Source organism: Excalfactoria chinensis, chromosome 2, assembly GCF_039878825.1.
Source record: "Excalfactoria chinensis isolate bCotChi1 chromosome 2, bCotChi1.hap2, whole genome shotgun sequence".
NCBI lineage: Eukaryota > Metazoa > Chordata > Aves > Galliformes > Phasianidae > Excalfactoria > Excalfactoria chinensis.
The window spans coordinates 135,912,680-136,123,669 of NC_092826.1; the positions used below are offsets into that span (position 1 = coordinate 135,912,680).

General features: G+C 42.3%; 4 protein-coding genes across 11 annotated transcripts; 2 read left to right on the forward strand and 2 right to left on the reverse strand.

The window, feature by feature from the left end:
* Positions 1–4,996: 4,996 nt before the first annotated feature.
* On the forward strand, positions 4,997–23,136 carry WDR86 (WD repeat domain 86). 3 transcript variants are annotated; one of them, XM_072328979.1, is made up of 7 exons: positions 4,997–5,161; positions 5,870–6,145; positions 8,101–8,242; positions 9,635–10,067; positions 17,243–17,378; positions 19,921–20,024; positions 21,156–23,136. In XM_072328979.1, the coding sequence occupies exons 2-7, from the start codon at positions 5,983–5,985 to the stop codon at positions 21,372–21,374; spliced, it is 1,197 nt and encodes a 398-aa protein (XP_072185080.1). In that variant the 5' UTR covers positions 4,997–5,161; positions 5,870–5,982; the 3' UTR covers positions 21,375–23,136. The 3 variants fall into 3 exon arrangements, with proteins under 3 accessions (XP_072185080.1, XP_072185082.1, XP_072185081.1); XM_072328981.1 differs by lacking the exon at positions 4,997–5,161 and adding an exon at positions 5,316–5,445; XM_072328980.1 differs by lacking the exon at positions 4,997–5,161 and adding an exon at positions 5,477–5,550.
* Positions 23,137–23,779: 643 nt separating this feature from the next.
* On the reverse strand, positions 23,780–37,856 carry NUB1 (negative regulator of ubiquitin like proteins 1). 4 transcript variants are annotated; one of them, XM_072328976.1, is made up of 15 exons: positions 37,754–37,856; positions 35,872–35,992; positions 35,624–35,785; positions 33,651–33,709; positions 33,027–33,097; positions 31,928–32,110; positions 30,860–30,948; positions 29,377–29,483; positions 28,320–28,506; positions 27,888–27,995; positions 27,534–27,686; positions 26,679–26,825; positions 26,327–26,422; positions 25,413–25,605; positions 23,780–24,462 (listed from the first exon to the last, which is right to left on the reverse strand). In XM_072328976.1, exons 2-15 carry the CDS (start codon positions 35,986–35,988, stop codon positions 24,299–24,301), a joined length of 1,836 nt encoding a protein of 611 aa, XP_072185077.1. In that variant the 5' UTR covers positions 35,989–35,992; positions 37,754–37,856; the 3' UTR covers positions 23,780–24,298. The 4 variants fall into 4 exon arrangements, with proteins under 4 accessions (XP_072185077.1, XP_072185076.1, XP_072185078.1 ...); XM_072328975.1 differs by having other exon boundaries at positions 37,690–37,754; XM_072328977.1 differs by lacking the exon at positions 37,754–37,856 and adding an exon at positions 37,662–37,730.
* A 4,388-nt stretch (positions 37,857–42,244) lies between these two features.
* Positions 42,245–47,747, reverse strand: C2H9orf152 (chromosome 2 C9orf152 homolog). Its single transcript, XM_072330038.1, has 2 exons — positions 47,519–47,747; positions 42,245–43,143 (listed from the first exon to the last, which is right to left on the reverse strand). Exons 1-2 carry the CDS (start codon positions 47,745–47,747, stop codon positions 42,584–42,586), a joined length of 789 nt encoding a protein of 262 aa, XP_072186139.1. The 3' UTR covers positions 42,245–42,583.
* Positions 47,748–55,648: 7,901 nt separating this feature from the next.
* On the forward strand, positions 55,649–135,935 carry XYLB (xylulokinase). 3 transcript variants are annotated; one of them, XM_072328790.1, is made up of 20 exons: positions 55,750–55,945; positions 58,062–58,144; positions 58,901–58,970; positions 60,048–60,128; positions 61,441–61,527; positions 62,535–62,663; positions 63,975–64,040; positions 65,268–65,294; positions 66,310–66,382; positions 72,498–72,616; positions 74,241–74,322; positions 75,292–75,332; positions 75,760–75,875; positions 77,734–77,849; positions 79,686–79,759; positions 80,485–80,581; positions 121,043–121,101; positions 125,045–125,132; positions 127,374–127,468; positions 135,651–135,916. In XM_072328790.1, exons 1-20 carry the CDS (start codon positions 55,901–55,903, stop codon positions 135,732–135,734), a joined length of 1,632 nt encoding a protein of 543 aa, XP_072184891.1. In that variant the 5' UTR covers positions 55,750–55,900; the 3' UTR covers positions 135,735–135,916. The 3 variants fall into 3 exon arrangements, with proteins under 3 accessions (XP_072184893.1, XP_072184892.1, XP_072184891.1); XM_072328791.1 differs by lacking the exon at positions 65,268–65,294 and having other exon boundaries at positions 55,653–55,945; XM_072328792.1 differs by lacking the exons at positions 65,268–65,294; positions 127,374–127,468 and having other exon boundaries at positions 55,649–55,945; positions 135,651–135,935.
* The last annotated feature ends 75,055 nt before the right edge of the window (positions 135,936–210,990 follow it).

The following is a 210,990-nucleotide window of genomic DNA, read 5'->3' on the forward strand; positions in this document are numbered from 1 at the left end:
GCCTGTCAGAAGAGATATACGGTCTGGGCAGGAGGCCAGCTTACCGTCTGGAAGGAACAGCAGGGCTCTCATCAAAGTAGGGAACAGGGGAAAATGAGCTTTTTGCTATTATTTTGTAATTCTGTAAATATTTGTAACATTCCCGCTATACAGTGACGTGATGGAAGGTTTTTGCCTTCCATAGACTATGTGAGGGGAAGGCTGATTAGAGTAAGGCTGTTTACAATGAAGAACTTACATCCCCTGGCATGCAGCATCTTAAAAACGTCTAGGAAATGACATCTGCTTTCCTAGCCAGAGAGATAAGATTCCTTCACAGCAGCAGTTTTTAAGCTATCAGTTCATCACAGCAAAAAGTTAATTCAACCCCCTTCAGAGTTCATGGCTAACCTCCCATTGCTGACAGGGGTGAGCTACCAAGAACCCATTTGTATCAGGCAGCAATATTACCATCACCCAACAGCTCGATAGGTTACTGCGTAGCCCTTCATTCTCCAGCTCTCAGGTTTTCACGTTCCTGACACTGATAAGGTGTAATGCACCCACCTGAGTAAAGTAGCAGGGGACAGCAGAGCTGTATTGGCTTTAGCAGGCAGGCTTTTATGTGACTGCAGTAATAGAAACCCTAGAAAACCAAGCGTGTTTTGAAAGAACCATTTTGAAACCACTGCTTCAGATCTGATTAAAAAGCGAAAGAACTTTGCAGATGTTTACAGGAAATCCTGGGCTACGTGACAGTTTGAAACCATCTCTTATTCTGTAGGGAGAACTTGTGAAGTCTTTACACCCATGCTAAACTTCTGGGCACTCCGGGACATTTTTAACTGCAAAGGACCCACATTTATATGGGGGAAGGGAGAACTTTCAGTGACATGTACAGCATTGCTTGTAACAGAGGCTGATTGCAGAGGGTTCAGAAGGAAGCGAACGCTGAGTCTGGAGGGATAACTTCAGACTGTGTGCAGAACTGCACATACAAGCTCTGTGCCCAGAGCCTCCAAAGGCCTTTGGATGACCCTGGGAAAATGCAAGGAATTCCAGAGCAGTCGAATGGGGAGGGTCAGTGTACTTTCCAAAATGCTTTCTTTTTTTTGGTGTTTCTTAATACAGTTCACCAATGCTGTAGTTATCTGTGTACCTCCACATGAGTTTCTTCACTCCTGTTCCCAAACTGTACCTCACACGCCACCGGTGCTTTGCAGTGTTAAGCCTGGCTCTGCACTCCACCATTAGGCACCATGGTGAGAGGCGCAGGAGCGCAGCATCCCTCCTGTGCTGCCTGCGTGGGAAGAGAGCCCACCCCAAACAAATCTTCCAATGTGAGCAGTACGAGGAGTGCTCCAAAGTGTCCCACATGTAGACATCGCCATGGCAAGAAGACTGCAGATGATCTGGGGATCAAACCAAGCCTTGCTTTCCAACAGGCCCTGAGCAATATCACACACAGCCCAGATGTAATGCGTGGTCACAGCTTTCCCCTGTGCTATGACCCGGCCACAAGGCCTCCCATGGATCAAGAGCTACGTGGTGGTCTAGGATAAATCCTGAGGCCTGGCAGGGTCCTACTGCTATGAATTGTTTGGGAATTTCTTTGTTAAACTCTTGGCTGTAACAGCATCCTGCGGCAATGAGTTCCACAGACTGATTACATGTTGCCTAAAAGGTATTTCCTTTCACAATTGTGAACTATCCAGCTTCCATTGACTTGCCCTCATACTTGTGGCATCGGGGCTGGGAAATGAAGACATTTTATCCTACGGTGCTACGCTGCTGCATTTTAACACTGAGCCCTGTGCCCGTCTTTAAGCGCTGCCAGGAAAAGCTGAATGTTGCTGTTATTGGACCTTCTAAAGGATGAAGGGCAGAGAAGGAGAGAGTAGCTCGCCCTTCTCTTCCAACAGTAGCACTGGATGGGGCTGTGGAGCAGTATGGGGCCATGTACTAATGAAGAAGCCACACTGACCTACTCCCCCATCCTCATGTCAGAGTAAAGCTACATCTGCACAAGCTCTGATAATTAAATCCATGTAAAAATCAATCTGCCTTCACCAACACCAGCTCTTCATGCAAGAAAAGCTGTTCAGACATTGAGAACATTCTGAATTAAATCAAATCAGTAGAAGCTACATTGGAATCTACTTAAGGTTGTGTTTTATTTACACTGCGCTGGTGTAACTAGATCAATTTTAAATCAAATTGAACCCTAGTCGAGAAATATTCTTAGCACATATTAGGTTTCCTCTGTGGGGAACTGTGCTACTGGAGATACCACACAGCCCTTTGAGGTCAACAGTTCTCATTCACTGTAATGATGTGGTAGATATTAAAATGAAAAGGCAGTTCAGGATATGCCAGTATCAATTTTCTGGGACCCTAACAGTAGTTCCAGGAGAGTTAGTTGGCTTTTGTGATTTTCTGAGGTAAAGAAAGAGGAAGCAATACTTAATTATCAGCAAATCTGACAGTGATTGGGGTTGATAGGCTGAAGCGGAGCTATATAGGGTTTGGTGAAAACAGGCTGGCATCCATAGCAGTCCTTCTGTGGGAACGTGGAGGGGTTTGGATGGTGGAAGGAGTTAATTCTCTCAGGGAGATCGTTTGCATTGTTGCACACTTTATTCTTCTGCTATTGGGGTGAGTGGAGCTCTGGTGCTGACTTCTTTGGGGCATTATGGGCCCCGCTTCTTTGACAGAACAAAGTGCCTTTGTAGTCCATTGAACGCCATTGCAATTCCATCCACATCACCAAAGCCTGAGAAGGGGAAGGCTGGAAGAGCTGCTTGCTCTTCCTCCCCCCACAAATGACATCAATAACGCTTTGAAATCATTTGCATCGTTACTCAAATCTCACCAAGGGGGAGGTTCTTCAGCATTTTCCTTGTGCAACCACACATAATATGGAACATAGGCAATATGTTCAAAGGTCCGCTAAGGGGAACCCTGAACACCAATAATTTGGATGAAGTTGGTTGGTAGAGGTTTTTCCACTGGCCACGTCTTGGGGTGATTTGAGGAGTCTCCCCATACTGTCTTGTTAGTGGATCAGAGCTGTGAGAACAAGTTAAACCTACGGTGCAAGGAAAGCGAGCTTTAAAGACAAAGGTCCCAGTTCACTCACTTCAGAGCATCATAAATCACAGAATGGCTTGGGTTGGAAGGAACCTCAAGGATCATGAAGCTCCAACCCCCCTACTGCATGCAGGGCCGCCAACCTCCACATTTAATTGTAGATGAGGCTGCCCAGGGCCCCATCCAACCTGGCCTTGAACACCCGCAGGGTTGGAGCATCCACAGCCTCCCTCTCAATGGAAAAGAACCTGTAAACGTTGGACCCCTGGTGAAGGATGGAGGTAACCCTCCTAAAGTCAATACAAACTGTCTGAACTCCAAATCCTTTATCTGGGTGGCACTCAGCTCTTCATGCTGACTAGAATAAGAGATGAAATCCAAATTTCCCCCACGTTCACATCACTGCTATGATGTGAAAAATAAGGAGGAGTGCGTATCTATCCTCCAGTTTCTCAAACAGGGACTCGGTGCAGTAGTTTGTGAGTGGATCTGACAGATGTACGAGCAGATGGTGAGGGACACTCCCTGAGCACAGCCGACACATCCAAAACAATGTCTTTCCACGGATAATGGGATTTTCAGAGGGAAGAAATCCAGTACAAAGTTATGGAGCACGCAGTGTCAAGCCCAGAGATGGTGCAGAAATGCAGATATGCTGCTGTTCAGAAAAGAGCTGGCTGGAGACAAAGTGCCACGCAGGATGTGTGCTTACAGCGGGCAGCAGAGCCAGGACTGTCTCCTGGTGGTGTTGGATGGGATGTAGCAACCCTGTTCCACGTCTGCCAGAAAGCGCTGTGCAAAAATAAAGTATCCCATTAAGCATACATTTAATGGCTGCATTTCTGTGCAACCCACACACTGAAATACATCATGCAGGAATGAGCCTGCTGCCTTGTTCAGTGTCTGCTGAACCTCCGAGCTGAACATGACAGCCTGAAATGGAGCCAGCAGGCCCAAGGACTTGATGCAAAAAGGCATTAAATGGAGTGGGAACCAGGGAAAGTGGGTTTTGCTACATACCCTACTCAGCAGGTGTGTTTTTAGCAGCACAGGTGCTGCCCATTTGTTAAATGTTAACTTAGGGCAATGGGATCCGCATCAGACCCTCTTCTCTGACTGCCAGATCTATCTTCTGTATGTTGAATAACACTGTGCTGGGATAGGAGCCTTCCCACTTGTGTTTCATGCTTCTCCTGGCACAGCAGAGCCCCATTTTGGAGCAGCAGTGCGCCATCAGCCTGTAGCCCAGGGCTTGCATGACTACAACCAGACCAAGTGTGGGTTTGTGGCCAGACTAAGTGTAGTTGGCAGGAATAGGGAGGTATCATCTCTCAGTACTTGGCCCTGGTGAGGACACATCCCTCACTACAAGGAGACGTTGAGGCCCTGGAGTGTGACCAGAGAAGGGTGGCAGAGCTGTGAGGGGTCTGGAGCACAAGTGTGATGGGGAGCTGCTGAGGGAGCTGGGGTTGTTTAGTGTGGAGAAGAGGAGGCTCAGAGGAGCCCTCATTGCTCTCTACAACTGCCTGAGAGGAGGTCGTGGCGAGGTGGGGGGTCAGCATCTGCTCCCAGGTAGCAGCAATAAGAACGGCACGAAGTTGTGCCAGAGGAGCTTCAGGTTGGATTTATGGAGAAGCTTCTCAGAAGGAGCTCTGATGCAGCGGCACAAGCTGCTCACAGAGGTGCTGCAGTCACTGTCCCTGGAGCTGTTGAGACCTGCAGAGATGTGGCACACGGTCAGTGGGGACAGCGGGATGGGTTGGACCTAGTGATCATAGAGGTCTTTTCCAATATTAGTGACTGTGTGATGTTATGGAAGCAGGGGCTCTGCTGCCAGCCTGGCTTTCCCACAGGAGTGAAGAACTGCACTAATGAGCAACAGCCCTATTTGGTAGCAAGCGGAATTTCTGGTGTCCTCCTGAGGAGCAGCTCAGCCGCAGCTCACCCTCAGGGATGAGGGCGAGAGGAGGAACAAAAGGCGATGGCTTCCCTCAAAGCCAGCCCCCAGCTCGCCCCCTCCCTCCTCTCCCGGGGAGCACGGGGTTGAAACAGCCGAGGGCTGGAGGAAGGAAAGCCGGGGAACTGAAAGGCGGTAAGGGGAGGCAGGCGGGCTGGGGTGCCTCTTATCCCTGAAATAAAAGAAGGGGGAGGCGGAGGGGGCACAAAGCGAGGGAGCGGCACGGGCTGGGGAGAGGGGAGGCCGCGCCGTCCCGCTCCGGGGGAAGCGGCTGTAACATGGAGGGAGGAGAGCCGGCGTTGGGAACCCACCCCGGGGTGGCCCGAGGGGAGCGCGGCGTCCGCTTCGGCCCTCCCCGCTCAGCCCCGGCTGGGGGCGGCTCTCCCGTCCCGCCGCAGCCCGGAGCCGCGTCCGGGGCGGTGAGCGAGCGGCGAGGGCGGGGATGCCGCGGGCCGGGAGGGAGGGATGGCGGCGGGGCCGGGGGGCTGCGGGGAGCTGCGGTCAGCCCGAGGAGGACGTGAGGGGTACGGGAAGACGTGGGGGGTGCGAACGGGTGCTGGGGGTGCCTGAGCTCGTCGGCCGAAGGAGGAGAAGACTCGTGCCGCAGTGCGGGGCAGTGGGTGGCCGGGGAGGGCTCGGTGCCGTCCCGGCGGTTGGACGTGCCCCTGTGCTGGCGGAGGGATGGGAGGCCACGGGAGGCCCCGAGGTCTTCCGTCGTAGGGCTTTTATGCGGAGAAAGAGGTGCTCCGGAGCACGACCGCGTCCTGGCTGAGAAAAGCGGTGTGTCCGCGGAGGAGATGCGGTGACTCAACGCGTCCCCGTGCCCTGCTCTGTGTCCCACAGCCGCCTTTCCTGCGGTGAGGTACATGGCTGAAGGAGGTCGGTGGGAGATGAGGCCCGGAGCTCGGGGCTGCGAGGCGACCTGCTGATCCGCAGCCTTCGTGGGCAGCGCCGGCATGGGGAACAGCGGCTCGGCCGTGAAGGTGTGCGCCGATCATCAGGGAGGCATCAACTGGCTGAGCCTCAGCCCCGACGGGCAGCGACTGCTGACGGGCAGCGAGGACGGCACGGCGCGGCTCTGGAGCACAGCCGACAGCCAATGCCACGGCCACTTCCAAGGTAGGCGCTCCGATCTTCTCCTTATCACCCCCCTCACTCTCCACGTTACTTCTGTCCCTTTAATCGTCTCGTTTTCCAGGTGATCTTTGTGTAGAACCTCTTGGCCCAGAACCTTGTTGAACAGAACCTTGTCTTTCTCCGCAGAGCTTTACCTTTGGCACAAGGATGTGTCAGTCGCTGGAGTTTTGAATTCTACATTGGTTTTGCATTAGTAACAGAATCTGATGTCCTCAGGCTAACGTTAGGATAGCTAAGGGAAAAGCTGTGCAGGAGCCACACTGGGGGCCAAAGATTGACTGTGTTCTCATTCACTCCTGCTCTTATTCTCTTAACACAGCAGCAAACCAACCACCCAACTCTTACATTTGGAGTTTCTCGTCTTTTCTTCTTCCAAACATTAACATAGTTGGGATTTTTTTTGTTTATTTGTCTGCTTTATTTTTTTAACGACGGAGTGTTGTCTGTGCCCCCACATCCTGTGTCTCCTGGAAATCTCAATGGCATTTGCTTAGGGATTTAAGCTCCACTTAAAGCAACAATTAGCTTTTAACTGGGAAGATAAGTATGCTGGATGCTATTCAGCATGTGGCTTATGAGCTCCCGGTGTTTGGGGTAAGCTTTAAAGAAGGTTGGCTAGATGGTTTGTGAGCTACCAAGCACACCAGATAACTCTGTGTATATTATGTTTATGTTCTTATGCTACCCTTGTGTAAATTCGCATTGGAAAGCTGCAATTACTGGTAAAACCATACCTAGAGCAGTTCCCAGCTTGTACCACAGCATAACCAGCGGACTTGAGTGGTGGCAAACCATCACCAGACCATCAATTGGACCTTATCTGCCACAAGGGATTTGGACGAGCTCTGGTGTAACTATTTTCAATGGTTATACTCTGTCTGACAGACTGCCCTGCAGTGACCAAAGTGCTCTTTGGGGCTGCTAAGAGTGGGGTTGGATGCTGCTGCAAGAGAAATGCTGCAGGTTGAAACCCGCCCTAGATAAGCTGCTTTGCAAAACGTTGTCGCAAACATCTCTTAACATCTCTGTTGCACATCATTCTGTTTTTCTGGCACCTCCATTTCTCTCTCTTCTTAATTACATTTGTCCTTTCTATATACATGCATTTAAATCACATTAAGGCCTACTGGCTTCAGGCAGAGTCTCTTGGGATGCTTCAGAAGAGTCAGTTCTGGCGTTGAAATCTTAAAGTCCAGGTATATAAATCCAAAGGAGTGTAAGAATGTTCTGTCTCGTCTGTTACCTCGATGGGTGACTGTATAAATAAACCTTATTCTTCCTTTCTGTGTCATTTCATAAAGGCATTCCGATATCCTGAAAGCTGTTTTCACTGATGTTATTAGTCACAATGGGAGAAACACTGGCTGACTTTTTACCAGTTATGCTCTTTTGTTTGTATTTCATTCTGCTTGGACAATGAAACCAAGCTTGCTGGTGAGGCTTACGTTTCTTCCTCGTCTCATTGTTTCGTGCTTCAGCTTAGGACTGTTTGTGTCCCAACAGCCAGTGGGCTGTGTTGAAATGCAGCCTTTTTCCTGACTTTAGGAGGAAGCAAACGCATTTCTGTATATAAAGTGGAATTAACAAACCTTTTTTTTCCTCCCTTGTTACCAGTTTTAAACTGCAGTAGTGCAGATGTTATTAGACAGACACCGGTTCAGCTCACCGTGTTTTGATACAGCTGAGCTGCCTGATGAGAGGAGCTGTACTGTTTTACTCTGAATCCGTGTGACAACGAAGTGGAATTTTCTTCTGGTAATTAAAAACAGTGCTTTGCACAAAGAAATGTGAATAGATGTGAAGAGTGGGATTGTGCATTGAAAGCTGGAGTTCCAGCCCGTTTGCTTTCTATGCTCTTAGCCCAGCTGAAGAGCTCACCCAGTTCTCCCTGCTTGCCGGCGCGACTCTTGAGCTGTTATTTCTGCCCTTATTCCTAGGACACGAGAGTTACATCACCTTTTGCCACTTAGAAAACGAGGCTGCCTTCACATGTAGCGCAGATCACACCATTCGAAAGTGGGACGTGGTGACAGGCCAGTGCCTGGCCATTTACCGAGGGCACACGTCCATTGTGAACAGGTTGGTTCCATGGAGTTCTTCCATTGTGTTCCTGTAATCTCTTATCTCACAGATCGTGGTTTTGCTGCAGTTTTCCATGACTACGCTAACAAAACGGGTTGTGTAAACCTTTGGGTGCATGCTCCACGTGTCCTGTGCTGTAATGATTCCGTTTTCCTAGCAACGGTGCTGACACATCCATAGACGGCAGATAGAAGAGGGCTGAAAGGCACACACGGCAGGGGAATTGAATCCAGCACCAGCCACCACATTCCAGAAGAAATTATTCAATTGATAACAGATGCTTTCGATAAATAGATGTAAAAACATCACGTCAAACCTTTGAGTCACCGAGAGGGGGATGAAGTCAGGGCTGTTTCTGGAATAGCTGTTCCTCCTTGTGCAAACGATGTCTGGTAGTGATGTGATGGTTCATAACTGATCGGCTGGTTGATTTCTGAAGTGCCTCTTAATAGCTGGGATGGCTTTGCTCAATCACAAACGGAGCGATCAGACAAAGATTTATCTTAATATTTGTTCTGTTGTTCCTTACCAAACTCAGAGCACAAACAGTGTGTAGCTGGATGCTGTAAATAGCTAGGAAGGCTGGCTCTGCCTGTGTTCTGGCACTGGTCTGGTTTTGCTTGAATCAGCAAGTTGGAAATGTGATCCTTATTCATCTCTCTTTGTTGCCAGTTTGAAAGGTTCCAGGGGGCCAAACTCAGAGTATGAGGAAGATAGGTTATGATGTTCCCTATTCCCAGTTTAGAAACACAGACCACAGAGATTGCACTGTTATCTGTTAAGTGTTTGTGAAGCTACACTTCGTTATTATGGAGGCCCAGCAGGCTGAATTCTTGAGCTATAGTCTCTGATTTGCTCTTTAGTTCTGTAAATGGGTGTTAGGAGGAGGATTTTCACCCAGAGGGTGGTGACACACTGAAACAGGTTACCCAAGGAGGCTGTGGATGCCCCATCCCTGCAGGCATTCAAGGCCAGGCTGGATGTGGCTCTGGGCAGCCTGGTCTGCTGGTTGGTGACCCTGCACATAGCAGGGGGTTGGAACTGGATGATCATTGTGGTCCTTTTCAACCCAGGCCATTCTATGATTTTAGAGAAGTGCAGCTCTAAGCTGCAGTGCTAAAATATCCACATTGGTGAACCTGAGTAAAGGGTCTCACTTTGCAAAAGTAAAACAGATATGTGTCTGGTGGGGGGGGTGGTGGTGGTGGTGGTGAGGGGCAAGTGTGGTTATAAACAACGTGTTTGAAGCAGAGGGGCTGAATCAGGGGTGTATATATTGAGTTCATGCTACTGCTTCTATCTTCAGTGTGCTGAAAACGTTACAAAAGAAAGGTAAGAAGAATGATACTGTTAATATATAATTCTTTTCTTTTATCTTTTTTTTTTCAGGATCCTGGTTGCCAAAGACTACCTGTTTAGTGGCTCCTATGACAGGACAGCCCGCTGCTGGAGTGTGGACAAGGAGAAACAAATCCAGGAATTCCGGGGCCATCGGAACTGTGTCCTGACTCTAGCTCACTATTCCTCCAAGGACGTCCTTGAAGAGGAAGAGGAGGAAGAGGAGGAGGAGGAGAGAGTAAGCAGAGACCTCCTAGTGACAGGTAGCACGGACTGCACTGTAAAGGTCTGGTGGGTGTCCAGCGGGCGCTGTTACCAGACTCTGCTGGGACACACTGGGGCTGTCTTATGCCTTATACTTGACGCACCAAACAGGGAGCTGTTTTCTGGCAGCACAGACTATACCATTCGAACGTGGAATATTGTTACTGGTGAGCAGCTGAAAGTGTTCAAAGAGCATCAAGGATCGATAATTTGCCTAGAGGTAAGAACGTAGAATCGCTCAGGTTGGAAAAAGACCTCAAAGATCATCGAGTCCAACCACAACCCAACCATAGCACCCTAACTCTAAGAACCCTCTGCTAAATCACATCTCTGAGCACCACATCCAAACGGTTCTTAAACACAACCAGGGATGGTGATTGAACCACCTCCCTGGGGATCCTATTCCAGTGCTTAACAACCCTTTCAGAAAAGAAGTTTCCCCTGATATCCAACCTAAACCTCTCCTGGTGCAACCACGAACCATTCTAAGGAGGTATCTGTCTCCTAACCTGTGTGGGTCTGTTGCCTCTGTTTTTAAAGAAGATAATCACAGCTGACACTAGCAGGCTGAAGACCCAATAGTACTGAAGGAATTCTGTTTTCCTTTGGTTCTAGAAAGGAAAAAGAACTAAGTTGTGTTGCCCTGGAGTAATGTTTGTCTTGCCTGGGTACGTTCTCAGATTGTGGTAATGCATTTTGAGGATGCTCAAGTAAATATGTTGCTGTTCTTAGTGTCACGCTATGTTTTACCGTTTAATTGCAACCTTTCTTCAAGACGCAGATTGGCAACAACAGAGCTTGCTTTAATTTAATTGGGTTCTTGCTAAAGTTGTTACACAAAACTGGCTTGACCCTCTCCCAGAAGCCTGGGAAATTCAATCACGCTCTTTGAATGCTCCAGAATGAGCATTGCTTCCCTCCTTGCGAGCACAGCGTTAAACAATGGTTTTAAACAAACAGAACTTCTTGTAGGAGAGAAGAAAAGCAAAACCAACACGTCTCTTTGGGAAACCTGAACAATTCGAAGTAGACAAGTCTGCTGCTGCCAAGGCTGTGCTGGCAATGATCCTGGTCAAACCCTCAGCCCGTAGCTGTGAGTAACTGGCAGCCATTTGCTTCTCCAGTCATCAGTTGATGGCTGTAGCTAGAGGAGCCCAGCTTGGTACACACTGCCCTAAAACTTACCCCAGCTTAATCACTCGCCGTAATGCTGTTGAATAGCTTTAGCCTGTCAGTCTTTCCTAATTCCTCGCTCTTTCTTATTGGGTTCAACACTCGCCCTTCTGTTCCACTTGGCTGCCTCTCAGCACAGCCCACATGGTATTTTCGTTCTGTTAAAAAGGGGTCAATCACAAGAATCCATACAAAGATGTTGCAACAGAAGGGAAACTTCCTGAGCAGAGGTGTGTGCAGTTTCCTTGTGTTTTGGTTGTTGGTTGCTTGCTTGCTTTCTGGTTTTATTTTTGCTTTGTTTCTTTATTTTTTGCTTTTAATTTTTATTATTGCTCTCCAGGAACCTTTGGAGCCTTCTTTGCCCAGGGCTCCTTTGTGGCAGAGCTGCAATCTGTGTCATGGAGTTTAGTTTTCAAACCCTGTGTCCGGGAGGACTCGGAGGTGGCTGTGAGTCACTCACAGTAGCCAGCAGACAGCTTTAATTGCTGGCAGTAGCTCAGTTTCTTCAGAGCGTGAGAGCGAGCTTCTAATTACACCACATTTTTACTCCCTTGTCCTGGAGGAGCTGAGCTGGTACCGGCATTTAAAGGTAGTTGTTACCATTCACTAGCTGCTGTAATGCTTATGTGGAGAGACTTCACAGAATAAAGTACTTATTTTCAATGTATGTATGCAAATAGAGGTTCCTAATTGAGGCTGGCCTTTCAGAACATTTGAGAAATGGAGTTTGGTGTGGTATCACCACTAAGACTGTATCTTCCCCAGCTTTAAAATGCACTGCATTAGGAGGAGTTCCTCAGGAAGTTCTGAACTGTTGCAGGTAAAGTCTGGGCTGATCTGGCCAACTTTCATGACTTTCCAGTAAATACCAATAGCATTTCTGTAGCAGTGAATGGAGCTTCCTAGGAGAGCCTTTCAGGGTAGGTATCCTTCCTGTGTGGCTGGTAAATGAGGAGCAAAGAGATGATGGCACAGTCGTGTTCTTGTTTTGAATGCTTCTCGTTTGCTCCAGGGTCCTCTAGGTATCACTGCCATCCAGCATACGTTCCAGGAGCCTGAATAATCTGGCATGGAAGGCCAAAAAAAACTGGTTGGCTTTTGGCTTTCCCTTTTCCCCAGTCCTTGGTGATCACAGACAGCAGAGTGAGGAGAGAGAGCAGTTCTGATCTCTGTGATGTGTCCTGCTGTCCCAGGGCTGAATCACGGCGTGTGGCCTGCTCTCACAACAGCTGCAGGTGCCAGCTTATTATAACACCATTCTTCCTTCCACCATCCCAATTGAGCTGACAGAAGTTTTGCCAGTAGACTTTCTGCATGCGAGGTGCTTTGGCAGCCTTGACTCCTTCCTTCACATCGTCAGGCAAGGTAACCATTGGTGCAGCAGCCAGAACTCTTCTCTCATGCTTCTTCTGCAGTGCATTGCTAGCTTGGCAAGCGAGGGACAGCAGCTGCTCTGAGTGCTCTCTCTTCATGTAAGAGCCAATGATGTGATTTTACAGGAAGCAATGGGGGGAAAAAGCAAGGGTGGGCTGAGTGTAATCACTCAGCTCATTCTATTTCTTCCACTGAAACATTTCAGGCCCGGCTAAAGACTGAGGTTTGTAATTCCTAATCAGACGGACATTTCCCCTGAACACCACTGCCTGCAGCAGGCTGAATAACCCTGGCCTAAATATTTACTTGTGTGTGTTATTCTAAACGTCTCCAAAGTGGTTTTGCAACCTGTTTACAAGGATTGCTTTGTCCTTTGCTGATTGTTCAGACCGAGTATTTATCGAACTTGTGCTGCCAAAAGCTGGCAGAAAGAAATGATCCAGCCTGGTATTTAGCTTGGATTCTATAGCGAACATTCTTACAAGGATGAGAATTGCAAAAGGAGTTTTAAATGAACATGAGTGGGCAAGGACTTGCTTCTGGTTTCCCTGCAAAAGATCCTTTGTTGGGAACATTCCCCTCCGTTGTCTTTTAAAGCTGGCTGGAAGAAAAGAATGCTTTGAGGGAACCCACTGCCCGAGCTCCATTTATACACTTAGCTATTGTGATGGTGGGGACGGGTTTGTTTTCTCATTGAACCAATGAAATAGTGTGCACTTTGGGGTTATTTGTTGCATGGTTTATCACAGGATGAGCTAGGGGGATCTGAACGTGTTCAGCACCTTTAGAAAAGGAGCGTGCTTTAGGGCCGTTACACTGCAGTGAAGAAGCTGAAAAATGTTCTCTAGCAGCCCGAGCTCACTCTAGATGGATTCTCAGCTCAAAAAACCAACAACAACCAAAAAACAAAACAATTTCTTGCCCGCAGGGAGTTATTTAGCTCGCTAAAATGAATGTGGTTTGAATGGGATCCTGAAAGTCTAACTCGGCGGAAGGCTCACATGGCTGTAACTTGAGACCGCTCCAAGTTGGTGATTTCTAGCTTTGGGAGCAGCTGTGAACAGAAGACCCAGCTGACAGGTTGCAGGAGCGCTGACCCCTTGTAGATAGAAAGCTGGCAGTGGGAAGTGTGCTGATGGGAACTTGCCTTCCTGGGAGCACGGTGATCTCCATGACACGCCTGATCCAATGGCTGGGCTAGCGGCCTCTCCTTGGATGAAAGTTAAGTTGTCTCATAGCAAAGGTTAATTGGAGAGCAAAGTCCATTCCTATAAGCTGTAGGTTGAATAACCTGCTACACAACTCTTTTGCTGACTTTCTTGGCATTAATGCAGGTGGAAACTGTCTTAAGCTGCTGCATGTGTTCAGCTCAGCCAGGCTCATGGAGCAGTAGGGTTATGGCTGTCTGAAGAGACCAACCCTAGCTATGCTTATTTATTTGAACTGTGGCATGTCTAGGGGCTGTGACCAACAACTGGATTAAATAAAACAGGCAATTCTTTACAATGAAACCTGTAATTACTTCAGTGTTTGCAACCTTTATTATGCCAATGCTGTAACTTGGCTGTTAAAAACCAGTCTGACCAAACTTTGTGCTGGAATAGTACATCTCCAGGACATTGCTGGAGGACTGAGACAAATGTGCCTCATCCTCTTGTCTCAGCATTTCATCTGTTAAAAAGCAAAGCCCTTCAGCACAGTGGGAAAAATGAATAGTCCAGAATTAAAGCTATCAATGCGGTGATTTCTTTCCCCTCTCGTCTGGCTGAGGCTTTAAAATGGTCATCTGATTGTCATTATGTTTATCCTTTTGAAGCTCCTTGGGTTTGAAGTATCCGCACAGCTCATTAGTACCCGAGCTACAGATCTGTTGTGTGTTATCTGCTCTGTTCCAGGTGTCCTTGCCTTGCCATGCTTTTCCTCGTCAGGAACTTTGTTGGGCAGTGATCCAAAGTGAACAAAGCACACAGGAGCCAGCCAAGGAAAATACAGCTCGGAAAATACCACCAGTTCTCCAGGCATTTGCAGATTAGAATATGTAACTGTTTCTACTGGTGGTTTTTAAACCAGGATTTGACAGGCTTGGGTATATTTGGAAAATCTGTTGGGTGAAATTTTACCGTTTTCCTTCTAAATTATAAGAAAGTGAATAAGACTGGGGTTAGAGAACTGAGTGCGGGTTTTGGAGCTTTGGAGATAGAAATGGGGGAAAAAGGCCTGGTAGTTAGGAATGGGATGGAGGGTTTGTAAGCTCATGAGTGTTGGCTGAAAATGGCTGCGTGGTCTTGCATTCTGGTGAAGGAGTTGTCCTGGGAGCTGATCTGCTGAGCCTCATGGAATAGCAGGGATATTTAAGCCAAGGAGCAGCAACTGTGGATGCTTCCTATTGACAGGGCAAAGAAAAATGGCTTTAAATTAAGAAAGGATAGGTCTGGATTGGATATTAGGAAGAAGTTCTTCCTGATGAGGGAGGTGAGATACTGGCACTGCTGTCCAGGGTTGTAGATTCCCCATCTCTGGATGTGCTCAGGGCCAGGCTGGATGAGGCTTTGGCATGTGTATATGGGGGTATTTGTGTACCACGTCCAGCCTTGGCGAGCTGAGAGCCAGGCCTGCTGTGTCTGCACAGGGGGATAAATGCATCTTTTGGATGCCAACTCTGACAGAAAGCTCTGGAGTCAAACTGCTGATTTGAGGTGGGCGAGATTGGATCGGTTCCTCTGTTTTGTTCTTGTCAGTGAGAGTCCCAGCTGGTTTTCAAATACCCTCCTGAGCACTTTCATGGACTCTGTGCACTGGTGCTCATCACAGCTGCCCTGAGGCATGTAATGCATCCTGTGCTCTGGGATCCCGGCAGTCAGAAGTTACAGTGCTGCACATTTCAAGGTGTTTTTTTAAGCAGAGACTTGAGATGCACCATTTCACACTTCCTCAGTGGTGAAGTAGGGAAGGCATTTGTTTTATATTTCATATTTATGCTGTACAGTGTGAGTGCTTGGGCTGGAGGCACTGTCTGTGGTGATGATGATGACTAATTAATAGGTATCTGAAGTGCTGTAGCTTAGGCTGTGGCTATAACCTAGAATTGCTGAGAATCTTTTGCTCCCTTCCTTAACCTGGGGAGTGGGAGGAGAGGAAATAAATGGGTGTATTAGAGGGCAGCTTGGAGGGCACAGAGACTTGGGGCATAATGAAGAGCATTGCCATGCTGCCAATTCTGCAGGTCTCCAAGCATTGGAAGCTTTCATGGTTCTTATGCTCCTGGTGGCATAAATTATCTAAGTAGCAGCCCAGGTCATTTAACATATTTTTATATCTAGCAAGGAAGAAAATCTAGGCAAGTGCTGCTGTTTCATTTCAGCAATTGCACACCCACTTAGATGTGGGAATCAAGCGGTGTAACCTAATGTTCCGGTAATGCTGAGTGGCACTTACCTGCAGGAGGTTACAGCTCCATGTTTTCCCTTCACTGAGTGTGTCGGTGCAAGATGTCTGAAACAGAAATGTGACGACTTGACCAGGAGCAGCCCAGCAGGATCTCGACTCCAAACAGTTCTTGCATTGAGCAGGGACCATGTGACAATGTTTGTCATGCCCATTCAAGTTGAGCCCGGAAATGAAAGGTCAGGTTACCTTCCTCAGGCTGTTACGGCTCTCGCTTTTCGTTAGTGCTGCTGGCCATTCCTTCTCTTTCCTCAAAGAGATGTAGTATTAATGCCATTGCTAACGCAGCTTAAAAGTAATGGGATGTGACATTTCAAAGTACTGCTGACTTTTAGCAGCTGATGTGTTTTACAACCTCTTGACGTTTAGCTGTGAAAACTGCCCCATGGGCCAAGTCCGGCTCGTTTATGATGCCTTTCACAAATGACACCTTCTCAAAGTGGAGCGGAGATGGGAAAGAATGGAAAAACATTTAAAGCTTACAGAAACAGAGCGCCAAAAGGAGGGATCGAAGGTTTAGAATGCAAGGTGTCCCCTGAAAGTGACCCAAGAGCAACACCCAGGTCCAGGTCACTCGTGATTGTGTGCTTAACTGGCTGATACCGTTATACTGCCTTCAAATGGCATCTGCCAGGCCAGCTGTCTGCTTGGAGAAGTATATGGAGCTGTGCAGAACGGTGCCTGCTCAGAGCTCTACTTTGCTTGCCATAGATGAGCATAAATGCAGGATTTCTCTATGCTCTGTGGAGGGTTTCTCTGCAAAGCTGCCAGGCTTTGCGCACTTCAGATAGTCTATTGCTGTATCCTGGCAAGTTTCATAGTGCTACACAGGTCTGTTACATTCTCCCTGTCTCTCTTTCCCTTCCACAGTTATTCCCTTTGCCATTCTCTGCCGTGTCTGTGTGGAAAGGAAGAAAAAAAAACCCTCTACCATTGATGACTTTACATGATGGGTTGGATGACTTAATGTAATGGGGCACTGCTCTTTGGATTTTAAAGGCTGGCTTGATCTGAACTCCCAGCGGAACGTGATCTGATTGAAGATGTTTAAAACCTGTGTCAGAATAGTTAATGATTCAATTCTGAGGCACGAGACTCAAGGAAGAGCTGGTGTTTCCTGACTTGGCACAGAGTAATCCCGCTATATACTCCGTTTATCATAGAGCGTCTTGGGTTGGAAGGGCCTCAATGATCATCAGGTTCCAACCCTCTTCCACAGGTCGGGTTGCCAACCACTAGTTAAAACCCAGTTTGTACTTTGCAGGAACTACTGTGTGTTTGGTTTCTTTTTTTGAGGCCGTTCAGACAGAAACTGACTTCAGATGAGTCAGCTCAATGCGGTGCTCGCACCAACATGCCTAAGAGACCGTTGCTAATGCTTTTTTTTCCCCCTCTTCCCTTCAGCTGGTGAATCGGCACTTGTATTCGGGAAGCGCAGACAGGACAGTGAAGTGCTGGTTAGTGGACACTGGGGAGCGAATCCAAACGTACAAGGCTCACAAACACAGTGTTAGCACTTTGAAATACCACGCTGGAATCTGTAAGTTGCCTTTCCGATGTTCAGCAATCCCTTGTGTCCTTTTCGATGTTTGTCTTTGATCCAGGATTGTTAATAGAGAATGCTGTAATTTCAAGGCTCTTCTTCTTTTCAACTCCAACGTGCTTTAAGTTCAAGTATCAAATTTGCTGCACTGCTCTGTGTGAGAAGCTCAGATCTTCCCTCCGTTTTGAGCTTCTTCTAGCACATGAAGTACTTGCTTTATTTATGTTATGAAGGAAAATGGCTTAAATCCAGAGCTGTCTGTGGGTTGTTTATATAGCCATGGTTTAGCCTCACCAGCCTGATGTCTGTCAGCATGCTGCTCTTGCTGACAGCAAGCACTGCTGCTGGATACGATGCCCTGTGCCACTCTCTGCTGCCTTGTCAGTACTGTTAACAGACCGTCCCAAACCAGAATCACTTCTCAAGTCCTCGCTGCTCTTTCTAACAGGGTTTCTGTTTGGACTCTGTCTCCAAGACTCATTTTGCACCAATTCTTTTCCCTTTCCCTGTCCTTCTGCATCTATCTGTTCCTGAAACCACCTTTCTGCTGCAGCTGAGTGTTGCTTACAAATGCTTGGGACTCAGCTTACTGCTTTCAATCCTTCTGTTAATAGAGGTATCTTTGCGTAGCTCTCTCTTGTTGACATAACATATTCCAGCCAAGAAGCTGCTCTTTAAATCCCTCTCTTGACTGGCTTTCCTTCTGCACATCAATCTCTTCCACGTTTGGGTTGCAAGGCTGCATTTTGCTTTAGTCAGCTTGAGCCTCTCTGTGCATCATCTCTGTCTCACTCTGACATTAGACTCAGTGTGCCTTCATTCACTTCCCATACAAGTATTTCTCTCCTCTAGGTAACAGGGATGGATAGTCTTAAACTAATCTAGAGAGCCACAGTGCTTTTCTGATCTCAATTTCTGTACTTTTGGCTGGGTGGTGACGCACTGGAACAGGTTGCCCAAGGAGGCTGTGGATGCCCCATCCCTGCAGGCATTCAAGGCCAGGCTGGATGTGGCTCTGGGCAGCCTGGTCTGGTGGCTGGCGACCCTGCACATAGCAGGGGGCTGGAAATTAGATGATTATTGAGGTCCTTTTCAACCCAGGCCATTCTGTGATTCTATGACTATGCGACCAGCATTTAACACCGAACTAATGGTTGCTACTGGGGCCTTAATATCTCCTCTGGTAGATGATGAGTATAATGGTGATGGCCCGTGAAGAGCATCCTGATAGTGTGCTACAAGTGCTCATAGTGCTATTTAAGATCTCAGTTTCCAATCAAAAGCAAAAATGCTAAGTGTGCCCAACGAGGAGTATCTATTGCAGTTAAGGAGTAGGATGCATGTCATGGAAGAACGGAAGGGATGTGTCCAAACATAATTTAGCTATATTCTGATTCTAACTGAGCCATCGAATGATCACAGTGTGTTTCTATTGGCTTTCCTCCTTGCGCGTGTGTAATTACAAGCACGGGGAATATTACAGCTGTTCTCAGTTCTGTTTACTTAGCGATCTTATCATGGTTGTTTCTCTCCTACAGTACATACGTGGTCATTTAAGATTTAATTCAGTGTGTATATTTCTTTTCTTGCCCCAAGTCTCCAAGGGAACGTTCCAAACCTGCCCACTCTCCAAGATGCTGTGAAATTTAAGTATTAAAAAAACAAAAAAACAACAAAGAAAGAATTGCTGACATATATACATATTTGTTTGTTTACTTCATAGACGTGTCTGTACGGTTTGAATGCTGGATCTGGGTTATGTCAGCAGCTCTCCCTCACAACTCAGGGCTGTGGGAAGGCTTCCTAAATCTGGAGTGACAGTTCAAAAGGTGGAGGAGATGTCTGTCAAGAGCAAAATCCTGATAGCTGGAATGAACTGACAGCAGCACAGTGAAAGCAGCTCTTAATTGCTTCTTATTCTCTGTGTAATGTAGGAAGGGTCTACTTCCATTTAACTCGGGGATGGAAAGCTGCTAGCAGGAGGCAGCCTGTTCTCATCTCTTCTTGCTGCCCTCCATTTGCCACTGTGTTCATTTCTTCACCTCTGTTCAGGCATCCAGTGCCCAATTGCTCCCAAAAGATGAGGGCTCTGTTATTTTCACATCTTTCAGTTTTGTAGCTGTCTTTCTGCATAAACACCAATTGCAGGGAGCTGTGAATACATTGCTTTGTGCTGCTCTGTAGATAAACTTGAGGAATTTGGGGCAGGTGAAAGAAAGTGGATGTTCCTGGAAGCAATTTATAACCTGTAAAGCACACAGGTGTTCCCCTTTGGGGCAACGCTGCTAAGGTACGGCCTAAATAGCCAACAATGCCTACAGGCTGCAGCCAGAAGCTAAAATCCCTGCTCATGCTTAATGCAGTTACAAAAATATAACATGCAATTGCAATATACAGCACACAGAATACAAAAGTTATAACCCTCAATTAGTTCTGTGCCACACTGAAACGGAGCTTGTATGAGCCTGAATTGACGTGAGCTGCCCTTTCGTGGCCGCTCCTGTCTGGCCACGTGCTGAGCCGTGTGCTTGTGTTGCAGTGTTCACGGGGAGCGGTGATGCCTGTGCACGAGCCTTCAATTCCAGGAGTGGTGTCTTGCAGAAGATCTTCCGTGGACACAAGTTCATCATCAACTGCATCCAGGTGGGGAGTTTGTCACTTGTGCTTGCTCTCTTGTGTCTCATGGGAGCAGTGCAGCAGTTGAGAGCTGTTCTGGAATAGGATGAAATGTAATAGACACAAATATCCCCAATGTGATTTTAGAAAAAGCTCCGGTATTAAAGGATAAGCAAAACCATGGGATGAACCACCAGAGGCAGCCCTGTGTCAGCGATGGGAGGCTTTTCAGGTCAGGTTAGACACGCATCCATAAGAAATGCAATGACAAAGCCGTGTAGGGGCAGGGGATGGACTCCGAGAGCCCTTCCATCAGGAGGCTGCACAATGACGAGGATTTGCAGTGCTTTGTGCAGAATGCAAGTTTCTTCCTTATCCAAATAGAACAAATACAGCATTCATCCCCTTGCCTGTTGGGTATGGCATCCCTTCACAGGCAGTCTGGCAACTGCTTGCTGTCCTTTCTAATCTTAGAGAGGTGGTAGTGCTGATTACCACGTTCTGCCCTTTATATAAGCTCCTGTATAAAGTGTTGCCTCCAGCATATAATTTTTTCTATATCTAAAGATGACAGAGAAGCTCTATATTGCTGTCTGCTGCAGCTCCCACCAGACAAATGGAAGCATCTCTGCTACAGGGTTAACATTCTTCTGCAAACTAATCCTCGTCCTTATGAAGGGCTTGACTTGTCCATTGTCTTGACTCAATGGACACTGTTGCTTCAGGGCTAAAAGCGGAGAAAGCGAAGTGTTAAGGAGAGCGTTCCTGTCCCCATCCACTGCTCAGTGATACACATTTTGATGGTGCCTCAGTCTTCCATCTTCAAAACCAGCAGTCTGAAACTGGCACAGAAATGCCTGGCTGCAGCCTGCTGTGGCACTAAGGAGTTAGTTAGTTCCCCACTGCTTTTCTGGTGGATGTAGGTTATTTATAACTCTTGCTGTGTATATTTTATGGCTCCATGAAGTGGCTAAGAAACGAGGTCTGACTTGCTAATGTCTCATCACACTTGAGCAGCTTTCGTGATAATTTATATCAGCTCTTGGAATGAGCTATCAGGTCCTAAGTGTCGGTTCAAGCTGTGTTTGCTCTGATTTTGGAGTCAGATTATGCGCATTCTGAGCTGTTGCTTGGCATTGTGTGACCCTGTTGTTTCAGATCCACAATGAGCTGCTGTACACAGCCTCCCACGATGGCACACTGAGGATCTGGGACATCCGGGGAATATGCAAGAGAAATAAGAGGCGTTTGAAGAAGGAGAGATGTACCCAGGGCAGGAGCTCTCAGAAAGGAAGTCTGTCTCGTCTTTTCAACAATAAGGTCGGCTGTATGGTACAGCAAGAAAATGGGGAACACGAGACTGTTGAACTAATGTGACTGTCCACAACAGACTTTCTGTGAGTGACCAAAGCTGAACCTTCTGTTTTCTGCACCACTGTGTCCATGCAAGCCAGAACTTGGAAAGAGATTGGAGATGGCTTCTCTCGAACGCTTCAAAGAGCCAAAGTTCTCTGTGGCTGTCAGATGGACTCCAGTCATGTTGCTGCTCAGGATGACTCTCAGCTGAGCACTACTGGAAGCAGGAGGGACTGAGCGTGGTTTGGGTGATGCATGGTTCAGGCGATGTGTCAGCGGTGTGGCTGTGTCATTAAGAACTTTATTTACAGCTGCTTTTTTCCTCTTCTCCCTGACATGGAGGTGCCGCTCACTTCCACCTGGCTCATATCTGACAAGGAATGTTTCTGCCTGTCCCCACTGCCCTCAGTTCAGCTGAATGTGTGAGCATGGCATATGGCAGGAGCCAGGAGAGCGTGGCACCACATCTGGGACAGTGGCTATGCAATACCCCTGGGCAGCCTGGCTCAGCGCTCAGTTCTGTGTGGTTCTTGTATCCAGTGGGGATTTCCAGTTGTGCTTCATGGGGAGGGGTGTGAAACATGGGGGAAGAGTTGCTGGAAACATTGTCTTCCTTCCTTCTGTAGTTATGCCTGGTCCTGGCTTGCTAGCAGCAATGGAGAAGCAGTCAAATCCAAAAGTACTTCTCCTCATCTTTTTCCAGGTTCATCCCTTTCTGATAACCACTGAGCCGTGAATAAACAAAGGTTCTTCTATTTTTCTATTTGCAGATATAACCCCTTGTAGAACCAGTACAAAAATATCTAACCACATGTTTTTTTTATTTTTTATGGCTTTATTTATTCTGTACTGCAGCAAGATACAAACGCTGTAATTCTTTCGTAGAAAGGACCAATAAACATGTGGCATCTACAGCTGCCTGTCTTGCTTTTTGTTACCTCTCAGATAGAGGGAATTTGTCTTTGGATGCACGGTAGCAAAGGACGGGTGGAACATGTAAAATACAACATATATTTTGGGAACCATTTCCTTTCCCTTGCTGCTGGGGCTATCCCAATAGTATGAATGGAGCAGGGTTGGTGTTGGCTCTGTGTGCTCCTTGCTTATGACAGCAATGCTCATAGGAAGCTACTAGCAGAGGTGAATGGGGTTGTTACAGGCAGCGTGGGCTCCACTTCTTGGTCAAAACTTCAAACTAACTGCCCACAAGATGTGAGAGCTCATCACAGAGCAGCTGCAAATGAAGTTTGCAAATAGGTTTCATAGACGTAAAGCTCATAAAGAGTGGAATTAATGAGTCATTACCGGTTCTGCCTGTTGCTAAAGATATCAGTGTCTTCAAATGCATGTTCAAAATTAACTAAATCCTTCAGCTAATGCCTCCCGCCCCGCTTAAAACTGCACACGCAGTTCCTGGGGGCAGTGCTGGCTGAATTACATCACAGAGGAAAGGCTTCTCCAGCAAGCTCTGCATGTTGAGATGCTAATTTTACATCCCCCCAGGGAGAAACGTTCACTTTTTGAGTTGTCACTGCCACTTGGCTACGCAAACTGTGTCAAAGCAGAGAGCTGCTGCCTTTGATGGGCTGCATCAACATAATGCCATTGCAGTCCCACCTACTCCTCATTAAAGCTATATACAGCTCCTGGCTTGGTTGGTTGTTTTCACTGTCTAGGTTTTGGGTTTCTTTTTGCTTTGTATGTTTTTCTGTGCTCTCCTGCAGAGAGACAGTGGGGATACAGCAGTCACTGGGGGTTTTTTGCCTCAAGTTTGTATGTCTGGCTTTAGAAACATGTTGGTCAATGGGGATGAAATATAAAACTACCCTGTTCTTTTAACGCTTGCCTTGACACACAAGTGTGAAAGAAACAGCAAGTAACTCAATAATGATATAATTAATTATTCCCTGTCTTTTACTGATCCAGGCTAAGGTAGCCAGAGTAAAATCCACTGCAGAAACTTAACTTACCAACTATCAGCTGGATTGTTGCAGTCAGTTTGCAGGCCATAGTCCTATTTCCAGCATTGTGTACTCTTCCAATACTGCAGAACTGCAAGCCTTCATTTCAACCCCGATAAATGCTGGGTAAGAAGAAACAATCACCACGTACACGGCTCATCCCACAGCAGCTCCTGTCAAGGCCACCTGCAGCGAAGATCCCCCCCTCCCTGCTGCCTTCCCCCCCTTCCGGGTCCTGCAGCAGGTGGGGCTTGAGCTCCCTCTACCGTGAGCCTGAAGGTATTGAATGTACATGGAAAAATCAACGCTGGGGGAACTCACGTGCCGGGCAGAGAGGAGTGCTTATGTTGCAGAAAGCTGGATGTTACACCGGGTATTTCCACGCAGGTATTTCTCCAGAACGCTATGAGATGTGGCAGTTCCTACTTCTTTTTAAGAGCAAAGGACAGAAGACTTACTAAAAGCTGAAGCAGTACATGGTTATCTTTATTGCCTGTGTAACACCTGCATGAAGCGAGAAGCAGAATGCAGTATAAATCCATGCACGACAGACACATAAATGACTCTCAGCAATCTTCCAGATGGAAAAAAATAAACGGTCTGTAGGTGGATACCTCTACAACCTCATTAACCAGCTCTCCTTTACAAAGATTGCCTCGAAGCTGGTATTTTCAAATGGTGCAGAAATGCTTATTTGTCTGTATACTAAGTAAGTGAATCGACTTCTTTTGCAATAAAAATATAGTTAAGTTCTATTAAATTTTCTTCTGAAAATAAACATTTCTATCTTTTTGCTATGACAATAAATTACAGCGTACCACAGATGTAGGCATTAAGCAGATTTATAAATAAGCAGGAATTATGTTTCACCTACAGCTTAACTGACTTCAAGGCATTTAGTAAGAAATAAGCTGAAGATGCATTTATAATCCAAACTCAATTTGTCAAGGGAGAAGCGTGTAACTGAAGTCAAGGTAATGAGATTTAATGCTGTGGTACTTCTATGTAGGATAAGTATTCATGAATGATCTGTTCCTCCTCCTCCAGTGTTAAATCCAGATAATCCTCCTCATGTTCAGGAATATCCTCTAGGATTTCATTGACTGCATCCGTCTCCATGTCTTCATCTGTTGGTGAACTAGAAGAACCTTCAATTAAAGAAAATAAGAAAAAAAGAAATAAAATCAGCAGTGGTTTCATTGCTGAAAGAAGTTGATACTTTCCCTCTTTCACCAGAATGACTGCTCTGCAAGAGCCAATTACTATCAACTACCTCTTATTTAAAATTGCTCTACCAGTTATTGCAGGATGGCCAATTTTCCCTCTACTTAAAGCTGCAGGAAAGCCTGTAGTTGTACAACAGGGACTGCTTGAGCAATAACAGCTAATATGAGACAAAGTATGAGTTTCCTCTTTGCTAATGCAAGTATCAGTTACAGCTCTATCAAGATAAAGAGCATGTGGTCAAATCAGCTTCTGTATCACACAGATTCAGAATAAAACTTCATGGCAATCAAAAAAAACCAAGGCATTAGCAAGTCAAAAATCTTCAGCAGTAAGTCCAGAGAGAAAGACAGTCTTATAAAGGTACTACTTGCTCTCTGAGAGTACAGGCAAGGGGAGGCTGATTTGGCTTTGGTCTTAATTGGTATGAGTGATTTCAGTTAGATGGGAGAAGCTAGAATTATCTGTGGACTAGAAAGGGCCATGTGTTCCTCCCCAGTGACATAATGCGGACACCCAAGGCCTCCAGCTTTGTGTGCTAAAGCCGTGGCTGAGTCAGCAGCCACTCCTTTCAGCTTCTCCCAGGATGCCTCTGAAGGTTACCCCTTCCTTCTGGGAAGCATCTGTCTTGTGTACAGCCTACAGCTGACACTATACTCCTTACAAATCATATATGGCCGGGACTGATTGTAGGGGCTACAGCTTATCTGGGGCTATTGTCTGCCTCGTTGCTAACTACTGTACCAAAGAAATCAGTCTGAGGCCTAACTCAATGCCCTCTACAAGTAATGTTAGCAGAAATCACATCATCAGCTTGTACAAAAAGCAGAACAGCCTCCTGCTTTCTTTAGCTGTTGCATGCAGCAATTCTTACTTGCTGACTCTGTGGGTGAGTCTTTAGATGAAGTCGACTCCTCGGATGGACTGGACCCCTCTGGAGATAGCTGAAGTGAATCTGGCAGAACTCCCCCATAATGAGCCAGTGTCTGGGAAGCTAAGTGGATGTTGCCTTTAAAGACCTTTAAAGCTTGCTTTGCTGACTCGTGGCTGAATCCCATGTACATCAGCTACAGGGGGAAGAAATAAAGACAGAGAAATCCAAGCTCAGTCAGCATCAGTGACTGACAGGAATCTGACAGTCACTCCCCTTGCACAAAAGGAAAGCGTTGCATACCAGGAATTCCAGGACACTGAGTGTGGCTTACTGGAATAGTTAACAACAGGGCAGTGACCTATTACAGGAATGGGAACATTGAGCAAAATCAAGAGCCTCTTGTTTAACATCAGGCCAGCTCTTCAGTTTTCAAAAGGAACTTCAAAGCACTCCAGCATTCCTGGAACGTGCATTTATTATCTTTTCTATGCAATATAGTTTTCCTACCTGACATTAACTATCAAGCCACACTAGCTACTGAAGAGCTTTTCAGATGGCCCATGATGAGAAAGACAGATGTCAACTCTTTCCTAAGTGCACTGCAATATGTTTAAATACCTGAATACATTTCTCCTCTGACACCTTTTTTAGAGTTAGAGCACTAAAATGCCTGTACTTCCCTGAGCACTTCTGCACAACACATTGGTGTGAAGGGTAGGAAGTAAACAGGAACTACACTTCAGCCCAAGTGTGACTTCACTTACGGATGGAAGACAATGGAAGTGTTACAGAATATGACGGACATGGGACAAAGACTATTTCTACAGCTTTGCTTAAGATAGAACTAGTGTGGTTGGAAGGGTAATTCAGAAACAAGACCATCAACTCCTCAGAAAGAAAAAGATCTGACTTACTTGGTCGATACTTTCTTGGGAAACCTGAAACTGGTCCGAGGCCACAGAATCGTCATCGTCGTTCTCCAACAGTAACTCTGGATTGTCCAGAATAAACTACAGTAAAACGGAGAGGGATCAGAATAGAGCAATACAGTTACATTTGTCCTCAATATGGAGAAGTGTAGTTGATACAAGCAAAACCTCAACTATCTTAGCATCTGATTCACTGGGTTAGGAAGTAGAAGTTTGGTCATTACAGTTCAAAAAATGGTACAAACTCACCAATACAGAAGGCAGAAAATAAGAATCTGCTAAGCAATGGAATACTTTTTTTTCCCTGTACAAAAGCACTACTCTTGAAAAATCTTACCTTAAAAGCTTGGTCCAGGTTTCCATGTGCATGATGAAGGGCTACTTGAGCAGCTCGCTCTGAGTAGCCCATACTTTTTAAGGTGTTTATGTCTTCCAGTCGCTGTCTTCTCTTAGCTCTCTCCTCCCTCCTTATTTGCGCCTTTTCCTGCAAGAACATAGCCATTACAATGCTAGCTGTGTATGGGATTGCTTCCACCTTCCCCTGTGCATAAGGGGTTTCTTGGATTTACTTCTTTAGAGCTTGAATTTCTTGAGGAAAAAGAACTTAATACTTTAAATGCAGATGTCAGTGCCAGACAGTGATCACTAAAATTATTTGTATTCTCATGAGCAAGCTCGGCAGCCATGCTTCTGTCCCAAAGCCTCAGTAAATCTAACCCTATGCTAACACAGATATTATAGGCCCTACATAGTAAGTGGTAAACCAGCTTGGCAGATGGGCCTGTGGACAAGATCTGCCAAGGACACACAGTCTGGGCTGGGCATGTAGCCAACAAGATCTCACAGCCATTTGACTTTTCTATCCACATTTCACTGTCTGAAGTCTCAAAGTGCCACCTCTACTTACCAAATGTAATTTCAGGCACTTTGAGCATGGACATTACTGTCAGCTACTTATACTTGAGCATAAAACAGCCTTCTACCTTCACGGATTTTCAAGTCCAAACACTTCTATTAAGTTGTGGTTTCAAACTTGTGGCAGCAGATGTCAAACTTAGTCACACTAACAGTGCCAAGGCATCATAATTTAAGTCCTTAATTTAGCACTATGGTGTACTAGTTATGCAAAACATGATCTCAGGGACATCCCAACAAATATAATCCTTGGTTTAATGCTTTTACTGCCCCATACCTCTCTCCTGTTGGAAATAAGGTTGGCAGCATGCTCCACATTCCCATGGCACGCTCGCAGGGCAAGGCGAGCTTCTTGTTCAGAAAACCCCAGGAGTGAGAGGCGATAAACTTTTTCAGGATCTATGTACAGTTCCTCATACAAACGAGATGCCTGTGTGTAAAATGAACAACGTAACATTACTAACACTGTTGCTAACATGCAAACGGAGAAAAAAAAAAAAATTCTCCCCATTTTTCTGAGCAAGCAATGAACAGGTAGAAGGCACAGTGCAGAGCCCTAACACAGGAACATACCTCCTTCAATAAGTTCCTAGTGCAAACAACTTGAAAGCTCTCCTTAATGGTGCCTTACCTTCTGGATGTACTCAGCAGCCTCCTTTTCTCTGCCACTGTGATAGTGCCCTATTCCCTGCAGAAGGTAAAGCCGTAGAAATAAAACCTTCTCACGGCCATAGCTTCCCTAAACAAAGGGCAGAAGGGGGTAAGCATGTGTTAGAACACCCATTCTTTATCAATAGAACACTATATATATTTAATGAAACTGTAGTCACTAACATGCAATGCTCAGTATGTAAATAAAGTGCCACTGTGAAATCTGCACATACAAACATATTTGCTGTGACCTTGTTGTCAAGCCTGTTGCTTTCACAATGACATAACCAGATAAGCAAGCACAAGAAAGCTTTAAACTTCTAAAAGAGAGCCTTGGAATATCTGAACAGTAAATGAATCAATGCAGGGAAAAACATAACAAAGCCACCCTAGTTAAATAAAACCAGCATACCTTGATATCAATAAGTCTTTCATGGTTCTCCCCATAGCACCTCTGGAAGCATCTGTGTGCTGTGGTCAGCTTTTTCTCCGCATCATCCAGGCAGTCCAGCTGTTCCAGGCGAAAGTAGCACCACACTATATCCAGCTGCAGTACTGCATAGTTATCAACTGTGTTCAGCAGCTCCATGCTGCACTCACTGGGAAAATAAAACTTGTTTTTTTTAGGGGGGTGGTTGTTTACCTTTAAACATTAACAAAACAACATGCTAGGAATACATATACTCATATATGTATCTTCATAAATACATATGTAAACTCATATATACTCAATTACTTGAAGAAGCATGTGCTTCATATTTGAGCCAGCAAAACTTTAATAAAACACTGATGTCCCATCACTTTCACTAATACCGAGGACACTCATGATAACACTACTTCCCGAAGTATTACAACAGCCACAACTCATTATTATTATTTTACCATTTAAGAAAGCATCCATTTAAAAGCAGGGTAGAATTAAACCACTCTATAACCTTCAAGATGACAGAGACCAATCATCTGCTTCACTGCAATACACTGGGATCTGTGCGAGTCTCCCTGTGTGTGAGTGCAGATAAGGGGGGGTTCTCAAAGATAACAACTTAGGCTTCTGATTGCTGACAGCAAATTAGATTACCAGCAGAAACCCTGATATGGTTACTGACCTCTGTGCTCTGCTCCATCTTTTTCAGGAAATTATTCCTTATGGGAGTGATTGCAAAACAGTATGTGTATCTGCCTCTCAAGGTACAGCAATTTATAGTCTCGTACATTATCAATGAAGGTTTCTGTTTATGTTAATATGACAGACTAAATGGCCCGGTGGCTGTAACTGTTTCAGCTGTTCTACACAAAGCCACCTGTCACCACAAGTCAGAGGCTTTGCCTGCCATTTCCCAGCTGCAGAGGGGGTGAGAATCCTGGGCAAAACAGGCCCTGATTTACATGGGCAGCCAGGGCTAATGGTGTTCCTATATTTGGCTGACAGTATAGGAAAGCCAGATATAAATACTTCAAAAGGTTCTTACCAGAAGTGTTTATCAGCATCCAACAAATACGGCAGTGCTATTTCGTATTCCTTCTTTTTCATTAATGCTCTGCCCTTTTCATGATAACCCATTGCTAGAACAAGTGCCTAGAAAAAGAAAGTATCAAGTTATTTCTGTACTCCTCTCAGCTCTCTTTTATAACTAAAAATAATTATCCAGGTAATCCATTGGACTCCTTGCTCTTCCTAGAAAAATACTATTGTATCAGTTTGCCAAGAGACATATTATTTCACACAGCTTGATATTTTTACCTCATTAAATAGTACTAAAAAAAAGGCAATGAATGCTACTGGCACATGAAGTGAAGCACCAAATTTATTTTAAAACGAAAACCCCAGATAGATTCTCAGTAACAAGCAATAACAAGCTAAGCATTTTGCAAGTCCCACACATTCTAACAGTACCAAGCCTGTTTTGATTTACTATTAGAACTATCTTGTATAACTTTAGTGATTCACTTCCTATAAAACCTCAGAACTGATAATTATATCTTGAACATGGCAGGAAAACTCTCTAATTTCCGCAGGATGACAATTTAAATAATAATTCTTGGCAGACACAATGTGCAGTAGTTCTTCTCACCCAAATTCCATCCATCTGATGTTTTAACTTTCAGGGTGAGGTTTTTAGCACCTCATCAGAACAACATGCATTGTAAGAATGGACAGTTGTTTTTTCCAACCCAGAAACTTGGGATGAATTGGAAAACATGGTGTGCCTCAGCAGACTCCAGAGCAGTAGTTAACACTTGCTGGGGTCTACTAATCGTTGCTCCCCCTCCCCTTATTTCTTTTTTCATTTTTCTTTTGTTACGTTTGTAAGCATCTCTTACTTATCCTCAAAAAATCCAGCATCTTAAAAGACAGCATTACTGCCATTCTTCTGCTCTAGCAGCCAACATCAGGTGTGTCACTCCTCCTGTAACAACTGCATGCACCTGGCCAAAGACTTTCAGATGGGAATGTGGGGTTTGATCAGTGAACAAATTAAATCTGAGAGGGGTCACAATGTAGAAGACCTCAAAACTACTTTTAGAAGTCTGATTTTGTGAGACTCATTTTGCTTTCAGCTGAAGTTGACTGAGCTTAACGAATAACTTCATGTAGTCCTAGGGCAATCAAAATTTAGAACAGGTGCCAGGAAACAAAGTTAAAATCCATCTTAAAAATAAAGAAAAAACACAGAACAAAACCAGACACTGACAGCACAGGAGTCTGAGCAAGACTAAACCTACAATTAGATCAGCAGTTAGGAGGCTGTCTTCAGATGGCTAAAGTATTATCTCCAATTGCAGAGTTCTACTTCATTTCCATTTCAAATTATTTTTACTAAGCAAATATCTAGTTGGCCCAGTGTATATCCCCAGAAAGCCTAACTGTATTTCTATACTGTATTTGAAATAGCTTCTTAAAGCCTGGCTCATCAAGTGTCTTATTAGCTCAGTAAGATAAATTTTACCTACTTTTTTGGCTTGAGGAGGAATTTCAATTGATCTTCCAGTCTGATTAGCTATATCTAGATATGGTGTAGTATCTGCATCCAAGTACTCCTCTGAAACACAGGAGAAAGCACTCTTAATTGTTAGTATCACCTTCCAAAAGAATACCATTGTTGCCATAAGATTATGTCATTAAGAACGTAGTTAAAGAAAAAAAACAAACAACAAAAAATGTGAGTTACAAGGAGGGTTGAGGACAATATATAGACTCTGTCATACTCTGGCAATTTGCTATAAATGACAGCTAGTAGTAAATATCTTAAGAAGGCCCTATACAGGATTCAAAGGCTGGGGTCTAAATTACCCCTTAAGTCAATAAAAAGACTCACTTCCTTTATTTGTTCAAAATCTGGCATTACAGTAGGTTAAAAACAGCTTTGTTCACATACTTTTTATGCATCTGGCAGGAATTCATTACATACTCAATTTCTGTTTCTTGTTTGTGGATTTTCTCTGTTTTATTGTTTCAAAATGATTTAAGTTTGCCATCTAGCAGTGCAATTCACAGATACACTTAATCTCATTTTGAAAAATTATTTCTGTTAAATTGACTATATTCCTTTGACTTAATCCACAGTTGCTAGCAGTTAACATCAAACGCAATGAGAAAAGATCAGCCACATTATAGATCAGAGTGACAAGTGGGTTGTTCTGCACAACGCAACCATGGTTACACATAGTCATACCTGAGGTAAACTACAAAAAAAAGCGTAAGACTTATCATACATTATTCCACCATGCTTATGTGTACAATAAATTTAAAGCCTGCCTTCAGAATCGTCAGTCCCTTAACCGTCAAGTGCCAATTACATAATAATTGATTCGTATTATACCCTTCACCAAGTGTAAAATATTTCCTAGCATTTCGCTCGTGTAATAATTAGAAGAGGAAGTTTTAATTGACTCAGTTTTCAAGTTGGCAGAAAACTACAGAAGTATAAACTGAAGTGACAGTACAGGCACTTTTCTGTGCTCAAATGCTAAAGAGATGATCTGCAAGATCTTCACAGTCCCACACCAACCCTTCCTTACCTCTCTCTGCTAGGATTTCCAAACCCTTCTTAGTTCTTTGCATCTTCTCACTGATATCTTTCTCTTTCTTGCGTTGAAGTTCTTCTTCTTGAACTTTTCTTTTAGTTTCCTCATCACTCTGTTCCAATTGAAGTACCATCACTTTTGCATTGTGTGTTACGCCTTGATCTTCAAGGGTTTTACCTGCAAAATACAGTATTTGGATCACATTCCTCATACTTTACTTGTGAAGAAACCATTTTACATTGAAGTGCCACTGGAAAAAAAAAAACAACCTCAACAGCCCCTTACCTTGCTTGCATTATACTGGAGAACTAACAGACATTACCAGATCCAAGTATTCAGTCATCATCACTGTGAGTTACTGACATCTTCCACAGAAACTCAAATCAGAAGCACATTTGCATTTAAGAAATGCTTTTAAAATGACTGGTCTGTTTCTTTGCTTTCACTTCCCCCCCCCCCCAAAGCATTCAAGAAATACAAGTGTTTCTATTTCAATTAATTGATCTTCAAGCAAGAACTGTGGGGTTAAACAATGCGTCCAGAATCACACACCACAAAAGTACCAGGACAGAGGAAGCGGAAATTAAATCCAAGTTCTCATTATCAATTTCATGACTCTAACTAGATCTGACTTCTTGTAAGGAACAAATATGTCAGCTGCTCAGGTAATCAATAAAAAAGAAAGGAGCTGTTGTTAGTTCCCACAGTGTATCTGAAACACTGAACATGTGTAACACATTACAAACCAATTTTTGAATGTGTAGCTACATAATACGGATTGGGGGAATTTATGTGTTTTTTTTTTCCCTTAAACATCTATTCTGGGTATATCAACACTTCAGAAAATAGATTTTCAACATTTATTAAGGGATTCCTATTATCTGTAATTCTGAGTACTTTGATCGTTACTATTTGTTATGTTCACCTTAAAGCAGAGATTGGCAAATACAACTGCCATTCTCTGGAGGTTTTCCAAATTAACAAAGCTGCAAGAAAGTTTGCTTGTGAGAAACAATAAACTGGAAAACAAACATAGCAGTACTCATAAAAATAGACTCAACTGGAGACAGCGTGCTTGACTAGAGATACATACCAAGGTCGAGCTGCTTCTTATTTATGATTATTTTGATAGCATTTTCTTGTAATGCATGCTCTTGTGCTATCCTGTCAAATAAATCATTGCATTTATGAATATAAACTTGTAAGGACAAACGGCATTTCTAATAGAATTGTGATAAAACTTGAAAACAACTATGTTCATAACTGGCTTAACCTTTGGCTTTGAAAGGCTGCTAAAAGTCAAAATAACAACCGAAAGCTTTCTATGTCATATGGGGAAAAGATGGGATACAGAAAAGGAAAAGCAAAGCAGGCAGAAAAGAATCTGACTTCATTTGGGTTAAAAATACCAAAAGCTGGTTCACTATTTAGAGGACCTGCCTCACCACAGAGTATTGATCACTGCTGCCTTCTCTGGTACTTGCTGATGATTTACAAAGGAGTCATTTCCACACTTGTAACTTTCCTTTTTTCTGTGTTAAGCTACCACTTTTAAATGAAGAGCTGCCCTATCCGAGAATGCTGTACAGCCTACTCAGACATACAAAACATTAAGAAAAAACTTTAATTGTGCAGCAATACTGCACTGTTTATATCTTTGTGAAGAAGCACGCTGTCATTCAGTACTAAGACAGGAACCAAAGCAGATTACACTTACTGTGATCTGAGCTCCTTGCCAGTGATGAACAGGCTAGTTTCCAGTGGTACTTTTCTGCTCTGTAGTAATTATATTGGGTGGGAGAATGGAGAAGGAAAAGAATATATCACAGTACTTTGGACATTTTCATAATTAACCATTTTCTAACAACTACAATTTCTTTTTCAAATAATAATCATGTTAACAGGGCTACTGTTTGGCATACATATTATTAATATCCAGGCAGGGAGCATTTTACTTTCTATATACTGCTAAAAATAAGCATTACCACCGTATAAGATTGAAAGTTAGATAAATCCAAATTCAGAACCAAACAATTTGAACTAATTTAATTATGTGCTCCCAATCTTAACTCTGCTCTGTAATTACGCCACTCACCTGTGACTGGTAAGTTATGATTAATTCCTATTAGTGTGTCTGGTCCCAGATTAGATAAACCAGAACTTTAAATGAATTAATTCCCTCATGCCCAGTAGTAGCATAGAAAAAAGGAATTACCAGCCTATTTGTTTGTTTTAACTGCATGGCAAATACTTAACAACCGCTGCCTTTAGCCTGTCACATTCCCTGCTAATTAATTTTCACTATAGGAGGCAGAACAATTATGATGGTGTTTTTTCAAGTAATCAGTGAAAAAAGAAACCTTCTGAAGCACAGGTTATCACTGAAGATCACCTTTCTCAGCAGAAAAATACTGCCTTTTTCCAGAGTTACCACTCACTGCTGTTGCTGAAAAGATGAACGTGACCTTTAAGTGCCCCTGAGCAAAGAAGTTCTACTGTTATCTGAGCAGATTAAGATACAAAGCTTTGAGGAAGATGCTGCTCCCACTCAGCAGAACCAAAACTAGAAAGTGACTGGAGATGGCAATTGTACAGGCAAAGCCAGTCTCTGGAAAACACTAGTAAAGACCTAATCAAGAACTGTTATCTGTCCTGCAGAGAAGTTCACATGTATAAAGCTGAATGCTCTCAGCCTTCAAAACAGCAGAGCTGTATCCAAACTACTGATGGAGATCAGTTCCTTACATCGTGCCTGACCATTGCTTGGCAAAACAGCAGGTGGCCTGGGCAGAGCTGCATCAGAGGCAATACCGACAACTCTGAGTGTGCAACAGTTAATGGGCTTTAGTTGACCAAGGGCAAGGTAGATGCAGCCCCAGAATCCAGTGTATCAACCAGAGTGACAGCAATTTCATTATTGTGGTGTGTTTTATGCAGGAAACTAAAGGCTGAAGCCCGGCTTTAAGGGGGCACGTTGTTTGGAACATCACTTAGAATAGTGAGTACTACCATAATAGAAAACCATCCCTCACCTTTCCAAGTTCTAACACTGGAGGTTTAGTTAGCTGCCTAGGCTAGAACAGCTACAATATAAATCACTGTAAGAGCACTGCCGCATGCCATGGTTAAAAGCTAAAGGAGGACTATTTTATATTGTCAGCCAATGATGACACAGCACTCAATACGCTCATGGCAACTAAAAAGAAAGGGGACTTTTAAAAAAATTAAAGCTGTCACTTGAACAAAAGCTGTGGCAATAAAGTGATATTCATTTGCTGATGCAACTTTAGGTATTTTACAACTGGAAAAACAAAATCTGCTCTTTATTATTAACATGAACAGTTAAGTCAGAAGAAATCAAATTGAACTAGACAGACACTCAAATCTAATTTACTTTTCTTAATTGAAAGATCATTTCTCATTAAACCCTAAGAGGAAGACAATTACTAGCCTCCTGACACTATATCCCTTCTTCACGATACTTCCATATATCTGAGGAACTTAAACTATATCTACATAACTTCTCCCTTCCCACCCCCACCATTATTATTATTAATATCAAACACTGATCTACCATGCAAAACACCCAAAGAAGCTGAGGAAGAACACATTCGCATTAGATATGTAACTAGAACTCAAAAGCCCATGAAGTAAGGTTACTTATCCCAACTTTCCTGCAACATCACTTACTTTTCTCCGAGGCAGATGTATATCAAGTCTTGCAATCCCAGTCACTTTATAATTTTCATTTCCCGTTCCACGCTCAATTGCTTTACACCGTATTTCTTCCAGCATATTCTCTGCATCACTCTCATTGATTTTCAGCTTGGATGCATATTTCTGTACAAGCTCCTAAGAAAAACAGCAAGAAAACCTGGCAAAATGCACCAGTAATACAAGTGGAGGATACATAATGTCAGCTCCGATGGAATATTTACCTTCATCTCTTCACCAGCTTCTTTTTTATCATTTGTATACGGTGGTTTCCATAGCTGAATTTTGTCTTCTCTTAAGCAACTCGTCAGCTTCGCTATCAAATACTTCTTTTGTGCCATTCTTCTAAAACAAAAGCAAGCAAACAAAAAAATACCACTGAGTACGAAACACATTTTGGGGAGGAAGGGAACCTAACAACAAAACTACTACCAAAAATTAGAACATGAGTAACTCAGGAGCCTCCAGCTTTGGTATTTTGTGATAGGAAATCTCTTCCTAACCTCTCATATAAGCTAGAATTGCAGAACATGTTAATCCTTCAAAATCCATGACAAAACTATTCTTTCCTGCCCTGGAAAGTGCTGCTCATTCCAATCCCTCTGCAAAATGTGTCAGTGTTACGCCTTTTGCCTTCCTGTATGATTCCTGATGCCTTCCTGACTGAATGATCTCAGAGGCCTTATCCAATCTCAGTGATTCCATGATTCTATAACAAGGGATAGACAAGGCAGATAGAGGGTAAGGAAAAAATGATGAGACGATCTCTGAAATCAATAAATAACCAACACAAAGAAAATCTATTTACTTATGACTTGGCTCTTGTACACCGGGAATCATATGGGAGATGTCTTTTAATTTATATGGAAAAGACATTTAAGTTGTTGGCATTGAATATTGATTAAACTGTCACTTTTCTTTGAGGGTGGATTCATTTTTTTGTTCCTGTTTATCAGCACGGAGCTCTCAGGAAAATGGGAAGAGAAGAATCAGAAGTCATTACCCTTGTGTGCAGATTCAAAGCATGTTCCTTGCTCAGAAGGACACAATGAACAAAAAAAGTAGGCAAAAAAATTGAATGGTCAGTTAAACTTATCGGTTAACCTTAACTGCAGTTACGGTGAGATACAAAGAATCTCTGAATGCTACAAAGACTCTTCTAGTGAAATGTCTTGGATTGGAAGGGATTTCAAGGATCATGAAGCTCCAACCCCCTCCGCCACATGCAGGGCTACCAACCTCTATACTTAATACCAAACCAGACTGCCCAGAGCCCCATCCAACCTGGACTTGAACACCTCCAGGGATGGGGCATCCACAGCCTCTCTGTGCAGCCTGTGCCAGCACCTCACCGCTCTCATAGTTAAGAACTTCCCCCTGACATCCAACTTAAATCTTCCCTCCTTCAACTTAAAGCCATTTTCCCTTGTCCTGCTGTTATCCACCCTTTCAAAGGGTCGACTCCCCTTCTGTTTATAGGGTCCCTTTTAAGTACTGAAAGGCTGAAATACAATCATTGTATTCCCGAGCAAGAACTTAGGAGCGATGCTTCCACCAAGCAGCACAAACATCCCTGATAGTTTCACTTTCACTCAGCTTAAAGGGAATCTCCCCAAAACTCCTCTGCTCAAAACAACCGATGGGGGATTTACCAAGGGCTGTTCTGAATGCCGGACTGAGCTTTTTGTCACGCAAACAATCACCTTCTGGGCTCAGAAAAACAAACACAGAAATCAGGTTTGCACACGCCCGGCCCACCCCTGCCCTGACAGCACCGACACCCCTACAACCCTGTGCCACAGGGAGGAATTCCCAGCGCTGTCACTGCTGGGTGCCCCCATAGCACCACGCTGGCAGAAGGGCGAGGCCTGAGGAGGCCCCTCAGCGTGAGGGGGAAGCACCCACCTGAGCCCTGCAATGGAGCGCGGGCCTCGGCGCTCAGGCTGAGGGGACAACGAGCCCTAGCAACCAACCGCTGCTCCAACCCCCTCCCCCCAAGGACCCAGACGCCTACTCTGAGGGACAGCAAGGCGGCAGCTCACCCGCTGGCGGCGGCCTGTAGGAGGGGCAAGGCGCTGGGCCCGCCCCCCCACTCCATGCGCTTACCTGCGCACCGCAGCCCTCAGGGAGGGCGGGTGTGTGAGGTGGGGTTCTGCAACGCCCGCCTTCTGCCGTCCACTTCCGGGAGATTCCTGCTCTGAGGGCGGAAGTGAGGGGAGCGGGTCACGTGGTGAAGCCGAGCGCTGGACGCCATTTTAGGACTTTGCCCTTCGTTTGGGGGGGGGGGGGGGGTTTCAGGTTCTAATCTGAATTAGGATTATTGTGTGTCTTGCTCGCAAAGTCTGAACTAGAATGTCAGCGTTCCAAAGTCTCCTGTGTGCATAAATCAGCCACGTTTGCCCACTATTAAAATAAGGTTATTTGTTGCTCAGCTTGCTTTGCTGATACTCTTGAATTCAGTGCTTGAAGCTTGTCTAAAGTTACAGTAACACAGTAACGATTGCTATTCCCCATGAGTTCTGAACATAGAATCATAGAATTACCCAGGTTGGAAAAGACCTTGAAGATCATCAAGTCCAGCCTAACCATAGTGCCCTAACTCTAACAACCCTCTGCTAAATCATATCCCTGAGCACCACAAACATGATAAAGCAAACAGCAAAGTACTTTGAAAATGAGCTTGAGAGCTGTGACTTCACAATATTTGAAGTGAAATTGATGTCACTTGCTGGGTGGACGGGGGGAGAGCAGTAGATGTAGTCTACCTTGATTTCAGTAAGGCTTTTGATACGGTCCCCATGACATCCTTATAACAAAGTTGAGGAAGTATGGGATAGATGAGTGGACGGTGAAGTGGATCGAGAATTGGCTGACTGGCAGAGTGCAGAGGGTTGTCGTTGGTGGTGCGGTGTCTGGCTGGAGGCCTGTGACTAGCAGTGTCCCCCAGGGGTCTGTGCTGGGTCCGGTCTTGTTCAACATCTTCATCAACGACCTTGATGAGGGGATAGTGACCACCCTCAGCAAGTTTGCTGATGACACGAAGCTGGGAGGATTGGCTGACACGCCTGAAGGCTGTGTGGCCATTCAGAGAGACCTGGACAGGCTGGAGAGCTGGGCAGTAAGAAACCAGATGAGGTTTAACAAAAGCAAGTGTAGAGTCTTGCATCTAGGTAGAAATAATTGCATACACCAGTACAGGTTGGGGGAAGACCTGCTGGAGAGGAGCTCTGCTGAGAGGGACCTGGGCGTCCTGGTGGACGACAGGTTGGCCATGAGCCAGCAGTGTGCCCTTGTAGCCAAAAAGGCCAATGGCATACTGGGGTGCATTAAAAAGAGCGTAGCCAGCAGGTCAAGGGAGGTGATCCTCCCCCTCTACTCTGCCCTGGTGAGGCCTCATCTGGAATATTGTGTCCAGTTCTGGGCTCCCCAGTACAAAAAAGACAGGGATCTCTTGGAAAGAGTCCAGCGGAGGGCCACAAAGATGGTGAAGGGCCTGGAGCATCTCCCCTATGAGGAGAGACTTAGGGAACTGGGTCTGTTTAGCCTTGAGAAAAGAAGGCTGAGAGGGGACTTGATCCAGGTTTAAAAATACCTGAAGTGTGGGAGCCATAGTGGCGAGGCTGTTCTGTTTTCAGTAGTGCGTGGGGACAGGACTAGGGGCAATGGGCTGAAACTTCAGCATAGGAAGTTCCGCACGAATGTGCGCAAGAACTTCTTTACGGTGAGGGTGACGGAGCACTGGAACAGGCTGCCCAGGGGGGTTGTGGAGTCTCCTTCTCTGGAGATATTCAAGACCCGCCTGGACGCCTACCTGTGCGACGTGGTGTAGGGAGCCTGCTTTGGCAGGGGGGTTGGACTCGATGATCTCTAGAGGTCCCTTCCAACCCCTACAATTCTGTGATTCTGTGATTCTGTGATTCTGTGAAATTGTTCCCGTTTTCATTTTATTTATTTTTTAAGGCTGCTTTAGGGGAAAAAATAATAACTTTCAGTATCTTGAAATGCAAGTTCAGCCACTTTTCTCATAACCAACAATACTCCGTTAACAAATGGAAATGTACTGAGTTTTTCCTCCTGTTATGTCCTTGGGATTTAAACTAAAAGGCTTTTCCAAAGGCAAAATGCCCTTCCTAATTAAGCTCCTTGGTACAAAGCACACCAGTATACTAGAGAAGCCTCAGGAAAGGACAAAGTGTTTCTATGAAAGTGCCTGCAAAGGGTTTAGTTATTCAGGCTGTGTATAAACTTTCACCAACTTTTAAATCAAGGTATTTGAGTCTGTGTTTAGTTAAGATAACTAATTCAAAGCACTTTAAAATCAATTTAAAAGTATTTGCAGAAAATAATATCTCTAATTTAGCCAAATGGGTGTATAGAGTAGGTAAGTAGCTAGATAAGGTTTTAGTATTTCAGTGATACTGATTTAAAAATTCAAGTTGTTTTCACTGATATGTTTTCAAGTGTTTCATTGCAACTATCTAGCCGAAATGATCTTGAATTTGATTTTTAATAGTTTATATAGTGGCTCTTTGCCAATGTGATTTTTTTCTTTTCTTTTTTACAGTCATTCCTTTATCTTGATGTGATTCTGTTCTGATTTCCAGACTTGTAGATACAACAAAAACAACACTCCGGTATAATGAAAGGCTAGAGTACAGATCAATAAACTCTGTAATCAGCGAGACAGGAAAATAGAAAGCTAATGTGCACCACAGAGTTCAAAAAACTCATTGTCCTTTGATATTTCTCTCCAGATACTTTCTTGTTTCATATAGCTGGTTGTTATCTGGTATTTTATCCCTGTTATACCTTTACCTATTATCCATAATTGTGTGGTTTTTTTGTTTGTTTGTTTTTGTTTTTTCAATTCTTTTTTCTTTTTTAGTACTCTTAGTACCTTGTTTTTGGTTTTGGTCTGTGTTCTATTTCTTTTGTTGTTGTTTTAAATTCTGTCGGTTTTTATAAATTAATGGTGATTGCTTAATTAATGTTTTGTGCCTACCCAAAAATAGGAATCAATTAAATGAAATCATAAAAATAAATAAATAAAACATTGAAAACATTGAAAATTCACAATAAACACCTCTCTCAAGTACATCTGGAGGGTTTTATTGAAGAATTAATGCACATAGATATTGTTTTGCCTTTGTCTTATGGACATTTACTTACAGCAGAGAGGTGCCTGCCAGTCTACTTTTGTCTTATGGACATTTACTTACAGCCTGCCATTCTACTGGTGTTGGCTGAATCACTGTGTGACGGTATGGAACTTAGGTCTGGAACTGCTTTGAGTGGCACAGAGGAGAGGACACTTTGCAAGGAGGAGTGGAAAAGCATTGTATTCCAGGATGGTTTTTCCTTTTCTGTGGTCTTACGAAATACCTTGTGCCATGGTAACATGATTCTCCTGCCTGGAGTTCTGCAGGGGGCCCTGAGCACAAAAAGATATGGTGCTGCTGAAGCAGGTGGAGAGGAGACCACAAAGATGATCAGAGGACTAGAGGACCTCTGTTATGAAGGAAGACTGAGGGAGTTGATGTTCAGCCTGGAAAAGGCTCTGGAGAGAAATCATTGTAGCCCTCCAAAGGAGACTTACAAGAAAATTGGCTATGGACTCTTTATCAAGTAATGGTTTTGAATCAAAACAAAATAGATTAGACAAAGAGAAGACATTCTTTATTCAGAGGGTGGTGAGGCACTGCCATGGGCTGCCCTGAGAAGCTGTGGATGCCCCATCCCTGCAGGGCTGGATGAGGCTTTGAGCACCTGATCTGGTGAGAGGTGTCCCTGCCCATGGCAGGGGGTTGGAACTGAGTGGGCTTTAAGGTCTTTTCAAATCCAAAACCATTCAGTGATTCAACATTTACAACTGTGAATCTCCTGTGAAGGAATCATCTCTTATGGCCACATCCAGAGAATGGTGGTGAATGGAGTGATTAGGAGTGATGTTCTCCAGGCAGCAGTACTGGGGTCGGCCCCATTTAATATCTGGACAGGTGGATTGACTGCACATTCAGTAAGTTTGCAGACAACACCAAGCTGGGAGGAAGTGTTACTTTGACTGAGGGTAGAAAGGCCCTACAGAGGGATCTGGATAGGCTGGATATCTGTGCTGAGGCCAATCATGTGAGGTTAAGCTATGTCTATAGAAGTGTGTACTGCTACAGTTATATTTGTGTAGATGAAATGGTTATATTCCTTCTGAGTTCACACAGTTGTAGCAGGAGAAAGGTGCATTGTACCTCTGACAAGGGAGGTATGTTGATACAAGGTATCAGGGAACTAAATCATTATTTCAGGTTCTTTAATGAAATATTGGGTGTAGAAGGAAGTCAACAATGTATTTTTACAGAATTTATATATAATAAAAATACACAATTTACTGTGTCCCATCAAAACAGCGATAGATGTGAGCAAAGATTTTATTAATTGCTTTTAAAAATACATTTAAAATTATAATGAATGTCTTTTTTTTCTGAGAAAAAGACTACTGTGAAATCATATAAGTGTATGAATCTCCTTCAGTACAGTTTAATTGCTCATTTATTTATAGTCTAGTCAAATCGTACTATATTGAAGTTCAGCCTTGTTGCTTCATCAGCAGTTTTGCTAATGTTTGCTATAACTCTTTGATATTTCAAATTGTGGTTATGATACAGCCTTTGTTTCTAAATATGTAACCTGAAAGTAGAGGGGAAAGAGCCCAGAAGAATTGCTCCAATATCTGGAATAACAAAAGTGAGCTTCTGTTGCAGTCCAACACCCTCCTTACAACTCACTTGAGATTGTACTGTACAGCAACAGTTTGTTTCATGAAGATCTTCCTTGGCTAATAGGAGACCTTCAGCAAGTTGATCACAGTAACTAGGAATGCTATTTTGCTGTTTTAAGTTTGACTCCAATTTTTGACTGAACTTTATTTATTGCTGAGTGTCTTCACTGTGAGACATACAATCCAAGCCTCCTTGCTGCTTCTGAAATTCTGGGTGCTTTCTTATTAGGAAAAGGATAAAAGTCTAACTTGTGGCAAGCTGGCATGTGTTTTGTAGAGGAAATATGGTGATGCATCCAAACTGCTGAAGCGTCTGACTTCAGAGCAGGCTTTTGGCAAGTTCCTGAGATGGTGCTGCCATTTTCTTTGCTGAAACTACTCAACGTACTTGAACTGAGCACGGATAGTTCACTCGCTTCTTCCAATTCCTTGTGTTGCAGTGTGCCATTTTCCTTTGAAATCAGTCTCTGATTGTCAAAACTGCACGGTTCATTCCTGCAGTGGGAAAGATCCCAGGGAGCTTTGTTACAAGGAGTTTGTGCCAGGCGGTGAATTCCCAGGTGAGTACGCCAGGGTGAGCTGTCATGTGCAGTGCCATTGCTGGTCACCTCCAGCCTGACCTTCCTGACAGGGACACGTTCCATAAATGACTTTGAATTTCTAACTTTTTTATTAATTAAAAAGATGTTGACCATTGATTCTGGGAGAACGGATTCGTGCTCACCTGCAAAAGAAACACATGTATGCACTTTATTATAGTGGCAGAAACTAAGGGTCTACTTCAGCCGAAGAACTTCAACAGATGAGTGGTGTCTGTATTTATTCCATCTGTGAAAAGAGCAGTTCAAACTGTTTTGATGCCATATTACAGAGTAGAAGTATTTCTCACTGAGTTTTGCAGTTTGGAGACATAAATGCTCCCACCGTGTCAGTTAAATGATAATGGAAATTTATCAAGTCAATATTGATCTAAGTGCTACTCTAAGACTCATTAACAACAAAGATTGAGAATTAACTGCTTGTAAGCAAAAATTCTTAAGGTGAGCAGGGGGCTGCTTAATGTGTTGATTGGTACTGTGATTTGGGAGACACAAATGTTTGAGCTGATGCTGTTTGAAGCTTGTATTCACAACCAAAAAGTATTCTGAATTTCTTTCCTCTTTTTCCTACCACAGAATCATTAATGTATAGGCTTGTATTTATTACTTAATTACTTATTTTTTTCCCATCTCTGTAGCTTAATTTCTAATGCAGTATGAAAGTTACTGCTGCAAATGCATAGGATATTAGAAATAGAAATGCCAATGCCACTTCAATTAGATGTGGCGGCTATTAAATTACTGAACACGACTGGCCTTCTGTGCCTTGAAAATGAATAGAATCTGAACCATTGTTCTAAAGGTAAACAAACAGTGCCGTTGACATATTAAGCACTAATTAAATGCACTTCAGTTACTTTAAAGATAGCTTAAAGTAGAGGTTGTGCATATTGCTGACCTTATTCATGGGTCTGAGTTAAGGGAACTGATTTTTCAGTATGAATTATGAAGTGTATTGATATGAAAAAGAATAGACACAGAGAGCTGGTTTTGAAACATGAAATCTGAATAGCCACTTAAAAGAATTCTAGCCTTGAATCTGAAATGAAACTAATCAGAAAAGGATGTTGCCATAAAAAAACAAGCAAATGCAAAAATCCTTATAACAGTGTTTCATATCATTTCTATGAGAAACGACCTGAAGATGTCAGATGCAGCTGATTTACTGGCAGTAAATGAATCTGTACAGCGATGCATCAGTTAAGGAGAGGCTTTTGCTGCTGTCTTTGGCTCCCATTACTAAAGCAACAACACCTATACAGTATCATGGAAATTTCTCTGCCCCTCAGTTGGCCACAGAAGGTTGATCTGATAATAGCTGGGAAGTGAGAGCCATGTGCATCTTCTGCTCTTGTGTGGTGCTATCAGGAGAGAGGAGACAAAAGTGTACACTAAGCTTAGAGCATGTGTCTGTGCATATGTCTATACAGTGAAATATACTACAAGAATTTCCTAGTGAGAAGCCATTCTTAGAGATGAGAACACAGTTTTGCATCGTGAAACAGTGAAAATCAAAGTTATGGCCAGACTTCTGGTCAAACTTTTTCCTGAGCACTGCTCGGTTTGCAGTGCTGCAGAAAGTCCATTTGCAGTGTGGAGGTCTGCAGAACAGCACAGTATAGCACCAGGATACACAGGAGGGTTTATTCTTCGCATGTGAGAGAAAAGGCAAGAGAAAGGAGGAACTGAGAGACTCTCAGGGGTGCAGCTTTGCATATTCTTGTAGATACCACTGCACTTTTAGATGAACTTGTGTTGATAGGCAACATCAGGTTTTATCTCGAATCATCTGAATTGGTCATCGGTCTGGTTTGAGCTGATCAGAGAGTTCAATGTAATGCATCAGTCCAAGTCAAATAGTCTGAACTGGTTTTCAGTTCAGGTTTGATTTGATTCCTTGGCTACAGATACAACGCACAAAGTTGAGCAATGAGCTGTAATAGAAACGTTGGAGCCCTGAGCCGTGCTCCGTTGAGGTAATGCACATTCAGCACACCCTGAACTTCTGAAGAAAGCTTTATTAAGATCTTTGATCTTTTAGAAAAGCCAGATCTTTTGAATTGCACAGGATAGCCTTGCAGTAAGGCTGTCTACCATTTGGCCTTTTTCATATGCCGTCATCATAGATTCTGAATTAACAGAAGTTGATCTTGGAAGTCTTGGAAGAGATTTCTGCAGTCAGAGGTCCAATGTTTACTCCATTGTTACCACATGCTCTGAGTGCTATTTTAATTCCTAAAGTAAATACTGTTTTTCATCTTCTTAGCCAATGAATAATGAATACACTATTGTATTATCCCCCACCTGGAGATTTCCAAATCTTGTCACCCTTTTTCTCAGAGAATGAGGAACTGGCAGAAACATGAATATGGCTGTGTGTACTGGGGACACACAAGAGACAAGTTGTTTTAAGGTGACTTATCAGTTACTAGCTCACCAGTCAAAAGCCTAGAGAACTTAAAGAGTCTGAAGTTCTGTTTAAAGGTTCAGAATTCCATGGCTCTGGCAAACAAGGCAGATAATGAAATGCAGAGCTGGAAGTCCTCATGGAATCTTGAATTTACCATTTCAACTGCAGTGTTGTAAACCTGCAATGCTCAAAACCACTGTGGCATCATGGAAGGACAGATTGCCTATCTGCAGAAAGCAATTCAAGGTTTTACTAGTTAGATGAAAGACTTTTTGCAGGGATTTTTGGGACCGTGAAGGAATGAAGGCATCCTTCTACCATGAAATCTCATGTCTATGATCTACGAGATTTGTGTGCATGTGTAGTCTTATTGTTGTCATTACCCTTCAGCAACAGTTTTACCCTCTGAGTATCACAACAGTACAAAGAAATGGCTACTGTCAGCAAAAAAAGCAATGTACACATGGAGTACTTTGTGGTACAAGTTGGAATTTCTGGATAACTCAGGCTTGCAACTTAAGGAATGTAGGGCAGTATACTGTCTCTTTATAGTGGTGTTTATTGTATCCTGACATCCTCTTGGAAACTGATGCAAATAACAGCTTCAAAGCGCTGAGATATGTAATAGGTTTTTCCAACTTCCAAACCACAGGCATGTTTAAGGTTAACTCTAATGATGCTGAGAACTCAACTGCTTCTTACAGCCAAATTAACCCCTTCCACAAAAGGTGTTTGAAGGTAGAAGTTCATTGCCATAGGTTCTGCATTTTTGTTAATGTTTTGGGCTATGTGCATGTACACGTATGTGAATTTCCAGCCCCATTAACTTTTCAAATTCTCAGAACTGTGCGGTCCTACTTTATCTTTTCTTTAATCTCCAATTAGTGTCCTGGCCAAAAAGAGAGAAAAAAATTGCTCTAATTATGTGTATTACATCTGAAGTTCCATCTGAATTTCATTGGAATACAGACCTCTGCTTCCTTTCTTTAACTGGTTAATATTGTTGCTTTGCCTTCAAGCTAGTTGCCTTTTCATACCTGATAAAATAAGCTTGTGCATTCACATCCCTTTCTTCCTTAAACAGGCTTATTTTTTGCTTGTTTGTTTAACATTAGGATTTCTAGCCATTTGGATGAAATGATACTGAGAAAGTTTTATGGTTCATAATTAGGTGTTTTTTCTTCTTCAATGACACTCCTAGTCAGATACAGCCAAAATACAGAACTGCTGAAAAATGCAAAGGAAAATGTAAAGAATGAGATACCCTAAGTTCTCTATTTGTCCAGCTAAATACTAATGCCAGAGGTGAATTAAGCATGTTTTGCATACTGATATTGCATTCAAAGACAATTTCATTAATTGATTTAATATGCTCAGTATCACTTTAACTTAGAAAGTAACTGCAAGTATGTCGGTGCAATATTGCAAGCAGTGGTTTAACTGAAAACTTCAAAGCAGTTGAATGTTTGTTTGATAAAAGCTGTCTAGCATAGCAGGAAGATGATTGATACACTGTCACTTCTTCTCTTTTCCAAGCACTGTGCAATGAAAATGCTTTCAAAAAGGGACCTTTTGTACCAAGAGTATATCTTTGTTACCTACTGTTACTCAGTAGAAGTTATTTTCTAAGCAAATGCCCAGCTTTTGCCTGGTATTTGGTATTGCCTCCTATAGTCTTGTAGGATGCATTTCTTTACATAGATAAGGAAGAGAAAAAGAGACAGGATACCCAAGACTGATCGTTCTGATGGAAGAATTCAACAAAATACATTTCACAAATAGGTTGATGATAGATGTGAGGTATGTGGCTCCCGTAAGAATAAACACCAACGTTAAGAACTTTACTTTCCTAACTTAAAACCTGCAAGACCTTTAATCAAATGCATTCATCTAGTTCAAATTGATGTGAATCTGACTGATAGAGCCATAAGACTGCCTGTTAGTGAAATGAATAAAAAACCTGGACTGACAGAAAATAGACACTTTGTACCTCTCTTGAAGCTGAGCATTAAAAGAACAAAGAAAGAAGTTATTCAATATTAAAATGTCTACATCTATATTTACATTGTTTCCTACGAATCTAAGCATACCTGTTTTAAATACAATAATGTGTGATTGCAGCTTTTGCTTCTGTTTTATGTGGTCATACTGCTCCTCAAGTAAGCTCACATCCATCTTGGTTGGCTGCTTATGACGATCTGAATCTTGTAGCTCTGAGGTATGAGTCACTGTAAAAATACCAGTCGTGTATTTGTAAGCCTTTACCATCTGTTCCCACAAGGAAGAAAAGGTCGTGCAGAAGCAGGACATTTCCTTCATTGTGTTGGCAAAAAAAAGCACATCAAAATATCTGAAATCTTCCTAAATGATGAAATAATTCTCTTTTCTAAGTAGGGTAACTTCTTTCAGAAGTGTCTGTCCTGAAGCTGAGGGTTTCAAGCAGCTTGTTCTCCTGCAGCACACCTTGAGCTCCTGCTTACAGATTTCATGGTGATAGCAGGATTTATGATTGGATTTCATGTTGACTTAAGGTTGTGAACACAGGAGGCTTTGCCAAAAAAAACACTGAAATTCAAAACCTCATTGAACACGGTCAGGTGCCCAAAGGGCTGGATAATACTGGTTTATGTCGCAAGGCTTACTTTTAAAGGCATGCTGTCATGGTGACCTGACCAAGACAGTAATTCCATCTGGGAAATCTTCAGGTTTCTTTTCATGTATTTTCTGTCTTTTCCTCCCCATTCTCCTTCTTTAACTTTCATCCGGTGTCATTCTCATTGCAGCATCTTGGGCAGTAGGATGAGGATTGGACTGACAACCTTCATAACCTTGCTAAAGATATTCCTGGGTGCAAAGTCAAAATATAGCTTTATATAACAGCGAGGGAAAGATTAAACAAAAAAAAAGTACACATCTTTTTCTTCTATGAGTCGAAGTATGAGAGTGTCTGAATGATAAGCTGCAAATCTCTGTCCCTGAAATAGGTCCTTTTGATGCAAGGATCCAAGAGAGTCGCATAGGAGAAGAACTGTTAAGCCACAGTTGTTCATCTGCTAGGTTCCTTGCAGAGAGAAGCACTGCACAGAAACAGTGTGAAAGGGCAGTGTGTGGAAGGAATGCCTGCATGCTGTATTTTTCCACTTACTGAGAGAAATTATGCTCTCATTAGCATTCTAAATGATTTACTGAATCAGGTTCAAAACATGCAGATCTTAGGATTCTGGAAGCTATGTGTACACAGGTGACAAAAGTCTTGCTACAGAGTAACTTGCATATGGTTCTGGCAAGGTTCAATTGGCTCACACGTGTAAATCTGCTTTAATTCACTTATTCACTTAATTGCTTTTGCCTTCCTATTATGCACGTGTCTTGCAAATCACGTTCCCCAGCTCAGCTGCCCTACCAGAAAGAAAAGTAAGCACAACAGTTTACCAGACACTGATTACTTGTCAAGTCAGCTTCTTCCCCATGAGTCCTGAAAAAGCATGTGTTGTGTTAAGAGTTGTTCTGATGTACTATGGATTTGCAGTATCTGCTTTGATATTCAGCCTTCAGTAGTGACAAGCACTAGTGCTCTGCAGAAGGCTGCCTTGTTTTTCTGGTGTTCTGAGTTGTTGGCACAAGAAGTCCTCCTTTGGACCTTCAGGCAGTGGGTTTCTGCATTGGGGCAGGTGATTTAATTAATCTCATTGCAATTTGAGCTGGTATTCAATACAAACATTATTAATGGCCATAAAAGTTCTCCAGTCTTCTTAAAATTCCAGTCACACTGTGTGGCTCTCTGACCTCCTGAGAAACTGACTTGTACACCCAGAGCGTGTGCTGCAGACAGAATTACTGTGATACCATCCTTTAAAGCAAGTGTACACTCTGTCTTAAAAGTTGTCCACCCCTCTTCTCCTTAGAAGGGCATTGAAAGTAGGAGTTTTTTAGCAGGAAGTATTATGATTTTTGATCACTGTAGCATCGCCTCAGGCTCATGGAAAGCTATCACGCTCAGTTACACGTGCACTATACAAGGCAGCCTCTTTCCAGACAGTTGCTTGGGTAAACAACAGAAACAGAATCAAGGGAAAGAGCTGCCCAGTGAAATGGAGTGAGTGCAGGTGGTACAGCAGGTCAGGGGAACCAGGAACAGGATTAGCTTTTGTGTTGCTCAACCCATCCCTTACACAGTGTGGTTTGTTTCCTTTACAGGGAATGCTTGTGAGCACGGCATCCTGATTCTGCCTCAGGAGGAGTGTGTGTGTATACTTGCATTTGGCAGTGCTTACTCTGCTTGCTATCAAGGCGTGTATGTACTCATACATGCATGTGGTTTGTGAAAAAGTCACAGCCAGGATATGATTCATTAAACGAGGCACAGATCTAACATCCAGGGGATCACAGAGAAAATGGGGCTGCGGTTTTGATGTATAGTGAGCTGATGTAACTAATTCTTGTTACATCACTGACATAAGCTTGCAAATTGCTTACCTGCGGCTTCTGTTCTTTAACTGCTGTGAAACACCTTCCTTTGTACTCCAGGCTGTTTAGGTAAAAGGAAAATAAAATATTTGTCTTCGATACACACAAAATGGAAATGACGACTTGTGTTTAAGTCAGTCATCATTCACTCTTTAAATGAAGGTACTGGGGTCTGCAGGCCACTGTGTGCTTTATGCAGCAGATGGCACTATTGGAGTGGTGTGACTGTAGGCTCACCTTAGTCCTAAAACATCAGAGGCCTAAATTTGCTTTGCATGTTTCTGAGGAATATAAGCAGCCAAGCCACCTTTTAAGCATTGCTATGTGCATTTCTTAACAGCACTGTAGGTTCTGAAAACTTATTGCCACGATTAAATTTCTGGGAAATAAATAAATAGAAAATAGCCTTGTCTTGAATTGAACAAACTCTCAAAACATCTATGAGTGATTTTAATTTCATTATCCACCAAAGGCTGAAGTGCTGTATTTTCTCTTAAGTCTGTTCACCCGTCACACAATGGAAGCAGTTTTTCATTCCCTTAAAGCGAAATACATTTGGGAGTATATTACAGTCCGAAAGCAATGGTTTTCAGAACTTGATGTAGATGCTTATTGCCCTTCATCTTGGTTGCAAAATGTCATTTAAAAAGATGCAACTAATTTTATCACATACAATTAATTTGTGAGTAGTAAATTATCTTTTATTCTAAAATATATTTGAAGGATCTTGTAGGAATCACTGTTCATTTGAAGATAATTAAAAAGTGCTCATAACAGTTAACTATGACTGAATGCAATTCCTGCAGCACTGGGTTTTATGGCACACCTGAGGCTGGAGGTAACTATGGTTGTTCACATTGCTCAAGTGGAGAATTACAAGCACGTGGCCTGCACTGTTTGTGAGGGGTGCAAAGACAGAATAAAGATATCTAGATTTAATTAGCACTGAGAAGGAAAATAAAAGTGCCTGTGATTACGAGGGTGGATAGCGATAGGACAAGAGGGAATGGTTTTAAACTGAGATAGGGGAGGTTTAGGTTAGATATTAGGAGCAAGTTTTTCACCTAGAGGGTGGTGACGCACTGGAACAGGTTGCCCAAGGAGGCTGTGGATGCCCCATCCCTGGGGCATTCAAGGCCAGGCTGGATGTGGCTCTGGGCAGCCTGGTCTGGTGGTTGGCAACCCTGCACATAGCAGAGGGTTGAAACTAGATGAGCATTGTGAATCTTTTCAACCCAGGCCAGGGCTGATTCTATGACATTCCCCTTTCTGTAGCTTTCTATAGACAAATATGCATTACTTACACATAGTCTTGAATTGTTGGAACTATTAGATTGTTAGAAAATTTAGTAACAAATAAGAAACTTGGAAACAGGGTGGCTGCCCTTATTGGTGCTCCAGACAATGCTAGAAGAATCAATAGTAATTATTTACTTTTTAATGAGTTGTTTGATAAGAGCCCATATCTTTCTGTTATTCAAAGCACAGCTTTCAAGCATACAGCAGTTAGGGACTAGTTAAGTAGTCAGAGCATAGCGCTCTCTAATGATGTAAGATAATTTTATGGTTTTCTCTGCACATCCACAATAGTGGCATGAAGAAGACTATGGTGCAAGTTTTCAGAATGATCTTGAGATATTTATCTCCTGACCTTTTGCTTCTCACATCTGCCTTTGCATGTGTTGAAAACTTGGTGCTATGCAATTCCTTTGCAGAATCACTGTGGGCTTTGGTTTTTGGTTTCTTTTTGTGGGTGATAAAGGCAGTCGGGCCAAAAATCAATGGATTCATAGAATCATTTGAGTTGAAAGAGACCTTTAAAGGTTAACTGGACCAACTCCCCTGCAAAGAACAAGGACTCCTACAGCTCAATCAAGTGAATCAGAGTCTGGCTCAGTTGGATTCATCTACATTAGTTTAACTGTGAGGGGTTAACTGCAGCAGATGTCCTGTATGTGGGGTACTTTTGTTTCTGCCTGGCATAAGCAGCATTTAAAAACCTCTGTTCTTCTGTCTTCACTCTATTGGTGCCGAGGATTAATTAACTTTCCTTTGGAATGTTAACTGCTATGGAAAGTAATTTAAAATGCCAAGCTTTGCTCTGTTAGCTGTCCTTACTCTGTTGGTTGTCTGCATGAGCAGGACTGGAATCTCTCTCTCTGAACAGCCAGTATCCAAAAGTTAGGGTCAGGATTTGCTGTTCATTTAGTGATTTTGTTTCGGTTGCCCACTGGGAACTCCTCAGATGCCTTTTTGTGAGCGACAATGCGCAGAGGCAAGTCAAAAAAGAAAGTGAAGATATTCACATTTTAGACATTTTAAACAAAAGAACCCCGACATCTTTCCTTCCTGTTTCTCTTTCTTCTTAGTTATGGAGTTTCTTAAATCAGTATGGCAGATAACATGGTTAGTTCTAGTCTTGGAGGTACCCAGGGTCAGGTTGGATGGGGCTCTGAGCACCTGATAGAGCTGTGAGTGTTCCTGTTCATTGCAGGGGAATTGGACCAGATGGTCTTTAAGGGTCCCTTCCAACTCAAACGATTCTATCATTCTGTGATATTAACATTATAATACTGACCATGAGAAGAGGATGAGATGGAAGTGAATTGCCTTCACAGATAGACCTTGAGAGGATTTTGGAAATTCACTGAAGTTTCCTTGATTCTTGGATGTCTTAAATTCCAGTTACTGATAAGCAGAGCTCATATTTGTGGTACTGCTCTGTAAGGATATTTTCTATACAAGCTGTTTCTCAGTGTGTTTCCTGTCCATTGAGTTACAATGACTTCAGCTTGTTGAGTGACAGCCACTTTTATTTGTTCTTGCAACGGACAAAAAACACTTGCATGGAGGAACTCAAGGAGATGTTCCAATTTCAAATGAGGTCTCAAAATGATTGGATAAGCTATGTACATTTTCTACCTTGATTTTTTTCCCACTTGTAAACTACATGTATTTGATTTATTCTTGACTGTAAAATATTTTTTCATTCTTGCTGAATAGTGCTAAAAAGTGCGAGACTTGGCTCATGTTTTTCTACGTAAGGCATTGTTTGAGTAGGAATTAATTTAGCCTTGATTGTTTTTAATCAATAAAATGTTCTTATCTGTAAGTGGAGTGTGATAATAATCAGATACAGCGCGAAAGAACTGGTTAATCTGTTGTTAATGAAAAGTTTTATCAGGATGACAACATCTTGCTTTTGGGCTTTAGGACACAAACCATTTCAGTATCCCTCCTGAAGGAAATCTGCCAGGTGGGTAAGATTTAATAAGCCTTGCAAATGACTGTGGTTAAGATAGACCAAAGAGGATGGTTGAGTGCTACCACTAATATGGAGTGAATGTGGACTTGGAATCTGTACAGAGGAGGAAAGTGTCCTAACAATAATTTGCTATTCAGAAGCATCCTTCACTTCCATGCAGAGATCTCATGAGGAGTTTGTTCTGCACTTCATAATCACTAATAACCTAACTGAAGTCAATGAAATGACATCTGTAAAACTAGAGTACGTAAAACCAGAAGCAGTTCCACAGTGCCTGATTCAGTGCCTACTGAAGTCAACAGGTTTCAATAGATTTCTATTGAAATTAGTAGAAATGAAATCGGAGGATTTTAAGTATGTGATTTAGTACAGGCTCCAACCTGACCAATACACATAAAACTGACAGTATAACCAACAGACTGGGCAGCTAAGCCATCATTTAAATTCTTTGCGTGTACCCATTGTGCCTGTGCTTTCACAGGCTATGATACGAAACCCTGTGCCATTTCTTCATAAGGGGTGGCCTCTTAATGGGCCTTAATTAGATAATGCAGTACAACACCTGGGACTTTGAGTATACATGTGCCAAGAACTAAATCTTCCAATAAGTCTGTGGAATAATTTCTACACCTAAATAAGGTACGCCTTCAGTCCCAACATAACAACTGTGGTTTGGTCTTCCTGTAGTGGAACTCATGCAAGGGGCTTCTGCTGGATCTTTGTCTTATAAACTTTTGCTCCTTCACAGTGCAGTCAGTAAAATTACTGGATAACAACAGTCTTGATACATTACTTTTAAACAGTAAGTATTTATTCTTGCAGAGTGAAAGACAAGGTTCTCTGCAAGGTTTGGAGGTATGAACAAACACAATTGTTACCATAAAGTGCAAAAGTAACTTTCCCTTCACAGAGAGGAAAACATTTTAGATGTTACAGTGTCATCTCATTGCAAAGAACAGCAACTTTGTATTTTAATTTACGGTCCTGTGGTATTTTGAGTTATCAGCGCTTGGTTGAACATTGCTGAAAGCAGTGATAACAGAATACCAGCAGTGCTAAGTAGGAAAAGGATGACCTTTAGAGTTATTGTTGCTCAGGTATCCAAAAGGCAGCTCTAGTGCTCACGCCGAGGTTTTTTTTTCTGAAGGTGGTGTATTACTGTTGCATTGCACAGAGCTTAACACTGTAAACATTCTCCCACTTAATTAGCAGCACTGCATATGGCTGTCAAACTAGCTGGCAAGTGGGCAGAAATTTATCTGACCCAACTTAGTACACTTTGATATTTCTGAGGCTAATTAAAGACCCACAAGTTTTCTTATGGGAAAAAGCACAGTTGTGCCACCAAGCCTAAAAGTGCAAGGTCTAACACGGGCTGCCTTGGTTGTAGAGATATCAGCAGTGTACATGCACTACGTGCAATGCTGCCTCGTTTGTGCTGTGCCAACCTCTGCTGATATACAAATATGAAGTACTTGTTTGGGATGGAGAATATTTGGCTGTCCAGCTACTTAAGCAGATAGAGGCCCAAAATCTGCTGGAAGCAAAAGGATGGGTGGGTTTGAAACTGCTTGTGGACTTCTCCTAAGAAGGTGTGAGCATTTTCACCTACCATCTAATTATGTAACCCACATACATCAGGACTGCGCTACAGTCAGTGTGGTAATGCTAATTAGTATTAAGCAAAGGTCTGGTCTCTATGTCCCCTCATTTGTTGGCACCTCTCAGATGCTGGAATGGTATTGAAGCACAGTACTTAGGTTGGGAGGGAAATCAATATTACTAGTTAGCTTAGTAGTTAAAATGTAGCTAGAGGCCTAGTGAAACATAGCAGTATTGCTCCTTTGTCACACCAGGTCTGTGCAATACTGCCCACTTTTCCCTTTACTGTAGTATACGTGCCATAAGTGATTAATATTTGCTGTGCCTCAAGCTGTTCATCTGTGATGGTGACATTTTGTTAATGCTCTCTGGAAATTTTGGACTCGTCAGTACCAAAACATCAGCGGTACGTGAATGTGAATTCACTGATAACTGAACAGCTCTAATCCTTGTTTGCTTTCAAGAAACAACTTTAGAGGTTACAGCAGTGACCGCAGTCTGACCACAGGACAGTCTCATTGCTGAAGGACAGAACTGATTCTCACAGGATTGCTTTATGTATTTGTAATTACTGTTTCCTTTATTCAGAACTAATACCTTTTAAAGGTTGCACAGCTGCCTCTTTCCAAAGCGACTTCTCATTCCTGTGGTTTTCTTTAGGGCTGACTTCAATTTTATTTTACATTCTTCTTCTTTTTTTTATATATTCTTCAGCCGTACATTGAAAATGGCAGCATTTCAAGCCTTCCAATTCCATACCTGTTCCTTATTTATAGGAAACATGCAGCAAGGTCCACCCAACACGAGCTCCTCGTGGACAGGGGAATCCCAGCAGCACCAACCACTGCAACACTCTGATTTAAAGAAGCGTTACTGCAAGCCGGGTGACCATTCGACACGCCTTCACTTTCAGATGGATCGGCGCTTCAGCTTTCTTCAGCTGGACCTTTCCCGATTGCAGACTCCCAGAACCCGACGCTGCTCACCCAGCCGCTGCTGAGCACTTATTAACTCGGGATCACCTTTAAGCCGTCGCTGCGCTGTACGCGGAGCCTCACCCACCATCAGCCCCGCAGATCTCCGTTCCGGGGGAAGGCCGAGCTTGAGGCCGCCCCTTCCCTGCCCGGTGGGGCTCGACATGGCCGCCCCCTGCTTCTTGGGATGGGATTTCAGCACGCAGCAGGTACCGCGGCTGCTTTCCCTCTTCCCTTCTCTCTTTCCTTATGCGGATCCGCCGCTGCTTCCTGCGGGCTGGGGCCGGCTGCCAGCGCTATAACGAGCCGGGCCGTGCCGTGCCAGCCGCCACGCCGCGCTGCTCCCCGGGGAGCTCAGAGCTTCCTCTTCCCGGATCGGGAACACCGCCTCTTGGTGGCAGCTGTAGAGCACGGGCTGCTGTATATCCGCCCAGCGTTCTTCATGCCTCCACCTGCCCGCATAAACACATTCTTGGACCACTTCTTCTAGCGATGTGCTGCTGCTGTATGTCTGAAGCTGCACATCCGAACCGGGCTGCACTCCTCAAGCCGGCTCTTGGAAGGAGCTCCTGCCCAGCAGGGAGCCCGGAGGCTTTAGAGATCTCCAAGGAGACCCCCACGGCCTCTATGGCATCTGTCTGGGCTCTGTGATAGCGCTCAGGGGAACCTCCTGTGCTCCAATTTGTGCCCACTTACCTCTTGTCCTTTGGCCCAGGTGGTCAAATGAGCATTGGTTGAACTGTGTACCTTAATGCCCAGGGGGAAATTTTGGAGTTGTCAGCATAGACTGCTGTCAACCATTCTGCAAAGAGAAATGTTTCCCTTGCTGCGTATTAGCCCAAATCTGTTTAACCAGCAGGTGTATAAGCAATCACTTCATTATGGCTGTGCTGAAAAGACATGTGCAGGTTACTCATATTAAGCTGGCTGAGTATTTTTAAGGGAGCCAGCAAAAAGCCAATTAAGCTGCAGTTGGTCAGAGCCATGTTTAACCAACACAGTGCACCAACTTGGTAATAAGTTGAGGAAGAACACAAATGAGGCCCTATGTTAGTATGGCTAAAAGTTACATAACCCACCCCCAGAATGTGGTGACTTTGTTACTTGAATGTGGCTCTTTGAGATGATTTGATCTTTGTAGTTTTTTTTTAGTCTCTTCATTTAGCAGCAGCTTGCATTCTTTCCTTCATTAAAACGTATGCCAAATGTGAACCACATTCTTCCTTTTTATTTGAGGCTGTTAATGCTTTTCTTCATCACTAGTTGAACTTGAGAAAAGCTAGAGTGGGAAGGTCTGTGGTACCTCCTAGCCAGTGCTTGTAGGAAAGCTCAGCCTGATGGACTTGAGATTGGCATATTGTTTTCCATAGGCTGCAGAATCTAGGCATTCAGCTGTGTAATGTCTTCTGAGCTTTGGCAGATGGAGTTCAGTTTACTTCTTGTTCAGGGGTGAGAGGAAGATCCTCATGGTGCACTAAAGGTCTGCAAAGTTCTTGGGTAAGATCACAGAACAGCCTGGGTTGGAAGGGACCTCAAGGATCATGAAGCTCCAACCCTCCCACCACAGGCAGGGCCACCAACCTCCACATTTAATGCCAGACCAGGCTGCCCAGGGCCCTGTCCAACCTGGCCTTAAACACCTCCAGAGTTGGGGCATCCACAGCCTCTGTGGGTAGCCTGTTCCAGCACCTCACCACTCTCTTGGTAAAGAACTTCCCCCTGATATCCAACTTAATTTTTCCTTCCTTCAACTTTCCCCTTGTCCTGCCATTATCTACCCATGTAAAGAGTTGACTCTCCCCCTGTTCATAGGCGCCTTTTACATACTGGAAGGCTGCAATGAGGTCACCCCACAGTCTTCTTTCCTCTGGGCTAAACAAGCCCAGCTTCCTCAGACTGTCTTTGTAGGGGTGATGCTTCAGCTCTCTGATCAAAGATGAGGCTTTTAAGAAAAACACCCAGAAAATACGACATGTTTAACCTAAGATCCACATTGGTTACTGTGGTGCAAGCTAGGAATGGTGTAACTCATTTACTGTTTTGTTTTTCCTTTTTGCTTGCATCTTATTCTAGTGTAATTAAAGAGAAAGTGAAAGGGAAAACACAGGTAAATATACATAATTCTGGATAACTGACATGCTGTAAATTCACACAGTGGCTTGTTTCATGTAAAACTGTGGTCAAACTTGTGGTCATTTGTACAGATTGAGGTGATCTTCTTTCTCTCTTCCTCTATGAGAATTCAGTTACCATAAACAAATTACCAGTACTACATAATTATGTTGCTGGATGGTTTCTGTTAACATCCTGTTTTATTTCTTCTAGCTGAAAGTCATTGCTATTGATGAACATCTGAGAGTCATTTATGAGGATAATGTTAATTTTGATAAAGACCTTCCAGAATTTAAGTAAGTTTTTTTCTGTGTTTTGCTTCAATGATCTCATTTAGAACTTTAAGTATTGAGATGGATCTGTTGCCCTCTTTGCTCTCATTGATATGTGTGGAGGCATGGAAGTAGTTCATGCTCCGTTTGTGTTTCATACCTCACAAGGGATGTTTATGGTCTTTTGAGACTTCCAACTTTTGCACGTGTCTGTTTCTTTTTGGGACACAGAAGTAGGCACCATCTTTGTGCCAGGATGGAATGCTGTGTTAACCGCAAATAAATTGCACGAGAGGAACTTGTAAAAGACTTTTGAAGACAGATTCATTGGCTCCAAATGGTACATTAGAATGTATTGATTCTGATGCATAGACGACAATTTACTAATTCCATCCAGTATGATCACAAGTGTCAGTAAGGTACATTTGCTTACAGCAAAAAATGGAATTTCATCTTCTAGATTTAAGTCACTAATGGTGACAGGTAAGAAGCTTATAGATAACTATGACTTGTGTGGAACCAATGAGCAGTGTCAGCACTAGAGTCTGTTACAGAACCAGAGTCCTTCCTTGCAATTTATTTTCTTTACCATGGAGTATCTTTCTATTGCTGTTTCCTGAGAGCTGGCCTTTTTCAGGTTCCAGACTGTGATCTTTCCTCCTAACAAAACAAAGCCAAATCAATATTACAAGCTCTCTTTGGTCATTAATAAACTTGAAAAACTTGGCTTGATGGGGAAAAGTGTACTGAGTTTATTAAGAAAATACCATTTTTCTGTAGGACTCAAGGTGGAGTCCATGTTCACAGTGACCGACTGACAGTCACTTCTCCTGTGCTAATGTGGGTCAAGGTATGGACAATATTTGTAGTATATGGTTCAGCTTCTTTCTTTCTGTTATAGGAAGCTTTGCCTAGTTTTACTGTGGTTTTGCAGCATCTAAGTTACTTGCACTGTCTTTTTTTTGAATGAACTTTTCTAACTAATTCATGTCTCAAATGGCAAGTGGTTGAAGAGCAGTTTATTTAGTAATTCCCAGTCATCTTGACTGGCATTTATTTTGAAATACAGATAACACTGTCTGCTGTTTTGAAAGCAGTTTCTGCAACTCTTGCTCTTGCATGGTGCTATTGTGATTTGAATAGTTAAAGACATTTAAAAGGTCACAGAATCCCCAGTTGGTGATCCACGGTAGTTCTATCTGATAACACATGAAGGTTTGGTAGATTGGCTGCAGGTGGTCTGTAGAACCATAATGGACAGTTTATTTATTCAGTTAGCATATGATAATGATATATGGCTTCTTGGGAAATTGTGAAGCTTTATAGTGGGCCATCTATCAAGAAAGTCCGAGTAATGCAAATCTGAATTAGACTTAATAAAAACAGATTTATTTTTGGTTTTAATCTTTAGTAAAATAGGAAAAGAGCAAAAGTAAGCTAGGTACTTACATGCAAAAATGTACTTTCAACAGATGCTGTAGTTGGTTTTATTGAAGCTGCTTTTTAGCATCTCGTAGGATAACTTGTAGGTTGCACACCATCAAAAAATGTTATGGATTTCCAAAAGTAAGAACAGAAAAAGTTAATCACGTTTTGTATCTGGCTGCCTTAATAGTTGCTTTTCAATGAATTGGGATTTCTTGAATCTTTTATTTAGATTTCAAAGAACGATTCTCTGTGATTCAGCTTTTGTAAAGATTTATTTTTTTACCTCTTTGTGATTTAACTTTTCTTTTACAGACTCTTACTTAGTAAATTAATTTATGGGACTTCTTGAGAAGTCTGTAGTCACTAGCTAGTTTTTTTGTTACCTGCCAATGAACTCTTACAAGTGATGACATGAGTTTACTCTTTAATCCCAGGGATTGTGAGTATGCATATTTTGATATCCTGTTACAGTCATTCTTCATTCTGTTTGTTCTTGTAGGCTCTGGATATGATCTTGGAAAAGATGAAGTCTTCGGGATTTAACTTCTCTCAAGTCAGAGCTTTGTCTGGTGCTGGCCAGGTTAGTTCATAACAAGATAAATCACTCTTTCCATATACTCTATTGAAGGCGTACCATCTAGTCATGCATTCCTTTTTAGTAGTTACATTATGGAAGATCTTAAAGACGTCAAGTGATACTAAAGTTTCCATGTAAACAAAGCAGTTTATAGAAGGTAATAGGAGTGGAGGATAAGACTTTATAGTGCAGTTGTTTAGGTCAGTTTAGTGCATAAATAGCTGGCTTCCTATTGTTTAAATTCTTTATGTATGCAGATCTGAAGTAACTGGGATAACTTTGAATTTGAGCATAGCCAGGTGCTTGTAGAAACAGGGTAGAAAAACAGTGATTAGCTGAGGTTGCTGAAGGTATAGTAAAGTTTTGTTGAGCATGTTTTTTTATTAGAACAGAGATTTACCTTTGATGCAATAAAGACAAATATTCTGCCTTTGCCATGATTTATTCTGCTATTTTTATTTATTTATTTATTTATTTATTTATTTATTTTCAGATTTATTAAACCCATCCTGATAATTAGTTAATTTGCTTGTCTCCTAATACTCTAATAGTGAAACAAGGAAGCTTGACACCTTCCACAGTCTTTAAAATTGTATTCAAAGTGAGGACACCACTAAAGTCATAGCTAGTTCTGGCACATGAGGGCTAGGTTATTCATTAAGTAGATATGGGGCTAATTAATCTAAGTTGTCGCTTTGATCTCCATGCATTGTTTGCTGGAACAAAGTGTCTGAAAATAATAACCTGCACCAAGGCTTTATTAGGAATTCCTTGGTGAAATAGAAGTTAGTGGCTGGAAGGCAAGCACAGATCCCTCAAGTGGAAGTAGGAATTGGTTTTCCAAGCTGCCAGCGTTCCCTTTGCTTCAGTTTTTTTCTTCAACTTAAAACCATTCTATGGTTTTATAACTTGGGGGTTGCTACATTCTAATTCTTTGAGATAGAATAGATTTTGTTTAACTGCCACCTTCCAACTGATGTTGTCTGTCTTCCTTTTCTATTAAGAGTCTTGTCTCTCTGTTGCCAAACAGATAGCAGAGGTGTACCGGTCTGTCAGTTTTGGTCATGGTAACAGCTTTTGCTAAAAACTGCTGTAGTTTAAGGTCATATTTGTCTCAACTCCTATGTTTCCTGGTTTGCACAGTCTCAAATAGACCTTTAATATGAGGCACGTGATTTGAGAAGGTATGTTTTATCTTTCTTTACTCATAGTTTGGGGAGAGCTCTCTGTCCCTGAGAGCTTCAAATTCAGATCAAGCTGCAAAGTTCATATCCTGGGAGGCTATCTCCTACTTGTATTTTTGCACTTCTTACAGCAACATGGAAGCGTATACTGGAAGAAAGGAAGCAACCAAATCTTAAAGAATGCATCACCTGAACTGCCTTTACATAAGTCACTGAAGGTAATGTTTATGGAAGAGCTTTGAAAGGAGAGCTATGCTGCTCTTTTCCCAGTCTTCACATGTTGCTTTTTTCCCCTGGAAGGATTTCCTCTGGTTGCACTCCCCTGCAGCATAAAGTGATGTGTACAGGTTATTTCTTGGCAGCTCCAGGGCTCCTGACATTTCCTGTTCTCTTGAGTGAAAGTATATACTGTTTTAAAGGCTTATAGGTGCCAGTAGGCATCCCAGAATCTTTTTATGTCAGAGTTACAGCCTGTTTGCTCTTTAAACATAACATTTTTGTAAACAGCCTGTAAATATTATAGGTTTTTAAATCTGTGTAAAAAGGAAAAGTGGTGAAGAATATTATTGCACCGGAGTTTCCCTTCAGTGCTTGAGGTTTGTGTTAGAAAATACTTAAGAAAAATGAGCTTACGCTCATCTCTGAAATGATAGGACAGAATCTCCTACCAAATACTTTGTTGAACCTCAGTACTTTTTAGGGGTGAGGGGACTGCTATGTTTTTGCGTGCAGACTTGACAAATTAGCACTTGAAAAACAGGGAGAAAACAGCTATCCTGTTGAAGTCCTTTCTGTAGTTCAAGATCAGTATCCAGCCATGTCCTGGGGTGAATCAGGCCCAGCACTACCTGCCAGGAAGGAAGGTAGTACCTGCCATGTTAGTAGAGCTCTGAGAAGATCTGTTGAGGGAGCTGTCAAAGTGAGTCTACGTTGTATAAAACACCCTGGGGCTTTGGCCACCAAAGGGATGTATTGAAACATTGCCACAGCACGTTCAGCTGCAGGATATGTGTGATGTACCAGAAAGTAAAGCTTGCTGCCTCCTTAAGATGTAACATTTGGGTTAGGTGTTCCACTGCTGGCCATCATACTGTCCAATACTGTTTTCCTCTAGTTACTGAGAGGACATCAGAGAACTGATCTGTGAGCTGACACCTGTCTGCTGTATTGTTATTGTTTCTGTAGGGAGTTAAAGATCAGGTGTTATTCTTATTGTTTGTTCCAGGCTTGTTTTGCTGTCAGTAACAGCCCCATCTGGATGGATTCTAGCACATCTTTGCAGTGCAGTGCTCTGGAGAATGCTGTGGGAGGAGCACAGCACTTAGCAAACATTACTGGATCTCGAGCCTACGAGGTAAGAAGCAATAACAAGAAAGTCCTCAGCAGAGTCTTGTGACAAAAGCAATTCTGTCACATCGCAGCAGTTAATGATCATCCATTAATTATAAAAGAGGCAGTTTTATTCAGTGCTTCTGAAGAAACTCCAGCAGTATTATTAAGCTTTGCAGTAAGCTCATGAAGAAAGATGTGGAAATCCTATTCTGTGGAATATTCTCCAGTAAAATCAAGCCAAACGCTTGAAGTTTTACTTCAAGAAGCAGTGCAGGAATAAGCTGGATTAAGCTGTTGCTCTTGGCCGGTGGTCCCCAGATGTGATGTTCAGTATCCATACTTACAGTCTCAGGGCCCAGCTCTCTATTGGGAGCTCCTGTACAGCCAGGTTTCCATTGGGATCCCAATTCAGTTTTTGTTACGGACTTACTTGGGGTTAATGACTCTGTTTTGGGACCACTGCTCTAGATTGCTTCTGTAATTTAGGTTGGTCTTTTGATGTTCCGTGAAGGCTAACAAGCAGCTCTTAACATAAGAAAAGTGAGCTTCAGAAGTTTGGGGCCCTATTAGGGGGTATTTTGTCACTCATATTTCCAGCACTGTCCTCTCTTATAACCATGACAAGGAGTTATGGAGTTGGAGTGGGGCTGCCCTGCAGGCCTCTTGGCACTTGTCTGCTCTCACTGTTAGTTCAATAAAATAAGGTTCTAACCTCACAAACTGCTCATTCTGGTTCTGAATCATGCAAGCTTTATAACCAATATTCAAAGTCAGGCTTTATATACTACTAACAGTTCATTTTTAACTTACTAAAGGTTATGGTTTTGGAAGGTCAGTGTCAGGAGATTTTTTTGTTATTTGATATGATATATGGAGAAAAAATAGTTCTTCTCACAACTGTTAAAGAAGCAACATCAGTACAAGATATTGAGTATGAAACTTCCTGCCTGCTCCCATTTACCTTCCATAGAGAGAGGCGCATAGATTGGATAGTCTAGACCTTTTTAAGAAGGTGAAGGCAGCATTTGAATAGTATTAGTTCCTGGGCATGTAGTAAGAGAGATTCAGTCCACTGAACTGTCATTTCTGAAATGTAAGTTATGAGTAGTAATGTTTTTTTTCTCATTTTTTTTCTAAAGGTGAGCAAAATTCTCATAATGAGACTATGTGTTATAGCCTGTTTAGTGCAGATTGCCTGCTGTGCGCTGACTTTCATCATGCATCAGACAAATTAAATATCCAAAGTGCAATGTACTGAACTCATTACACAGAGTTAATGATTATTGTCTCCATTTGAGGTTTGTGTTTCTAAGCATTTGCATTTCTTTCTCAGCGTTTTACAGGAAACCAGATAGCAAAGATTTACAACCAGAATCCTGAGGTCTACGCACAAACTGAGGTTGGCTCAACTTCAATGTACTTATTGGAAATCACAGTTGAAAATCTTTTTAAGTGGAGTTTTGTGAAGATGTCACTTTTATATTTTTTCCCCTAAAAAGTATTTTTATTTTTGTGTTTGCTTTAAGAAAAAATTCTGTGATTTTTGTTTTACCTTTTGTTAATCGTTAGATAAAAGTCAGGCATCAATTCTTGAACGCTGGTGTAGCACAGTGGTCTCCATTAGATGCTAGTCTTTGTGGAGTAAGTTTCAAAACAGGCTTTCGTTTGGGTGGCAGTAGACTGGTACATACAGCAGATCAAACGAGAGCAGTTAACTAAGCACAAGGATGGAATTTCGATAGTGAGAACTGTCTGTATGCATACAGAAATGTGGTTGTTCCGCCATATACAGCTGGCATCCATGCAGATGTGAGTAGGAAACAACTGCAATCAATTCTAGCTTTATTTATTTATTTTTTCCATAAACTTCTCCCTTGCAGAGCTACTTCGATTTTTATTACAACTGAATCCCCTTTTAGTTTCTGAATTACATATTCTTATTACAACTGAATCCCATTTAGTTTCCCCTCATTTAGAAATCTACGTACAATTCCATGACCTCAGTTTGCTAAGTTTGCATCTAGCAGTGAATAAAATAGTTTGAAACAAGGTGAAACCCCCACGTAGATATGATGTAAACAAGGGAGAGTCTCCTGTCCTGTGAGTAGGGTATGCCATAGTCTCCTGTCCTGTGAGTAGGGTTTGCCATACATCTTGACCTATAAAGTCAGACTGTTTGTACTTTTACTGCTGTTCCCGTTCGTACTGATCATAACATTTAAAAAATCTTATTCCTGCATGAAATATTTCATTTTGCAGGGAAGAGAGTTGCAAATGTTGCTACATGATTGTAAGCTTAAGAGTAAGTTTAGAGAAAGATGTGCGGGGCAGGGTGGGGGTGGCAGGTAGAGAGTCCCTGTAAACTGAGAACTGCTCAGACTAAGCTAAGACTGAGGGCTGGTGGCACTAATGCCACCCTTTTGGCAATAGAGGATGTGCCAGAAGCTGTGTTCTAGCACAAGTATCTCTGTATTGGAGTTGCTCTTGGGAACCCACATGGAACACTTAGCAGCGGCTTGGTAGTTTCAGTCACATGTGGAAGGTGGATACCTTCCTCCTCTAGGTCAGCTTGATAAACTGGCTGATTCACAGTTTAACTTCATCCTTTTCCTTCCATTTCAGGCAGCTTGTGCCCATTGCGGCACTGCAGAAGGTAGGCCTTTGTTATCTAAGCACAATGTGATATATTCTTGGGGAGAGATGCATGAAGAGCAAGTGCATCATTAAGTTTCCTGGCCATTATAACTACCTTTTTGAGCTCTGGCTATAGTACATCTCTGAATGCCACGTGAAGCAGTGGTTTCATGGTCATTAATAACAAAACCCTGTCACTGCTGGTTCATTCCACCAGTAGAGATCTGATTCTGATTAGCTGTTGGGTGACAATTATAACTCTTTTGAATTAGAGCACAATAAAGAATTTGTCAGTTTTTATGCCAGCTTCTGGGAGTGGATGATACTTGATCTGGCAGAAAACTCAGCAGTAGCTGATTAACTTGGTAATTTCTCTAGCAGACTTGAAATGGAGGTGAGATCATATTGCATCAGTGCTTTGTGTTATGTGACCAGGGCATTTTAGAGCTGGTGGTAGAAGCCCTGCAGCATCTAATGCATTGTTGGGACGTAACTTGAGGGAGAGCAGGAGATACAGGTTTAGTTCAGATTACAAATTCCTGGAAGCAAATCCAGGAAGCTCGGTCATTTCCACTGGCAGAGAGATGGTAAGAGTTTGGATGGAGGTGCTGTCAGAGCCTTTCCTTGTACACCTACACTCCAGGTTGACCAGTGTGTGTGGCTGTTTCCCCAGTCATCCAGACGTCACTGTTTTTTTTCTTGTGAGTGTTTTTCCTTGAAGTGAGGTCCTGTAATATACTGCAATTGTGAATTAATTCATGATAACATAGAATATCCTAATATTCTAGGTGTATTTTGCATGGTTCAGAATGTAAAACTATGAACAGCTTTTATCATAGGGTTACCTTTAAACTGATGTCTGCCATGTTGCTTCAGGGATATAGAACTGTGTATAGAAGTGTACTTCTATGTGAATTCTGCCTAACATTAAACATCCATTAACATTTGCTGCTTCCAATTACATAAGTTATTTTATTTCTTTGAAGCTGGTACTGATGGGAATCACTATCTCGCATTATTTTTTTTTCTTTCAGAGGATCTCTTTAGTTAGCAGTTTCGCAGCTTCCCTTTTCCTAGGAGCTTATGCACCCATTGATTACAGTGATGGTAAGTATGTATGGGGTTTTCTGGTAGCGACAATTTAGCAAGGAAATTTCCTCTCTGTTCCCATTTATATAGAAGTGGAATGAGGTCTCTGCCATTTATTTTCAGTCTTTAAACTTTAATGACAAGTGTATTAGTTTTTAAGCTAAGTTACTCATAGAGGTGTAAGGGTTGGAAGGGACCTCTAGAGATCATCGAATCCTGCTAAAGCAGGTTCCCTGCAGGTCACACTGGTAGGCATCCAGGCAGATCCTGAATATCTCCGGAGTAGGAGATTCTACAACTTCCCTGGGCATCCTGTTCCCGTGCTCTGTCACTATGACATTAAAGAAATTCTTCTTCACATTAGTACGTAACTTCCCGCATTCCATTTCCTGCCTGTTATCCTTTCAGTTTGTTGGTACTGTTGATGATGATGTCAGCTCAGCTACTGATACTACTTTGTTTGGATTTTTTTGGCTTGGCTCAGAGCTGCACAAGGATGCAAACTAGATGTATATTATGATTATTTTTCTCCCTCTGTACCCACCATCTAACTGGAGTTAGCAGGAATATTCTTTTGGAATGAACCAGAGGAAAAGCAAAACCAAGTCCCTTCCCCCCTAGAAAAGAAAAGCCAAGCTCAATTTGAAAAAAGAAATAAACCCAAATGTAATATAACCTTCTGTATTGCTCTATTCATCATAACAAAGAGAAAAGTGACTAGGCTGGTGTCTCTCCTTTCTGTTGTGTGTTATCTCAGTTATCCAGCTTTTAAATGGCAATTTTAAATGGCAGTTACAAGCAATGCCTCCTTCCTGGGAGCTGTGCTATTATTCCTAAATAGCATTTTTGATTCCTTCTCTGAAAATAAGAGAAGATATACTTCAGAGCTGAAAGGTTAGATAAAAAGATTCTCTAAGGAAATTCTGCATTATAGAGCTGTAGGTGACAGCCATATGTGAAGACCAGCTGATTATTTTTTTTCTCCTCTGTTGTTCCATCAAAGCTCATAGAAAAAGCAAGACAACTCAATTTTAGCCAACGGTCAACTTACTCAATACCAGATCTCCCATTTATATTTGAGACCTTAAAAATTGCAAGACAGTCCATTTTTATACTGAAGCAATTGTGTGATTACTGCATCTGTCATCTTGTCTTGTTCTGTTAGCCGTGTATTTTCACAGCCAAATTTGTGTGTGTGTATTATTGCCCACAGTATTGCTACTTTGCTCCTCAATAGGCCCAAGTACCGAGCATTTCAGCCACTCACCCACCTCCACAAAGTTAGCTCCATGTCCACTGATTCAAACAGAGACAGTGAGATCTTTAGGATGCTTTTATTTATTTCTTTATTTATTTTTTCTGACAAAGGACTATGTTGCTTCATTAGAAAATTTTCATAGAACATGCGTTGCATTTTTTTTGCACAGCTCTAAATAGAGCCTATCTGCTGTATCTCTGGATATTTACGCAACTTGAATCAATGTTATCTACTGTTCAGAGCATGTAAGATTATTAAATCTCTCTGTGAAAAAAGACAAGGAAACTAAGCAGAATGTTACAAATCTCTTTACAACACAGAAGACTTTTTGGTGATGTAAGCTCTATTTTGTCTTGTATGTTCTTCTGTTAATGTAATGAGAGAATTCTAATTTCAGTACTAAAATATAATGTATGCAGCAGTTATTTGGATCCATCTGAAAAACTTGTTTGCTTGTCACATACGATTTGCAGTTCACTTGATCTTTTACATTGCATCTGTGTGCTGTAGTTTGGAGCGCATCTCTCAATAATGCTTATATAATAGTTGTAGCCTTCATTTCTGTAGGTTTGATTTCAGGTCATATTGCCTTTAAAAGACCTTGTCAACTTGTTTAGCTCTGCACAATTCTCTCTTCAAAATTTCCTGTTATTGTAGGGAATGTGCTAGTCAGTTTTAGGAATTTTTCTTCAAGATTCAATTGTGTTCCCCTGGGCTCAGTACTGGGGATGCTTCTATTTAACATCTTTATTAACAGTCTTTTTGAGGGGACTGAATGCATCCTCGGTAAGTTTGCAGACAACTCCAAGCTGGGAGGGTGTGTTGATCTGCCTGAGGGGAAAAGGGCACTTCAGAGGGACCTGGATAGACTGGATCGATGGGCCAAGGTTAACTGTATGAGTTTCAATAGGGCCAAGTGTTGGGTCCTGCATTTTGGTTGCAACAACCCCGGGCAATCCTACAGACTTGGGGAGGAGTTGCTGGAAAGCTGCCTGATAGAAAGGGACCTTGGTGTGCTGATGGACAGTAGGCTGAATATAAATGAGCCAGCAGTGTGCCCATGTGGTGAAGAAGGCCAGTGGCATCCTGGTTTGTGTCAGCAATGGTGTGGTGGGTGAGCAGGACTAGGGAAGTCATCCTGCCCCTGTACTCAGCATTGGTGTGAACTCACCTCGAGTACTGGGTTCAGTTTCAGGCACCTCAGTACAGAAAGGACAATGAGGTGCTGGAGCAGGTCCAGAGAAGGGCAACAAGGCCTGTGAAGGGCTTGGAGAACATGCCCTATGAGGAGAGGCTGAGGGAACTGGGGTTATTTAGTCTGGGGAAAAGGAGGCTGAGGGGGGATCTTATTGCTCTCTTCCAATATCTGAAAGGTCCTTACAGTGAGAGCAGGGTTGGTCTCTTCTCACTGGTGACAGGATGAGGGGAAATGGCCTCAAATTGCACCAGGGTAGGTTTATGTTGGATATCAGGAAAAACTTCTTTACAGAAAGGGTTGTTAAGCACTGGAATGGGCCCCTCAGGGAGGTGGCTGAATCACCAGCCCTGGATGTGTTTAAAAACCATTTGGATATGGTGCTCAGGGACATGATTTAGTGTCGGGTTGTTAGAGTTAGGGTAGTACGGTTGGGTTGTGGTTGGACTTGATGATCTTTAAGGTCTTTTCCAATTTGAGTGACTCTATGATCTTCATTAGAACCTTATGAGCTCCTTATGAATGAATGAGAACCTTGTATGATTGATTTAAAAGAAATGAACTTACGTTCTGGTGGAACGAAGAATGATTTTCATTTTTGTTGTGTGGAAGGTAAAAGCAAGGTATGTTTGAGACCTGAATGATGTCGACACTTCAGGTGTTGTTTCTTTTAGAAGACACTTTGAAGAACAGCTACTCAGCTCTTGACCTAGAGAAGTTCTATCTTTTGAAATGCTTTTCTAAGAGCCTTAGGTAAAGCATAGTTTAGAATGCTTGTTTCTGTTGTTCAATCCAATTAGGATGTTTTGAGCTGAAGCCTATTCAGAAGGAAACACGGTGTGCTGAATTTACTCTTGATGTAGGCTGTTGGTGTCAGCAGAGGTACACACTGCTTGTGATTTGAGCTCTTGAGAAGGCAATCTGGAGTGCTGTAATACAAATGCACTTGTTTATAAATGTATGCAAATACTGATCTTTGGGTTATTAATTAATAAAGCCAGTTAGTTGGTTTCTTTTGGTCTTTGTGATGATTATTTTTTTTTTTTTCCAGCTTTGTATTTTTATATAAGCAGCGAATGTTAGCAAGTTCCAGTTCTGCTCCTGAACACTTCATGTTAAGTCAGTGATGCGTGAAGTTGGATACTGAATTCTGCTCTCTTCTGTATTGACCTGTTCCTCCATTCTTACCAGACTGTGGACTTGACTGTTGACCTTCAACATAGCTGATAGGGTGACAGCTGGAACAGCAAGTTGAAGGGTTGCATTTTGTTGTTGTTTTTTCTTCTTGTTTTTAGTGTTATTACTTATTTTTATGTTAAACTTACACTGATGTGCTTAAGCAATTTTATTTTATTTTTTTTCTTTTTAAACTAACTTTTATTTCTAGAAGTGGCATTGATCATAACCAGAGGTGCTGGAGTTAGGAGCTCATTGCATTGCTCCGTGTATAATTGAAGGAGGAAGCAGTTGCAGGGAGCATCCAGCTCTCTAGTTTCTCTTTCAAGTGTCTGTAGCTGGATAGGGTGATCTGGGCCAATAGGCAAATTGTTCGTGTCAAGTAATTGTTTCACGTCTTTTAAATGAGTTTTTGAGACTGAGGTAAATTAGTTCATCTTTCTTCTATCAAGGCATAACAGAATCTCTGTGCAGCTGTGTCTACCAGTCAATAAAACTGAAGTGCTGTTTCAGTTTATATATAAACTTAGACCTTTTCAGTCATAAATGTTAGTGTTTTCCCTATTTTATGGAGGAAAGATTGGAAGCACTCCTTATGTCTTCCAAAAACTGCATTGGAAGATACTGGTTAAGAGTTTCTATATGCTTGCAAGGTGTGGGGGTGAAGGATTTAAACCCTGAGGAAACAACAGCTAACCTTTCTCTAATTAAGTTCATTTTTATTTAAAGACTTCCTTGCTCACTGGTTAGGAGTTTTTCAAGGAAAGGTTCTAGTTTTGCATATTTCTTCCTAGACAGCCTTGTATGCTTCAAAGCTTGGGAAGAGACTGCTCACTCCCTCCATGCCCTGGAAGTGCAGGTGGTGATGCTGGACTCAGGTTTGCTAGGCAGGAAGGATAGCTAGATTTAAGAGAACTAAGAACAGCTGGACTGAGTCATCATCTTTCCTTCTCTTGGTGGAAGTGACTCTAACAGTGGAGACGGAAACTTACTGGTGCATAATTTGTGTTTAATTTGCATGAAATGAGATGAATTGAATTTAACAAACTTAATTCTATTTTAAACATTACTAAATATAGTCCAAATTTCCTGCTGTTTGGCTTGGTTTATTCAGGTGTCTGTGCAGCGCAAAGCACCAAGTCCAAACCTTGTTGGTGATGCTTAGAATTGAATTGTATGAATAGATATTTAATAAATAAATATCTTTAATCTGTGGAAAAAGGCTGCTGGGAATTGATAATGTCAACTTATTTGTGCATGATTAACCAGCAGTGGGGTGCGCAGAGGGAGTATGGCAGGCTTGTGCATTTGTTCAGAGGAAGAGCCTTGTGATATGCTGGCTGAAATGTGGTAACAAACCTTCTCTTCCTTTGTGTCTCAGTGCTGTGAGTGTTGCCTTATTCCACAGACAGTGCCTGTTTGGTCAGCTTAACTGTCTTTGTGTTTTTTCACAGTTTCAAGATGTATTGAATTGAAGTAAGCTTCAGGTATTCCACAGTGCTTGGCTGAGAACGTGGCTGTGTTTCTGAGATAAATAAGTCACAGCCTGAACAGTCTTTGAAATGAAAATGTTGTTAATCCAGTGTAAGACTAATATGTCCCTGAACAGCACTAACCAGTACTGCTTACAGATTTTTCAAGTCTAATGAAATGTGCAATTAAAGACATCCTAGAAATATAAGCGAGGGATGTGGAGTGCTTAGTAGGTTGCTTAGATTTGATCACTAAAAAACTTCAGTTAACTTTGTATAAATCAGGATGATGCAAATAAAATAGTGAGGGGGAAAAAAAGCAATGAGAAGTGAAACAGAAAATGATGTGGATATAGGCTGCCCAGGAAGGTGGTAGAACTGCTACACTGGAGATGTGGCACTGAGGGACATGGCTTAGTGGATACGGTGGTGATGGCCTGATGGTTGGACTTGATGATCGTAGTGGGCTTTTCCAACCTTTATGATTCTGAGCTGTTTTTTTTTGTCTGCTATTTTATTTCATCATCTTTGAAGAAGAAAACATTGATATGGAGGAAGGTGAGTCAGTATGGGCAGTGGATGTAGGTGCTGGTTTGATACTCTACTCAAAGATAGCAGTTTATAGCCAAGCTGCCTAGGATAGAGTTTCTTCACTATTAGGTTTCATGTGAGGACAACTTGCCTTCAAGTGACACTGCTGCATCACCTCTAGATAGCAGTGAAGTATTTGCATAAAGCAGAAGGTTTGAGGAGGAATCAGTGGGGAGGTATCAGGTTTTTTTTTTCTGTTTGTTTGTTTGGAAATAACTGAAGTATTTTCTGCAGCCTTACAGATGAAAGGCAGTTAGGTTGAATCATCAGTATCAATTATACTTAGAAGTGCTGAAGCCATTCTATTTAAATGTAAAATACATTTTTGTAAGCTCTTTGCTGCCTGTAATGAGGTGGAATTTTCTGATGCAATACCATCTGTTTTCTTTACCCTAGTTTTGTGTTTAATGATCTATGTTTGTTTTGATCTATATCTTTCAGGTTCTGGTATGAATCTGCTGCAAATTTGGGAAAAGGTATGGTCAGCTTCCTGCCTTGATGCTTGTGCACCAGGATTAGCAGAGAAACTGGGAAACCCTGTGCCATCCCATTCCGTTCTGGTATGTGCCTGTCTAAAGGAGTTTAAAATGGACAAGCAAATAAGAACAATCAAAAAACCAAACCCAGACAAACAACAAAGAACCACAAAACATTTCTTACTGGAAGAAATAGAGCTTTTTGCTGAGAGTTCTGCTGATGATTCTTTCTTGGAGTATATTTGAGTGTGCGTCTGTGCACAATTATCCTCAGAGCTATGTTGGTTGATTTAATACTTCCAAATATGCTGTGCGTATGCATGTCAGGGCAAAAGTGAATGCTTTTGGAAACTGGTAGCAGGTATCTGTCATAGCTTTCACTGTGGATCACCTTGGGTTCTGGCATGCTCTGTTCTATGAAGACCAACAATTTGGCAGGTGTTTCACTCATGAGAGTTTCTGGGGTTCTTCCTTCCCACTCCCATATGACCCCAGGCAGCTGGCTGCTGCAGAACTGTGTATGGCTTTATTGCTGCAGAAACAGAACCCAACATTTGCATTACTTAACATGAGCCTTGTTTTAAATTGTAGAATTAATGAGTTGATCTTTGTGAATAATTTCAGACGTTTAGAGTTCCTCAGCTCATGTAGCATAATGACAAAATCAAATCAAGGCTCACATCTCTTAGAGTAAATGAATTTAGTCTTAGTATTTAACACAAAAAAGAGCCGTTGCTTTAGATGTTGCACAATGAAAACAGTACAGATATCTGTCACCTGATCCCTATGTATTCAGTGCTATTAATGTGGCTGCCTTGTGATTCTAGTGCTGGTCTTCTCTAATGGAATGAAACATAAAAAGTCTTTGCGTTTCTTTTTTTAAGGAAAATTGTCGTATTCTCTTGTTTTTTGATTGTTTATTTCCTCTGTGGCTATCAGCTGTGGCTTTAAAAAAATGCAGTTCTTGGCCCCTAAAATAACAGGTATCATAAAACCACTGAAGTTGGAAAAGACCTTCAAGATCATCCAGTCCAACCATCCATCCATTACCAGTATTTCCCACCAAACCATCTATATATTTTTTGAACACCTCCACTATTTCTTGGTGTACAGCCTGAATCTCCCTGGTGCAATTTGAGGCCATTCCTTCTATTTCTATCTCTAGTTATGTGGGAGAAGTGGCCAACCCCCAGCTTTGGTCAGCCTCCCTTCAGGTAGTTGTAGAGAGCAGTGAGGCCTCCCCCGAGCTTCCTTTTCTCCAGACTAAACAGTCCCAGGTCCCTTAGCTGCTCCTCATAAGACTTGTGCCCCAGACATTTCATGTATTCCAACATTTAATGTTGTGGTGTATATTAATGTTGCATTTGCATTCGATTTTTAATTTCTATGTATTTCATGCATGTGTGCAGAATAGGTGAATATGTTTGTTATTTGATGTGAATAACACAAGTGAACCAGGGCTAAAATGCCACTGCTTACTTGATCTATTTCAAAATCTAATCTGTGTGTATTTATGAGATTCTCTGTCCAAAAAAATTGCATTCAAAATCTGGAAAACATTTATGCCTTAAATATACAGGAATTATTTTTGCAGCTGCTCTAGGGATTTTGGGGACTATGTTACAATGTTGTGTCATACACCGCGAGATTATTTTCCAATGTAGTGCTTTCCCCCCCCCCCTCACTCTGTATTTCTTTCTTTCCTTAGGGATCTATTTCTCCTTATTATGTTCAGCGTTATGAGTTTAGCCCAGACTGTAAAATAGTAGCCTTTACAGGAGACAATCCAGGTGAGATGATTAAGTGTATAAGATTCTGTGAATATGTTTATGTATGTACTAGAATTCTAGATCAATACCATTAATTCTCAGATGCTCCTTTATACAGAGAAAGAATATCACATTTCTTAGCATTAATAGCTTTTTCTGACAGCCATCCATCACTGATTCTTCTGAGATACAGACCTTTTGGATAAGCAGGGTACTGCAAATGACTTCCACTTAGCCTAGTAATTGATGGTGACTTCATTAGCCTCTTGATAACTTCAGTTTTTGTTTTTCTCCACTTAACAGTCTATTCTTAACATGAACTGCTTCCATCTTTAACATAAGGAACATGAATTCAAAGCCTGCTGTTGTATCGTTTGAATCAAAGACCTGGAGATAGATGTCACAGCTTTTCCTCAGGAGTTAGAACTGGCCTTTTGTCATAGTGGTAGATCCCAATATATGGGAAGATGTTAATTTAAGGTCAGTTTTTGTAACCCACAAGACTGTTCCAGTGCAGAGCAAAGCCATCTGTTTCTCAAGACTGTGAGAGTGCTTACTGTATTACAGGGCCATGTCCAGGTTTGGTTTGAGATATGGGCTTCATCCTGGAATGTTTCCCATGAATAGTATGGGAGATGAATATCTTGAAAACCAAATAGATTTTTCTGGAGATTCAAATTCAGTTTAGTCCAATAGATACTTCAGTAATCTGATGTAAGTGGAAGCCTTTGCACTTTAAATAGGGCTCCATGGTATTTAAAACTTGAACATATAAAACTCTAGAGGATACTGCAGCTCTTTGTCCTGAACACTTTTGATTCAGTGTCAAAAATAACCTAAACTTTCACAATGTATAGGCCAAGGCTGTCACAAGCATGGTTGCAATTTATATTCTACTCTGAGATGGTGAATTCAATGTACTGTGACGCCTCATGCAGTATGCTATAATGGAGTCACACAAGTAACTTTTTATCTGACTTCTGCTTTCAGCATCGTTGGCAGGGATGAGGCTTCAAGAAGGAGATATTGCAGTAAGTCAAAACGTTCGTGTCACTGAATAAATAGCGTATGAAATGTGAAGTAGTAACAAGGACAATAGCTGTAGGTTATCAGTCAAATTAATCTGCTGGTGTTGATTTTCTGTTTATTGGCTTCATGCTTGTTTTATTTCTATCAATCTGCAAGCTGTCTGAAAGACTTTAAGTAAACTCTGTAACTATTTTTAACTAATGCTCCAGTCACTGAGTCCCAAGTCTCTGTCTAGTATGTATTTCACTGATGTGACAACCTGAAAGTCAGAGCTAGCTTCGGTACGAATCCAATTGACTTAATGTGTAATTTAAAAACAATTAGTGGTGATAACAAATGGTTTTAATTTAATTTCTGTATTGCTTTCTATGCACGTTGTGATAACGCTTCAATTACTTCCCTCTCCCCCCCCCCCCTCCCCACTTCCAGATTAGCCTTGGCACAAGTGACACATTGTTTCTGTGGATCCAGGAGCCAACTCCAGCCTTAGAAGGTCATATCCTCTGCAATCCTGTTGATTCTCAAACATACATGGCACTTTTATGGTAATATCCTCTATTTTTTTTTTGTACGTTTGGGATCAATAGCATATTTCTCTCTTAGTGTTTTATTTCCTTTGCAAAATGCTCATGAATAGAACATTCAGCATTCTGTATAGTCCATGGCAATGTATTGCTGTAACATTTGCATCAGTGTTCTCATTGTTTAGCGCGGGTAACTGCGACTGCAGCGTTATGATGGATAGATTTTCATGGCAATAAAGAGACAACATTATTTTTATATATTCATAGAGCCAGTTCACTATGAGTTTAAGATAGTATATTTAATGTATAGGAATGACAGCCCTTTGAAATATAATAATCTGGAATGCCGGAAGCTTGACCAGACTGTACAACTTCTGTGCTATTCTAGTGCTCCAGAGGGGACATAATGGGGCAGGTGAAGAGTCTCTTTTCATGGAGGAGTATAATCAGTGCTGTTCAGGGACAGATTAGGCTGCACATGTGGAGAATACTGAGATCTCAAGAAACGGAGCTGAGAGAATGATCCTCATGGTGGCTTTTGGCTGCTGTGATTTGGGAATGTTTTGGCTATTATCCAACCAAGTAGGTGGAAAGAGGACCTGAAGCTGTTCTGCGATCAGGGAAAAATCTTACAAGTCAGAATATTTCGGCAAATATTTACAGATATATTTGAAGTCTAAATCCTCAGGACTGCACAGAGCACAGCACAGAATTAATTGGTGGGAGTGAATGGGGCTATTGCTTGGGAAGAACTACAGAAAGGTGTAACGGACCCATTAGTTATGAGTGTACAGATACAGTCCTCCTAAAGAATTCTTTTTTCCCCTACTTGGGCTGATTGTTATATGTCATAGTAGTAACATTGTTTCAATTACAAATTAGCAGGGGTATAAATGACATTTTCTGAAGTGGAGATTTGATGGCCTTCCTGTCTAATGCAACCTGTTCCCTGTGGATCTTGAGATTACCTCTCTTTTCCTAATATCACAAAATCAAGCTGTAGGTGCTTCAGCAGAGCTCACATCTGCCTTTTAATTGTGATGCTGACTTTATCTGAACAGGGATAGGATGCCATAGATGACAGTGGGAACAGGGTTGTGAAGCTGAGTTTAAAAGGTTGAAATTGTTATGAAAATTAGTAACTTGCAATCATGATTTCTCAACAGTTGGCTATTTTTGAAGCTTCAAATTCAAGTTTCTATTTTTTTCCCCTATTTTTTTCCCTCTGTTTTGACTTCCTTTGCCAATACTGGCATGGAGCTGAGCCTCGTAAGTCTTACTGGACCCAAGCTAGCTCCATATCAGGACAACAATCCTGAAATCATGAACGATGTGATGCAGTGAATAGATGCTCTTCTTCCTCCTTACGGTAATCTCACAGTGAGCCTTTTATTACTATGTCAGTATGCTTCTGACAGTAGTGTTACCTCTGCACCCACAGCTCAGGCCATTTCTCAGTACGAAAACACAGCTCCACGAGTCCTACTCCATGGCCAGCATGGGCAGAGCTGATGTGTTCTTCAGTGCAATGATAAGCCATATGCTGGGTTGTGACTCCTGTGCTTTGTGCTCTGAGATGTGGTAGATGTTCAGAGCTAGCCTAGATGTAAGCCAGCTCATTAGGGAGATGTAGAAGAGCATCTCTGCACTGTATTTATTGACATGTCTTCTAATAGTAGTTCTGATAGTTCTAATCTCTTACCCTAGTTTCTTCCTTCTCCATCTCTTTCCATAATGAAGAGAGGGTAGTATAATTTTGATTGCCCAGCTGTCTTTGGTTGGTGTAATAAGCAGCAATATTTCATAAAACAGCAATTTGCTTTAAAAGTCTGGAGCCAAATGGTTCGAGAAATGCATATGGTATGTTTATGTGTTTCAGTTTTAAGAATGGCTCTCTGATGAGAGAGAGGATCCGAAATGAGTGTGCTTCAGGCTCCTGGGATGAATTCTCCAAAGCCTTATCATCTACTGTTACTGGAAACAATGGGAACTTGGGTATGAGCCTCAGCAGGGTTGGGAGTTTGATTAAAGATATGACTTAGTAGGAGTTGTACCTACTTTTTATTTGAGTCATGAAAAGGACCAAGAATTAAGTTAAGCTGAGCAAGAGAAATTTTTAATGTGAACTCAGAAAAACTCATTATATTCTTCTTCTTCAATATTTACTAAATAATAAAAAGATATTTATGGATCTCTTTTGGCCATTGAAAAGGAGTAGTGGCATCTTAACTGCTTAAGAGGAGTAATTTCTGAAGGAGATTCATTTTTTTCTCAAGCCGTGTAGTTTAAATAGCTCCATGCTTTTTCTTTCCCTGTCTTCAGTGGTTCTGATCTCTCAGCATTACTCTAGAATCTTGCTCTGTGCATGTGAATAGGGCAGTGATATCAAATCTTACCTGATATCCTGCGTTTTCCCCTACGCTTCCCGTATGAAGTTGTTGTGATCACATTAGATCTGAGTAAAGTTAATTTTAGAAAGCATTGCAGGATTCTTAGTCTATAGAAGACTTCACTCTTTAGGAAAGTGAATTTGAGATACAGTTTCTTGATACAGTGAGGTTAGCACTGATTTAATGTTTAGAATCCATAGCATGTTCTGTCAAATCCATTCTCTGGGGGGCATTAAAGTGGCCAGGCATTTTTTTGCCATGAGAAGATGCATCAAGTCAGGTGTTTCAGAAAATAGGAGGAAGTTACTCCAAAAGTCAGGCAATATTGAAGTAAAATGGAAGTTGATGAAAACCTTGTTACTGATGTCAAGGATACCAGGACACTGACTTGTGTTACAATATACCCACTTGGATAACTAAGTCCCCTATAAAAATGGGTGCTTCATGAGAGCTGTTCTTCAGTTTGGATAACTGTTATCCTTGCACGACTTCTGGGTTATCTGGAGATATTGCAAACATGTAAAAATATAGTAATCTCTGATTTTTCTGAGCAAAGTAGAGTAGAGAAGAGCCTGGTTTGGCTTCCTCTTTTATATCCCCTGTTCCCTGTGAACTCTGAGCAAGATGATGCCTTTGGAGGCTTTGGAGATGTGAAGATGAGCAGAGGCAACCTCTAGGGTGAAGTTTCCTTGGGGGGCAATGCTCATTGGTCTCCTAGTGCAGCACATCCCCATTCTGAAGACCTGAGCCTTACAGACTGTCCTTAGTCTCCTAGCTGCTCTGATCAGTTTTCCAGTTCTCATTTTCTTTCTTGTCTCCTTTCCTGAATATTTCTTTCCCCACCAACTTCCCATCAACACAAAGGAAATCTTTTGCCACACTTTTTGTCTCAGTGTCTGCAAAGCATTACTGTATTTCCTCAGATCTCATAAAAAAACAACTCTTCAGAGGCCAGCTCTGCTTTGTGACTTAACATATCTGATGCTCTCTAATAAATTCATGAAATCTAATCCAGTGCATGAAATGTTCTGCTATTCCTACACACTTCTTATGAACCTCTCATTTTTTTTCATTCTTTTTTTCCTTTCAACTTTGTACAAACTTCACTGAAACCATTTCTATTATATATCATCTTAGTATTATGCTGCTTGTGTGTGTACGTGATTTGGTGGATGAGAGCTTTCTTGGTAGACTTATCTGTTATTATATTGCTTAGATTTTTAATGAAGTGTTAGAGACTTAGAGCCAGCCTCTTTTGTAAAGCCAAAAGTAATTAAACTTATTAAATCTGGGCTGAAATTAGTTAAGAAACAAGTTGTGTGGCATATCAAATGTCTTTCTAAACATAATGATATATATTTATTAGTTCAGTGTTGTGCTGAAATAAGGTTACATCTTTGAGCTAGGAGAAAACATGACTCTTCAATGTTAACTGATGCAGGTTTCTACTTTGACGTGATGGAAATCACTCCTGAAGCAGTTGGGATTCACAGATTCAACAGTGACAACCAAAAGGTAGCGATAATCTGGTTATTGCCTAAAACCTTGGAGGTATGCTGCCAAAGCTTGAAGTGTTTGCTGTTATCTCTTTTCTTGTCTGAGATGCACGCTTCCATGCTCCAAGTGCCTACTGTTTAAATGAATCCTTAGTTGCTTCCTGCTGTTACACAAGATTGTAGTCACCAGTTGTAGTACATGTAAAAACTCCACTTTTTTTTTGGTGGAATGTTCTTTGTTTTTGTAGTTCAGTGTTTTTTTCTCTTCTGTTAGATTTCATCTGGTTGACGTAGGACTGAAAGATGCTACTTGTAACAACTAACAGAAAGCTTGTTTCATTTTTGTGCAGACAGAAATACGTAGATTTAAACTCTCTGGCATTGCTTAAAGTGTTTGAATTTTATATACTTTAATTTCTCAGTTTTTGAGGTATTGATCCTTAGCAGCCTTTGGTGTTGAGAAATACTAATAGTTTACAGTTCACACTAGTACCTCTTCCCATTCTGCATTGATTTCAGGACTGATGGATTTGCCAACAGTTCCAAGGTTATGGGTTGTGTTTTTGAGTCTTTACGTGTGTCATGCATACGAACAGAGAACTGGCCTAGCTGAAAGCTGACTTCAGAGTGAAGACAAGGATAATGAACTGTAAATCTATCTTGTGCTTTTAAACTGTCACCAGCCTGGCTTTGTTTACTGTGTAAGATGCTGGTTAACTTAATGCATTCATTCTTCTGATACAGGTTTTGAACTTTCCAAAGGAGGTGGAAATTCGAGCCTTGATTGAAGGGCAGTTCATGGCCAAGAGGATTCATGCTGAAAAGCTGGGGTATAAAGTCAGTAAGTATGCTGAAAAAGCTGCCGAACTAATGGCAATACAGTTCAAATGCAAAGATGGAGCTCTGACAGTGGTGTCAGTACTGTGAATGGGGCCCTAAAAGATACAGAAACCGGTACGTCTTCTGAACGAGCCTGCTTGAAACATTTTTGACAGCATGTTGGGAACAAGCTTTTGCAGATGTTAACTTCAGAAGCAGCAACAATTTAACTTTGATTACTTCTTTTCAAGTATTCTTGCTATTTGTTACTAAGCTGCACTGTCAATTTTTACATAAGGGCTTGGACTTTGATAGCTTGTTAAGTGAAAAAGTGTCTAGGCTTCTGCCTAAGGCACAAGGCTGTAACTCAGAGAATCTGAAATCTATGTTCAGTTCCTGGACCTGCCATGAGATGCTCACTTAACTCCAGAGTTTTCTGTTAATGAATCAGAAGTCCTTTTCCTGTCTTGCAATTTAGAAGGGAAAAGATCTTGCACTCCAGAATTCTTAGCACAGCAAAATCAGCTGATATTTTACTTACAGAGGTGGGAGCAGATCACTGCTACCTGTGTAATTCAAGGGGAAGAACACAGGAAATTTGATAAGCTGTTTTGCTTTCTTTTCTTCTGCTACATCATCCAATAGCATCTTAAAAACACTGAATTAACTCTTCTTGAGGGTTTTCTACAACAAGGATTTTGCAAAATAAAATGTTAGTTATTTATGCACTTTAAAGCAAATCCTGACCTCCTTCTTCGCAAGCCTTTTACTTTCTCCAATCTCTATGCTTTTATCCACAGTCATGAGGGATACTGTTGTGATTTCGTTTTTCTTCTGTACTTGAAACAGTATTAAACTGTGGAGGTTGCTTATGCAGACAGATTCAAATAGTCTGTGTTTAAAATATTTCTCCTCCATTCCTAGATTCAGCTCTACCAAGGGATGTGCTTACGCAGCTAGAAAGCTTGTGGTTGAAGAGGATACATTTATACTTCATAAATGTCAGAGTTCAGATAAACACAGAGTCAGAGAGGAACCATTTAAGATGTCAGACAACTCTGACACAGAAATGAGTGGGTAGGAATCATCTCTATGTATGTTTAGGATAAGTAGGGCAGATGGAAACCTCACTAGTTGGAGGGATTTCATAAGCTTCAGAAGCACACACTTATTTTAGTTTTAGTATTGTAGGATCTACAGTTAAAAGGAGATGTGATTACATTGTTTTCCTGTAGGTTCCTTGGAACCTTTGTGTGCTTTTACTTTGTTTCATCCCAAGGGTCTAGCTATTTGGTAACTAACAGATGAGTTGCTTTGAGAAAGAGCTGCTGTACATAGTGTAGGCTGTATGCATCTCCTACTTTTCCTTAGTGGTATTATTTAAATGTCATCTTCTGTTGTTTGTGTGGTGATGGCAAGCTCGCATCTGCATTTGTTGTGTGACAGCTCTGAAAACAGGGTGTGTTCTGAACACGTTTCAGGGTATGGATGAGCTCTGTGGGAGTTAGTCTGATACTATCAGGCTTTCTCTTGTTTCACAGCTATAACTGTTGCTTTTCAGGCTGCTTTTTTTGGTTTTAATGTGATTAAACCTCATTTACTTCTTGTATAAAAGATGCAGTCAGGATCCTTGTGTTTATTCAATTTATTTTAGGCCTATTCTACATGGGGAATTTACTTTCATTTTTTCCAGGAATCAAGAATTGCATTCACAAATGCAATTACAGCAGTATAAATCTGTTTGTTGTTTACATCAGTAAGAGAATACAGCGATAACTACTCACAAAATCCAGAAGGTTAAATGATGACCCTTCTAAATCTGTCTGCAACAGAAGATGGAAGTGATATGGTCAGTCACAACAAGCACTTTCTGAAGTCCTCCTGATTTGTATATGGCAGCATCACAGTTGAGCCAGAAACCTGGCTGAGGATTTCTACAGTTCTGGCATCAAGGTGCTGCAAAGTCCTTTTTGCAGAGCTGTGAACCTGCTTCTCTATTCCTGGGCCAAGTGCACTTTGGCTGACTGTAATTGTGGAAGCTGCAGGTATTCCAGAAAGTGTTTTTTTGTTTTTTTGTTTTTTTTTTTTTTTTTATGGAAGAGAATTTTGTAGAGAATACTTCTGTCTTTCAGAGTTCTTGGTTATGTGACTCGAACATAACGTGTGTTAGATAATTTAGAATCATAGAATCATGGAATTACTCAGGTTGGAAAAGACCTTGAAGATCATCAAGTCCAACCGCAGCCTAACCAGTAGCCTATCTCTTAAAAAACAACCACAAAACAATACTACAACAACAAACCTCTGCTAAATCATATCCCTGAGTACCACATCCAAACGGCTCTTAAACACATCCAGGGATGGCAATTCAACAACCTCCTTGGGGAGCCCATTCCAGTACCTAACCACCCTTTCGGTAAAGAAGTTCTTCCTAATATCCAACCTGAACTTGCCCTGGCGCAACTTGAGGCCATTTCCCCTTGTCCTGTCACTTGTCACTAGTGAGAAGAGACCTGCCCCACTCTCACTGTAAGAACCTTTCAGGTACTGGAAGACAGCAATAAGGTCTCCCCTCAGCCTCCTCTTCCTCAGGCTAAACAGCCTCAGCTTCCTTAGCCTCTCCTCGTAGGGCTGATTCTCCAAGCCCTTCACGAGCCTCGTTGCCCTTCTCTGGACCTGCTCCAGTACCTCCATGTCCTTCTTGTGCTGAGGTGCCCAAAACTGGACACAGTACTCGAGGTGAGGCCTCACCAATGCCGAGTACAGGGGCAGGATGACTTCCTTAGTCCTGCTCACCACACCATTCTTGATACAAGCCAGGATGCCATTGGCCCACTTGGCCACCTGGGCACACTGCTGGCTCATATTCAGCCGACTGTCCATCAGCACACCAAGGTCCCTTTCCATCTGGGAGCTTTCCAGCCACACTTCCCCAAGCCTGTAGGGTTTCTTAGAAAAAGAATTTCTTAGAGTTTATGTTCAGTTAATGAATGTGTTATCTTTCTAGTAGAAGTACTTTAAAGCTTCTCATTCTATCTAGCTCTGCTGGAAGAGATGAGATGATGTTGAAGTGTTGTTTTTACCTGTGAGGTTATGCAGCAAGTTTGAAGTGTCCAGTACATTATATATCTTTCACAAACTACAAAGAATAGTATACTAAGCCTTAAAATAGCTTTTCAGCTGCTGTGTGTGCATATATACAGCCTTCAGTGCAGCTTGTCTGCCAGTAGAGGGCAGGGGATTCTGTCTCATGATTTTTTCCTTTCAGACTGGGGTGTGAGTTTCTGCCTTGTTCGGAAAATGGCAGGGAGTCACTGGATGATCGTTGAGAGAAAAGTTAGACCTTACATTAGTTGTGATTTGAGGGCTTTAAAAGTGTGTGTCACTTTGCTCTAATTGCTCTAATCTTTCTCCATCAGACTTCAGGGGAAATCATTCAGTAACACCCTGTATCCTGTTTTGCTTAAGGGTTGGATGGAGTGTTGTGCTCTAGAAACAAACAAGTGAAGTTTGGTCTGCGCCTGTTGTTTACATCCTCTCATTCAGAGATCCATGCAGATAAGCTGAAGGTTTGCTGTTATGCTTTTATTTTCCTGGATTCTGATTGTATCATAAACACTTTCTGTTTTGGCACATCATTTTTTCTGCTTGCAGCCACCCCCTTTCGAAAGCCAAGCTCACAACTGGAGTTCAGATGCTGATCTTATAGCTGTGCTTGCTGCCTGCTTTGGGAACCTTTTGTAATAAGGAATGTACACACTTATTTCATCTAAACCATGGCAACTTCATAGAGAGATGATGGTGTTTGTAGCTCAGTGCCACAGGTGATCACAGCAGCTATAAAACTGTCAGTGGCTCAGTGATCTGCCACTGTATACTTTAATAATCTTCATGATCACTTGATTCTACTCCTTACTTCTGAAAATTTGTATTGATGCTGAGCCGGGGAACATTATGATGGTTCTTGCTTGTACCCAGTGAAATTGTTCTGGTGAACACCATCAAAACTAATGATTCTTGGGAGAAAATCTTCACTGACTGGTGATCAGGGGAGAAGTAAATACTACAGAAGTGTACGTGATGCATGCTGAAGGAAAACAGTACAAAACTTGAGGTTCTGGCATAGTTTGCACATATAACCAACAGATATTTAAATGATGTGCTGATATGTTGATGGCAATCTGAGCAGTTTATGTGTACGTATGAGGTCAGATGTGCTAGAGCTGTTGAGCTGCAGCAGCAATTAATGAACCCTGCCTAGTAAGTATGATAATTATCTGGGGTAGGGGGTTGTCTTGAAGCTATTAGCTTTAGTCCGGAGCTCAGTGTTCATGTTGTTTTACCTGTTAGTGGCTTCTTAACACTGTAGCTGCCCACTGTGCTGATTGTATCACACTTTTATACCTTTAGCAATCTGATTCTGCCACCTGCCATCAGCAGGGGGAGATGGATAGAAGGTGCCAAATTTTACAAGCAAAAGCATTGTCCGTAGAATCCTGCACCTGTGTGTGTTAAGTAATTTACAGTTTGTTATGTACATAAATCCATCGCTTGCAAATAATGTTGGTGCCCTGAATTCTGCTGACACTACTTGGTGCTTATGTACTGGCTGGGGTGACACAGACATGCCTGTGTTTTTGCACTGTGCTAAGAAGGAGCCTTCTTTTTTTTTCCTTAAGAGCCATATGTTACTGGTGTGTCAAGTGTGAAAATGCATCTTTCTCACTGAATGTACAACAGGATGCATCTTTAAACAAAACAGCAGTTAAGAGTGCTGGGAAAAGGAGGAAGTCTCAGAGCACGCTGGGCCTGAGTTTTCAGTAATCAGAAAACAGGTGTTTTCACTTTAAAGAACTCAGCCTAAGATTGCATAAAGGTAATTTTCGCGTTGCTGGATTTCTTTCTTTTTAGGAGGTGTTTTCATCCGGTGCTCATTGCAGCAGGGTGAGGGTGGCAATAATGTGTGGCTCTTTGTCTGCAAGGAAAGCAGCCTGGAGGAGTGAGGGTTGCTCAGAAAGCAGCAACTAGTACATCATGGAGCTGTTGTATTTCATTGTTCACATTATCATGCTGGGGCAGGGCAGGTGGGTTGTGATGCTGTGTGATGCTGTCACTTTGCAGCACAGTGGTGGTTGTCCCGATGGTAGGTGGCTCTACAGTTTGGCAAGGTGAGATGCCACTGATTGTTGAGACACTCAGCGATAGCTTTGTGTTAGGCTGGTGATGTCTTTGCCTGGATTCTATGATTGTAGCCTCCAACTCTGTTGCTAATTATCAGCAGCTCTGGGATACTCATTCGTTCTGTCTGTCCTCACAGCTGAGTGTGTTTCTACTCGAGTTGTAACAGTGTTTTGGCTGAAACAAGGAACAGTGCGAGCGAAGCCATTTTGTAGTTGCATACAGATTAAATTGATGTTTATGCCCTGCGGGATTTAAATTTCCTAGAGAAATCAATACTAAAATGTTGTGTTGGCTTTATGCTTGTCTCTTGCTGTTTGCTGCTAAGAGTGCTGGTGGTGTTTCAGCAGCACGAGGGTGACGGCATTGTTAGAGCTTTTTTTGCTCCAGAAAGTGAGTGAAAACAGTTGAAAAATAAGAGAAGAATAAAGTTTAAAGTAATAGCTAGTGGTGGTAATGTTTGAATTGGAACATGCAGAAAAACTGTGAAATATGTGAGGCAAACAGAACACAAATACCCACACCACTGCATCTTTAGCTTGTACGTTTTGAAGGAGGCGTATTGTCTTGAAGTGCTTTCAAATTCATCAAAGGCAGGACCTTCCTGCCAGATAAGTCAGTGATTCTGCTGTGGAGGATGTTTGCATTTTCTGATGAAACTTCAGACTGATAAGAATGCCAGCGTGAGATGGGCATGACCTTGCCAAGAACTTTCTAGCAGCCCCTTTTATTTCCCACAGATCATCAGACTTGTATCACGTAGCAGGGCCTTTTAGGCACGATCAAGCAAGGCTTGGTTTTAAGCCAGTGGTCTGGAGTGGGAGGTTGGTTAGCTCATTACCAATTCCCTGACCAAGTATTTTACAAGAGGACCTTTTTATTATTACTTGGCTCAGGAGAGTACAGTATTAGTATAACTGATTTTTAAAAGGATTAGATAAAATGTCTCTGAAGGAAATGACCTAATGTGCTCTAAGGAAGCTGCTTACGTGCTCTCAGCTTTTTCATGCGGCGGCTATTGTCTTGCTTTTATTTTGTTTTATTGTTGTTATACATATACAGGAAACACAGTGAAGATAGAAAATCTGAAGAGTTAATAAAAAGGTTGGAAGGGGTGCTATCTGCCTTTCTTTCTTGACACAATGATAAAATGTTGTCATTGTTTGAACAATCACTTATAACGTTTGGTCAGCAAAAGACCAACTATTTAAATGGCTCAATTCCTGTGCCCTGATGTTAGCAGAGACTTTATAGCTGTTTCAGTAGATGTGCTATTCAAGCAGTATTCAGAAAAATAGGCTGTCAGTTGCCTGGTTTTGTTAGAGCTTATGGATCTCTGGAAGCCAGGGATTTAGGGATCAGTTGGGTTATCTGATAAATCTCCTTCTATCACTTGTTTTTGAGACTGATGCATAGTTTTAAATCTGTTTAGATTAGCAAAGGAATGATATGATTGCAGTCTGTAACTACCTTCTTGGGGAAAGGAAACCTGACTGTATAGGACTCTCTAGAGTCTTATAGGCAGTAATGTTATGGTTTAGAAACTAGACTTTGAAGGTAGGCAAACATCAAATGATGAGCAAGGTGCAGATTGTTAACAGAGAATGAAATCAAACAATGCAGCATTTGTGTATTGGATTTGTTAGGGCTGATAGTTTTAAGAACAAGATAATAATGAAAATAAGTTAAAAAAAATCCTTCTAAAAATACCTGTTTTGTTTGTTAGTAAAGGGATCACTTATGTTATAAAGAGTTAACTTGAGGGATCAGAATCATCCACCGTGTCTCAGAAATGTATATGTGTGGAAGATGCCATTATTAGGAAGCTTGTCTGATTTGTAAGTGTGCATTGATATGTATTTATACCAACAGTAATGATCTTCTGTTTTGATGATGTCTCTGCTTGTAAAATCTTACACTTACCTTAGTTAACACTTAGTCATGTATTAGTTATTTATCCTTTTAAAACTCTCTCCCTTTTTAAATCTCTCAGTCTTTCTGGATTTTCATTTGTCTTGCTCAAATGTGACAGGCCTGTTAGTGAACTCTAATCAACTCTCCCAAGATTCCACAGACCCTCCAGCTGTCTCTTAACATTTTTTTTTCCTGGTTTAAGGTGATTCAACTTCTCTAGCACAGCTCACCTCATGCATCAGTTCTGAACACTAAGTGTCTCACTGCTTTCAGCTGTGTCAACCCACACTTGAGTGTTTCAGTGTTAACATGGGTTCTACTAGATAAGTCATTCTTTCGCTACCTACTCTATTTGCCTGTTCGTAATGTGATTTTTAGCTGTGAGATTGTTTGTTGTATGAGATTAGGTAAGACAGGTTTAACCTGCTTTTGAAACTGCTTTGGCTGTCTAAAGCTTTAGTTCCATCCAGACTTTGATTTCTGGATGACAGCTACTCAGTGCTTATTGAAATTGTTTCAAGAATAAAGAAACACAACCCTTCACATTTCTTGTGCAAGTAAAAACAAATAGAAGTTCACATTTCTTTGGACAGGTGGAATTTTGTAACCTACTGGGTAACTAATTCTCTTTAGGTAGGAAGGAATTAATTTGGGCTGTGGTTCCTGAGAATGCATTTGAAAGGTTTTCTTTTTCCACCTTTACATTACAACATTTTTTAGCCTGTATATGTTATGTCTTATCTATGCACTGGCAAAGGTATGCATAGCATACATAAAATGACACATCTCAGCCCCAAGGCTTTCACTGTGTCAGTTTAGTTCATGTGTAAAGATGGCAAAGGATGGGAAGTTCATTAAAATAGGCTTCGAGTGCAGCACTTACTCGTGTCAAAGAAAGAACTTTTTAAAAGTAACAGCAGAACGGTTTTTAGCTTACACTTGGAGACTGGAATTTGGGATCATTACCTGGACTTACTCAAAGTAGTAAGACTGGATGTGTGGAAAGGGTGAGATCAGTGCATCTATGGTGTTGAGACCATTAACAATATGCCAGGTTACACATAATCCCTGTTCCCAGCTTCAGACAGTGATATCATTTCTCTTTGTCCTTCAGCTCAGCAGTGCTATGCTTTTCCTACCTGGAAAATCTAAAGAATAGGTAAAATAGCATTAAAAAAATGTCTCTATCCTACTGCACTTACAATGTACTGATGTACAACATTAAACAGACTTAAAACTAGAACTAAACTTGAGAGTACCTGCTGAGCATCAGTTACTACTCGAGGGGAGAGTGAGTTTTAAAATGACCACTTCTCAACCACTGCTGTTGCTTTTAATGTATTTAATTTCTACTGGACAATAGTTGAGGCTTAATAAGCTTTCAGGAATTTACTGATATGATTTAGAAATTTGAACTAAAAATAGAAGAATGTATATATGTAAAGAGAGGGCACTCATTATGTAGTATCAAATGACAGCAGTATTTTTGGACAGCAAAGGAACTGAGCTTGTACATACACTGGATTTTTGTTAGCCTAAATTTGGTAACTTCAGTGTACTTATCCAGTATGCTGGCGTTGATAGTACCTTTCTTCAGGAGGTTCTCATGTTGTGTTCTGTTTTTAGCAGACTCTTGTTACAGTTCAGGTATGAGGTTTGTTGATAGAAGGTTTAGGATCATATTTTGCTCATACTAGGCACTGCTCTCAGCTTACTTCATGCAAAAAGGACAGTCTGTATTTGATTGACTAAAACACAAGTTAAAGTGAGACCTTTGATCAACGGACAGGGAGAGACTGTGGCTGAAAACAGCATGCAATTTGGCTTCTAGGCAGGTTGAGAAGGTGGTGTTTCCTTCTGCATGAAGCCTGTAGTTCTGTGTTCTTCACAGCATTGCTTGCTGTGTAGCCAATGGTCTGATCTTCAAGGCTGCTACAAATAGGTACCCATGTGCTGGAGGAAGGCTTTGGAGGCTCTATTCTATCACATCTCTGCTCTCCTCCCCATTTCTTTTTCCAGCGTAGGGTTACTCATTTCCTTCCCTCTCCATTATTAGCATGTTAGCTAACAGGTAAATGTCAATATTTATCTGTACGTAGCAATTTTCATGCTTGCAACTCAGGAAGTGGTAATTACGGAAAGCTGGAGGGCACTCAGCATTGTTACAAATCAGTAATGTATTTCACTCCTCTCAATGGCTAGTTAAAACATTAAAAATAGCAGGAAATAAAATCATATATTAGTCTGTGTACTTGCAGCCCTGTAAGTAGCATTGGAATGAAGGTGGTCATTGGTCACAGAGCTAGAAGGATTTTAAAGGATTCTTTTTTTCGTTTAAAAGCATTCACCCTCTTCAGCTGAGGTGCTCTTGATCTTTTTCCTCTGTGTTTATTGTGGTCAAAATTGAACTTTTTGTTGTTTTGAAGTAGTTCTAATTATAACAGTAATACAAATGTACAAGTGGAGAGCTACTTGAGTGATCTCTTCAAATTAAGTGCACTTCCAGTTAGATGACTTAAGTTTACCTGCAAGTGAACACTTAGGCCTCAGAGTAAATGATAAAAAGCTTTGTACTTCAGATTGAATTTTGTCTTCCAATGCAAAAGCCTGGCACCTGAAATGCAGGTGAGTATCTGAAGCCATTGTTTTCAAAGCTTGGCACATCACAATAAAAAACTGCTGGAATATCTACTTGGAAAGGTAGAATTGTGGCTTTTAAATAAATTGGAAGTACCAAGGACCCAATGACTTCTCATTTTTGTTTTAACCTTCTATTTTATTCACACATTAAAGGTATTCATAAATTCTTTCATTTACAGTTGCTGCTATGAGCTGCAATAGAGTTCAGTGTAAATGTTAAATGCTAGCTAAACTGTTCCATGTGAACATCACTGCTGGAGCATTCCTGTTGATTTCATTGTTGCTATTGGTGTCAATAAGGGTTATTCATGGGAAACAGGACACGCAGGACTTTAACTTCTAACCCTTCTCTGTGTTTAGAAATTAGCTAGAAAGCTCGTTGGAGGTCTGAATGTTGAACTGTTTGTTTCTGCTTTCACCAAGGGACTAATCTGATATAGCGAGCAGCTCCAGTTTAAAGAGACCTTATCTGAAGTTCTTGTACCTACCATCTCCATGAATCCTTCCTGGTAGTTTATTGGCACATGCCCAGTAGAGTCAGCTACAGGTTCCTGGAGACTGCAATGGCAAAAATATGTTGAGGGCTGAAGAAGTTTGTGTTCTGCTGGTTAAAACAGGAACGCTTATTTGCTATATTGATCTTTCCATAGTAGTAGCACCTCTTTTATATACTTTCCTGTATCACCCAGAGGCTGGGAGGCAGGATTGGAGACATAAAGAACTTAAACCTTTTAGTGAGAAAGGAGTTCTTTTGTCTGAAAAGCCACTCATGTGCAAATGACTGCTACATGTGGTGATGCAGAAAGATGTCTTGTAAAAGTAGAGTGGCTTCTGTAACTCCTGTGCATCCAATGCTTAGCAGCAATACCACAAATGTGTGGGAAATGTGATCTAATGGATGGTGTATACCTAAGAGCTCCATGTAAAAGGCTCAAAGAACTGTTATCTAAGCCCACTGCTGTGTTTTGAAAAACAGCTTCATCCATTTTCTTGCCTTTTTTGTGCTTTTCCTCTATAAAACTCTAATGTATATTAATTAATTACTTAAAATAATACCAATAAATCTAACACGGTTTGTCTAAAGCTTGACTGCAGATAGGGAACTTCATGTTTGTTTCAGTGGTGAGAAGAAAAAAACTATATAAAATGTTAGGAAAGTTAATATTAATTTAGATAGAACTTAATGAAATCTTTAATGGCTTTTAAAAATTGTTTTATTTTCCTTAGGTTTTAATTTGAATTAAATCATTACTACTGTTAAATTAGTTAAACACTAAATTAAGGAATGCAAATGAAGTGAGCCCGAAATCCAATGTGGTTATTGTTTTTATTGATATATGGAGGCCGGTGGTGTGGAACAAATTCCAATTATATCTGATCTGTTACTTGCAGTGCAAGTTCCTGACTCTTCATTAAATGTAATACATCAGATTAAATGCTTTGCTCAATAAGAGCTAGGAAAATACCAGTCCTACAATAAACCTCTTGCTGCTTTTCCTCTTTGTTTGGCCTGCCAGCACTGTCTGGTGGAGGCTGCAAGGCCTTCTAGTCTGAAATTTTACAACTCCTGCCCAGCTGTGATCATCAGACAAGGATAAAAGTGAACTTTAGGCAGCGTAGTCACAGGAGGCCCAGAAGCGGGGGAGAGTTGCTTAAGGCAACTCCATTACATACATGAGTTCACCTGAATAAATGCTCAGTGGCTTCTGTAATGCTAACTTAAAATACTAGTAGCTAGTGAGGAGAATGCCAGTTTCAGATGATTTATCTCCCTGTGGGATTAAAACGTCCAAAATAATTGAACTGTATCTTCTAGTACCAGAAGTAGATTATTCCAGGTTGTTCCCCGTGCTCTTCCATATACTCTGTGGCAGTCCCTCACGGGACACTGTGAGCTGGCCTGCTGTAGCTCTGGCTAAGCCAAGCACACGTGGCAGTGCCACGTTGCAGAGCTGGGGCTGAGCTGTGCCCATAACACTGAATATATCCTGCTGGGATCCTTGGAAAGGGTGATGCTGAGTGTGCCTGCTTGCAATGGATGAGCAGTTTCTGGGGGAGGCTATAATGATCTTTGCCTGATAGGAAACGTGCTGTGTTTTTAAGGCTGGCACTGCTAGGCCTTTGCTCATGAGAGGTTTTTGAATATGCTTTTACACAGATGTTTGGAAGAAGCATCTGAAAACTTGTGCCTTCTTGCCATCGGGGAATAACCAGACTTCCAGAATAATCCTCTGCCCACATAGCACCATATTGCAGGAGCTGATTGGTTTCAGGGGGGCAGCCTGGGCAATCAAGCTGCTACAGATGTAAGAATAGTGAAGATAAGTAGCGCTGAATTAGAATATAAATCTCCATCAGGATTTTGATGCAGCAAATATAGAGCAGGACGTGCCATATCACAAAACCACAGAATATTCTGAGCTGGAAGGATCTCACAGGGTTCCTCGAATCCAACCCCTGGCTTCACACAGGAGCTCCCAGAAATCACACCCTGTATTGGGGAGTGTCTTAGCACTCCATGAGCACTGAACAGCCCATTCCATGCCCACTGCCCTCTGATTCTACAGTTTCAGAGAGAGCTTTTCTGCACTCCGTGTTAGTGTCCTGCACGCCAAGGGCAGTTCTTATTGCACTAGGGATGAAGCTTTTCTTTAAAATCTAATTCATTGGCCCATGACTGAGAACTTGCTGCAGAATTTGTTCAGGATTCACTCACCCCATTGGAAATTCTGACAGGGCTGAAATGAAATGTGAGCAAGAGGAAGAACCATGCAATGGCACAGGCTCATTTGTTTTCACATGAATACGCTAGAACAAAATCTTTATTTCATGAATCAGCATTTCCTTTGTCAATAACTTTCAATATTAAACAGTAAGGTGACACCAGGTTTACATAGGAGGAAAGGTAAATTAACTTGTGCAACAAAAGATTCCTGAGGGTAAATTGATACCTCAGATCTTGATTCATGGTTCAGCTACAGAACAGGATGGAATAACTGTTTCCTTCCCGGCATGTTTAAAATTCTTTTCTAACGGAGAGGGAAAGGAGGCATGTCCAGATCCCTAGAGGACACCGACTCATCCTTTACCAAATTCCACTCTGTACTGAGATATAATACCCTTATTCCTTTGTTGTATCATAATTATAATGCTTTGTTTGCCAAGATAAGGAGAATCTAGTTGCGTATTTCCTTTGCTGCCTAGAAAAAAAAAATAGCTGCTGTTCTAACATGGCCGTGTACTGAAAGTCATATTCTTCAGTTGAAATGCAGTGTTTCTTCCTCTTTCTTGCCAAATCCATTTTGTATGATTATACACTAACCTCTTCCTGACTTTATGGTGCTACTTATACATGAAAATCACAAGTGGTTCAAGAAGACAAGCGTTGCAGTTGTGTAGTATACAGGTACTGACAAAGACTCAAAGGAAAATGTGTAAGTTTCTGAACGTTGGTAATAATTTTAATAAATAACCTTGGGGAAGCTGTTCAGGAATTTTTTATTATTATTATATATATTTATTTTTAAGTGAGAAGGCTATTTTTAAAGCTTCTCAGGTTGGTTTTTTTTTTATGCTACTTAGATGTTCTGCCATTCTGATCCTAGAAGCAGAGATTATTGTACCTTGGGACATGCTCAGTTCATATCCATATACCATTATGAATACAAGTACCCCCAGATTAGTTGCAACTCCTTCCTCACACTTACTAATATATGACTTCTAGGCTCAAAACAAACAAACAAACAAAAACAAAACAAAAAACAAACAAACAAACAAAAAACCCCAACCCAACAACCCTAAACAAAAAGAAATCTGGATGAAAACAACAGAAACCATGACGAAACCTGAGTCATGTCATTTTTGACCCAGTGCCTGCTCTGCAATTCCCTGCCCCAATTCCTTAAACAGAGGCATGTAGCTTGGGCAGAGTTTCTCAGAAATGAGAGCTATTTGTGTAGAGACCCCCAGAGTGCTGGTTGTTGCGAATATGAATGTTTAGAGAGGTCTTAATGATATAATGAGAAAAGACCATAGAGGTGAGCTGTGCATCACGCGACTTCATCCTATCTACACTTAATCCTGTTTTACACATTCAGCTCTATCTCCAAGATTATCTTCTGATATGATGATGAGAAGCTTGTGCTTGTGACTTGAATAAATAGTGTAAGTTGCGTGTTAAACAGAGGAATGGTTTGTCAGAATCCCCAGCAAATTCAACAGAGAAAAATGCACTTGGGGCTCCTGAACTCCCTGCATTGATGAGAGGCCTGGGAGAAACTCCTGAAAGGAACCTAGACAGTCTAGACAAAAATGAGCCAGCAATGTGTCTTCGCAGCAATGAAGGCTGGTAGCTTGTGGATTGTAAGCAGCATCACAGCCAGCCTATTGAAGAAGGTGATCCATGTTTTTTTATTCAGTGTGTGTTAGATTATGTTTGGAGTACTACACTTGCTTTTGGGACACTTAATGAAAGGAAAGCATTGATAAACTGTAGCAAGTGCAGCATAGGACTACCAAAGTTGTTGAGAACTAGAGGGAGATTCCCTGAGCAGAGAAGATGGTGAGGTTAGTTAGCTTGGAGAAGAGCTAATGCCCTTGGAGAAGGGCATCAGGGAATTGTAGAATGGCTTATCTTAGAAGGGACTTAAAAGCCAAACTGGTTCCAACCCTCTGCCATTGGCATGGTTGCCATGCACTAGATCAGGCTGCCCAAGGTCCTATCCAACCTGGCTTTGAATGCCTCCAGTGACTGAGCATCCACAATTTATCTGGGCAACCTGTTCTATTGCTTCACCACTCTCTAAAGTAAATAATTTCCTCCTAACATCTAACCTAAGGAAGACCTGATAGCAGATTTTGAGGTGTTCTTTGATGACAGGAGAATGTGAGACAATGTCCATATATCAGTAGGTGAGAGTTTCCAGTTGGATGTACAAACCTAGATTTTCCCAAAGAGGAATAAAAGCATAAAGCATTTCAATACTGGCCTTCTGGTAACTGAAGGTCTTGAAATCTTGTCTCAGAAGTGTAGTTTAACACAAGGCTAAATTTATGTTGTTCTCTTTCTGAATCAAGTTGGTATATTGACCTAGTTCTGTCATTCAGCATCCATGAGCCGATTGGAGCCCTCAGCTGCCACCCCATCTCATTTTGCCTCATTTGGACAGATAGAGCTAATTACTGTAGGTACTCTATCCAAATTTTTACAGATTAATTTACAGTGTGATGAACAGAGTCAGTGATGGAGATGCAACCAAGAAAGTGAGGGATGCTCTGACCTTGTCACTCAGATGGATGAGGAAACATACTGCTCTTTTCCCAGATGGCTCCCGAGTTTTACAGAAAGCCAGTGACATGCTTAATTACTTCTGACAAATAGAGAATGTTTTCTCTTTTGGCTTTATTGTGTTATGCCCTTCATGACTGTGGAAAAAGGCAAAGCTGCATCTTGACCAGCTGCCCTTTGAGTAGGATATTATGGACTGAAAGTTCCAGGGCTGAAGTACAGGCTTTTAGTTCACATTGACTCTTGGTGCTTTCTAGGTTAGAAACACCTAATGCAAGGAAGTGCTTTGGTACCTGTGAGGTCAACAACACCCAAGTGCATGCCCAAATAATGTTTTGCAAACAGATGGTTTCTCAGTAATCAAAATGCTGTATGGTATTTGATAAGTCTAGTTAGACAGAGAAGATTAATCTGAAATTGCATTAAGATGTGGATAAAAAAAAGGTCAAGATTGTTGCGATCTCTAGAATTATGATAAATATAATAAAGGTTGTAAGGCTTGCTTTCTCATAACTTTTAAAAGAAAAATGTTCAAGAGGAAAAGGTCTGTACTTTGAAATTTAGACATGGTGCAATCGAATATCTTTGCAAGCTTGGAGCCAGCCTTACTTGTTGGCTTGATGGTGGAGTTTTTGAACACCCCATATAAAGTACTTTCATGTGCTCTGTGATGGAAAGGAAAAATGTGCCAAGCTTGCTTTCCTCATTGAGAGTGACTTTGGACCAGCTCTGACTTGAACTGATTTTCAGACTTTCATTCCAACGTGGCAGAAATCTGAGGGGAGACTCGAGTGCTCAACTATGAAATTGTGTTGCTGCTGTTGGTGAAGTTTAAGAAAGGCTGTCCTGGGTCAGGCCAAAAGAACAGCAAGGCTGGAGTCCTCTGGCAGAGGCAATCTCTAACATGTGAGGAAGGCTTCAACAGCTATTGTATCCTCCCAGCTTCCACCGCTCTTCAGTTTAGCAGCTTCCTGAGCCTGAGGTTTTTCATTTAATGGTTGTTGACATACTTTTTCCCATGAACTTCTCTAATTACTTTTTAAAAGCATGTAGATTTCTGGCAGCCATGGTATCCTGTAGCACTGAGCACTTCAGCTGAGCTGTGCATTGTGTGAGAAGTCCCAATTTTTTTGTTTGTGTTCAACAATTTACCTGATAATTTCGTTTGCTTCTCCGTAAATTTCTACTATGAGAAACAATGAATAGTTATTTATTCCCTATTTATCTCCTTGAATGCTTTGCTTTTCTGGCCTCCCTCTGGTATCCTTTTAACCATCTCTTTTCTTGACTGAAGAGTTGTATTCAAGGTTTACTCACGCCTTTTTTTTCCCATGCCTTCAATCCACTTTGGTGCCTCCCTCTCTATAGTTTCCATTTTTATTATGTTCTTTTTGAGATGTTAGGACCAGCAACTGCACTAATGATTCAAACAAAGGTTAATCTCGCATTTAAGAGAAGGCACAATACTGTTTTCTGTTGGTTTTATTCCTTTTATAAAAATATCAGTGTTGCACTTGCTTTTTAAATTTTAGGATATTGGCCTAATCTTTTCATGGCATTGTTATAGTTTGCCACTCTTTGCTCAGTGGTTGTACTGAAGAGCCTGTTGGGTGTTCATGTAATCAGTTTAGCTTGGCTTTCCATTACAGACCCTAAATCTTCTCCTTTACATCACATTCATTTAGGTGTCTAATGATTCTGGTTTTGCATAGTATAGATTTCCATTATTGAAAGCACACGGTGTCCAACCTAGAGAACTTTTTAACAATTGGCATCATACTTGTCATCAGCAAATGCCTTTGCTGCTAAAGTACTAGGGTTTAAGTAATAGGTTCTATTACTACAGGTAGCATTTTAACATGTTTACGCTTGATTCCTATGCAACTTTTACATGGATAGCATCAGGTCTTATCTGTTTCTCCTTCTTCATTTAGTTGGTTTGTTCTTATGCCTCCTTTGTTGGCATCTCAATATGGGACAGGTCCTCCAGAATCTCAGATGGAGAGCTTTCTCATATATTATCCTTGAATAGTCTGTGTTGTTTTGTGAGCACTTTAGGCTTTTGGCTGCTGCCTTTAGTTTATTTTTAATACTCATTCTCCTTCTTGCATTACACCACTTCACTGAAATATTGTAATCCCATTGTAGATTTTTATTTTATTTATTTGCTTATTTTCATTTATTGGCTCTTTCTAGACCAAAGTATCTAAATGCTCTGCAGTAACCATTGCAGTGTTCATCAGTAGTAACTTTCTGAACCCGTGTGTTTTTTGCTGAAGACAAGACAGGTCAAGAGCTGCTCCTTTTCTTTTAGATTTTGAGTAGTTGTAGCATATATAATATACATCCCCTAGTGTAAAGCACATATATCATGTGTATCTGAACGTGAAGTTTGCCCTTACTCATGCAGGACTAACTGTAGTCTCTCTATGACTATGTTACAAGTAAGTACAATTGTTCATCTGCTCTGACTTTGAATTTTCATTAACGTATAGCAACACTCCAACCTCTGTGATTTTTCTGTATCTTTGCAATATAAATTGCAGTATAAATTGCTCTTTTATTTTATGCCATTGTAATGATTGTATGCCTTTCCCTGCCATGATGCTGCTGTCCATATCCTCATTGAAAACTATATACTTAGAGGTTTTCTATTTTATTTTTCTGATTTCTAGTGTCTGCATAGTGGCACTTAAAATGGAATTACTTTTTTGTGGCTTCTTATTCAGATTTATTAATATCTGTCCTATCTTTTATTTATGGATACAAAGTTATAATGACTTCAGGCTTAGAAAATGTGTCATGTCCATTTGTGCCAGCCTTACTGCACTTCTTAGTTTAAAGGCTCTCCTGTAACATTATTAACTGTAAATGCCAGTAGTCTGCTACCAGCTTGATTTAGATGAAATTCATCTTTGCTTTATAGGCAGCCTTTCTTCCACAGCTTCTGCAGGTCCTACTGAATCTAAAATAAACAGTAAAAGTTCGCATTCATCAGAACAAAGTTCTGCCTGTGCAGATTTTTTTGAAACTTGTAACAAAAATTTTTAATAGACTTCCTTAACAGAAAGTTTTGTTAGGATAGAAAACCTGATTGGTTTACAGTAAGGCTGTGGATACTGGAAATGCAAAGTGACAGTTGCCCAACAATAGGCATTCACATATTGGCTGTGACTCCATAAGGGCAAAGTTGGTAAAAGTACATTTTGTTCTACTGTTGACTTGGAATAAGAGAGTCAAAATCCTGAGCAAAGAGGAGAATTGGGCTAATAACAGTGGATGCATGGTGCCTGGGTAGGATTTGGTTGTAGGAATTTGAAAGTTGAAGACGGTAAGCTAAGCAGCTTAAAATCTTCAGAATAAGAGGGAGCGAAGCTTGTAAGTGCGTCAAGCTGTTTGCTTAGATCTGGAGTAAGGAGCTTAAGTAGCTTATAACACCACAATGTGGGTAGCTCCAGAGGAAGGGACTTACAAGCTGTGCAACAGCTACACTTCAAAGGCCTTACAAGCACTGTTGATGAAGCCTGCAGAGCTTCCAGGGAGCATGTCAAGTAAATCTGTCCGTCTGTCTGTTTCTCAGCAGTAGCCTAGTGCTTTCTTTGCTTTCCTCCTTACAAGGGTATGGACACCACTCCTCCCTGCAGTTATCAGAGTGTTAAATACCAGGCACTTTAAATTCAGGAGATTCTCAAAATTAATTTAGTCATGTCCTGGCTATGTATTCTGTCCTTCTTTGCCTTTCTGAAGAAACACACCATTATGCTTGCTAGGATGAGCTGTTTTCTAATGAAATGGTATTTGGAAGACTTGAAAAGGATGGAGAGTCTAGTAGGGAATAGAAAACTGTTTTAATTCTATAATTACAAATTGGCCAATATTGGGATCTGAAGCTTTAGGCAGAGCAGTTTGTTTAAATCTTTATGACTAGATTTTTACAAGTTGCAAAGATGCATGAGTTTCATCTAATTACCACTGAAATCAGATGTCTCACTTGGGACCAGGTTCCTACAAAGTGAGATGGTTATCGTCACAAGCTTTATCATGTTCTCAAGAGTTTATTTACCAGTCATAAAAACACATTATATGCTTAAAAGCAATTTCTTGTATTTCAGTTTGTGGCTGTTGCCATCTGTCCTATCATTGGGCAGAACTGAGAAGAATCTGGCTTTGTCATCTTGACATATGCCATCCCCCATCCTCCAGAAGAACTGATACAATGAATAAGATCCCCCAAGAGCCTTCTCTTCCCCAAGCTAAACACTGCCAACACTCTCAGCCTTTCCTTGTATGTCAGATGTTCCAGACCCTTAGTGGTCTTCATGGCACTTTGCTGGATGTGCTCAGTATGTCCATGTCTCTCTTGTGCTCTTCCACAGGACTGGACCCAGCATTCCAAGTTTCTCATCTGTGGTGTGCAGTGCTCTCTTGACATGCTGGTAACATTTCTTAATGCAAACAAGGATGTTCTTGGCCTTTTTTGCTGCAGGGACACATATCTGGACCGTATTTAACTTCTTGGACACTTCTATCCTCAGATTATCTCCAGCAACTCTTCAGTTGGTAGCCTCCAGTCAGTTGGCTCTCAGCCTGTTCTGATGCATGGGGTTGTTGCTCCCTGAGTGTAGGACTTTGTGTTTCCGTTTGTTGAACTTCATGAGGTTCCTGTTGACCCACTGCTTAAGCCTGTTGAAGTCCCTCTGACAGCAGTAAGCTCTTCTTGCTTATCAGCCACTTCCAGGTTTGTATGGTCTGCAAACTTGCTGAGGATGCACTCTGTCCTGTCACCTGGAGTTGTGAGTATTGAACATTATCTGTCTCCCAGTATTTAGCCCTGGGACACACTACTAGTGAGTTAGTTCTGGCTGGACTTTGTGCTGGTCACCATAGCCTTTGAGGCCTGCGGGTCAACCTCATTTCAGTCCACCTCACTGACCACTTAACTAATGTGTACTATCTCTATTTGTCACTGAGGATATTATGGAAGACAGTCCTAAAATCCTTGCTAAAGCTGAGATAAACAACATTCACTGCAGTCACCTCGTCTGAGAAGGTGTACTTACTAATCCCACTAACCTTTTCATCCATCATGTTAAGAAGTGTTTTCTAGAAGTGTCTGCTCCACCATCTTTCTACAACTGAGATGAAGAAGGCACCCAGAGCTTCAATTCTTCATCACCATGTCCACATTTTCACAATATGCTGGAGACTTTGGTCTTTATGTGTGGGCAAGTGTTTGCGTGGGCTCATTTCCAAACAAACAAGCCTGAGGTTTGCGCTGATTTCCCAGACAAGCTCTTCCTGTTCATGACTCGGGATATCAGCCAGCTGCCCAGTGAGCCAGCAATTCAATTGCAGGGGAAGTTCAGCTTGGGTGAAAACAAAGACAGCAGTACACATTTTTCTTTTGTTTTTAATTGCTTCCGTCTCTATATCTGGAGTATTTTTCTTAAAAATACTTCACTTTGCAGGTGCAGCCTTGTGGACTTTCTTTCATCATAGATTTTCTTATCATTTGAAGCTGTTAAAGTGTAGAAAATGTTTTTTTGGCAGGAGAGTTAACACAGGTGCCCTAGAGCAACTCCCATTAGGATAATTGCATTATTTTACCTAAGTCCCCCTTCTGTCAGCTGTTATCTTTGGGTTCATGTCATGTCACAAGTTGCACTTTGCTGTGCTTACTGCCAAAGCATTGTATTTCAGTGCAGATTTTAGGGCTGAAATTGCTGTGTACAAAGTAAATATTTTCTTATACTGGAAGGACAATCCAATAAACCATTTTGTTTCTTATTGGAAGTTGAAACAGTGCTGCTTTTTTTGGATGGAAAGACGTGCACAGGCTGGATATTGATGTCCCATTGATTTTAAAGCGAAGCATTGACTATGGTTCGCAATGAACAGGTGATGTGATTTAGGAGATGCATTCATGCTCTGGAGACTTGGCGTACAGTCCTAATTCACCTAGGTGAATGGCTTTATTCTATCTCAGATTCTCACCTCTAAAATACAGAGGATGATAATTCCTGTCTGTTAAGGGTGCTCTGAGCATGAATTGATTATTATCAGGTTGGGTTTATAAACTGCTTTTTTTTATTTTAGGGGAAGTAAGATTTATGCCTGGAGATTTCTTTCTTTCCTTTCTTTCCTTTCTTTCCTTTCTTTCCTTTCTTTCCTTTCTTTCCTTTCTTTCCTTTCTTTCCTTTCTTTCCTTCCTTTCCTTCCTTTCCTTCCTTTCCTTCCTTTCCTTCCTTTCCTTCCTCTCCTTCCTTTCTTTCCTTTCTTTCCTTTCTTTCTTTCTTAGTTAATTCTCTTACTTTCCAAGGACTCTGCACACCATCAAGTTCAAGGTTCTAGTCCAGAGTTGCTGATGTTTTCAGGTTTCTGATAGTTTATTTGTGCCTTAGATGAGATATTTGGATACACAAAGAGAGAAGAAACCAATCTGGTGGTCCAGTCCAACCATCTACCTGCCACCAATATCACACTGCTAAACCGTCTTCCTCAGTACAACATCTGAATGTTTCTTGAGCACCTCTAGGGATGGTGAACCACCACCTCCCTGGACAGCCCCTTCCAGAGCCTGACCACTCTTTCAGATAAGAAATTTTTCCTAATGTCCAACCTTGAGGGCAGGAAATGTTTCTGCTTCTGTGTGGTAGAAGAGAAGATGTGAGGTAGTGTTTCCATTGTTTCTTATGGGAAGTAATGAAAGGAAGTAGCAGCAGATAGGCCTGGTGAGCATGTCTATAATATGTCAGGTCTGACACATGTAGTGCACAGGAAGCCAGGGCACGTATGATAAATTGTGATGCATTCTATACTCCTTCTAGCCAGTCAACTTTCCAACTTTTCAGAAGTAATCTGAATATATGTGAACACTAATTAAGAGGGTGATGTTATTTTTTCATCTGCATAGTCACTACACTCATACTGACTTTAGCAAGTCACCCCAATCCTTTCCACTATTGTATTCAGCAGTTGCCATGAAAAGTCTTGCTTGCCTGTCCCAGGAACAGGGAGAATGAAGAAGTATTTGCACTCAAATACCCATGTTTTTATTTCGCAAGAAATTATGCACTTTTAGGATTTGTTTTCAAACTGTCTCATAATTAAAATTACACTTCAGGGAGCTTTTGGAAAGAATCATGAAAGATGCATCTTCTTCTGGAGATAGCAACTGAAATCCCTTTTCTGACTGATAACAGGACTAAGTCTGAACCTGGATTTGACATAAATCAAGCCAGTGCCTTTGCTATTGGGGTTAGAGTCAGTCTGTCTTCTGCTTGGGGCTATTCTACTTCTTATGAAATATTCAGTGGTCCAGAGAGACTGTATGACTTTGTACAACTTGATGGAGAAAGAAAATATGTAGAATAAAGCAGACCCTGGTTTAGGATCTTTCCCAGCTCTACTCTAGGAGATTTACATCCTAGGTGAGTCCATAGGCAGTGGGGTGATAATATTTACCTATTCTTTTCCTGATCTTTCTCTCATTATTTGTTTGCTGTTCTGGCTCTGAAAAAATACTTTGATTAGCTGTCATGATCCAAACAACAACATCAACAACAAAACCCAAACAACCAACAACCTTGCAGAAAAATTCTTGACCAGATCTCTCAGAGCTACTTCATGAGTTATGAATTATAAAACAAGGGTGTCAATATGTTCTAGGTAATAATGGATAGAGTTTCCCATTTTATTTAATTAGCCTTTGCTAAAGTCAGCTTCTCTAGTTAGTTCTTTGGCTTGTTTGCAGCTGTCATATTCCTACTTTCCATATGCTGTTATAAGAAGAGAATCTAATGCTCTCTCCCATGACTGGAGCTTTGTTTTTCCTTCTTCTCGTGATTCTCCATAATTTAGATACCTTTACAATGTGTCTTAGTGGATTTTTAATTTTGCAGAATATGAATCAGTTTGCTGTTGAAAAATTAACCAGTCCATGCCCTTGAAAAGTCATTGCATCCATTATTACCTCCACATGTGATAAGTTTAAGAAAATGATTAGCAAAGGTGTCACTCATTTCTGCATGCTGTATATCAGATCGGACTTGCTGTGAAGTAGTGAACCATATTAAAGCTGTGAAATCAGCCCTGCTCTACAGGGACTACAACCAGCTGCACCAATTTTACTACTTTTTCCCTTGCAGATTCAGGAATGATTGGAATGGAGTTTGACAGTTTATTTACAGAATTGCTGTGACTGACAGGATGCCAGAGGGGAAATGTTTGTACTCCCTGAAGGTGGTTTTTGGTAACTAAGCCTAAATATCTGACAGGACTTCTGTTACGAAACAGAGTGTGATCAACAGTTGTACTACTGCAAAATTCAGTGCATCTTTTGATTTAAAATACAGCTAAAATTACAGAACTAAAGCAAGCATTTGCTGTGATGGAAAGTGCACAACATGAACAAGATGTGGGGCACTGGGGAATTTGAGCCTTCCAGTCTGATTCTGATCTTTCATCCCTGTAAGAAATTAGCATTGGGGCAAGGAAGATGAGAACAACTTGCATACCTTCTTTCCTCTTGGTCACTGCTCTTCAGACTTAACATTTGTGAGTTCCATAAATTTTTCAGTATAGCGTTGGTCCTCTTATGTGGAAAATTCAAGTCTCCTAGACAACAGACCTGTTTCTCTTACCTTATGGGCTGCCAAGGGCTCACAGGCCGTGTGCTGAAAACTTATGTCCGTGTGTGTGATGTTAAGGTTTCTTGCAGTTTAACCTTGAAATTAATAAAATCAAATTCATCTTGCTCTCCTCTTACAAGTCATCCCTTGGCTTAAAACTAGGGCAAATAGGGTTTTTCTTTTTCATGTTTGTGATGTGCAGTTTTTTATAATCAGCGTAAATCGACAGTGACCTGACTGAAGTATCCTTATGGTGTATAAAAATCAGTGTAATGTGGTTATATTTAGGAAACAGAACCCTTTTGGAAGAAGATATGTGAACTGTATGCTGTATAATATACAGTGTGTGTGTGGTAATATTATACTCTCTATTCCCAGAACCAGTATTAAACATTTGATCAGGAAAGTATTTTTGTTCATTAATAGCTCTTTGTTCATTTAAGAGGCACAGAAGCTTTTGTACATTGAAAAGGTTAACTATACTCTGAGTAAAGGTACTTGAATAAATTGTGTGTTTTATGGATAGCAGAGGTTGAAGGTGGGCAGATTTGTCTAGCACAGAGAAAAAATATATTTTTATTAGATTGTTGGGTGTTAAGAAGTGCTGCCAACTGGCCTAATGTAATCAGAGTGTTCATGAGCAGCAGATACTGATATATTGCAGAGGACAGAAAGTATGCACCCGAGTGCCTGTGCCCTTACTTACATTTGAGCCAGTCCAACTCTTTTATCACAGAGTTTGTTGGGGTTCATTTGTTGGTTTCTTTTTTCTTTATTCATTGTTGTTCCACCCAGATCAGTAATCTGCTGTAAACTGAATTTCTTCTTATATATTTTGGTTATACTAAGATTGCACGTCAAGAAGTAGACATAGAGCACAACTGGTGAGAAATAAATGAGAAAAGACAAAAAGAGCTTTTCTTGAATTATGATCTTGTAGCGTGCAGCTCTAATACTGATAGACCATGTATAAATTACACAAGTACCTGAATACGCTGTATAACACCACGGCTCTAGGTAGGATTTCCCTGTATCTCTGATCATTAGATCATCCAGCTGTGCCCTCCTTTCCACTGATGGAGTTCTTCTGTTGTTGACAGCTGAATTCTTTGTGCTGTGTTTTTGTTTTAATTGTCAGGAGTAAAAATTTTTTACTGGGAACAGGCAACAGGCTGGCAGCCAGCTCAGCCCTTTCCCAAGTAAATTCTGTTATGTGGCTGTATGGATAGTCTGCTGATAATGTAGGTACTTTTAAAAATCATATTTCCACCAGATTTAGTGTTCATGCTGCTTGTTTATACACATACAAGGAAGAAAAAAGGTTGCTCAATGTAATGTGAGATGTCAGTGATGGTGGTGGTGTAAGGCAGAAATACAGTGCAACAGCTCTGAATCCTGCTTTCTCACTGGATCTGCTGTAATTCTTTTTAACAGACAGAAAAGTAGATAAAATGTACTTTTGTTAGACTTTGGATAATCCTCAGTGTGGATCATGAAGAAGCTTCCGAGTTCTGATTATTGCAATAAGAAAAATTCAGGTGTCCACTGAACTACCTTGTCCCTGACAGATGACATCGTTCCTTCCTTGATTAGTACCTTCTGCTGCAGTTACCGTGGCTTGAGTCTCTTTGCAGGCTGTAACTCTATGAGTACTATTGTGAGTACCTCATGCTTTTTAAGGTGTAAGAGAAGTGAACATAGTTGTCAAGGAGCAATAACCACAGTGCCTGATAGCACATTTGAAGATCTTCAGGAAGGCTGCTCAGAAAATAATGCCTCCTACTTTATTATGTTGCACCACGATGTCAGAGGTGGGTGTTGGCAGTATGGCTGTAGAGGCTGACGCAAGCAGTGGATGTGAGCACAGGGAGGCAATGAGTGGTGCATTTCAGCAGTGGTGGAAATGACAATGGGTCACCTCTGCTGGTGCAGGTTGTTATGAGTGTGGCATGCAGGCTCTTGTTCATCTCTGGCAAAGATGCATAGCTAATGGTGGTGACTATGTTGAAAAGCAGTGTTTAGTAGCTGAGAATTTGCTCCATCAAACAGTATCATTGTGCTCTTTGCAGCTGTTGTATTTTCCATGGAAATAGTGGGAGGCATTACTTTTGGACCAACCTATGCGTTATTTTCTTGAAGAAAGATTAGATACATAGTAGGATTAGAGTGCTCTGAGATCAGCATCAGAACTGGGAGCCGGAATTTAAGTATTTCTGAGACTGTGATTCAGTACCTAAAGTCAAAAGTGTAATTACAATGAGAAGGTCATTTTTCTAAGCAAAGGACAGTTGTAAACTGCCTTGACCAGAAAAAAATCAGTATTTGTTGCATTGCTTCATTGAATTATTCATCAAGATCAGACACTTTCTTGTTCAATTTACTTTGTCATTTTCTTCTAGCTTATTCTCAGCGGTTGGGATGAAAATATAACACAGTGGCACCTGCTTACAAGAGGCATTCAATCCACTAGATGTCTTGATTGGAAAGGCATTTGTTTTGGTCCAAACTAAAATCTGATGCTCTTTATTTTAATGAGATATTCACGTTTTATGAGGAAATAACTAGGATTTGTGTTACAGTATCTTTCTGTTAACCTGTTATTATTTTAATGAGATATTTCAGGCCCATAATTTAGAATAAACAAGAATCATTCCTGGGTCAGATTCTGCACCTTTCCATTCTATAAGGGCCTTTTAAAATGAGTGTTTTCCCTGCAATAAGATTTGATTGTCCACAAAGATGTAAACTTTCTTTTGTTTTTTTTCAGAAGTTTCTTTGCGTGCATAGGTGAAAATAACACTGTTAGGGTGATCTGGGCATGGTTAGGTTGTTTCAAGATCCCAGTCACAGTAATGAAAGGAATAGATAAAAATCACTCTGTTACTTTACTACCTTTTCTTCTTTCATAGAAATACAAGGGCTGCTCCAAAAGTAACGTCTCCTATTTTATGATGTTGGCCATTGATTTCAGAGGTGGATGTTGCTGGTATAGCAGTAGAGGATGAACCTTCCCAGCAGTATTCCACTACGTGTTGTTGCTGTGTGACAGATGGCAGCAGAGGGGAAGTCTGACAAAGGTTGGCTCCCATTAACACACACTGATGCTTGCTGAACCTTTATATTGACCGAACAGTGGATGTGAGCACAGTGAGGTGGTGGGTAGTGCATTTCAACAGTTGTGACAGTGATGTTAAAGCCACGTTCTGGGTGGCCATGTACAGCTGTCACTCCATGAAATGAAGAGCAACTCAATTCAGGATTGAGGAGCACATTACCAGTCTTGGCTGGACTGTCCTACTGTATAGTCTGTATTTGGTTTCCATCAATTCGGGCCAGTGAAAGACAGACTGTGTAGGCAACATTTTCCTTGTAATGATAGCAAGTATGAAACAATGATACCCCTACTGGTGCAGAAGTTTACAAGCATGGTGTGCAGTCTCTTGTTCATTATTGGTGCAAATGCATAGCTAATGGTTGTGCCTTTATTGAGAAATAGTGTTTTGTAGCCGCAAATTTGTTCTATCTTAATAGTACTCTTGGCATCTGGTGTAGTTTCCCTGAAAATAAGTAGGAGGCATTACTTTTGGAGCAACATACATAGAGGTACTCACACATGGAGACTGAAATGGGTGCCCACATGTTTCGCTCACCGTGATCACTCTTTTTTCCCTCTTTTGTTGCTTTTCCCCTTAATTTACTTTGTTTGAATATTTTAGCACTTAATACTGTGGTGCTTGAGTCAATTTTCTGATGAATAATTAAGCAGGTACATGCCCTTGGAAAGTCATTGCACCCTTTATTGCCACTTAGTGTGTTAAAGGTGAGGAACTGGGGAAAAGATCTTGTCCATTTCGTTTTTTCTTGACGGCTGTTTTGTGTAAAGGTTGAATTTAATAGGACTCGGAATACGTCTTATTTAGCTGTATGTGATGAACTAAATCAGGTAACCAGAAATGCACCCAGACTGGGGAAGCATTTCCTTGGCCTTTTGTCACAGAGTGGAAAAGATAAGCAGCTGCTTTTTGCATAGTTAAATTACATGCTTCGGTGTCAGAGGAGCATTTCTGGCAGAAGAATACATAAAGGATTGGTTAGGAATTCTCTGAGCACAGATAGCCAGCAGTTTGGAAGCTCTTCAGTAGAGGTAGCTGGGACTTCTCTAGAGGAGGAGGAGAGTCAACAGCAGTTGGGGTGCGTAATGCAGTCCGAGTGTTCTGGGCATGGCTGGGTTAACAGGGAAGTTTCCGTAAGCACTGGAGAATTCCAGGTTCTCATTAAATTCCTGAGGTTGGTATGCTTGAGTGTGGCTGCAATACAGATGCAGCTCTAGGAGGATTATTATTGGGATCTGCTGATGTTGTTCTGACCTGGGTAGCTGAGCCATGATTTCCATTCTAGGAGCAGTGCGCCCTCACCGCAGTAAGGAACATATGCTTTGTTAAATTGCATTTTATTGTACTTTTTCTTTTTTCCCGTGGGAATACTTTTAATTGTAAACATATTTCAGTGTCTTTGGTCACTCCAAATGACATTAAAATGTCAGCTTGCCTTCATTGCTCATTTACTCCTTACTCTCTTGCAATTAGGTTGCTGTTAGAAACACACATTGATTTCTAGGTGGACGCTTTCCCTAGGACAGGACGTATTTCTGCTTAAATGCTACAAAATAAACCAACACAGTTTGTGTTAATGCCAACTCATGGGTTGCTGGCAGTGTTGGCCACGGCAGCAGCCTGCTGCCAGCTCTGCAGCAGGGAGGTGAGATCTCTCTTCTGGCTTTCTAAGGCAGAGAATTCCTTTATAAAGCAAAACTTCTGCCCAGGCAAATGTGAGGAGAAAGGGTAGGCTGGAGCACGTGCTTTGGGTGTTTGAGTTGATTAATGAATGCAGAAATAAAAGGAAGAAATTATGACAGGGTACCTTCATCTGTATCTGCTGCAATCAATAGGGATATTTTCAGAGAGAAGGGACTCCACCCACTGATGCGGTTGTTGTGACATCTGGAAGAGCTTGCCATAGGATTGCCCAGCTGTGATTAAAATTCCCCTGTGCCGATGTGGTTGATGTGTTCAGCCAAGCACTGAATGAAGTACATCCAGATTTGGGGTTCCTCAGTGGGAAGAAGTGTGATGAGTAGGGGGGTGGTTTGTAACAGAGCAGCTGGTAGAACTGGAGAGGTTAACATCCCAGGGGAGGTAACAGGAGTAAAACACATCTAAATAACAATCATTGGTTAAAAGGAGCAAGTGTCAGGGAGATAAAGAGCTTGTATAGATTGTGAAAGAGATTATTGACATCCTTCAAATCAGTGTTAATGATGCAGATCTTGAAATGTGTGGTGGCTGAGATTGCAGTGTGTGTTTTGATAGGAATTCTGTGGTTGCTCATCAAAAGCTTCAGACCTGTTGCTTTTTAAAGGATGTTTTCTTTGCTGTCTGAATCAAATATGCCAACTCTGCAGTCTGTGTTAGATGAACTGAAATGCAGTGAGAGTGTAGAATCTGAATTGAGTGTGAGGTTGGCAAACTTGGTTCATCCTTTTATATAAGCAGACTTCTAAAAGTAACCGCTTAGAATTATTGATAAAATTAGTGTGGATCTCCATCCATCCTTAGAAAGAAAGGTTTGGGGCTAGATGGAATCTAAAGGAACAATTTGAAATAGACCATGTCATATCTGAATCAGTTGAGTGAATGAATAGTTGGTCTTGAGGAGTGCCTTATTACAGTATTATTATAGTTACTTTTCAGTGTCTGGTGATGGATTTTATCTCACAAGAGTAAAATTCTGGAAGTGGCAAGCCCAAAGTACCCCAAGGTGGGTTTTGCTGTTTTCCTTTTCCTTATAAACTGTTATTTAGTTTTATGTCATTGAATTTGGTGACATTTAGTGCATCTTAAAGGAAAGAATTTATAACTCTAGCTAAAGCAAAGTGTATTTCAGGCTTGTTCTTGGTGAGCTTTTCTTGCTGTTCTGCCAAATCCACGTGCACCTTTGCCTGTTAGGAAACTGTGCCACATCATTCCTGAGCTCCTTTCCTTAAGGTAAAATAATATCTTCAGACACTCAAATGGAAGCAAGGAAAGCTATGAATCTGTGAGGACAGTTGAACCATAGAGTGAGGGGTTGAAGGGACTCTCCAACCTCATAGCAGTACGTCATCTATTCCTTTGGTTCCCACTATATTGCCACTGGTTCCTATAGAAGTCCCATTGATGGCTTTAATTTATATTGAGCCCTGGGAATGGTGCAGGAACATGATGTTCAGCACCACAAGGATCCATCTGATCTTTGTACCCATCCTCAGCTGCTGGTGAATGGGATAAGGTAGGCACTAAGAATAACCCACAGTTTGCCATCAGAAAATTTCCCTCCTGTCCAGCAGTATGAAATGTTTAGGATGTTTGGGAATGAAACATTGCACAAAGGTGTTGTATCGTTCAGTATCCAACAGTGTACCCTCCCTGGGTCTAATATTTCATTTAAAAACAATTTGCCTGAATAAAATAAAATATGCATGATGGGTGAACACAGATGAGCTCTGTTAATGTATTCTAATTAACTTGCTAAAAATATTTTAAAATCTTAATAAGCTTAAAGAGAATTTCTGATGATCAGTTGCAGTGTTAATGAGCATGGTACAGAAACATAAAGTGAAGCGGAGAGCTGACTGGTGTTTGCTGCACAGTCTGTATAGCTGATATTATTCTTGGGCAAAAGAGCTCTTTGGATTAAGTTTATCTTTTGTCTTGGTAGCTAATTTCTTGAGATCTTTTTCTAGAGAGCATAATGAACAAAACATTAAAAAAATAATTACCTGTTTGATTTGGGGTGGAGCGGGGATTTTATTACTTAATCATGCCTTGGAAAAACATGCTAAGGACATTTATAATAAAGTGTCTGTGTTCTTTGTGTGTGGGAGAATGACTCTTTTCCCTTTATATCTGCCATAAATCTCAGATTGTAGTTCTTGTTCTCTCCAGGCTATTAGGTTTCTGCAGCCTGTATTTCATTCCTTAGCACCTATTGTTGCTTGGCAACAGCACCCAATTTACATGAGCCCAGCCCTGAATGAACAGCTACCTGGAACCTTTCTGCTCAGAAGCACCGAGAAACATAGCAGTTCTCGCATTCAGCATGACTTTTATTAGGAAATATTAATTGCTTCTCTCAATTCATCTTTATATAGCCTTTATATTCTTAGTTAAAGGAGAAAAAACCTCCGTTCTCTCTTTAGTTCCGGTCTGCCAGAGGTCACAAAATTCATTTATAGATAATCCACTTGGAAAGCGGGAAGTTTGTTAATAACGGTGGAGTTAAGCAGTGCTCAGAGCTTCAGCTGGTGCAAGGGTCCCCAGTGCTGCATGCAATTGGTGCAGGGTGAAGGAGGCTCAGGGCAGTGGAGGGACCCGCCAGAGTCACACATGGAGGATCAGTGGTGTTCTTTTTTCTGTTTGTTAGGGAGAAGAAAGAGCAAGTGTTTCCAGCTCACTCTATTTGCTGCCTTTCTTGGTGTACGTAACTTTTCGGAGCAAGCAAAATACAACAAATCTTCTGGTTTTCTCAGCCTGGTATTCTATGAAGAACACCAGGCCTGGTCAACTATCAGTTATGGAGGCTGGTGGCCCTTCCTGTGGCAGGGGGGTTGAATCTTGATGGTTCCTTCCAAACAAAGCCATTCTATGATTCTATGGATAGGTGCACTCTCCCTATCAGTTGGTTTTACTCTTTGAATGTACTTTTATAACCTGTAGGTTATATATGTGTATATTGAGAAGAGTAGGAGGTATTAAAAAAGAAAAGAAGAAAAGTTCTTTGCCAGCATTAAATACAAAAGTCTTATAGGACAACATTCATGAGGACTAAAAATTTACTACCTCTTTTGAAAAATCTTGTGAATAAAACACTAAAATAATTGGATAATGCTTGGACCTTGACTCTTTCCTGTTGTTTGCAGTCCTTTACTAATATTTCTTGATAACATGGAAAGACATAAAGCAGATTTGAGATCTGGTTTGCAAATCTTTATCTGAAGATGTTTTTTGCCCAAAGTTTGTGGTGCTTTGGGTTTCTTTAAAAACAAAACACTTGGTAGGATATTCTTTCCTCTCTTTCCTCAAGCAGCATTCAAGGTCAGATTTTTGCACCCATACTTTTTAATTATGTTCTGTGGCTTTAGGTAACACTGAACTTGCAGCTGATTATTGTTATATTTTCTCCTGTGGACATGTCTTTCTACTGATGCACAGTCTGTGCAGATTAACTAATGCAGAATCAAATGCATTTGTGATCTAAGTAATGAAGGGGCCTTTGTTCTATTCTTGGTTGTTCTACTGATTTTGAGTGACCTTGGGCAGCTCATTTATCTCCTTCCTTGCTTTTCCCATTTTAACCTTCATTGGGTGGTGTCATCTGTTGATTTGCCAGTGTAATTTTTATTATCCATAGAAGGTTTGCTAGGCTGAGTATTGCTGTATGTGAGAACAAGTAGTTCTTAAAAATGAAACGGTGATGTTTTTGTGTCTCTAAATAACTCAGCAGCAAGTGCTGTACACTCCTTCGTGGTCTATAAAGCCATGTGGTGATTACCCACGTCGGAATTGGGTAGGCATGAGGGTGTATATATTTTGCTCAGGTTCAAGCATGGATTTCTCATGGCAGAATATTTTGAGGGAATGCTGAGCTGCACTGCAATGCTAGCAAGACAGCACGCCGAATGAAAAAAACACTTGTAGTTAGTAGAAAATGCCTAAGCTAGTGATTATTTATTTAACCAATTTCTGGGAATATCCTGCATGGTTCTGACCTTGGCTAAATGTCTCTCCGCCAGTTCAGGGAACTGAGAAGCAGGAATTGTAAGTTTACATTTCCAGTGTTCCTGTGGGCACTGATGAATGGTTTAGTGCTGAGCAATCCCAGCTCCAGGGGTTCCTGCAATGGGGAATGCAGGACACCTGATTCCCTCCCACAGGATGCATAGTGTGTGTTCCAGAGCTGTACACCTTCAAAGCCTGCATATGCTGTTAAGAAACATGGCTGACTTCTGACAAAAAGTTCTCAGTGGTGCATTAGGTGTTGTTCACAGAATGGTTAAGGTTGGAACTTTAATGATCTTTAAAGGTCCCTTCCAACCCAGACCATTCTGTGGTTGGAAAGGAGCTCTGAAGTTCATCTGCTCTAAACTCTAATCCACCAGACCAACCCAGAGCAGAGTGCCCAGTCCCATGTCCAGGTAGTTTTTTGTGATCTCCAAGAAAGACTATAACCTCTCTGCAGAACTGATTTTATACATAGACACCTTCCTGCTAAATTTTGGGACAGGCAAACTGATTACATGCAGCATCATATAATTCCAGGGTAGATGTTTTTAATCCTCTTACTGACTCTTCTCTTTTTTGATAGTGGTTTTAATGGTGAAGGCATTTCTGCAAGGCACTGGTACCACTGACTCTAAGCATCAGTGATTTGTGGTCTTGGGAATAAACCTTTTAATGAGTAGCGTATCTTAACATACTTATCAAAAAGAAAGATAAGATGCAGTTTAATTATAGTCTGTGATTGCCAAGACACAAAGAGGAAAACCAATTCTATGGTAATCTTTTAATTGGAAGACTGAAGCCACAAAGATCAACCAAAAATGAGTTTAAAAATAAAAACCTAAATTATGAGAAAATTGCCAATATTTAATGTTGAGGGCCATTAAACATGAAAACAGCTAGTAATCCCAATACGTCTCTGTCACTTCAAGTCTTTCATCTGAAAATCTGTCCTCTTCAGATTACTGTCTTCAACAAATAGCGTTGGGTTGAATTGTGGGATAATTGTGTTAAGTGGCCTCTTTTAAGCAGATGATCTGTTTTGACCTTTAACACTTTTGAAGCTCTCTGTAGGTAGATTTTTAAGTAGGTAGAAGTCATGGCTAGATTTCAACTGTCCGGTTTGTCTTTTCCTCTAAGTTCTACTTTAGAACATTTTTTGAGAATTGGTTAATTTGTCACATTGGTTCCAGCTTTCATGTTTCTGTGCCTCACTGCCCTCTGAGTAAAGAATTTCTACCTAACATCTAATCTAAATTCCCTCTTTTAGTTTAAAACCATTCTCCCTTGTCCTTTCACTATGAGACTGTGTAAAAAGTCTCCCTCCTGCTCCCTTTATAAGCTCCCTTTGTATGCTGAAAGACTACAGTGAGGTCTCACTGGAGCCTTCTCTTCAGGATGAACAAGCCTGGTTTTATCAATTTCTCCTTGTAGGGAAGGTGCTCAGGCTCTCTGATTATGCTTATTCCCCTCTCAGTAACTCAAGGTAACTTATTTTTTTCTATAAGGAATGAATTTAGAACCAAGGATTTATGCAAGTCAGAGAGACTTCAACTAGTACTGTCTTCAGGGGAGGACTTTTCCTCAAGCACATTTTCATATTTCACCAAATAAACTGCAAGTGTTTCTTCTTGTTAGCCTTCCCTCTTCCCTTAAAAGCATTCACGGAAAGGTTTTTCCAAATTATTCAGTCTATATCTATGAAGACTTCAGATCTAAATCTGTTGCTTTCATTCACCTCTTCCTGTAAACTCTATTGCTGAGTTGTGGATTTTTTTTATAGGTTACTGTTGGAATTTAGCCCAGGCTTCATCAAAATAGTCTGTCAAATAGAGATCCATGTCTCAAAAAAAAAAAAAAAAAAAAAAAAACAAACCCAAAAAAGAAAAAAAAAGAAAAAATCACAACAAATTGATAAACGATTGCAGCTCTGCAGTATTTCTACAAGAAATGCAAATATTCCAGAGGTCTTGTTGTGAGCTTGTCAATGTATATGCTATAGTACTGTTATGGCTATCGATCAGCTTGTTCCCAAATAAGTCTTTAACATTCATGAGCCAAAGTTTTCATTACTGCGTAATGTTGCAGAAGTCAATGAAGTTGAATTGTCAGTAGAGTTGTATTTTAACTTTTTGGTTTGTTTCTTATAGCATGTTTTAGACTGTGTGTGTTTTGGGGTAATCTGCAATAACGTGTTAAAACAGAATCTTAAAAGAGAATTTATGTACACATTTTTTTATGTTTATTCTCTTGAAAACTATTGAAAAGGCAAAGACTTTGAGTCGGTGTTATTTACATGTTCATATCTGATGTGAGTTTGGTTATGAGGAGTTTCAGAGTTGGTGATTTGGTCTCTTTAAGATTTGGGTTGTGAAATACAAAGCTTGTCTTTACTGAAGCGTGAGGGCTTATAAAAGCTAAATTTGGTATCCTCATGAAGAATGATTTCTGCTATTAGAAGTCAACATTGTAGCTTGAGAACATAAGGTGACCTAGACTAGCAGTAGCATATGAGTCTTGGCTCCAGATACCACTTCTACTCAGTTTTACTTAGGTGTGTGCACATCCACTCATTTTAGTGGTATTATTCTTGCCTTACAGAAGAGTGAGCAAGAATAATCATGCCTGTTCTCCCCTATATCACTGTAGAGACTTTATCTATGTAAGTAGCATAAATGTTGAGAATATTAGCCATATTTGTCATTGTTGCAGAGGAAATCTTGGCTTTTTCCCCCCTGTTGAGTTGGAGCAGGTTTGATAAGAGCTGTAGCCTTACAGGCAGATGATCAATTTTATCCTTAGAAGTTGTTTTTCTTCTCCAGACAATGCATTTAAAAAGCTAAAAATAAATTCTATGTCTGGAAAATTTATGACATAAGTTTAAGCAATTGAAACCCCTAATGAAATTAAAGGCCGTTATGAAATATGAAAACTTTTTTGCTAGTATGTAAGGAAATAGTCAACTTACGTGGCAAATATGGCTTGCTTCTCACTGTTATAAATTAACTGACTCTTCAAAGTGAAAGGAAGGTCTTTTAAAAAATGAGTTTTGAGTAGCTCTTACGAATTACTGTCTTCTTTTTAGTACTGTAAAGATGGCTGGATTTGTTTTATTATTTGGCTTCCAGCTTGTAGTTTATTCACTCAGACAGTTGTATTGGCCTGTAAATTTAAGGCAAACAAACAAACAAACAATTAAGAAAAACCCCAAAGAGTTTGGGTTTACATTACTCTTACCTCAATCCAGGTAGAGATTGTCTGTTGTGTTGCCACTGTTTTCCCCTGAAAAGTGTCAGAAGTAATGTAGTATAATGAGGCAGAGAAGCAAGTGCCTTTGACCCAGCCCTCCAAGTCATGTAAGAAGGGACGTAAGGGGCACTCAGTATCTTGCATATTTTCCTATTTCAAAGATACAGATAAAAAAGGCTTTCTACTGTAGCAGGTGCTTACTTTCACTGTATTTGCAGAAGGATGATTAGCTTGAGTTTTCAAAGAGTTAATATCTAAGGAGGAAAATTTTGGAGCATTTGTTTTATAAATGAGGCAAAATAATGATGCATTCTTGCTTTGTTTTTTTCTTGAATGAAAAGCTAGAAAATAATTTTATTTTATTTTTTGTTTAAATTATAGTGTTTGGAGTTAATCAGAGAAATAACAGAGAGGCTGACACTTTTCTTGTTGCTTACAAATTGTAAATTGCAGTTATTTGCAATCATGCTTATAGCTGGCGTGGGTTCATGTGCGTAATCAGCTGCTTTTTGAATGCATGTTCCATTGTTCTGTTTTATTTATGGATTCATTTGTGATGAGAAAGACATTATAAAGTTGTTTGGATGAAGCCTTGGAAATGTGTTTTTGGAGTTTTGAATGTCAACAAGTGCTTGGAGTTCGGGGTACAAACCAGGGCTGTGCATAGCAATGGAAATTTAGATGGAACAGTTGAAGAGTTTCCATCCTCAGGTTCTCCTTCCTGACTTTGTGTATGCACTAGCAAAAGTCAGGACTGACACAGGCACATTGCTACTGCCCAGTTGAAATACAGCCAGACCCAAAAGCCCTAAGGTCAGGAGTTTTCCCATTGATGTTAACATCTGGACCTGTTAGCAGTCTGATCTGCTCCCAGTCCTGTTAGAACAGGAGAGTGAATTTCTGCCTCCTTGGTGCTACTCATCAGCACTAACCTTCCAATTGAAGTGAGATTGCTAATGTGATTATTTTTTTCTGAATAGATACAGTTATGTGCCAAGGCCATTACAGGGGATATTGGGTTGCTCAGGAGAGACTGCCTGTCTTACTTGCTGAGTCCACCTGGGCTTTTTGAGTTATTTCTCTCTTAAATTATCGTTCCAGTCCATCCTTTACTTTGTATCTTAGTCCACTTGAACTGCATGCTTTTTGGAAAGCTATCAGTTCTATGTTTGTTAATATACAGCCATGTAGAACTGCAGTCTTTCTGGGATCACTGAAATATCTGTAATACAAATAACTAATTTCTCTGTCTTCCCAGTGATGGATTTTTTCCCCCTTATGCTTTTCAGTGAAAGCAATATCTTGACTGAAACAAGAGCCAAGAGATGAACTTCAACACCATCCAGTTCTTCTTGTTGGATCTCTGAAGGACAGAGTGGGGTTTGTTGTGAGAACAGTAAAAAAAATTCGGGTGTAGACTGGCTTCTCAGTCTTGGGGAAGTACTCCATCTATGCCCCATTCCTTCAGGTGCTTAAGGCCAGGTTGGATGGGACCATGGACAACCTGATCTAGCGCCTGATTTAATGGTTGATGACCCAGCCTGTGGCAGGGGGTTGGAACTACATGGTCTTTGAGGTCCCTTCCAGCCAAGCCATTCTGTGATTCTACTATCTTTCTATGTAATAGAACTTCCTTACTTTTTTTCTCCTTGCTGCTCTCCCCCAGCCATAGCAATTACTGTTATAACTGAATTTCATTAAATCAGCCACAGTGTTCCACAGCAGATAATACATCTACAGAAGTGATGCATGGCACAGGACAATGCCATGCCATGTGCAGCTGTAAATGCTTTCTACATGCGGTTAAAATCCTGTACTGGCTCTCTAAAAAAATCACCAAATTTTAAATAGGAAGGAAATAAACAGGTTAGTTAGGTACTAAGCAAGGAGCTTTTAATTAAAAGATGTTTAAACTGATTCTCTCATCTGTCAGAGAATTGAATTCCTGAATTATGTTTGCTACAGTTGTTTTTGGTTTAGTTTTTTTCTTTAGTAATGCTGTATTTAAGTTCTTTCTGTGCCATAGGGGATAGGTGGTAGCTCCTGACAGATTCACCCACAGCTGGCTGAGATCACCACTAGTGATGGATGAATGATGTCTTTCTTAATGCCCCTGTATACATAAATGATGGGCTTTATTTATTTATAAGATGTATCCAATTACACATCTCAGAGCAAATGTCCACCATTCAGCAAAGCACACAATATTGGCATTAAAAAGGCAATCCCTGAAATCAGCGATCGATGCATTTTCCACACTCTCGGGAGGAGAGATTGAAATAAGAGAGAAACATAAAATTCTGCTAATTCAGATCAGTTCATTTGGGACTTGCTCCTTGTTTGGAATAAGTGGATGAAACTCAACCAAGGAAGCTGTTGTCCCTGCTCCAGCCATATGTGGAACTGCTGCTGGGAATGCAGAGCACTGAGGTCGCTCTTCCTCATGTCTGGGTGGATCACCAATACAGTGGGTCAGATTCTCTTGTCAGATAGCAATGGCTAAAGTTCATGAAGCTGGTACCCACTGGGATGTATTTCAGTGGAGCAAAAAACCCTATTTAAGGAAAATTAATGATTTTGCCCTTCTTGTATAGGACGTGCCTTCAATGTAGGACTTGTTTTCTTTTCCTTGCATCTGTATGTGCTTGTACTCATAAACTGGTTCAATTTAGATATCCAACCAACAATTGAAACTTCACTATTCAATCTACATCAGTTTCTTTTGTCACATAGGTTCACTGCACACTGAAATAGTTCTTAGTGTTTAGCTATGAAAGACATAGTCTGGATTAAGATAATGGTGTAAAACACCTTTAGATTTAACTCCACTTCTTGTTAGGTACCTTCTTCACCTAAAGGCTGTATAAATACAGGCTCACAGATGATTTCCACATGCTCCTGCACTGTGATGTTACCACTGCTTTTCTTAGAAATCTCCCAAGTTACAGTGATGGCATAGATATATAACAAAGCAAAACCCTGAGTCTTCCAACCTAGTGATGAGTAGAAGACTTCTGTCCAGCCCTTGATTCCTGCCTGACTTTGCCCCTTGTGCACAGTTCTCTCCTGATGGTGACAGCCCAGCAGCTTATTAAGCCCCTTTGCAGAGGCAGGGGGTAGTAAGCATAGCTTCTCCCTTGCTTCAGTTCCTGTGAAGTGTAGCAAACATACTTGTTTCTGATCCCATCCTGCTGGCTGTCTTTGAAATGTATTTTCATGCTGGATATGATACTTCTGCAAGAATTTATATTCACAGCAAGGTTTAGCAAGACAGAATTGCAACTACTAGGCAAATCATTTAGAGTTCAGCTTGGTTTCTAGGAACGGAGGCTTACCAGTTATTTTTCACTGGTTTCTGTGCTATTACATTGTTGTGATAATCTTGGCAGGGATCTGTCATTCTGCGTTGCTATAATTGAAACTTGTTTTCCCCGAGGAATCACTCTGCTGTTTGTTTTATTTGTTTACTGACATTGACAGAGATCCTAATGGCTTTTAAAACCCAATTTGTGCATCGCTGAATATCCTCCAAAGAGGAAAATAAAATTAAATTTATCAGCAAGATAGGGTCCTCCGTGAGGTGCCGTAGCTGGGTCTTAGACTCCACCTGAGCACCTCACTATGGGTCAAGAAATGTCATGAGGAGCCTTTTGTGAGATGCATCTTCTCTGTTTCTGATTCTGTCTTCAGGGATTTTGCCATTAAGGCAATTGAAAGGACAAATGACAACAAGTTGTTTATTGCCTCGGTATAAATTGACTGAGTTTGCTTTGTGTGAAATAAGATATATATATATATATATATTTAGCTTTTGATAAAAATGAGGTTAAGAGAACAAAATAATATCACAGTAAAATTCCCTTTTCAGGAGGATGTACAGAATGGTATTACTGTGATAGATCATATTACTGCGCTGCTATTATTGTGATAGATTAGGGTAATTAAGTGTGTAGATTTATTTTTAAAATATAAGATATTGAAGTATTTATGCATTCATTTAATTTTAAATCTTTAAAGAATTTCTGTGAGATGCCTGAGCTACTGAAGCTTGTAATACCTTGCTGAATTGTGGATGTGGATAGATATATGGCTTGTTGGATGTCATGCTCCAGAGGAGCATGTACACAAATAAATAATGAGGCACTGGACAGAAAGTCAGGAACATGATGAGGAAGGGTAGATTTCTTATGAAGAATGTGTAGGGTAATTTTTTTTCCCCCACTACCCCCAAATCTATGATTTTTAATTGGGTAGAGATTTATGTAATTTTTTATTTTGCTGAATTGATTTAGACCATCTCTAATTACCTTCTGACACACTTCCTTGTCATTCAAGCATATAGGGATGCTCAGGTTTCAGTGAACTCTGATTGTGAGGAGATAAGTTTGGAAAATATTGCTGGTTTTAAAGGTTACCTGTCAGTTTTTATATATACAGCTGTGAGCCAAACCAATCTGACCTCAAACCAGAGCTGTTGTATAATAACACTGTGCCTTTCTTATTGAATATCTCTTTTGCAAATCTCTCAGACTTGTTAGCACAATAATAATAATAGATGTGCAAAACCTATACTGCCTCTTTTAAGGAAGTGTTCTAATGTGTCTTGGTAGTTAGTCTCACCTTCTTTTCTACCTGTGGTAATTTAGAGGTACAGGGAGTAGAGCCCAGACCATCTGACTCCCCCTCCTCATTCTCATTGCTTGGTTCAGTAGTGCAAATCTGGACAGTATGTGCTTTCAGCCTGATCTGTGTGTTCTTTTGCATTGCAGTGCCCCAAACAAGGATTTTGGCTACAGGTGGAGCATCCCATAATAAAAAAATACTACAGGTAAGTAGAAAATTAAATCGGTTGAACTGGACACACGATTATATCTACATTTTTATTTTGGGATACAGAATCCAAATCACTGCAACTGAATGGGAAGGTGTGGATATAGGACTGTGAAACTGCTTCAGGTTATTGGGATTTTTCCTCAGGTTTATTGTGGAGACCAATGCTGACTTTGCATTGAACTTTATTTTATTTTGTGTGTATATGTATAAATAAATGTTGTTTTTGAACATGTGTTTCTTACTGGCGTTGTGTCACATATTAATTGAGTGTCATTCCTTCTGTGTAGTCTCTCCTCCCTCTTCCCATCTTCCTCATCTGCTGCTGTTGATGCAAACCTAACACTGGTTAAGACTCTTTGTCCCAAGAATATCCCTAGTTTACTCCACTGATTGCATCAACAAGCTTCTCTTTGACTAGAGGCTCAGTGAGCCTGGGGATGGACATCTACACCACAAAGCACAGGAGTTAGTCAGCACAGGGTGAATTGTGTTCTCTGGATGCCAATCCATTTCCATTAGTAATGGAAACTCCTGAGTCCAGCCTCAGCTACACATCATGGCCTTTGGCAGTCACAGTTGTACAAAGTGAATGTGATCTGTTCTGCAAAACATGAGTTGGAACAAATGGAGGTTGAAAAGCAAAGAGCTTGCTTTCTCCTAAGTCATCTAAAATGTGTGTTTGTAGAACCAAAGGATGTAGAGCTCACTGGGACACAAGGGACAGATTTGGAATGTTTTGCTTGCAGACGTCACTTCACTTCATCTGCTTTGGTTATTTTGCTCAAGAACCTGATGCTGGAAAATTAACTGGTACATTAATGGCTTAAAATAATGCTCCCCACTGAAACAGTTCTACTAAGAATATGTTAAGAAAGAGCTTGGATTAATAGATATTTTCTTTTAAAGCAGTATTTAGATAGTAGGAGGGTCTCCTTGCTGTGGAATGAAGGCTGAGAACAGAATGTTTTTGTAATTTGTAATTTAAAATAGCTGAAAATCTGTGGTCATGAGAGTGATTCCTGTGGTGCTTGCTGTTCAAGTGTAGAAATGGAGCTGCTTTTAAAACTCATTAGAAGTGTCTTAAAATAAGGTGATCAATACAGTTTTGTCCACTTAATTCAATCACTGGTTAATTGGATCCTCCCTTTTAATTTAATCAAAACCTCAGAAACCATATCAATTGCATGAAGAATAACGGTTTCCACCCTTATCATGGTCAATTTTGGATAATTTGTTCCAGGGTTGCCAAAGAATATCATTTAATTAATCAACGTTCAGTAACTCCTGTATTTTACATAGCAAAGAAGGCAAATGTGCTTAAAAAAAATAATACAGGTATAGCAGAGCAGTTTTCTCCACTGTTCTGGGAAGCTTTTTGTAACATATGTGGGGCCTGAGTAATGACATCATGAAACACAGTGAAATATTTGTAATAGTAAATCCTTTAACAGTTTCTTTTAAAATTATTCATGAGAGAGATCATGGTTACAAGTAATGTACTAAAGATATGAACTTTTAGTAATTTCAATTTCATAATCATGTGACACAAAAGCAATTATTTGTACAAGTACAGTACTTATCAGCATTACTGAATAGAGCTGCGTTGTATAAGGCTCTGGAGAAGTGCAACACAAAAGACCCCTGTTGTCCAAAGGAATTTAAAATTCAAGCATAAGGCAAGGAATGCCTATGTGAGATGAAGAGATGAACAAACAGATGATAGAAATCATAGAATCACAGTGTCGCAAAGGACCTATAAGATCGTTTGGTCCAACTGTCCTCCCATTACCATTGCTACCACAGGCCACTAAACCATCTCTCGTAGCTCCTCATCCAGATGCCTCTCAAACACTACCAGGGATGGAAACTCCACCACCTCCCTGGGCAGCCATTCCAGTGCCTGACCACTCTCTGAGATAGATGGGGAATGTGGTGAAACCATACAGGACTGGATGGAGATTTGAACCTAGCACTCTGTGACCTTATTTCCAGAGGGCTTTTTAATGGATACAGTGGTTAATTTTCCATTTGTCCTCTAACAGTGAAACTCATTTTTTGCCTGGTTCTTGCTTATTAACAAAAGTTAGTCAATGCTGACACTGCAGTATGAACAGAAGAGAGCATAAAAAGTGTGTAAGATCAGGCTTTCATTGGATTCTAATTAGCATCTAAATGTTTTTTGTTTCAGATAACTAAAATTCATGATTATCTAAGGTTTTATTTTCAGATATCCCTCAAACTTTCAGAGAAAGACAAAATCCTTTAAAAATGTTGCATATCTTTTTTACTGTAGCATGTGAATTGAATTCCTTAGTCATCTTCTATGGAGCCATGGGGCCCATGATGAACCTTGGGCTCCATCTTGAGGGATATCACACAGTGTGTGCGGGGCAACCAGGGGATCAGGCCTAGCCAGTATTTCAGGGTATAGGAGCACATTCCTCATGAGGAGCAGCTGAGGGAGCGGGGATTGTTTAGCTTGGAGAAGAGGATGCTGAGGGGTGACCTTATTGCTCTCTACAACTGACTGAAGGGAGGTTATGGTGGGGTGGGGGTCGGCCTCTTCTCCCATGTAACCAGCAATAGGAATAGAGGAAATGGCCTCAAGTTGTACCAGGTTGGATGTTAGGAAATACTTCTCTGAGAGAATGGTCAGGCACTGATATAGGCTGTCCAGGGAGGTGGTAGAATCACAAACCCTGTAGATGTTCAAGAAACATTTCAGTGTTGTACTGGGGAGCATGGGATAGGTAGATGAATGGACTGGATGATCTTAGAGATCTTTTGCAACCTCAGTGATTCTATAATTCTATTCTATGATCAGTGGGGTTGTGAAACCCTGGATTGGGTTTTGTTGGTCACAAATCGGATCGGTTTGTGTTCATGGACACTGTGACCTTATTTTAAATTCTTATAAACTGATGTAAATCAGGTGATACACTTTGGTAGAAGTAATAGAATATACTGCAAGTTAAATCTGAATTGCTGCTTGATTCTGGCCTGAGGGACATCTAAAACCCTTGGGGAAACAAAACCAAAATATCTGTTTCATTTGGAAGGAGTAAGTTGACAATATTTTCTGTAAAACACTCTTGAATCTTCTGTGTCCCTGTCCAAATTTGTCTTCATTTTCCCTCCGCAGTGTCTATTTTCTTAAAACTACACTGGTAGTAAGAGTGCATACATGCAGTAAATGCGAGATGCTGGTGTAGATTTCAGTGCAGTGGGTGGAATGGTGCATGGTGGAATAACTTAGTATCTGTCAGATATCAAAACAGATTCTTTGCCTGTATTGTTTTCATTGTACTGCCGAACCAAGCTGAAAACGCACAGCCTTGCTTTGTCTCCATAGCCTAGGAAATGCAGGAAAACTCCTGGTATGTGTAAAGCCTGTGAGATCAGGTCATGCTTCATTCTTCTGCTAGCCCTAATGTAATGGGATTGCTGTAGGCAAAGACAACTGGTTTAGCAGAACATAGCTTTTATGCTATCATAGTTGAGAAATGGGGAGCACTGGCTGGTTCCTCTATCCTTCCTTTCTTCTTGGGTCAGCCATACACGTGATGAAGGAAAAAAGGCATCAGTTGCAGGTTTCCAAATGTGTATCCCTGTTGCAGGCCTTTGGCATGGGCAGATTGCATGGGCTCATTAGGGAGATGATGCTTGAAGTCAGAGTCCTCTAGACATGCAAGAAAGAGATCTGGTGAGAAGTGGAACTTAATCTCTTGGCTGCAGTTTCATCTCTAGGTCAGATTTACCAGTACTCCATTGTGTCACAAGTTCAGGAGACTCAGTGTTGCCTTTGGTACTTTTTTCCCTGGATACCAAAATGCTCTGCTGGGGTGTATATTATTTGTCTGTTTTCTCTTGGAATAATAGGGATTGCTTATCCTTTGTATTTCATGAACATGTATAACCGATGCTCTAATACTTCCCAGGTCCTGTCTGATGTGTTCAGTGCTCCAGTATACACTATTGATACCACCAACTCTGCTTGTTTAGGAAGTGCTTACAGAGCAATTCATGGTAAGACTGTAAGGAGATACTTCTGCGTGGTCTGGATGTTTAATTTCAATTGGTTAATACTTGGGATTAATGTTATTGAAAATGAGGGGGGAATAAAACTGGGTGAATCTGACTGGAAGGTCGCTGAGGTCAAAGCAAGGAGGAAGTTGCTTTAATACACTTGGATCAAGCCCAGGAATAACATTTACATTATAATTCAAGTTTGGTGGCTGCTTCTCCACCAGAGGATAAGGCCTGGAAGCTGCTGAGATTGGCAGGTTAGTTTCTAGGAGCTTTATGTATTGTGTTGCCATCTGAGTGGCCGAAATGGTCTAACAAACTAAGGATCCATCCTAGCAAAGAGGATCCAAGACGACAGGGATGACAAGTCCAGGAATACTGCTGGCCAAGTAAATGTTTCTAAGCCTTTATATATCTTCCAGCTTTTAAATGTCAAGACACACAATATACAAGCATACTGGGCTTCACACTCAAGCTGTGTGCACTTTGTCTTGTAAAAGCATAAATCCTGGGATGCTTTTAGGTTACCCAGTCATTCTGTTCATTGCACCATATCACTCAGTGTGATGCAACAGTCCAAGACTCAGATTTAAAGTGTTAATGAACTTGTACTTATTAATGCATGCAGTACTATGTTTAGGTTAGGCCCTCAGCCGTTTACGAGTTCAGTCTCAAGGCATTTTATTAAAGTATTTTTTAAAGTAAATTTCTAATACCTTTTTGCTAATCAAGTTAATGAATGACGATCAAATTCTGAAGTCATTGTCTATGCCAACTGTTCTTAACCTCAGTTTTTCTGTTTAGAAGCTTTAGGATTTGGCCCTTAGTCATAGAATCACTAAGGTTGGAAAAGACCACTGGGATTATCTAGTCCAACCATCAGACCATCACCACCACTGTGCCCACTAAACCAGAAATGAATAACTTCTGTAAAGGTCCAAATAAGATCCGTGCCATTGTGCAAGCATGGAAAAGATAACATCAGTCATCAGGAAAAATCAGCCAAGTTGTAATTTTAGAAGCAAGTTCTGCTGTCACATTATAGCATCTGAAGACTACACGCTCTCTTGCATTTGAAAGCAGCACAGCCAAAAGTTTGAGTCAGTGTGTTTAATACACACAGCATGCTCTCCAAGCTTTATTTCCAGAAAAGTCACAGGGATTCTGTCAGACAAAGCATGGCAGGGCAGTGTAAGCAGTACAGTGAGGTTATTGGTGCACTTGAATGGGACTATTTTTGCACCATGGAGGCTAAATCTCCTATCTCTGTGCTCAGACTTTTCCTACTCTTTTAGCAGTCACCAGAAGCTTTCCAGCGCATAAAGCTACAAGCAAACTTTTTGTCCCTGAATACAAGTGAAATGTAGAGCCATCATTAAAATGGGTTTTTTTTTCTAGTTATTTCATATTTATGGAAGATATAAAATCACTCTGCCAGTTTGGCATGTGGAATCTTGAGGCTTGGTTGACAGAGCAATTGATGGAGGATTTCAGATGCCAGGTTGTCACAGAGACTCCTTAGCTCAGGTGCTCTGCCAGCCAAACCCTGGGGGCATGCCTTGTGTGTTTCTAAATGGCATTTTTGATTGATGTGTTCAGCTGACTCACTTTTGGCCAGGGAAAGGAACTTAGTATAAGCAAAGACTTCCTAATATAAATGAAATATCGATAGCAGTAGCTCCTTAATAGCATTAGGGTGTACATCTGGATACAAGTAGGGTTTTCCACAGTTCACCTGGGGTACTTACAGTTGTAACAAGGAACTCTTGAAATACTGTGATCCACTTGCAAAGCAACGTGCTGTGGCAGTAGGACTCTGCTGTTATTCTGCTTCCTTATATAACAATGTATTTAATGATTTGTAGCATGCTTCCTTGACACTCTTTTCACTTCCTTTTTAGTTTAGTCACATTTTGTCCTTGAATCTCTTGCTTCCACATATTTCCACCGCTGTTTGCTATACTGTTGTAACCATAAATAATTACTGATATTGTTGAATAGCATTTCTGCTGCCTTCCTATTCTCCAGGGTATGTATTGAGTGATTGGCAAAAACTCAATCATAGCATCCCCACTTCCCAGGCTAGCGCACTGGAATGTAAGATTTTTTGCCGTTTATCCTTCAATCCTGAACGCTGACCTGACCAGGGAAGATCAATATAAGGTATTAATTTGCCAAGGAGTCAAGGCCCATCCCTCATCTTGCTTTTTGCATTGATCAGGATTGTGATTCTCATTGCAGGACTTGTAGCTGAGACAAAAGTGCCCTTGGCTGATGTTGTGAAATTAGCACCAGAGCCCAGATTGGCTGTTACACCAACTGCTGGGGCTGAGGAGGTGAGCAAGCTTGGGAATGTCATTTTTCTTTCCATTTCCTGTCTGCTTCAAAATGTAGTAGTAAGCTAATTGCTCCGGTGAAATGGATTCATTTAAGTAATACCTTTGTTGCACAATTCTTAATTCTTATCGTGAAAGTTGATTTAATCTGGGGAGATGGTGGGTGTAATGATGTAGTAATCTGCATGATCACCCTCTCTATGTCTGAGTTATTGGAGAGCAAAAGTGACTTCCTAAACAGGTTGAATTTGGATACACATCAGATTGTAACTGATAGTAATTGACAAAACAGTCTTTAGTTGCTCGCAGGCTGCAGCACTGAGAAAGGTATGGTGATAGTGCTTTCCAGATCTTAAATAGTGGGCAGCAATTCTGTCTTTTCTTGTAGCTCTCAGTTAGAACAGCTGAAAGCATGCCAGCTGGGAGAATTCAGTACTCACAGGTCTTTGGTATTTTGCTCATCCTTTGCTTATCTGAAGGTGAAACTTGTGCTTTTTTAGGCCACATAACAAAGCAAGACAAGTGGTCATTGTTGCTAACGGCACCATTTCTGCCTGTATTCCTGTCCACGAAGGACTTGTTCTATTGGGCCTTTACAGTGCTACTTCGTACCTCTCGCTACCGAATGTCAGAGGCGTTAATTTACAACAGCTTCTGCAATGTAATGTCAGCTAATAAATCTAAAAGTGCAACATTGCAAGATTCCTGGAGAACATGAGTTTAAATAAGCAAAGGTGAGTCTATCTCCATCTTCAGCTGTGTATCAAGACAGCCTTACGCTCTCTATTTATGATGTTTGGTTATGCCCTAACTACAGGCAACAAGGTTTTAAAGCTTTTATTTAAACTGGGAAATTAATGATCTGCCAAAACTACTAACTCCCAGCTACATATGTACTGGAGCACCAGATATCATCATGAGTAATAATAGAAATGATCATGCTGCATTGTGCCTGCCAGCATATTATTTAATTATTAACTGAGATGGAGGAGCTCAGTAATCGAATAGAAGTCCCCTTCAGAAATATTAAGACATTGAATAATTTAAACTTGATTGATCTGATCTCATTTACTCAACTTTCCCCCCTCATTCTGAAAGATAAGATAATTAACAGCAGTGGCCTGTGTCGCATCTGTTGCAGCTGGAGGCTGCTGTGGGGGCTTCAGGAGCAGCTCCCTCATGTCTGATCCAGCCTCACGTTGCTGCCTCATACCCCCCAAAATGCTCACTGCTGGAGAGCTGACAGGCTGCTTTGGTGGAGGTGCAGAGTGCTCTGAGACCTGCTGGTGACCCCCAGTGCTGCTTCAGCTATAAAGCTCAAGGGCAGGTGATACAGCTGTCATTCACAGAGGACTTGCAAGAGCAGCAAGCACCTTGTGCCCCCGCAGGGGCCAGCAAGCCCAGCTGGAAAAACCAGTGGGGAATTCATTTGCCTCTTCCTATTTTACTGTATGCATAAAATGGCCTGGAAGCTAAAAGAGTTAATTATCTCCCTCTCGATACTTTTCTTCTCCTTTTCCACTTGGTTAGACCTGACTCTCATAGCACATCTTTTTATTGGTTTTAAATGATGTACGGCAGAGAATTATTGCCCCAGTAGATAGAAGTGAATGATAGAGAAGGCAGCGGCTGAACAGCATGCGAAGGAATAACTGTTCCTGTGCTTCAGCTTAGCTTGCCAGCTTCATTCCATTAAGAGCTGCTTCTTGCAATTACGTATTCCACACAATTTTTTTTCTTCCTGTCTTATAATTTTACAGCTGATGGTGGATTCCCTGGCTAGTTTCATGGCTGTGAAACTGCAGAAAGCCAGAGGGGCCTGTCAGTAATACAGTGTGTTAGCACGAACGGTGCAGTAAAAATTCATAATGTGATGAGTCAGTTTGATTCTGTTTCTTACAGAGCTGCAGCTCCCTGTCTGTCCAATTTCATTCTGTTGGGTTTAGAGGCTTTCACTTAAATGACGGTTCTTTTTATAAACTTCAAAGTCATCCTGAGGTTAGGTTCTGTCTCACTGAGGAGCTCTTCTGAAAGAATCTGGCTAACCAATGTGAAATTGCCTGGACCACTTCCCTACATTTTCTGGACAGCTACAGCTAAATCTTGGCAGAGTGGAGAAAAAACAGGTCATAACACAGCAATCTGGTCTGGTTTTGTCCTTTCTTCTTGGTGTAGGTTGGAGGCAACGTGTGCTACACACTTGGAAGGAGGAAAACCTCCTATAGACAGAGGTCAGATGCAACAGTTCGATGTAGCCTCCTCATTGATGCCAAGGCCTATGCACACAGCAGAACTTTCCAGGAACACAACATGCAAGAAATGTTTCTTTGATTGCCAAATGATTATTTGTCATAATGAGTGTGATTTCATAAAGGGCGGGCAGGGCACAAAAAACAATTCTTCTGGCTCAATTAAGCTGACAGCCAGGTAAAATGAAGTCTTCTGCCTGGGAGAGACCATCCTAAAGAGAGCAAATCCATTTCTGTGGCTGATGCTTCAGCTGAACATGATTTCACAGTGTATCTGTAGGGTATGGAGGCTTCTGCGCCCTGAGCTTATTTATAATTCTGTAGACACCCAGACAGATCAGAAGGTCTTCTGGAGGTAACCACTGTGGTGATAACCTTTGGTCACGACTCAATTGGACTAGTTGAAGTTAGTCATCTGTGGGTTAAACTGATGAATTCCTTTTTCTTTTCTTCATATTTTCAGAATGACAAAAGCTAAAGTCATCTAACCTCTCTGGAGTCTTTTCATTCCCCAAGGAAATAGATTAATCAGAAACACTAAGCATGACAGAAGTGACCAGGAGATTGTAGAGCAATAAATGTATGCTAACAGACAGAAAGGATCCATTATTATGGGATTAGAATTCTGCTCTATTCTAGTAATCCGTTAAATGGAGATGGTTGGCTTGTTGTTTAATTAAGCAAAAAAGAAGGAGAAGGAACCTGATTATGTGGAGTTGGTCACTTGTGTTTATACAAACCAGGTACCAATAACATAGTGTTAGATTCATTGAAATACTTTATATTGTAGGGTTTTGCAGGGAGAAGGCACGACACAGTTCACTACCTTAGATATATAATCTTTGATTGCACTATTGAGGACACTGAGGGACACAGTTCAGTAGGCATGGTGGGGGTGGGCTGATGGTTGGACTAGGTGATCTTAGAGGTGTTTCCCAACCTTAACCATTCTATGGTTATATGGTCCTATTAACCCTATTGAGATGTACTAATTCCACAAACATTCAAGAAGGAAAAAAACCTGACAGGTTTTTTCTTGACTTTGGTGATGTGCTTTGTAAGCATGTGGCTTTGTAGAAGTGACCCTGTTACCCAGGAAAGTTATAATGATTTATCTATTGATTTAAAATAACAACATCTTTGTTGAATTAGATTTTTGGGGGTGAGATGTTTTCTGAAATTGGTTTAGATCGCTAATTTAGTGCAAAGCAGATCATAATAATACAAGTATGGAAGTATGATAATAGGTATTGATGAAAGTTTGATTAAAGTGATTTGGGTAGCCAATAAGTTTCAACCTATTAAAAGGTTTCGGATATGCTTACAGAATGAATATATGAAATAGATGAAGGGACAACTGGGGTGTGGTTCCTTGCAGTCATCTTCAGGGTATTTCTGGACACCACCATATTCTTTCTGCCCTGAACATATTCTTTTTGAGCTAAAAAAGGTGAACTATGGTGATGAATTTAAAATAAAATATCTGTATCTCTCTCTTTCTTAAGCACATCTCTGATACTGAAGTAATTTCAATTAAGTTTAAAGGAAAAAAAATAATAGAAAAGGAACCTATCTAAAGTAGCAAGTGTTTGCAAGGGGCTGATTAATTTTAATCTATGCAGAGTAGATTAAATGTACTTGGGTAGATTAAAATTAGATAATCATCAGCATCGTCTTTGTAATTTGTAAATTTTGATTTGCTCCAATCATTGGCTAACACAGCATTGCAGGAGACAGAAGGATCTGTGGGATTGTCACTTGCAGTAGCTGGCTTTACTTGTAGAGAGTGGAAGAGACAAAGTCCCATTCTTGTGGATGTAGTATAAAGAAGGGGTAACAGCCCTGTTGAGTTCATAGGCTGGTACTATGGTGAGATAAAATATGAGGATGACACACTTGATTTAGATTAAAGAGCAAGGTAATGTTCATCTGCACAGTTTTTCCAGGCAAGTCAAGTCAAGTTATTCTCTGTTATAAAGTAATCTGTGTCATTACTTCCTTCTTATTTATTTGTGGGATTGTCAGAGTGTGTCCAAGTTGTCCCAGGAGTAAAGTTCAGTGTTTGTAAATGAAGCCATCAGAATACTGCTAATGCTGCAGAGTTGGCTATAGACTTAAGTGGGAGAAAAGGCCATAATATAGCAAGGACAATTAAATTATGGACAATAATGAGGTTCATGTTGTGATACATGTAATTACTTCTGCTAAATATCATGGTCTGATATATTAGGTTTGAGGCTATGACAGAGAGGGAATTTATGTTCTTGAGTTTTTATGCATCATTGAGAGTTCTTTGTTCCCTTTGGACCTCAATTAGAGAAATAAATCTATATAATTGCCTAAGGAAAAAGGCTCCTGAAATGGCTTAGGAGGAGCTGCTGAAGTTCTGCAGGGGCGGTTCAGCAGCAGCAGATGTGGAGAAATATCTTTCACAAACACAGCTGTGTGTGTTCAGGCCAGGTTCTCCATAAAGCAGTTGGGTTTTTCTGTGTGTGCTTCCTGGGAGCTGTGCTGCTTTGGCCTCAGACTTCAGCTGGTGTAAAACTGCTATGAAAAGCACTGCGCATGAAAGGCGTGAAGCACTGCTGTGCTTACCAGCCGTGATACGTTGATGGTGTCACCGCCAAATCCCCTAATGAAGAGGAATTTAACACTTTGTGTTAGCCCTCTGAACTCTGCTGTCCTGAATTGGACAGAGTACAAGCAGTGGTCTTGGATTTTTGTTGTTGTGGTTTGTTTGCATTTTTTTTTTCTTTTTTCAGGTGGTACAAAACTCAGCATTCATTTACACTAATGGCTGGGAAGGTTATTGCAAATATTGCCTGAATTCTGTCAATTAGCGAGCTAAGTGCTTAAGTCCAATAAACAGGAAAAGGAATTGTTATCAGTAAACGTGGCTGTTCATTTATTTTGACACATTTTAATTTAGTGTGATGTATTAACAATAATACTTCCCAGCCTTCTAGTGAATGTGCTGTTGTGTATTCTATGAGAGCACCGCTGGGTAAGTAATAAGGAGCCGCCTTTCTCAGGAGCCGAGCACACTTAGCAATGCAGCTCTGCTGTGCTGAATCTTTGTTGAGAAGTGCTTAGGGTTTTTCAGATTTACAGAATAGCGAAGTAAGAAATAGCAAAGCTTGATTATAAATGCTTCAGTGAATAAAAGAGCCATTTTTGTTCGACATACCGATACTCCCAGCATAGCGGTGGTTGCCTGCTCAGTATTTTGTTTACTCTGATGTGCATATTTAGCAGAAATGGGAGCAAGAATATTCTTTGGGAACATGAAAAGAATATGTGTATGCACTTCACTGAACACCCAAGGCCCCCATGTAGTCAGTTAGAAATGGTATGCTGAGCCATGAGGCACTTAATAATAGTAGTGGTTTTTATTTAGTAACTCAGTAATCTGTGTAAGTCCCCACGGACCTTGGTATCACTGCACTATAGAGAATGGGGTGGGGATGGGTGGGTGGGGTCGGCTTCTCCTCCCAAGTAACAGTGATAGGATGTGAGGGAATGGCCTCAGGTTGTGTCAGGGGAAGTTCAGGTTGGATATTAGGAAAAGCTTCTCAGAAAGATTGGTGATGCAATGGCACAGGCTGCCAAGGGAGGTGGTGCAGTCACTGTCTATGGAGGTGTTGCAGAACCGTGGAGATGTGGCACTGAGGGACACGATCAGTGGGCACGATGTGATGGGCTGAGGTTGGGCTGGATGACTCTAGTGATCTTTTCCAACATTAACGATTCCATGCTTCTATATTAAATGTCTTCTCAAGATCACTGAGTTAGTCTGATACAGAGGTAGGACTGAGTTGGTTTCTCTGTTTCCAAGTGACAAGTCTGTTAATCGCTGTGAAATGGATTGAGAACAGTGTCCTGATGAGGCCTTGACTGGTGAACACTGTCTGTTTCTGCTTGGTGTAGCTGCTTCTTATCCTCCCCTTGATATGCTTAATCTGTTGAAGAAATGTACTTTAACTGCTGCAACATCTTGTTGGTGAAAAGGAGGAGTCAGTCAGAACAGACTTGTTCTGCAAGATGCATCCATAAGTCACTCACCTGCCATAGGGGAAGTGGGAACAAAGCATTAAGGCCAGGTTTTGCTGTTCATACTGAAGCCTTCCTTTTGGAAGGAGGAAACAAGAACTGAATGTTTCACCATCAGCTGAAGCACAAGAACAGAACATGCTAATTCTGTATTTATATATATATATAAATATATATATATATATATATATATATAAGAAAATGGTGTGGATTTTTCTTTCAACCAAGAGAATATTGACAGTATTGGTCATCGGTGGACAGATGGGCTAGATGGTCGTAGAGGTCTTTTCCAACCTTAATGATTCTATGATTCTGAAATGACAGGTACAGATTCCGAGGCCACTGCAGGACTATACATAAAATGCACAAGAACAGTATTGCTTCCCTCTGCAGCCTCACCATTTGCGCTTGAAACATCTCCCTCCTGATTTTTTCATGCATATACAGTTGGCTGTGGCTCTTATCTGGAAAAGGATAAAATGCATTTAAATGCTGGATTTCCCTTATTGATGAAAGTCGTAATTCAGTTTACTGGGTATGATTCATTATGGCTTTATAACCTCACTGAACCTGGAGCCAGGAGTGAGACTGCCCTTATTATGAATAACATCAGCGCAGGGGGCTTGTAGACTAGACTTGGCGGCCCATAGGATTCATTGCAGCAGGGATATGACCTTATGGCATCCTCCTAAGGACTGCTCGAGGCTGTACCAGCTCCACACTGGCTCCTGGCAGTCCCCTCTTTGTGCTTGTGCCAGCAAATGAGTGGAGCTATCCTGGCATGGCATTGATTTCTGATTTTATTGGATAGACTATTAAAATTAGATACAGGGGTAGGGAGGAAGGTGCATCTCACAGATCTGGGAGGGGTATAGTTTTAGATTGCAGCCTATAATAGGGCTGGACTTTATTTGGGATTTCTTCCATGTAAGCTGGTCAGATACAAAATAGTTCATTTTCTAAGATATGTTCCATGATGAATTTGAAACAGAAGAAAAAAAGAGGAAAGAAATAACAAGTAATGAATGAAGCAAATTCCAGCATGGATCTTGTCCATGTCCAGAATCTCAGGGCATGTTTCAGTCTGGAGTTTTGAATACATTTGAATCTTGATTCTGCTTTTCATGGCAATAACAACTGTGATCTGAAAACCTCTGGTGGATTCTAGATAAGGAAATAGGAAAAAGCTGCTCAGATGCTCTATGTCACTGTGGAAATAAGCTGAATCTTTGTTTGTCCCTGGGTTGACAGTGCATGGAGCCAGGGCATGGAGCACGTTGTAGATGGGAAGGTTATGGGGTAGGAAAGTGCAAGGGAGAGAAGCTAAAGGAGGTCATGACATAAGCTATGGGCTTATGAGAGGAGTGGGAAGTGTATTTTAGAATGCCCTGGTCTGCATATTGGCCTTTCTGACTGTGGCATTGCAGTGTGGTAGGGGGTGGCAGGGGCTCATTATCAAGGCAGAGGAGGAGGGAACAGAGGCAGTGATCCATCCTGAGGTAGAGGAGGGAGGCAAGGACAGGAGTTCTGCCTGGGTGGTTAGGGCTGCTATTACTGAGGGGGCATGGCCGACCTGGAGAGGTGACTTTAGCAGAGCTGCTTCCTCTGGAAGCAATGACTTGTGCTTATAGCAAGAATGCAATCACAATAAGAACAACTTGTGTGTGTCATAAAATTAGGCTGTAAAGGAGATGGTAAAAAGGACGGTGACATTTGAAGGTGGAAGATACTGCAGCATTTCTCGAGCAAATAAGGAAAGAAGCCTCAAACCTGCAGTTGCTCATGACGGTGCTACTTTTTCAGGTCTGAAGATACTTTTAACTGCAACATGATTTAAAAATATAATTTTTCAATCTAGACATTTGTTTCTTTTTCCCTTTTAGCTCTATCGTCCACTTCTGAAAAGATATGCGGAGCTTGAGCAGAAGGTGATCTACAACCCAACCTCCTCTTGTCTCGCAAAATAACAAGCAAATGAAATTTATGAGTTGGCTGCAGAGTGGACTCCCAAAGAGATCAGAAGAGATTTGCTCAGAATTTAGTGGAGTTCCTTAAATCATTTTGTTCCTCTTTGTAGACAAATCATTGTTAAATGTCTGAGTTTCAGTATGGTGATGGAAAAAGTTACACTATGATTGAAAACCAAATTAAAAACAAAATAATCATGGTTCAATGTGTTGGTGACTTTTTTCGATACCTTTCAAGTGGTACCAGCTGATTTGAAATATCTGGATGACCATATTAAGTCCACTGTATATATAAATCATTCTAATAGTCTCCGTGAGCTTTGATTCTATGTGTTCAGTGCGTCGGGCTCTCTCCATACCCGCCTAGTACCTTATCTTCATTCCACGACCTCATTCCTTAACGTATTTTGAAATTATCCTTCAGCACATCTATAATTTATCTCCTCTTATATCTTTGCTTACATAAAACCAACAGAAAGCATAAGCATGTCCAGTTCCATCTGATTAAAGTTTCTGAACACTCACTGGGATCCTCACAGAAGGGAAATTCTTGTTACGTGATGCTATGGAAAATCTGCCGTGTGGTGAAGCATGATGTTAGATTTCATAAATTGTGGAAATTGCAAAGGTAACACACTGAATTCACCCTATGAGATGCAGGCCTGGTTGCTCAATGTTTTATTTGATGTTAGTTTTGAAAAAATGAAAATAAGAGTCAAATATGGAATGTTTTACATGTTTTACACGCTTTCATTCAATTTCATGAAGAGTCTGTTCCAACTGCATGCTTGTTTGGGGAAAAGCTACTTTCTTTTCTTCTTTCAGGAGTCATGGCCATAGAGTTGTTTGTTTCATGCTGAGCATGAGTGCAGAAATAGGACTCTCCTCCTAACAGGGCATGAAGGTCACTGTTTATACCACCAATATATCATTTCTTTTCTGGGGATGCTGAGCAGAACTGGTGGCTGTCTTGTCCTGATGCTACTACTCAGTCCAGATTAAGTATAAACTAGCTGAGGAAAATGTTAGGGAAAATACAGCTCTGGACATCTTCCTGCAGAGATGTATGGAAGTCACAGAATTTAAGTGAAAAACCTGCATCACCCTGTGCATGTGGGAACACTTTGTGGCGCTATTCTACAGCGCCACTATTTTTCCCTTAGGATAAAATTTCTTCTAGGAATAAAGTAGGTTAATGGAATTCTTTCTGAAGCCTTTCTTCAGTTCTTGTGGAAGTTGTAGCGCACTTTGGGAGTAAATCAGGGTGTTGTATGGAGTAAAGTTTATGGAGTATGGAGAGGTGTTGGAACAGGCTGAGCAGTGAGGTGGGGGAATCACCATCCCTGGAGGCTTTCAAGGAAAGGGGAGGTGTTGCATTTGAGGGACATGGTGGTGGTGGGTTGATGGTTGGACTTCGTGATCTTTGTGATTTTTCCAACCTTTATGATTCTATGACTTAAGAACTGTGCTATGTCCCTGCTGGAGGCAGGTGACTCAGGTTCCTGCTCTTCACGTCACAGCAGTTCAGGAGTGCTCCCTGTCCCTGCCGCGCTGCTGCAGTGAGTGGTATCTCCTGGCAATGACTTGCCTGACCTGTGGTGGAGAATGGGCACATTCTTCCTTTGCTTCCTTTTATATTAAAGTGCTTCACTGTGAAGTACTAATGGTGCCATTTCTGTTCACGACTCAATAATTCTAACTTCTCTTGATATTAGCAAGATTACTCAGCAAGGTGAAGAATTACCTTTCTGAGTTTCTAAAGTGAGTTTCTTTTAAGCAATTTCTTTAAAAGGTGGCATTGTAAATACACATCTCTTTTATGTGCTTATTATTTCTGGGTCCTAAGGTACAGTGCTAAAGCATATAACGCTTCTCACAGACGTCCACCTTCAGCAGTTGCTTTGTCACTGAGCAAAGCTGTAGAGAGGTTGTGAAAAACGCGTTAATGAGAGTTAAGCAGTGCCTACTGGTTTGTCATCAGTAGGCATTAACCGGGCCTGGTGATCAGTTTGTCATCAGGGTTAAACCTCAGAGTGAAAAGATTCAGAGGTGTTTTAGGTTTGCCCAGTTTTGGCAACAGTTTCTTCAGCTGGCTCACTGGAGTGAGAAGAACGATACCTCGTGCAGCTTTGTGGCTTTGCCCTTGAATTGGGATATTCAGCTCAACTCCCGCTTAGTGGAAGAAACTTAAAGCTCATGTTCCCCATCTTGTATCACAAGACTGTAAGACATGGGGGCTTTTTTTTTTTTTTTTTTTTTAAAGATTATTATTATTATTATTATTATAGATTATTGGCTCTTGATGGTGTATTTAGTGGTGTATGGTGTACAGCCCACATGGTTTAGCAGCTCTCTCTGGGCCTGTATTTTTCGTGTTCAAGGCTGCATTGCACAGCGGCCACATGTGTCTGCTATCAGACAGGTTAAGTCTTGTTGGGCTGGGATGGGGCTCTCTGATGTGTCCCATGTTAACATTAACTGCTGTTTCCTCACGATAGCTGATGCACTCTGTGCTTACTGCAGGAGTCCCTAAGAAAAGATGCAGATGCCAGACCGTGAAAGGCCAGGAGCTGAGCACCACTGAGTTATAGTATTGTTGTGGTGATGGGTTTATTAGGGCTGGCCTCTGAGGAATGCTGTCTGCTGTATAAGAATTTATAGACAAGCTCTTTTTTTCCCTGGCTCACCAAAGTTGCACATGTTCACTGACTAGTGTCAGATAGAATAAGGCTCAATAAATCTCCTCCTAGAAAAGCCTTTTGAGAAGATGCTGCTATAAGAGTTCTACCATTCTTTTTCTTTTGTAATTCCTAGGGATGCCTGTTAGCCTGCCAAGGAACCATCTGCACATCCCTTTAAAAAATGGGATGGAGGTGATCCAGCAATGGAAGGCTCTAGTGCACTTTGGTTTCCAAAAGTATTTTTTCCTGAAGTGTTTTTGGGTTGTTTTGCTTTGTTTTTCTGGCTTGTCTACCTATGTTGTTCTGACTGTTTAGAGTAAAGACATTACTTGGCTAATTAAAATCCTAGCTAACACAAATCTGAAAGCAAGCCAATATCCTCTACCTCCACTTCCCTCTTCCCTCTTTAGGACCTTGCTCCAAGTCTAGCAGCAGAGTGTCCCCACTTTGTTTAGAGGAAAGGTCATCTTCTATATCTGAAGATTTGCTGAGCTATTCCCAGTCTGGACTAATGTGCTGGAACCTGTATGGAAAATTGATCTCGTCTCCTGAAATAAAACTGGATTGTCACAAGGAAATTGTTCACTGTGTTCTGATCCACAGCTCCCATTCTACATCAGCAAAGCCACCTGAGGTGGCATGTGGGTCGTGGAATTATGCGGCAAAACCCAGGCAGCATCCTTATCTCGATGGCCCCGCACACTTGCCAGTCAATCAGAGTTGCACAGACTCACCTATGAGCTCTCGGTGTTCCAGAATCCAAAGACAAACAGTTTTCTTTGCAGTCTAAAGTCTTTAAAGTCTTTTGTGTTGCAGCAGGGAACAAGCAGGAAAAGGTGTTTGCTTTTTCTTACAGGATCAGTCTGAGGGAGCTGGAGCTCTGAGTGAATAAATAATGTACTGAAAAAAGTCCATGCTCTGACTGTGCTTTAATAAGTAATTGAACTGAGCACTGCGGTGTGTGATCCCAGTGGGACCTTTTTTAGTTGTTTTTTTCAGCTTCCATTTCCTTTGGAGTCGTGGCTGCCACCATGGATCACAGCAGCACAGTGAAGGGTGTGCATCTAAAGCTACAAAAAGCCAATGCAAAATTTGTTTTGTCCATATTTCCATTACTGTCATCCCCAGCCTTCTGTATGCAGGTTAGCAGATGGGGAAGAAAAACATAATTGCTATAGAGAGCTACACATTTTGATTTTTCCTTATCTCAGCCACTGACATTTTTTTTTCATCTAACTTTTTGGATTTGGATTTTGTTGAGATCTTTGGGTGGAAATTGGCCAGCGGTTAACAACATGACCAAGGATGATGCACAACTGGGTAGCCATTCCATCAGATACCAGGAAATCACTGTCCCACCTGGAATGTTTCCTTGGGAACTTCACTAGAGGTGACTGTAGTCCTGATCCTACATAGCTTGAAATTTTAGTACAGTTCACACATAAAACATAAAACACATGGACATATAAACCCCTGCCAAAGCATTTTATCTCGTTGTTACTTCACGTTCCTTTTGTGCAGGTCAAAATTAAAATGTGATGTCTCAAGCAAAAAGAATTTGGGAGAAAATACTTAGAAAAACAGCTTTTTTGGTTGTTTTTCTGAGAGTGGCTCTGAGGGGTGCAAATGTGACATGTTGATATCTTTAACATCTTTCACAGTTTCACATGGATGTTCAGTGCAGCTCCAGCCCCTGCTTTCTCTCTGTGCTTTGATTACAGCCCAGATCCAGGCTCTTGGGTTAGCCTGGTCAAGTGGCTTAGCTTTCAGCCTTCAAAGCTTACACTTACGAGAACATAAGATTTTTAGAACTCTTTCCCTACAACTTTTCTTCATCCTTATCTTGGGTGTGGGTACGACCTTTTCTTTCACACGTTCACCCTGTTGGCTTTTTCCACTTCTGTGGGATGCCAAGAACTTCCTGTACATTATACTTTCCTGAGTGAGTGTATCTCCTGCTGAAACCCGCTGAAATTTGACCCTAAGACTTTTCACTTGTTTGTCCGCTCCCCTGCTGCTTCTTTGAGTTGGTTTTGACAAACAGAAGGATACTGCTGCAGTGATCACAGCCCTCTGGGGATGTCTCGGCCATTGTGGGAATGCAGTGATTTCTCAGAGTGTTCTTGGAGCACAGATCCTAAGGGGTAAGGATGAAGGGGCAGTTACTGTTGCATGTGGATTCTGCTGTGATCTCTCCTTTTAGGTTTTGACTAGGTTTCCTCATCTCTTGATGCTTTGCCCTACCCATTAGAACAACTGAAGATATCATTGGCTGTGTGTGCATTTCTTGCTCAAAGACCTTTATTGGATGACAGGTGTTTTTTCTAGTTTTTGTTTGTTTAGATGCTGCTATCAACTCTGCTTTTATTGAGTATGCTGTGTCTTAGTACATTGCAACATGTCCATCTGGCTATCCTCTCTCACTCAGCATCTGATCAATCAGAAGTCCTTGGTTACCTTCAGTGTGGGATTCATCCGACCAGTGTAGAAACCTGTCTCCTATGATATGAAGAAAGGAACACAAGGAAAAGGAGTTCTCAGCTGCTGTTCATGTTATTGCATGGCAGTTGTCTACAACAGGGCAGGTGAGTTATCCCCTGAGTGCACTCTTTCTCCCTGCTGAGTAGAAGGGCAGCTGTATGGAGAGGAGAACAGAAAAAGTCAATTTTTCACATTGTGCCAAAACTCTTGAAGACTTCATTGACAACTGATTTCAACTTTGGAGACAAGAATTGTCCCCAGTGGCCATTGTACAACTAGAATTTTTTCTTGTTCCAGCACTGCTCTGTTTTTCTGTCAAATCCATGTGATTGACCTCTCCAGCTCCCTTCAGACAGGACTCTTCGTGCACCTCCGTGGAGATATCCAGCAGACGTGGGTCAGGAGCTTTGTTATATTTCTGCTTTTTGTCCTTTTGTTGCATGCCCTTGCTTGTGTTTATTCCTTCAGGCTGGACTCTTTCAGGCATTTGTATTATGCCTCTAAGCTCAGTTCTCTACTGTAGTGAAAGACAGTTCCCTTAAGACTTAGGCAAGCATTACACAAGAAAACAAAGGCCTGTTCAACTTGCTGCTGGGAGACTATATTTACTCTCTGACTGACATGTGTGCACTCCCCTCATGAAACCTCAGCTGTGTTGCAGTACTGGTGTACTGGAAGATGGAATTCTCCTTGAATATAATCTAAGCCATGTTGTATAAAAGTAGGGCTTAGAGAAACAGGGCAGAAACAGAGCTATTTCTTACCTAAGGCCTTTCATCCTAATATAGGACACACTGGAGCAAACAAGTAAGAGGTAAAGGATTCTTACACACTTCAGTGTCACAGCTTATGCCACCTAGGAACATCTCTTAACACCTCTGCCATAGCTTGTTAGGATGGGACATTCTCCTGTCACTCCTGGTGTTCTTTTGTTGGATTCCTACCCTATATGACCCAACTTGAGTTGCTTACAACAGAAATACTCTTTCGATCGAGAAAGGTAACGTTAAAAGGCAATGACACATTTTCCCCATTTTCAGTTTCTCAGCAGAATTATTGTGGTACCTGCTGTTGTTGTTTCTTAGAAGAAATCCCTACTCCAGCATTGGGAAAAAGAAGGCTTTGAAAGCAGCTCATCCAGTGTGAGATTTAGTCATCACAGAATCATTTGAGTTGGAAGGGACATTTCAAGATCATCTGTCCAGCTCTTCTGCAGTATACAGGGACATCTTCAGCTCAATCAGACAGTTCATGTGAGTGAATAAGCAAATAAATACATTTCAAGATCTCCCTCAGATTATTTTTTCCCCTCTCAGTAACTCTTGGCTCAGGAGATATATCCGTGGTGTTTTATTTGATTCCTTCTTGCCATATTTGCAGCGTGGCAGACTCTCCCTAAGGTCTTTCCACGAAGGCTCATTTTGCCATTAGCCCCATGAATGTAGGTTTTCCACTTTGATCTGTACTGCGTGTGGTTTTGGCATGATTCTTAAACGAACTGATTAAACAACTGCTGCTAACAGCTTTACCAGCCTTCAGGAGTCAGCTCCCATTGTTCAGAGGCTTTTCTGTAGCAAAAGGGAAGAGACAGCACTGGTACAAGTGTTTACAATAAAGGCAAGAAGAAATGTCAGAAAACTCTTTCCCTTCCCTCTTGGTCCAGAAACATTGCAGTAACTCAGTCACTAGATGGGCAGTGTTGGGTTGTTCATAGCGTGAGTGTTTTGAGCAAAAGGGATGGATGCCTGTATGCTGATGGTGAGCCAGATTGTCTAGATGAGAAATCACTGAGCTGAGACTGGCTTGGTAATTTACATCTAGTTCTATGTTTTATATATCAAAGTCTGTGTTTTGCAGTTTACACTCTGAATCTTTAAATGAAGAAATAAATTAAATTTCTCAGATGAGTGAGAATAGTGCATTTAGAGAGAGACTTGGGAGCTGCTCAGGGAGGAGACCCGATATTCAAGCTCCCCTTTTATGGCATGAAGCATCTTGCTTTTCTTTCTAAAATGTTCCAGGCCCCCAGGAAATGTGGAAACTGCTCCCTCCCTGAGCCTCCTTCAGCCCACTGAAGATGTATTGGGCATTTGGTCAAACCCATCAGGCAGTGGTGGCAGCCAGAACTCCCAATGATGTGCCATCATGCCAAGGCTGGTGTCCAAGGAACTGACTAGTTCAACATAGGGTAGTCTGATGAGGCTGAGACTGTAAGTATGTCTTGGTCATGACGTGGTCAGTGTTATCCTTGATCTTCCCTTTGTGTTTTCCCAGTTGAAACAGGAACATTGCTTTCTGTGAGGCACTGATGGGCCCCATCAGGTAGGACATTTGTAAATGTCCTCTCTTGTTGTCAGTACAGAATTTAAACTGGTACAGATGAAGAAACAGGGCTGATACATCAGTGAGGGGAATAGAAATGCTGTCCTAGGAGAGGAGACTAAAAGCTTGGCTTTGTTTGCCTAGCAAGTGGAAGCTGGGAAGTAATACCATTGCTCAGTATAAATCCTTCAGGCTGGGGGTAAAGAGCAGGAGAAGAGCTGCTCTAGCCAAAGGACAAAGTTGGCATGCAAGCAAATGACACGTACTGAATGGGAGTAAATTTAAACAGGAAATTAGGAGTGAGGTGTAGGTGCTGAAGGACCTCCTGTCCCCTGAATGCAGTGCCAGGAACATTGAGCCACGTACTTGCAGCATGACGTGTGGCAGGGCTGTAGCACCATGTCAGAAATCCTCTGCTCACTGAGAAAGCTGCATTGAGTACTGACCTTGAGAGAAACTGTTGTTTGCCACGTGGCCAGAACACAGTTTCACACTTGACCTCTTTTGAATTTCCTTCTTAATTGTGTTTGATTTGTAGGAAGCAACGAATATGGTAGGGACAAATAAATTGAAAAGTTCCAGCTCTGCTTCTTAACACCGGGACACGTAATAGCTCGATTTGCTATCAGTTTGCTGGGCTAGTCCTCTACAAGCAAGAGGAATTTGCCCCCTGGCAATTTTTCTTCACTAGAACCCTGCAAAAGGAAGTGAGGTTTAATTAGCATTTTAAAGTGGACAGCCTTGAAGTTAATGATATTCAATAAAGAAAAATTGTTTTAACCTTATTTGCACTTTTCAATTTACTTATTAGAGGCCATCTGTTATATTTTAAGCAAGAGCACTGGGAGCTAAACTCTCAGATTGTCAAACGAGGCTAAGCAGAAGGGAAAGAACAGGCTGCCTTAAATGAGCAATTAGACTGCTTTTCTTAAATCTCTCATTTTTGTGTCAAAAAGCAAACGGTCACCATTTCAAGCAACAGTTAAGTTGCTATAATGACATCTATTTGTACAGATGCTCATCAGCCCTGGGAAACGTCACTTGTCCTCAGATTTCTGTTGTGGCCCAAGGATGAAATTAGAAAAGCCAGAAGTGAGGTGGAGCTGTTGAGGGAGTGAAGGTTAAGAATAAGGATTTCTATAGGTAAGTCGTCAGAAGAAGGAAAACTGAGGTGTGTATTGGTGTGCAGCTGAACGAGTTGGCCAATCTAGTAAAAGAAAGAGCATGGGAAAGCTGTGGTGCTCTTTGCTTTTGTCTTTACTGCCAAGTTCTGCTCGCAAGCTTCTTTCTGTTTAACTAATGTGTAGGGAAAAAGAGTACTACCCATAGTGGAAGAAGTCTAGGGGCTAGTGAAGCAAAATGGGCATACACAGGTGTGTGGGGCCAGGTGGAGATGTATGAGTGTGCTGAGAAAGCTGACTGATATCACTGTGAGGCTGCTTTATCATCTTTGAATGGCTCTGATGACAGTCGAAAGCCCCTATTGACTGGAAAGAGACGAATGTTACTCTCATCCCCAAATGAAAAGGAGATCCAAGGGAACTGCAGACTGTTCAGCTCCACCTCTGTCCCCAGGAAAGTTACAGAGCAAATCTTCCTGGGAGCCATTTCCAAGGAGAAGAAGGAACCACTGAATATAGGGTCCAGATCTCCATTGACTATCATGGCAATTTGAGTCCTAAACTTTTCTGGCTTAGAGTTGAGCCGACTTCCACTGTATCTCCAAGAAAGTGGATGATTTTGCCACGTTCCTGGGTGGAACAAAAGCCTTTGGTAGGACAAAAACCAAACTTTTCACAGGCCTAACTTAAATTATGAGTGTACATAATCCCTCCTGGAAGGATGGAGATTAAAAGCAAAATGTCTTCTCCAAGTCTACTCAAAAACCTATGGGAGCCAGCAGAGCTGGTGCTGTATGTCTGGATTTGACACTGAACATTCATGTATGGTGTTAGCAATCCTGCTGTTGTGAGATGCTGTTGTGAGATGTCCTGCTGTTCAGCTGAGCAGAGGCTCTGGATTCTGATCTGTATGGGATTTGTTAGCAGTGGTTGTAAGATTACCATGCTCAAAGTGGGATGGAATAATCCTTTCTGCAAACAAACACAAAATGGGATCAATGCCGTGGGTTGATAACTTGTTCCACAGGAGCAGCACCTTAAATTGCACAGGTAGAAATCCTATTTGTTAGAGGATGTCTGAAGAATGATCCCAAAAATGTTTGCAAACGTAGATCTTAGCTTCACCCCTGTGGTTTGTCATACTAAAGTTAGACTGAAGTTAAACTTCAGTCTGTGAGATCTTGTGGCTCCCAAATTGGCAGGGAGTTGAACCCACCAGCTCCTATTAGTTTCAGGCTTGCTCTGAAATCACCTGTGTTTCTGTCTTGAGAGAGTTATAGCAAGAAAAGGGAGGAGAAATGTAAACTAGAGCACTCTGATTCACAACAGCACTGCAAAACCCGATCAGACCAAACCAGCTATGGAGTACATGTAGCAGTGAAATTCAGCTGCCAATGATTTTGCTGTACAGAACAGTCTTTGGTACCCTTAGTTTGCTGTCTGTGCTAAAGCCAAATGGATGCATAATGAAATAGCTTCTTAAAAACTTGGCTTTTTTTTGTCTTTCCAAGCCTAAAAATGCTATTTTGTGTTCAGATCTATAAAGGGGAAAAAAAAAAACCACACAACTTGAGGTGACTTTTGTTATAAGGCTGTTTTAAATTTATAACAGAGCTGGCTAAAATGCTTTTCATCAAAGTACAAAAGTTTCATGCTGTAATTAATGGCAAGTGATATCTAACGCAATAAAACACCATCATTTCAGTGTTCTTACAAGACTATTTATGACTGGATATTGAAACTGATAATGATTCTGCCATTTGTCCTCATAATTTATTATTCCAAGGAGAGGCAAGTGGTGGTAAGGGTTCACGATCCGTTTTATGGAAAGAGTGCTGAATTCAGCTTTTTATGGATGTAAATGACAATGTTTGGTGCTGGGCAGAAAGTGTGTGTGTGACAGCAAGTGCAGACCCTGTTGAAGGGTCGAGGTGGGGAGCATTAATGGTCCTCCTGAGCGAGGGAAGCCCTTGGCTGTGTGATCCCATTGCAGCTAGCTACTGGGACCAGTGCAATGAGTGGCTCACTTCCACAGCAGGGTGCTTTGGAGGACCAGGGCAGAGTTTTTCTGGAAACCTCCCACTTGATTTGTGAGCAAGATAGCCAGCCAAAGTTGAATTCACTATAAACAACCCTACCCAAAGCTCGTTGAACAGAATGAAATGTTACTGGCTCTGGCAAGCTTTGTATCAGGCTGAAACAAAAGCTCTGTTCCAGAGGTAACTTCCCTTGGCCTTGCCAAGTGCCAGCCTGCATCCCTCTGGGCACAGCTCATTCCTTTTCATAGAATCAGAATCACAGAATCACTGAGGTTGGAAAAGACCAATAAGATCTAATCCAACCATCCACCTACCACCAATATTGCCTGCTAAATCATGTTCCTCAGTGCCACATCTCCACGGTTCTGGAACACCTCCAGGGATGGTGACTCCCCCACCTCCCTGGGCAGCCTGTGCCACTGCATCACTACTCTTTCTGAGAGGAAATGTTTCCTAATATCCAACCTGAACCTCCCCTGGCACAACTTGCGGCCATCACCTCTCATCCTATTACTGGCTGAGGCTGATTTAATGAATGCTCGGTCTCTGATTTACACCTTATTCAAGCTCATGGAAACCTGGAGGAATTTCTATAAAGTCAACATTGACACAATTAATGGAAAACCTGAGTGAAGTCAGACCCTAGGGGTTATTTTTTGGGCCTAGATGATGTTTCATCCTCCTGGATTCTGGGATTGGGAGGTTCATGTTCCCTAAGCTACAACCTTCTGGATGTTCATAAGGCTGCTGTTCATTTCCTGCAGAATGAGGTATTGTAGGTAAAGATTTGCATTTCCATTGGTAGCCCTAGCTGTAGCCTCATGTCTTCCTTGCTGCTTTGCAAACAGCTTGGAGTGAGCCTGCTGCCGCAGAAGCAGAGAAGGATGTGATCCATTTTCTTTGCTTTTCAAATGCTATGGTCCCCTTCTTCAAGCCTCTGACATCCCCCCCATTTATTGTAATCAGCACGACAAAAGGGAAGTCGTTCCTTTATTGGAGGTTATCCGTGTCAGGGGAAGTTATGTTCCCATCGCTACCTGGGGGCCCATCAGCAGATAAAGATGGAGAGCAGTGACTCAGAATGACTTTGAAGCAACACCCAGCAGCAACTGAAGACAAGAACATAACCTTAGCTGACGTTTAATATAACCCGATACACAAATAAAGCCATTCCACTAAATTATGCATCCTTTTACTCTTGGCTGTTGTTAAAGGAAGGGGACAGGGTGAGTGTTCTCTCCGTGTGTTCCTTCCTTTCCAGTGTCAGGAGCTGAGTGACAGATGCATGCTGATGGAGCACAGTGCATTGATTTTTGCTGCTGCAGTACTTTATGCTCAAAGAAATACAGCTTTTACAACGATGGAGGACCCCTATTCAGAGGAAACAGGTGAGGCAGATGGGTGATTTTCCCTGAATGTGCCTTAGTTATCTGCTTTGAGTTAAGCAGGTGCTTTGTTGACTGCATTGATGCGAGTGCATTCACCAGCAGGTTTGGGTTGAACTAAGCAGTGGTTAAACAGCCATCGAGAAAAAGAAGGTAGTGGGGATAGTGAGAAGAAAATCTGTTTCTGATTCACTGTTTGTTTGAAACCAAGAAATAATGTGTTCCCTCTTTTTTTTTTCCCCTAATGGCACAAACACAGACACGTGCCATTGCTTGTGCATTATTCTCTTTTCCACTCAATTCAATTAACTCACTGCGGTGAGTCTATGGAAATATAAGGCAATTTTAAAGAGGACTCTTGCGTCTTTAAGAGACAATAATAGCACTTTTCAGGATATGTGCATAAATTGAGAACAATCTGTCACATTGACGGACTCAGCTGACTCTTCTGTGAACACTTGTCCACACCACCAAAAAAATGGCTGTGCAATTAGCATGATAGGCAAGAGGCATCTGAAAGGTCATTAAGGGGATTTGCTAGCTGCTCTGCCCTCAGAAGCATGCATAGAGCCTGTCTCTGTCCTTGTTTTTGGGTTTTAATCCATTTAGCAGAAGTCTTTTTGTTTCTGGAAGCAGGCAAACATCCCTAAAAACATATAATAATATTATATTAACATATATTAACATTATATTAACATATAATAAACATACATTCATTTACGGGAGATGAACTTGCTTGTGAGCTGGGTTTTGTAAAATTGGATCCAGTTTTAACCAGATTTGAGGCAGACCCTTGGCTTGTGGTACTGTCAGCTGGTTTTCATGGGAAGCATCCAGATGGGGCAGAGAAGACAGGACCTGGAGGAGGCAATGGGGGCTCAGGGGTAACTCAGGAGACACAGGGGTTTGCCTCCTGCTCAACAGCCCTTTGGTTTTGGGTAATGGGACAGGAAAAGAACATGGAAGAAAGGATGAGGAAAGTGGATTAGGGGTGACAGGCTTGCCCTGCACTGAGCACAAAACCCCCATTTCATAGAATATAGAATCATTAAGGTTGAAAAAGCCCATTAAGATCCCCAACTCTGACCCCAACCTACCCCCACCATGCCCACTGACCATATCCCTCAGTGACACATCTCCATGGCTCTTGAATCACTCCAGAGATGGTGATTCTACCACCTCACCACTCTTTCTGAGATTTATTTTTTTCCTAATATCCAACCTGAACCTCCCCTGGCACAATTTAAAGTCATTACATCTTGTCCTATTTACCTGCTGGTGATAGGAACCTCTAGCAAAATCCCCAGTGATGATAGGATGAGGAGGGATGTCCTTCAAAGCTTGGTTAGATGCCAGCTCTCCAGGTCTGACAGTTCTCACATTCATGTGTTTGCAGTACCAGGAACAATATTTACCCTCATCAGGGCTTGGCTCTGTTCTGTCCATGAGGGCTTGCAGAGGTGGTAGTTACCCGCACCTTCCCTGGCCCTGGTGGTCAGGCTACAACCCATAATCCCAAGGCTGCATGAGCTGACCCCAAATGAATTTTGTTTGTGGCAGTGATGCGGCATCCACCCCATCTAAGCGTGAAATGTCAGTCTGAAAAATACATGGGAGCCTGCTCACCATTTACACATCAATGCTGGGCAGAGCACACAGCAGACATTACCCAAATGCTCACTGGAAGACGGTGAAGGTGATCAGGAAGGGAAGAAACTTCCGATGGTTTGTGAGCCAGGCTGTAAAAAGGAAAATATTCATGGGAGGCTGTGGCTGCTGGGGAGCAGCGGGTGGCAATTGAATGGGGCTGAGCTGTGGGCACCCACGGGCTGTGCTGGGGGGAGTAGCGCTGGGCAGGGCGGTGGGTGCGGAGGGAGCAGCGCTTCTCAGTGCATCTCGCTAGAGGGTGCCCGCTCGCTGCGCTTGCAGCAGCATACGAGCCCCTGCCCAGGCTTGGAGGTTTTGGGCTCCGTGCATTCTTGCTTTCTCATTCCGTCCTCTTTCATTGCACGAAAGCGGTGCGGTGTCCTCTGCACGGTGCGCTTGGGCCAGAGGTGTTGCCTTGAGAGTTGATGGTGCAGAAGGAGCAAATTGGGTTGATTGTAGGCAGTTCGTTGCTCTGTACACAGGAAACATCCCTTGTCTTGGATAGGTGCTGATGGCAGCCGCCCACAGCCCTACCTCTGGGAACACTGGGGTGTTATCCCCCATGCCTTGGTGGGTTTATGTATGTAACTCCTGTGTCCCCTTTCCCATCAGTACACTGCAAGAAGGGACTTCACAGGGATGTTGCTCCCATTGCTGGCTCTTGGTCCCAAGAATCATGAACAAACATCTCCTGCGTGTTGTGGTTGTCCTCACAAGGGTGGGAGATATGCCCTCCTCTCTGGACTTTCTCCTTGCTTCTCTCAGATCATTGCTTTTCAGGTTTTGTCTGAATTCCCCTCCTGAGCACACACACTACTGTCAGAGTGGGGCCCAAAACAGAGTTTACAAAGGCATCCTCCACCCCTCAAAATCATATCCTCAATCCACTCCTCAGCAAAAAATGTTGGCCAGACCCAGATCTGAGGCAAGCCTACGTATTTGGGAGTGAGCTATTGCCAACCACTTGGTATGCTGTCTTTCTATCACTTGTGTCCCTTTCTCCTTAGTTATTCCTACAGACTGGAGTGAAAGGGTGAAGAACATGGGAAGTGAGTTGGGAAGCTGGATGGCCCATGAAAACTTGCCCTTCTTTTACACAAAGTTGCTTGGGTTTGAGCTGTGTGGCTACTGAGTGAATGTAGCACAACAGGGCTCTGCTCTCTAATTTGGAATATTTTCCTTCAGGGTGTTCTCCTTCCTAAATGGAGAGCTCACCATTAGAAAAAGCAATTTCTTGCATCTTCTCTCTTACATTTTTGTCCTTTTCTCCAACTCTACCAAAGTTTGCGAGTTCACATTTGAAATACAAAGGAGAGCAAAAGGGGAACGTGACCCATTTTTGGCAGTGCCGCATGTGAACCTTGCAGTTGTTAATAAAGAGGGACATTCAGTTACAAGATGTGGCTGTAGCTATGGTAATGAGAGGATGGTTGGATTAGATGATCTTGTAGGTCCTTTCCAACCTTGTGATTCTATGATTCTATGATTTTCTGAGGTTATGGCAGAACAGGTAGAAGTCCAGCTTTCCACACTCAGCTCTGCAGGGCGCAAACTGTTGTGCGGCCGAGGCTTCAAAATAAGTTATTCTTATTGTGATTCTTGTTTATAACATCAGATTCATTGTTTGCAATTTTGTTTGGTGGCATCCAATCAATAGCAGACAATAAAATATTATTTCAAGTGGTGAAGACGTTCCACGAGAATGTGATTGATTGCTTTAATTTCTGCCTTCCTCAGTGTTTTTACTAAACCTTGTCTTGATTTCTTTCCTCCTGCCTAGCTCTCTTCAGCATCAGTTGTTAAATAAAGTGACATATTTATTATATGAGTTTTATTTGACAGATTGCCGGGTGACATATTTTAGATTAATTTTTTTCATTTAAAGATGTATGTAAATGTGCATGTGAAATTATATATATATATATATATATATATATATATATACACACACACACACACAAATACAAATACACTGTATAAATACAGTGTGTGCAAGAACATGCTCAAAGCCAAAATTTCCAAGGACAACTTGAGACTGTAGGTGCTGTTCTTAGGTGTTTAACTTGCTGCCCCTTTGAAGAGCCCAAACTCAATATCCAGAAGGTGTATGACCATACAGTTAAGGTGACCAAGTTAGCATGTGTTTTATGACATTCCCAACACTCTGATAAAGTTTATCATCTCTTCTGTCCTCTTCAACATCTTTATTGATGACCTCGATGGGGGCATTGAGTGCGCTCTCAGTAAGTTCGCAGATGACACTAAATTGGCTGGGAGTGTGGATCTGCCTGGGGGTAGCGAGGCCCTACAGAGGGATCTGGACAGGCTGGAGAGCTGGGCTGAAGCCAATGGAATGAGGTTTAACAAGGCCAAATGCCGAGTCCTGCACTTCGGCCACAACAACCCCAGGCAGCGCTATAGGCTTGGGGCGGAGTGGCTGGAGGACTGTGTGGAGGAAATGGACCTGGGGGTACTGATTGATGCACGGCTGAACATGAGCCGACAGTGTGCCCGGGTGGCCAAGAAGGCCAACGGCATCCTGGCTTGTATCAAGAATGGTGTGCTGAGCAGGACTAAGGAAGTCATCCTGCCCCTGTACTCGGCATTGGTGAGGCCTCACCTCGAGTACTGTGTCCAGTTTTGGGCACCTCAGCACAAGAAAGATATGGAGGTACTGGAGCAGGTCCAGAGAAGGGCAACGAGGCTCGTGAAGGGCTTGGAGAATCAGCCCTATGAGGAGAGGCTAAGGAAGCTGGGGCTGTTTAGCCTGAGGAAGAGGAGACTGAGGGGAGACCTTATTGCCGTCTTCCAGTACCTGAAAGGTTCTTACAGTGAGAGTGGGGCAGGTCTCTTCTCACTAGTGACAAGTGACAGGACGAGGGGAAATGGCCTCAAGTTGCGCCAGGGCAAGTTTAGGTTGGATATTAGGAAGAACTTCTTTACAGAAAGGGTGGTTAGGTACTGGAATGGGCTCCCCAGGGAGGTGGTTGAATCGCCATCCCTGGATGTGTTTAAGAGCCGTTTGGATGTGGTACTCAGGGACTGCGGTTGGACTTGATGATCTTCAAGGTCTTTTCCAACCTGGATAATTCTATGATTCTATGATTCTATGATTCAGTTGGGCAGCAGTAACAAGCTGTGTGATCACTCTTGGTTTCCCATGCCAACCAGGTTAACTTAACAGCCCATTGCTGAGTAGTTATATTAAAACAAGTCCTGGAAGATGGCTTGAATGTGTGTGCGTGTGTGTTTTTTTACAGCGTTATGTCCAAAATGTTCTATTCGAGAAAAAGATAAACCAACAACCAAAAAGGAATTTATTGGAACTATTTCCAATAATGCTCAGTCCCTTGTGGAACACCTTCCCTTCTGTGAGTCAGGTGTGCATGGAGGTTAAAGTCAAGATCTTTTCATGTATAGATATGGGCCATGGGATTTAGTGCACCTCCTAAATTGTGGCCTAAATGAGCTGTTTATCCCCATAAATACTGCATGACTCCAAGTTAGGTGCCCTGGGACTTAATGGCCAGACCTGGAAATAAATGATCTGGAGGAGAGGGCTCCTCTGGGGAGATCTCATTGTTTCCTTCCAGTACTTGAGGGGAGCTTATAAGCAGGAGGTGGACTAAACTTTTACACAGAATGATAGTGATAGGGCAAGGAGGAATGGCTTTAAACTAAAAGAGGGGAAATTTAGGTTAGGTTTTAGGAGGAAATTCTTTACTCCGAGAGTGGTGAGGCCCTGGCACTGCTGCCCAGAAAAGCTGTGTGTGCCCCATCCCTGGAGGTGCTCAGGGCCAGGTTGGATGGGGCCATGGGCAGCCTGCCCTGGAGGGGGGTGGGCAACAAGCCCATGGTGGGGGCTGTAACTAGATGGGCCTTAAGGTCCCTTTTAACCCAATACATTCTATGATTCTATGATTCTGTGATGTCATAGAATACATAGCAGCTGCTTCCAGCTTTAAGATATTGGGCTGTAAATCCTACTCTTGGTAGTGGTCTGAACTTGATGATGTGCTCAGCCTGCTCTGGATAAGGAGTTTCAGAGCCGAAGAACAGCTGAGTGCTGTGAAACATCCATTCCTGATCCCCAGACGACGACTTCTTTTTTGTACTAATCTGAATTTTTCATTTAAAATGGAAATTATCTGAACTTGCTTAGCAATGTAGCATGTTCTCATAGCAGAGAAGCATTAAAGACTACCCAGGCTCTGAACTGCGTGCTGAAAATAGAGTACATTTGTGTTTATTTTCTAATCCTTTCAAAACGTTGTTGGGGTAGGGCTTAAGCTCAGCCACGTCCCTTTTCATGAGCATAGCTTGTTGTCTCTGAGCTTAAAGAACACAACCAACAAACAACCAACAAATAAATCCTATTACTCCAAAATATGATTAGTGTTCTGGTTGGAGTTATAAATCACCTTCATTTAAAATGCACTGTTGCTACAAGTTAGGATTTGAAAGTACAATCATGCAAATGCCATTTGCAATGTTTTCACTCTAGTAACCTTGGCAATACGGCAAACACCTTTCCTGTTTGATACATACAGTTTTGGAATTTCAATTGTAATGCAGAGAGGGAAGCTGCCAATTTGTGCCACTTCTTGAAGGGAAGAGGTCATTTCTGGGGCAAAATTTGGCTGCCTCTGGAGCCATGCCTTTTAAGTCCACTGGATTCTGGTGCTTTGTTTTATGTTGTTTTACGCTGGTTATATCCAGCTTTACAATATTTAAGCCCTCCTTATAAATCAAAATCACGGAGCATAAATATTTATCAGCAAAAGAAATAAGCTGCACAGTAGACAAGCTCAAGAATAGAAAAAGCCAAGTATTGCTTATAAAGGCAAAAACAGCGAGTTATGTTTTCATCCTGTCAAAAGTTAACGTGTAAAAGCAGTCACAGATGCAAGCACCTTAATTCCCTCTCCATTTGATATTAAACACTCCAGATCAGTGTGGATATTCATGCTGCAACTTTGGGGCTGGTACAGGGAAAGAGTAGGGCTTCCCTTGGTCGCTTCCCCTTCCTGCTGGAGCAGGCATACAGCCTTGGAAACAGCTCCCATCCAGTGCTGCTTCACCTGCCGATGTCTGCTGCTGGTTCCTGTTGGTGCACCTGGAGTGGAAGGTCAGCTTTGACCACTGTAGTGTTGCTAAACTGCCTTCTGGGGTGAAAGGGATGCTTTGGAAGAGGCATCTCTTTGTGAATGTGGTAGAGCCAGAATTTCTGCTTGTGGGTAGAAAAAAACCAACAACCTCGTGAGATGTAATGAAAAACTGACCTTTGTTAGTCTTTGCTCTCCCACTACAAAGTTGCTCTGACGTTTTCTCACACAGGAGGCTCCTTGGCAATGCTGATTTTCCAATGGCAGCCACTCTAAGAAATTCCTGTTTCCACCTTCCTCAAGCCATATCTTTTCACTCCTGGATGTCAGTCCTGTTCTTTGAGCTGGGTACATCTGAACCTGCTGTACTTCAGAAGGTGAGTGAGATGTCAGCATGTCAGCATCTAGAATCACAGAATCATTAAGGTTGGATCTACGATCACCAAGTCCAACCACCAACCCACCCCCACCAACCATATCCCTCAGTGCCAGATCTCCACGCTTCTTGAACAACTCCAGGGACAGTAACTCCACCACCTCCCTGTGCCAGTGCATTACCACTCTTTCAGAGAATAAGGTTTTCCTAGTGTTGCAATCTGTTGCTTTCCCCTTGTGTCCTCAGATGTCAGAGGCAGGGATCAGTTCTATGCCATTGCTCTTGAGGTCCACCAAAACCTTTCCAGAAGGAGAGGCTCTGGCAGTTATGATCATGAACAGCAAGCAGGAAAAAAAAGTTCGAAAGGTTATGTAAGTATAGCATAAATTACACAAATGCATTAAATTGCCTAAAGAGGTTGTGGAGTTTGTTCCTTGGAGATTTCCAAAGATGTGGGTCTGCCTGGATGTGGGTCTGGGCACCCTACTTTGAATGACTTTGACAGAGATGGGGTTGGAGCAGATGGACCCAGAGCTGCCTTCTGATCTCAACCATTCTGTGATTCTCAAGTTGAGTGTACATACAGAAATGGAGAGTTATGGACCGTTTGTCTGAGCACAGGGTGTGCCTTCCTGGCTACTTCCCTGGTCCCTGTGCTCTTTTCCATGTGATCATGATAGGAGGGATCCCCTGGGTTCAGCCTTTTGGGGTTCATGCACAGGTGGAGAGAGCTTTTATGGCAGAAGTAGGATGTCAGGAATTCTTCTGATTTACAAGAGCAAAGGGCTCTCATCGTTCCTGTAGAAACAGAACGGCGTCATGATGGGGCCTGTACCCCACTTTTCTGCAGCATTCACTTCCTACAGAAAGATTTTACTTTGAAATGAAACACCTTTCCTGTGCCTTTTCAGCATGGGTAGCTAGCACGAACATGAAAGCAGCTGTGGGCTGGGTGCTGGGGCTGTATAGGGGCCCCTCTGCCTCTGCAAGGGCTCTTTGTGTGACCGCTTCATTTGGCATTGCCTTTTCAGACAGGCATTTTTCAGCCCTTAGCATTGTTCAGGTTCTACAGCAGAGTCAAATGTTAATCGGTGTGTTGTAGTAAAATGTTTTATGGGACAATTTAGCTTGAACTGTACCCTCTCCCTTTCCACTGTTTTTTTTTCAAGAAGCACAAGGGGTTGCATGATGCTGTTTGCCAGGTGTGAGCTCCCCTGACCACTCACCATCCTTTCAAGAAGGGAATGCATTTAGAGTACTAAAGCTGGAACTGGTGTTTCTCCTGTCTGTGGTGTGGGGGGTGATCCTGTTTGCATTTGCTGGCTTTCAGTGGGAAGGAATCATTGCACCCCACACAGATAGCCATGTGTGACACCCATCCCCAAGGACAAGGGCCATGCTCAGACATCTTGTTGTCCAAAGGGGATCATGTTTTTTGCTCATGCTCCTCTCCTTAAGAAACCCATCCCATGTCCAACCTTCCTTGTCGGCACAGTGTTGAAAGTGGTTCCCTTTGGAAATAAATTCCTGCATCACAAAGTTGAAACTGTTGTGTCCATGGCTACCATGGACAAGTGTGTTCTGATATACTGTAGAATTTTGTGCAGATCAAGATCATTTATATGGACGTCTTTAACACTTCATTTTCTATTCCATTTTGTTAGCAGGATCTGAAACAGAAAACGTAAGTGGCCATTACAAAATATACAGCATCCTCCTAAGGATTTTGTCTCTGAGATCCACAAAAGAAGTGTGTTCTTCATCAGTTCAGGCTGTCCCTTTGTCAGCAGTTCCATTCTCTCCTAACCCCTCCCATTATCTGAGGCCTACATCCAGCTGCAAAGATAATCCTTCCACTTGGCGGCCTAGGCTCCAAAATTTACCCTCTACACAGAATTTCCCAGACTTGATTTAATGTTTTGGATTTTGCTCAAATAAATGAGAGGCATGGCAGTGTTGAAACAAGAATGAACAAATGCATCTTATCTTGTATTGGTATTGTGGAAGCATCTCAAATCACAGAATTCTACAGGAAAAAGGGCTGAAGGGGAAATTTCCATGCATGCAGGAAATAGAATCACAGAATCATAGAATTACTCAGGTTGGAAAAGACCTTGAAGATCATCAAGTCCAACCGCAGCCTAACCAGTAGCCTATCTCTTAAAAAAAAAAACAAAAAAACAACCACAAAACAATACTACAACAACAAACCTCTACTAAATCATATCCCTGAGTACCACATCCAAACGGCTCTTAAACACATCCAGGGATGGCGATTCAACACCTCCTTGGGGAGCCCATTCCAGTACCTAACCACCCTTTCTGTAAAGAAGTTCTTTCTAATATCCAACCTAAACTTGCCCTGGCGCAACTTGAGGCCATTTCCCCTCGTCCTGTCACAAGTCAGTAGTGAGAAGAGACCTGCCCCACTCTCACTGTAAGAACCTTTCAGGTACTGGAAGACAGCAATAAGGTCTCCCCTCAGCCTCCTCTTCCTCAGACTAAACAGCCCCAGCTTCCTTAGTCTCTCCTCATAGGGCTGATTCTCCAAGCCCTTAACGAGCCTCGTTGCCCTTCTCTGGACCTGCTCCAGTACCTCCATGTCCTTCTTGTGCTGAGGTGCCCCAAACTGGACACAGTACTCGAGGTGCGGCCTCACCAATGCCGAGTACAGGGGCAGGATGACTTCCTTAGTCCTGCTCACCACACCATTCCTGATACAAGCCAGGATGCCATTGGCCCTCTTGGCCACCTGGGCACACTGCTGGCTCATATTCAGCCGACTGTCCATCAGCAGAGCCGACTGCCCATCAGCACAGCCGACTGTCCATCAGCAGACAGCCGACTGTCCATCAGCAGGTGGTATAGTATAGGTATATATATATATATATATATATATAATATATACTATACCTATATAAATAGGTATAGTAAATAGCTGGGCTGTTTTCTACTCTGAGTCCCAAAGGACCTGGATCTGTTCTGGGACTCCTCATTTTTTTCTCCCTCATTTCCCAAATGTTTAGTTTTTCTGCTTTCTTCTTCCGGCCTTCACTTGTTTGAACTTGTGGGAACAGCCATTAATGACTGAGGAGGCCCATCAGTGAATAATTGCTAGCACCCTGTAATTAGTTGAACTAATCAGAGGTGGTTAATTGTGATGGGAAAATAAGTGTAGGAGGGCCACCACTGTGGTTTGCAGGCTGGAGATGAAGCTGCCGAGGTGACTACTGGCAGACAAAGAATGAGAGATACTTGAGTTTGGGTTTTCTTCCAAGAAGTTAGGTGACTTGTGGTCTTGTAGCCCTATACCTAAGTAACTCCAATCCCTGAGCCACAGTTAAGTTGCATTAATTCCAAGTTTTGTTACCTCACCATGACTTATTCCTTTTTGCAACTTGGACTGCAATGTGCCTCAGATGGAAAAGCTTTATTGCTGTCTTCTCTTGCCTCTTGTTTATAGAACTAGTTGTGATCTGCAATGAGGGGTTTGAAATCACAACCCTGGCATTTGAAGGGAATCTCTATAACCCGATTCCTTCTCTGTTTGGAGAACTCTACAACTTGAATACTTGCATCACTATTCTTATGCCCTTTGGGTTGCTCTGGATTATCAAAATATACAGTTTGAGGTGTATTTTGTGATGCTGACCTGAGTGAAACAGAAAGTTTTGACATGTCTTTTCAGCTGTGAGATATTCAACCAAAACTGGTTGAATCAGGCAGTGATTGGGGTATCATACCTAACAGGCAAGGGTAGACCCTACACAAGGCCTGGCTGGGAAAACAACAAAATGCCATTGTTTTTTCCTTTCTCTTCCTTTAAATTTTATAGAATGTTCCCATCATCTTGCCATTTCAGAAGAACCACATTCCTGCTTTCTTTCCCTTCTTTGTGCTTCCTTAGATACATGCCTTAAATTGAAATGATCATTGTGTTTTGCCTTCCTCATATTCTGACCAAACCTCCAGACTATGGATTGGATGAGCCACTTGTGCCAGCTTTTATTGTTTGCTGACAAGAGACTTGATTTGCTTGTCCTTTTCATAACTGATGGATGTGAATGATAAGAAAACAATGCCCTTTTTATTTTCTCCTAAGGAAGGATCCTTGCTTGGATGTGAGCTCCTGGGTTGTTTTGTTCAGAGCTTGTGTAGAAATTTATGGAAGGATGGTAGAAAGTTGGGTGGTGGAATTTCCAGCCAGGGGGAGATAGCCCTACCTAAAATACCTGAAGTGGGGATGAGTTGAGTGGTCACCTCAGAAGAGAGAAACTGAAGTTGCATCGCTACTATAGATCGAAAAGCACTTTTCTGCATGCTTACAGTTTGTTGGATGTTGTAGATAAATTGTTCTCCTTTTGCACCTCTCTCACATCATACAGGCATCTCAATAACCACTGAGCAGGGAGAAAGTAGAAAAGAGCTTTCGATCCTTTCCTTCTCCTTCCTTGTTCTCTCTCCCCACTGAATGTCTGCAAGATCATGAGGTTGCAGCTTTGCAGAACCAGCTTTTGAAATGTCCTGAAATGATAACCATTTCCTACCCAGCATTACCCCTCCTGGGAGGACTTGAGCTGCCGCAGGGGATTTGCAGGACATGGGTACCTTTGTGTATCCAAATGCCTGCTTCTCACAAAGAAACATTTCTGTTCCTCTGACGCTGTTTTTAAGTCACAGTGATCATTTTTCATTTTTAAAGACCGTTGATGCATTCCCTCCAACTATCAGCTTGCCATTCCTTTCATGTGATGTATTGGGGACCCTTTGGGGACTTCTGTGAATGCCAGAGATTACCTTCAAAGAAACTGTGTTTTTCCTGTTTTACTTGCTGGCTCTCATTGCTTGTTCTTCAACCTAAAAAAACTCCTAACCCCATGAGAAGGAAACCAGACAGTGTTACACCATCAGGATAAGATGCAAACTGTACCTTATGCTGCCAAGCCTGCAAAGCACGAATTCAATCCCAATTTAAAGTTGTTTTTAAACACTTAGGCTGCCTGCACAGCTTACAGAAAATCTCGTTTGTCTGGTCTCCACGTCTCTTGGTATTTGTTCCACTTTATCTTGCAGTGTCCTCTTGTCTGTCTGCTCTTGGCAAGAGAAGTTTCATAAGCATTAGAGGTGGGCTTCTCACACTGTAGACTTATAAATAATAATAGAAACCAATAACTGTTCATACTGTAAATGCAAGTTAAGAACCAGCTGTATCTGGAAGAAGTATTCATATTTTATGAGAGTCTCTGCGCAGCCAGTGAGGCACACAGATAACTGTGCTGAACAGGTGAACAAATAGAAATTTAGGCTACAAATACTGTTTCCTAAACAGGATAAGGGGCCTGCTTGTTTTTCCATAATCATTCTGTTTTTGCACATGGAGAGAGGCACGGAGCTCAGAAGGGTGCATGCAGGAATGCAGGCGTGTCTTCAGCTTGGATATCAGGAAAAGGGAAAGGTTCTTCACCATGAGACAGTGGACATGAAGAGTTTCCCCAGAGCAGCAGGCACAGCTCTGAGCTGTTGGAGTTCAAGAAACATTTGGACAGCTTTCTCATATATATGTTCAGATTTTTGGGTGGTCCTCAGTGGAGCCAAGAGTTGAACTCAGTGATCCTGATGGGCTGCTTCCAACTCAGGATATTCTGTGATTATGTTCTTCTCAGTGAATCTTAACAGAGTTATTTTCCCCACAAACATGGCGTTAGACACAATCAAAAGATGTTAAACGCGTGTCATATTAATGACCTGTTTCATATTCAAGTTTGGTTCTAGAATTCTGTTCTCAGCCACTAATTTGAGTAACATTTTATTCACACTTGTTAACTGTCAGGAGACTCTCTAATTCAGCAGAAGTGGATATTCATCGATTTCCCTTTGATAATGAATTGATACAACACTGAAAACCATTGTCAGCCTTCCTGTACCTGTTGCAGTACCTAAAAAGCGTGTGTTATGTAGGCCAGACACTTCATATCTGACAAGGATGCCTTGGGGGAATTCTTGTGTTTGATTTCAGTGGAATAAATGAGCCCTGAAGAGCGCCAGTAAAAATCTGAGACCATGAGATCATGCTAACGTAGCTGCCTAAGTGTTTCCAAAACCTCCCCAGAATGCTGCCAATGGTCCAGGACTCCTCCAATTAGCAGCTGAAGCCTTCAAAGGCTGAGTGTCACCACAGGGGAAAAAATGGTAGGGGAGCAAACAGCATAGCTAGCACTCTGATCCTAAATCTAATCGATTGACCAGCTTGTCTCCTTCTCTGTGTTAACCTAAACCATGTCAAACTGCATCAGATTTTCACAGTAAGAGCAGCAGCCATCACCTATCACACAAACAGGCTGCCCAGAGAGCTGTGGGTGCCCCATCCCTGGAGGTGCTCAAGGCCAGGCTGGATGAGGCCCTGGGCAGCCCGAGCTGGTTGGGGGCAGCTCTGCCCATGACAGAGGACTGGAACTGGATGGTCTCTGAGGTTCCCTCCAACCTAATCCGTTCTATGATTTTATGAATGGAAAGCAAACATCAGGCAAATATGCATCTGTGGAGGAAACTGGAAAGATTTTGATCCCTAAAGTCTGTTGAGTGGCTTGTTGTTTAATTTTTTTAACTTTGCTGGAAAACTTGATGGTTGGGACACACCCAGTTTGTTTTTAGAGCTCAAGGGAGTTGTCTGGATGTCAATGACATTTGTCATGGCAGTGGCACAGAGGAACCCAACAAATATGTGTGTGGCACACTGTTAAAGGAGGGATACTCAAAGCATGAAGAATCACTTTGAATAACTTGTTTCTACATCACCCAACCAGACCTGTTACACATGGAGAAGCTTCAAATTCTGGCTTTTCTTTAAGACAACAAAACGTAAAATCTGTGTCTATGGATGTGCATGCATGCGTATGCACTCTGGGCACTGAATCAGAGAGCCTCGTGTGTGGGAGACCTACTGTGGGGAACCTGCTTTAGCTGGGAGTCGGACTAGATGATCTCCAGAGGTCCCTTCCAACCTCTACAATTCTGTGATTCTGTGGTTTAATCCAAATGTTTCTTGAAATGGACACAGAGAGTGATCAGTATGATTCAGCTCCTTGCAGCTCTGGTGCGGAGATGCTCTGCTGGGTGCTGGAACAAGGTGGGAGCACAACGTGCCATCCATGCTTGTGTCTGAAGCAAGATACATGGAGGCTGATTTTGCAGTGTAGGTCATCAAGCAATGGCAACTTTCAAAGGCTGCAAGGTGATGGTCTGAGACCCATCTCAGAGTGTGGATTCTGAACTGTAAGGGTGGGAGAGCACCATGCTGGAGCTTGTTGGCCTTACTGGGAATCTCAGTGCACTCAGTAGCTCTGAACGGAGTGATAGGTACTCAGCACTTCTAGTACATGTTCCTTGGTGCTGCCATAGAGGCTTCTCATGTGCAGCTCCCCTTCTTAGTGACATTACTAATTGGAGGGGAAGAATAGCATGAGGCTATAACAAATGTTAATGCCAGTCAGAGCTTGGACATTGTGGACTTATTTCTGCACATGGAAGAAGGGACTGGAGGGGCATCTGGAGGGACTTTGCATCTTACAGCCCCAAGTTGCGATCTGAAGTAATTCTAGGACAAAGCCATGGCTCAGTTAATCATGTAAGACAGTTCTGAGAGTGGGGGCAGGGGATAGCCTGCTGTTCCTCGTATTGATCAGGAATTAATGTCTAACCTTTAAAAATGCAGTGTAGAAGCTGAGTGAGATTGTGAAACCCTACTTTGTGCTGTCTGCGATCAGTTACCTCTGGGGACCCGCAGAGCTCAGGCTGCTGATTACAGATGCATTTGGAAGAACCCGAATTTTCAATTTTTCACATGAATCTCATAAAGCGAAACTGAGTCCTGCTGGGATTTATGAAAACTGGTTTGCTCTCCACTGCACGCAATACATCTCCTCCTTTGCTAAGTTGGGAGAGTGCTCCGACGGGAGAGGCACCACAAGAATTATTCCACCCTCAGCAAGTTAATTGCTGCATCGTCAACTAGTACAGTATCCATCCTGTCCCTTCTGCTTTCTCTCTCTTCTCCCCCCCTCTTCCTCTCCGAGAGCTGACGTGTGATGTCTTTTATTTTTTTCTCCCTCTTGCCATCTGTTTCGTGTTTGTGACTTGGGGAGGGTGGGTGTGTGGTAGTGGAGCTTGTGATGGAGTTTGCTGGTGGAGGCATTTCTTTTTCACTCAGTTAATTAGATTTGTGTTTTCCTTACTCCCAGTTCTAAGGGCCATGCAAATAAGACTAAATTATGCATTAGCTATATGCCCCAGTGTTTTAAATGCTCCTGTTGTTGGGGGACACCGACTCTATCCCATATTCCTCCCTTTCATAGAATTCAATTATATTTAAACTATTAACAGGGAAAGCCTAAAAATTCTATTAAAATGTCAGTTTAATAAATCTTCCAAGGTTTAATCTTTCATTTCTGGACCGGGGGAAGGGGAGGATGAATTATGACAATTTTAAGTTTTCCCAGCACAGCCCCTGCATGTTAAATTGTCTGTAACTCTCAGCATTACAGAACTTATCTCTATTTGTAAAACAATTTGAAGCAATGGGAGAGTGCCCAGGGTATTTGTTGGAATACTTCAGGTCTTGTTGTGAAACATGTGGCGGCTGGGGGAATTTGGACACAGGCTTTTGGTTTAAGCTATTACAGAGAAACAAGAGAAACGGAGCAACTCACATTTACTCTAGAGACCATCTATCTCCATTCCCTCTGCTGGTTCTCCAACATGAGGATATCTGCCTCTACACCTGTGACTGGCACTCAGCATTCATACTACACAGATCAATGTTGTCTTTCATTCTCTCCTCCTCCATAGGCCATCTGAGGAGTACCAAGGCATATGGGACCCCATTGGGCTGAGAGCCATGGGAATAACTCCTGTAAGGAATGCTCAGGTTGGACAAAAGGGAAAGGCTCTGCCACAGAAGACTGTGGGCATAGAACCAGCTGCCCAGGGCAGTGGGCACCTCCCTGATCTGTGGGAACTTAAGGAAGGTTTGGACAACACTCCCAGTCATTTGGTCTGATTTTTAGGTGGTGCTGCATAGAGTCAGGCATTAGACTCACTGATTGCTATGGGGTCCTTCCAACTCAGGTTATTCTATGACTCTTTCCTTTCCACCTGTCTAGTGTGCTGTACCTCAGCCCTGACTGAATGCCAAAACAGCGTCTCCTCTGTTTTCTTCAGCTCACTCTTGATTTGAAGCTGTTCAACCATCTAGCACGCAGGAAGCTTTCTACTATCTATCTCCTCTCAGCATTCCTGTGCTTGAAATCAGGACTTATATACAACCATATAAAGAGATGGCAATGTTTCAGTTCAAATAAAAAAAATCTAGCTCTTGGCTTTCCATATCTACATCTGTAGCAAAGGGAATGCAAGTGAGGTGGGTGTTTGGAGACCCAGGACATAAACAGGGCAGGAGCCTGTGATGAGGCTGCTCCTCCCAGTTAAAGATTCAAGAGCTCAACAGCAACTTGTGTGGGGTAGGAAGAGGCTTTTAAATATCACCTGGTCCAACTCCCCTGCTATGAAAACAGACACTTACAGCTCTATCAGGTGCTCAGAGCCCCACCCAACCTGACCTTGAGTGTCTCCAGGGATGGGGCACCTACCACCTCTCTGGGCAACCTGCACCAGTGCCTCACCACCCTTAGTGTGAAAAATTGTCCTCCTTATATTCAGTTTAAATCTCCCTTCTCATAGTTTGAAATGATTTCCCTATGTCCTATCACAACAGACCACCTTTCATGAAGGCGGCTGTTGCAAAAAAACTCTGAGAGGCAGGTCTGACCTATGGAAACAGGTTGTGATTTGTGCTGGCTCTGCATGCATTGCTCATGCACTGGGGGCAGATTCAGGAATGGGAGGTAACCCACTGAATGTGGGCTCTTCCAGGGATACATGCTGAGAAGCAAAGTATGTCCATCTGTGGCATGGATAGAGGCTGGAGTCAATGCATTTGAGGATATTACATAGGTCCCCCAACAACCATGCTCAACAGGGATCCATGAGGTGACTGGGGAGCAACTCTTTGTGGGGAGCCTTGAAATGCTCCCCAGAATGGAAGCACCTGGCACAGCACACTGAAAGTCAAACTCCTCATCGTGATTCTTTCTTGCAAACACATTTTAAACTTCCCTCTGATGTTTAAGCCCAGAAGAGTAAAATTGACCCATTCCAGCCCCAGAAATGGGGGAAGTCAGTGACCAGCAAGGATGGTCTAAAAGTTCTTGGTACCTTCTGGAGAGATAGAGGAGAAAAACAATTTGATCCAACGCCTTGGTCAGCCTGATTGCAGAGATTAGCTGATGTCAGGCTGTAGGGAGAGCATGTGGGGTGCAGTGCTTTGTTTGGGTGAATAAACCATGCATGTTCATGGAATATTAATTAATAATAAATGAACACGCATGAATTATTCATGCTCACAAAAGCAAATTTGCCCTGAAGGCATAACGCAAGACAGGTTTTAAGATTTTTTTTATTATTTTTTTTATTTTATTTTTTTCTTTTTCCAAACCAGGGGACGGATTTGTATAGGGCATAACTGATTGGCGGTAATTTGCATCCAAACACAGTGTGACTGCCACAGCCGCGGCTGAGCCACCGTATCTCAGCATACTGCACAGGCGCTCCTGCTCCCACTAATGCTATTTTAGTCATTCGTCTTCCAAGTTGCATAGAGGGACCTACTTGCTCTGAATCCCATTTGACTCCAGCAGGCCAAAAGCGCTCCCCTGGGGTAATGCTGCTGCTGTTGCAACAGGGATGGATTTGTCCCCTCACGTTTGTTCTGCTGACAGATTTGTTCCACCAGCGTGTAGTGCAGATGTCTCATACATGATGCAGGATGTCAGGTAAGATTCGAAGCAGCGAGCCAACGTAGGAAATGCTGCTTCTGTGTTTTAACTCAAAATTATGCTAAAGATGCCAGAAGAACCTTTTGCTGTGCCAGTGTTTGTTCTTCTTGTCAAGAAAACAAAACTTGTAGAATGAATTTTGATAAAACAATGTCTTTTTGTCTTGATGAAGAGCCACCATGCCATTAGAGGCTGCCCATGACTTAGGCGATATCCTGACTCCACTTTGAGCTTAACTTCACCAAGGCAGAAATGGTTTTCTGCCCATAAGGAGCTGCATGTGGGACAGGTGTCAGCCTGGTGCTGTCATGTTGTTTGCTGGACTCTGTAATAGCTGACCTTGCAGGGACCAGTGGTATAATGGGCCATAGCAATGCACAGAAATATGAGTGAGTGTCTTGTCAAGTTCCTGGCTCTGCTTCTGGTATTTGAAGTGAAATGCAAAGATGTTCAGGCCACCTGCTAAAGATTCTTAGGCTGCCATCACAGAATCATAGAACTACATGGGTTGGAAGTGCTCCAGGGATCACCAAGTTACAACCCTCTTGCCACAGGCAGAGCCACCAACCTCCATATATGGTTCTAGACCAGGATGCCTAGGGATCCATCCAACCTGGTCTTGAGCACCTCCAGGGATGGGGCATCCACAGCTTCTCTGGGCAGAAGTACCAGTGCCTCACCACCCTCTCAGTTAAAAATGTCCCCTGACATCTCACCTAAATCTCCTCTCTTTTAGTTTAAGACCATTCCTCCTTGTCCTATCACTGTCTACCTGTGTAAAATGTTGTTTTTGTTTTCCTACCCGTTAGCTCCCTTTATGTATTGGAAGGCCACAATGAGCTCTCCCCTTTATCATCCAGTGTTATGCTGAGATATGTCCCCCACATATTCACATTACTTATGTGGATAAGTTCCTATCAAGATACTCATACTATGCTTTTCCTTAAAGATGTGGGCACAATGTGGAAGCTGGACCTTGCTTCCTGCAGATGGTGGGTGTACCGCAGCTCTCTCTGGGTGATAAAACCTGTCCTTAACATTCATCCCAGCTGTCTGGGTGGTGCATGTTTGTGACATGGTGGCTGAAGCCCTTATTTTGGGTGACCTGCTGGGGAAAGGGCTGCTGACAGCTCCAAAATTGGGTCAGGACCTGTGGAAGAAGAGAATGGTTTGAAGATTTGCTGGGTGCCTCTGGGGGGCTGGCAGGGCAGGAGAAATATGGCCATTGTCAGCCTCTCGGACATCATTTCTGGGGAAAACTTAAAGGAATGTTAAAAATAGAGGTGAGATCCCCAGACACAGCCCAGGTCTGCTATGAATCTGGCCTCAAACCATTAAAATGATCTTAAACTCCTTTTTATTTCTTTTCCTATTTTTTCCCCCAGAAGCCTGCACTGACTTCCTCAGCTAATAAAGACCGGGGCCGTAAACTCTGCTGCTTTTTCCCCAGCAAGGCCATTCCTTTTGCTAAGCTTCTTCCTCCTGTCTTCAAGTTCCCGTTACTACATTTTTAGTTTCTATATTTCCAGCAATCCTTCTCTGCTGAGCTACTGCAGTTTGATCCCTGCTTTTTATCCTGATTCCATAACAAACATGTTGTAAAGCCTCTGCTGCTGGTCTGCAGACGGTTTTTCCAGGAAAAGTGTTTCATGTATTACAACTTAAAACACGGGTGGATTTATTAGGATTTAATGTATTGGGAGCTAAGCCCTTGGTCTCCCTTTTCATATGGTGGTGGAGGCAGACAGATGGGAGCGATTTGAGTAATTTATATGTTAAGAAGTAATAATCTTTGCAGCCATTTTATCTGTCCAAATGCTTTTACCTTTGATCTTTCTGTTTTTGAGAAACACCTTGTGGGTTGTTTTTTTTTCCAGACTTCTTCGCCTCCCAAAGACAAACATCCCTGAAGAACCCTTTGAGCGTTTCCCTCAGCTGAAGAGAAGTGATGTCTGATTGTCATTGTCCCATCCAAATGCCTCCACGATTAGCTGCAAAACATTTTGGTATCTAAGGGCAGAACAGCCAAGGGAAAAAATGCTCTCTAGACCTTGAAAGGTGCATTGTCCTCTGACAATGGAAATCTGTAGCCCTAGGTCTTGTGGTATTTAGAAGTCAGTAGATTTACTAATTAACGTTGCTCACTCAATTAAAAAGCCCTTGATCTGAGCCTGCCGATAGGTTTTTGGTATCTATAAAAATCTCTGCCTTGTGTCAGAAGATTTAGCAATTTCTTTCTTTACTTTCAGACCAAGGCTCAGTGGGATGAGACATGGGTCAACAAAACAAGCTTTGGTGCTCCACTGGGCTGGCTGCAGAGGCTGTCCTGGGCTGCAGCTGGGAAGGGGCTTAACTGCAATAATATACTAGGCTGGGTAATTACTGGATTAAGGGTGGGTGGTGTAGTGCTGGGGGATGGAACTGACTGAAGATAAAGTCTTGTAAGAAGAAGGCAGTAGGGCCAGAGGAAGAGTGTCAAAGTCATTCATGATGCCTCTTTATGGAAGGTTCCACAGCTTGGAATAAGGCAGATGCCAGCTAGGTTTTACTTTATTCTAATAGGGCTATATCCAAGGAATTTGTATTTCACCTTGCAACAGGGTAAAGACCATCAGTGCTACACTGCCTCTCTTTCACCTCTTGCTATAAATACATGCTTGTGAGAAGGCTCTTCACAGCCCACTTTGTTTGCATGTTAATTATTTTATCTGTCTGGCACTTTTCATCTATTGAGTCTGTTGTTGTTTTCCAGTGGTAAATTCAAGCTGAGCATCACCAGGAGCTGGTCTCCATAAGTTTCATATGGGAAATTCAAATATAGTTTTCTCCACAAGAAAAACCCCTGAAGTGAAAGACTAGATAAAGACATTTTATCCTAAGAACATAAGCACAGCATGGAGCGCAGATCTCTTGAGTTGACATAAGTCCAGCTCTTTTCAGCATTAAGGCTTATTTCAGGAAATTTCTTAAGGAGATGAAGCCCATATATGCCCCCCATTTAGAAATCTTTTTTCTCTTGCATGGTTTGCTATCTTGCTGAAGTCATGAGCCATAATAAAATCTCTGATCATGCTCCTTTTTTTAGAAACACTTTCATCATCATTTGTCTTATTATACCACATTCCTTCATACTTTGCAGCATGTGCATCCCTTATTTGCCTTGTGTGGGTAAAATCTCTAAGTTTTGGGTGCTGTTGATGGCGGTGATAGTAAAGTGTGGATGATTGGTAGGCTTGAGAAGTGCGCAACCCCTAAATCCTGTTTTAATTCAGAGGATTGCTTAAAGAAACAGTGGATGCCCCATTTCTGGAGGTGTTAGGAAAAATTTCTTCTCAGAAAGATGCACTGGCACAGGCTGCCCAGGGAGGTGGTGGAATCAACATCCCTGGAGGTGTTCAGGAACTGTGGAGATCTGGCACTGGAGGACACAGTTTAGTGGGCATGGTGGGGATTGGTTGACATTTGGACTTGGTGATTATAGTGGACTTTTCCAATCTTAATGATTCTGTGATTCTTTGACACTATGATTCATATGTTGGGTGCATGCGGGCTGATGCAAGCACACTGCAACCACACACCCACCGTGCAGACAAAGCAACTGTATGCATGAAGGTATGCAGTGCCGGTGCTTCACATGCATCTCTATACCCTTCAGAACTCACTGAGAGGGAATTATTTATGTGGTGTTTATAACAGAATCATGGAATCATTAAGGTTGGAAAACACCACTAATATCATCAAGTCCAACAGCCAACCCATCACCTTCATGCACGGTTTAGACTCCTGTGCCCATCATTTCTTCTGTCTCCTTCTTCTGTTCTCCTTGCCCATAAGAAGGAGTTTGGGGCTAGATGATCTTTGATGTTCCTTACAACTCAAGCCATTCTGTGATTCTATGATTTGCCAAGCAGTATCTTTGCAGAGCTTACTTGCCATGTACATGCAACTGCCTGAGGTTGAGGTGGGAAGGAGATAGAGGTGAATCCATCAGGAGCAGAGTGGCTGGAAGGAAAGGCAAAGCTCTGAAATCTCAGTTCTAAAACTGAAGTGAAAGGGTAGGCGAGGTGTGAGCAGCCCATGCTTCCACAACACATCCCCCACCTGGTATCCCCCTCAGTGGCTGAGCTCTGAAAACCTCTTGGGGAAGCCATCAGCCCTGGGAAGCTGCATGGGTTTAAAGTTGAGAAATGCAGTTCAGAGATGGCTCTCTTTTGCATGCCATGCAGCTGTCTGCTTTTTCTAAGCCTCTCAATTGGAATGGATGTGACTTGTCTCATCAAATTGGCCTCCACAGTGTAGATGCTGATTCCAGCAGCAGTCACCCAGGGCTCCCGAATGGTCTGCATGGATTGAGCCAAGGCAGCGGAAGGAGTCCAGGGCATGATTCATCTCTGCTTCCACTCCACGTCTAAAATAGGTCTGGAAAGTTAAGCACAGAAAGTGCCGATTTTTCTCTGCTGGCTGTGAAAGATGCTGATGGTGGTCAGCTCAGCTGTAGTCCCTGTTGTGGACATCCATGTCATCAGATGGATCCTATCCAAATGGCTCCTGGATGGGTTTTTGTGCAGTGCTCAGCACATGGGCATGTCCTTGGTTGCTGCAGGTGTTACTTTAGTATAAATAATACCACCAATGTGCTTGAGGACACATAGTGTGCTTCTCTCATCATCCCACCTCCATGTACATACACTTATGTCTACCACAGATCAATACATATTTGTTAATATAAGAAGACTAAGGGTAGGGGGGTGAGCGTACAATGCTTGGTATGAATAGGGTGAGATAGGCTGATATCATCAGACAGCATTTCTGCATCCTGATTGATTGAGGTGCTCTGTTTCCACATTAACTTGCAATAAAGTGCTCTCTCATGCCGATACGCATTCATCATGTGCAATTGTGGAGACTGTTTATAACTTAATTTACTCCAAGGTAATGATGATTATATCTAAATATTTATGGAGAGGTCAGTGCAAGTAAATTTCTCAGTAATTCTGTTTTGCTTTTCTTTTCTTTCTCTTTTCTTCAGCCAGCCAAATTATCTCAATGCTCCCTACAGACCTTCTGCTAATTCCTTTGTTTGCAGTGACAGTTAGTGGAGAAAGAAGGCTGATTAACTGCAGGCTGCCTCTGTGCCGAGCCAGCCTAGAGTCTAACCAGGGGTGTATGGCACATCTCTCCCTTTTCTTTATATTTTGAACTGCAGGAATGTCATGAGCCAGAGCTGTCTATTAGAATATATCTAAATCTTGCATGTGTTTGTGTTAGCAGCACAAGCTTCACACCAGTGCTTTCACGATTGATGCTCTCTGCAGATGTGAAAGCGGGTGGCACTACGATGAGAGCACCGGTTGTTCTTCATTGGCTGATTATTTTTACAGTTCAGACCATAAGTGACCATCTTTAAGGTGGGTTATATGAAGAAAACACCTTAGAATGCCAGTTAATTTTGGAGTGTGGGCATTTCCCCATTTCTTCTATTTGCTCTTTCTCTGTGCTTTTTATCTCATGAGACACATAGCACCAAGGAGGTCCTATTGCTTCTGATGGAATTTAGCTCTGTGGGGCTGTCATCTGTATGCACCTCACAGCCTCTCTGTTGATATGTAGGGCTGGATGAGCTGGAATTCCTCTCCCAGGAATTCCCAGAGGCAGCATGGAAGATGGACCATTGTGTTCTCTCAGGGAAAACAGGAATTCCACAATATAGATATGAAAGAGCTGAGAGGATGTTTCATTTTGCTATCTTACAAGAAACATCTGTTGAGCACCATGGTTCTTGACTCTCTACATCCCAAAGACAGCTCTGATACATCACCATTTTCTTTACCTTCTCCTCCTCCATTGGCCATGTTCATTGTCTTTGTGTAGCTCTAAGTGCTGTGCTTGGTGCAAAACTGGTTGCCATTTATATGTTCCCACCCATCAGCACTCCAAGTGACTTTTAAGACCTCCCTTTATCCTACCTGAACTGCTGCTTGACTTTGACTTTGACTTTGACTTGTTTGTGTCCTTCATTTTCTTCTGCTTTTCCCTTTTCCCAGTTGTATTTTCACTGGAAGAGCAGTAGAAGCCCAGCCACTATGCATTCCCTGTGTTACAGCATGCCAGAGGGATATGAAAACTCAGTAACTGGTGCCAAATGATTGTTCCATGTATCTGCGTACCAGTGATTTGGGGTCAGTATGCATTTTTAGGTGCCCCTCAAAACACTGGATTGTCCAGCTTCAGCTGCCTTGGTTCAGTGCCATCCTGCAGCTCAGGTGCTGAGGAAGGCAATTGTATAAATCCACTGAAACCCTGAATCAAATTCTTCAAGAGGGAAAAGATACTGAAGTATATTGAACCACAGAGGAAAAAAAGTCTAAGTGAAATCTGCTCCATTAAAAATTTCATAGGCTGTTACTTTTACAGTGCAATTAGCTTTGCAATTTCGATACTATTGGAAGACCAGCACAGTGGATAATCAAGAGCAGAAATGGCTGTGAGGATACATTTGCAGAAAACCTTTATGTTTTAGCTATCTTTCATGTGGTATGTTCCTGACCACACTCGTATGTCAGTGGCTGTTGTTCAGGTTGGATATAAGGGAAAATCTATTCTCCCAAAGAGTGGTGATGCATTGGCACACGCTGTCCAGGGAGGTGGTGGTCACTGCCCCTGGAGGTGCTCCAGAACTGTGGAGATGTGGCATTGAGGAACGTGGTCAGTGGGCATGGTGGGCTGGGCTGATAATTGGACTGGATGATCTGAGTAGACTTTTCCAACCTTAATGTTTCTATGATTCTGTTGTTCTTTCCTCCTTCACTCATGTCCATTTCTGCAGTCTTAGCATGCGAGCTCTAGCCCCAGGAGACCACTGAGATGCAGACCTCAAGCCTAGAGCACTCTCCATGCTGGAATCCTGGTGGGCTCTACTGAGACTCCACGTCTCCTTATGTCCCAGTGCCCAGGCCTGGCAAATTTTGGTGGAAATTCATGGTGTGCTCAGGGATAACCTTGCTCAATACAAGCTGTGGACAAGGAGAATCATAGTGTCATTAAGACTGGTAAAGATCACTAAGATCATCTAGTCCAACCAGTAGCCACATGGTATGAGATCAGGGAGCTCATTCAACTGACAGCAAGTCCCATCAAAGTCTGTATTCCTTCCCCCACCCTGAACCCGAGCTCTGCAGCACACAGCCACACAAGAATCACTGATGAGAAAATAAGATCTTATTCCTTCTGGCTGAAAAAGATAAATTTCCTTAGAAGCTCAGACCCTGACATTTCAGAGAACTGGAGCTAAACATGAAGAATGCGTATTGTTTCTAAACAGATGCATGAATAACAAGAAAAAAGAAAGTCTTACATTTTTTTTTAGCCAATCTCACGATTTCCAAACCTGACTCATGGTTTTTCTCATGCTTCATGGTGACACTGCCAAGCCTCTGTTGTCAGACTGCTGAAAAGCTTGTTCAATTTTATCCAAATACCAAAAAAAAAAGAGCAAAATCAGATCCATTTCCTTGTCTCCGAAATTTGGACAGAGTTTGCATCTTTTTTTACAATGCTGTGCCTTAAAAGAAGAAACAGGGGCAGGAAACTGAGCTGCAACACCCAGAGGTCCTCTGTTATCCCTCTTCCAGTCTGTCTCCTTACAACCTTTGCCTTATTAAAAAACAAACAAACAAACTTATAATTCAACACAATTCATTTCTGAGTGTGAAACAGCATTGTAACATAGGCTACCACAAGGCTTCCGGGGTTCTAATGTGTACAGTACATTGTTCTGGAATGATTCCCACCAGGGAGAGGTGCCTCCACTCTTGAGGTGGTCTATTCTCCTCCACACAGGTGTAGCTGTGCTCCCTGCTAGCAAAGACTTAGGGTAAATCAGGGACTCTTGTTGTTGCTATCTCTGCAGGCAGCCTGGTGCTGCTGAGCTGTGACCAGAGTGTGTAGTGCATGCACATTGCTGCTGGAAAACATCTCTCTAGGCTGTCAGGACAGATGTTGGGCAGACAAATTTTCCTAGTGGGGAATCGGTCCCCAACAGGTAGCAGGTGGCATTTTCTTCCCTTTTCTCTAGAGTAAAAGGCTTTGGGAATGGGAAGTGAATACCCTCAGCCTTCTTTCCCTGCAGCTCTTTCCAATAGGCAGCAGTATGAAGCTGGCACCAGTAAAGCCAGTTATTTGGAAAAAGAGAGAAGTGAGACTAAGAAAATAGTGTGAGGGGTAAGAAAAGATGCTCAGAGGCTGAGGTCCCTGGGGGATGCTTGATCCTATGCACCTATTTATCCACAGGAGTCTGTGTGCACAAGGGCTTTCTGTCTTCCCTGGAGATGAGTGATATTTGCTGCTTTCCACAGCATATAATATCAGTTTGACAACTGTAGCTAACTCCTGGTTCCACTTATTTTTCCCATTATCTAGGATTGCTGTGTGTGAAGGAGCACAGATCGTGTTTATGCCTGCAAATCTCAGATGCAGACAAAGGCAAAGCAGATATGTCCTTGTTCCCAGCCACTCTCAGTGCTCCAATGGAAATGATGTGCACGGGGGTTTAGTGGGCATGAAGGCGATGGGTTGGCTGTTGGACTTGATGATATTAGTGGTGTTTTCCAACCTTAATGATTCCATGATTCTGTTATAAACACCACATAAATAATTCCCTCTCAGTGAGTTCTGAAGGGTGTAGAGATGCATGTGAACCACCGGCACTGCATACCTTCATGCATACAGTTGCTTTGCCTGCACGGTGAGTGTGTGGTTGCAGTGTGCTCGCATCAGCCCGCATGAACCCAGCATGTGAATCATAGTGACAAAGAATCACAGAATCATTAAGATTGGAAAAGTCCACTATAATCATCAAGTCCAAATGTCAACCAATCCCCACCATACCCACTAAACTGTGTCCTCCAGTGTCACATCTCCACAGTTCCTGAATACCTCCAGGGCTGGTGATTCCACCACCTCCCTGGGCAGCCTGTGCCAGTGCATCACCTCTCTGAGAAGAAATGTTTCCTAATATCCCACCTGAATGGCTATTCCTGCCCTGTGAATCCAAGATGTGGCTATAACAGTCTATACTGTGGTCAGGGACAGTTCTGTGGACGGAGCTGTAGCATGCTTACCATTTGAATTTTTTTGTATTGACACCTTGAATTGCGAAGGGTCTGATTTGTAGGAGGGTATGCAGAGATTTCAGAAGGCATTAGTGAGGGAATCTCTGTTCTTCTGGATGTGACCTCACAACTTAGAATCATAGACATAGAATGGCTTGAGTAGGAAGGGACATAAAGATCTATTTCCAAGCCTCTGCTATGGGTTGGGCTGCCTCCCACCAGCTCATGCAGCCCAGGGCCCCATCTAACCTGGCCTTGAGCACCTCCAGAGATGGGGCATCCACAGCTCTCTCAGCAGCCTGTTTCATTGCCTCACCACCCTAAGTAATGAGTTTCCTCCTAATATCTAATCTAAATCTCCCCTCTTTTAGTCTAAAACTCTTCCCTCTTGTTCCATCACTATCAGATAGTGTAAAAAGTCGGTCCCTCTCCTGTTCATAAGCTCCCTTCCAGTACTGGCAAACTTCAGTGAGGTCTCCCAAGAGCTCTCTCTTCTTGAGGCTGAACAACCCCAGCCCTCTCAGCCTGTCTTCACAGGAGATGTTCTCCATACTCTGGACCCATTCTGAAAGTTCCACTAAAACTCCACGTGTGCCAGCTCTGGTCTTGACTGTCCATAAACTGTATTTTCTGTAGGCCTAAGACCATGTGCAGATTTCCAGCAATGGATGGCTGTCACCAAAGTGCAGCATTCTGGCAGGGCAATGACGGAGGTACAGCTGGGGTGGCAGAGTGGAGGAACAGAGCAGCCCCATGGCCATGGTGGAGAGCTGTGTTGCTGTACTGGGCTTTTGGGGGATGGGATGGGTGAAGCAAAAACAAAACAACCCATCCAACCTCCAGTGTGGTGATAGCAGCACTGTGACATCAGTTCGGCCCTGTCTTTTGTGACCACCCCGCCCTCTCCTTCCTCCCCATCTTTCCCAGCCCCCTTCCTGATGGGGTTAATTTTATGTTTTTCCTCCAGGGGTTTGCAGAGCTGGCTGAAACGCGCAGGCCAGCTGCCTGCCGGTGGCAGCAGGAAAACAGGCAGACAAAGCAGATGGACCCAGCAGGGGTGGAGGAGCGCTGTCTTCAACGGGCCATAGGCATCACTGAAGAGTAAACAGCTCTCCGAAGGGAGCCGGGAGCTAACCCTAAACCCGTCCTCTCCAAAGTACTCAATCACAGCACATTAACAAGAGCGCCTGGACTGCTGGGGGAGAGTAAACAATGAGAGGCCGTGCTGGCGGGAGAGTGGGAAAAGCGCAGCCCCCCTCCAGCTCATATTTATTGTAAGAGGGTGTAAAAAGCAGCTCGTGGCTCAGCGCGCTGTCAGCAAGCTGTGCTCATTGTCAATGCTCATCTCCTCGTGGGAAAGCCGCCCTTTGCCTTTGCGGGCAGAGTGGGTGCCCGCGTGCTGCTGGACACGCAGAGATGCTCAGCGAGGCTGTGAGGCAGCAGCAGAGGCGAGAGGTGAAACCTTCCCTCCTGCTGGCAAATGTGCTTCAGTGCTCACCCTAAACGAGGCAGGGACAGCACCAGGGCTACAGCTCCTTCCAACCACAGCCACTCAAGTGAGCCGCCTGTTTGGATGAGGGAAGTACATTTGGGGACCCAGCGCTATTGTTCGGAGCAGGAGGGGGTGATCTCCTCCTGCCCACACCAGTGTGACTTCCTTGGTTTGAGAGCAGCACTTGATTTACACCCAGGGGCTGGAGCCCGCTCACCAGGCATTGCTCTTTCATCTGCAACGTTGCAGTGAAATTTGTTTACAGAGCTCTTGGCGCGGTCACAGATTCTCCCCTTCCCCCTTTCCTCCAAATCAGCTAGAGTTTTCCCTCTCCCTTGGCTCTCACTGCAAAACCGATTGACCTTTCTGGGCTGTGTCTGACACGTGAACCGTGCAAAATCCTTTCTTCTCCCCGAGCCCAGTTCTTGCTTGGGAACGTGGCCGCCTGGAGCAATGCAAACGGGAGCCCTCCAGCAGCCCTTTGTTGCACTTCTGAGAGCTCCTTTGCTTGTAATGCTGCTCATCCTTGAGAATGGGTGCTGTGGCTGAGCTCCCCAGTGCTCTTTGCAAACACTGATGGTAGGATAAGGAGGAATGGCCTCGAGTTGTGCCATGAGATGTTCAGATTGGATATTAAGAAGAACTTTGTTCCAAAAGAGTGGTGATGCAGTGGCACAGGCTGCCCAGGGGAGGTGGTGGAGTCACTGTCCCTGGAGATGCCCAAGAACTGCAGAAATGTGGCACTCAGGGCAGTGATTAGCGGGCATGCTGGGATGCTTTGATGGTTGGACTAGATGACCTCAAAGGTCTTTCCAACCTTAATGATTCTGTGATTTCTATGATCCTATGCCATTGCTGTGTGCCAGCACAGCTGAATTTCAAGCCCGAGACATAACAGTGTAACAAGAGCCACAAATCTGCTGTTAGTTTGACTGTTTTTTGTTGTTGTTGTTGTTTTTATTTTTATTTTTTTTTAAGTTTTTTAAATTATTATTATTACTTTTAATCTAGCAGTTGGCCATCCTGCCCTTGAGGGCTGGAATTAGATGCTCTCTAAGGACCCTTCCAGCCCAAGTCATTCTGTGATTCTGTGGTTCTCCGATTCTATGACTGATACTTTCTACCTCTCTTGAGGGTGATGAAGCATCATGAAAGGGACAAGTGGTCCGGTGGCCGGGCTGAGATCATCTCTGCAGCCATTTCCACAGGCTCATATCAGTCTGCAGCGAAACCAAAACACTCTTTAACCCTTCCTGAGCACATGTTCAACCTGGGCCTTTAGGCTGCATATTGGCTCAGGTTCAGCTTTGTTGTGCTGCTCATCTGTGCTGCAAGAGAGGGGTTCAGAAGCAGCTTTCCATTGGGAGCAGGTGGAAACTGAGCTGTTTTCAAGCATGCCAGTGACAGCTAAAGCTGACCCTATCCTTTCTGCCTTGTATTTCAAAAGCTGGAGTTTGAGGCAGGTGAAAACATGCAAGTGTTTTCTTCATGTCTAAAGTATCTGTGTTATACGCCTTGGTGAAATCTGAGCTTTATTCACCTCGGCCATAACATATCAGAGGAAATATCAACAGTAAATCATAGCAAACACAAGGATGGAGCTTTGAGAAAGAAGTGCCAAAGTGGCCCAGAATACATTAAATAATGAAGGCTGCTTTGGCTCAGTTGCAAGAAAAGAAGGTCCCATTTGCACAAAAAGGCATCAAATTGCCCCAGAAAAGAAAACTACGCAAGCTGAGCCTTCTCTGAAACTCAAAGCACAAGGGTCCTATGGGGAACCTAACCCTGTCTGGGTGGTGCTCAGCAAGGGGAGCTCTCCTGGGCCGGGCCATACCCCACATGGCCCATTCCCACACTCGAGAATGTCAGCAGAAGATTTTCATGAGACTCGGGGAGAGCAGTGATGGAACTTAACAATGGGATCTTTCCCCTTGTTCTGGAAAAGAAAAAAAAAAGAAAGTCTTCCAATTGAGTAAAATATAAAAGCGTTTTCTTCACTTAGACCTCCTACAAGTGAATTCCTCTGGTGCTGGTGATGGGCTCCTATTCTCCCTGGGAAATACATCAATTTGATTTTCTCCCTCAAAGGATTAGACACTGAAAGACAACACCACCCTCTTCCCCCCCTGGCTTTTCAGTTGCCTCCAGGTGCTTGGGGAATACCAGTGAAAGGAGCTGCTCCCTGCTTCTTTTCCTACATTCTCCTTTTATTTCTTATGATTGCTTCCTCTCTGATCTTCCCACCCCCTTTCCCTTACCCCCCCCCCCCCCCTCGAAAGAACACCTTCCTTCCCACCAACAGCACTGCCTGCAGATGCTCAGCATGTCCCAAAATCCATCCTGGCAGTCGTCCCTCCCTTCCCATCTGATTCCACTATATTTTCATCATCCGTTGAATAAAATTACTGGTAGCAGCAACAGAGCCCAAGCACATAGACTACGCTGCAGGGCAGATGCAGAGCTGCACACTTGGTGTAAGTGTAGAATAATTTGACATCTACAGCAGAGAGTGGCAGAGCCCCTGACACAATTTCTATGGGACCGCTGGTGATGGGCAGCTCTCCTCATGGTGTGATGCATATTCAGCAGCCCTCTGTCTCCCCTGCACATTGAAACAATTCACTTGGGTAGCTGACAAGAATTACGGTGGGTTCCAAACGTGCCCTGATGTTTTCACATGGTGCCCCTCCATCTCCCCTAAGGTTTAACCCCTATGACGCCAGTTTTTCTTCCGTGACCAAGTACATGCTCCTGAATTTGGGGAGGATGCATGTGTTTATCAGTGTCTTGTGAAATGCTCTACTTCTTCCTTGCAAGAGGACAGAAGAGGGAATGGTTCATTTTGAAGATGTGCCATGATAGGCAATTCTAGCTTGCTTATCTTTTCACACACGCCAGCTTGGATAACCTGGGTGGAAAACAGATGTGAAGCAAAGTCCTCAGCCTCTCACAGCTCTAGCAGCAGTCACCAGTGCCCTCCTGGAGCTGAGATCTTGAGGAGCATCTTGACCCTGACCCAAGGGCTGGAGGTGACTGCTACACTGCTGTTTTAGGGATCTTGAGTACTGTAAGTGCTTTATTTCCTAAAGCAAACAAAAATGCTGCTCCTGTCTGCCCTTCAGAGGCACCTAGTAGGCATCTAAGTCAGCCTCTAGTTCTGGGAATGAGTTTACTCTCTTTTGTGGGATATGATGGCCTGCAACTCAGGAGTTCACGGAGCATGCCATATTCCTGACTGCCTAGGAGTGTTCTATTGGGCCAATATAGGCGTGATGTCGCATTAAGGATAAAAGCTTTCCAGCCAGGGATGTGTGAAGTTTCCTTAGTGAAAGACCACAGAACGCTTTGTGGTTGTTGGAAGATGGGTTTTGTATGCAGCACATCCCACATCTCAGTGTTGTTCTCCAGAGCTGTTTGCTAGCAAATTGCCAGGATTTGAAATTCAGGTAGGCTGCAGGATGAAAAAATATCCTTTCCCACATTGCTATGACCTTTTTGGTAGTTTATTTGTTAAAGGCATTACTGTTCCCCTCGGGAATGGTGCCTTCCTGTGTTTTATGCTCTAAGGATGTGGCTCTTTTCATGTTTATCTTTGATTCAAGCATTGTAAAGAGCAATCCCTCGCACTTATGCGCTTCATTGTATTCTGGCCATGAGAGATTCTCCCCCACTGTTTGTAGCCTTTTTTCAGTGCAGCTAGTAAAATATTTGAACAGGGGGGAAAAAAAAGAAAAAAGGAAAAAAAAAAAAAAGAAGAAAGAAAGAAGAGAAAAAGAGACACCAAACAGTTTCCAGCATTTAGAGGATAAAATGAGATGTAAGGAAAAGGATGACTGTGGTTAATGCACAGGGCTGGGAGGCCTCAGATGGACCTTGGCCTGTCTTCGTTTCTCTGCTGACTTCTTCTGTGACTTTGTCTAAGTTGTTTGACCTCCTCTTGCTGTAGCTCTGGGGTGTTAAACACACACTGTGTTTTCTGCTTAGAAAACCCAAGCTTGCTGTCCCCAGAGAGCAGAGCTCAGTGTTGCCCCTCCGCTCCCCACGAGGAGCTGTATGGCCATGAGCCCTCAGCATCCTCTGCTCTGCTCCCAACAAACCCAGGGCCCTCATCCACCCCTCAAACCCCTTGCCCTCCCATGTGGATGCATGTCAACATGTGATTCAGCCTGGTTTACTTCCCTGAATTCAGATGACACATGGAAGCTGATTTGCACAGGGTGGATGCAAACCAATGGCTCGTCCACTGAAAAGTAATTAAATTTCAATGCAGGCAATCTGGCATCCAAGGATCCTAAGGCTAGTTAAGGGGGGGTGGTTAAGGGGACACCTCCAGTGGGCAAGGGTCTGTTGTAGTCCAGATAAGCCCTCACAATTCAGAGTTTTCTTAAATTTCTGGGACATAATGGCACAGCTGGTAACAGAGCACCAAGTGAATATCTGACATAAATAAACCAATGTTCCAATGTGGGAGAAGGGCAGAGGGAGCCTGTGAATTAATGATCAGCTTTTAATTTGTCCTTTCATTGGAATCAATGAAAATGTCAGGATGATTGAGGTTTATGTGCTCAAGGGAAAGATGTGAGCCCAAGAGAAAAAGATCAAGGCTATTTTTTAATATATTTGTTTCACTGAGGAAGATGTTTCCCTTCATCTCTAATACCAGAGAAAGATTTACTACGGGTGAATTCCTGAGAAAGCCTGGGCTTTTGTGTATTGGAACAGGCTGCCCAGGGAGGTGGTGGAGTCACCGTCCCTGGAGGTGCTCAACAACTGTGAAGATGTGGCATGGGAAAGGACATGGTCAGTGGACACGGTGAGATGAGTTGACAGTTGGACCTTAAAGGCCTTTTCCAACCTTGATGATTCTATCATTCTGTAATTCAGTCAAGTCTCAGCAGAGACTCTCAAGCTGTGGGCTGCAGGCTGTCCTTGGGCACAGGGTTCAGCCTACCTGGTGCTGGTTTTTCTGCTTGCAGGCATTTGCTCAACCCAGTGCCAGATCTGCTGTGGGAGGCACAGGGCTGGATGCAATTCAGGACAGCAGCAAAACAATGAGATCCTCAAGATCCTGGTTTGAAAAGAGTGGATCCTGCTGATGGATGTGAAAAGCTGGTACTAATGTCCTGGAGGCAGAACTTGGATCATGACTGTTGGAAATGCTGTTGTCTGATCACCTGAAATGGGCACCTCCATCCTTTTCTTCAGCCAAAATACGGGTCTCCGAATCCCTGCAGTGCTCAGGCATACAAACCCCTTGGTACTGAGAATATGTCTGCAAAACTACCAGACATGCATTGGCCTAATTAAACATTCATGGTGACAAAATGCCACAAGCACAGGGGAGTTTTCAGCAATTGCTTCACCCCAGCTAGCAGACACCCTCCTCACTCCAGCAGGGCTCCTGAGATGCATTCCCACCCTTCCTCTGCACTCACCTGCTCACCATGCTCTGCACCAAAACCAGGGTAAGGATGAGCTGGGCTTTTGCATCTCACATCTGCTTTGTTTCAGGGCATGTCTCCCAGATATGTTTATTTTGTCTTTGAGGGACCTGATATTGCAGCCAGTGCTCTGCTCTGTGGGTTCTGGAGTTGAGCTGAGGTCTTCTGCAGGTGGATCACAGCCAGACTGTGACCTGCAGCTCCTTTCTTCTGCTCATTGGCTCAGGCCGGCTTTTTTTGTTACAGAAATGTTGTCACTCCTGACACTTCCAGACATGAGCAATGCAACTGCATTCCTGCCAGCAAACACAGCCCTCAACAAGAGCTTCTGTGATAACATCAGCTCCTCTGCTGCTGCTTTGTTTTCAGCCTTCTCAGGAACTGACCTCATAGTTTCCTAATTTAGAGCTGGTAACACAGAGCACGGAGAATGTGTGTGCTCAACACCTGTGGTGACGAAGCCAGCAGGACACCTTCCAGCAACCTGTCCTAAGCCAAAGCCGTGTGCCAGTGGTTGCTGAGCTGCCCTGGTGGCCTCAGCAGACAAAGGTTTAACGCAAATGAGGATCAACTATCACACCAACCTGGAAATAGAAGAGGTGAGAATTGGGCTTCTGGTTTCCAGCCACATTTCTCATTTAAGAACATTTCTCTTTTGAAACGATATGCTTTTCTTGCAGAAGGCAGAAAGGTGGATTTCCAGCTGATCCATCAAGTCAGCCTAGTGCCCATCCGATGACCTTGCTGCTCCTCTCTGCTTTAGGGTACATGCTAAAAGCCTTAATGTTCCAGTAAGACCATCCATTTCCAACCCCCTGCCATGGGTAGGGTTGTCAGCCACTAGATAGTGCTTTATGTAAAACCCTAGGCAACAGAAATACTCCAGAGAGCTGATTTTTAGTGGCTTTAACTTCCCAGCTGGTTATTTAGCCATCTTCACCAGAAAGTTGTCTCAGTGAAATGAGAACTCGCCCACATTCAGGATAAACTCACGGTTCTTTTACTTTTTTTTTTCTTGTTAGTTTTGGAAAATGTCGTGCTGTCTGTGGTGGTGGATGTGTGTGTGTGTGTGTTTTATTTGCTGCGTGTGGCATCCCTGCATATGTCTTGGATTGCTTCAGAAGCTGTAATAGCAAAACAAGCTTTTCTCTATTCAAAAATAGAAATGAAATGATCAAACAGCTCAGACTAGGGCTATGCGTAATGCTTTATTTTTTAACCAATTATTTAGTAGTTATCAATAACAACAACTATTATTACCATGGTTCTTTATGCTCTGGCTTTCCTCATCATTTCTTTGAGTTTCTATATTTGCAAATGTAGATATTTGCAAATATTTGTTGTGAAAGCCCATTCCTGTTTGTTTTCCACCCAGTGAGGATGCTGTGAATTCTGCTGCAATCTGCCTGGAGGTTTTTTGAAGCCAAACAAAGCAGTTTGTGCAGTGCACTGGAAGGCCACATCCCTGCACAGCTCTGGTACGGGGGATGCTGCAGTGAGGCACAGAATTTGCTCTTATGCTGCCTCAGTGAAGATGTGCATTTTGTTCATGCTCAATTACTGGGTCCTTTAGGTGGATATCACTGGGATGCTCTGAGTTTTGGGTGAGGAGTGCTGGTACTTGCAAATATAGCACTGTAGGATTGGTTGGCTTGAGCAAGGAGAACCTGAGACCTAAGGGATAGCAGTTGGTAATGGAGGGCATCTTCAGCAGAAGTCCTGCAGGAAAGAATGGAATCTACATAAACCTACATTCCTGTTGTGAATTTAGGGTAGGAACCATTCTAGGCAACTGGTTTTGCTGCAACTGCACTGATATTTGAGTTGAGAAAGAGGAAAAAAAAAACCCCAACTAACTAAAAGTTGTCAGGCTCTGTAGTCTTGGATGGGGCTTTGCTGATCTTTGAAGTGGATTTCCCCCCTCTCTCCCCCTCCCCTGAATCTGGCACAGTAAGCACAACAGAAGCAAAGACAATACGTATGTTTTATAACAGTACTGCACATAGAGAGTTTAAAGTCAATTTATCAATGTCTCTCCTCCTTTCTCCCTTTTTCTGTATTTTCTGTTGTTCTCCATATGAGTTTTGCAGCCTCAGCTGAGGAACTCAGTGTCATTTTGTTGAGGGAACAGCAATGACATTTTCTTTGGGCAGGACTGACAGTCCTGCATTTCTGGTGTCCAGGAGAAAATGACAGCCAGATAGTTTATTTCCTGCACATCACTCCTCAAATCCTGGCTGTGCCCATAAGAGCATTCATTTAGAAGAAAATTCACTTTCCGAGGGAAACTGCCACAGCTAAGCCTAATTACAAGGAGCTGAATCCATGGCACACTTGGATATAATGGAGACCCCATGAAAAACAATAGCTTCTGCTCCCCTAAAGTTGTTGGCCACTGCAGTGGATGTATCATGGGGCACAGCAGCTGTGTGCTTTCATATCTTCAAGCATCCAATACCAAAAAGGTTCACAGTGCCCTGTATTTCTATAGCAGACATAGCACTGTGGATACAGCACTGGTTTTGGTCGCTGGCTGTTGCTTGCTTAGTGTTTTCTACTGAATTCCATGAAGCTGAGCCGAGTTACATCTACCAAAACCAAATCTATCTAATTTTTTCCCCTCGCCTCTTATGTTCGGGCTTGATGTATTATGTCTGGAAGCAAACAGTTAGAATAAGATGCATTTGCTAGATTGTGTCTTTTCATTATTGAGACAGAAGGAAAAGGCAGTTGACAAAGTTTCAGCAGACGGTGCATAGTTGTTGTTTATGTTAAACAAAACGAGAATGTGCAGCATTCGGGTATATAAACAGCATGACAGCAATAAGCATAAAACATAAGATTGGAAGCAGATTTTACTTTCAGGCCTTGGGGAGCAGATGGATCTGAGATCATTGTGCATTTGCGTAGAACTCCGAGACCTATAGAAACTCATTTATTCCCCATGTCGAGGCATTTCACTGGAGTCAAATGTAGCACGGCTGCAAATGGATGCAGCTCCACTGAACATAATGGGCTGGACCCAAGCACCTAGATCTGTCTCTTAAATTGCTCCAGCAGCACTAAGAGGATGGAAAGCTACTTTAGTCTTGCAGTCAGAGATTGCCTTGTCATCTTAATGTTCAGGTGGCATAAAGATGAGGCAGCCCCTATTTGCATCTGCTCTGTGTGCAGGCTGGAGGCAACCGAGTGGGAAAGGAGCTACAGCCAGTGGAGGCTGCTCTTTTGGACCCGCACAGAGACTAGTTTCCTCCCTATGCATAAGATAACTATACATAAATATATACACACATACACATATATGTGTATATAAAAAATGCATATTGATATATGAAGGCTCATTAAGAGTGGTGAGGCACTGGCACAAGTTGCTCAGAGATGTGGTGGATACTCCATCCTTGGAGACATTCAAGGTCAGGCTGGACAGGTTTCTGATGGAGCTGTTGGTGTCAGTGTTCATTGCAGGGAGGTTGGAATAGATGACCTTTGATGGTCCCTTCCAACTCAAACAATTCTACAATTCTGTGATTCTAATTTTTCCTCGTTTGCCCTTTTCTTACCCCATCCCTGAGTTTGCACCAAGCTGAGCACAGCTGGCAGCGGAGAGGTGGTTCATGTGATGGAGTCACAACCGTTTGTACCTGTGTGCTTCAGGACTGATGTCATAGGACAGAACAGCCCTCAAGCCCACTCTCTGTACAATGGTAGAGACAGAGATATCATTTCTCAGTTTCAGAGGGCCAACTGGATCACTTCAAAGGCTGCCCTGATTCGACACTTGCAGAGGCAGGAGCACATGGGTTGCCCATTGTGTATGGCCCCAATTCCCTGGCAGAACTGCGTCATTGAAGTGAAGGACATAATGAGGGATTTCAGTACCAAGCAGAGACATCCAAGCAGGTGGGAAAGCGATGGGCCAGCATCCAACCTTCAGAGCACAGACCAAAGAGAAGATGTTTTAAATAGCAACAATGGCTCTAATCCCCCGGCAGGATGGAGAGATGCAGATTGGTAAAGAGAAGAAAGGGCAGAAAATAGCAACCGCAGAAAGTGTGTGTATGTGAGAATCCCTTTCACGATGCATTAATGGGATGAAGTGAATAGGAAGAAGAGACCCCAGAGCGTGTTTAAAACAGATTCCTGGTATAATATGAACCACTGTAATGAAGTGATGTACAAAGGAAATAATAAAAATATATCACTGTAGTCAGTAGTACTGGCTGTGTTTAGTGTTTAACCGCATTAGAACCTTTCATTAACTAAGAGGCAAAATAATACAGGCAAACAAGAGGGCAATTGGGAGGAAGAATATTAGGACCATGATGGGGGCCCAGTGAGGTTTCTCCCATGGCAGCTCCAAGAAATGAAGGCTCAGGGGAGAGAGAGAGCCCACCTGCAATACTTGGCTTAGCAAAGTCCCTCCAACAATGGTGTGGGTACATGCTCACCTCCTCCATCACAGTTCTCCTGCAGTGATTCGTCTGCAGCAGCCACTCGCCTCCAAGTGAGGAGTTTTAATAAATGATCGTCATGCACAAGCCATGCATGTACTCGAGAGAGGATGGGGACATGTATTTTTAAACACAAAAACTCCCACCAGCCGCAGTTTGAACACAGGCTGTATGATCTTCAAGAGAAGGAGAAAAATGTTCTGGTTTCATCCTGAACTGGATCATTTGCTGCAAATTGTGCGGTTGATTCAATAAGAGTTATGGAGAATGTGGTCCACAAAAGGTGCTGATTTTGGGGCAATGTGAATTTTAGGATGGGCTGTTAGAAGCCCTGTCGCAGCAGAGGTGTTTGGCACCTTTTTGGAGATCAAACCATCTCCAGATGCCTCAAGACTGGAGTGCATCATCTCCAGCAGTTGAGAATGTAGATCATTATGGGGGGTATTTTGAGTGTCTGTATTTGAATAATCTGTTGAATAATTGAATAATATGTTGAAGACCACTGTCTCCTTTCACAGAAGTAGGTGGTTTAAACATTGGCTCCAAGAGCTGGGTTTTGGTTACCCAACAGCCTCCTTTGGCTTGGCAATGTTGATGCCATGTTGGTTTGAGCTGCATTTGGAGTTCTTGGTCTCTGAATCTTTGAGGTAGTTGGGAAAGTAGGGAGGGAGGTAAAGAAAATGCATCCTACAGCACTTCTGGTGAGTCCCATGGGACAGAGGATGGTGACAGAGAGGGGAAGGTAATGGGAAGGATTATAGACGACAGAAGAGTCGAGAAAACATACCATAGGTTTACCTTAAACACTCACCTGATGCCCTGGCCTCTCTTGGCCTCTGGGGACTTATCACAGCAGTGAGGGGATACTTATGCTTGACAAGGGGTATTAAAAATGAGTGATGGAGAAAGCTTTCCTCATGCCCTCAGCCTGACCTGCTGTTCCCTGTGGCTCTCAGTCCCCTATGTTTCTGCATGTCTTGCTGAATACCTGCATACCTCAGGCTGTCGGCAGAGCCTCAGGCTGGTGAGTGGGACTTTAGCTCAGCTTCCAAAAGCTGCTGGGCCTGCCTGTGTGTTGGAGCAATATTTTATCCCAGTTCCCAAAGGCTGTGTGGAGATCCTGTATGACCCAGCATTTCCAGTTCTAACGTTTCCCAAGCCCAGCCTAATTTACCCTGCCTAATTTCTACCAGTAAGGCTCTTCATGACAAGTGTGAATGCAGAAGTTGCTTTGACTCCTGAATGGATAAACTCTGGAATCCAAAGGATGTTTGAGGACAAATCTTCAGAGGTTGGCACGTACATACTGACTGTAAAATTACTTCACGGAGCCAGGCTGTGCATGCTAAATCCATATTTGCCTGCGCAAACAAGGTGCTTATGCATGCAGTTAGATGTTTTGCAGACACAAAGGCACAGGCAACTTCAACTCTGGCTTTCACCGTCTTTATGACTGTATTAGCAGTACTTTTCCCTGGGCAGGAATGCTTCACAGGGACCTGTGTTTGCAAGGAAGAACTCATGCCATGGCCCCAGATGGAAAGGCTTTAAGCTCAAGGCTTAGCTTCACATAGACTGTTTTAATTGGGATGGTTCCCAAAGAAATGAATAATCAGCCTTGAGTTTTAAATTACCTCAGAGGAATGTCTCCTTAGCACACAGTGGGAAGGTGCCTGCAACATGAATTCTCACTCCCCATGTGATGCTGCAGCTTTGGCTCCTGATGTCAGCAGGTAAAAGCTCAGGGTGCCTACTGGAAAATACTCAAAACCACTCTGACTTTTGCCACAGGGGAAAGCTCAAGGCAGGTGTCTGCATTGTGAAATGATGCTTGGACCTGTAGGCAGCTGCCACGCCAATATTCCTGACTCTTCTGGCTTTGTTCTTTGCCACATGCAGTTGGTGGCTTAAGTCCAACACCTCCATGGTTCTTTGGGAGCAGCCTGGGGTTGCCTTCATCCAGCCTGCATGGATAGGGCTCGAGGTCCTTGCTATCTCATTGCCAGAGCCTTCCACAACAGAGCTAGGAGCAACCAGTCCTAGATGTATTAGTGCTGGGTTAACCTGGACACAGGTGGTGGAGATGGACCACCAGTTGTGCACTGCTGAGACATCATGTGACAGTGAGCATTATATCTGCAACTGTGAACGGCAGAATATTCTTCCACTTGCAGAGAACTTCTTTCTGCATGCAGGGAATAATGCTGCAAAAGCAGATGGTCGTACCTCAGTGTTTAGGAGCAGAGGGATACTGTGCTACTCTTGGGAAGATAATAAAGGGCTAAACATCACAGGCTTTGAAAATAATTGTCTGAATAAAGCACACTCCTAATCCTGCCTCTCCCATGACATTCTTGCCTCCCTGAAGATCTTTGTCTCCTGCTCAGCTATCCGAGAAAACTCGTGTTAGTTATAATAGCAGCCTGGGGGATAGATATTACAGCCAGGGCAACATAAATAAGGCATTTATTTTCAACAAATGGCATAGGGTGTCTGATCTGCCACACTCACATTTGGCATCGTCAGAAATTTAAGGCCTGATATTTGCTGTCCAGTGCATCTGTAACAATGTGGATTCATCACGGCCCTAATTATAGCACTCGGGTAGCTCATGTGGGGTAGTGAGAGGTTTATTTATAGGTAATATTTATAAACAGGCCAGCTATCCTCCCAGGGAAAGGGCTCTTAAGGTGAGATGCATTACAGTGACTGCTCTAAGAAGCATCACAGCATCACCATCGCTGCATGAGCCCCCCTCCCAAGCAGGGTCTGCAGCAGGCAGGATGCCCCATCCCACCTCTATCCCAGCTTCCCATTTGGATACCCAAACTCATTTGCTGCACTTCCTGATGCCTTGTGGGATGTCTGAAAATAGCAATTTCCCAGTGCCATGGAGAGCATGTGACAAGCGTGCCGTTGTGTCTCAACAGGCCACCGTGGTGTTCGGCTGCAATCATGTGGCTTAATCACCTGACTGCATAAATGAGTTTCCCTTGACAAGATTCGATCCCTTCGGGCCCCTTGACTAATTACCTGCTATTGTGAGAGGGCCTGCTTGTCCCCCAGCAAGAGCAAAGCAGAGAAATAAACACAAAAGTCTGGAGATCAGAGGGTGCTCTTTTACTCTCCATATTCAGAGCCATATAAAGGGTCATTAATTATGTTCCACTTTCATGACTGAGTTTACTTTTGAAAACATTTTTTTTCTTTGTTTGTTCTCTTTTCTAAACAAAGGTACCTGTGCTTTCTTTTCCCTTATCACCCTGTAGCAATGCAGCTGCTTTGCAAGGAGGAACCATGAGGGAAAACTTCCTCCTCAGCACTGCACAGCTTGAGTTTCGGGGTGCCCTGCAAAGCAGAGGGCAGACACCCTTGTCCCTTGTAGATCCCTGGAAGGAAGGGGTTTTAATGCTTTTCCTAAACGTGCATACTACAGGCATCATTTTCCATGCATATGGGTGGTGAAGATGTACAAAAAACATTTGAAGAGGTAACTGAGTTATCCACATGGAGAGCTGGCATCTCTTTAGAAGAAGCCATCAAGCCTGAGACACACACGGACACCTTCACCTTGTTGTAGCACTGTTCATTTCTGGCAATGTGAATCTCGAAATGCAAAGTGGCAAAGCTTTGTGGTCCCACTGAGTGGTGGAGAGGGCACTGAGATGCCAGTGCTTTCCCTGTAATGAAATGGGTGAGGTGATTTACAGTAATTGTAAACTCTAACAAGCCAAGATCAGCCCCTCTTCTTATTTTATTTTATTTTATTTTATTTTATTTTATTTTATTTTATTTTATTTTATTTTATTTTATTTTATTTTATTTTATTTTATTTTATTTTATTTTATTTTATTTTATTTTATTTTATTTTATTTTATATATATTTTTTTGAATATGCAGAAAACAGACCCAAATTGTTCTAAATTAGCTTCTGTTCTGACGTGCTGTCTCACGCCTCTTTGGTGTCAAGCTCATTTTAGGTTGTGCTTGAAATCACAAAGAGGAAAAGAGGAGACCTATACCTTTTGTTAGAGCATCACAGGGCCATGGCTCACAGCTTGACTGGTGTCAGTCACCCTGTGCCACCCTGCTCCTGCCCTAGGATGAGCAGAAAGTCTTATCCTGCCCTGCTTAGGGAGAAGAGGCCTTTTTGTTATTTTCTGGTTGGAAAATGCTATTTATAACTGATAGTCCCAAAAGGAAATGGTCATGAGCAAATCAAAGACTCAGGAACAGGTCGTTTTCTATTCTTATATTTCACTGCTTTAAGCTCCACTAAGGACAATGAAGCTGCCATAGGCTTAGGCAGCAAAGCTGAAATCCAGCTGAAATGGGGCCTTAATAATACACAGTGGGGCATTGATCCAAGGTTTCAGTCCTGGATCGCTTTGTGCAGAGAAAACTTAGGAGAAGGATGGCTCTTCACAGGTTCTCTGTGAAGGGACACAGTGGATCTACACAATAAAACTGCAGTTTCTTCTCCATTATTGTTATAAGTGGGAATCTTCCAAAGAAATTTCCACTCAGAAAACACCCATCTTTCCAAAGCGTGCTATTCCTAGAACAGATACCCATCAGTGAAACTTTGGAAGGGTGAGTTTCTCAAGTTACCAATGCTCCAAAATAAGAAAAAGATATGTGGATACCAACTCCTGTAATTAAGCAATAATATATGTAAGACATTTGGCTTAGATGTGCAAGAACTTTATTTAAGACCCTTCTGTGGGAATCATAGAAGCATTAAGGTTGGAAAAGACTACTGAGATCACCAAGTCCAACCCCAACCCACCCCACCATGCCCACTGAACATGTTCCTCAGTGCCACATCTCCACAGTTCTTGAACACCTCCAGGGCTGATGACTCCACCACCTCCCTGTGCTACTGCATTTCCACTCTTTTGGGGAAAAAACTTTTCCTAATATCCAGCCAGAACATCTCCAGCATAGGAGATTTCACTGTGTCTGCTTGTCAGTAAGTTGCCCTTTTTATCCTGACCAACTTGCTCTGCTTCCAAATAATCCACTCTGGGAGAGAGATTCGTCCTCCACAAATACTGCTTCACATCTTAGCAAGATCTGTTTGCAGCTGCTCTTGACCTCTTATGTCCAATCTAGCAATGCACACTCGGTCCAAACTATCGGGAAGGGCTGTGCTCCTTTGACTGCTGATCCACAGTGAGGGTGCACCTCATTATTCCACATGATGGGGATCCTTCTGACGTTCATTTCTTACACCCCTGTCCAGGTGTACCCAGTCCAGGGTACATCGTGCCAACATCTCCTCCTCAGTGCCTTCTTGACTGACTTCAGCGCATGTTTAATTTCTCTCTGCCCAAATTAATTTCCCCACTTTCCCCACTTGTAATGTGTTTCTACTGACTTTAACAAAACTCTCCCAAGGCTCCTAATCTTGATGACCTTTCTAAGAACAAATACAAGCCGACGTGTTTCCCCAGGTAGATTTTCCTAATTTCTTACAGCTCTGTTGCCAACACATTCCCACTTTGATCTAATTTCTTTTGGATATGATGACTCCTCTCCTAACTCTAGAGAGTCATCAGTATCAGGAAGAAAAACAAATATTTTGGCTACTTGCTGGGAAATAGCTTGTCCTGCTTGAGGAAACTGTGGAGAGAGTTTATTAGGCACAAACCAGAGGCATGGACTTGCAACTCACGTCTGCTTTTTTCTTCATGCTGATGTTTCCAAAGTCTATATCAGCCACTAGAATCTCCATTGGGTTACTTCTCACCTGACCACTGAGATTTCTACTGAGCAGCACAATTCTTTTCCCTTTGTTTTTTCCCTGTTGTGATGTAATTCTACTTTTTGCAGTCACAGAAAGTTGAAGCTGATGAGGGCCTGGCACAAGCTGCCCAGAGAAGCTGTGGATGATCCAACCCAAGAGGTGTTCGAGGCCAGCTTGGATGGGGCCCTGGGAACCCTGTTCTAGCTTCTGATGTAGTGTTTGGTAATCCTCCCCATAGCAGAGGGTTGAAACTAAATGATCTTTGAGGTCCCTTCCAACTCAAGCCATTCTGTGACTCAGTGATTCTATGAAAGCATTGGGATATGAGCAACTGAAGCATTCATTGGCTGCAGATCTGGTCTTCAGAGAGATTCTCCTGTTGAAAGCAGCTGCTAAGAGGCAGTCAAGATGACTTGCCAAAGGTGACCCAGAACACATGTAGCAGTGTGAGAACTGAACTCTGGTCTGCTGAATCCCACAACAGAGCCCTCAGCAAAGGATTATCTGTGGTTTCTTCTGTAACAACGGAGTAGAGGAGAGACAGGGATTTCCAGGAATAAAAAATCACATCTTCAAACCTCTTTAAAGGCCAGGACTTAAATCCTTCTTGTGCTATAAATGTACTGCAGAACCAATGTAAGCAGGGGAAAATAAGAGTAACCTTCAGTTCAGTTCAGATTTGCTTGCAATCAACACTTTATTTTTAAATGCTCTTTCTTTTTTTACTTTTGTTTTGAGGACATTCAAAGAACTATGAAGACTCAAGACTGTTCACAGGGTCTGGGTTTCTGGCACTGCTGAGTGTTCTGCAGGGTAGCAGCAACATCTCTGTATTCAGATGACTTGCTAGCTCTGTCATAGCCCTGGCAGAACACTATTAAAAAAAGTTATTTCTAATGACACATTCCAATGCAATGGAGATTCCTATGTATGTTAATTTGCTTTGAGGATTGCATCATCCCAAAGGAAGTATAGCCAGAGAGATTTAAAACAAAAGTGGTCTGTCTTCAGGCTGAGCTGTGATACTTGGCAGTGATACTGCTCTCCACTGAGTCCAACGTGCTGCTTTAACATAATGCCCTCCTCCCGATTGTGTCATGCTGGAAGGATGGCATTTCATGTCTCTTGATCCCTAAAAGATACTAGATGAGATATTTAAGCTACCAATGTCCTTGAATGAGGTTATTAGTCCATGTAGGACCTTGTACTGTGAACATTATGGGGATTTCAGGGAGACTGTTCAGGAAGCAAAACGCTGAAATGAAACCTCCCATTACTGAAGCAAGTGTTGTGGAAACCTACTTATAACTTGGTTATAGGACACACATATTTATCCCTATTACTGTCCCAGTATTTCATCAACTAGTGTCTTAAGCTGAATTGAGAGGGTGGGATGCTTGGGATGAAAAAGGATTTCTTTGCTCATCTCCAGGTTTCACACAATGAACACAATGCTAAGATAATAATTTTCATGCCCCACAGCTGACATATGTCCCTTGCTGCCTAAAAAGGACATTTCTGTGTATTGTCCATGACAATTTTTTTTGGTGAACACCATCGATAAGTTCCTGCCCACTGCTGAATTTTCTGAAAGAGCTGTGAGGAAGGTATGACGTTCTGGTACTTCATCGCCTTCTTCTGACTCCAAATGTGGCCGTAAGGCCCCAGAATACCAATAAAGGAGCTCCTGGCTCTTTCCTCCATACTTTGATAATACCATGTTGGTGGATATCTGTATCAGATGAAGGGTGAACATGACATCAGCTCAACTGTGGTTGCACATGGGTTAGAATTGAAGAGCTGATTTTTTTTCATTTCTGCTGCTGCAAGAGACTGAATGGGTTGGTAAACATTGACCTTGAATGAAATATATATATATATTTTAAAGAAAAATTAATGAGGAAATCAAGCACTTGTCTCAAAGGTCTTATCTTGAATTTTAAAGATTTGCTTATTGAAAAAAAATCCCCATAAAGTCACAGAAACTTCTGTTGAAACATAGTAGGAAATGGATAAAGAAAAAAGGAACTGCTTGATAAATGTTACCTTGTTTTAAGACAGTTCTATGGAAAATGCTAGTTGTGGTACATAGCTGATATGAACAGTCACATTTATGGATATGGATGTAAGAGGGTAAAATCTGTGTAGCACAAACTTCCACCTGTGGTTCTCTTCTTTGGAAGAAAGAAAACTCCTACAAACCTTTCCAACAGAAAGCAGGGGGCAAGGACTAACTCCCTCACATTCCCAGGTATGCCCATGCTTTCTATCTTAGCATAGGTAAAATGGCCAAAATGCAATTCCTGAGCAATCTCTGTTGATACGGTAAGGCTACCACAATTACATTACACCCTCCCTCCCACCTGCTAAGTAGTTAATTAAACTGAAAAACAATTCTGCCTGGTATTTAAATGTTGAGCTAGGGTATCTACAAAGTCCATTATCCATTCCTATGAATATCCCAAAGCATGGCTCTGAGGAGCAACTCAGTGAAAAGTGTAATCTTGTTGCACTGATTCACTGACTACCTGTAATCAGAGGTACATCCACCCCCTCCATCAGCTGGGGACAGCACCTACCCCTGCAGCTCAGCCTTGTAGGGTTGCTGTCTAAGGAATTTATGGTCAGGTTCAAAGAACTTCAGAGGGATAAATGATCAATTAAAAATGGGAGCCATTCACTCTGCTTTAGATATGCTTTCAATAGAGAAGTTTAGAGGTGCTTAAGTTTAAAGCATGGTGATTACACATTTCTTTTATGTTCAGTGGAACAATCACTGCAGGATCCATTTATGTTTTCTCAGTGGAGAAAAATGGCCCTTTCTAGAGGGCAGTTCTTCTGACCTCTCCCAGACGCTTATTTTACGATGAGATCACTTCCCATCTCCCCATTGGCTATAAAAGAGGCTGAGGGTGAGCAGGTCTCAGACGTCTGACTTTTGGATATTGAAATTAGGGTAGAGGGGCTGCACCCTGCCTACCCCCTCCTTGGGCTGGGCAGCAAGCAGGCTGAGGTCTGGTGCCAGTTTCCTCTGTGGGTTTGGTTCCCGAGTGAGAGCTCAGGACACTTCATTTTTCTTTGATACATTAAATGAGAAATACTCCAGTCGACATTCAAAACTGGGTAGAAGGGAGACCATCCTGTGCCTATTTATTTATGTTCTCTGTTGAGCACATTGGGTGTAGTCTTGGTGGACAAAATAAAATAGGGTTGTCTTTATGGTGTCACCCTTCAGAGCAGCTCTCACACTCTGGCTCAGCCAGGAGTACAGTTTGAGAAGCTTCAGTCTCACAACTGCTCCGTAATCCACGTTTCAAGCTAAAGAGATCGTGCTCTTCACCTGTAAGAGTGAGAGGAGCTGAAGGGATGGCAGGAGCTCAGCATGCTAACAAGCTGAGTGCTTTTGTTACTGAGGCAATAAAATCTCTTTGCACCTATTATTCCTTTTTGTGCCCATTTATAAGTGTTTCCACAATGCGAGTAGTGTTGTTCAGAGCACTCTGCATCTGACTTGTTTTTTAAATCTCTGTTATACTATTATCTGGAGCATATTAACCCCTAGGTGCTTAGGTTTTCAAACGTATAAGCAATGCTAGAGGGAGGGAGAGGAAAAAAAAAAACACATCTAATCCTGCTTTAAAAAGAGCCAGAAGGTGAAATAGCAGAATAATCAGTCTTTAATACAATTTACCGTCACCTTCTCTGCAAGGTCCCTTTGCTCTGATACTCAGAATTGAGAGACAAACTCGGCTAAGTTACTGCAATTCAGAAAACATGCACACACACACACAGACATACAAGTCAATCAGAGCCTAGCAGTTCCCTATGGTACAATTGTTGGAAGCACAAACCATTTTTAAACTGATACCAGAAATGAACTTTTATTTTCAATCATATTTACCGTAAATTAGAAATTACTCAGTAAAATGCAATCTGTTAGGCAAAAAACGCATCCTGTCACTTTCAATTAACCAGCTAAAAGGTTGTTAATGAATAAATATTGACTTTTAGAGGAAATGGTTCTTAACCAGCCTCGGATCCATGTGCACAGTATTTGACAAAGGATCAATACAGAGCTGGTACACTCCTGCTAACCTGGAGGTAACTGTTCTAAATGCCCTGGCACAGTGCTAAATGACAAGTTGCACTCTAGCCCAGCTGTAGTGGTAGAATAAAGAGATGCCGAGATATGGAAAAGCTGCCTCATGTTGATGCAGCCCACTCTACTGAAAACAAACTTATAAAACTGAAGAGGCAATACTGCGAACTTGGAAACAGAAATGGAGCCATTTAAGCATCCTTGCAACAAATACCTTGAGCAGTAATGAGAGCAGCTCTACTGCCTTGCAAATCAGCCCAAAGATGTGCATGTAGATTGACTCTTTGGGCATCTACGAGTTTCTCTGACAGTCTGTAAAAGCTCCCAAAGTTGACACACCAAGGTGTACTCTGATGTACATAATGACTTGCACTACACTCTTTGCTAACCATGATCCTGCTGTGGGGCATCAAGTCGCAAAATACAGCAGAGCTGGTCAGGTCTTGGCATCTGTAGTTAGGGTAGACTCAGGCAGACAAGAAGACCCCATGGTGAAAGATCATGTTGAGAGTTCAAACTTTGTCCTTAGTTTGTATTTTCACTGCAAGATATATATAGCTCTTGTGGTTCTCATTCATAAGTAAAGGAGTAGATGTTAGTGGGATTATGTTTAGCTGAGGGTACTGTGTAGAAGGATCTCTAGTTAGCTAGGAGGCTCTGGTCTTTTTAAGCCTCAAGCAACTTTAGCCACCTTAGTTATAATGGCATGTCACGAGATGCAATGACACAACTGCTTTGTATTTGCTTATGAGAAGCAGGAGTTTATTTGTTGATATCATATAGATGTGATATAGTGATTTCATAGAATCATTGAATCATAGGGTTGGAGGATCATCTACTGCTGTCACAGGAAGGTATTGGAGCTTCTTGAGATGACCATGGCTTTCTCTTCACAGTCTTTGTTCCCCATGTCATCTCCTGTATGTATGAAATTAAAAGCAGCTTGTTTCAGTGTTTAAGCACTTCCAAGTTGTTCCTAAATCAAAAAATATACCTTTCAACCTCTCATTCCTAAACACAGAGTGATCATGTTTGAAACACGACAGCTGCCATCAGCATGGGATTTTAAAGAGTTAGGTGTTTTTACACATGTTGACATTTCAAGTATTTTTCTTGCTTGAATGGAAACACAATTGTCTCTGGCTCCCTGGGCTGAAGATGATCAAGATTACGAAGTTTACAGATGCTTTGCTTCTCTGGCATCTAAATGGAAATGAGTCCATCGGCTGTGACACCTCAGGAGACCATCAGCAAGACTGCTGTTTGAACTAAGCCAGTTGCTTTAGTGATTAAAGGAGATCTGGAGAGGTGCTAGCCCAGTCTTAGCTGGGCAGGATTGTCTTTATTCTCAGTAATGTGCTGATCACTCTGATGTGCTGGGTTTGACTGATTTTGTTACGTGGGGGATCAATATTTTTTCCAGTTGCTGTAGTGGTACTTTTGTTGCAGTGAGAGAAGAAGATGTCACCTTGCAGTTTCAGACTTTTTTTGCCTTTCTTTTTACCCATGCATGGTTAATTTTTACCTTTGACCAGAACAGCGTGGTCTGATACGTCTTGGGCCATTCAGCAGTTTTGGATTCCAGCTTAGTGAGGTGCTGTGCCGAACCCAACAAGACCCATTTCTCAGGAGGACTGTTTAGCACTCTTCCAATGGTTCAGCTATGGCTTCTGACTCTGGGTTAAATCATCTAGTGCTTTATGGAGGGCATTTCATTTCTTCTTTTATATATAATTTTCATATACTTTGTAGGGCATGTTGAATGCAAAACCTTGGAGACTTCCTGCAAGGAAAGGGTGTTGTGATACAGCTCTGGGGTATTCTTCATAGGTCAGGACTGTAGCTCTAATGCAAGGGAATAGCTTTTGTGCTGTGATGTTCTCTCTCTGCAGTTGCTCTAATTTTTGCTCTTTGGATGCACCTAGATTCCTCTCACGTTCCCATCTGTGTGATAAGTAATGCAGCACAAATTATGGAACTGGATATTTGGTGCGTCAACAACAGTAAAAGCTAACAGCATTGCACAGGGACTAATAAAGCTGAGATAAGAACTGCTGGGCTTTTCTCTTCTTCATTGGCAGTTAAATGTGATTTCTATTATCTCACTGTTTGCTTTAATGTTATATGGAACCTGTCAAAGCCCCATAGTCTCACTGCTCAATGTTCATCTAGGAAAAAAAGACACTGTAAATTACAGTAACTTTTGCTTCTGAAAGGTATGTAAAACTATTCCATCTAATTCATGGCTCCCTTTTATCATAAGTGATAGTGGAAATGCAGGAGATTAACAAGGTCAGATGAGTTTGGGATATCAGTCCAAATCTGTATATCTTCTGGATTTTACCGTATTCTCACTATTATCCCTAAATCTGATGCAGCCTATATCAACCTCTCACATTCTCCACCTCCATCATCATCATCTCCCATAAATGCCTTTGATATGGCAACCTGCTCACCAAAGCTACCAAAGCTTCAAAAATCCATTATATGACAGAGAAGATGTGACTTATGGGATGTCAGATCTTGTGAATGTCTACATTCAGACAATTTCCTTGTGTCTCTGTATAGACAGTGATGACAGACATGTATCTTGAAGTATAATTGAAAGGGTCATTAACCAGTACAAAGTACCCTAATTATTTCAGGCATAGTCTCATGCTCTTTCTTCCTTTTTAGGAGCTCCTCCTTGTGCAGCTTCATAAAATTACTGTGCATGGTGAGTAGGACCTGACATATGTCATAAGGCATTTTGAGGCAGCACAGATTTCAGGTGCCTTTGTTCTACATATGGGAGGTATCCTTGTAATCAGTATTTGCATGGTGGTATCTCTGTGTGGCTTTTCTTCTCTCTAGCCAGATTTTACTCAGTAGCATTGACTTAGAGGATGGTGTTCAATAACAGAGCTGAGTCCTTGATTGGGAGCCTTAAGCTCACTCTCTAGAGGTTGTAAAACAGCCGGAACAGGACATGAGTTTATAAGGTATATATGATATAGGAAGGAGACTTGATCTCTTTGGTAAGGATCCAGTTTTTCAGTATGATCACATTTCTCCAGCTGGCAATTTGTAGATTGATTGAAATATCAGGGATGTAATGAAATTCTCCCAGCACACATTGCTCATCCTGTGCCAAAATCCTCATCACCCTGGTTCTGCTATCAATAAAAGATGATGACATTGTTACTTAATATTCATGTTACAAAATAAATGAGGAGAAATGGGGACGTGTTGTGCTACATACTGCATAAACAGAGCAAGTTATATCTCCTGCCCCAGGGAATTTATATGATGTGTAAGGCATGTGAAGAATGGAAAAGTTTGCTGGCTTGGAAGAGAGAATCTCCATGGCAAACTATGGACTGTCCCACTTGTGGGCTCTGCCCTCAGCTCCCTACATCAGCAGAGCAACCTTTAGAAATTTCATTTACTTTTATGGGAATCGTTGACAAGGGCAGTAGGAAGGAGACAGCAGGGCAGCTCTGGTCCTGGAACAAAACAGAAGAATGCCCACGGTTCTGGTGTATTAAAGTCCTTTGAAATAAAATGCCAAAGGAACAGGGGATAAAGTCTCCTGTGATTATTCAAAAATGGTTCATGCCTCTTTTTAGCCTACTCCCGCCTTGAGCGTTACTCTCCTACCACTAAAATGTCACACAGCTGATCTCTTAGTTCTTAGTATGAAGATCATAAATGTCCTATGTAGCTCCAGGACCTAGGGACAGCTTGGAAACAATAAGGAGCATACACCCTGGACCCAGCTCCAGAAAGTAATGGGAAAAGTGGAAGATGTATGTTGAATCAGATCTTACTGGTACCAGGCTGAGGTCTGTACAGTCCTGCTCATTTAACACCTTTTTGTGGGGGGGAAAGGGCACAGAGAGTGTCTGACTTCAGATCTGGTAAAAAAATGTAAGTTTTGAGCTGGAAGAGGTGCAAGAAGAGAGAGGCTCATGTTCACAGTCACTGTGCTGGTGGAGAACACATTACAGAGTAGCAGGACTGAGGATTAAAGGGAAGCCATTCCCTCTGCTCACAGCAGGGAAGGATAGCAGTCCTGTCATCCTCTCAGGAGTTGCTCTCAGCCACACTCTTAAATAAGAGAGGATAGTGATAAAATTCCTTCCCTGGGAGCTTGCCATTCTGAGACTAGTGAAAAAAAGAAAGGAAACATGTAAACAAACATTAAACAGTCAGACCAGCCTCCCATACTCATCTGGGCTCTGGGCTGTTGCATGTGCTGCTTTTAGAAGGAGATGTGCATGCCTGTGTTCCTGTGCTTGCTTCAGCTTGTGGTCACTTTTCTGCTGCCTTCCTCTGTCACTGCATCAGCACCTATTGCAGTTCCTGTTGTGCCTGTGCTGTACAATGAACTGACCATTCTGTAGTAGGATTTTTGCTGCTAAGAGTTCTTCTCAGAATGGATTTGGAGATGATGTTTGATTATTCAGTGCTGATTCTTTCTCTCCTTTCCCCAAATCCATCCAGATCCTCTTTGTTGTAAAGGCAGGACCATTCCACAGGCTGTGTAGGTCAACCTCTTGTGTACTGTCTCATAACAAATCATTTGGATGTTGATCTGTTGACCCGCAACTTTGGCTGGTCAATGTTAGACTGACTAACCTGCATCTTACATCAAAATGAAAAATAGGATTGCAGAACAACATCTGAGTTTATGCAAAGATTACTGAGATGTGGGCAGTGAGGTAGAAGTTTGCTCTTGCAAAGGACAAAGATAAAGCAGCTGCCAAATGACAGTTTAGTGCCCAAAGCCAGCCCATGGGTGCAGGCAGTGTTGCATCTTTCAGACATTTCTGATGCATCCTGCTACATTGATCTGCACCTCACAAGTGTGTTCTGTTGCATTATGTCAGAACTGACATGACATGAGGTAATTGGATGTGATATGACATAATCCACCCATAACACAACATGTGATAGATGAAAGGACTTTCCCTGAGGCAAGCAGAAGCCAGCTGGTACTGTACAACACCTGCAGAAAGAAACGGGTTTTAATATTCTCCTCCTGCCTGACTGGGGTGGCAAGTTGTGCAGTCTATGCACATCCCTAATTGGTAACTCAGAACATTTAATTGTTTTTCAGAACAACACTTCATGTTTTATTGGGTTGGAAACAAAATGAGAGTTTTCAGAAATTCCTATCAGAGGTGCACGCATAAAAAAGAAATCCAAGCTCAGGTGAAGTTCAACAATGTATGAGATGTCAGTTCGTTTCAAGCTCCTCTGATTTAAAGCATCTGTTGCTCTTTGTTGATGTGTGTGCATGTTTAATCCTAGTTTTCAGAGTAAGAGGAACACTGATGGGCTGATACCCATTTAGACCTAATCCTGAGCAGTTTCTTGTGATGCTTCCTGCTGTTCTGCCAGCGTTAATGACCACTACACTATACCACTACTAGGTATAGCTTGGAAATGTCAAAGCTGAGCTTTGCACTTGAACATCTTTTCCTTGGAGACATCACAGCCACTGTAAGGTCCCCTGAGTAGGAAGAGAAAGCCATGAGCAGAAGATTGTTCATGGCTTGGTGAGGAGATTTGGTACCTTTACTGCTGAATGAAGACACCCAGTTAAAATGTTGGAGAGCTGAGAAAGACTTGCTTTAACTGAGCTAAAAGGGATCTGGTCTGAAAATGAACTGTCCTCCATCAGCTTTCATCCAGGTTGCTGTCATCCAAGTGTTTTATAGGCTTCCCTTTCAACATTACTCTCTGAAGCACTGTCACTTCTTCATTCACTTCAAAATGTTTCAGTGGGTTCAAAAAAATGCAGTACTAGGAAATCCTGCCGAATACAGGGGTGGGAAGGGGAGGGCATCATTTTCAATATACATGTCCTAATTTCTCTCGACTTTGATGTATATTTTCTGTCTTGCATTATTTAGCACAGACGTGGAACTCCCACATCTACACTCATTTTTGAGGTGCAGCATGTGAAGTTTCGTGTTACATCACCTGGCTGTCGAAAAGATGGAATTTGCCTATTTTTTCCCATTTCAGTCCCAACCTTACCCCCGGTATTTTCATCCTGGGGAAACCCAGACAAAAACAGCAGATTATCATCTGTGTGCAAGGCTGTGGTTCATTGAGGGGGAGCAGGGCATTCCCTGCCAGCACCAGCCAGTACTCTTACAGTCCCGCATACTTTATTCTCCTCTTTCTTGGTCCTACAGTCACCAAGATGGACTCTGCTTGAAGCCTGGAGTTCTATGAGCAGAAGCATCTTGACTACAGAAATGCATCCTGTGCCTTATGATGATGATCTCCAAATATGAAGTGATTTTGTATTCATGTCAAAGGCCTTGGTGCAGTTTCCTCTTGCTGGCGTGTCCAAGAACTCCTGCCAAGCACTGCCATCCCAGTGCATACCCTAGTGAGCAAAGGCAAGCTGTGTTTCAGTGCTGGCCTTGAACGTCCTTCGATTGGGGTTGAAAGAGATGCTGAATGTTGTTCTAAGCTGTTTCCTTTGTGATGCCTTTAGTATAAATCTCTGCCCCCTTTCTTAAAAGCCAGCTCAGCCACATGAACTAGGCTTTATTTTATGAGGCTCATTATTTTTATATTGATGTTCATTTTCTGAAAATAGTGTGAAAGCTAAATGCATACAGCCCCCTAGACGTTTTAACAAAATCATATTTCAGTCACACTATCGATTGTCTATCTATAAAGCAATATATGGCCAGGAGTTAATGTTAACAGTGCACTATGTTAACTGAAGTAATGTAGTGAAAAACAAAACCAAGAGTTGGGCTTGCCTTACTTTTTTCTGCAGTGTGACACTTCCAGCTGAGCTTTATTGCTTCTCCTGAGTGTTAGGTAATCACATAGATGACCTATAGCCATTTCCCTTAATGGATGATGAGCAAAATCAGCCAGAGTTCATGGTTGCTGATTTGGGGGTAGCACATAAACAATTCTCCTTTCATTGTGTTTACACACATTTTGTTTTCGTCCTTTGAGTAAGAAGCAGGTGGATGTGGGTTCAATGATAAAGTGATGCTGACATGAGGTTACTTCTATGTGCTCCTGCAGCCTCTAAACTCTTTTTGCTTTGTTGAAAAGGGTAAAAACCTTTATAGGAGCCTTATATGTACAAGGAAATGAGGCTTTGTGCCTAAAACCTGGCAATTGCTTACATTGCAAAGTTTATCTTTAATAATTGCTGCAGATATATGAAAGTAGTTTGAGGACCTTGGTCTATGTTATGTCCATCTACAGAAAGGCAGATTGGCCCCTGTTTTCAGAAGTCAGTATCATCCCAGCAGATCTATAATCAGGCAGACTTTCTAACTGCATTATTACTAGTAGTACTTTTCCTGAAAAGGGATGAATATTTTCTTTCTGTATATTTACATATGTGAACACTTTTAAGTATAGGGATATAACGATATGGCCAAAATCACATATTCCTGCCATAGCTGAGAGAGCTGAGAGCAATGAGTTTTCCTTTTAACTGAAATAAAGTTCCCCTGGTTCAATCTGTGGCATGTTTTCATCTCATACCCACTATGGTCATCAGAAGGAGGTTATCTCCAGCTGCTTCTTATGTGTTTGAAATTACAGTGAGTTATAGAATCATGGAATCATTAAAGTTGGGAAGACCACTAAGACCATCCAGCCCAACCATCAGTGGTTCTGCTCTTTCCATATGCTTTTCTCAGGTTTTCCCTGCTCTTGTTCTACAGAAATAATACTAGTTTTGTTTTTATTTTTTATTTTTTTTTTAATTTTTTTTTTTAATCTCCTCTACTCTCTTTCCCATTAATCTGACTTCTCCTGACATATAGTGGCCAAATCAGGGAAAAGTTCTCCAGTAAAGTCTTTAACAGCCTTAAATGGAGCAGAAGGCTTTCTTCACACATCTTAAATACGATGGTGCTCTTTGCCTGCCTCAGCATGGTGTTTGCTGTTCTCAGCATAACCTTGTTGATTCACATCTAGCTGCACATTCACTCCAACCTTCGAGTCCTCTTCAGAGCTGCCACCCAGTCTGTTTCTTCTACTTTGGAGTGATGCAGTTGTTGTTCATCTCCGATCTTGATATCCTTAAGGACAAAGCTCATTTATCCTACTCTTTCAGACCACATATATCATTTGCCAGGATTATTTTGATCTTTAGTCCCATGTTATCTGGTGTGCTCCTCCCTCTGTGTTGATGTGTGTGAATATGTAAACATAAAGGTTGTGCTGTCATAGGAAAATAGTGTGCCTAGTGTGACATCTCAGGCAGAACCTGGAAGATTTTTTTTCCTGATATCCACCTCTTTCTTGCAAGTGAGCTACTCATTACTGCTCCACAAATACGTAATTTTTCCTGAATATATATATATTTTGGTGTAGCTCTATAGTACTTTCAACTAGAGTGTCTCACCTTGTTAGGAAAAGATACAAGCTGCTGCAGTTGAGGTACAATCTCTACTGCTCTTCTTCTATTCAAACTGCCAAATAAAAGCATCAGATTGGTTTAGCCTAAAAAAATCCAAACTGAGTGTTTCTTAGTGTTCCTGACTATCTCTGAAATGTTTACAAACAGCTTTGTTGTGTCAGTGTTTTTACAGAAATCGAAGTTAAATTGCTTTTCCACTCTTTCTTTCCCTTCCCCCTACATTGGCCATTTTCCAGTTCTCTGTAATCGTCAGCACCCTTCAGGAGATGCAGACGGGCCCTTCCAAAAGCTTTAAGATTTTTTTTAGCTATGTAATTCTTTCTTAGCTGTTTTCTTCCTTCTGGGTCCTCAACACCTGCTGTGCAAATTGCAAAGCGATGCATCAAGAAGGCACTGTTCTGTCCACCTCCCCAAAACCCCAATCCCCCAAGCTAAACAGAAGGAGTTGGGTTGTCATCCAGTGCCATATTGTGGGAGTAAGATGTTCAGCTTCCTGTCCCTCCTGCTCCTGTTTTTGTAACTTAATGCGATATTTTATGCAGTTTTTGATATGCAAAGTGGATAATTAAACCACATTAAATCTCTTCACAGACCCTCATTCAAGTATAACATAGCATTAATTTGGCTGAGCTTAATTTATGTTGTAAACTGAATTAGGGACACACCAATTCTGAATAAGAGTGTGCACAAAGGAGCCTAATGTGGATTAAATAATCCAAATTAACTTAAAGTGTGAATAGAAAATGAATTAATTTTCCTGAGAGTCCCAGTGTAGGCTCCACACATCAATCATTCTCTGCTGCTGCCCATCCCACACAGGTGAGGATTCACCTCCAGTCATTCTCTCCTTCTTTGCTATGTGGGTTGTGGGTTTCTCACTTCTCCATGTGAGTGATGACCAGATCCTGTCTGAGCATGGTGTGGCATAAATTGGAAGCAAGGAAACGGGGATTTCTCAACAGAAGACAGTATGAATGAGTGGAGTATGTGGCCAACACATACAGCTATTTACCCATTTGTTAAATGAAGATGGGAGAGATAAACAGATTTTCCCAACCACTAAAAGGAAAAGGAAAAAAGATTTTCATCTGATTTTAGTTTCGTTCCCTTTTGTTTCAGCCACCACTCCTGATTTACACTCAAAAGAGAGGCCAGACTGATGACTCCTGAATGTAAAGTATTCCTATAGGACACCATCCATTACTTGTGCTGCGTAAGCACTAATAATCCCGTTGAGCGCTCTTTCACTTGTGCCTTGATGCTAATGCCTTGTACACCGGGTTTCTCATGCATCTCCCTTCATCAAGAGCTCTGGGGAGAAAACTAAAATCAACCACAGATTACTCAGACTTGTCAAGTGTGCTCTGCAGACTGGAGAGCACATCCTTAGCTCAATGCATGTGCATAACTCCCCTTCACATTAATGGGAGTTATGTGCTTACATCCACAGGAGGATATTCCCCAGTGCTCAACATCTTGTTTCATCATTTATGGAACAGAAATGACCTGCAAATAGTAGGGGTCAGTGTACTGTGGAGGGCCTGGAAGGAGAAAATGCTGATATACCAAAGTAGTGCCATGTTTATAAGCAGATGGGAGTTGCCATCTGTATCACACCATGATGCCAGTGCCCCATCCAGGGCTTCTTTGTTGTCTCACTGCTAATAGGACAACTTCTAGATAGTTTTGCAGTCTTTTCCCCATGGAATTAAGCAAGACAAAACTTAAACTTCCCAATGCTCTGACACTTCTATAGAACAGATTTACACCAACCGTATGTGGAAGGGAATTAGCCCTATGGCAACAATCAGCAATTATATATGCCAGGAAGAAAAAGCAGTCACTGTAAAGGGGATTAATTAGGAGTAATGGGATAAAATTGTGGGGGTGGGAAGCCTAGTTTGAATATTAGGTCACACTTTGTACTGTTGTATTTCTCAGGCCATGGAACAGTCTTTAAGAGGGGAAATCTTGTCACTTCAGGAGTTGGAGATATCCAGTATCTCAACTGAGGCATTGGAACAGGCTGCCCAAGGACGTGAGGGAGTCATCATCCCTGGAGGTTTTTAAAAAAAGGGTAGATGTGACACTGAGTGACATGGTTTAGAGAGGTGTTGATGGCTGGACTAGATGATCTTGGTGGTCTTTCCAACCTTAATGATTCTTTGATTCTACAAATTCTGTTGTCCCCTGTGTGCATTGGTGGAAACCTTTGAAAATTTAACAGTAATGGGGCAGGATATGAAAAAGGAAGGGACCTTCTTAATTGTGCATGTCTTCCCTGTGTCTTTGGTGAAGGGACATGGGCTGTGGATAACAGAGCTCCCCATAAAGGAGGTATGAAACTATCCATGACGTAAGTGAAGAGAAATAATGACTTTTTATGAGAGGGGATAGTGATACGACAAGGGGGAATGGTTTTAAACTGAGACAGGGGAGGTTTAGGTTAGAGATTAGGAGAAAGTTTTTCACACAGAGGGTGGTGACACACTAGAACAGGTTGCCCAAGGAGGTTGTGGATGCTCCATCCCTGGAGGCATTCAAGGCCAGGCTGGATGTGGCTCTCGGCAGGCTGGTTTGGTGGCTGGGACTCTGCACATATCAGGGGGATTGAAACTAGGTGGTCATTACGGTCCTTTTCAACCCAGGCCATTCTGTGATTCTATGATTCTATGAAATATAAATCAGTGACAAATGCATTTATTTGTTCAAGAGTGCTGAAGTTTTGCAGTTTCACTGACTGAAGATCAGTCCATGCTGTCTTTCAGTGGCGTTTGCTAATGCTGTACAGACAATAGGTGACAGGAGTGCGTATCTACTCTACCCGAAACATTAAAGACTGCAGGAGTCATGATGACAGTGAAGCCTGGTCTCCTGCTCAGAGATTTAGTTTTAAGAGTTCCTGCACAGGAAAACATCATCCTACAGTCTCAGTACCCCACAGACTACTCTCTCTTTTCCCAGGTTTTCCTTCTACTCACAGGTATGTGTTTACAAGAAGAGACAGCTCAACACTATCCCTTCAAGCAAATGAAGGTATGTCTGAACCATGGTGGTGCTGTGTCTCCAGTGTGATGGAGTATTTATTTATAGTTAATGGCATTTTTGACCTTCCTCATCTCCTTACTGCTCTTTTAAGTCTTTCTAAATCTCATTACATAAGGAAGTAAGAGTCTTAGAGGGAGAATCTGTACCCAAGCAGGCCAGCTCAGATAAAGCTCTAAGCGAGTGAAAAAAACAGTGGAGTATCTGGTTACTGGCTACATGGGGATCAGTGGGAGTGAAGATGTGGCCTGTCAGCCAATAGGCAAAAAGTCTTAGAAGGGGGCTGATTCCTCCCCCTTTGGTGTAACCAACCTTTTCTCAGGTCAGCCAAGTAAAGAAAATTAATAATAATAATCAAGCATTGACTCCTGGAACTCTATTTGGATGTGGTTCGGGAAGTAGATTCATCCTTGTCCTGGTGAATGACCAGAGAGGAGGTGACCTCCTGACTTCTATTTCTACAGAGAACTGCTGAAGGTTGCTTTGGCCAGTGGCAAAACTTTTAGCAATGTGTTCCCAGGATGAATTGCAGCTCTGCTTCTGCCAGGCTCCTTTTCACTCCCAACCTTCCCCAAAGCAGCAGTCCATCCACAGGTAACCTGCAGAGGTGGCAGGGATGAGCTGAGGTTGCAGGGAAGGGAAGTTTATTCTCTGTATAGCATAGAGTACACTGTAAGCAGCCTAGCGTATGTGCAGGCAGCAAAATAGGAAATCCTCCTACCTCTGAGGTTATGGGAGTTTCTACTTGAGTGTAAGTAGCTGGAGGGAATGTTCAAGGATCTCCATTTAATTTCCCATCCTGCATCCAGGCTGATGTTCCACTTTTTATTGTCTACATATATCCGTAATTATTAACTTACAGCAACATTTCATTGGCCAATAAATGTTAGTTATGGTATATTTGGTAGCTTTATGAAATGTAATTAGTGCTGGAATAATATAAGATACTCGGGAGCTCTGGTACTGGTAGACGAACCTTTTATCTGCTGTGGGCATTTAATTCATTTTAACAGAAAAGACATAAACAAATAACAATATTGCATCCTCGAACTGGCCTAGTTTCATCTCCTTCCCTTGCCCGGCTGCCGTGTTTCTGTGTTTTCCTTATATGATTTTTGGCTCCCGCAGGCATGTAGTAAATTGATCATTGTTAGCTCTGAGATTCAAATTTCCCTTTATACCATCCACAGACCATTTATTACTGTTCATCGTATTTCACGGGAACCTAGGAGCCTCCATCCGTTTTAGAGGGCCTTGCTCAAGACTCAGAAGTGCAGAACAGATAAAATTGGAAGAATGCTATTACCTAAGCTTTCAAATAATGCGTTATCTTTTTCAATTTTGTGAAATGTATACCTTCTGGTTTAAACTAAATCATGTTTTTATTCATGTTACCTGGTCAAAATAAAGAACCCCAGATGTTGTTTTATATGCCTTGAAACGTTCCCTCGAACCTGGAGGAAAGGATTTTGTTTGGTCATAGGAAATAAAGAGCTCAAAGACTAGCAGATTTCCTAAAAGGTGGGCATTTCAGAAGACTTTCAAGGATGTTGAAGACCCAAATTTATCCAGTGCTTCAGCCTGAGAAAACCTGCATCACTTTGGCACCATTCCACTCTATGCAATTTATGGGAGCAGGGGTGGGTTTGGGTAGACCACCTCCTGAAGTGTGTGCCCTGGATGCCCACGAGGAGGTTCACTGCTCAGAGCGGTGACCAACACGATAAGCTGAGAGATGCCTGTCTGAGCTTCAGAGACTATGGAGCCTGCATGAATAAGAAACCCAAATTTGCACATAAATTCAGGCTGATTAAAATGAATTTTTAGCCTATTTACTGGTTGTCAAAAAAAAGCTGCCTTGGAGCTCCGGTTATTATTTCCACTTTATGGTAAGTTAATGTGAAGCAAGTGAGGTTAAAAGTCCAGCTATGCCAGAGAAGATTTGATCATCTCCCCTGAATCTGCCTGCCCTCTCTTTGATTTTATAGGCACTCATCACACAATGCTTCCACACTCTGCACACCTGAAAGCCAGCAGCACTTTGGGGATCTTTCCCTGCTTCTGTTTCTGAAGGCTCCAAGCACATTCTTCTCCCATGGCACTTGGCAGGCAAAAGGTGTGGGTGCACATCAGTGCATCAGGGTCAGCCACAGCATGGACCACAGAGTCTTTCATCCCACTGTGAGGCACAGGTAAAGCCATGTTGACTTGCAGGTCTGAGGCTGCCTTTACAGTGAGGTCCCAGTGATGAACCTCAGGGTAGATTCAGATTGGATATTAGAAAAAATTTCTTTTAGAAAGAATAGTAATACTGTAGCATGGGCTGCCCAGAGAGGTGGTGAAGTCATTGTGTTGGAGGTGATAAAGAACTGTGGAGATGTGGCACTGAGAAACACACATCAGGGGGCATGGTGGGGGTGGGTTGCTGGTTAAAGTAGATGATCTTAGTAGTCTTTTCCAACTTTACTGATTCTATGATTCTAACATCTCTCACCTGCAAGGATAAACCATACAAACATCTCCCGTGATTCCAAATTACAGGAATCTCACTCTTCAAGAACAGGTTTCATCTGCAGTAAGACGTTAAGCCAGGCCATGAGTCTTGGCCTCCCCACTGAAATCTTCTTGTTAAAGACATGTCACACACAGCGACCTCCCCAGTAAGACCTTCTTCATAGCTGGGTAAGAGTCTTTCTGCTGCCCCCCACTCCTTGGCAGTCTGTAGCATCATTAAGTAAAATACAAGTATGCACTAAAGGGAAAATTAGACCCCTGGAATCTGATTCTATTTACCTAGGAAATAATACAAAGAGCACGTGGACATATGGCAGTTATGAGCCATTTGGGGCTGCCAGCACCTGGTATAGGGTTATTGGCACTTTGTGGGTTTCCTTTCAGTGCAGGCTGACAAAGCTGGCGGGAGGGGGAATTTTCTTGTCATCCATTGGATTATACCTGATTTATGATTTCGCTCATTGACTTCAGGATTCTTGCAGAGGCAAGTTGCATTGTCTTAACTTTGCATTTGTAGATTATCCACACTGCAGAGTTATAAATCCTTCTGAGCACAGTGTGCTTCTAAGACCTAATTATATTGTCAACGATAGGGTCTGGAACGGGAGTGTATGTGCTACAAAGCACTGCTGGCCTCGAGTTCAGGAGGCATTCATAGAGGCATTTTATCAGTCAATTTCATGAGACATTAATTAATGAGATACTTCAATTAGATCATTTCTGTCACTAGGAAGGAATTATTCTTCATGGTCAAGATTACATCATCTTAATTAGTCCCTCTCCAAGTAATTTGCTTCTTTTCAAGCCCTGAAGAAGGGTACATTCATTATAGATAATTAATATTCAAGTTAATTGACTGTACCCTACAATTCATGGAGCCCCTTTGAAACAGATTTTCTAGCCAGGCA

Excerpts from the sequence above, each read along its gene's own strand:
- WDR86 (XM_072328979.1), top strand. The coding sequence starts at position 5,983 with ATGGGGAACAGCGGCTCGGCCGTGAAGGTGTGCGCCGATCATCAGGGA. Across the intron at positions 8,243-9,634 it reads CACACGTCCATTGTGAACAG|GATCCTGGTTGCCAAAGACT; the intron begins GTTGGTTCCATG and ends TTTTTTTTTCAG. Across the intron at positions 17,379-19,920 it reads GAAATACCACGCTGGAATCT|TGTTCACGGGGAGCGGTGAT; the intron begins GTAAGTTGCCTT and ends CTTGTGTTGCAG.
- NUB1 (XM_072328975.1), bottom strand. The coding sequence starts at position 37,745 with ATGGAGTGGGGGGGCGGGCCCAGCGCCTTGCCCCTCCTACAGGCCGCC. Across the intron at positions 32,111-33,026 it reads TAAGAAGCAGCTCGACCTTG|GTAAAACCCTTGAAGATCAA; the intron begins GTATGTATCTCT and ends TGTATTTTGCAG. Across the intron at positions 26,423-26,678 it reads ACCTGGACCAAGCTTTTAAG|TTTATTCTGGACAATCCAGA; the intron begins GTAAGATTTTTC and ends GTTTTACTGTAG.
- C2H9orf152 (XM_072330038.1), bottom strand. The coding sequence starts at position 47,747 with ATGAAGGAAATGTCCTGCTTCTGCACGACCTTTTCTTCCTTGTGGGAA. Across the intron at positions 43,144-47,518 it reads CATTATTGTATTTAAAACAG|GTGAGCACGAATCCGTTCTC; the intron begins GTATGCTTAGAT and ends TTTCTTTTGCAG.
- XYLB (XM_072328790.1), top strand. The coding sequence starts at position 55,901 with ATGGCCGCCCCCTGCTTCTTGGGATGGGATTTCAGCACGCAGCAG. Across the intron at positions 58,145-58,900 it reads AAAGACCTTCCAGAATTTAA|GACTCAAGGTGGAGTCCATG; the intron begins GTAAGTTTTTTT and ends ATTTTTCTGTAG. Across the intron at positions 60,129-61,440 it reads CTTTGTCTGGTGCTGGCCAG|CAACATGGAAGCGTATACTG; the intron begins GTTAGTTCATAA and ends CACTTCTTACAG.